Here is a 284131-nt window from a genome sequence, read left to right on the forward strand (position 1 = left end):
AACCAAAGATGGAGCATTAAAAAGCCTATTTTAAAGAAGTGTTTTTAGTTGTTTTTTTAAAAAAACACTGAGGGAGGGAGCATGGTGAAGCTCTTCAGGGAGGGGGTTCCAGAGCTGAGGGGCCACAACTGAAAAGGCCCTGTCTCTAGTCCTCACCAACTGGATCTCTGTTAGGGGCAGGGCTATGAGCAGAGCCAGGATCTGCATTCCGCACCCTTAGTTGTTTTTACCTTTATTATTCAGACTTCAGAAACTAGTAGCCCAGAAAATGCTGGATGGACCCCCCCACCACCACCATAATATAGGGCCCGCACCAGTTTATACCCCATCTAGGCATATATGAAGTTAGAATTTTTTTGCCCCAAAGTACAGCACATCATACTGGCTCCCTTGAATCTCATTTACCATTTAATTTCCCATTCACCCAGTTTGCAGCCTTTTAGAGTTATAGCTTGCTTGAGGTTTCACCATTCTGAAAAATGTGATGTCATCAATTCTGATGTAGTAGATCACTCAGTGGGAAATCAACTCAGCATGCAGCAGCAGTGAAAAGTAGATTCTGTGACTGGGATTGTTAGGAATGGGGTTGAAAATAAAACGATCAGTAGCGAAATGCCTTTATACAAATCAGCCATGCAGCCACGTTTGGAATACTGGCCAACATCCAGCGCAGTATAACAAGGCAGTGCTGAGCCACCTCTGCCAGGGCAAACGCATAGCAAAGCACTGGTGGTCTTTTGCTTTTGAGCAATGAAACAAATACTCCATGTAGCATGTCCTCACTCCAAAAGAGCTAGTTCAATTGGAAACATGTCTCTGGTGATAAAGCAAGACTGTTGGTCCTTCGCGATGAGCCTGCAGCAGCATGGGTGGATCAGCACCACCCCAGTGCTATGCTGCACTGAATGTTGGCCACTGTTTGTAGTTGTCCCATTTCAAAAGGATATTATAGAGGTTGTGCAGAAAGGGGAAATGAGGATTATTATCAAGGAGTTAGAAAACTGGAGGGAGGGAACCAGATGTGATAAGCGTATAAAATGATGCATGGCCTGGGGAAATAGACATTCCCCCCTCCCTTTCTCATTACACCAGAACCCATTTCAGAAGTTTTAAAAAGGAGCACTGTAACCATGTACAACATCCCAAGAGTGTGCCTTCAAGTCCCAGTGCGGACGCGGTCAGAAGCCTCACCTCTGTGCTTAAGCACTTACAGCATTTGTCTGCAGAGAAAAACACTAAGTGTGAAGAAATTCTTTCCGTGATCAGAAAGGCCTCAGCCATTTCTAAGGAATCCACATAAGTTCAGTATTGGCTGCTTAGCTTCTTGTTCTTTGTGGAAGAATTCTTCTGAAGTATCTAGTTAGTGGAGTACAGGTGTGGCTACCATAAATCTCAAGCACTGACAATGACATACACATTTCTTGTAAATTATGTTGAAATCAGGGATATTTTCATACATTGTGCCTGCATTGGATCGTGTGTGGTTATAGATGAGCCCTGTTAACATGTTGGCCGACAGACTACACACGGGTGTGTCATCTCAGTAATGTTACTTACATGCAAGTTGTGCAAATGACTACACAGCAGTAAACCCATTGGAAATAATGGGCTTATTCTTTGGTAAGGTTATTTTCACAACTTGTGTGCACACAGCATTCTTGGGCTGACTGCTCTTGCACAGTCTGTCAGCCATTATGTATAACACACATACAGTCTCTGTACATACAGATCTGTACAAACAGGCAATTATTCATACATTATGTACAACACATACGCAGTAGTACACTTCCTATCTGTAGTCCAGATTTGAAAGAAACTGTTCCTAAGTCCACGTCTGAATAGGGCTTTGGTTGTTTCTAAATCGTTAGTAAGTACTGGAGAGCACAATCACAGACAATAGGTTAAAAATGGCACATAACAGTTACTAGTTGATATTAGGATAATACAGCTGGCATGAATTCTGTCTTTCATATTGTACAAACAGAATGAAGTTCCTCTATAAACTGGATAGGTGAGCAAAGAATAGCCCAGCATCAACATCTTTATGTCAGTAGATCAGTGGCTTTCGAATCGATGCCAGAAAATATTGGAAGAACTTTGTGGTGAGCATAGGTAGTTCTAGAGATTCAAACTAGGAGTGTCTATTTTGTCTGGATGCCTAGATCATTAGCAGTCCCCTACTGGTGAGCACTATTGATTATCTGCAGCACTATTTGAAGCACTATCCTTCTGCAAAGGGGGAAATGGAAGAGGAAGATATTGAAACTGCTGGAGTTTTCTGATGACAACAACTTTCATCATCAATTTCTGCAGAGAGAGAGAGAGACAGACAGGGGGAGTGCAACCCTGTTAATACTTTTGGATCGCTCAGTGGCTTTATATACCATTACCATGGCTGAGTTGGGTGCGGGAGGCACTGCTTGGAGCTGGGTGCCACTCCTATCTCAAGGCCCCTTCCCAAAAGGTGGTGCTAGGGGATAACTGCCCAACCCTTGGCAGTTATACTTTGGAGTTGCACAGGGTTCCATTCTTTCCCCTATCCTGTTTAGCATTTACATGAAACTGCTCAAGCTCGGACTGGCCCACAGGGCATATTCCCAGTGCACCCCTCCGTATTCAGCAGCAGTGAATACTCCCACCCTAAAGTTTCCATTCTGCTCAAAACCCGGCACCCTCCCCACATACATTCCACCGCCTTCTCAGTGTCCCCAGTCCGGCCCTGAAACCGCTGGGACAGGTCATCCGGAGATTTGGCCTGAGGTGTCATCAGTATGCGTTTTACATTCCGTTGTATCTCTCTTTTTCATCGGACGCAGTTCAGGTGGTGACTGTCCAGAATCAGGGCCTGGATGCCGAAATGGACTGGATGAGTGAACAAGCTGAGATTCGATTCCAGACAAGACACAAGTATTGTTGGTCGGTGGTTCCTCTGCCCGGGTGAATGATATTCAGCCTGTTCTAGATGGGGTTGCACTCCTCCGAAGGACCAGGTCCACAGTTTGGGGGTGCTCTATTGATCCAGCATTGTCACTCGAGGCTCAAGTGGCCTCTTATATGGGCTTCGGCTGATACACCAACTGTGACCATACCTGGAAAGAGATAGCTTGGCCACAGTTAGTCATGCTCTGGTAACCTTTCTCTTCGATTACTGCAACACACAGTATGTGTAGCTGCCTTTGAAAACGGATGGGAAATTGCAGCTGGTACACAATAGGGCTGTAAGATTATTAACTGGGACTGGGCACTTTGAGCATATTGTGCCTATTCTTCGTCAGCTGCTCTGGCTCCCAATACATTTCCGGGTCCAATTCAAAGTGCTGGTTTTAACCTTTAAAGCCCTAAATTGCCTCCCTTAAGGAGGCAATTATTAGACCTATTCTAAAGAAGCCTGCATTAGATCCCTCAGAGTTGAACAATTATAGGCCTGTCTCCAACCTCCCATGGTTGGGCAAGGTAATTGAGAGGGTGGTGGCCTCTCAGCTCCAGACAGTCTTGGAGGAAACTGATTATCTAGACCCATTTCAAACTGGCTTTCCGATGGGCTATGGGGTGGAGACTGCCTTGGTCGGCCTGATGGATGATCTCCAATTGGGAATTGACAGAGGAAGTGTGACTCTGTTGGTCCTTTTGGCTCTCTCGGGGGCTTTCGATACTATCGACCATAGTATCCTTCTGGAACACCTGAGAGTGCTGGGAGTGGGAGGCACTGTTTTACTGTGGTTCCGCTCCTACCTCTGGGATAGATTCCAGATGGTGTTGATTGGAGACTGTTGGTCTTTGAAATCTGAGTTTATGTATGACGTCCCTCAGGGCTCCATACTGTCTCCAGTGCTTTTTAACATCTACATGAAACTGCTGGGAGAGATCATCAGGGGATTTGGTGTGGGATGTTATCAGTATGCTGATTCCCCTGATTTGTATTTGTATTTGGGTCTGAATCTGACCCATCCGAATCACCCCAGATTCGATTCAGATCCAAATTAATCCGAATCTGAATCGAGTTGGATCAAAAAACTGGGTCCCTGTGCCAAAAGAGTGGGGTGGGGTGGTAGTGCGTAATGGGTTTGGAACTGGGCAAATTGCAGATGAATTGGGCAAAGGGCTGAGGGCTGATTTTTGGTGAATTGTTGAAGTTTTAGTGTCTTTGGGGCATAAAGTAGGATCTGGGACAGAAGAGTGTGGTGGTGTGGTAGTGCCTAATGGGTGGAGGCTACCACCCAAACTGCAGAGGGAATGGGTAGATTTTTGGTGAATTGTGTTCTGAGATTTTCAATATAAACCATGAATCCACTCTCATGTGCTACCAGAGAATCTACACTCCGAACACCTCAGAAAGAAGAGAACCCTGTACCCCATGGGTTAGAAACCCATGGGGGTGGCTGGCACCCTCTGTTCACTACACCACCACTCTCTCTGGGCCCCCCAAGTGCAATTATGGGGCTGCTAAAACCTCCATTACACCTTAAGGGGAAAAACCTTAAAGTCCCATAAACTTCAACAAATCACCAAAAATCAGCCCTCTGCCCAAATTCTTTGAAAAAATTCTGGTAACTTCCTTGCCCCCCTTGGGCACTACCACCAACTCCACACTGCTCTAGGCCACCTCTTTCCCCCCAATGTGAAGCAATACTTGTCTCATTGCAGCAAGCATGACTTGTCCCCTTAGCTAAGCAGGGTCAGCCCTGGTTACATTTGAAGGGGAGACTAGAAGTGTGAACACTGTAAGATATTCTCCTCAGGGGATGGAGCTGCTCTAGGAAGAGCAGAAGGTTTCAAGTTCCCTCCCTGGCTTCTCCAAGATAGGGCTGAGAGAGATTCCTGCCTGCAACCTTGGAGAAGCCGCTGCCAGTCTGTGAAGACAATACTCAGCTAGATAGACCAATGGTCTGACTCAGTATATGACAGCTTCCTATGTTCCTATATTTCATTATACCCAAAACGGAAATTTTCCATTTTCCATTTTGGGACCCGAAATTTTGGCCCCACTGCTTTGGAGGTGGGGGTGGGGAATTAGTGGCATCCCATGTTCCAACTACCCCTCCCCAACCCACAAGCAATTGGGTACTCAGTTAATATTTTAGGAATTTTTAGACTCTTCATTATGAGGAAAGGTTATTAGACACCAAAGAGCCTAAACACTTGAAAACAATCCTAGAACATAAACGGAGTAGTACCCCACTGCCTTGTGGGTGGGAGTGGGGTGTAGTTGGCACATGGCAGTTGACAGTTTGCACTGTCAAAAAGACAGTCAAAATGAATAGAAGAAATGAAAATGTGTAATGAATCCTCATAGGGATTCATTGAGGGAAAGTTATTATCCATAACTTCACTTCTACAAGGGCTAGAGCTTAGCTTTTTAAAAAATTGAAAACTGGGAATCTGGGGGAATTATTAGGAGGGATCCGAATCTCAAATTGATTTGAATCGAATCAGGCGTGATACGATTTGTACTCGAATCTAGCCAATGGACGACAGGGGTCATTTGTTTTATCTCCGAATCACCCGAATCACCCGAATCAATTTGTACCCGAATCAATTTGCACATCCCTACAACTTAGCCCTCCTGCCAGCTGTTTTTGAACTACAGCTCCCATAATCCCAAGCCACAGGGGCCAATAGCCAGGGATTATTTGTTTGTTTTATTTATTGCATCTCTATACCGCCTAGTATAGAAATCTGTAGGCAGTGTACAGATTAAAACATAATATAAAACAAAACATTTAAACCTAGCTGGGCCGGGTGCGGAGCATCTGCGCCTCTAGTTCTCCCCTGCCGCTGCCACCATTTCTCCTACCCGCCGTTTTCTTTGCCTACCGACTGCCGTTGTTTTTGCCCAAGCTCTGCCACCTTCTCCCCACCTGTCTGTCTGTCGCTGCTGCTTTCCTCTTCCCATGCCGGCAGCTCACTTGCGAACTCTCACGAGAGCTGCCATGCATGGGATTAATGACGGGTATGCCTAAGGGAATATATATATATATATATATATATATATATATATATATATATATATATATGATAGATTCATAAACACAGATAAAAATCACAATAGATAAAAGCACACATTTGAATGATTGATTGATTGATTGACTGATTGGAAGTGTAGGACAACATCTGCAGGGGGGCTGAAGTTGAGCAGTCCTGGACTAGTTTTAAGTTCCAACACATTCCGCACCAAGGGGATGTTAAATTCCCAGTTCAGTTTGCATGGCTGGGACTGTCATGGTTTGAACAAAAGGACCAGTGTTTAATTTGTAGGGGGAAAGTACCACCAGAGCTGGGCTGCATCTCGCATGCATCTCAGAAAGGACGGCGAATACCTGAACATGATGTGACAGTTGTTGTCAGACTCCTAATGTTGTTTGGAATCCATTTTCTTGGCTACAGCCCTGTCTTTAAGATTGTGGTCTCCCCTAACACCCAGTTTCCATTGGAATGCAAAGCCATTGAAAGGTCTGACGCAAACCAAAAGGAAGTAAATCTCATTATAGCGTGGGGAGGAATGGAGACATTTGTTAACAAGAGCAGCTCAGGACAAAAGCCAACCCCAAGCTGAAAGGGCAGATGATGCTTATTTTGCTTCTGCCAGCTTTAACAGTCAGACAAAGGAATCAAGTGACTATAACAGGACTCGTCACAGCAGTGGTCCTGGTCTTAGCCTTGTTAAGATTGAGTGGCTGAGCTGGTTGGGAGCAAGAGCTGGTTGCATGTCTAATATAATTAGAAACACTAGCAGGTGTATCACTAACGCTCAACCAAGAGTTTGACATTCATTCAACAATATTTGTACTGTAGTTTATGTTAATTCAGTTATGATTTCAGAACTGGAAGAAAAAGACATATAAAATGTGAATCTAATGCACTTTATAGTTGTTATTCCAATATTTGAGCACCTTTACCCAACTAATTATTAAATGACCTGAAATCCACTTCTCAATTTCTGTGTTATACCAGATCTTATTCGCCCAAGAATAGAAATATGATTAATACGATGAATATTTATATACCGCTTTTCAACAAAGGTTCCCCGAGCAGTTTACCTATAAATAAATAAATGAAATAGTACACGGCTTATGATGCCTAGCTAAAATAATTCATTTGTAGAATCCTGATAGGGTCCATCAGTTCTCACATGCATTTTTATGTGGTTAAAGCCACCTGGACTTTTGTTTGGGATGTTCACATGATTATGAAAATTATAAAAGCCAGGATCACTTTTCCATTTGGGATGCCTCGTCCTCCTTCTGACCCATGGGTCAGATTCTGGCTGGGACCATGCTTGTTTTAAAGAGGCACCATTTGAGTCTCCATCCATGGTCTTCTCTGGAATGTAGCATGCCTTACTTTTCCTCCTCCTCCTCGCTAACTCCCCTGAAGGACTGGCTGCATGGGCAGGGAAGACTGGGTTTTGTATTACTCTGTGTGTGTGTGTGTGTGTGTGTGCGCACGCGCGCACATGCACATATATCTTTGGATTATTGGTGGTAGTGGATGCTGCCACCAGGGCCTGAGTAGTTGTGAGATTGAGAGGGTCACACAATGAGAAGTGTAAGCTAGCACTCTTTTAATGACACTCTCTTTTTCATGGGCAGTGCTTTTTAAAATCAAAACGTCAAGTTTTTAAACATCAAGTTGCCACTTACATTTGAGGTAGCACAAGGAAAGCCATATCATGATACTTCTAAGCATGTAGATTGCCTCTTAGACAGTGGGTCAAACTAGCCATTACATGATTGGGGCATGTGTGCCTGTTTTTTCATTCAGTAAATAGCATACAGACTGAGCCCCCTGTAGATTAGTATCATAAGGAAGGGGGCTTCAACTCTCTTCACCTGCTATGGTCCCAATCTGGATTGGCCCTTTTAATGCTTGTCCTGGAAAAAAAATGCCCAGTAATAAATATGTCTCCCTTTCTCCTTGAGCCTGAGACCATCCAGTCTCTCTCTTGCCAATACCCTACACTTTATTTTGTTTTGTAGCATAATTGATCTGGTAGAAATATAAAAATAAAAACCAGAAATTGTGTGTGTGTGTTTAACGATGACATTAGAATCATTTGAATGCCAGAAGAGTGTATACCCGAAAACCCATTTTGTCATGCTCTGTTGATGGATTTACTGACAACTTAATATTTAATCCTATTACTAACAGTTTTAGATGATGCAAGGGTATGCTGTAAAACCATATAGTTTGTGAAGTATTGAAGACTGTGGGAATTCTTCTCACTTAACTGTGTGTCTTCTAACTGCTCTGTGGGTACCTCACGGAGGCAAGGGTTGGTGAGGAGGAACATGAGAGGAACAGAGGAGGAACAGCAGGCGAGAGGGTGTACCTTCACCTCTTGCCTGTGGGCTTCCCAGAGGCAACTGGTGGGCCACTGTGTGAAACAGGATGCTGGACTAAATAGGCCTGGGGCCTGATCCGGCAGGGCTGTTCTTATGTTGTCCTAAGAAAACAGTGAAGAATTTTGTTTATGTATGAGAGTAGTAAAGAATCCAGTCAGTGGTAAAGAATCCTGGGCACTTCTGAAGTCTTTTCCTTTAAGAACGTATCAGAACAATGGTGTCATGACGCACAAGCATTTTCTATTGCATTTTATTACTCAGAGAAAACTCAGAATTTTTAAAAATATGCAGTTGAATAGTTATAATCGGAAGAGAGGGTGTTTTTTTTTTGCTGTGACAAATAAGAATGCACAACCAGCTTTTGAAGGAATATATATTTGCATGCTGATATTTTATTTTAAAACAGGAGTTCCAGAATTCCAGTCTAATCTACCAGCATTCTCATCTGCTTCATTGTTGGTGTCCATTTGGGCAACCAAATTTTGAGTTTCAGTCCTGCCAGATACCTAAACCAGATAACTGTGCCAAAATATCACAGAGCTCTGACATAGGCACAATGCAATGTCTTGCCATCAGCAGTCCTGGAAGGGAGATATCAAAAAATCTCCTAGAAAGAACGTACCTGTCTCTGCATATCGGGAGATATTGAAACAACGGCTCATGTGCTCCTTTATGGTCGATTTTACCGAGATATACTGCATAAACATAAAACCCCTTTTATTAGCTACCATCCAGGTTGTACAGATTCTTTTTATCTTGATTATCTCTTAACTGACCAGAATGACCTGAGATCTTATAATGTGGCTAAGTTTTGTTTAATAGCCAGTAAAATCCACCATTAAGAATCATTGGTAATTGGAAGCTTAAGATCTGCTGCCAGTCAGTGGGCTAGAAGATGGCCCAATGGTCTGGCTCTAAATAACATATACTTGCTTTGTAATGTGAGTAGGGCCAGGACAGTGCTCTTATCAGCTTAATATTACTATCTGCAGAGATCAGTGGATCAGTAAAATGATTTCTTCCCCTTTGTCAACAAAGCAGTTACATGGCATACACACAGACAATGGACTGATACACCACCCGCTTATATAGAAACTTTTTCATTTAAAAAGATGTTTCAAGTTGAGCCATGAGGAAAAGAGCTGGTCTTGTGGTAGTGAGCATGAATGGTCCCCTTTGCTAAGCAGAGTCTGCTTCAGTTTGTATTTGGATGGGTGACTACATGTAAACACTGTACGATATTCTTCTTAGGGGACGAGGCCATAGTTCAGTGGAAGAACATCTGCTTGCCTGCAGAAGGTCCCAGGTTCAACCCCTGGCAGCATCTCCAAGTAGAGCTGGGAGAGACTCATGCCTGAAACCTTGGAAGCAATATTGAGCTAGATGGACCAATGGTCTGACTGTGATGGGACCATTGTGCCAAAAAGAAACAGTAGTACAATTCTGTACATGTTTGCTCAGAAATAGTTCCCACTATGTTCAATGAGGCTTGCTGCCAGGGAAGTGTGCATAGAACTGGAGTCAAAAAGTCCAACCAGGCCATTGTTTATCTTTTTTCACAATTCTGTTCCTGGCTAGTAGATTTTACAGGCGCATCTGTTTCAGGGCACCTAATGTAACTGGTTTTTGAAAATCAACACCAATCATCAGCCATGCCTGCCACCTTCTAACCTCTCTTCCTGTGGGATATGGCTGGAAATGAAATATCAAACATGTCCGAAAGCACTCTCTGAAATTTGGAATTGATTTCTGGGAGGTGCTGTATGTTTGTAGTGGGCATGTTGATCCTCTAGATGGCACTGTTGGTTTTCTTTTCACTCCAGTCTCTTCCACAAAGGAGCCGGTTTTCCAAACCTTAAATAGTTTCCTTTTGAAAACAAACACGCTGTTTCAACAAAGGGTCAGTGTACATTGTTCTAGGCTGCAGCTTTTATGTCTATAGCCATGTAATCAATATGTTGGAAGAGTAATTAATTTTTAACTTCAAGCCAATTGTAGATCAAATGTCACTGGGTGGAAGTGTGATTTCTTTTGAAGCAGCAATACTGATTAGATGAGGGAAGAACAAAAGAATTCACTGTAGGTTGTTGGGTTGTAGATGACCTTGTGCTGTGGAGGATGGAGGAAAAAACCCTCAAAGGAAGCACAAAGGTAAATTACTAAAGAGAAGATACTTAGGGGCTATTTATTTTTGTTTACTTTTATAGCCTGCTCTTCCTCCAAGGAAGAGAGTATATGGCTATGTTTATCCCCTACAGTGTATATAGCTATGTTTATCCTCACAATATGCCTGTGAGAAAGATTAAGCTGACTGGCCCAGAGTCACTCAGTCAGTTTCATGGCTGAATGGGGATTTGAACTCAGGTTGCCCCGCTCTTAGCCAAACACTTTAAGCACTAGGGCAGTTGCTTAGCAAACCCTGCAATAAAACTACAGCAGAAATCTTGATGGCTTCCAATGCATATGCGCTAATCTACAGTATGAGAAATAAATAAAATGAGCTGGAACTCTAGTAAAGAAAGATAGGTGGAACTTGTTAAGTGTACAGAGAATTGGTGGGATGACTCCCAGTACTGGAATGGGCATTATATGTCAATCATGCGTACACCCCTCACACAGAGATCCAAGATTAGGTTTTGACAATCACCCGTGACCCGCCTCATCACACGGCCATGACAAAATTGTACGGAGAGCATGCCTGTCCTGACATCACTGCAGGACCTCCTGATGCACTGTTGGGACACCCTCTAATTAAAGGGGTGTTCATCTGAATCACCCCTCTACATATTTTCCCAACCCCTGTGTAAACAGTGCATCAGGAGAGGATGTCCTGTAGTGGCTTCAGGATGGGCACGTTCTGGGCATATCCCTATTCTTATAGCATGGATGATTGTGTGAACCGGCCCTAAAAGAGTGAACATGGTAGTCCAGTGGAGAGCATCTGGGTATAGGTAAATTTAAGAAGGAAGTAAAAACAATATTGTATGGTGGTATGTAGTAGGGGTGAGTAGTCGGACAGGTCAGAAGGTCCAACATGGCCATTCCCTCCCACCCCCCGCCCCCAAAAGGGGATGCAGCCGATTGCAGGTAAATTGTCCCAGGTGGTGGGATGGGGTGCTTTAAATGCCGACCGAGCAACGGTGTGGGAAAGGCGGGGCAGGAGCGGGGAATGGTGGGAGTATCCGTGTGGAGGGTGGGGATTGGCACAGGGGAGGCTGGGAACAAGCATGAGGTGACTGGGGAACAGCACAGGGATGGCTGAGCCTTCTGGGAGGAACTGCAATCCCTAGCATCCCTTCTCAGCCTCCCCCGTGTCACTCCCCGCCTTCCACACAGACATTCCCTCTTCTCCCTGCAGCCTCCCATCTTTCCTTTCGCCACTGCTGAGTTGGCATTTAATGAATCCAAACCCCACCCTTACTACCCCGTGCAATTGCCCTACGATTGGCGGCCTCCCTGTGGTGGTGGGAGGGAATGGCCATGTTGGACCTTCCAATCTGTCCTACTACACACCCCGAATATGTAGTTTACCACCATACCAACGAGAGGATGTGGATGATGCTTTCCTGGGACTTATTGTAGGTATTTCAAGAGCCTTCTTCAGACATTCAAAATAAGGGAGGCCCTATTTGTGTATAATATCTCAAGAGCGTGCCCAGAAACCCTGCCCCGGTGCTGACATACTAAAAAACTCTCTGCCCCGTGCTCTCCACGCTTACGGTGCTGACATACTAAAAAACTCTCTGCCCCATGCTCTCCACGCTTACGGTGTCCGTCTGTTCCAGTTGTGGAAACAACCACCACCATGCTTACACCACTTGCCTCTTCAGACAAACACAGTTAGTGGGCGGGGGTGGGTGGGTAGGTGGGATTGAGGCTTTCTGAGCAAATCAGTGTCAGGGGCAGAGCTTCTGGGGCATGCTTTTGGAATGCTGAAAGTGAGGTTCTTTTTTTTTTTTTTTTAAAGTATGAAGAGAGCTAAGGAAGCAAGAATGAACTGGAGGACTTCAACACTCTGATCTCTGCAGGGAGACAACCACCACTAAACTTCAGATCTCCAACAAAATCCTAGCAAGCTCCTCTTTCAGAAGGCGGAGGAAGGAACAAGAGGATCAGCTATCCTTGACTTCATCCTAACCAACGGGGAAGAGTTGGTCAATGAGGCTGAACTGGCAGTTTGGTGGCAAGTGACCATATATAATGTTAGAATTCTTTATCTTATAGAAAGGTAAAGGTGAACATAGTTTCAGGAAAGCTTATTCTATAATAAGCTCAGAAAAGCACTAGGCAGGATTCCATGGCAGGGCTACATTCACATAATCACAGAGATCTTGGTTAAATGGTTAACCAGGATCACTGAGTCCTGCAGAGTGGATTGTGAGAACCCAGAATTTCCAGGCAATCCTGGCCAAACAGCTGCAGTTAAACTACATTTAATCAGGGCAAACAAGAATCTGATCCTGGTGAAAAGGGGGTTTTCTAGATACATTTGAAGTAAGAAGGAAATAGACTCACTGCTCAGTAAGGATGGGGGCAAAGAGAAGAGTGAAGTGCTCAACTACAATTTTACCTTCTTCCTCCCAAAAGGAGAACTGTGTGCAACTTAACAGCAGAATGAATGGCGAGAGATCAAAAATGCAATTTGACACTGATAAGGAATTTGTCAGGGAACACCCATGTAAATTAAATAGTTCAAATCTCCAGGGCCAGATGAGTTGCATCCTATGGTATTTACATACAGGAAGTTCTGAGAGTAGATTAGCAAAGTTGTGTTTATCATCATTAAGATAATAGATAGTATTATCTATTATCTCATCTAGATAATAGACAAGGTGCCACAAGACTGGAGATGGACTAAAAAAAAGGAGGAATCAGTAAGCTACAGGCAGGCCAGTCTGGGTACCAGAGAAGATACTAGAGCAGATGATAAAGCAGTCAGTCTGTAAGCATCTTGATAACAATATAGTGATTAATGGAAACCAGCATAGATTTGTCAAGAATAAAGCTGCCCAATAAAAAAGTCAAAATTAATTTAGTTATTCGCTTAGTGGATTGTGGGAATCCTGTGGATGTAATTTATCTTGAGTTCAATAAAGCTTTTGATAAACCTACCCATGATATTTTGTTTAGCAAAGTTGTCAAATACAGGCTAGATGCCAATACCATCAGATGGATTCACTACTTGTTGGAAAACCGTACTCAAAGAATGTTCATCTATAGAGATGAACACAACAGAGGGGGGCGAGATAGAAAGAGAGAGAAAAAGAGAGCTCTTCAAACTAGAGGGATGTTTTGAGTAGCATGCTGCAGGGTTCTGTCCTGGGCATCATCAGTTACTCAGATGAAGATTTGCAGATTACACACAACTGGAAGGGAAAGCTAACAAAATTCAAAGTGGCCTCGGTAGAAACTTGCATAAAGAAATCCAAAGATGAAAAATGCAAAGGTCTGCACTTGGGCAAAATAAAAATGCACAGGAATAGGATGGGGGATACTTGGCTTGGCAGAAACACATGTGAAAAGTATCTCAAGACTGCAGTCCATCACAAGCTGAACATGAGACAGCAATGCAACACAGTTGCAAAAAAAAAAAAAAAAGGCAATATGACTTTAGATTGCATTAATATGATCCCAAGTGACAGGAAGTGATCTATTTCCTGTTAACTAGTCAGACTTCACCTGGACTGGAGTACTGCATCCAATTCTGGGTACTGCAAAAAGGATGTAGGGAAATGGGAATGCATTCAGAGAAGGGCCACAAATATGGTCAGGGTTCTGGAAAACAAGCCAATGGGGATAGGTTGAAGGAACTGGGTTAATTTAGCTGGAGTAAGAGCAGCTGGAGTGGGGGGTGGGGAGACATGATCTTCACAGCTTCAGACACATGAAGGGCAACCACACAGAAGAGGTCTGAGACTTGTTTTCTGCTGCCTTGAGGGTGAGACTAGACCCAATGTGCTTAAGTTACAAGCGTGTAGATTTCAGCAGAACATTAGAAGAAACTTTTTAATGGGAAGAGCAGTTTGACAATGGAACAAATTACCTAGCTAGGTGGTAGGCTCTACCTCACTGGAGATCTTCAAGCAGAGGCTGGACAGACATTTTTTGGGGTGGCGGGGAATACTCTAATTCTGGATTTTTGCATTGAGCACAGGAGTGGACAAAGTGCCATTCGAGCTGCGATAATAAGTAATGTTAACTCATAGGAACATAGGAAGCTGCCCTATACTGAGTCAGACCATTGGACTATCTAGCTCAGTATTATCTTCACAGACTGGCAGAGGCTTCTCCAAGGTTGCAGGTAGGAGTGTCTCTCAGCCCTATCTTGGAGAAGCCAGGGAGGGAACTTGAAACCTTCTGCTCTTCCCAGAGCGGCTTCATCCCCTGAGGGGAATATCTTACAGTGCTCACACTTCTAGTCTCCCATTCATATGCAACCAGGGCAGACCCTGCTTAGCTATGGGGACAAGTTATGCTTGCTATCACAAGACCAGCTCTCTGCACTTTTATACCAAAAGTGCTTCAGGTCTTAAGGAAGGAAGCTTAAGATTTTGTTCTGTTCTATCAAATCTCTTGATATTTGTATGTCAAGAAATGAGATCTGACCACACAAATTCACCACATGTAGTAAATGATGAACCTTTTATATCATAGCCATACCAACACTGGAGTGAGGGCAAGAACACCTTGTCAAACAAAAACAGCTTCAGGGAATGATAAAGGCAGCTGCTGCTACCTGCAAAGTGTGGGCTGTACAAGCGTGGGAGTTACACAAGGGTGTGGGCTATACAATTATTATTATTATTAACATTTTTTAATATCCTGCTCTTCCTCCAAGGAGCCCAGAGCGGTGTACTACATACTTAGGTTTCTCCTCACAACAACCCTGTGAAGTAGGTTAGGCTGAGAGAGAAGTGACTGGCCCAGAGTCACCCAGCAAGTCTCATGGCTGAATGGGGATTTGCACTTGGGTCTCCCCGGCCCTAGTCCAGCATTCTAACCACTGTACCACGCTGGCTATACAACAGTTTTTTAACACAAACAATGATTAGCTGTGGGTTATACCAACATGTAGGTTATACTCATGTGCAGTTTGGATTTGTGAAAATACAGTGTGTATGTGTGTGTGCGTATTTGTACAGCTACCCATCCTGCGTCTTTGGGATAAGGCAAGCTATAAATATAACTAACTGGAAACTGCAATGCTTTGAAATAGGCGTGTGAAATAGAAATAGTTCTGGTAAAGGGGGTAAACGGGGCGGCAGGGAGGTACGCTGCCACCCTGATGGACTTTCTAAAAACGGAGCGCTGGAGGGGGAAGAACAGCGGGAGGGGTAAGTGTACCTTCCCCAGCCCTTAAAGCAGCATCTCCCCCCCCCCCCATGGAGCCTCCCTTGCCCAGTTCCGGGCACATCCCGAACTTATACTCCTGACTAATCAAAGGGTTTTGCCTTTCGCTTAGGTGATATTTCTAATTGCCTTTAATTCACATATACACACTGCAGTTGTTCTATTCAATTAGTTTCAGGCCAGCACTAATGCAAATAATCCAAAGTGTATCCAACACCCAAAAGTCCTGTATCTCATTAATAAACCTGAATTCAAGTCTTGGCAGGATCACGTCTATTCTCTGACAAAGGCATACTTGAAACATGAACAACCAGCAAACAAGTTTCACTTTACTTTAATAAGAAGTTTGTTAGGTCATCACAACTATAAAGGTAAGTACCACCCATCTGATTGGCAAGTATATGACTGTACAAACACCAAATACCTACAAGAATCACACATTATTTACAGGTGTCCCAGACACAACATGGATTTCTCTTCATAAATAGTATAGTATAATTGTTCCATCATGCTCTCCCTCCACTGCAGCATTCCTCCAAGCAGGTGTATACAGGTCTAGAATATATCCTCTACACCTTGGCATCATATTCTTTAACCCTAAAGGTCTTTTCACCTTAGTGTTGGCAGCAGCAAAATCTTTTGTGCTTAGGCAGCAATTAGCATTGCTCTCAGCACACATGAAGTATTTGCTTCTGAAACTGATGTGGCAGTTTAATACAATCCAGTATTATCAGCAAGTAGTTTGCTTACCCACTCCAACCTCATCATAAATCTTTCAGTGCAGCATTCTTCCTCAAGAACAATAAATCTCTTTTATAATTGGTTTATAGCCATCGCCTCCTCAAAGATCTTAAAAGTGTTTTTGATTCCAGCAATGGGGATTTTAAACACTTGGGGTGGAGGCGCTGTGCAATCAACTCTTTGCCTTTCCAGTCTTGACAGCGTCAAGTTTTTAACCTCTTTACAACTTAGGAATCAAAGGCTGATAAACTATTTTTTGAAGTGTTCACAGTGCAGTATTTTATGGCCAGACTGAACCTTTATATATCTATCTATCTATATAATTAAAAATAAAAATTTCAATATAAAAATAGAATGCTTTGAAAGGGTTTACACCAACAAAACTAGCTATTATCCTACACTAAACAGTCTATACAGTAGAATGCACAGAATTCCACAGGAACATAAATGAAACAAGATGCGCCATTTAAGCGCAGTTTCTATTTAATTTTTTTTAAATAATTGTTTTTTTAAAAATCCTCCTTTATTTTGGTCATGAAGAAATACACAGCATGTCACAATCCACAGAATCAGTTGAATGGCACCATGCCGCTATGGGCTGTATCACAAGCTCTTCTAAGTTTTCTTCTTTGCTAAGATATGACACACCCAGCTTAACAGCAATCACACAGTGCTGTATGCCTTGTGGTTCAGGGTTAGATAACTTTTTGTTTTTAAAAGCACTTCACTTTTCTTCAGCTGCAGGTCCTCTGAGTCACACATTCAGCCACTGCTGTGAAAATCTAGAGTTATTACCTAGCTGTTCTCTCAGGTCTTCTGCACTGTTCAGTTTACCCCATTTCTTAACTAACTCACTGGAATGTTGTTCACAAAATTTGTTCATCATGTTCTTTGGCCCACTGGCTGCAGAGAAGCCTGAAAGTGTTTATCCTTGTTTCAGAATGTGTTTCTTTAAAGACCTACAATGCTCATTGTTAATATATTCCGATTCTCAAAAGCCAATGCAATATTTTTGATAACTGCAACCAGTATCCCAAATTTATTTGGAAATCTTGTCCCAAGAGTGGTAGTCCTTGGACATGAAAGCAAATGCACATTGGTCACCAAAGCTTTGCCTTAAAACAACCCATTTGCTACAGTGAGCAAAGCAAACCTTCAATACAGAGGTGAGAAATCTTAGCAACTGTGGAATAACCATTATCTGGACTGGCTCTTATGCAACAAAAGACTGCTGACTATAGGTACCAATAGTGCTAACTCATCCCTTAAGTGCCTGACTTTCTGCTGATGAGTCCCAGAGCAGCTGGACTGCTCACAAATGAGCAATAGTTGGCAGTAGATGAAGTGTTGCTATAGTAATGTGGTTGCTACAGTTCCCCATTGCATTTGAAATGTATACTTGGACAGTACAGAATTCTGTAGCTTTCAGCAATATGAAACTGTCGTCTCCAAATTGTGCAGTTTGTATAACACATACAAGTACAGTGCTTTTACATAACCAGGCAGCAAAAAAGTAGTTGGCCACTATTGATGGTTTCCCCCCACAAACATATCGTTAAATAGACTCAGTCATGTATCTGCATCCCTATCTATGTTGTCTTGTGATGATAGAAGAGAAGGGTAGGGTGCAACACATTTTATGTTGACATAGGTAGCATTCACATGAACGTAATGTTCCCCAACGAAAGTGGAAAAGATTGTAGAAATATCTGAAACTAGCTCAGAGAATGCTGGCCGTAGTTCGGGCTTTGGATGCCAGCATTTCAGCATGACCTCATACCTGCAATTGAAACACAGGAGAGTGAGTTCTTGGCCATAAAACACGATCGCGAAGCCTTGGCAATATTTGCATGACATTTTACAACTATTAACTTACAGTGCATCAGGGCAATATTCAGGTTGCAAGAGCCTTCTTCCTTGTAGTAAATAAACAGTGATATCAAAAGAGTTGACGTCAGGATAGGGTGGTGCTCCTCTTGTCATTAGTTCCCAAAGTAAGACTCCAAAGGACCACTAACAAAAGCAAAGGAAGACCAAGTCACATGGCTGGGAAGCTTCGCTTAGGAGTCAGACCAAGAGTATATAACTGAATTCCTTTTTTAAAACGGACACACTACCTGCCATTCCTTCTAAAACATTTTAATTAACTGCTTCTCTGTAAACAAGAGTCAGGGAATATGAAGAAAATTAAACACACACACACTGGTTACCCACGGTTTAGCCAATTACATTATACAAGATCCAGAGAGGATAACAAACATAGCACTTAAAATGTAACAACTGGATGCTTTAAAAAAACACACCAAAAAACTAGTGCAGTTTTCCCACTTTTTTCATCCTGAGATGCACTTGCAGAAAAAAATGGGGGCACACTGGCCTCCCAACACCGACACACCATTTTTTGTTGTAGCAAAGCTGCCACACCATATATTTTTGCTTCTGTCCTCGCCTTTATTATTCTACATAGATGTATAATATCCCTCCTAGAGCTGATTCTCCCCATAATGCACTGGGAAAGACTCATCCTTTCCAGTGACTTTATGGGGTCAGCCAGCTCCAAAAACATGCAGGCTAAACTCCCTGCTTTTGGAGCCAAACTCAGTCAGTGCTGACCAGTGTCCTGTGGGGCACTGGTGTGCTGTGGCAGACTGGCTGGGAAATACTGAATTAGCATACTAGACAGTAGACATGATATTGTTTATTTATTATTTATTTATTATTTCTCTCTGTAAACCGCCCTGAGCTATTTTTGGAAGGGCGGTATAGAAATTGAATAAATGAACAACAACAACAACAACAACCTACAGCCTCAAGCTGCAGTCCTATACACACACAATGAGGCACCTGCAGATTCTAATGAAGCAAATAGGATGTGCACACATAACTGCATACAGGATTTCAGTGTGAAACCCAATTCTATACAAGTTTACCATTTGCAAAGGGATTCCACTCCCCTTGTGGCTGGAATCATTCATAATCTTACATGGCCAAAGGAGGCACTGCTTCAGAAAAAGCCAGTCCAGGCTACTTAAAACATTAATGATGTCATGTCTTAGAGTAAGAGAACTTCTGTCCAATACACCACTTCAAAAAGGGAGATATTCCAAGAAAGGCACACACACAGAGAGAATTCACAACCTCCTTAACAAGGAAAAAGCTGCTGCTGTTTGAAAGTGCACCCTGCACATGCGTACCCCATACTCCACTCCCCAAGCGGCAATGGAGAGTCGAGTGTCTCATCAGGTTCAGTTGACCACACGTCAAAGTCATGACAACATGGTCACGTTCCACTGGCCTTATTCCCGCAGATGTGTATGTGTGGAGCTGAACACATCACAGATTTTCTGTTGATATTGCAGAATGTATTTTTTAAAAATTAAGTTCCTGGCTATAAAGTTTAAATTCTGTGGTTTTGGGATGTGAACAAACAAAATAGGAGTAAACCAGTCATATTTATTTTGCAAGTTAAGATAGATGAATCCTACTTTTGATTTAGATTGCAAGCTTTTTGCACTATTCCACCATAATATCATCCTTGTCTTTTAATATTTCCAGGAATGCCTTGAAATGTGAAAAGTCAGCAAGACCTATGTAAATAATTATAGCCACATTACCACATCTGACTTGGTAGTGAACTTCTGAGTTTGCAAACTTTCTAAAGCCATCCATTTTACTGGCAGTTTGGCTCCTGTTTTATTGTGTACGCTGTAGTATTCTTTATCGTAGACATCTCTAGCGAGGCCAAAATCAGCAACCTTGACAGTGAATTTTTCATCAAGCCTAGAAAAATGACAAAAATCATTACTGGTGTCAAAACACCACAATTTACATTTTCTATGAATATTTTGGATCTTACAGTGCCTTGGAGACCATGGCTTTTGCAGAGTATGCATTTTAACAACTTAAACCGATATTTGTAATAAGCCTGGAGAACAATAATATATACAATGGCTATACACGAGAGACAAAACAGAGCCTTAAACAGGCTCCGGTTACCAGCTGACATGCTGCACAACCTTACGAGGCTGGAGCAAGAGCCTCATCTTCACAAGGAGCCAGGAAACGAACTGCACTTGCAGCCAGGCTTGGCTTGCAGCCCAGTGTGGGTCACGCAGCCTTCAGAGACATATTCTTGGAAGAGAAAAGGGCTTTTGTGACAAAGGGAGAGGAGCAAAAAATGGCTTCCCCATCCCCCTCCACCTGCTCTGGGCTGCAAGTCAAGCCTCACATGCAGCTCCTTTACCAGCTCCTTGTTCTTGCTCCACCCTCCTAAGACTGTACTGCATGTCAGACACCATTTACAAACAAACAAACAGCCATGTAGCAATTCAAATTTAATGATCCCATACCTGGCATTATTGAGATGCCCCAACACCTCTTACAAAATCTCTTTCACTATGACCTTAAAGTAGATACAGAAGTCATGGACAAATACACCTATACTCTTGGGTAACATTCAATAATGTCACTTGTTTTCTAGTAGCAGTTTCCTTAAAATGTGCCATTCCCCTCCCCCCTTGTCCCATCTACTTTTTGATACGAGAGGTTCCATTTTAACCAAAAATCCAGAATACTAGTCAGGATGTATCTCCATAACATTTCAAGCAAGATGCTGAGGCTCATTTCAGAACAGAAAGCCACTGTTCAACCCTCTCTGCAGCACACTAAATGTGTGTGTGTGTGGGGGGGGGGTGTTGAACGTTGGGCACATGATCAGCAGTGGCTGAAAGCCGTTCACCACTTCAGGCCAACAGGAATGAGCTGCCCTGCCCACATGGCTGGGTTCACCTTCAGGAGGCACCCAGTGCTGACACTGCCCCACCCCTTGCTGGCCCCAACTCCTGCCTCACATGCCCAGGCACTACCTTTCCCCTTTCTCATCACCAGTCTTGGCAGCGGTAGCAAGCTGCTGCTTCTGCTTGCGCAGTGCACCCTGAGGGAGGCAGTGTGAAGCATGTCTTTGATCTCTCCGTTGCCACTGTGCTACGAAGTCAGCAGCCACTGCCTCTCTGTCTCCCCTTTTCTCCATCAGCAAACTTGCTTACTTTATAGCAATAGCACTTGCATTTATATACCTCTCTATAGCCAAAGCTCTCTAAGTGGTTTACAATGATTTAGCATATTGCCCCCAACATTCTGGGTACTCATTTTACCGACCTCAGAAGGATGGAAGGCTGAGTCAACCTTGAGCCTCTGGTCAGGATCGAACTTGTAACCTTCTGGTTACAGGGCGGCAGTTTTACCACTGCGCCACCAGGGGCTCATTTGTCATTGGACAGGTTTGGTGCTGGAGGGAAAGGGAGCTGGTCTTGTGGTAGCAAGCTTGACTTGTCCCCTTAGCTAAGCAGGGTCTGCCCTGGTTACATATGAAAGGGAGGCTAGAAGTGTGAGCACTGCAAGATATTACCTTCAGGGGATGAAGCCGCTCTGCGAAGAGCAGAAGGTTTCAAGTTCCCCCCAAGCTAGGGCTGAGAGAGATTCCTGCCTGCAGCCTGGGAGAAGCCACTGCCAGTCTGTGTAGACAATACAGAGCTAGATGGACCAGTGGTCTGACTTAGTATATGGCAGCTTCCTATGTTCCTAAGAACATAAAAAGCTGCCTTATACTAAGTCAGACCATTGTTCCATTTAGCTCAGTATTGGCTCTATTGACTGGCAGTGGCTTTTCCAAGGCTTCAGGCAGGTGTCATTCCCATCCCTACATGGAGGTGCCAGGGATTGAACCTGGGACCCTCTCGATGCAAAGCAGATGCTCTACCACCGAGTTATGTCCCCATCCTCAAAAGGTGGCATACAGGGGTCTCCTATCCAGGGACTGACCACACCAAGACCTGCTCAACTTCAGCAAGGCGGTTGTATTGTGTGCCCTTAGACCAGTGGTTCCCAAACAGGGTTCCTCCAGAAATTTCTGAACTACAATTCCCATCATCCGCAGCTACAATTCTTTGTGGCTGAGGATTCTGGGAGTTGCAGTTCAGCAACATCTGGAGGAACCCTGGTTGAGAACCACTGTCTTAGACCACGCTCTGAAACCTCTGACACAGTGGTGGTGGGGAGTGGAGAGCTGTGTGGTGACAGGGGGTGGGTGAGGGTACATACTGCTTCCCCCAAAAGACCCCCAAAGGCAACACCTGGTGTGACCGCCTTATTCGCTTCATGGGGGAGCCACCCCTGTGCATGGTGAACTAGTAACACAATCATATCCCAACATGCCAGATATGGTATAGTGAAACAGTTACCGTTCACATGCTTAAGTTTTCTTTTTTAAGTATTGAGAGTTCATGACTGAGGAAATATTTGAGTTAGGGAGCTCTTGTTTACTTATCACTAGTCCCTATGTTTCATATTTTATTTCTGTGCTTCACTAACTTTTCACTTATATTACTGACTGAAGACATGGGAGTCGGCATCGTGGGAGGGCTTGCATTTTTAAAAAAAATTGGCTGGTGTGGGAGAATTCAGCATATTTCAATTTCATTTAATATAAAAAAACTATTAAGCGAATGATAAACAAATGGATTATTCATCTGCAAACTGGATAGTGAACATATATAGCTGTTTTATTGACATGCTGCATATACATTTATAAATGGGGGGAGGAAAATTACACCCCCATTTTCAAAAGGAACGGTTGGCTTTTTATGCCAATGGAACCCAAACATCACATATCTACAAAGTAAACTCTGTTAATTAATGCTGTTAAGCTCATTAATTCATAATGTGGGCGATGAATCAGCACAGCAATGCTGACAACTATTGTACCAAATCAATCACTGTGTGAACTAAACTGTCTGGTCACTCAGACACTAATAAGATTCTTAGTATAATTTTTGTTTGGTATAAAATTCTTGCACAGCAGAGTTCAAAGCAAAAACGAAGGCAGAACTATGGACAAAGCCTCATGATCAAGCCAGATCTTTTGTTTGTTTTCTTCCCATCATTCCACAGTGTTTACTTCTTCACAGTGCAGCAAACACATGCAGTTCATGGCTAACTTTAGTGACAGCATAATGAACCCAAAGAGCATATTGTGACAGCCTTCTAAAGTCCTTTGAAAACTTTTTTTTTTTTTACAGCTATGTCAAATATCATGGAGACATGAAACTATCATTGCTTTCATCCGTTCATTCATCTGTAATTGCTCCCATGGCAATAGCACACAATTGTATACAAGATGTTTTTTTGAAAGGTAATACACTACACAATGAAATGGACTTTTAAAAAAAACCCTGTCAAGTTTTCAGAACTAAATGGCATTTCAGGAACAAAGAAGCCTAAAGAATGCAGCCATGAAAGGATGAATTTCAGAGGGGATCCTTGGGATTTAAAGAGAGACATTTCATTAGTAGTTTGCTGCAAAGAAAAGAAGTCTACGGTTGCAATCCTATGCAAGCTTTCCTGGAAGTCATGTCCATAGAACACCACCCCAACCCTCAAATGTACATGGAATCACATTATTGTACTTACATACAATTTCTTGCTGCCAAATCTCTATGGACAAACTTTTTGCTTGCAAGGTATTTCATCCCCTTTGCCACTTGCAGGCCAAATCCAATCAAATCCTTTACTGTTGGGTTCTATAAAAACAGTCAGTGATGGCAATTAAAACATAGTGCAGTAGAATTAATTTCATTAACAAAATACAAATGATGACATAAACTTTAATTTTGGTTTACTGTTGGTCGGTTCTATTGTCTTACCATCAGTTATCTTAAAACTTTCTTAAGACTTGGAAACCTGGTGTCAGCCAACACAAAGAATTAAGTCCATTAAGATGTTTGAATTATACAAAGGGGCCATTCACACGACTGGGCAGGCAGGGGAGTGGGCGGGCGGGCAGGCTACGTGAATCTTACCTTCCTCACAGACGATCCATTAAAACGTTGCTGGGAGCATGGATCAGGCTCCCAGATGATCTGTTGCTGTGCCAGGCAGTGCAGAGCTCCGGAGGCCAGGACAATGTGTCCTGGCCTCTGGGCATCCCACAATGCACTGCGAACCGAACATGGTGAAATGGGGAATTCCCCCAGGAGATGGACGCTCTTGGCGTCTGTCTCTGTGACTCCTTGGGCTGAATGCACTCCGAGGAGACACACAATCCTGGAGACTGGATTAACGGTGCGCTGGCACCATTAACCCAAGCTAAAAAGCCAGGCTAGGCAGTGCTCCCCACCGGGATCAGGCCCGATCCTGGCAGTTCTCACACGCAGCCTAACCCAGGCTGGGTTTCCTTAGCCTGGGTTAGGCTGTGCATAAGAACAGCCTCAAAGTATACCGCAAATATCAGAACACACTAACTTATTGTTATCGGTGCTTGAAATAAGCGCATGTTTAATCCCATTAGATTTCTAGGTTGCTTCTTGCTTATATGAGCAGCACATTCTATGTATTCAGGAATAGTTCCCGCCAAGTTTAATGGGATATACTCTCACATATGCATAGGGCTGCTTACTTAGTAGATATAATCTGGCTTCAGTGGCCCAAATACTTCCAACCACCATCAGTTATACTAGAAAGTTAAATAGCAAGATACTGTCGGGAGACGGCAGGTGTGGAGCAAGAAGAGACAAAGAAACTTACCCCATTGCCAGAGAGGGCCCAGTCACTGCACCATGTGCCCTGACCACCATCCCAGCTTGAGGGGGACAGCATTTTGGCTTGGGGGCTTGTTGGGGCTGAACTGGCCCAGACAGAGAGGGAAGCCCAAGTGTGTGGCTGAGGTTGCGGTTTTGGACAGTCTGCGGAGACTTTCACATGATCTCGGAACAAGAGCTCATTTCGGCCTGAGATCTTGTGAGATTTGTCGGGATTGCCAGGAGCTGTATAAAGATAGACTGGCCAATGATGAGGGGCCGGTTACCAGTGAGAGCTCCTACTGGCAAGAGCTCTGTGAATTGATAAGACTTGTATGCACTCCAGAGGCTCTGTGAATGAACTCAACCTCCAAACCAGTAGTGCTAAAAACCTCTGAGGCTGAACTGGGCAGTAAGAAAGATAGGTGGCCAGAGGTGGCTTGTGGACTCAGGAACTTGACAGATTACGCAACTGAAACAATTACTTTACACAGTGTCTGCTACTGTACTGAATCTTCAACTCCACCCTTAGAAATAACTGCCTGGGATAATAGTGGAAAGTTACAGAGATAACAGACTTTGTGCCAATGAGAGCTTATGAGTTGTCATGGATGTTGGAATAAAATCGCTAAATTTTTCCTTATTTCATTTGATTCAGCTAAGGCCTAGAGATGATGACCTACCTACAGCCTTTGGTCCTCAAACTCAGTTGTGTTTCAGGAATTGTGTTTTTAGTATATATTTAAGGATTAGAAAAGGAAGTTACAGAGATTTATTAGAAATATGAGCTAAAATAACCATAGGTCAAAGAAGCAGTAACAAACAAATTTGCATGCGACAATACATTTACCAGAACGAAAGGACTGGGAGTCAGATGTTTTTCTTATGATCATACAGAAACATAACTAGGGAGAAATTTTAGGATTAAAAATGTGAAATTTTTGATGGAGATTCAGGTTGCCTTTGGCTTCCTCACTAGACTCTGTCCTTATTTTATAGTTTTGTAATGAAAAAATGTTCCTTGAAACTACTGTTTGAGATGCCCTGAATAATAGGAACATAGGAAGCTGCTCTATACCGAGTCAGACCATTGGTCTGTCTAGCTCAGTATTGTCTACACAGACTGGCAGTGGCTTCTCCAAGGTTGCAGGCAGGAATCTCTTTCAGCCCTATCTTGGAGAAGCCAGGGAAGGAACTTGGAACCTTCTGCTCTTTCCAGAGCGGCTCCATCCCGAGGGGAATATTTTACAGTGCTCACATTTCTAGTCTCCCTTTTATATGCAACCAGGGTAGACTCTGCTTAGCTAAGGGGACAAGTCATGCTTGCTACCACAAGACTAGCTCTCCTCTCCTAAATGATTGCTATGTTGATATCTTAATCTTTGTCTATGTTTTTGCCTGTATATGCTGAACTAGAAGTTAAAGGGGCTATTCTCATGATCGGGAAAAATCGGGCTAGGAAAGCCTAGCCTGACTTTTCCTGATCATGAGAACCACCGGGCTTGGCTGCGAGCACGGTGGTTCTCAAGCGGGTAACCCGCTCAAATACCCCTCCTCTTAGCCCGGGTTTGCGGAGCGAGTGCTCCACAAACCGGGGCTATCTGGTTGTGAGTAGCTGTGGCGTGGCATGGCTACTCATGAGTAGACCCCCAGAGGAGAGGCAAAAAGCCGCCTCCCGGCTCCGGGGGTCTCCTCAGTATGCCCTGCGCACTCGCGCAGGGCATACTGGGGCTTCCGGGGGCTGCGCGGCCCTCAAGCTCCCCAGCCCCCGCCGGCTCCATCACAGAGCCAGCAATCGTGTGGGCGGCCATTTTGGCCACCCAGGGCTCTGTTCCGATCGTGAGTGGGGAGAGTGGGCTTAGCCCGCTCTCCCTGCAAAACCAGGTCTCACGGATCGTAAGACCTGGCTCAAAGAGACTGCTCATGTGGAGCACCACGATCCGTGCGGATCCTGGCGCTTCTGCACAGCCTAACCCTACTTCTTAGCCCAGCTCTTACCTGGCTGCCAGGATAATGTGTTTTAATACTGTGCTTCAGCCATTAAAGGAATAAATTTTATTTATCCTCCACATAGCCCAAGGAGACACAGAGGCGGAGCCTAGAGCACCCGTCTAATGGGGGACTCCCTCAAGGCACTATGCTTGTTGTGTGGTGCCTTGTGGGATATCTAGAGGTCAGGAAAACAAGTCCTGGACTCTGTTGATCTGCACTGCTCCCAGCAGCATGGATTGTGTGGGTGTGTGGCTCATGCACCAAAGACACAAAGATCACTTGTCTGGGGGAAGGTAGGTTGAACCCTGCCTTCCCTCCCACCTGCCCAGGTATTGACCATGAAAATGACCTTATCGTATTTGTATAGAAGCTTCTTCTTGTGAGTCTTGATCTTTAAATATTGTTCACGAGGGCATACAATGACATTAACCAATGGTGTGGTGTAATTCTGGATTGGAGCCTTGCTCACAACAGTTTCCCAATACAGTAATCCCTCGACCTACGAACTACTCAACATCCGATGTTTTCGAGTTACGAGCGACAAAAAAGACCGGAAGTAGTTGCCGGTTTAGATTCAGCTTACTCGACCTACGAATTTTTAGATGCGGTTTCCTCGACTTACGAATGTTTCCAGACTTCCGTGGTGCGCTCTTCGACTTACGAAAATTTCGACCTCCGAACGTGCGTTCGGAATGGATTAATTACGTAAGTCGAGGGACCACTGTATAGCTTACAGCTACACTAAATATTGAGGTGCGAGACGTCTTCTACCAGAGGCAATCCATGACAGTCTCAGAACTATATTTTATAATCTGGAGCTATTGAGAAGGTGTAGGGTTTATATCTATGCACAACTGATATTCTGAAAATATTTAATGTTTTTGTTATATTGACTATTGTAGAAAAAAATATTGTTTGGAGGATCTCGTTAAACTAAACATCTCTACAAATGATTTACAATAATTCTTCTGGCACGGAAGATATTTTTCACAGATATGCTAAGATATGGTTAGTACATTCTGGTTTTGAGCATATTTATAAATGATCGTTGACCAAATCACAGTTAATGCTTTTAGATAGAACAGAACTGTAGTCACACACACACTGCCTAACTTTTCACTGTAATAAACAGGACCACAAATGCACTTACATGCGACTCATTCCTAATGAAGTTTCGAAGATCACCATGTTTCATGTAAGGAAGCACCACTAAAGGAGACCCTTCATTGGGCAAACAGATTCCAAGTAATGAAAGGACATTGGGATGAGTGAAATCTTTCATGATGATCCCTTCTTTCAGAAACTGGGCTACTTCATCCAAGTCTGTGATTCCTGAGAAATCCAGTAGCAAAATCAAATTTAAAATTACAATACTTCTCATATACAGTACATTATAAACCTAAGATTTACAGAACACGTTTTACAGATATGACACTTATAAATCCTTTCCTTTATTCTAAATGGTCTTTAGGCACAGCTATAAAAATCTGGATATGACTTCTCTTTCAAAATTATATACAGCATGCCTAGTCATAGAAGAAGAAATTTTTAAAAACCTCTGTTTTTGTTTTTGTTGTATTTTATTGTAGTTCTCATTTCTGTTTTAAATTGTTTTTAATTGTGTGCTTTACTTTATTGTTGTTCTATTGCCTTATTTTGTTGTTCTATTGCCTTATTTCCACCAAGAGAACAAATGTTATGGGGTGGCCATGGTGTAAAATGTTACTGGTGTAAAATTTACACCATCATTTTTATGGTGTAAAATGATACTATCACATTGAGGCTATTCACATGAGCAGCCCAGCCTGGGTTGGGCTGCTCGTGTGGAGCACCAGGATCACTTCTGATCCTGGAGCTTCTGCCCCACTAGCACGACTTTATACTCTGGCCCTTAACCAGGCTTAGAGGGTGAGAGCACACCCTCAACCCCAGGTCTCGGATCCTGTGTGCGCTCAGGCTGCACACAGACCAAGTGCCTAGAGTGCCCGACTCATGGGAAACCCCCCACTTGGGGATTCCTGGAGGCTGGGACTCGTTTTCCCAGCCTCCAGTGATACATGCTGCTCAGAGAAGCGCAGATCATGTGGGCGCATCATGGTGTACCAAAGAGGAGATCAGCAATTGTCTGGGGGGAAGGCAGGTTCAACCCTTCCTCTCCACTCCCCCATCCCTGTACTGGTCGTGTGCACAACCTCATTCTCTTTCTTCCATTTAATATTTATCACTGGTGGGGGAAGGATGATGTGGGCATGGTGAGACAAATACATATTTAGTGTAGCTTTCTACAGACTATGCAAAGACATTGATGGAAAATGGTCCATATTCAACCAATACTGTTTGTGAACATGCAGTTCTGTAACAGACAGTAGTATAAATTGCCTCTGCTTACTCTAACATTGATTCTGGCCCATTATTTTAAAAAAATAAATGCTATGACTTACGATTCAAGGACTTCACAGCACAATGAACTTTCTTGCCATCAGTATCCAACAAAGTTCCATGGTAGACACACCCAAAGTGTCCTGAATAAAAGGGAGAAAGATTAGCTTTCTGCTTCCCACCATATAGAGATTACAACATGACAAAGTCACTGCAGCTGTCTTCCTGTGCTCTTTCAGACAACTGTAATATAGGATTTAAACAAAGATAATAGTAGATTCAGGACAGACAAAAGAAAGGACCTTTTCACACAGTGTATATATAACTAAGTTGTGGAAGATGTAGCAATGGACGCCGCTTAAATGGCTTTTAAAAAGGGATTCAACAAATTCATGGAAGATAAGTCTGTCCATGGCTACTGGTCATGATGGCTAAATGTTCAGAGAAAGCATTCTGCTGAATACCATATGCTGCAAACAAGGGAGGGCCATTCCTTCATGCAGAAACATAATAAAAACAATAGTAGAATTATTAAAAATGATGCACATTCTAGATTCTTCTAAAACTAGTATCTTCATAGGAAGGAACATAGAAAGCTGCGATATACTGAGTCAGACCCTAGGTAGGGGTGTGCACAGAACCGCCAACTGTGGTCCGGCACTGGGGTGGGGGGTAGCTTTAAGAGCGGCGGGAGGGTTTACTTACTCCTCCCGTTGCTTTCCCGCTCTGGCGCCGTAATGCTAAGAGTAATCGGGGCGGCAGTATACCTCCCTGCTGCCCCTTCCCCGATGTTGCTGGAAAAAACTCCCAGCAGTCCTTTGCGCTAGCGCATGTCACAGAGATGTGAAGTGCACGCACAATGTGTGTGCGCGCAAAGGACTGCTGGGAGTTTTTTCCAGCAACATCGGGGAAGGGGCGGCAGGGAGGTATCCTGCCGCCCCAATTACTCTTAGCATTATGGCGCCAGAGCGAGAAAGCGGCGGGAGGGGTAAGTAAACCCTCCCGCCGCTCTTAAAGTTACCCCACACCCGAACCGGACCGCCCAGGTCTGGACTGGTCCGTAGGCTTTTTCAAAGGCCTCCGGACCGGTCCGGGCCCATCCATAACCCTAGGTCCATCTAGCTCAGTATTGTCTACACAGATTGGCAGCGGCTTCTCCAAGGTTCCAGGGAGGAATCTCTCTCAGCCCTAGGCTTGGAGATGCCAGGGAAGGAACTTGGAACCTTCTGCTCTTCCCAGAGTGGCTTCATCCCGAGGGGAATATCTTACAGTGCTCAAACTTCTAGTCTCCCTTTCATATGCAACCAGACCAGACCCTGCTTAGCTTAAGGGGACAAGTCATGCTTGCTACCACAAGACCAGCTCTCTTCTCTCAACTTAAGAATGCATAACTTCGAATGCAAAAGAATCAGGCTCAGAAAAACCATGGTCATTGGATTTCAGCCATAATCTTTTGTGTACGTAATTCCCAAGTAACTCAAGCCTCATCTACATGAACGACATAATGAAGTTATTGAGTGGACGGAACCAATTTAGACTGGAGGGATTGCATTTTTAAATTCTCCATTGTAAAAGCTTCTGAAGGTGGTGGTGTTGAAACCTAGCACAACAGAGAATGATACCCCCTGCTAATTTGGCAAAGACGCACCTTTTAACGTAGTGATTCTCTTTATTTAGCAGGGGGAGAGTAACTGGCCCTATCCACCCCCAGCACAGTACCTCCAGTGACTGTTGCTGGTGTCTGTCTTATGTTTCTGTTTAGATTGTGAGCCCTTTGGGGACAGGGATCCATCTTATTTATTATTTCTCTGTGTAAATAATGAGCTATTTTTGGAAGGGTGGTATAGAAATCAAATAAATAAATAAATATATTAGCCCAACCTGCTCTGGGCTCTCTGCAAGTGTTTTCTACTTGCAGAGAGTTTTTAGCATAGGGGAATATTAACAAAGAGACCTCTCTATCCACAATCCATGGGACAAACCATTAATTTCCGCCTCATTATCTCCTCATTCTGCTGTAAACCAGGACTCAGTGGAACTTATTTCTGGAGTAAACATGCATAGAACCAGGCTGTTAGAAATCTGAGCAGGAATCTGAACCCAGGTTTTCCCAACTGAAGTCACATTATGCACATTATCCTGTACAAAATTTTTAAACAAAGTATACCCCCTCAAATTATGAAAAGCAATACTCCACAATACAAGTTTATATAACACAAATTGGATGAATTGATTTGTGTTATATTGACATGGGAATACAGCAATTACTTATTTAATTCAGACAGGTATATGATGCATGATTGTGGAGAAGCATGGATTGAAATGACCACTTAAAACACCCACCTCTTCCTATTACTTCACTAAAATGCACTATCAGGCTATCAGCACCAATAACCACGTGCTCAACTTCTTTGACCAAGTCTGGATTTAATGCACTGATGTCAATGTGGACATTTGTCTGCAACAATGGACTGGCTAAATCAGAGTCTCCGGTAGACAGAATGGGAGACAGGTCTGTGTGAGGATATTGGGCTGGTCTGCAGGATCCGTTCTGAGATAAAGCTGGAAACTGATCTATAAGAAAAACAGAAGTGATTGTCAATAGTGAGTTCCATTATAGCAGGACTTACTCTGAGCCCCAGAACCGGATTTGACTGCTAGAACTTAATGCTGGAATGTTTAATTTTAGTAAAGAAAAATTAGTGGGAAGGCCTCTTAGGCAGAGGCGTATCTAGGGAAAATAGCACCTAGGGCAAGCACTGAAATTGTGCCCCCTGTCCAAACATCTGACACCCATCTTTCAGATAACTTTACCATAATATCAGCTGGAAAATACAAGTCAAGCTTGTTAATCTTTTAATATTTCAAAAACTATTTAGCAGTCAATGTAGCCAGACCAAAAAATGCTGGGAAACTACAAATTTCAGTATGCTGGGGCTCATGAAATACCCAAATACTATGTGGAGGTATACTTGGAAAACTAAACAGAAGTGCCTGTCTAACTTCCTCCTATGCATTGTAGCATCACTAATATATATGTTTTAAAAATAAATGGATAATTTGACTTTTCCCAGATACTCTGTAAATAATTAAAGGATATGCAGAGTAAACTGTGTCACTGCTTGGAATATATTCTAGTATTTCAGAAAGACAGTTAAAATGAGAGAAAGAGAGCAAGAAACTCCCAGTGGGCCTTAATACTAAGGCTTTCACACTGATTCAAAGACAAACTTACCATTAATAGCCATATTATTAAGACATCACATTTAACTCACTTATCATAAGAAGCAAAGTAAGAGCAAATGAATACAATCCTAGCTCATAAGCTTCAGCTCAGTATTCACAAGCCCTGATTCTCTGTACATAGTGCTAATCTGAACATGTGTACAGTGACATATTATATATTTTTTTACCTGTAGCCCCTTCGGTAGGCTTCCTAAAGGCCATGGGGGGTGGTCTGCAAAGGTTCCCCCTCCCCCCGCTGGCCTCTAGGGCCTTGCAGGGACCATTTGAGCAGGTGAGGTGGCCATTTTTTAAAATGTTTTTTTTAAAAAATGGCTGCTGAAAACAAAATGGCCACCACACATGCTCAAATGGCCTCTGCAAGGCCTGGCATGGCCTAGGGCCTCACAGAGGCCATTTGAGCATGCACAGTGGCCATTTTGTTTTCGGTGGCCATTTTTAAAATTTTTAAAAATGGCACCCCCACTTCAAGTGGCACCCAAGGCACGTGCCCTGCTTACCCTACCCTAGATACGCCCCTGCTCTTAGGTCAAAAGATACAACTTGCAGAAAGACTTAAGCTCCAGGAAAGGCTTGAACTCCAGGACTTCTCTGTGTAAAAAACTATACAAATTCTCTTGCATTTACTGGGATATGAACACTGGTATTTAATTATCTCCACACTTTTGTATATTGTATTCTTAAGTGGTAATCCACTTCTGCTTCTACATTTACTATTATCTTGACAATTAGCAAGGCTGCCATGTGGAAATCCTAAATTTTACTTGGGGACGAAGTGGCCTACTTCAATTTCCTGGAGTTGTTCTACTTAGAACCAAGCTCAAAATTATGTCTACAGTTATCTATACTTGAGTTATCCTTATGGAAGCATAAAACTGGGAAATGACACATTAGTGAGAAGAAGGAAACAGCAAAGACCAGGGGTTATTGTCACATTATAATCTAGTGGGCTACTGGAAATCTGATGAATACGCCCTAAGTATCCATGACTATATTTATCTAGTGGTAAATATTCAACTAGGAAAATGGCTTGAGTGACTCATTTCCTGCAGTTTATAAAGATAACACAGTCAAAATACAGCAGATGTAACATTTGCTCCAAATTACTTCAATATAGGAATTGTAATATCTCACTAAAAACAGGTTTTAAAATTGTATAAGACAGATATTTATAGATATTTGTTTTTAGTTATTGTTTTAACTTTTGTAAAATGCAATTGGTATCAATCTGGAATTACTTCACAGATGCACTGTATGAGCACACAAACTAGTTATAGCTCCTCCATAAGAGTGCTTTCTGAGACCGAGAAAGAGAGTCATTCAGATCCTCATGCACAAAGATCCTAACACCAGTTATGGGAGATGAAGCTGGGCAAATTCATGAGGCTCTTTCCCTTTTTCATGGCTGATAATCTAGAAGCCTTGCCCATATATGTGAGGTTGTCTTGCTGGATCACAGGGAGGCCTCAGAAGGTGATACACTGATCAGCGACACTGGTGGTGTTTAGGGTCCATGTATGAGCATACTTGGGTGCAGTGTTCCCTCTAACAAGGATTCCCAGATGTTGTTCACTACAACTCCCAGGATCCTTAGCTGCAGTGCCTTTGGCTGGGGATTATGGGAGTGTAGTCAACATCTGGGAATCACTGTTAGAGGAAACACTGCTTGGTGCCATATTTTTGCAGACACAATGTACTGTATGGTCTGGTAACAGACAAGTTAAGTCAAATGTGAAATTGCACACATTTTGTGCATGATCCAACCATACTTAAGACACACTGATTTCAACGGGAGAGATGAGCATGCGCTTAAATCTTTCCCACTGAAAATCAACAAGGCTAAACGGTGCTTAACTAATATTAGATTGTACACACTAAATTTTATCAGATCTTCAGGCAAATCAGCTTCTGCAAAAGTGTACTATCAAAACTGGACATATTCACTTTAATATTCACTTTACTATTCACTAGGCACTCACTATACGGTTTCATACAACAAACCTTGGTGGATTGTTTCCTGAATTAAAGATCCTTTTAAAAAAAAATTCACAGTAATGAACATGAATACCTCCAGGATGCAAGGTTATTTTAAGCTGAAAACACACAACAGCTGTAACTCCTCCTGAAGGATCTGTATGTGGCTTGGGAGTGCTCCTGGTCCTGGATCCAAAACTCTCTCTGGTTTTTCAGGTTGAGGCAGTGGCCAGGAGGCTGGAGTGTTTTTTAATCAGCTTCAGCTATTATACACATCAGCTATTACCATTTCTGGGGGGTAAATGACCTTAGAACAGTGGTGCATATGCTGGTAACTTCTGGTCTTTACTACTGTAATGGACTGTACGTGGGGCTGCCTTTGTATGCAGTCCGGAAACTACAATTGGTACAGAATGCGGCAGCCAGACTGGTCTCTGGGACAACCCAAAGGACCCATAACAGTGATTTTAAAAGAACTGCACTAGCTGCCAATATGTTTCCAAACAAAACACGAAGTGCTGGTTATTATTTCCTCCAAAGCGGTCTTGGAGGAAACTGATTATCTAGACGTATTTCAAACTGGCTTTCAGGCGGACTATGGGGTAGAGGCTGCCTTGGTCAGCCTGAGGATGATCTCCAATTGGGAATTGACAGAGGAAGTGTGATTCTGTTGGTCCTTTTGGATCTGTCGGTGGCTTTTGATACTATTGACCTTAGTATCCTTCTGGAACCTCTGAGGGGGTTGGGAGTGGGAGGCACTGCTTTGCAGTGGTTCCACTCATACCTCACTGGCAGATTCCAGATTGTGTCCCTTGGAGACTGTTGTTCTTCAAAATCTGAACTTTTGTATGGTGTCCCTCAGGGCTCTGTAATGTCTCCAATGTTGTTTAACATCTACATGAAACTGCTAGGAGAGATCATCAGGAGATTTGGTGCACGGTGTTATCAATATGCTGATGACCCCCAGATCTATTTCTCCATGTCGACATCATCAGAAGAAGGCATAACTTTCCTAAATGCCTGCCCGGAGGCAGTAATGGGCTGGATGAGGGATAACAAACTGAGACTGAATCCAGATAAGACAGAGGAACTCATTGTGCGGGGTTGAAAATCAGAAGACTATATTGATTGGCCAGTTCTGGATAGGGTCACGCTCACCCAGAAGGAACAGGTGTGCAGTCTGGGGGTGCTTCTGGATCAGAACCTCTCCCTGGTGTCCCAGGTTGAGGTGCTTTTTATCAGCTTTGGCTGATACACCAGCTGCGTCTGTTTCTTGAGATGAACAACCTCAAAACAGTGGTACATCTGCTGGTAACCTCTAGGCTGGATAATTGCAATGCGCTCTATGTGGGGCTGCCTTGTACATAGTCCAGAAACTGCAGTTGGTTCACAACATGGCAGCCAGGTTGGTCTCTGGGTCATCTAGGAGAGACCATATTACTCCTGTGTTGAAGGAAATGAACTGGCTGCCAATACGTTTCCGAGCAAAAATACAAGGTCATTACCTATAAAGCCCTAAACAGCTTAGGCCCTGGGTATTTAAGAAAACATCTTCTTCGCCATGAGCCCACCGCCTGTTAAGATCATCTGGAGAGGTACGTCTGCGGCTGCCACCAACTCGTCTGGAGGCTACTCAGGAACGGGCCTTCTCTGTTGGAGCCCATGGACTTTGGAATGCACTCCCTGTTGAAATAAGAGCCTCCCCATCTCTGGCAACTTTTTAAAAGGCACTGAAGACACATTTATTCACCTAGGCTTTTAATTAGATTTATAGTTTTAAATAATTTTAATACTGGATTTTAAAGGTTTTTAATCTTTTAAATGATTTTAATTAATTGATTTAATGTTTTAAATGATTTTAATTGTAAACTGCCCAGAGACACAAGTTTTGGGCGGTACCGAAATATTTTAAATAAATAAAATTATCTAGAAAACCCTCAACAGTTTGGGTCCAAGAAACTTAAGAAAGTGCCTTCTTTGTCATGAATGCTGTTGCCTATTAAGATCATCTGGAGAGGTCCAGTTATGGTTGCCGCCAGATCGTTTGGTGGCAATTCAGGACCAGGCCTTCTCTTTGGCTGCCCCGGGGCTTTGGAATATTGATTGATTGATTGATTAAGTGCCGTCAAGTTGGTGTTGATTCTTAGTGATCACATAGATAGATTCTTTCCAGGATGATCTGTCATCAGCTTGGCCTTTATGGTCTCTCAGTGGCACATTCATTGTTGTTGTAATCAAGTCCATCCACCTTGCTGCTGGTCTTCCTCTTCTTCTCTTTCCTCCAGCTTTTCCCAGCACTGTGGACTTCTCAAGGGAGCTGGGTTTTCACATAATGTGAAATAATTGGTGCATAATGTGAAATATGTTCCCTGTTAAAGTAAGAGCATCTCTTTCTCTTTTTGGATTTTAGGAAGACCTTCAAGATACACCTGTTTTCTCAGACTTTTAACTGAAATTAATTTTAAACTGTTTGTTTTTATCCCAAGAGATTGTTTTAACTTTTTATTCTGTGAAATTGTTTTAATTGTCTTTTACCCTGTCTTATATTTGTTGTGTTTTAAATTGTATACACCGCCTAGAGATGCATATATCAGGTAGTATATAAATATGATTAAATAAATAAATATCTGATATATAAATTTGAAGCTTTTCACATTTTGTAGAATAATGTCAGTATTAATTGAATTCTATTACTAATTTATTTGTAATTTCACTCATTAACTACTACTAAATTACAAATATTAAATCACAATGTTTAAATACCTATATATGACATGTAAATCTATTTGATACAATTATGAGATCAAGTTTTATTAGAAACTAGTCATGAAGCCCGTTACATTAACGGGCGCTAGGAGGAGGATTATCAGGTGCGCCGCCGTGGCCCGCTTCTCCGGGCCGCTTGCTCCGCCGCCGTTGGCCCCCGCCATGACGGCAGCCTGAGAGTCCCCTCAGCTGCTGGTAGCAGGAGAGCCACTGGCTCGCTCCCTTCCTTGCCTGCCTCTCCCTCACTTTTTCCCCTCCCTTCCCCTGCTGGCGGTGCTTCTCGCGATAGCCGGGAAGGCCGGCACCCTCCCTGCCCGCCTCCCTTAGGCTGCCTACTGCTCTCAGTCCTCTCCTCCTCCTCCTGCTGCCGCCGCCACACTGCCTGTGCCTGGCGGCTCCAGCCTGCTTCTCCCCGCCCTGACATCAACCCGCCCTCGCTCTCTCGTTCTTCCCCTTCTCCCGCCCCGTGTGGCTGGCTGGCTCCCTAGGGTGTCCTGGAGTCCCATGGGACTCAACGCCGTCCGTTGCTGCGTACGCGTGCGCCACGCATGCGCAGAACACCTGCCAGAGACACGGACGCAGGACACGGACGCAGGTACCTTAGGGTTTTATTATATAGGATGGTTCTTGTGAATTACTTCATTCTTATAGATCTATTTAATATAGAAATAGCATCATTGTACTCTGTTTGCAGTCTCTGGGCTGCAAGAAGATTACATCAGACTGTGAGTAGCAGGCATAAGTGGATGAGCCATTATTTTATTCTGTGAGCTGATTTTATTCTGCTGATGCTCCAACAGTCCACAGAGCATAGATATGATGTTTGGATATATTCTGAGCCTTAACAAATATTCCCAGGCTTCAGCCTGGAATCTGAGCCAAACTTTATCACATCACCTCAGCAGCCTTTCCTATGACACAGAAAGGCACGTATCCAACATTCCAACACTATCTTGTGTTGATTGCAGTATCTGAAGTCAAGAACTTGAGATCTAACACCCCTAACCTAGAGCTGTGGTATAACCTAGAGCTAAATCTTTTACTTAACACACAATTAAAATCAACATAATTTACCCTAATACAAACAAACAAACAAACAAACCAGTACCGCATTATCAGCTAAAATTTTAAGACATGAAAAGTGACAACTCTCCCAATTATATAACCCAGGCAGATAATGTATTTGAACAGTGCATTGTATTACAAAAGGTATATAGATTTCTCACTCACTCACTACACTCACACACTGGACAAATCCAAAGCTATTCATCCACCATGTACTGCTATGCAACGAAACTTGGTAGATTGTTGCCTGAATGAAATTCTAATTAAAGACATGCTTTTTAAAAAAATACACATTATAACTGGTGTCTAAACTAGGGCTTGAAACAAGGCACAAGAACATAAGGAGGCTATTCTCACGACCAGCAAAAACAGGGCTTGAGATCTGAAGGTGGGGTTAGCATTACTGTGTGAAACCTTGGCAAGCTCTCAAACAGGGCTCTGTCAAAAGGGGGTCACCCAGTTCCCAGCCCCTCCTCTAAAACCAGGTTTAGCAAGCAGGGAAGCTTGCCTACCCCCTCCCAGTACTCGTGTGAAGCCACGGAATGCTGTGGAAGGTCCATTTATACAGAGCTACCATAGAGCCTGCGTACCAGAGTGGGCTGCAAAGCAAGCAGAACGTTTGGGGAAAGCCTGGCCAGCCACAGCACTCAGCAGCACTCACTTCAACTTTCTTAAAGTGACAGGCACCCAATGAGCCCAAGGGAAAATATGAACATAGGAAGCTGCCTTCCACTGAGTCAGACCATTGGTCCATCCAGCTTAGGACTGTCTACACCAGGCCTGCTCAACTTAGGCCCCCCAGCTGTTTTTGGACTACAACTCCCATAATTCTCAGCCACAGCAGCCAATAGCCAGGAATGATGGGAATTGTAGGCCAACATCTGCAGGAGGGCCGAAGTTGAGCAGGCCTGGTCTACATAGACTGGCAGTGGCTTCCCGAGGCTCTCAGGCAGGATTCCCGCACAGCCCGACCTGGAGATGCCAGGCAGGGAGCTCAGACCCTTCTGCATGGAAGTATGCAATTGACCTTCCTATAGCAGCCCCATCCCCTAAGGGGAATAGTTGCACAGACACATATGTCATACTATTCATTCATTTTACATTTTATATCCTGCTCTTCCTCCAAGGAGCCCAGATCAGTGTACTACATACTCAAGTTCCTCCTCACAACAACCCTGTGAAGTAGGTCAGGCTGAGAGTGAAGTGACTGGCCCAGAGTCACTCAGCAAGTCTCATGACTGAATGGGGATTTGTGTTACTTCCTGTCCCCTACAAGTCACTGGACAAGAGCAGGAGTGTCCCTGCCCTTGCCTGCAGCGTGGTGTAGTGGTTAGAGTGCTGGACTAGGACCGGGGAGACCTGAGATCAAATCCCCATTCAGCCACGAGACTTGCTGGGTGACTCTGGGCCAGTCACTTCGCTCGTTCTGCGGCACCCCTGGCCTCTGGAGGATGGGGCTCTCCTTCCTGGGCGCGCTCCTGCCCCCCACACCTTGCAGCTGCGCTAGAGGGAGCTCTTTGCACCTGGCGAGGGGATGAAGGGATGCGCTCTGTATGCTGAGAGTGCAGGGCCCATAAAATATGGCCAATGGACGGGGTAAGTGGGCAGATGTTCAGCATCACCCACCCACCCGGAGGTGCTCTTAGTCCCGGACCATGGGGCCCTTGCCCATGGCCTCCAAGGTGTGGGGGAGGCATTGAATGGCTGCAGCGGGGTTGTTTGCCACCACCACGAGGCCAAATTGCTGATCGTTACAAGTATTCTAGCCACCATGTGTGCGGCCAGGGACGGGGTTACAGCAGGCCCCCGTGGTGGTGGCCAGTGGAGTGCAAGTGACCACTGGATTGACTGTCTGCGCAAGGGCCACCTGTTCGGCCTCATGGTGGCAATGGCTTTGGCGGGGGGGCTCACAGTGGCAGCAGGGGGCTCACAGCAGCGGCGGGGGGCCTCACAGCAGGGGCGGTCCAGGTGCCCAATTTGCCTGGATGTGACACTGCACCCACCTGCCCACCCTCTGCGCCATCATCAAGATGCAGAGGGTAGCAGTGCCAATGAGGGTGGGCAGGTGTGGGCGACACTTTGCCACTTACTCTCCCACCCTGCTGGCACTGCAAGAGTGGTAAGTGGCAGCATCAGGGCAGGTGGGTGATGGGGACACCCTCCCCCACATGCCCACCCCCCCACACCCACTTGCCTGGTAACACGAATGGTCTCTGTAAATGCACAGAGGCTCAAAATGAGTTGCAGATTGACTGTCCTGTTATCTGGGAGGTTGGCAAAGGGTTACAGTGGCGGATTGATGGGGAGGCAGAGTCGCTACTTGGCTATGGTGGCAGTGGGGCAGCAAGGGAGGTTCTCCCTTTTACCTTCTACACACGCTATACAGTGGGGTGGGGTGTGTGTGCTGCGGAAGCCACAGCCACAGCTGAGGGGAGGGTGAAGGGGCGAGGGGAAGGTTCCCCCTTCTGCCTTCCCAAACCACGCTGCTGTACGGTGTACGGAGTGTGCCTTGTGCCTGGGCTACTTATGGGGGCATCTGGCAACTGCTCTCACCGGCATCTAGCAACTGCTCTCACCGGAATCTGGCAATTGCTAAAGGGGGCATCTGCTGTGTCCCTCCTGGATTTGGGGAGTGCGTTGGGTGTGTGTGACTCTTCCCTTGGGGCTAGCTGGCAGCTACAGCTGCTCTCTTCTCTCTCCTATCCTTGCCTTGTTGTGGGCGTGGAGTTTTGGGCATCAGGACAGAGTTCAGTGCCTTTGACAGTGCTGCAGTTGCCAGGAAAGGGTTAATTGAGGCTACCAGTCAGAGTGCTGCAAAGCGGGACTGCAGCTTGGAGCCCTCTGAGTGATCTCCTTGGATCATGTGATTCCCCCCTGGCCACTGAGAGGGCTGGAGGACCAACATTGCAAGCTGTGGCTGACTGCCTTGAAGAGAACCCTGTAAAAGTTGATCGTCAGTCTCTCATGTTCGCTGCTGAGGCTTCACCAAATGCACGTGAGTTTGCTGTAAGGTTTGAAATAGGCTTAAAGTTGTTTGCAGGTGGTCACCCTGTTTTCTGCTTGTGTGAATAGCTCCGAGGTTTTACTCTACACCATATTTCCACTGACACAGATGCAGCAACTTTATGCATTGTCATTTATGGCAGATGGTTCTCAGTTTTGGTCTGTTCATGGAACAAGGACATTGTGTAAGCAGAAAACTTTCTATAGGCAGACTACTGCGTCCAGTTGCTCTGCCACCTAAGTTCAAATAAAACTATGCTATATCTGACTTGTGTATCAAGCCCAGTTATTATTTAAGCAGAGAGTAAACTAGTAGCAAGAAATCAAAGAAGGGTGCAAACACCTTTTCCTGCTGTTGTAATGCACCGAAACAAGTGCATAGTCACAGCCATTGAAGCATAAGTAGTCCCAAGAGCACAGTTTGACTGTTAGATCTCCAGCAGTCAATTTAGCGCAGACAATTTTTTGCTTGGCAAACACTGTCAATTTAGCAACTTTTAATATCCCTCAAATATGACATAGTATGATTGAACCCAGTGGTTCCCAATATGTAAGCGCAACACCACACATGTAGGAAAGAAATGACACTTATGAAGTAGGCCTGAGACAGGATAAACCTTGGGATTCCTTGGGAACTGGTTCATACAGCCAACAGCCTCGATGACTTCCGCGATTGCACAGGCTGCTGTTGGTTCACAACCATGCTGATTATATTCAACTTTGTGTGGTGGTGGGGAGAATAATGGCTGCTGTAATCTGTGCAGTCCTGGCAGCTTAAGAAGAGGACTGCTGTGATTTCACAAGCCACAAGCTGCAGCGGCTGCATATCCACTCACAAGTGGCTTGATCCTACACACACTCAACATGTACTATGCAAGAGCTATGAACTGGCACCTACATACTGTTTTCAGAACATATCTTCTCTTAAGGAGGGAAAGTCCTATAGGCCAAGAAGAGTGAAAAAGCACACACCAGAAACATATTGGAAAATATTCTGTGATGGAGCACAGCTGCAAAGCTCATAATTTCTTACTGAAAGATTGGCGCCATCACATGAGGAGTCTCTGTGCTCCTATCACAGCCACCAGAAACATGAAACAGGGGTGGGAGATAGAGTCACCACATAAGCTGATAAGAATCTGGTAGGGAAGCAGTTCTGAACATTAGTGCAAGGTTGAGGGAAAACATGCAATAGGAATGCTTGATTTTATACTGGGTTCACGATGAAATTTCATTTTGAGCAAAACTAACATTAAGAAAAAAGTTGAATATAACAAAAGTACAGTACTTATAACACAGCAGGTGAGAGTCTCCAAGACTTAATAGGTATAAAATCAATTTAACAGACTGCAATCTATTTCACACTGTGACAGACATATGACAACAGGGAGAAGATGGGAAGTTTAAAATATGCCAGCCCTTTGTATTTACTAATCAGAAAAGCAATACCTTCTAGAAAAGTTGATCTGTAGTCTACAGATTCACTTGATACCATTTCTGTTGTAGGGCTCACACTCCTTGCACTCACAAGCCTGTCCAGGTGAGGAGTGTGCACTCTTCCATCATATCGAACAAGCTCTCTGCCTACATCTGAACATTGAAGAAAGAAGAGTGTCAGAACTAGAGTTAAGAACTAGAGTTAAGGTCACCTAAAGGACTATACAGTGGTCCCTCGACTTACGAGCTACTCGACATCCAAAGTTTTCGACTTACGAACGACAAAAATGACCGGAAGTCGTTGCCGGTTTAGATGCGGCTTCCTCGACTTACGAATTTTTAGATGCGGTTTCCTTGACTTACGAATGTTTCCAGACCTCTGTGGATGCGCTTTTCGACTTACGAAAATTTCGACCTACGAACGTGCGTTCGGAACGGATTAACTTCGTAAGTCGAGGGACCACTGTATTATTTTTCTCTTGTTCTGAGAACAACCCAGAGATGCTTGCAACAGTTCTGTGCAAACCAGCATTTTCCTAGTAGTCACAACTGTCTGGGACAGCGCAGTTTAGGTAGGTCGTTAATGTTTTGGAGAAATATTGCAAAATCTGCCCACTGTGTAGTAGGAAAGTATGTAGAGATTCTGGGGACTCTCAACCGACCCATCTGTATACTGTACAAGGGTATAGCTAAAAGTCTTTCCAACATATCTTGTCCTTAGAGGTATACAACTGCTAGCTCTGATTCAGTACCAGCAGTGTGATATTCTGTTTTCATGTAATGGATAGAGAGATAGTGCTCCTAAACTGAGGAAGAGGGAGCTGTGTTGGGTGGCTGGAGGGGCTCGAGCAGTTTGGATGAAGAACGACTATGCATTTATCCACTCAAATTATCATACAGAAAAGTTTTCACAATTTGGACCAAAAACTGAATATATTTAAAATCTATTCATAGAAGACATGAAGAAAATAACTTCCAAGATTTTCATAGTTTGGGATGATGGAGCCCCACTCTCTATGGAGTGCTGTCTCCTCATGACTCCTCAAAACGCAGCTCCTGCAGACAATATTTGTGCTGCATTCCCTAGCACTGAATTCGCTCACACTTCTCTCAAGCTGTTTTCATCTCTTCTATACTTCTCCTCCTCCCTCTAAATTCCTCGGGGCAGGGACTTGGTTTTTTTGCTCTGCTGTAAAATATGACGTACAGTAAAAATGCAGTAGCAATGATTAACAACCTTTAATCTGCTTTCTTTTTTTTCTCCACAGGAAGAGACTGAACAGTATCAATAAAAGAAAAATCAACAGTGCCACAAATCCTGCAATGAGCCCGGTGAAGTTCTGGTCAGGCACAACCTTTACTTTCCCAATAACTACGGATGAAATTTCTTTCTTCCACTGAAAGAAAGAAAAGAAACCAAAAGTTTATTTTACAATAAGTATATAAATTATACAGTTGCACACATGATGTACATATAATATATCTCAAAGACAGAACTGAATTTCAGTTGAAAATATAAAAAGAAGCCATTACTCATGTAACCATCCAGTTCATGTAAATCCTTTCTTTTGACTTTCCTTTTTGCGCCTTGTTTCCATGGGCAGGGAGTTTGCTTGTTTTTTTTAATTAACAATTTTGTAATGGGGCATTGATGTGTAATGTAAATGCTTAGTGCCACATTAGGCATTTCATAATATATTCCTGACTACACCAGTCAGGTAGCTTTAGTTTATGGGAGGAGAGCTGGGTTTTTTTTGGTAAGAAACATGAATTGTGCCCTTGGCTAAGGAGGGTCTGCCCTGGTTGTATTCGAATGGAAGACTACAGGTGAGCACTTTAAGATGTTTGCCTTAGGGGATGGGGCAGCTCTGGGAAGTGCATCTGCCTGCTTGCATGCAGAGGTTCCGGAGTTCCCTTCCTGGCAACTCCAAAATAGGGCTGAGAGAGAGACTCCTGCCTGCAACCCTGGAGATGCTGCTGTCAGTCTGTGTAGACAATACTGAGCTAGATGGACCAATGGTCTAACTCAGTAGAAGGCAGCTTTCTATGTTCCTAAGCCTGCCCCTTGGTCCTGAGCACTGATTCTTCTGACAACACTTCAAAACATCATATCTGATCCAGTTAGGAAGTTCTATTAGAGTTCTGTCTCCTCCGCTAAAAGTTAAGACCATGCTTCCTCTGGGAGCAAGCCTCGTAGTAACCTCTTTTTAGCAACTTGAAGAGGCCTTGTAGTAACCTATGGTAAACATAAAAGCAGAAAGTTGGTTTACAAAATGGTGCATGTATGTTATTTTGTGGGAATGCTCCTTCATTGATCTAGATATTGTAAAACAAGAACCCTCTTCAGATGTTATACATTGTAAGTGTGAGCACTGCTCATGAGAGGGAAAGCAGGGAGGAAACCTTGTCCCCTGCTGTCACTCACCCCCCCACCCAACAACTACACTTATAGCGCTGTTTACTAAGTGTCCATAGTAAAGGTCCATTCTGTTATGCTGTCAGAAATCCTAGTAGTTTACTTATGTATGCACATGTACTGGTTTTTTTTTGGGGGGGGTTGCAGTACTGGCTTTTTACTCTGGTTTCACAGGTATTTAAGCTAGCTAGCACATCCTCAACTTGGTTTAAAAAGAAACATAATTCTATTATGCTGCATTGTGAGACCCAGCATGTCTCTGCAATCTCATTTAAGTATCCATGGCCTAAGATTCTATCTCTGCAGGGTTTCTGTTGGCTTTAGAACATCACAACAAGCATCACTAATCAACTAGGAAAGCCAAAGCATTTTATAACACACCAGTATCTCAATCAGTGGAGTGCACTTGGTAGTCTTTTCCACCAAAGTATCCAAATTTCATCAGGAAAAATAAGGAACAAAGTATTCCACCACCCACAGCCTACTGCTGTGGTCTTAATTCAACATGAGATGACATGAATAAAAAATCCTGATACTGGAGAACCTCATTAATTGTGGGTCCAGCACCTACGGTTTCACATATCCACGGTCGGGTAATGGATACTCGACCATGGTATACACAAACAAAAACAAAACAAAAACAAGAACACGAGGGTTAAACCCGCATCTTTGGAGGATGAGAGGGGCCGGAAATGACCTTGGATGTTATTTCCGGCCACCATTTTGTGTTTGGGAGCCATTTTATGGCTCATTTGTTTAAAAAAGTGGGGGAGGGGCAATTTTCAGTGCTGTTTTTGCTCGTGGGTGACTCTGGAGCACCGTAGGGCACTTTATTTGGCTCGTTTTGGGCACAATTGGGTGCAATTTGGGACAGTCTGGGAACCTAATCCTGACCCTCGATTCCCATAGCCCTAATACTCTATTATATGCAGATTCACTATCTGTACCCCTCCTGGAATGGAACCCTCGTGAATGATGGGGTTCTTCTGTACTACCAGCTCCACTAATCCTTCATTTATAACTCTAATGATTTGTTGCTTTTAAAATCAAGGACTTGTAAAGATTGTTGAAATAATGATCCAGGAAGTGGAAACTTTTTAGAACTAGCCCAACACTGTCCATATTTCCTGAGAATGTGAACATATCCAGGATGTAAATATGAAGGATTATTCCTTCAAAGAACAACATAAATTTGAGACAATACATTTTTCTAGCTATTTTTGTATATGAGAGTAGGGGTGTGCAGAACCGGTTCGAATTGAACTGAGTTCGATTCAAACCAACTCGGTTCGACCTCAAACCAAACCATCTTAAAAAAAAAAAAGGTGGACAGTCCGAATTCAAACGGCACTGTAGGGATGTGCACAAACTGGTTTGGAGGCCTTTTTACAGGCCTCCGAACTGGTTCAAACCCTGGCTGGCTCTAAGGTTCAACAACGGGGTGGGTGGGGGTGGTGACTTTAAGGGCAGGGGAGGATGCACCTCCACCCATCCCCTGCATTCCCCCCACCGGCGTGCAATTCCCTAAAAGCCCGTCAGGGTGGCAGCATACTTCCCTGCTGCCCCATCCTGATGTTGACCAGATATAACAAAGTATTAGCTGCATGTGTGTGCATGTCACACTCGCGCACGTCGGGTGCATGTGTGTGATGTGTGTGCAGGCGTAGCTAGTACTTTTGGTTATATCCAGTCAACGTTGGGATGGGGCAGCGGGGAGGTACACTGCCACTTCGATGGGCTTTTAGGGAATTGTGTGCTGGTTGGGAAATGCGGTGGGGGTGAGTGGGAAGTGCATCCTCCCCTGCCCTAAAAGCCACCCCCCCTCAAACTGCCCCCTGCCCATTCCATGCACATCCCTACTGCACTGGGCCCAGTCTGTTACAGAACAGTTTGACCTGGTTCGATGGGCAATGCTTGTAAAGGGGGACCTGATTAGGCAAAGGGGAATCCTGCTTTACAAGCAAAGTGGAATTCTGCCATTAAAAGGTGTCTAAGGGCAGTGTGTGTGTGTGTGTGTGTGTGTGTGGTGGGGGCGGTGGCGGCAAGAGGGCACCTTGCTGGTGGTGACTCCTCTAAACCCCAGCGCTCCTCCCAGTAGTGTGGCCCACACAGCCGTGGTGGGGTTCTGGTCTCCACGAGTGCCAGAATGCACCCACATCCCCCATGCATCCACAGAGGCCGGAACTGTGCTGCTGCTGGGCGGCGTGGAAGCCAGGGTTTAAAGGCGCAGCTGGTAAGGTGTCCTCTCGTCACTGCCCTCAGAAACCTTTTAAAGGCAGGATTCCCCTTTTCTTGTAAAGGGGAATCCTTACAAGCATAAACTCTTTTACAAGTTTAGCCCATCAAACCAGGTTGAACTGGTTTGATTGAACAGACTGAACCGCTGGCAATTAGGTTCAAATTTGGTTTAAATTTGAACTGAACTGCCAAAAATGGTTCCGTGAACATCCCTAGATGTGAGCTCCTAAAGGAGTACAGTTCATACATCCAGTTGAGGGTAGAGGCGCAACATGAATCCTCTTTGTTTGGCAGCGGTGGGGTATTGGATGGCCTGGTTCACACTGGAGGCTCTCTCTGAGTGAGCCTGAGCATTCAACCTGAGTGCTCAATATGCCACCCCTGTCTCTCAAAAGTCAGGGGGCAGGACTGTGCAAAGCCTGGTTCACCCTGAAGGCTGTATGCTGGAGAAAACAAGTTTGTGCTCCTCCTCAATCAATGCAATTGCAATGCTGTCCAGAAGAGGAGAAAGGGATGAAATGGTGTGTGAATAATATGTACACACAGAGCTGGAGCTTATGTCTCCAGGCAGTATTGCTAAAGAGGTGAGATTTCAAATTATAAAACACCCAATTGCTAAATACAGATATCTTACCACTATATTTAGTTCACTGTTTGATTTCAGCAGTTCTTTAGGAATAGTACACAAAACAGACTGTATCTTTCGGGTGATATTTTCACAGCTCTTGTTTCCAACCTTTAGAACTTCACCTTTAACAGCTTCCATGTCAATATTATCTCCCTAGAAAATATAAATAAAAATGGTTATAATTTTGCTTTTTCTAACCGAAAGCCTTATCAAAGTAGTCTCATTTTTCTTTAAGTCTGTTCAATAGGTTGTTACTGTAAATAAGAGCTTGTATAGTGATTTTAACACCTTTAGAAGTTTAAGATTAGTTTTGTGCTTAGCTATGCAATTCACATAGATTTCTGAAAAATATAAACATACAAGTATATTCTTTGTTTCTGTTTGTTCTGTTGAAATGAAGACTTATGTGGTCTTAATTATACAAAGTGGACATTCTACTATCTACAATTTTCTAGGAATCTTAAGCATCCTGGTTTGGAAGGTGCACATAAAACACAGAAAAATTGAAAGATGGAACATTATGTACTTTTTCTTTGAAGGAGAGGGGGGAAAGTAACCACCGAACACAAGACAATGAGGGGCTTGTTCTTGCTTGTGGGCCTGAGGCATCTCCACACTGCTACTCTATCATGACTTGATAATGAATACCTTTTATAAACCAGCCTTGAGTTACCCAAGCAAACTTCAGCTGGCCTCATGTTTCAGATTCAAATAATGTATTTGTGCTGCCTAGCCACTCTCTAACTTGATATCAATGACTAATATTCTAAACTGAAGACAAAAGGTTCAATGAGAGGTCTTTCAGATGGGAGAGGGGGACTACAGAGCCTGGCATCAAGTCCAAGGATGCTATAGAGCTCCTGTGCAGACAGTGATTTCTTTACTAAGCTTCTTTCATGTTACTGAGAGATGCTGAACACCACTTGCAAAAAAACTCCGAATCTTTTTATTAACAATGGGTCAAAGTGATGTTTGGGCAGGTGCTGCTCCTCCTGACACAGTTCTGAAGGATCCGGGGGCTCAGTATACTGTAGACTAAGTTAAAAATTTCTCTATAGGCCAAAATAAACATCACAAGAGGTAGCACTAGGAAACACCATTTTCATCCCATAACTCACACAGTTATCATCCCATAGAACTTTGGACAGTGTCTGATGTCCAGACAAAGTTACTACATTACCGCTCAGGAGTTACTCTAAAGGATTACTTAATTGCAATAGGACTTCCATTGAGTAATTTTGTTAAGATGTCAACCAGTGACATTAGCTAAGTCCCAGGATGCAAACCAGTTTTATTCTGCAGTGGGAAAGGAGGTCATTTGTTAATATAATTTGTTAAGTTACAGATTTTTTTTTTTAAAGTTATTAGCCTTCAGAGTCAGGTTACAAAACAGCATTATGTTTTTTACTGCCAACAGGTAATTAAAATTTTCACATCCCGTTTTTGGTTGATCTAGACAATCTGATTTGTTCAACGTCCTAATCTCCAAGCTGGCAGGAGCGTTAAACCATGTTCAAAGAGCAACAGCAGCAGATTGTAAAACTCTTGTTTCTTGACCAGTCTGACTACAAGTGAACTTTAGGTAGTCGCAACTTGGCACAGACAGATTTTTGGCTTGATATTGAGCAAGGGATTAAGGTAGTTTTTCCTGCACTTTTCACTGAAAACCAAAAGGAACTGTGATGCTCTGACCATACAGACAGGATCTTGCTAACACAGCTTAGTGAATATGTTTTTTTGGCTAGAATTTTCTAGGGATATAGAGAACATTTCAAGCTCGGAACATTCCGACTTGAAACAGATTGTTACAAGTGTTCCGAGATCGGAACAGAGCATTCTTCAAACGAAAGGCCTGTTCCAAGCTTGGAACGGAACAATCCCATTCAGAGTCGGAATGCTGAGTGTTCCGTGTGCCATTTTGGATGCCAATGGCACTCTTCTGGCCTCTGCAAACACATGGCAGTCATTTGCATGGTCAGCACCACCATGCAAAATGGCTGCTGTGTATAAACAGAGGTCAGAAGAGTGCCATTTTGGGGTCCAAAATGGTGCTCAGAATGTTTTGGATGTTCCGGGCTTGTTATGTCAGAACATTCTGGGCATTTGCATTGCGTTCCGAGCTCGGAACGCAAATATTGTTCCGTGCACGTCCCTAGTATTTTCTTATAAAGTACTCTGTTCTTTTTGAGCAAGATAAAAGGAACCTTTCAGCCAGTATACAGTCTCACTTGCTTGGAGCAAAATGTGCCACATTAGATTAGTTTTACTGAAAAACCAAGTGATAAAAGCTGCCCCACTCTTCTGAAACTAATTAAGAAAACAGATAAAAGAATTTTGGTTTGGTAAGAACTATTTGTTCACTGAACCAAGTGGCCATTTAATTTCACGCTGTGCTTGCTTAATTATTGGATGACAAAATATGATTATGAAGCATGTAAACTTGTCTCTGTGTTTGTGTGTGTTCATAAACTCACAGCACTGCCAATCCGGCCCACAGTGACCTTTTGACTGAAGGAACACAATTTCTCAAAAGCTGTACTGCCTCCCCCTTCAAGTTTTACTTGTAGGGGAGAATGCTGACTAACCAACAGAGTTTGCTTTTAGAAGAAGTTCCACAAATGTGTTCCTTGTTTTAAGTGGGAACAGACCAGTGACGTGTTATTTTAACATATAGCCTGGTCTGTAACAATACTGAAAACAGGATCCACAAACATTTACTACACATTCATACACCAAAGCAAGCTGAGTTAGGTTCTCATGGTAGCAATGATACAAGGATGAAGAACTATCTCCAGTATTCCTCTTTAAACAGTATGCACACTCAACTTTACACCATTTTACTTTCATTTAATCAGAAAAGAGAAACACTGTTAAGTTATGTCAATACCAACAGCCACATAAATTGTTCACATGAATAAGTAGGCAGCAATTTTATAGGGACTTAGTCAGGATTTACTTCACTCCTACAATTATTCGCAACTCCAAGAAGCACATACACTGAGATAACAAATAAGTGTACAACATTCTTGGAATTACTTAACTAGTAACTAGGGTCTACTGCTGTTATCAGCTAAACAGGGAGGGAACCAGGCATACTCTGGTGAGCGGGGAGGGGAGGAAAAACCAACCAGGGTGCATTTTGGCCATCAGTTTCAGGTGAAACCTTCCGAGTTAAGTTTATCCAGCTGTCCAGTCCAGCCTGAATTGGCTAATCTTCACCCCATACTTGGGTCTTCCTGCTAGCACTCTGGTACTACAGTCCACTTCCTGGCATACTAACAACTGCTTAGCAACTTGCCACATTATAAGCTGTGGAATGGATGGCAAAATATCTTCTAGGTCTGGCCTGTGACCATTGATCAGAAGCATTTCCACCTGCTAACTGGGCAAAGAGGAACCTTTTTAACATGGTGATTCTCTTTATTTTGCAGGGGGAGAGTAACTGGCTTTATCCAGCCCCGGCACAGTACTTCCAGTGACTGTTGCTGGTGTCTATCGTATGTGTCTTTTTAGATTGTGAGCCCTCTGGGGACAGGGAGTCATCTTATTTATTTATTATTTCTCTATGTAAACGGTTTCAGAAACCTTTGTTGAAAAGCAGTATATAAGTTGTTGTTGCTGAATAACCAAAGTGTAACATAACTGAATCTCTCACTGTTATACAGGTTTGTCATGCATAATACATCCACAAGAAGATATGCAATACTCAGGAGTATGCAGATGCTGCCTGCCCCTTTTTTGATGAGTTACTTGCTGTAAGTCAGAACCATATTTTTCAAAAGCTGTTTTCCAAAGTCCTTTAACATTGCTTTCAAAGACAATTGTGAATGCATGTAAAATTTTGCTCAATCCTTTTCTTTTCGTTAGCTAGTGGTGCTTACTCTATAGAAATGGACAAGAGGGCAGAACAGGACATCACAAGAAACAAGGGAGCTGCCACCACACTGTTTTTCCCCTGAAGACATTTAGCATAACCATGTGTGATGTAATTTCATCACACTATTCATTTCTCTGTCACCATCCCCATTACCAAAAGCCATTTATATAGTCCAGCTGCCATTGAAAAACATTCCACAGTAGGGATGTGCACGGTCCGGAGCAGTCCGGACCGGCACCGAAGGGGGGCCTTCCTTTTAGGGCGGGGAGGGCTTACTTACCCCTCCCGCCTCTTTGTCCCCTCCAGCACCTGTATTCCACAGAGTAACAGGGCGCTGGAAACCAGCCGCCCCCCTCGCCCCCCCCGCCACGAGCAGATTAAGCCAAAAACTAACACTGCCGCCGTCGCCCGCCAGCCCTCCCTCCCAGCCGCCCTCCCGCCCACCCGAGTCCTCACCTATGCTGCTGAAAACAAAGAGAGGAGCTACCGAACAGAGCTCCTCTCTCTTTCAAGTCCTGTAGGCTACTGAGGCTTTGCGCGCGCATGCATGCACCACAAAGGACTTGATCGCCGGAGGCCCGGTCTACCCACCAGGAAAAGGCCGGGTAGACTGGGCCTCTGGCGATCAGAGGCCCGGTCTACACGGCCTTTTCCCGGCGGGTAGACCAGGCCTCCGGCGCGCGCAAAGCCTCAGTAGCCTACAGGACTTGAAAAAGAGAGGAGCTCTGTTCGGTAGCTCCTCTCTTTGTTTTCAGCAGCATGGGTGAGGACTCGGGTGGGCGGGCGGGCAGCTGAGAGGGAGGGAGGGCTGGCGGGCGACGGCGGCAGTGTTAGTTTTTGGCTTAATCTGCTCACGGCGGGGGGGGGGGGCGGCGGGGGAGGCGGCGGTGGGGGTGGCTGGTTTCCAGCGCCCCGTTACTCTCTGAAATACGGGCGCTGGAGGAGGCAAGGAGGCGGGAGGGGTAAGCAAGCCCTCCCACCCTTAAAGAAATACCCCCCACCCGGACCCGGACCAGCCAGGTCCGAACTGGTCTGGCAGTTCAGCCATTCTTTAGAATGGCCTCCGGACCGGTTCGGACACACCCCTACCCCACAGGGAGTTGCATTCCCTAGGAGTTCTTATTAAAAAAATGTCTAGGGATGGGCAAATTGATTCTGGTACAAATCGATTTGTACACGAATCTAGCTGATTCAGGTGATCTGGAGACAAAACAAATCACCCCTGCGGTCCATTGGTCAGATTCGGGTACAAATCGAATCGTGCCTGATTCAATTCAAATTGATTCAAGATTCAGATTCCTCCTATAAATTCCCACAGATTCCCAACTTTCATTTTTTTTAAAAAAGCAACGCTCTAGCCCTTGTAGAAGTGGAGTTATGGAGCAAAATGTGTGGTCACTATTTTTCAAGTGTTTGGATTCTTTAGTGTAGAATAACCTTCCCTCAATGAATCCCTATAAGGATTCATTACACATGTTGATTTTTTAAATTCATTTTGACTGTCTTTTTGACAGTACCAACTCTCAACTGCCATGTACCACCTACACCCCACTCCCACCCACAAGGCAGTAGGGTACTACTCAGTTTATGTTCCGGGATTTTTTTCAAGTGTTTAGGCTCTTTGGTGTCTAATAACCTTTCCTCATAATGAATCCCTATTCATTACACACCAAGGAGTCTAAACACCTCAAACATTCCTAAAATATAAACTGAGTACCCAGTGGTTTGTGGGGCAGCTGGAACATGGGATACCACTAATTCCTCACCCTCACCTACAAAGCAGTGGGGTCTAAATGAACAGAAGAAATGAAGGTGTGTAATGAAGACACCAAGTAATCTAAACACTTCAAAAATACCTTAAAAAATAAACTGAGTACCCCAGTGTGTGTGTGTGTGTGTAGTTGACACATAGCAGTTGACAGTTGGCACTGTCCAATGACAAAAATGAACAGAAGAAATGAAGGCGTATAATGAATCCTCATAGGGATTCATTATGAGGAAAAGTTATTAGATACTGAAGAACATTTCAATATTCCTAAAAATTAAAATGAGTACCCCACTGCCTTGCAGGTGGAGGAGGGTGTATTTGACACATGGCAGTTGACAGTTGGCACTGTTCAGTGACATTCAAAATGAACAGAAAAAATGAATGTGTGCAATGAATCCTCATAGGGATTCATTACGAGTAAAAGTTATTATACACCAAAGAATTCAAACACTTGAAAAATAATGACTGCACATTTTGCTCCATAATGCCACTTCTACAAGGGCTAGAGCTTAGCTTTTTAACAAAATGAGAGCTGGGGATCCATTTTAGGGTTAGGATATGGCAACTTCGAATCCCTTCGAAGCCAACTTCGAATTGTTTCCTATGGTGGAAATGTTTAAAATCAGTAAAAACGAAAATAAATTCATTAAAAATCAACCAAGTGTCCCACTGCCTTGAAATTTGGATGGTAGGTGGCATCCATGGGGACCTACTCACCAACCAAATCTGGTGCCCCTAGGACCTTGTTAAGTGGTCTGAATCGGTCCTAATCTGAATCAAATCAAAGCAAATACAAATTGAATCTGGGGTGATTCGGAGGGGGTAGATTAGTTTTGGGCAGAAATAGAATAAAAAAATTTGATTTTGCACATCCCTAAAAAATATCTGTACTCCATGCACACACTGCCCATCATGACAATAAGTATTTTGAAAGTGAGAAGGGATTTCTCCTTTGGAACTTACTTGATGCTGCAGTTGAATACATTTAATTACTTATGAGTCAATGTGCTGTTCAGACAATATCTGTTCAACTGGCCTGAGCACATGCAATCAGGCCATGTGCATGCCATCAGCACTTAAGAGTGCATGAGAGCCAGTGCAGTGCATGAAAGCCAGTGTGGTATAGTGGTTAGAGTGCTGGACTAGGACCAGGGAGACCCAATTTCAAATCCCCATTCAGCCAAATACTTGCTGGGTGACTCTAGGCCAGTCACTTCCCTCTCCACCTAACCTACTTCACAGGGTTGTTGTGAGGAGAAACTTAAGTATGTAGTACATCGCTCTGGACTCCTTGGAGTAAGAGTCGGATATAAAATATAAAATAAATAAGTTCTTCCCCCTTTCTGGCACAACAGGGTGCCTTCTTCTCAACACATGTGGTGGAGCATCCCTCTACATACCCTAGAAAGTACTTTGAAGTAGTATTTGCAATACATGTAGAAGAGCAGTTCACACAAACCACCGCCATACAACTGGGGAAAGGTGCCCCAGTGTGTGGGAAGGGAGAAGGGATGTGCATGTTCACATATCCTGATCATGAGTGTGAGGGCTAGTTGAACAAGTAAAGTCTGAACAGGCCCAATGCAGATCAAAGGTATTTATAGAAAAACCTACATTTGATAACTTTTTTTTTGTTTAAAAGCAGTACAGAAGTGGTTAGGATGTTGTTCCATCTATACAAGGTCATCTACAACCACATTGTTGCTTTCTTCAAATCGCCACTGATCCTAGATACCCTGACACATTTCCTGTCCCCAAAATGCTCAGAGGAAAGAAAGCATATTTAGTACATTTAAAACTGCAGAACATCTTACCTTAATCATGATATCTTGATTTCCCCTGGAAATCACCACTGGCTTTTCAGAAATTGTAAAGCTAGGATCATTCACATAATCAAAATTAAAACCTGATGAAATGACACCATCAAAAATGAAAAATACTTTCGTCACAAAAGGCAAAGTCAAATTGTAGGATTCTAGTGAAGGAGTTGTGCAGCAGATTATCTCAGAATTAGAACGACGGTTACATGCCTGCAGTACAAACAGAGAGCCATATAAGTACAAGTATTTTTAAATATAATACACATGCCTATACAATTTGATATGACAAGCAGTTTCTGGACTTCAGCTTTTTGGTTTATTTGGCTTTGAGAAGAACACTGCTATAGTTAGATGTTTTATCTATCATGACAACAAAGAACTAATGCTATCCATCATAAAACTTCACACTCATATCAGATATTTCTAACATTATAAAAGCCTTGCCCACCTGGTATACAGGTTGAGTATCCTTTATCCAAACTGCTTGGGACCAGAAGTGTTCCGGATTTCGGACTTTTCTGGATTTTGGAATATTTGCATATTTGTAATGAGATAGGCGTGTGCAATTCGGATTTTTTGTGTTTTGATTAGGATCTGAATCAAAACACCCAGTTTGTTTTGAGGTCTGAATCTGACCCATCCAAATCACCTCAGATTTGATTCAGAACCAAATTAATCCGATTCAAATCGATTCCGATTAAAAAAATGAGTCCCAGGGCCAAAAGAGTGGGGTGGGGTGGTATTGCCTAATGGGTGAAGGCTACCACCCAAATTGCAGAGGAATTAGGCAAAGGACTGATTTTTGGTGGATTTTTGAAGTTTTAGTGTCTTTGGGGCAGATTTGGGGCATAAAGTGGGATCTGGGGTGGAAGAGTGGGTGGGGTGGTAGTGCCTAATGGGTGGAGGCTACCACACAAATTGCAGAGGGATTGGGCAAAGGGCTGATTTTTTGTGAATTGTTGAAGTTTACGCGTCTTTAAGGGTTTCCCCCTTAAGGTATAATGGAGGTGTATCGCTTCATGTCAGGGGGAAAGGGGTGGGCTACAGTGGTGTGGGATTGGTGGTAGTGCCCAAGGGGGGCAAGGAAGCTACCAGAATTTTTTCAAAGGATTTGGGCAGAGGGCTGATTTTTGGTGATTTGTTGAAGTTTACACATCTTTAAGGTTTTTCTCCATAGGGAATCATGTAGGTTTCAGCAGCCCCATAACTACACTTGGGGAGCGCTGGGGTGGCCCAGAGTGAGTGGCAGTGTAGTGAACAGAGGGTGCCAGCCACCCACATGGGTTTATCTACCCATGGGGTGAGGTGTTCTGAGTGTGGATTCTCTGATAGCAAATGAGAGTGGATTCATGGTTTGTATTGAAAATCTTATTTGGTACCAGAGAATCTACACTCAGAACACCTCAGAAACCTACATGATTTGTACCTGAATCAATTTGCACATCCCTATAATGAGATATCTTGGGCATGGGATCCAGGGCTAAACACAAAAGGTTACTGTACACTGTATTTTTTAAGGTTTTATTTAAAGTATAAAAACCAATAAGCATTGAATTTATGATAACTACAGGTAGCTGCACATGTAATGAAAACTAAGCCGCAACGTGTTGGTGCTGTGGGCGCATGCCGTCGTGGTTTCTGGATTTTGGAGCATTCCAGAAGTCCGGATTAGGGATACTCAACCTGTAATATCAATGTTACATAAACCCAAAGGTACATAACTTTCATATCTGCATGCAAGTCTACTGATGTGCCTAATTGTGTTGAATGTCCTTATCGTTTTGGGAAATGCTGTCTTTTCTGGAAAACAAGGTGGTCGTAAGTTCTGAACTTAGTGGTTATTTTATATACCACTCAAGTAAAATCCTGCACCTAAACTCAAAGCAATGTATACACTTCTAGTACATACTGAGCTTTGTACTCAAACTCCCCCATTCATTCACTCCAGTGGAGGAAGCAGATCTGTGCATCAAAATCTGAGAAGTCCATGGAAGTAAATGAAAAAGCTCCTGCACCAGTAAGAAATTGTTCAACTAGTCTGTCTGTCTGTAAGGTGAGGAACTGTAAAGTGCATTTTCATTTGAAAGAATAGCTAGAAGAGAATTATACAAGCATGGCATTTTAGCCTGATTTTACCAAAACCTAATTAAAAGACAGTAAAAAAATTCACTCCTGGATTATACAAAGTTATAGCATGTGCAGATGTGATTTTAATTTTCTGTTCGTCTAATGCGGGGTGGGGAGGGAGGTGGAATCTGTAGCCGTCATCTGCAAATGCAAAAATGCACAGATGCAGCAGTTCTGACAGCTTCTCTGTCATCAAACTAAAGACTCTGATGCACTCAGAAGGTTGACTTTGGGCCAAACTACATCTTACACTGCGAGATCCATGACTGACCTTCCAGCTGTTTTATTAATATTAAATGCAGCTGGGAGATGTCAGTGGTGTGCTAATTTGAGCAGGTGAACTGACATGGACATGGGAGCACTTAACTATTTCCTTGTTCCAAATCTATCTAATTAACACACCAACCTATTTGTTGCATGGGCTGGGGAAGTAGAACAGGCATGATGTAGCTACTGTATTTGTTTCTCAGCGAAGCAAAATAGCATGTGGGGATAATTTTTAATCAGGAGTATTGTGCATGGGAGGGGGGTGGGAAAGGGTTAAATGCCTCAGCCCTCCATCCAATCAAATCAGTGGTCCCATGCAGTTGTTTTAGTAACAGCAGATAATTAATCTTAATCTCCTGGTATAATGTGTAGCTTGGCCCTGATAAAATAAGGTGCTGACCTCTGTCCTCTATCTAACCTCGTCTGAACATAGCTTCCCTAAAATTAATTTGAGGTGGTTGGTTCACTTGCCCATGGGAAATTCTGCTCCAATCCCATTCTTTTTCATCTGGCAGAACAGTATGAATAGTAAGATTGAGAACTGTGGCCTTTTATTCAACTGGAACAACAACAGAAGTAAGCCATAATGGAATTTAGTTAAGACAATGGAAGAAGAATTCCTAACTACTGCCAAACACACTATGGGCACCTCAGCCTCAAAACTGGCAGCAGTTAGAAATGTTTTTTCTTCTGTCCTACTTGCATTATTGCAAAATCACTGCATTAAATATTTGATGGAGGCTGGGAAGGCAATAGACCCACTTTCTATATAGTTCCTGGGAAGCTCAGGAGAGCCACATATATCTTATGCCAGAAATCCTACATCCAGGTTCTGTGTCTACAAAATTAAGATTTTTCTGTCCAAAATAACCTATGCAAATCAGTAATATTTACATAAATTTAAGGCCAAATCACACTGGTGATTTAGGTGCTCGGAACATACTTGTTTATGCAGATTCACATGCAGTTCCAGTATCTTTTTTTAACCTTTAGTGCAACTTTTCTTTCTTTGATTTCTTTTCAGTCTGCAAACTGCAATAGTTCTAACTTCAGGTTACTTAAATGAGCATAGTGTAAGTTCTGAGCATGCCCACTTAAACTCTGCGCAGTTCCAAAGTTTGTGAGCATGCATGCATGGGAGAGCTTAGGAGAAAGGAATGGGCTCTAATACTGACTGTTCAAGTGGCTTCTAGTTAGGATCCGGTGACAGCAGACACTTTTGATAGGGTAAAACCCAACCCAACAACAAATCAGAACAACTGTCAGGAGAAAAAATATACTGAATCGTCCGTTATCAAATGACATGCAAATAATTGGAAGGAGCAAGTGATGAGGATTCAGGTAAACAGAAGCCAATTTTAGCCAGCACTTTGAAAACAGATTGACTTGACTTCGCTCAACTGATTAGAGAAACTGGTGCAACCCAGTACCTGTAGTTTGCTTAGGTCTCAAACTGCAGCCCTCCTAAAGATGTTGGCCTACAACTCTCATCTACTGGACAGTGTGACTGGAGATTAGTGTTCTTGTTTTTGGCCTACAATTCCCATCATCGTGGGCCAAAAGACTATGATGATGGAAGCAGTAGTCCAAAAACAAGTTATCCAAACAAGCTTTGTTATAAAACTAGCACATCAAAGATAATATTCTGGCTTGGTCTTGGACATGCTGTGCCGATTTTATATTTGCAGCATTAAAAAAACACCCATAATGGAACATTAGAAAATTTAACCCTCTGTCTGAAATGGTGCACTTCATTCTACCAATTCATTCAGCTGCATGCTTATACCATACATTTATGAGCTACTGAGCAGCAGGTTGGTACCAAAGAAAATATAGCCGATGCTGGTTGAATTTTAAAAGGGCTAGTTTGTGACCCAAGCTACCATAGCACAATCTTATTATCCCATCAACTTGCACATTTCCTTTGCATTAAATAGCAATAATGCATAGACTAAACTTGCAAATGCTACCACATTTGCTGCAGTGGCCTCTAGCTCGTAGCCTATTCATATTCTTATTTTAAAAGATACCTTGTAACTAGGATATTGATAATGTAGATGACTCCACAGACAGACACCCAACATTTTTCTCTATCAAAGTCAGTCTCTGGTAATCATTACACTGATTTTATTAGTGCATATTCATTGCACATCTTATCTACTGCAGAGTACCAATGTCCTTTAAATTAATAACATTGGCATTGATAACCTAGTTTGTGGGCATCTATTAGAATAGGGTCTATAGCTCTTTACTTTATCAGGCAGTCTCTGAAAAGGGATGCTCTCAGAGAATGATAAAAAAAATTGAATAATACCCTTTAGAGGTGATGCAATGTGACTGATTGGGAAGGTCAAGAGAAATTGCATTTGTAGTGCCCTTATTGTTATGTAATTTGACATGACATTTTAACTCTGAAATTGGTTTTAGCAACTGAGAAATGTGATGCTTTTCATGAAATACTAGATTGACAACCTATAAGAAAAAAAGATTCAATTCAAATTAGTCAAGGCTAAATTAAAATACTGCCTATTTAATCTGTCTTTAAAAAACTTTGAATGTTTAAATGTATTTTAGATTTTTAAAAAAGAGAATGCAATGGAAATATTAGCCAAAAAGTGGAGTACCGCTCAAAGTATAAATTAATGAGCCACAAGGATGAAGACAGACTTCTTCACAAAATGCATGCAGCTCACAAGATCAAAGCATATGTATTCTTGCTCTAACAATAATTGCAATCTATGAAGCAATGAATGCAAACATGATCCATAAAATCTGATCTCCAGGATATAACTTGATTCTTCTTTAACTTGTGTAACAACAGGATAAATGTGGAAGATGTGTGCTTTAGGACACCATGGGATGCCAACTGTGTCTGTTTCTTGAGAGAAACCACATCAGAACAGTAGTACATACGCTGGTAACCTCTAGACTTGATTACTGTGATGTGCTCTATGTGGGGCTACCTTTGTGCATAGCCTGGAAACTGCAGTTGGTACAGAATGTGGCATCCAGGTTGGTCTCTGGGTCATCTTGGAGAGACCATATTATTCCTGTGTTGAAAGAGCACTGGCTGCCGATATGTTTCCGGGCAAAAAACAAGGTGTTGGTTATAACTGATAAGTCCCTATAGAACTTAGGCTCTGGGTATTTAAGATAACATCTTCTTCGCCATGAGCCCCATTGTCCATTGAGATCATCTGGAGAGGTTTGTCTACATTTGCCACCAGCTCTTCTGGTGGCTACACAGGGACAGACCTTCTCTGTTGCTGCCCTGATACTCTGGAATGCACTTCCTGCTGAAATAAGAGCCTCCCCATCTTTGACAACTAACAACTAACCTCATCTCTGACAAATGAGTCCTTAAAGACTCATTTTTTCACCTGAGCATTTTAACATGATTGGGTTTTAAACTGTTTGAAGGTTTTCATCTTAATTTGCTTTATGTTATTGTAAACTGCCCAGAGACAGAAGTTTGAGGCAGTCTACAAATTTGATCAATCAATCAATAATATATATATAGTAGCTGACCCAGATAAGACAAAGGTGGGAGGAAATTATCAAATGAGGCACCTAGAACACTGATGCTTTATAGTGCTGAATATGAAGATGGGAGGAGATCAATATCAGGCACTTGAAAAAAGTAGATAGATATAAAAAGGAACAGTGGCTGACTTAGACAGATGCACATACCCAACTACAAGACTTCCAGCCTAAGACTGCTTATGGGAAATTTTAAAAAAGGCTTTTTTCCTGATCCTGTCAGAGTAATAAAAAATGGAGTAAAGTAAAGGAAATTGTGAGCATGAGTGATGTAGTAATGCAATGTGGGGGGGGGGAGTATGGGCTAGCATTTGGGAGTATGCAAGGGGAGTTCTACTTCCACACTAGCTGGAGCAGGTGTGGTGACAAAGTGGCTAAAGCACAACTTGCAAACAGAATTCATGCATATTAAATAAAGTGGGGAAGAAAACAGAGAAGACACTGAAGCTTTTAAAAATGCATGTGTGATTTAATGGCTTAAAGAAAAAGCCATAGGCAGAATTCTGAGATTTAAATTAATATGACCCAAATACAGTTTTAGAAATTCAGTACATCTTGACTAACTCTAAACCAGAGATGGACTGCAGAGTCATCTCATACATTCTCTTTCCCACCAGGCACCATTTAGTGTAGCATAGTTTCAGACTATGCTGATGCTTGGTATCAGATGAAATTGACTTTTTGTGGCTATTAGCATCTCCACCAACCAGTTTTGTTTTAGAATACATTTGCTTAAGTTTATCCACATGAATCTTTCCAAATGTCAATCTCAGAAACATACCCTTGGATTAATCCAATTAATTGGATCAATGAGACTTCCTATTATAGAAAGCATCACCTATAGCATTTTTTAATAGCTAAAATGGTTCCATGCTACCTCTGAATCCCCAGATTTATCAATGCTTCCTCTATAAAATCTGTACCAAAGTGTTTTAGCAAAGCTCTGGGAACACCCATGTGAGAAGGGTCAATCTGGACATTTTATCAGAAGCTCAACCAAGTGTGCACGCAACTGCATATAGAAATACCAATATGACCTTCTTTTCATACTGACTAAATTTATTAGAGATCTTCATATTGAAATGTAGTAATCCTTTAGATTACTTCCCGACTAGTACTATTGAGAAATTGAATCAGGATGTCAGTGTTTCTACAAATATGAAAAATGAAAGGACTATCAGACTTATAGTTGTAGAAACTATATTCCATATTTGTAGAAACTTATAGTCTGATAGTCTTATAGTCAGAACTGAGCAGATGGAGGAAATACTGGACTTGGGCAGGATAAAATGAGCTTATTTGGGTCAGATTTATTCCTTTAGATTTGTAGCTGTCTGATCACAGGGGGCACAGGGCAGATAGTAGCATTTCACTAGTGAGTTCCTTTAAAAAGCTTCAAATTCATATTAGGCATGCAACAAATGAAAACAAAGGCATTGGAAAACAAGCAAAGACACCCCTTCCCACTTCATTAGCTTAATTTAACCCATCCATCTTTCTACATATTCCATTGCTTTAGCTCTCATCCAAGGGAGCCCTTTATGACTAATGCTAATACCCCTGCTCAGTTCATAATCCCATATGTGAAGGAACCAAAGCTGTGAATCCTTTTTCATCACTGATGTGAGAACCATTCTCTCAAAAACATTTTTAAAAGATTAAATAATCCAGCTAAGTCCCCTTTCTTGCCCCATTCTGTCAGCTCTACTGGGCAGCTGATGTCAAAATTCACTCCTGCCCAGCAATATCTCAGATCTGTTCTGCTTTTATGTCTCCATACCTAGCTCCTTTGACCCCGAATTCTCTTCCTCAGATCTCACCCCAAAATGGTTTTGCTCGTAACTCACACCAATCTGGCTACAAACATTTCATTCTGTGGTGGCTTCTATTTCCTTATTCTTTGCAGAATAAGAAAGGACATGCATTTGACAAGACCAAACACAATCACATATGACAAAGCATTCATCATAACAACTGGCTGGATCTAATGTGTTTTGTGCTAAGCTGGTAGATGGGTATGCACTGGCACTCAATTTGTCTGAGCACACTTCATCAGAAGAACTTTTGCTTTAAGAAAATCAAACCTTCTGTTCAAGCTACTTCCCATTGCCATCCTTCATGCAAAAGACTTCATCATTAGTTTAGTTTGTCAGTTTATCAGTAATTAGAAGATGCACAAGGAAACACACAATAGAAGTTAAACTTTTAGAATAAATCCAATTTCAAAGTACATGTTTATTCAGGACATTTTAAAAAGTAGTATAATTAAATTGGATAATATACAGTAATTACTTGCCAACCATGGGTTTCCCAATTGTGGTTTTAAGTATATGCGACTGGGAAATTGTGACTGGTCTCACCAACGGTGACCCAAGTATCTATGGTTTGGCAAGATTTTTTGGCAATTTGGGGGAGGGGGAGTTTTGTGATTTCCAGAGGTTCAGGGGTGATTTCTGGGGGATCCTCCTCACCCCTTTTGCTAACTATGGCTGACTCAGGGTGCTTTTTGGTGGGTTTTTTAGTCTTTTCTATCTATTTTTTGGTATTTTCCCGACCACAATTCCCCAACCCGATTTCCAATGCATTTCTATTGCTCTCCAACCACGAATGTGCCAACCACAAAGTTTTCCTAGAACAGAACCCTCGTGGTTGGCGACAGATGACTGTAATTCAGTAATTCCCTGGATGTTTGTTTCCTTCATATGTACATACAGGAGACCTGAAGATATCGCGGGTTTAACTCCCAGAGTTTTGCCCTTTTGTGGCTAACTTCCTGGTACCCAAATGTCGTTATTGTGGGGGAAGATTTGGTCTTTTGCAGGGTTTTCTAGTTGGAATTTACAATTTACAGCCAAAAACCCTTTAACTTTTAAATCCCCAATTTTGCAAATGACCAAAACTACCCTGTAACTAAATTTGTGTGCTGAGAATGATCAGACAGCTTCTCATCTTCCTTCCTCTTTGCCTCTCTCCTGCTTTGTTATCTTCTCCCTTTTTCTACCTGCCTCCTCACCCTCCCAGTGATCTGCCAGCCTGCTGCTACTCTGGAGTTAGGTGGCCAGATTTGGGTTTTAAAAAGCCAAATTCTGGTTTACAGCCCATTTGACCTACGAGAATACCCCTTAGGTTCTGACAACTCTGGCTCAGCAGCATTTCCCTCCAGCTGTCAGCCCAGCTGGCCTCCTTTATTTTAGTGATGGCTGATCTCTCTGGGGCAAGGGAGAAGGAAGGAGGGAGGCAAAAAAGGGGGAGAAAGAGGCCCTGAATCAAAACAGAAATCATGCTCCCTTCCTTTCTTCTTCTTCTCTCCCCACCAGGTGGCTGCCACCACTTCTCAGCTGCTCATGTGCCTTTTAAATACCCAACTGGGCAAATAGGGTTTTAAAGCTGAAGAGCAGCTGGCTCCACTTCTCAGCTGAGAAACAGCACAGGATGCTCTGGGATGTTAAATCCTCAACCAGGCTAACGAGCAACCTGCACTGGTTCTCAGGAACCTAACCCCATGACTCAGGTTAGGTTTAACACTTGAATATAATGGTTTTAGCTTTTGCAGTACTTCCATGGAACACTACACCCACAATATACAAATAGGTCTCTTGTATTACAGTCCAATGTAACTATTTCCAGTTTCCACAGATACTAATCAGAATAGAAACATTCAAATATAGGGTGTATCTATCTATCTCTATAGCCTCAGAAGAACCCTATGTTGTTGTCACATGTACTAATCAATTGTACAGCGAGCTTGAGGGGTGAGGTTGGGGATAGTTCTTCCAATCTGCAGCAGTCAGCACAAACTTTGCGCAACAATGATTGGCTGGTGGTTCCCCATCATCAGAGCAGTTTTGCAGCATTTAAAAAAAGAATTACATTACTTTTACAATAGACAAATGCATTTTGAAGATTTTTTTGGAGGGGTTGTTTTTAAAGGCAACAGCCTACCAGGATCATTGGGCAAGGAAGCGGAGGATGGGTGGGAAGGAGAATGAACAACAGAGGCACAAAACTGATGACCAAGCATATCTGCTCGATAAATTGAGAAGTGGAAAGAAGCTTGGCCCATTCCACAGGAGAATGAGACTAGTAACTTCTGTTTGAAGATACATCTATATGCACTCATAGATAGAACTAATACTACAAAGACTCACCACAGTAAAATTCTTGCCTTGCTTAGGGATCATTACCACCATCTTTGGAGAGAATGCGGAATTCAAATTAATCCCCTGAGCTGTAATTGTGCTTCCACCACTGATGGAGAGAGAAATATAAAAAATTATATATATATAAAACCTATGGATACCAATTCACAATACCAGTTTGTATTCTCATTTTAATATTTCATAAAACTATTTTCTTTAGACTCTATAAGTTGAAACCTACTTAATGAAAGTAATTAATATAGATAACACAAAATAATTACTACAGTATATGCAATCACTTCTTTTTGAGAGATAGGTTCACTTTCACATGCCATATTAAAATGTATTACAACACAAGTATTTTACTGTATGAGACTTAGGAATATACAAAAGAAACAACATACTCTGTTTCGTAAAATACAAAAGCTCTAAGGCACCTTGGGGTTTTGATGCCGTTAACTTTCAGTTCAGCAGCTTTCCTTACACCTTAAAAAGCACAAATGATTTTAAGTAGAGTGCTTGGGAGCAGACGGTTCATACACTTACTCCTCACTACTATCACTACCACCAAGAAACGGGCCAATGAGGAGACCTGACCACGGAAGCTTGAACATTTTTTAGTCTCCAATGCTCAGGGAATATTAAGTTACTGCAGGATCTTCATGCTTGACAATTTACTGCAGTGAGAAGAGATGCAGGAGGAAACAAGTCTGAGGCTTACTGCCAAATCATCCTTGAGGCTATCTGAGGGGCAGGAAAATCACAAAGGCCCTCAAAAATAAACCCAAATCCAACCCAAGAGCTGCCCTTCTGAAGCAAAGAAGTTGTGGTTCTCCTGTTGTCTCCATTTTATTAGTCTTGCAGACTGAGCTAAGAGGCACCTTTTAAAACTGGTGATTCTCTTTATTTAGCAGGGGGAGAGCAAATGCCCCAATCCATCCCCAGCACAGCATCCCTCCAGTGGCTGTTGTTGGTGTCTATCTTATATCTTTTTTTTAACTCTGTGAGCCCTTTGGGGACAGGGAGCCTATTCATTTATTCCTATCTATGTAAACCGCTTTGGGAACCCTTGTTGAAAAGCAGTATATAAATATTCATCATAGTCGTATTAGTACTCTCTGTATGGTTTGCATTAAAGTCCCGGCAATGTTTAGGGACAAGACATTGAATGATCTAGTGGACTTGCCCACAATGATGATTCTTAATCATAACCAGGACCTACCCAAAAGCTGTACTGATACTGCACTCATCAAACAAGAAACACCAGAGAGCACTTGGTAAACATTTACTATAGTGACATTGTTCAGATTCATCAAGTTCCCCCTTCAAATACATACCACAGCTTTGTGGGAGCACAACACAAAAAAGTAGCTCCCATATGTACATACGCAGGGAGTCTGAGCAGTTGTGATACAGTAACATTCCCAAATTGCCAATAAAATTCCCCTTCACTTGTACAAGGCATTGCCTTCTTTGCATAACCCAGACTATAGTAGAATCATTTGGTATGGTGGCTAGAGATAAAAATGCAATTTCTTTAAGTAGATTATTTTGTGCGAGTGTCATTCTCTTATTTGTTACTACCTCTATATCAATGGAAAACTTGTACTCACCTAAGAAAGGATTTGGCTGGATAAATTTTCGAAACAGCAGGGTCCTCTCTGTATGTAAAGTGACCTGCTGAACGGAAGACTGAGTCAATTTTCATTCTAACATCACACTCCGAAACTTCTCTTTGTATAGGGGTGTAACACTCTATGGCATTATTGGACACCCTGCACAAGAAAGAACACAGAATAAAAATGAATGCTTGCTACTACTATAAGATATATACAGGATTAATACAAGTCTCTGACTCTGAAGTAAAGTCAGCTGGTACACAGATATCCACAGAAGTATACATATACAGGTCTAAATCAGGATCTTACAAGACAAATATCGTATAAGATGTAAATAAGATTTTGAAGGCGGCAAACTTTTCTTTAAAGAGTTTCTTCTAGTGAAATAAGATAATGGATAACTAAACCTTGGACAACTAAAATCTAAGTCTGGGAGTATCTGGAATCTGATAAGAAAATCAAACTCAAGTTTCCTATTCCAATTACTTTGTCAAAATATTGTGGAAACAATTAGTAGGGATGTGCTGAAATGAGATTTGGGTGTCCGAGCTGTGGGCACTTCCTTTCAAAAATGAGGGCTTACACAGCCCCTTTAAAGCTGAGGAGAGCAGGCCCATCCCTGCTCCTCCTCCGATGGCCACCCTTGCTGTAACCCTAGCATTCCCCAAAGATATGGGTGTCTCCCAGCTACCACTGCGTGACGCCAACATGTTCATGGCCTCCGTGCATGTGCAGAGGTAATGTGCGTGCTGGTGTTTTGCAGGGGCAGCTGGAAGACACCAATAGCTGGGGGAGCGCTAGAATTACAGCAAGGGCGGCCATCGGAGGAGCAGGTATGGGCTGTTCTCCTCTGCTTTAAAGGGGCTGTATAAGCCCTTGTTTTTAAAAAGCTATGTGCCCGTTATTCAGATGCCTGAATCACATTTTCAATACAAAAGGGAGAACACGTAAAATTGCGTGTTTTATTTATCTATATTGTAGCAGACAGTGTTATGCTTCTATTTTTATAGTCCTTCGTGAGGAAACTATGGCAAAAAAAACCTGGTACCTAGGCAGTTTTCAAGGCCTACTCTTGTGCATTCTGGAAATCACATTTTGGCACATCCCTAACACTCAGACTTACAGAAACTATCATTGTTTTAAATTGTTTTAACTTCGTTTTTAACCAGTTTTATTGTAAACTACCCAGAGATATGTGTTTTGGGCAGTATACAAATATGCTAAATAAAATAAATAAATCCATAACTGAACAAATTACTGAAGATGGTGGTACTCTTGTGATTTTCACTAGTAGAATATATGGCCAATCTTTATGAGAACAATTTGCTTTAAGGACTCCCCATTTTTTAAAAAAGTAGATTTTTGGATGTTTTTTTCAAGATGTTACAAATACAATTGGAAAACAATTGTAAGGGATAAACAAATAAATATAAGAATACTAAACAATCCTAACCTTTTGCGGAGTGTTGTTCTATTGCCAGACTCCTGTTGTACTTACAGAAAGAGACACGCTTATGCATGGGGTCCTTCTATGAGCAGAAAGGCTAGTTACGCATAGGGGTGTGCATGGACCAGTCCACTGAGAACTGGGTTAGTTCAAGTCAGTTTAAGCATGAACTGCTTCGAGCTGGCCCCGCCATTCGGTTTGACTGAACCAGTTCAGGGAATGGCAGTTTGGTCTGAATTCAGATCGAACTTCTGCCACCGGTCTGGGCACACCCCTAGTTATACAAGTCCAATTCTTACACAAGTTGAAGGTGCATCTGACAAGGGAGAGGTCTTTTATTTTGGGACAAACAAGATAATATACAATTTAAAGAATACCTTAAGATATCCTGTAAATTAATAAAAGTGAAAACATACTTTCATGCAATTACCTTGTTAAGCTGCATTGCTTTCTACCAACATAAACTTCTCGAGAATTTCCACTGCTTAGATATTCCCCTTTTAATGTCAGCAACGTTCCACCAAATCTTGGGCCATAGCTGGGTGAGATACTTCTTATTACAGGATCCTGCAAAGTAAAAACAATTTGTCTTTGTTTTTGTTAATGTTCAAAACCATACTAGAGGAATAAAAAAGTACGGGATCCTAGATATTTTTTATGTATAATTAATTTCAGAACTGAAAAGTTAACCATTAACACTTACCACATAAGAGAATGTACTGATGGAAGCATTAGCTTGGCCGTTGGAAACAGTACTTGAAACATTAAAACTTGCATTCTTTAGTGCACCAAGACTGCACTCCAGTCTTCAACAAAAAAGACAAAGTCATTTTAATGTTATACACAGAACAGAATTGTACAAGCTAAAAAGTTTTTAAAGAAAAAGTCAAGTGACAGCTTTTCTTGTTGCAGAATTCTAATTTCTTTCTTCTTCTTTTTTAGAAGTTGGAATATAGATAGCTTGAAGCTACAGATGCTTTGTCAAGATACCTCCCTGATTGCAATGTGAACAACAAATTCCAGCCCCTCTAAGCCACTTTTAAAAATCCAGTCATTGAGATAGAAACAAAACTTCACTTTTTCGAAGATCCCCTGTCCTAAATGAGAATACATTGGTAAGAAACAAACCTACCATATTGGTTTTCCATAAGAGCATTACAACGTAAACAAGTTGTGTTAGATGTGTTTCTGAAAAAGTCCCTGATGGACTGAGACTGTTAAAAGCAAGTGCTTAGCAAATATTAATCCTTGTGTCAGCACATCACCACAAACCCATGCTGCTTTCCATATTTTGCAATGGTGTTACAGTGTTTTAGGAGGTTTAGTATCTGGATGCCAGAGTAGCTGTTAAAAGTGCCCCCTTTTATATTATTCTAAAGTAATACAGGAACAAAGCAGAACTAATTTGGCACTGGAACCAGATGCATCTGTGCAAGCAATGCCAGAGATATGTTTCTATTTGCCAGTTTAACAACACTATGGTCCGTGATGTTGAGATCATGCTCTAGCTAGGACACCCCTTCCAAACAGAAAGGACACATCTAAATAGTAGATGGTTTTCATTCTGGGGATTGTATGCATTCGTCCAACATTTCTTGCTCCCCTAACCCACACGGGTCTTCCAAATATATGACTCAGAGTCAGACTGCCGAAGGATGCACAGCCCATATCGCTAGCTTCTTGCATTTAATGCATGGTATCTGCAGCACATGGTTAGGTGTGAATACTGGAACTTCAGACTATTTCTTTTATCCTGACAAAGATCTGACTTATGAGGAATAGCTTCTTCATGGTCAATACTACTGAGAACTACGAGTGCAGCAAGTACCATAACTGAAGGCTGGACCACCTTCTATTGACACAGGAAGGTTGCAACCCACCAAGACTGGCAGGGATTTTCTGTTAGTTCCTTAATGCCACACCTTCAGGACAAACTTCAAAGAATGGGTGACTCAGGTTATAGATGTTTTTCATTATCTAAATGCACTGGAATATTTGCTTACAAGAGAGTATCTTACTTGTTTTTGTTACTAGCTTTTACATCCAGCTTGCATTGCTGTCCCCCAATAAGAACTGCCATATTTCTTAAAGTGAATTTGTTACGCTTGCTGAATCCAAAGTCCGATCCGCACAGTGTCAGTCTTGTATTGCCATCAAAAGGTGCACTGCTTGGAAGAATCTAGGAGGGGGAAAAGATAGTTACATACTTCGGATTTCTGATGGGCTTTGAAGGCATTTTAAAAGCACAAACAATAATGGCAGAAAATAATTCCTTCTGCTGGAGAGTCCCCTACCCTTTATCTTAATTGTTCCTCACCTTTCATTTATCACAGTATGAGCTTTGCAGACAGTAGCAATAAATAATCCAGCCGCTGCTAGAAAGGTCTGAATTATTATGTTTGGGGGTACTGAACAAGCTCTGCATTGTAATAGTCTTTTTAATACCCTTTAGCTTGTCTTTTATGTCTTTCTTGTGGTATGTAAAAGAATACAATGTACTTATTTTATTAGAACCACATACTGAATAAAAGAATCTCAAAATGATGATATAACTTATTTTACCAGCCTGATGAAAGGTAGGAATTCACAGTGATGATAGCTTCAAAGGATATCTAAATCAAACATTGCCTTGGGAGCCACAAATTTAAACAGAGCTTCTACAATGCTTTGGCTGAATTGCTATCATTTGGTTATTCCTAAATTTGAAGTTAAAAATAAACTACCTTGCAGCAACCTACTGACAATCTAGAAAGGAAATGCTCTCCCCCACACCCCCAGTATATTGTAAATTGTACTGTAAAACATAACAATGGTGGGAAAAATGTATGAATACTATAGAAGTTGTACAAAATTCAGTGAAGGGTATTTGGCCAGGCACTGTCAATAAAAATCTGACAATGCTTTAGGGCTTACATGGGCTTTTAACAATATCATCTAATTTTGCAAACATTCAAGCCCTGGACAAAGAACAAAAGACTTAGCTTATGCTTGTGGTGAAACTACTAATGTCTCTTTAGCTTAATCTTTTATAGTGACAGTTATTTTATTCTTAATAAGCAGCACAATTGTGCCTTTCATCAAACACTGCTTCTTCAGGCTGCATCTAAAAGGAATGATTCTAGTAAAATGCTCCGGTTACTGTGCTCTTTGAACATCCAACAAAACAGGAAAATTTATTTTAAGACTTCAACATTTAACTTAATACTGGAAGGATTTAAGAAATGAAATGCCAAGGGGAAAGTAGGTATTGTGAACATGCTGCACAAATTAAACCATATAATAGTGAGATTGTTGCTCCAGTAGAAAAGGGGATACAAGAACCAAATTCAAGCCTACTAAAGTCCATTTGGAATCTGCTCCAGAGTCATTTTTCTGCATGCTGTAACATTTCCTCAATGTCTTATATTATTCCAGTCTTACAGATAGAAATTTTCTATCTTGTGGTCATTTTAAATGCCTCAGAAAGCTTGAATACTAAGCAATGGACAGTATATACATGCTTGGCACACGGGGTTAGATAGGCTGGTTGGACAGGTATACTAAGTGTCATGGAAAGGTGTAACAACTGGCAAACATGCAAGATCTGTGGGCTATGTGTGCATATGATGTATCTGGGCCCAAACTGGCACCACTAAATCAAGTGTGGCATGTAGACTCCAAACAAAGTAAGGCAGGAATGTGAATGTATGAACCACTCTTGAACACCACTGGTTACATGTGAGCAATCTCATTTTCTTCTAGTGGTGTCATACACATCAGTGATTGGCAAATTTCTTCTAAGTAAGGAGGAGGATCTGACCACAACACATAAACAGTTACCCTGTGGACACTTCAAGAACTCTTGAGTCCCCTCCTATCTGGGTGTGTGTAAAGGGGAAAAGGTGGCTGCTCATTCAATACTCAAGTAACTGAGGTATTGCCCGGTTGGACAGGAATTCCCACTGTACGGATCTGAAGCACTAAATTACAACAAAAGCTTTAGACCGCCCTAATTTTATAGTCCGCAAAACAAGAACACACACCACCATGAATATTTATTTATCTCTTTCCAACAACAACGTTCTCAAAGCTGTTTACATAGAAAATCAAATATTAAAATAAGTTGGTTCCTTGTCTCAAACGGGCTCACAGTCTAAAAAGCAACGCAAGGTAGACACCAGAAACAGTCCCTGGAGAGACATCGTGCTGGGTTTGGATAGGGCCAGTTGCTCTCCCCCTACACAATAAAGAGAATCACCACTTTAAGAAGTACCTCTTTGCTTAGTTAGCAAAGACTTTCCAAAATAAAATATTTTCCTAAAATGAATGAATATGCAAAACCTACTGGGGATTGAGTTTGTTTACCTTTTTAAAGTGATGTTTCTACAAGTGAAGCAATCTTTAAAAAAAATTCTATTACAAAGTTCTTTCTCTTGCAATAGTCATCCAAGTTTCCAAGCTTGTTTTTGCACTGTTTGTCATCTCAACTAATAACTATACTATTTTTTGTTGGCCTAAGCAATAAATTTCAAGGTATTTCAACAGAGCTTCTGAGCCAAGCAAACTGAGCTGCTGAATGAGAAATAAATAGGCATTACATGGAACTTTCTGGAGAGTTTTATTCCAACATTCCTTAATAATTGTACATTTTTATACGTGTGATCACACACGCACATACACAGGGGTGTGCAAAACTTATGGAGCTCAAAATGTCCGAGCTCGAAACAGAATGCCCTTCAATTTATGTTTCAAGCTTGGAACGGAACGAGAGCAGTGCCAGGGTGGGCAGTGAGAGGTAGCTCTAAGAATCATTACTTGGGTACTGCTCAGCCCCCGTGAGCAGCAGTGCCCCGCCTGGCATCTCGTGCTGATGCTGCCCTGCCTATGGTGCTCTTCTGGACTCTGTGCATGTGCAACAGCCATTTGCATGGCTGCCGCACATGCTCAGAGGCCAGAAGAGTGGCATAAGTGGGGCAGCCTCAGCATGAGATGCCGGGCGGGGCTGAGCGGTAACTAAGTAGTGATTGTTAGAGGTACCTCCAGCTGCAACTTGACGCCTGCCATGGCGCTGCCCTCATGGGCCAGAACACTCAAAACATTCCAACTCAGAATGGGGCCATTTCATTGGAACAACTGGCCCAACTGGTTCTTCCGACATAACGTTCAGAGGATTTTGGCAAATCACACTCTGTGAACATTCCTATATATGTATGCATGTATACACACTTTTTACATTCTACTGCAGGGAGTGTGATCACTTTAACCAAATGTTTCAAGGAAGAAATTGAGCTATTTAAAGAAAAAGGACACAAAATAGCATTCTATAGAGCTCTCACTCCCCCAACCCCCAAAGTATGTTTTAAACTTCTCTTTTGCTCTGGAAAGAAAGATTCTGTTCTACATTTCCCGCCACTGACTAAAGGCTCAGTCAAAGGGCTAGCCCAGCACAGATTTTAGAGCTGCCTTTTTAAGTTTTAGCTCCTCTGCTATGGGCTAACGTGGTCTTGCAGCCATTGACTAATACATATAGAAGTTGTATTTTTATCCTTTATTATTACAGTTCCTTTAACCCATGGCACTGTAGTCAGAAGTCAACATCAGACTAAATGCTGTTGCTGCCATTACTGCAGTGGTCATGCAACCAGGCTAGAATACATTACAAAATGCTGAAATAAATCTAACACAGAAGGCAAAGGGAGCATTAACACTCACTCAGTATGAGCGTTTCATACTTCTTTGTATTCTGCATTACAACCACAGTATCATTTAACATATTTTAATCACTCTGTTCCTCTGAGAAACTTTTTATATATTAAGGGATTTTCAGATTCCACTGCAAATGTCACACAAAGCAGGTTATCTTCCATTTGATAACGGGTGGGGCGGGGGACAAGCATGGCTCTCTACTAGGTTTAATGCACATGGATTTTAAAGAAACAGGCCTGAGAAGAATAATCTATTTTTTATTTTTAGTAGTAATGCCAACCGTCATGGTCCAGCAAAGCGTGAAATCTGCCTTAGCAGCTAGCAACCATAAAGGATTTAGGTATTCAGCTGCATTATTTTTCTTCTTTCTAGAAACAAGGTTCACAAACATGCAGATATTGTAGCACTAGCTATTAGGATATTTCACCATCTATGAATGCCAGAGATTAATATTTATTGCATTTTTACAAAAGATGTAGGACATGAACACAGAACTTACATCAATTCAATTGCACTCCAGAAATCTTTTGTCCATTCACTAATCTTGCACAAAGTTCCCTCCAAGTTATCACAATAATGTAAGGATTGGATTTGGGCTTGATTTACAATATGTGCAGTAAAAGAAAAAATACTTATTTAAATGTATTACATTTTTATACTGCCCCATTCCAAAGGTTCTGGGTGGTAAACAACTGTCTACAGTATATAAAAATTAGAAAGGTTAGTGCCTCACTCAACACAGATCTTTAAACTTATTTAATGGAGATAAAAATACAAATATAACAAACACGTCTACATGTTGTCATTCAGAACAAAGCAAATGATATAAACTATATACATATTTCATACTGATCTCACAGACTCATCATGGGCTGACTTGTCAGCCACACTAGGGCCTTTTACCATGGCAGGGGTAAAGGGCCTTAATGTAGTTTTAAATATGATTTACATTCACTCAAAGGCCCTTTTACACTACATGGAAAACACAGAGGGGCCTAATGTAACTATGAATCAGACTTCATAATTCAAAAGTTATTTAAGGCCTGCCTTCTATTCCATTTTGCCATGTGAACTTGTGTAAAGTGAATGTATATACTCCAGATTTCTCTTTATGCTGGGCATCTGTACATAACTGTAGAGTACAAGACAGTGGAAGGATTGCTCCCTTGTCATGTCTGAATTTACAGCTCAGTTATAATCTATTATAACTGAGATATATTTATATCTATTATAACTGAGAAATGAGATCTATCTACTATAACTATGATATGTTTTAGCATTAGCCTGATAAGTCTGCTTGCTGTGTACTGTTTTGCTTCAATATAGCTTAACACAGTTTTAGAAGTTAAAATTGTAACCCAGATGTTATTTTTTTAAATCAGGTTTAATTTGGATGCTATTTTAAAAATAGCTGTTTGGCAGTTTAAACATCCTTTTGGTATATCTAGGCTGCAATATTATGTACTACTGCAATCCTGGAAGCAACCACAACTGAACACAGATGAATTTACTTCCAAGTATACATGCAAAGGACTGCAGCATTAGCAATCTAAACTCAATAGCAGGAGTAGCAGAAACAGAATACAGTGTAAATGGCTGGTGTGTGGGGCAGGGGGAATTACAAGCGCCACGGTCGCTCTGTAAAACTAGACCTTCATAATTATGTCACACTTAATGCAAAATGATTTGGTTAAATGCAGAAACAGCCTGTACAAATCTTGCAATAACCATAGCTAAATGAAAACAGCAACAGACTACTAAGATTTTTACTCATTTGTGTACTTTTAGTCTTGCTTACTTTATATTTATGAACTTTTTCCTAGCAGAATTAGCTCCCAGTTCTCCCCTTTCACAAAGGCCAATCTTCAGGCTCCATCTTTACTTAGTGGACAACAATAAAGAAGAGGGGAGCATTTTCTAAAAAGATCCACACCAAAATAGGTCTTCAGATCTGACAGCTCTGTTATAGAGCTCTCATGGGGGTCAGTAGTACACTGTGCCAAAGAACTGCCTTTTACTCCCATCAGTACCAAGGTTTTTGTTTTGTTTTTAAAGTCTATTTTATACTCCCACAATATAGGAAGGAAAACTGCTTTATACTGCTAATGATTCTTGTAACCAAAAATGAACATTCCATGATAAGAATTCTAAAGTGAGAGGGATTTACAGTAAGTACATTCCAACTTGCAAGTCTGAAACTGGTATGCATAGAGTTTGGGAACTGCTCAGCATATTCATACCTGACTTGTTCCTGTATTTTTTACTTCTGTTGTTGTTGTTGCAGGAGCACTCCCTGCCATGAATGAAAACCATTATGTGGTAAATTGTCTTGTCTTGACACTTGGCTATTTTTATCTTTCAAGTAAGTCTCAAGACAGAGAGGTTCTCCACACAAGCAGTGTGGAGAGCCGAGGAGGGTTTGGCAGGGAGAGCGGGCTTGCCCACTCTCCCCGCACATGAGCATTCTGCCCTCCCTGGGCAGCCAGACTGGTTGCCCACATGATTACTGGCTCTGTCACAGAACCGGTAGAGGTGGCAGGGATCGGTGGCCCCCAGAAGTTGCAGGACGTCCCCGTGCGAGTGCACAGGGATATTCTGGGGAGACCCTGAGTGCCGGGAGGCTTGTTGTTGCCTCCCAGTCAGGGGTCTCCCCGCTGTGACTCACGATCAGGGAAACGGGGTTAGCAGAGCGCTCGCTCCACTAACCTCGTTTTAGTGGAGCCTGGTGGTTCTCATAACCGCTGGAAAGCGGGCTGGGCTCCAGCGGACATGAGAATAGCCTCAGCATGTGGAAAAGCCCCCAGTTAGGCCTGAGCTAGTTTCCTGGATTTACTGTGATGGTGAAACTTTATGCAAAATCTGGAAAGAGCCTTTGTTAAAAAGGTATTTTCAGGCCTGGTCTATTCAAGCAGCAGCATAAGGTGTAACTGAAATGATAAACTCTTGAAGTTTGCACTGCAGATTGCAAGAGAGAAAATATTTTAATGCTATCCCACATAAAACAAACCTCACTCACTACAAATAGGGAAGCAGCAAGAAGTGGGCTCAGAAATCATCTCTCTTCCTGATGGGTTAGAAACCTATGTTTGGTTTTAAACTTGCAGGATTTCTTTTTTTAAACACACACACACACACACACACACACACACACACACACACGACCAATCAAAAACAACATTCTGCATTCTATATTGGCAGACTATTCTGTTACCTCATTCTGCTACATGTAAAGACCAGCCTTCAAGGTCTAGATCAAGGTCAAGGCCTTCAAGACAGGACACTGGAAGATCAGTGAAAAGGATGCCTGGGGAAAAAAAGCTGCCTTTTTTCCAGTGAAACGGGGCTGTGATATCAGGAGGGAAACCCTCTCCTCTCCACATAACCTATTTTCCAAGTCTGAACTGAAGCTATCATTTGTACCACAGGGGAAAACCTACACCTGTTGAGTGCACAGCCACTTTTACCTTTTGCGGGGTGGGGGTGGAATCTATGAGATCCATTCACAGATCTTTCCAGGCATCATGCCTAGTTTAGTCCTTAGCTTCATGCTTCACTGGCATTCCACCGTGTGAGAAGACACTGCTTCCATACTACTGGAAAAATGTTTATTCAGTGGAAAGGAAGTTACAGCAGGGATTGCCAAACAGCAGTTCAACTAGCCTCTTGCAATCATTTTAATGGGTCCCTTCCAGGCCTCTCCCCACAACATTCTTCTGGGTTGGCAAGTTTCTGCTTATCATCTGAAAGGTGTTCCTCAAATCAGCAAGTGATACGATACCCATACCAGTCTAATACAGTACAAATGGTCATTAGACAGGAATTAATTTCATGCAAGAAAATAATTTTACCTGAGAAATTCTGGGCAAGCATGTCTCCTGTGTCCACCCTCCTATGTTGCACTCCCAGGAACGTACACACCGATTGCTACACCAGCCACAGTTCATGAAAGGTGGCGATAGAAGACACTGACTGCAGGTAATGAAATGAAAGCAACCTGGTCCATTTAGTGGGATCTTTGTTATCTAAAACAGAAAAGTTACATTAACCTCATTTTAAAAGTGCATTGGTTAACAGACAATTTAGACATGTTAAAAAAACGAGTAATACTTTCAAGCTGTCATAAAACATATTGAGCTAGCCACCCTCTCACTGAAATAGTCTCTTACAATACCTGGAGGCTTGTATTCTTTGAGAGACACTAGAAGCACTATCTTCAAGGAGGCTCACCTCTGCAAGCCCCATTTACAAGTATGAATACAAATACGACATATTGATTTCATTTAAATGGGAATTGTGACAATGTTTCTGGTAGATTCTGCCAAGATTAGTCTATTAGATTGTAGTCTAGTCTACAAGACTATTTGATTAGTCTTGTGCAGCTTCCGTTTCCATATCATATCTGCTATAAAGTGGATTCTACATAATTTACAGCCTGATCCTAAATAGGAATACTCAGAAGTCCTAAGTGTGCTTAGGATTGCAGCCTTTGCCAGTAAAGCCAAGCTAAGAAATTGAAGAAAGAAGTTAGGAAATCTTCACATAAAATCAGCATAATGCCAAAATCTGGCCAAGGGGCTGAAGCACACTGAAATGGGTTTAAAAAAAAAACCTTTTGCAAAACCTTCACTATCTTTCATCCCCATGCAAGTAGAAGGCATATAGAAATGGCTGAAACAGAGGGCTTCTTGAAAGCCCTGGTGACTTACAAATTGCATGAAATAGTGAACAAGAGAGGTTAAACACCCTGAACTGGTTGCTGCTACAGACAGGATGATTTAAAGTAACAACCCTGAATCAATAATTTCTGAAAAAACTTCAAGTTATCACATCCTTGATTGCACTGGTCAGCTTCTAGTCGAGTCAGATTTTATGTCTGATAGTGGCCATTTTGCCTTCAGTTATTTCCCTGTAAGACAGGAGTAGTGCTGGGTTCAGAGGTATCAGTTAATTGACATTTGCTATGATGATCCTTAGAGGAAAGAATTCTATCAAGAGTGCATGGCAATACAACTATCAAGAAGTAATTCCTATATTAATGGGTCTCAGCTCCGCTTTAAACTCCCTTTCTAAGCATTATATTGCATTAACTCTAATACAAACTAACAAGAGTTAGGAAATTCAAAACACCATTCTCTTACTCAAGTCATTGTGCATTTTATTCACAACAGTTTGCATTGAAGAAAAAGAAAGAAAGGTGTCAGCCCTACATTTGTATTTCCTCTCTTCGCTGGTTTGAATAAAAATTCTCATGTTCAAACAATTCTCAATATTCATTTACTTGCTTCCTTGGTCAGAGCAAAATACATTTGAGGAAACAAAAAAATCCACACAGGCAAAGGAAAGGGAAATCTCATGTAGCTCATCAGTATGATCTAGTGCAGGGGTTTCCAACCGTTGGTCCTCCAGATGTTGCTGAACTAAAACTCCCATCCTACCCAGCCACAATCAACTGTAACTGGGGATGGTGGGAGTTGTAGTTCAGCAACATCTGGAGGACCAAAGATTAGAAGCCTCTGATCTAACGCACAGAGTTTTAGGCTATTTTTACAAGAAACTCTAATCCATTTTTGCATTTCCATATATTTAATTCAAATGCAACACAATTTACATTGATTATGATTTATTCTCTTTCTGTCTGTATCCTGCATTAACATTAAAAAGCATGCTTAGTGTCACTTGTGAAAACATCTTAGATGGGGACATAAGTTGGGAGTTGAATTTCAGCTCAGCCTCATTTTGTGCAAGCCTCATTTTTTAGGACCAGCAACTCAACAGTAAAACTGGGAATTTAGTGACTTGCCTTCACAGGGCTTCTGCAAGAGTGAAGAAAATAAAAGTAAAATATACCTTGCACAAGTGTTAAAAACCATCAGTAGCAGCAACTATCATTTATGTAAAATTGCTTCAAGTGCATATCATAAATCTGAGCAAAGAATTATCAAATAGTTACCTTGTTCGCAGTAACTGCCAGGACATAACCATTGTCACCTTGTGAATTTTCAATTATAACCTCTGGAGAGACAGGTTTGGAGTCTAGCTGGAAATTCACAAATGGTACTGTGCGTTCTGAACGAGAAATCACTATCTAAAAAAGAAACATTTTACAAATAAAATAATTTAAATTCACATTACCCAGATTTCTCTGTACAACAACTGGTCCACTTGATATAGTACACTATACTATAAGCCATTAGAAATTAGGGGTCCACAACGAACTGGGCTGGTTTGACCACAAACCAAACTGGCCTCCAGGAGAGGCAGTATGGTCCACGATCAAACCGGACTGATCTTGATCCATTGCAGACAGCTTTGACCTGTTCCAACAGTCCAAGAAGCTATGCTTGTAAAAGTGAGGATTTCCATTTACAAGCAAAGGAGAATGCTGCTTCTAAGAGGCGTCTAAAGGTGGTGGTGGGGACAGTACCTTTAAAAGCAGGCACTTATGGATCCAGTGGGGGCAGCTCCTGGAAACCCTGATACAATCCCCAGCACACAAATGCCCATACGATGGTCGTTTGCGTGACCTCTTCACCTTTTCAGAGGTCAGAACCGCACTACCACCTTGTGGGCAGCCTGCTGGGGGTGTGTGCCCAGGTTCCCAGGAGCAGCTGGTGGCAGATTGGTAAGCATCTGCTTTTAAAGGTGCCCTCTCACTGCCCTCCTGACTGCCTTTAGAAGCCTTTTAAAGGCAGGATTCCCCTTTGCTAGTAAAAGGGAATCCTCACCAGATTCCCCTTTACAAGCATAGCCCTTCAGACTGTTGAACTGGTTCGAATGACTGGACCAGCCGGTTGGTTTGACTAAACCGGTTCGCAGACTGGAAGTTCAGTTCAAATTTGAACTGAACTACAAAAATTGGTCCACACACACCCCTATCAGAAATATACTGTCCAACATCCAGACCAAGGTTGCATTCGTGCAAGAAGAAAAGTTGTGCACACTTTATTGGAGCTTTATGAAACAGTAGGGATCCCCACAAGGTTGTACAGTACAGAAAGAAGACTTTCTCTAAGACATAAACAAGGTTGTACTACAAGATTGTGCAACCCGATGAGCAACCTGTCAACATCTTCTGCTAGTGCAATGAGTAGTCCGAAACAGATTATTTTTTTCCTTTGTGTAACAGTCTTGCACTAGACCCTTGTGCTAGCACAACAGCATTCGACTAGTGCAACACTAGTCTGGATGCAGGCTACTGTGAACCAAACAAACACACTGACTTAAACTCTATAATGTTGTGTAAGGCAAGGCTTTCAAGGCTAATGGAAATATCCCTCCTAATTGTCCCAGTTACTCAGAAGTATGTTAGTTTGTAAATTAAAAAGAAATACAACCCAAACAGTCAAGTGGAGGACTCAACATGCAGTCACAAATAAAGCTTGGGACTACAGATATGTTTCTACTATATCAATATAAAAACCAGTTTCAACAATAAATAATTTTAGATATGCATTTTAGAAAATATTTACTCTGTTAAAATGTGTACCACAATGAAGTAATTGTTATAATAACAGTTTTACTTGTGTGCAGTTTAAAGTCAATTAACTAAATTTGGTATGCATCTTATTTTTGCATAAACATTAATTACTGTTATAGGGTACAACTATGTTGTAACATAAAAGTCAGCTGTAGTATAGGTTATTCTTCAAGTTACGAAGTCTGACAGTCAACAGTAAAAGTAACAATTCACTAAATTCTGAAAGTCAACAGAAAGTGTAAAATAAGCTTTGAAAGATCGTTGCCATATTATTGACATAGGTGTGCAATCCCTTGCACAGTTATATTAGCTTCAATTAGATTAGTTCATGGATAAATCTTGGTACAGGCTTCTGGTCATTGTCTAACAATGCAGGGGACTGGGGCGAGGGAAACCTCAATGAAGATATAGAACTATATATGGCATGCAACTTTGGCATAATATATTCCAGATGTGTTTGGGTTTTGTGGCCAAGCAAGAGTGTGAAAAAATTGAATAAATTGCAAAGCTGCGTGAAGAAAACAGATTAATGCTGGTATTAAAGAGAAATACGTACACAGCTGCAAATATCTTTATAATGGATCATTAGCCATGTTTTCTGGTGAATAACCACAGCTACAAAATGCAAAGAATGCTCTTCTATCATTCATTCAGGCTTCCTCTTATTGCCAAATACTCTTTCTCAACTTAACCCTTAGAAGACCAAGGATGCTTCCACAAAACAAGGCCATAACTTTAGGTCCCATCTCTGGGACGTAATGCCTAACCTCAACAACCAGGATCCACTTTCACTGAACTACAATTCATAATAAGCAAACAAGTTGTGCTGGCAATGCAGTCTGAAGACATTCCATATTGCTGGTGAAAGGTACAAGTGACACACAGTCACCATTGATATTCTAGGTTGGAGCCATTGCCACATTCCCAACACACAATTTATGGCAAGGATACCGATCAGGTGGTTTGCAATCTTTCCTCAAATATTCCTTATTGCAATTACTGCTTACATTCCTGACTTGTTGAAGCAACCTTTTCTGAATGGAACGGAGGTTATGGTGGTGGGGGGGCGGGTAGATATTCCCCAAACAAGAAAAAACAGGTTCTATTATTTATCAAGTATTTGCTGATCTGCACATAACTTCTGTTCAGAAAAGATTTAAAAAATTGTGCTCTGCATACCGCAAGGAGAGCATTGACCCTTGCTCGTTTGAATGCCCTTCCTTCTGCATTCCTAGACAGGAAATATAAACGAGTTCCGTATGCATTGCATCGATGCCCTTGTGGCTCAGGGGATATAGAGTCATGTTATTCTCTACTGTCAATTCTATAGGGATGCTTGTATTAAGTTCATTGCTCCTCTCTTAAAGAATCATCCTGGCCATATGGATCAATTTTACTTGGACTTCTTGCTGTCAAATTTTAAATCTGTTACCTCTATTTGTTTTGTTGCATCCAAACTTTGTAGAGTCTGTATTAGCAACTTGAATATTTTGTAAATTATAAATGTATTATTTTAAATGTTAAGCTGGTCTAAGGACTGTAATAAATTTACTAGTACTACTACTGCATACCGTAAGGTGTCTTTAAGGCTATAGCAGGGTTCACATGATCACTGCTATGTCATTAAGCCTGAAACCTTCATTTTCCAGCAAACACATGTTGCCAGCCAGAGGTGCACTTAGGTAATTTTGGAACCTGGACCTAAAGGCCGTTGGGCCCACCTGCCACATAAGATGCAATTTTTAGAATAAATTCAGCATAAGATACTGCATACCACGGATTTGCATAGACCGTCCGAGTCCTGCTACTCTCCCCTCTTCCTCCCTTGCCTGTCTGGAGTGTGCCAGTGCCAGCCCCAGCAAAGGCAGAGGGCAGGGGAGAAACACAGTGAAGAAACTCTTACTAGGCACTTGGGAGGCATGGGCAGTGGGGTGGGAGGAGGAGGGTGGCGGGAAGCAAATCTTTTACCACCCCTGTCCCAGGAATAAACAGATGTTAAGGGGTCTAACTCTCAGATGCATGTTCATAAGACGGCAGCTTGCATCTAGCAGACACAAAAGAAAGAAACCAACCACCTTTTATGGACCACTTACTGACCTGCTGCATGGTTGCTTGTGACTTTCCACAGCAAAGGCGAGAAGCGCTTCTGGTGCTTCTTAATGTGTGCTTAATGTTTGCTTGGGCGGCCCCTAATGTGCTTTCCATGTGCAGTCAACACTTGCAGTGCCCAGCTTCCTGCATCTGGAACATTTATGTGGTATGCAGGAATTACAGCCTGATCTGCGTACCCCTAGACCAGTGTTCCCTCTAACAGGGATTCCCAGGTTTTGTTGTATACAACTCCCATAATTCCAAGCAAAAGCCATTGCAGCTCGGGATTCTGCGAGTGGCAGTCAACAACATCTGGAAATCACTGTTAGAGGGAACACTGCCCTAGACTCCTATGTACTCCTAGCTGGAAGCAAGCCCCACTGAGGCTGATTTAAGGGAGTTTGCCTGCAAGTAAAGCTGCAATCCAACACAAATCCTAACAAAAAGGACTAAGACTGCATCCTATGCATTATTACCTGGAAGTAAGTTCCATTATACAAAGGGACTTACTTCCGAGTAAACATGCCTAGCATTGGCATTGTAAATAAGGGTGCCTGTTCACAGAGTGTTTCTCTCCTTTAGAAGATTAGACCTTTAAAAGTGCCTCGGCATCGTCTTTGTTGCCCCAGCCGGCCCCAGGAGCTAGTGCAGCCTTCTTTCTTGCTGTGGCTGCTGCCGCCACCGCCACCGCATTTCCTCCCCCTCCTTCCCTGCACACATATGTTTCTTCTCCTCCAGTCACCACGCTGCCTCATGTCATGGCCAGCTGGGTAGAAGCTGTTGTCTACTTGGCAGCTTCTCTAGCTTCACTCATCAGCTCAGCAGCTTCTACCCCAGCAGTTTGGAGGGCCCCCATGCTTATGGGGCACCAGACTCTGGACCTGAAGTCCAGTCCAAAGGGCGCCAGTGTTGCCAGCAGGCTCATTGTGTGAAGCCACCAACTGCCAGTTCCTGCACCAGATTTTCTGAGATTCTACCTAGATTTGTCCAACTTCTGTAACTGAGATGTGAAGCTTGGCAGAGTATCTCAGTAACCCGGCACAGGAGCACGTGTTCAACAGGAACCAAGTTCCCAGCTTACCGACTTGGCAGCAATCATGTGGACTTGTCCTATATTAATTGGCTTGTAGAACCATATGAACTGATGAAGTTGTCTTACACTGAATCACTATTTGATTGCATTTGTTTATAACGTATGTATCCTGGTCTTCATCCAAGCTCAGGGCAGGACACATGGGAACTCAGCTGGTCCTTCATTCCAGTGCTGGCCAGGCACAGATATGCTTAGTTTCACTTAAATTAGGAGTGGTAAGAATGTGTTGGAGTAGTTGTGTTGCCAAGTAGTTGTATGATCCAGACAGTTCAGATTTCTCATAGATTTCTCATAACAAATTGTATTGTGTTTGGGCCAAGCAATATATATCAAAAGGTTCCTGATTGAATGGCTAAGGTAGATGCAGAATGCCAGCCCTGCTGAAAAATGTATTCTGGCACTAAGATATAGTCACAGACAAATGTGAAATCGCTTTCTGGAGCAGCTCAGAATATTTCAGTAATTGCTGTCTATGGAGATAGCGAATATTGAAGAGACAAGATCAAGAGATTAATGTCTCATTTATACTGGAAGTGAGTAATCAGCTTGAAGTGCATGGCTACCAGATAATTCTTTCCAGCATTTCTTATTACTACCAATTGATCTTATCATAGACTGAAGTCTCGACTACCAGTTACATTGCACCTAGGTTTGCATATTAAGTCTATCATTATTTCAATAAAATTGCATAAACTATGTATCACAGTAAGAATCCACATTGACTATTAAAGCTGTTTAACTCTGCATCTCAAGATGCTTTTCATAAAAACAGTAGGCTTGCTCAAAATCATACCAAGTTCTGCCTTGTTATTTTTCCATGCTTGTCTAGCAGGTGTAAGCCATTATCCAGAACAGATATGCCCAAGGCCAACTTTGTCTTTCAAAGGATTTTCAGCATATCTTTGTAAAGAGAGCAAATATGCAGATCTCTCACAACACACATCCCCTCCACAAAACATTAAAAAACCAAAACAAAAATGTTGTATATAGTTCCAATCCATTGAACATGGATCTACTCTGAAAACTGGTTCAAATGGAAAATGTTAAAACTTCAAAACAAAGTATTCTCTAAACACAACCAATTGGTTCCAGGTATTAAAGGTAAAGTTGCGGTCGAGTCGGTATCAACTCCTGGCGACCACAGAGCCATGTGGTTTTCTTTGGTAGAATACAGGAGGGGTTTAAATGGTTTCCCTGCCCCTCCCCCAAACCTGGCTGAGTGTTCAGTAGCTCTAAATGGGCTTGACTTAAGGGAATTACACTGTACTGAAACGAATTTGCCACCATTACCCTTCAAAATGAATTACCCGAGCTCAAATCCCCATTCAACTATGAAACTCACTGGGTGACTCTAGGCCAGTCATGTATCTCTCAGCCTAACCTACCTCACAGGGTTGTTGTGAGCATAAAAACAACCATGTATAACGCTCTGAGCTCCTCGGAGGAAGCACAGGATATAAATGTAAAAATAATAAAATAATAAATTTATGCCATTCAAACTGAGCAGAGACACCCAAAATTTAAGATTCCATAAAATTCATAATAACAGAGCTACGGATGTGCACAATTTGGTGATCAACCTCCAAGTTAAATGCAATCACTTTAAATACAGATAGCATTATTTCCAGTTGCCTATGGACAGTGGTTGTTTGTTCGAACCAGTGGTTGCAAGATCGAATCCCCACTGATGTGTTTCCCACCTATATTGGGCAGCAGCGATATAGGAAGATGCTGAAAGACATCATCTCATACCATGCGGGAGATGGCAATGGTAACCCCCTTCTATATTCTACCAAAGAAAACCACATGGCTCTGTGGTCGCCAGGAGTGGACACTGAGTCGATGGCACAACTTTACCTTTATGGACAGTGCATTTATACAGACTGTTTTGATTCCAGTCCTGTACTAAGCTTCTCCACAAAATAGTTTCCTTCACTGTTTGCATACCACAGTTCTTACAGGCAGGATTAGCCTTGGTTTTCCTTTCCTTTTATCTCTTATATTAGCACTGAAGGCTAGAAAGCTATCACATGCTCACTAGAGGAGGAGGGGACATTCAAGATGAGAGAAGGAGGATAGCATGGCCATAACAGTTCCACTCTGGCTGGCTGAACTTACTCGGTCCACACAGCAGAACCATCCCATCTCCACCGGCTGCAGTCCCCACTGCAAGGATATCTGCACTGGTTTTGGAGTTGCTGAAGCATTTCAGAAGGAATGAATGGCAAGACAGAGTCTGTTGCATTACATTTGGCTTTTGTAGTATTTATTTATTTAACATATTTTTATACTGCCCAAAACCTATGTCTCTGGGCGGTTTACAACTAGTAGAGATGAAAGTGATAGCAAATTGTCTCTTGCTATATATATCTACAAAGTTGATATTGCTATTGCTAAACAAACACAGTTTGGACAACTACCTTAGCAGACATCCCATAATAAAACTGCTTTTTTGAAACCCGGAATTCCGGGGGGCATGGCAACTCTAGGCAGGACAGACCATTGCACACTGTCAGAGGAGCACTGGTAGAAGAGCAGAGGCAGCACTCAGCCTCCAGTTTTTTGCAGGAACTAGGGACCCCATGCAAACAGATAACAAACAACAATTTAACAAACAAAAGAGATGAAACTGTGTCTCAGCCAAAAACCTCCTTTTCCCCCGGGGAGGGAAGTGAGCAGTGGTGCAAGGGTGAGTCAGGCAGGGAGGAGGACCTGGTGGCAGGTCAGAGGTAGCTCTCTCTTTTACTTGTTTGGTCGAGGGAAAAATTCAACAACTTCAGTTTAAAAATTTGTTGCTTCATGCTTTCTCTCCTCCACACCTTCCCCCACCCCTTTAACTGTAATAAGATGAGAGCTGGTCTTGTGGTAGCAAGCATAAAAATGTCCCCTTAGCTAAGCAGGGTCCGCCCTGGTTGCATATGAATGGGAGACCACATGTGAGCACTATAAGATATTCCCCTCAGGGGATGGAGCTGCTCTGGGAAGAGCAGAAGGTTCCAAGTTCCCTCTCTGGCTTCTCCTAGATAGGAGAAGATTTATTTATTTATTTAAATAGGACAAGATTTTTTTTTATTGAACCAACAAACTACCAAAGCATACAGTACGTTACCAAAACACAATTATATACCAAGTGGTTGTTTGTACATCATATATCTACAAAGATTTACAAACAAGGATTTGGTAACCCACAGGGTTATAAATTATATGCAGGCAGTATTGTAACTCGAGGTGGGGGGACTACAAGGCACATCAAGTAATCGGAAGGGGGTGGTGGTTACATCCAACATCCATTTCCACAATTTGTCCCATTGCTGTTTAGAAGAGATACACTTGTCTTTTTGCACATAACCATACAAACTTTTCCGGAAGAAATGTACTGTCTCATCCACGTGAACCTTGGTCATGTCTTCTCTCCCTATTCCTATGCAGGAGCATTGCATAAATGACATACAGGTTTACTAACCTGATTATGAGAAGGGGAATGTTCCAATTCCCTGGTATGAGGGCACCCGTTCCATCCCATTTCCTTGAAGGTTTCTTTCTGGAACCTTGAAAAGAGGTTCTGTCACTCAAACCCGAGGTTAGTTCTTCCCAAGTCTGCTTTTTCCCAAATCAGGCCACTCTAACAACTTGCTTACTCCCTGCCACACTCTTTTGGCTACCACACACTCTTTTAAGAAATGTGAGTGGGTTTCCCTGAATGTTTTGCCTAGCTCACTAGCTTTCTGTTTGCAGGTGATTTTAGGACACTCTTGCTGGTCCTCTGGGAGCCATGGCCTAGCCACCTTAAGAGGCTTATCTCCAAGATAGGGCTGAGAGAGATTCCTGCCTGCAACCTTGGAGAAGCCGCTGCCAATCTATGAAGACAATACTGAGCTAGATTAATACTGAACTAAATAAGATGTGCAGCAGGCCAAATAAAACATTTGTCAGTGTCTCCTCTCCTTCCTACCTTCTCTCCACTGCCTTTGTGCGCCTCTCGCACAGCACAGGAGTGCTGTCTGTTTGGGCCAGGCGGGGGAGAAACTCCGGCTGCTCCACCACCTCCTCGTCCTCTCACTCACCCTGGCCAGATCGAACAAGCAGCGCCAGCAGGAGGCGGACTAGTCTGGTGGCTTGACTGGTGGCAAAAGGCAGTGGGTGCCCTCGGGATCATGATGGTGCATGGGCGCAGACACCCCTAGAGAAGGGTGCCCCTGGCTGATGCCATTTTGGCCCGTCTTAAGCCAGCCCTGACTAGGAGCCACAAACGGCTTTTGTGTGAATATGCCCCTTGTTAAAACTTTCTGAACTCATTTTAAACTAGCTGTGCATGAATTCTCTAGGACTAGCAGCATAAAAGCCAACAACAGTCTGAAGTCATGTCTGTTGCACACTGTTATATGGATAGATAGATAAAGACTTTATTTCAGTCATTGACCAGCATAAAATAAACAATACATAATAACATCCAATTAAATAATACCTCACGAGTTTTACAAAAAATGTAACAAAACTTGGCCACACTGCCAGAAACTGTTTCTTTAAAATTGTACAGCAGATAGTCTAAATAAAACTAGTCAGTGTGGCCAGGAAAATTCTTTAACGATGGGGAAATAAAATTTAAACAAATATCCTTATAAAAAGTACGGTAAAGAATCACATGAGAAGTGGTTTCTATTTCACCCAAGCCGCATGGGCATAAGCGAGCTGAATATGGAAACTTTTTGAACTTCCCCTCTAGCACTGCAGTGGAGAGTGCATTTAGGCGAGTGAGAGTCATGGCTCTTCTGAATTTTGCTATTAATGAATTGTTTAAATATTCGGCAGGCCTTGCATTTAGGGACTGATTGCCTATATGCACCCCCCTCGGCAGCTCTGCTAATTCATCTTGCAGTTCTATATTGAAGACACGCTGTTTAATAACCCCTGTGGCTTGGTCATATCCCATCCTAATGAGCTCTTCCTGGGGGAGACCATAAAATTGTAGCTTGGCTTTTAGCGCTACCTTTCATTTCGAGGTGTAGCTATCAACAAGTGTTAAGGGAGCCAAGCCCATGTGTGAGAAGATCAGCTTCAGCCAAAACATGATGTTCAGCCATGTCTTGTTTCTAACCTAAAAACTCTTGCCTCACATCTAAGTGCAGAGTTGGGAACACGACAAGGAACCTGGAAGACAGTTCTCAAGAATTTAGTTTGTATTACTTCTAATGGGGTGAAATTCTCGAAAGGGCCCAATTGGGCACCATATAGAAGCTGTGGGAAAACTTTGGCTGGAAAAAGTTTTATAGCAGCTGGAATAAAGAGAGCACCCCTGGTAAAATGGAAGGACCTGATAGTGTTGGCTGATTGCTGGGCGTTTTGGGTAACATAACTGAGGTATGCTCTTCGGCCTCCAGCAGAGTGAAAAACGACACCAAGGTATTTGAAGGTTCTAACTTGTTCAGTTATATGACCATTCATATGCCATAAGTGAGGCTTGGGTCGTTTGGCGAAGACCACCACCTTCTTTTTGAGTAGTTAACTTCTAAGGCATCTTCTGCACAATAAGTGCTTAATGAAGCAAGTGCCCGCCTCAACCCAATTGGGGTCTGTGCTAACAAGACCATATCGTCAGCATAGAGAAGAATTGAGAGATGTCTGTTCGCCAGTTTGGGTGGGTGGAAATCAAGATCATTTAAGTGGGATACCAGGGTGTTAATATAGAAATCGAACAGAATTGGGGCCAGGATACACCCTTGACTGACACCCCTCTGAGTTGGTATTTCTGCCGATAGATGACCTCTGGCGCTGCAACGCACCCTCAGGTGGGAGTCTTCGTGAAGTTTATATATAAGAAGCAGTAGGCGCTTGTCTATGGTGGAATCCCTCAATTTAGCCCAAAGTTTTTCTCCTGAAATAAGATCAAAGGCTGCTCTGAGATCTATAAAAGTCACGTATAGAGCAGACCATGGGTGTATTTCTCAATTAAGTGATATAAAATAAAGGCTTGTTCAACAGGGGAGTGTTCCTCGTGGAAACCCGCCTACTCGGCTGCCAAGATGTTGTTGGACCTGAGCCAGTCTAGAAGTTTCCCTTTAGCATACAATTTGCCGATGGTGTTCAAAAGGCTAATTGGGTGATAATTACCTGGCTCATCTCTTTTCCCATTTTTGTATATGGGTATTATTATAGTGACACCCCAATCTTTTGGTACTTTAGCAGTGCAGTCTATAAAGGTGAAGATAGGCTAATATGGGGGCCCACCACTCCCGATTGGTGTGTATTGCCTCAATTGTTATAAAGTCACTTCCTGGAGCCTTGCCCATCTTAAATTGTTTCACTAGCCCCTCAATTTCAGAGCAAGTGACAGTGTTCCAGCAAGGCAAATGTTCAGCGTTGAGATCCAATGTTAACACAGGCGGGCCTTCCTGCATATGGGCTGGATGAGGGAGAATAAACTGAAGCTGAATCCAGATAAGACAGAGGTACTTATTGTGTGGGGTCAGAACTCTAGAGATGATTTTGATCTGCCTGTTCTAGATGGGGGTCACATTTCCCCAAAAGGAACAGGTTCACAGTCTGGGAGTACTTCTGGATTCACACCTCTCCCTGGTTTCTCAGGTTGAGGAGGTGGCCAGGGGTGCTTTCTATCAGCTCCGGCTGATACGCCAGCTGCACCCGTTTCTCGAGATCAATGACCTCAAAACTGTGGTACATCTGTTGGTAACCTCCAGACTTGACTTTTGTAATGCGCTCTACGTGGGGCTGCCTTTGTACGTAGTCCGGAAACTTCAGTTGGTTCAGAATGCGGCAGCCAGGTTGGTCTCTGGGTCATCTTGGAGAGACCATGTTACTCCTTTACTGATGGAGTTACACTGGCTGCCAATAGGTTTCTGGACAAAATACAAAGTGCTAGTTATAACTTACAAAGCCCTAAACGGCTTAGGCCCTGGGTATCTGAGAGAGTGTCTTCTTCATTATGAGCCCCACTGCCCATTGAGGTCATCTGAGGCGGTCCGTCTCCAGTTACCACCAACCCGTTTGGTGGCTACACAGAGATGGGCCTTCTCGGTCGCTGCCCCAAGATTGTGGAATGTGCTCCCTGCTGAGATACGATCCTCCCCATCTCTGGCAATTTTCAAAAAAACACCTAAAAACCCATCTTTTCACCCAAGCTTTCTCAGCTTCCTAAATTTGGGGTTTTTTAATATTTGGTCTATTTTAAAATTCAAAACCTGATTTCGGGGGTTTTAATCACTGTAATTGTTTAATTGTAGTTTTAAAATGTTTTTAAATTGTTAATTGTTATATTGTTTTTTAATTTGTTTTAGCTCTTTACTGTTTTAGTGGTTTGTTTTAATTGTAAACCGCCCTGAGCCATTTTGGAAGGGCGGTACACAAATCAAATCAAATCAAATCAAATCAAATCAAAAAATAAATATAAAGAGTGTGAAAATGGCTCTCCCATACCCCAGCTGGGATAATTGAGGATGGGTTGAGGGAAGCCCTTGCCATGGGCAGTGATTCGAGGCACCAAAACACTGAGGGTTTCAGAAGAATCAAGCTGCCCGATAATTAAGGCTGCTCGTAAGCTGCGAGCTTCCTGTGAACTTAAAAGCATGGTAACTCGATTTTGTTGAATGGAAGACCATCTCACTCGATGAAGACTATACTCCTCCACTCTGATTGGGGTTTGATTACAATCTAGATGGACTTTCCCCTTCCAACCAATGGTCAGGGACATTGGAACGTGGTCACCTTCAAGTCGACTAATTATAAGGAATTTCCTTACATAGGGTGCTAGGTTCTGAGAAATTGCTGTATAATCAATGAGTGAAGGTTTAGAACCCTCCCAGTGGGTGAATTCAGCTGAGGAGTCACTTGATGCCACCTCATTTAAGCAAGTGTAAATCAGCCCTGCTGAAGGTCTGCAGAAGATTTAAGCCACAAAAATTGCCCATATTATCTTTAGATTGTCTGAAATGAAGAGGGAAAGGAGTAACTTGAACCAGGGGGCACCACTGGAATTTGGCATAGAGCATTTTTATCATTGGGCCCAATCCGGGCATTAAAGTCTCCTGCCACTATTAAATAGGATCCATAATAAGTGGACTTAATTTCACCAATAAAAGCCTCCAATCTTGACCAGACCATACTTGCCAGGGCATGAGTTCTAATGGGTAGAATATACATCTTAACCAGCACTAGGAAGATATCTCCAGCTCTAAGCAGGACAGCCAAGGCATACTGATCCAAATTACCAAGGGTGTTACATGGAAGTATTTCACTGAACAAGGTATTACTGGAACAGTCTCTTCCCCTGTCCCGCCCTCTGCCAGAATCATCATGTTTATTTTTCACATTCATATATCACAAAAAGAGTTTTACAGTCTTTTTGAAAGCTATCAGAGATGAAGAGACTCTTACATCAGCAGGGAGCGCATTCCATGGCTTCAGGGTGGCTACAGCAGAAAAAGTCCATCCCCGAGTAGAACGTTTCAGCCGAAGCTGACAAAAAGCACTCCTGGCCACAGCCTCAATCTAGAGACAGAGATACTAGAGAGGTCTGAACTACTCCCAGTATTACATATCTGCTCCTTTTAAAGGTAAAAGTGTGCTGTCAAGTTGATTTCGACTTCTGGCACCCACAGAGCCCTGTGGTCAGCTTTTGGTAGAAAACAGGAGGGGTTTGCCATTGCCTCCTCCTGTGCAGTATGAGATGTTGCCTTCCTATTTTGCTGCTGCCCAATATAGTACCAACGGGGATTTGAACCAGCAACCTTTTGCTTGTTAGTCAAGCATTTTCCCCGCTGCGCCATTAGGTGGCTAACTTTTAGGTGAGTGCAACCCTGTCCAGAACAGGCAGGTCTAAATTCACTCTTGAGTTCCAGCCCCACACAATATGTACCTCTATCTTGTTTGGATTCAGTCTGTTTGTTATGCCTCTAGTCTAGTCCATTATCACCATGAGGTTTTAAAGACAGGGCTCCCCCAGCCCCGAATCCACTCCTGATTGGAATGTGCCAGTCCACATATTTGCTGGATTTAACCCGACCTCCCTGTGGGCTATCAGGTACCAGAACAGACAGGGTCCCCCCCCCCCCACACACACACCTCGAAGGGAGGCTGCAAATTCTGGCTTAGCCTGAGGTATGTCCAACTTAAAATAATCCTCTATTTCCAGTGGCTTTTGAAAAAAACCTCGATGTTTTTGTTAAGCTCTGGAGCTTGTCTTTGATGTGTGTAGGGGAGCAGCCAAGGGCTGTGAATGTTCCACCTAATCCCCCGGATTAAACTGTCTTGAATCCACTGCGAAGTAGATTCGCTCCTCGGATACCCCACAGCAAAAAGCCCTGTCTGTAAAACCTCCAGAAGGCAGACATTTAGGGAAGTTATGCCATGTCCCGATGAAGTTGACATGGAGACATATTCCCTTGCTAACTGAGCAAAGAGGCACCTTTTAAAAGTGGTGATTCTCTTTATTGAGCAGTGGGAGAGCAACTGGCCCTAACTAAATAAGTATTTATTTATTGAACACATATTTATACCTCCCCATATGCATGTCCCTGGGCAGTTCACAATCTTATGTGGGGTTTTTTAGATTGTGAGCCTTTTGGGGACAGGGATCCATCTTTATTTACTGGTATTTCTCTATGTAAACCGCTTTGGAAACTTTTGCTGAAACATGGTATATAAATATTTGCCATCATCATAGAAATAGACTTAGGTGTTATCAGCATACTGAACCAAATCTCCCAATGATCTTTCCCAGCAACTTCATGCAGATGCTAAAAAGCATTGGAGACAGTGAAGTCATGTGTGACTCCATATGAAAGCTCTTCTTGTTAAGCACAGTGGTCTCCAAGTAACACCATCTGGAATTTGCCTGTGAGGTAGGAGCCAAACCACTGCAAAGCAATGCCCTCTGCATCCAGCTCCCCTAGGTGATCCAGAAGGATACCATGGCCAAAGCTATCAAAAGCCACAGAGAGATTCAAAAGGACCAACAGAGTCATACTCCCTCTATTGATTCCCAACTGGAGATCATCCATCAGGCTACCCAAGGCAATCTCCACTTCCACAACCAGTCCGAAACTGGTCCAGATAATCTCTTTCTTCCAAGACTGTCTGTAACTAAGAAACCACCACACTCTCAATCACCTTGCCCCACCATGAGAAGTTGGAGATGGGCCTATAATTACTTAAAACTGAAGGATCCAGTACAGGCTTCTTTAAAAGTGAATATAATACATATTTATATACCACTTTTCAACACAAGTTCCCAAAGCGGTTTAGATAGATAGATAAGACAGATCAGACAGACAAGAGAAGACAAGACAAGACAGAGGGATCCCTGTCCCCAAAGGGCTCACAATCTAAAAAAGAAACATAAGACAGACACCAGCAACAGCCATGGAGGGATGCTGGGCTGGGGATGGATAGGGCCTGTTCTCCCCTTGCTAAATAAAAAGAATCACCACTTTTAAAAAGGTACCTCTTTGCTCAGTTAGCAGGCTTTTTAAAAAGTGGTCTAATAATTGCATCCTTAAGAAGCATCTTGACCTCCCTCAGGGAAGCATTTATAATATCTACCAGGTCCTCTCCAATTACTGCCCTCCCTGATAGTATAAGTCGAGTTGGGCAAGTATCAATAGAACAGGTTGTGGGCTGGACCACCCCAAGCAGCTTTTCCACATCCTCGGGAGACACAGACTGAAACTGATCCAATATAACCATACTATAGGTGAGGCCCATCACTGACTGGGCAAAGTCATTTTGCATAGATTAGACTTCTAGGAAAACTTAAGAAATTGAATACTATGTAACAGATTTTTTTTAATTAATGTGCTTGCAAAAGGGAAACAGAACAGTTTGAAATTTGTAGCATTTAAATTTCAAACATTCATGTTATTGAATAATTAATATATATGGTAAATTTGACTCATAGTAAATTTGAATCTGCTTATCTCGGGCATAATGTGGTTTTAGAATTATTGATTTGATTGAGTGTTTAATTTGAGTGGCAGGATTGTGTATGCAATTTGGTATCTGTAGGTCATCAGGAAGTATGACTTAATGTTGCACTAATTCTTCAAAATATATAAAAGATAAGAGGATTCAATAGATACTCCCACAGAAGATTCTGCAATAATAATAATAATAATAATAATAATAATAATAATAATAGTAGTAGTAGTAGTAGTAGTAGTAGTTGTTGTTGTTGTTGTTGTTGTAGGTTGGCCTGAATACGAAAGATGTTTTCCACACACAAATCATTAAAAGCCTCACAGTGGGTAACTGATGGCTCCAAATTTCCCTGGACAACTCTGCTGTATGTGAGCTTTTGGATACATTGTGTGTAGAAAATTGTTTCTTTGCTGCTCATATTGCCACAGCATAGGTCTTCAAACAGGTTTGTGTCACTTCTCTGTACTTAAAATACAAAAAGCACAACAAACAGGTTGTTGTGCTTTTTGTATCTTAAATACAGAGAAGTGTCACAGTTTTGTTCTAATTATGATTAGTGTTCCCGGGAAAAGGTTAGACTGAACTATGAATTGTGTTTTGATCTGGAAAGTTTAAAGTGATATGAAGGAAGACAGGGAAGCACCTTTTCAGGATGCACATTATTTTTAATTTTGTATTACCAAAGTGCTCAGTGGGTCGGCACCCCTTTGTTCTGAATACTGTATAAATATATTCAGGGGGGAAATTGTCTTTCCCCCATTGATAAGGTAGAGGCAAGTCAAACCAAGTCTGTACAGGAGGGTTGAAATGTACATAGAGCAGGCAACAGAGCATATTTTAATGCTGTGGTTAGTGTTTAAGACACACACATATAAATTATTCTCTTCCTAAAATAAAATTCCTGTAGGCATATGTGACATCACAAAGGAACGTGCTACCATTCCCCATCCGTGCAGTGCTTGCTAAGCTTATGTTCTGGTGGGAACAGGTTAAATAATGTTGGAGTTACTTTCTTGCACGGAGATTGGTGCTCTGTTCAGTTGCTAAGAGAACTGTCAGGATATAATGCTGTGCCTGGTGTGTGTTGTTGAGAAGTTGCTATGGATTCTGCAGTGGGCATGTCACAATAGATGCATTTGGAGTTTTTAAATTGCTGTAGCACTGTTGGCCAAACACAGGAAATTGGCTAGCTTACACGAGTGAAATCATAAGTGTAAGCAGTTCCTTTCTGATATTGGAACTATTAAACAGTTCTGTGACTAACACCGCATTAAAGATCATTCACACAGCCAATATCCCAGAGGGCAGGATTGTATCTACCTTCCTCCACATGACCGTGGCGATCCTCTTACCTCGCCACTTGGCCATGCGTACAATCACCACTATTCTGAGGCATTCTGGAGGCCGTGGAAATTCCACAATGCACCATGTGAGGAGAGCAGCGTATTTCCCACAAGCCAGGTACTCTAGTCTAAGTGCCCAGCTGGGGCTGCTCAGGATGTAGGCAGCCTGAGCAGACACACAACCAGGATCCCTGGTAGAAGGGTGTGCTCTGGCCCTTACAGCTAGGTAATAGTCTGGGGGCAAACCTTGGGCTACCCGGAAGGGCAGCGCTGGGATTGGGATCAATCCTGGCACTCCACATAAGCAGCCCTACTCAAGTAGGGCTGTGCAAGCCCCAGGTAGTGCTGCTTGTGTGAACAGCCACATTATCTGCCTCAAGTGGTCATACAGAATCTCTTTGGCCCACAATCCCATTTTCTCTCATTTCTGCAATAAATATTAAGGGACAGGAGCCCTGGGTTGTGATATACCTGACCAGCCTAGAAGTAAGGTCAAGCACTTGTTCTCACATGCTGTAGTTAGGACAGAGTAGTGAATGGAGATAACATGGGCTTGACGTGAGGAGTGTGTTAGAACTTGGTATTTGCTCTTCTGGTTCCCTTTATACTTTTTACTACTGTTTTTAGAAACTTAACTTTAATTAGAATGCAAGTTAATAAAGAGCCTTGAAAAAGGAAAGGAGTGGGTGCACTTTGGAGATTAATGTGTAATGGCTTAGACCAGAGATTCTTAACTTTGGGTCCCCAGATGTTACTGGACTTCAGCTCCCATAATCCCCAGACTCAGTGGCCTTTGGTTGGGGATTATGGGAGTTGAAGTCCATCAGCATCTGGGGACCCAAGGTTGAGAACCCATGGGTTAGACTACAATCCAGTTAATAATGGTAATTGTTGTGAGAGACTAACAGAAAAATAGGTTTATAACTGGAGCGTCAATTTCTAGTGCAAGTCATCATAGCTCCTATAACCTTAGTGAACCGTACCCAGCTTTCATCCATTGAGAATCCAGCTTTATGCCTATAATATTGCTGGTTTGACAGCATAGTCTTTCTCATCAAACCATCTCAGATAAACATCCAATTCACTTTGCACCCAACAGCTGTACTTAGAGTCTGCGTTCCCAGCCACACACCAAAAACACTCACAATAGAGGCAGAAACAGCTGCAAACTCTTGGGGTGGGGGGAACCTAGCAGAGAGAATGTCATTCAGCTTAGGGAGGAAGTAAAGCCATTTTTCTTTTCTGTCTCAGGCACGGCAGCTGTCTTAGTAAAAATTATTAGCAGTCTGTTTTGTAACAGAAACTCAACAATACAATGATCTCTGAAGTCAAGGATATTCAGGGACCAATACAAGCTTAGCACTTATGGTGTAGCCAAAACAAGGGTGTGTGCAAGTGCTCCAATGGAGCAAGCTCTGTTCCTTCTTCCCCATATTATTAATCACTTTAAATAAAGACTCTTAGACCACATCTATTTCTAGTCTAATACTCAGTTACCTGCAGCCACGGCACAGAGTTTACCATCCTTAGTTGATTATTTTATTTTAAAACACAAAACCACTTTCAGACAGTAATTGAAGATATGTTTTAAGTATACTTTAGAACATAAAGTTGTACCATTGAGTCGGTGTTGACTCCTGGAGATCACACAGCCATGTGGTTGTCTTTGGTAGAATACAAGAGGGGTTGACCATTGCCATCTCCCGTGCAGTATGAGATGATGCCTTTCAGCATCTTCCTATATTTCTTCCTATATTGGCTGCTGCTCATTATAGGGGCTTCCCATAGTCTGGGAAACATACCAGCAGAGATTTGAACCAGCAACTTCTTGCTCCCTAGGCAAGTTATTTCTCTGCTGCACCATTAGGTGGCTCCACTTTACAACATATAAGCCCTTAAAACCAAGCTTTTTCCTTTTTTAGCTTGAGAAATACTATTCAGGAAAACCAACACAAGCCAGAAACCAAATAACTTCACTCTTGTTCAAATAGACATTCTCATCTTTTTTCAATCTATCTGATGTTATTGTAACTGCAATAAATACAATTCTAGCATCAGTTATCCTGACATGGTCTGATAATCACCGAGCAGTCACACGGAAGTATACTCATTTTCTATGCAAATAAGGAATAATTAAAAAATAAAAACAAAAATTCCTGCATTTAAATAACCTGATGGCACTACCACAGCCTGGATCAGATTCCCAGCACTTTTCACAATGTCATTGTCCGTATGACTTTCCAGTAATCCAGGGTCAGGTATCTTATACACCGTTTAGACTGCTTGCTATAACATGTTTGCCATGCCCATTTCCTGCTCGAGTGTCTTCTGATTGTACTGCCCAATTGTTTTCCCTAGGAAGGCCCCCAGGTTTTAAAAAGCTGCTGGACAAGCAGAGATTCAACCAATGAATGATGCAAATAAAAGTTTCACTGGCAGAAAGCTCTGTTGGGGGGAAATGTTAAAAGGCTTAGGAGTCTGTTAGGACAAAGGTTGGCAGCTGTATGCCCAATCAGGAAAAAGCACACTAGAATGCCAATTCTAGCATCTGAACTCACAATCTCTCACCTTAGATTATGCAGGCTAGATGATGGTAAGTTATTTGCATGGGGACCAAGAGGGCAACTAAGGTCTCCTATTTCATGAGCTGATTTGGGCTAAAGGAGACTGTGCTCAGTTAAGCACTTAAGTGATCTGATGAGAGCTTTCAGCATGGAGATCCATGAGTTCTGGTTGTACTGTAAAGACATCATCTCATACTGTACAGGAGGAAGCCAATGGTAAACCACTCTTGTATTCTACCATGAAAACCACATGGCTCTGTGGTCGCCAGGAGTCGACACCGACTCAAAAGGCACAATCCTTCCTTCCTTTGTAAACAAAGCATTGTTTCTGATAGCCAGGGCTGACATCAGGGGTTAACATTCCTGGGTCCCAGGCCTTCAGAAGGGCCCATGGCTGATCCTTGACAATCTTAGTACCCATAAACTTTGTGCATTTGTGGCAGAACAACTCTCATTGCTCATGGAGGATAATTTATCCAGGTTCTCCCCTGAACTTGGGAGACAGTCCTGCTGATAGGCAACAAAATTCAGCTTCCTTGATTCCTGCTCTACAAAGGCAAAGTATGTACATTCTTTCCTACCTGCTGTCTATTTATAAATGAAATTTTAAAGTGCTTAGCTTTGGCTGGAGCATGCCAATAATTTCTAAGTTGAGCACAAGCTCAATTGCTTTTGCTTAGTTCTGTAACTGTTGGTCCATCCTGAAGTGAATTAACCATGTCTCAGAAAAGTGAACATAAATGGTTTGGTCTTTACAAACTGGATTTTCTGTTATATAAATTCCCTTCTCATCTGCTGAACTACGGAATTTGATAATGAATACGTTTATCCCAGGCAACTATTTATGAAGTAAAAAAGAAAAATCCAATTTAAGTGGGATATTGCATTCTGAAAATGTTGTAAATCCTACATCCCAGAAACACAGTATTTTCCTCACCCCTATCCCTTAGATTGTCTCAAGACAAGCTACATTAAAGGCAAGTTTCACGGATATGCTGTTACTAGGCTCTAAAGGCAGGCGCGTGCTCTGTCCTGCTGGATGTTTCAGGCCCTAGGGCTGCTCAGAGGGTGGGGAGGAGGGAAGAAAAGACTCCATGGGTTATTACAATATGATCTTGATGATAACTTTGCTCTGTAACTCAATCCAGTCTAATTCAGTGGCTGTGAATATTTCTGCTAATGGCAATATGTATCTCAGACAAAAGCATTCCTTTTGATCCCTTGGCTGGCCTTACAAAAGAGAACGTGCTTTGCAAGTAGTGTGTTAGATTCTTTAATGTTTTGTGCGACGGGAGGCAAAGTGCTGAGTGAAAAGATCTGGCTCAAGATGTGAATGAATACTAAGACTACTAGAAAGTGGGAAAATCTTATTATTTGTACTTCTACATAAATCTTTTAAGTGCAGAAAATTAACTTAGAACTATAGAGAATTTCACAAGAAAATTTGTGATTGGTCATATTTTACTTATAGCCAACTAATTAAATCTTTCGTATTTTACTCAAGATTATGCAGAAGCTGCGTTCACACAATGTTAAACCATTGCTTTGCACCCAACCTACCCATAAACCATGATTTATATGAAGCCAACAAACCAGGATCAGAAAGTTTGAAGTTGCTCGCAAGCCATATTTATTGCTAATTGTGGTCTTGCATTATGTATGAATTCACAAACCAGAGTTAAACCCATTGTGTCTCCTCAAGAGGCTGCTGTATCTTGCCATCATGAGTGAACTTATGAAGTCGGGTTCTGCGTAGATGCAAAGAAAAGCAAACAAGCAGCTCGTTTTTTGTCTGTTGTCTGGAAGTTCAAGCCACAGTTTGGGTTGATCAACAATGTCTGAACCAGTGTCTCCAAAATTGGAATTCAAGACCTTGTCACTAACCCAAAATATGGGATGAAACTAAATATGGGATCAAACATAAGCTGTTGACTTGACTTACTGTCAAAAGAGTTGATTTGATGGAACATAGGAAGCTGCCATATACTGAGTCAGACCATAGGTCCATCTAGCTCAGTATTGTCTACACAGACTGGCAGCGGCTTCTCCAAGGTTGCAGGCAGGAATCTCTTTCAGCCCTATCTTGGAGATGCCAGAGAGGGAACTTGGAACCTTCTGCTCTTCCCAGAGCAGCTCTATCCCCTAAGGGGAATATTTATTTATTTATTTATTTTATTGTTAAATTTATATACCACCTTTCATTAAAACAATCCCAAGACTGTTTACAGCAAAATTTAAAAACAAGATTGTAAAAAAGACACAATTAAAATATTAAGCTAAAAATAGAAAACAAATCTGATTAAAAATTTAAAACACAAGCATAAAAGCAATACAAAGTACAAAGAGCAGCAGCAGAGAAAATCATACAAAAGCCTGGGTAAAAAGCCACGATTTAACACACTTTCTAAAAGCTGTGATGGAGACTGAGGAGCGAATAGCCACTGGGAGAGCATTCCAGAGTCTGGGGGCAGCAACAGAGAAGGCCCTGTCCCGCGTGCACAACAACCGAGCCTCCCTCATTGTCGGCACCTGGAGCAGAGCCCCTTCAGACGACCTCATCAAGCAGGCAGCAACCCTTGGGAGCAGGCGGTCCCTCAGGTATCCCAGGCCCAAACCGTTAAGGGCTTTAAAGGTCAAAAACAGCACCTTGAATTGGATCCGGAAACAAACTGGTAGCCAGTGCAGCTCTTTCAAAATGGGTGTGATGTGCTCCCACCGGAATCAAATAATATTTTACAATGCTCACAGATCAAGTCTCCCATTCATATGCAATCAGGGCAGAGCCTGCTCAGCTAAGGGGACAAGACATGCTTGCTACCACAAGACCAGCTCATTCAGCTTATTTGAACATTTAATTCAGATGACAGCCAGCATGGTGTAATAGAGTATTGGAATAGGACTGGGGAGACCCAGTTCAAATATCTGTTCAGCCACGGAACTCACTAGGTGACTCTGGGCCAGTCACAAGGGCTAGGCCTGAGCTATCAATATGCTAAAATGTAACTCACTATCAGATAATGTCTGTGGAAGAGGCCAGAGGCTGAGCTCCTCTTTCCTGTTGCAAGAAGTCTATGTTAATCCCTGTCAATGATTGCTCTGCTATGCCCAAAGGGGATACTCAGTTGCTGTCTATAGAAATTCCACTCTAGGAAAACAGCTGTAGATTTAGTCTTTTATTAACACCTTTTAACAAATCTGGGGACAAGAGAAGATGCCCATTTGCAGCTCAGAGATGCAGATTTTCTTTGGGCGAAATAGAACCCCAAGATAACAGCTAACAGAAGATGGGATTAAAATCTCCCTGGACTGAGCTAATATCCTGAATAATTAAAAAAGACAATATCCAAAAGAAAACAGCAGATTGTCACCTTTCTGGGGAACCAGGAAGGATGAGGATATTTTGATTAGAATCTATGGAGATCAAAGGAAGATACAACTATAAAGAATGAGGCTTACTGGACATTGAGCTAGCAATCTTTTGCCTACAAGCAAGACTTGCTCATGAGCAATCTAAGGGTTTGCTGCCCAAGCCGCGGGGCTAGAGGCAGGAACTCTTTCCAGGGAGAAGGGACTGTCTGTGACTTCTGCTGCGCAGTGAGAAGTCAAGACTCCCCAGCCATGATACTCCCAAGCAATCTCGCCTAACAAGCATACTTGCTCAAGAGCCATCCCAGAGTTTGCTGTTAAGCCGCGGGGCAACAATCAGGAACTCTGTCCATGGACAGGAACTGTCTGTGACTTCTGCTGCGCAGTGAGAAGTCAAGACTTCCCCAGCCATGGTACTCTCAGCCTCGATCTGAGCAAACTGCCTGCTTGATCATCACTCTCAAGCTCCTGTCTCCAGCTACAGCCTCTCTCCTTCAGCTGAAAGCCCCACTGCTCTCAAGCCTCTGACTCTGGTAATATGCTGCTCCACAAGCCTTGGATCCCTCCATCCTTTCCCCTTCTTCTCCTTTCCCCTCTTCCCTATACTAATTCCTGATCTCCCCAACCCATGCCAGTCCTCAACCTTCCTTACCCCACTCCCCCTCACTCTTTCCCCATCTATATCTGAATTCTTTTAGGCTCTAGGAAGATTTAATACACACACATATGTTAGGAACACTGGGTGAATGTTGTTGCTGGCTAGGGTTGAAATATTGTTAGTAATACTGATAGACTGTTCTGCTTTCTGCTCAGTTAGATTGATGATGTTATTCTTTTATACTCAATAAAGCCCATTGAATCATTTCGGATTGCTTTGATCTCCTTTCTTCCTCGCACCCAGATCCTACATGGTCACTATATAAAAGAACTGGTCACTTTGTGACACTGATGAAACAGGCCTAATTTTGTATGCTAGCTCATAAGCATACAGTATTTAGTATACAAATCAGGCCTGGTTCTCTACAAATCCTAAAACATAAGTTTTTACTGTACTATTACATGTTTATTTTTATGTTTTTAGTTTATAGGCAGTTTTTGGTTTTGGCGACTTTGGATTGTATTACTGCGTACTTTCTGTTTTTTAGCCACCTTGGGCTATTTTAAAGAGAAAGGCAGGATCTTCTAAAACAAAACATACAAATATACTACATGGCTGAAAAATGTGAATTTTTACACAGTACCAGTACCACCATTCAGTCCATTACTTGAGCCTGATAAATAAAACTTTATCTGATACAGATTAAGCACACAGCTTTTTTTTTTTAAAAGGAACTTTGTGATACTTCTGAATCTGTAGCACTTAGGAAGTTGCAGTCTATCACAACAGGCTGTTTTACGATCCAGCAACAAAGGCAGAAGCACTGACTGCTGAGTGAAACAGATGATAATGTGGGAGATAGCAGTGCAGACAGAGTAATGTCATCAACCTGCACCAAATAAATAGCTGGCTATAAATTGAGCATGAATGATCTAGAGAAGGGGGGAGGAGCACACACAACTGGGGCAACAGAGACAGTGGCAAATTCAAGCAAAGAGTCCAGGTAGCCTAGGGCAATTGGAACCAAACCTAGCCTTAAAGATAACAAGATGCCAACCCAGAAAACCTAGTACCTAGCATTAAGATGTTTATTCTACATTTCAATTTTTTCTTTAATTCTCATTTAAAGTATTTTGGCTTGGTTTTGAATTCATTTCTCATTTCCATTAAAAGTTAAGCCTCCTTTCCTTCCCATTCTTTACTTTCTGTATTTTCTTTCTGCACAAGTGAAGTGTTTTCAAGGAAAAATTCCAGTATTACTTACCTGCATGAAGCGACCCTCATATGTCCCAAGATTTGCAATGGTAAGATCTCCCTTAGTGAAGACAGATATAGACGTTAGCAGGACTGTGTTGAATTGCTCTGCAAACAAGTCAATCCGCTGCAAAGCCATTGTAACCTCCACTCGATACTCATCATCTTGTGCTCCACAGTATGTAGGATTTCTTGAAAATGTCTGTTAAAAAAATTAAGATATGTTTCAACAAGCTATGCAGGAATGATAGGGGGGATTAAGGGTCAGAGCCATCACTTTGAAAATGGATGCAGATGATGAACTTTACAGAGTATAAATTTTGAATGTTTTCACAGATGTTAGCTATATTATACAAACTAGTATAGTTGTACATAAGAATTGTCTTAGGAAAGCAACTCTTTGCTGTAGCATTTCTTTCTTTCTGTCCAAGAAATCCCTTTTCTCAAAGAGTATATAAGAGATCATCTTATAACAGATTAGTCTACTTATATGTACAACACACACATTGCCATTGAAGAATACAAATCATCTAGTACCTTAAAGTGGACATGGCAGCAGAATAGTACTCAATGAAGTTATTTTGATACTGGCATAAATATGGACCTAGTGGCCAGTCCAGTGAGGAGTCTGGCCCACAAATTTTGAAGCAACTGAAATCTGCTTCTGTCTTAGAATAGAATTTTAGAATCATATCATGTTTACAGTTGGAAGAGATCTTGGAGATTTTCTTGTTCAATCCCCTGCTCAGTACAGAAAACTGCTACACTAACTCTGACAGATGGTTGTTCAGTCTGTTTGAAAACCTTCAGTGAAGGAGAGACCACCACTGCATGAGGCAGACTGTTTCACTGGCAAACAGCTCTTACAATTAGGAAATTCTTTCAAACTACCTTGACCTGCACAGAGCATCTGCGTGCTAGTACCTGATTGCCCCCATCACAGCCCCCCTCACCTCAGAGATCTCTCCACCCTCACCTGAGCCGCACTCCTGCTCCTCCTCCTCCTCCATCCATTTGTTTCCATCACCCCTCTTAGACATGGCTGCAGGGTTGCTGACGCCTATTGGCCAAGCTGCAACCCTCTATTCCCAGAAACCTCCCTACCCTCATCAGAGTCCCACTCCTGCTCCTTCCCACAGGAGAAGCAGCAGCAGTGGTTGACCAGGCCTTCCCTCGCTGCTGTTGCTGCTTCCGCCACCACCATGGCTGCTTGTTCTCTTCAGGCTGCTGACAGACTGAGGCCCGTCCCTCACCCTCCCTTCTTTCTTTCTTCACCTCCCTTCATTTTCTCTTTCTCTCTCCTCCACTCGCTTTCCCCCTCTGTCTTTCTTCCCCTCCCTTTTTATCTCTCTCCCCGCCCCCCGCCCCCCAAGTTAACAGATCTTGTTCATTTTGTTTCCTCAACTAATTCACACAATGGCAGCCTCCTTCTCCTGAAGGGGCTCTTTCCTCACTCATGACCCCTCTCTTCGCAGACCCCTGCCCACTATCTTTTTATATATAGATCCTCTCCTCTACAATCAAGAACATCTGACCAGTAACAGTTGTATTCCAACTGACCTTAACCATCACAGGCTCCTCCTCCCTATCTGCATATGGAATCCCCACTGCCCAATCACCACAGTGCTTCTGCTTGCAAACTCTCACGAGAGCTGCCACACACAGGATTAGCCATGGGTATGCCTCAGAGAATTAGATAGATAGATAGAAGATGTCTAGCCTAAATCTGCTTACTTTCAATTTACCGATTCTAGTCCTGCCCATGGAAGCAACAGAGAACAAATATGCTCCTCTTCTTATGTGACAGCCTTTCAGTTATTTGAAGACAGTTATCATATCTTCCCAAGTTTTCTCTTCTCCAGACTAACCATACCCAGCTCCTTCAACTGTTCTTTATGGAACTTGGTTTCCAGACCCCTCGCCATCTCTGAACTCATTCCAGTTCATCAACCGTCTTCTGTAAAATGTGAGGCCCAGAATTGAACACTGTATTCCAAGTGAGTTCCGACCAGCACAGAACAGAGTGGAACACTTAATTCTCACCATTTGGACACATTTCTGTTAATGCAGCATAATAGCACATTCATTTTTAACCTGCTGGTTCACATTGAACTTGTTGTCCACCAAGACACTTCAGTACCTTTCATATGTACTGCTGCCAAGCCAGCAGCATCACATGGCAACCCATCCTGTACCTGTGCATTTGATTTCTCCTGCCCAAATTTGTATTTGTCTCTGTTGAATTTCATTTTATTCATCAGGCCTGTCCAGATTAGAATCAAGATTCAATCCATCTTCTAAGGCATCAACTATCCCTCCCCCATCTTCATGTCTCCTGAGAACTTGCTCTGCATCCTGTCTACTCCCTCCTCCAATTCATTTATGAAAATGTTGAATAGCACAGACCCAGGACAGAGCTGTGAGTTACAAACATCCGACTTACAAACACCCATACTTACAAAACTCCATTACATACTATATTAAGGAACTCCTCAACTTACAAACACCAACCCACACATACACATGGGAAATGTGTGTTATGAGTATGAACTTCTGACTTACAAACTAACTTTTGGAACATAACTCATTCATAAGTTGGGGATTTCCTGTACTGTGAACTCACTGGGTATGATTGCTCAACCAGTTGTGAATCCACCGAACAGTAGCATCATCTATCTAGCCCACATTTTACTAACTTGCCAACAAGAATATTGTGGAAGACTTTGTCAAATGCTTTGCTGAAATCAAGATATACTACAGTATGTCCACAGCATTCCTACGATCTACTAAACTAGTAACTGTAGAAAAAGGAGATGAGATTAGTCTGGCACGACCTTTTCTTGACAAATCCATGCTGGCTCCTACTAAACACCAAATTATTTCCCAAGTGTTCACAGACAAGCTTAATAATCTGTTCTAGGATCCTCCCAGTTGTGGTCAAGCTGACAGGTCTGTAGTCTCCTCTTTTTGAAAATAAGGACAACATTTGCTTGCCTCCACTCTGACACCTCACACATTCTCCAAGAGTTCTCCTAGGCCATTCTCCAACAGACAGTGGTTCCAAAATCATGGAACCATTCAGTTCCAAGCTCCTTCAGTACCTGGAGATGCAGTTCATCTGAACCTGGAAACAAAATCATTTAAAAGGTCTTCTCACCATATGTTTACACATCTGGGGACCATTTCTCTTTTCAATTATGTATCCATTGCCTGATTAGGCCACATCTGCCTCATGGGAGAAGACTGATTCAAACAAGTGATAAGCAGCTCAGCCTTCTCTATGTCAACTGTTACCCATTTCATCATCTCCAAGCAACAGACCTACCACTTTCTTGAGATTCTGGACGTATCCATAAAACCCCTTTTTGTTGTTTTTGGCAGCCCTCACAAGCCTCAGGTCACTGTGAGCTTTAGGATTTTCTGACATCTCTACTGATTCATGCTCAGATTCATGGATTTCTGTACAGGTGTAGAATTCCTTACATATAATGCAACTCTTCCTCCCGCTTTTCATGTACTATATCTCAGTCATGAATCTCATCCCACAAAGTTTCAATTATACGTATCAGATCATATTCCCCTGCCCACATTAGGATTTAAAGTTCCTCCTGTATGTTCCCCATACTCTGTGCATTAGTGTATGGACATCTGAAAACATGAATATCACTGTCTTCAAGCTTCTTCGCTCTAGTGACTTGTGAATTCTGAGGGCTCCTCCCCCATTTTGATTTTCCTCTGGCACTTATATGTCCCTAATACTTGGTTTTATATTTGGTTCTGGGCTTTTGTTTCCCTACCCTATCAAGTTTAGTTTAAAAAAACTCTTTGGATGATGTTTGTGAGGCTCCTGCCGAACAAACCACTCTTTGGAATGTGCACTAGGTGTATTTTGTATAGGTAGTATAGGCTGTGGTCAAAGTATCAAAGCCATTCGAAAACACCATCTTCATAGCCAGCTGTTTATCTGCAGCATCCTGAGTTCTCTTCCTGCATCTTAACAGGAAGGATGAACAACGGTTTCTTCCAGTGGTATTCATTCCCATGTCGATCAGCAGGATGGGATAGTGGCTGGTGGGTTTGACAAGTCTCAGCAATCAGATGAGTCACATTCCAGATTTGTGCACTAGGAAGACAGTATATCTCCCCTGATGATCTATCAGGTGATCTGCATAGATATGGCTCCACCCCTCTCAGTAGAAAGTCACTCGCCGCCACCACATATCCTACTTGTCAGGGGAGTAGGTGGGTTCCTCCCAATCAAGGAGAATTGGGCATCTTCCTCCCTTTTCTGTGTAACATGGGATGACAATTCTTAGCCAGGTGGCAATAGGTTGCCTTCCATAGGTAGAATCAGTTGCACTGAATTCCTCCCAATTCTCCTGCTCCCATGCATCATATGCTTCCATGTGCTCACCTCTTCTTACGGAATTACTTCATCTTTCTATGGAAGCTTCTTTCTTTGGAGAACTTCTGTACTGTCCAGCAGCTCTTCAACCTCCTTGAGAAGTTTCAGAGCAGAAAGGCATGCCTCAATCAATCAATCTTTATTACAGTCATAGACCAGCATAAAGTATAAGGGTGATTACATGTTAAAAGAGAGAGTAGATAAAAAGTGATTACATATAAAACGGTACATATTAATACTAAAAGGACAAAAAACATACTAAAAATAGTAGATAATACACCAAAAGCATGAGGGCCTAAAAGCCTGAGAAATAGTAAGAATCATAAAAACGCATGAAAGGCATAAAAGGGGGAAGCATAAAAATGGATGTCATAAGGTTAAAAGACATGAAGACAGAAATACATAAAAGACTGAGTAAAAAACTGGAAAACAGCCAGATTAAAGGTTATAAGGAACAGTAACAAGGGAGGCACATGAGCAATTGTAGGGCCTGCCCAGAGTCACTGAAGATCAGATTCAGGCTGATAGGACTCACTGCCTGTCATCCGCTGCTGAATGCTGATCTCAGCTGCACAGTACCTGGCAACACTATATGGGATGGTAGGCTTAGAGTCAGAGAGTAGCAAGGAGCTGTAGAATTGGCTTGGACAACATGAACACTTGCTTAGTGAAGGAAGGATGAGGGAGGGAATGTCTCTATAGAACAAGCAGTAGAGGAGAACATGCTCAGTAGTTTTGATCTGCCCTAGGCTATAGGGTCATAGTCGCTCTGCAAATGAGGTCCTTCTATAACAGCCTTCTAGCACTGCTGAAGGGAGGTCATGACAGTGAGCCAAAGTGAACGCCCTTCTGTGCTTTGGAACCTCCAGCTGGGTGAGGTATGCTGCTGGAGAAGCAGAATATCTAAGCCCATCACTGATATGAAGTTTTGGGACCCTGCTGAGATTGGTTTGGCGCTCAATGTCTATAATGTACTGCTCGATGGTTGCTTTTGCCTGGCTGTAGCCCATGCTGAGCAAGGTCAAGGGGGAAAGGCTATTATTAAGGGGGAAAGCTATTATTGCCTCAGTTGTCTGAATCCAGCTAGATTGGTAATCATCGTGTTGGGTTAGGGGGGCAAGACCAATTGGGCAAAAGGATAGTCTGAGGATGGCCATCCACACTAGCCTCCAGCTTGATCAGGCCTGTCTCCAGGAGCAGAGTGGCACTGGAGACACATCTCGATACTTGGAGTGCTGCCTGCAGGAATTTAGATTGTACAAGTTTCAGAGTCGCAATGTTGGGGAAGGGGCCCAATTGAACACCACAGAGGAACTGAGCTAGTGATTTGGCTGTGAACAGTTCAAGAGCCACGGGTACATAATGGCCTCCTCTTGTCCACAGGAATTTGAGAATGGCAGAGGAGCTTCTCTGAGCATTTAAAGCCACGTGTTCCCCATAAGCTTTCCTAGAGCCGCCAGAATGAAAAAGTACTCCCAAGTATTTGAAGGGTGCAACCTGCTCAATCTTATGCCACTCAGTCCACCAAGAGTGGATCTTGGGCCTCCTGGCAAAGGCCATAATTTAAGTTTTATGATAGTTGATTTCCAGGCAGTCCTCCCTGCAGTGCAGTATCAGGGTCCTCAGTGCTCTTCTAAGACCAATGGGGGTCCTTTAGAGGATGGCTGCATCATCCACATATAACAGGATGGCAATGTGTCTTGCAGCGAGCTTTGGAGGGTGGAAATCTGGGTTGCTGAGCTGGCCCACCATAGAGTTAACGTAGAAACTGAAGAGGAGTGGGACCAAAATGCATCCTTGTTTGACACCCTTCTGAGTTGTAACAGCTCTCTCTTGTCAGGTGGCCTTGGGGGCTACATCTCATCTTGAGTGATGTATCTACATGCAGGGTGCGAAGAAGGTATAGCAGGCACCGTTCAATGGAGAAAAGGCATGCCTCAAGCACCTCCACCTTTTCGTCCAGTAGGGCTACTAGCTTGGACTTCAAGCAGGTGTAGTTAATATTTTCCTCTTGTAGTAAAACAAACATGGCACATTCCCTGCAGGTCACCACAACATTTGTCTTGTTGCCCGGTTGCTTGGAGTCCCTGAGTATTTGGTATTCCACCCTCCCACACAAAGCTTCCTTATTCCTATCTGCAATCTCATATTTACAAGCATTGGTCACAAGCTCTTCAAGGGCATCTCCACCTATAATCTAGCTAGAAGCTTGCTGTTCAAAAAAGTATTTCATTGCTTCTCTCATGAATTTCTTCAGGCCAAACAAAAACACTTCAAGAGCGACATGTTGTTCAGTAGTTCTAGCTTGGCAACAGAAGTATTTGAAGGTCTTATTTGTATTTGTCTATTTTACTTTACCTACAAGAATTCACTTTAATTACAAGAAACTCAGAGGGTCTTCGGTTGCCAAGAAGCAAGAGAATAGTTAAACTAAGTAAATTGAATTAGGCCAAGAATATTTTGACATTGAATTGCTTAAAAATCTACACTTGCCAATACTGCTTAATATTATCTTGGTTATTACCATAATAGATTTGTTCATTTTTAATCCTCTAATTCATTGACAAAGAATACATCTCTTTCTTTTCAAAAGCATCACTTCCAGAACAATGCACTCCAAGTTACTCTTTAGAAAAAGAGCACATCCAAGTTATATCAGCAATTCAATGGTAATCAACTAACTGAGAATTCAGTTACTATTGATGCTTCATCTTCCATTCCAGATAATAAACTGGGACCATTTAGATCTCTATAAGCAATTTAATATTGAAAAATATACGATATGTTTCTGTCATAGCATATGAAATGGGAGTAGGACACAATAAGAATTAAAAAACAGCAAACACATCAATGCCTCCTTAAATCAATACCATGCCCATTTTTCTTTTGTTTATTTACTTTAAGGATTTCTTTTTAAATGAAGGTAGATATAGCATGACTGAATGCTTACCGAGAAGCAAAAATAGGCGTGCCCATTTATTTTCTAGACTTTTGCAATAGGCCTTTAAATAGCAAATCAAAGTACAATACAAATTTGTCATTTCAAGTTTCAGCTTGAAATCAAGTTTTTTAAACATTAATTTCCATCAGCCTTGCCTCAGCTTGCTGCAGTGCAAGGTGACATTGCATCATCAGGAGTACTAGATATCAGAGATGTGCAAAATGTTTTGAGCTCAAAACAGAACGCCCTTCAAATAAACAGCCTGTTTGAGTTAAAAAAAAAACACAACCCTGCTCCAACTTGAACCTTTTGAGTGTTTCGAATGCCATTTTAGAGGGCTGTTTGTTTCGTTGAAACAGCTGGCTTGGTCACTGTTTTGATGAAACATTTCAAGCATTTTACATTTCATTTAGAGCTCGAAACAAAACACAAAATCCATTTCATGCACACCCCTACTTGACATACAAAGTTATCAAGCTATTGATCATGCTTTTGCAACAGATACTAACTAAAAGTATAGTAACTTTTAGTGAAAAGGATGTCATTGCCATGAGCCAAAATAGACAGCTAGCTATAAAATGAGCAACAATGGTGCAGACGAAGGAAACGATACCAGATAAAGTAGTAGCAGCAGCAAAAAGGGATGGCCCAGAGTTGCTCCCAAAACAAACAAACCAGTATTCTGCTATCAGGGGCCAATTTAAAAGTGATGCTGGCCAAACTAAATCAAATCCAAAATTTATTACAGTCATAGACCAGTATAACTGGACAAGCCAAGTAGAATTCATCTGCAAGGATATGCATATTCCAAGCATTTCGTTTAAATTGGGTCATCTTACTGGCACAGATCCCCGATATGCTAATGAGTACCGTCCATGAGTAGTGGCCAAGGATGCCATCTAAATGAGACAGCAAATGGGGATAACATCGTGTGGGTAAGCCCTTATTTGCTCAGCATTATGTTTGAAGTCAGACCAGAGTGAACCAGCATTTGGTAGTAAAAGATAACATGCACCTTTAAAAAATAAATAAATTCCAATTTCATTCTGTAAAGGAAGCAAACTTTGCCCAGGCATTTCAATAGTCTACCCCCAATAACTGAGCAAAGTGTCACCTTTTAAAGTGGTAATTCTCTTATATTTAGCAGGGGGAGAGCAACTGGCCCGATCCAACCCGAGCACAGCATCCCACCCGTGCAGGCCTGCTCAACTGCAGCCCTCCTGCAGATGTTGGCCTACAACTCCCTTAATCCCTAGCTATTAATTATGGGATAATCCCCACTGTGGTGGGGGATTATAGGAGTTGTAGTCCAAAAACAGCTGGGTGTGGGGCTGAGTTGAGCAGGCCTGCTCCAGTGGCTGTTGCTGCTATCTGCCTTATGTTTCTTTTTAGATTATGAGCCATTTGGGGATAGGGGACCATCTTATTTATGTATTTTTAATATATTATTTATTTTTCTATATAAATCACTTTAAGAACTTTGACTGAAGAATGATATATAAATTTTCATAGTAGTAGTAGTCGTCCAAGCCACCTTAAGTGGTGCAGTAGGGAAATGCTTGACTAACAAGCAGAAGGTTGCCAGTTCAAATCCCCGCTGGTACTATATTGGGCAGCAGCGATATCATCATATAGAAAGATGCTGAATGGTATCATCTCACACTGCGCAGGAGGCAGCAATGGTAAACCCCTTCTGTATTCTACCAAAGAAAACCACAGGGCTCTGTGGGCACCAGGAGTCGACACCAACTCAACGGCACACTTCACTTTAGTAGTCATCCAAACCCAGCCATTGTCTCTGGTAGCAGTGAAGAGGAAGTTGCAAGAGCATAGGAAACACCAACTTGTTTAGGTGTCTGTGAATAAGGTTTTGCATATCACAGGCCTTTTTCTGTGCAGAATCTTTCTGGACACATTAGAGCTCTGCAGAGAACTGAGCAAGGAGGTCGTGGTTCTCTATATGGTGGTGATTCTCTTATATTTAGCAGGATGAGTGCAACTGCCCCTACTCAGACCCAGCACAGCATCCTTCCAGGGGCTATTGCAGGTGTCTATCTTATGTTTCTTTTTAGATTGTGAGCCCTTTGGGAATAGGGGACCATCTTATTTATCTAGTGTAAACTTGTTTTAGAACTTTTGTTGAAAAGTGGTATAAAAATATCCAAAATAGGGCAGTCTGAGGCTCGTACATACCAGTAAAAGAGACTCTAAATTATCTTTTGCATCTCTAAAAGCTTAAGCTCTTAATTTATCCAAGTTAGTATTAGTTAAGCTGCCACAGATAACTTTTGCTTAATTTTTAAAGAGGGTCCTCTGACAACCTTTGAGGGCACAGCTTAACTCTCCCCTCTCCTCCCCTTCACCACTCTTTCTAAACTATTCACTTGGCTGATAATATGGAAAACACCCATTATCTCTGGATTAAGTATTCATTGGTCTGATGCCAAATTCCAGTGACAAATCCCACAAATATTGTTATGCAGCAAGGCCCCTACCGGTATGTGGCTTGGTATTACTATTTTCCTTTCTGTACATAAGTGAAAGTACAGAGTCCATTTGTGACTCATTAAGAAAAAAATTTATCTGATGTAGGTCTAAATTGGTATGCAATGATGTACAGGCAATTACATTTAACTGATGTCCAAGCTTCAAAACTTCAAGTCAAATTGTACTTTACTTGCTCATACAATTATTTGTGGCTAGCTGGAATTTACTCTGTACTGAGCCTTCATGATATAGGTCTACAAGCTCATTTTCTTTTAAAACTTTGGAACACCTTCCAACTGTGATATGTATCTCTATTACTAGTGTATCCTGCTCTTTTTCCAAGAAGCCCAGAAGACTATTTTAGCCTTATAACCACTCTGTGAACTAAAAGGTGGACACATATCAATTTGCCCAAGACAACCTGGTGAGTTCATAGCTCAAACCTGGAATCAAATGTTTAACTTAAGGTAGCTGCTATATATCTGACAACAAACGTCATCATAAAGTTATTGGAATGCAACAATCAGAATTTTTAAACTATTCATCATATGATAATTTCCCCCCTGCTGACTGGAGAGGTGAATAGGCACCTTTGAATGTGGTAATCTCTTACTTAGCAAGGGGAGAGCAACTGATCCCATTCAGTACAGCATCCCTAGCGGCTGTGTCTACCTTGTATTCCTTTTTAGATTGTGAATGCTTTGGAGATAGAAACCAACTTATTACTCCCACCACCAGTTAAACTGCTTGGAAAGCTTTTTCGGTGGTATAATAGTAAGAGCATAAGCCGAAGGAATCGTATTGTCCAGCATTATCCAAGACTGAATGCTGTTCCTGCAGAGTGTGATCTGACGAATAAAAATTTATTTATTTATTCGACTTGTATATTTATTTGAATTACATACCGCCCTTCCTAAAGTGGCTCAGGGCGGTTTACATTAAATTTTAAAAAACCATAAAACAAAACACATGTAAAACCAGAATTAAAATTAAAACTAGACATAATTAAAAGCCAAGATAAAAAGATGAGTCTTTAAGGCTCTCCTGAAGACCTCGAAGGAAGAGGCCTTATAGATAATTGGCGTGCATCTTTGCAATTTCTACTCAAAACCCTGTATATAAATTAAGCTCTTATTTAACCAGGGGGGAAACATAATGTTATCGTTTTCTGTAAATAACAATAAAAAAATAGGGCCAGTTCAGATGTCAATGCCAGGATTCAGTCCTAGCATTCCATGATGTCTCCACGCCTCAGAAGAACTTGTTCCCGACTCTCCTTTGGATGTGTGGCTCAGAAGAATTCTACTTCTGAGTCTGGTTAAGAACCTAAGGCCATTTTCAGATCATTATTTATTTGGGAGATCTGGTTAGAATAAGCCAGGAATGCTCAGTTTGAACACAACATAAAGTCCTGGCTTGTTCTTAACCAGAATCAGAAGTAGAATTCTTCCCACCCCGACACCTCACACATGAAGGGGAGGGGGAAGCACACACATCTGAGGCTCAAGGATCTCACACACAGCCAAGATGCAATCCTGGCTCTGCATTACAGCTAAACCAACCTACGATGATAACTGGATTCCCAAGTCTGAAATGTTATTGTTATTCCTCAGACATATTCCTATTCATGGCAGCAATAACCCTCAGAAGAGACAGTGTTGGATTTTGCAGGAGGCGGGTTGTGGAAACTGGTGCAGAACAAGATTTATGAAGTCTTCAGGTTGCTTTACAAACAGCCTCAGGGATTCAAATTGACAAAATGAAGTGGTATGATGCAGGTCTATTCAGGTTTTACCATGACTGACATTACCAACCTCCCACCTCACCCTAGAACTTAACACCAAATTGTCGCCCCATAGCACATATCTTCGATAGTTTTGTCTGTTTGTGGATCTGTCATGGAGAATAGTTATATGCAAAACCCTTCATTTTTATAGAACAATATTTGGGAATCCTTACTGGATACTTTCATTACACTTTTATACTGCCCCTTTCTCAAAGGAGCAGTGTACATGATTCCCTCGTCCCACCTACCCACCAAGCCCACAAGCACTTAATTCTTTTAACCCTGTGAGTAGGTTGCCAATTGGCAGTTCTTAGCAGTCACCATAAGCTTTGTGGCCCAAGCTCAAATCTCTGTTCAGCCATGAAACTCATTGGGTAACTGGGCCAATCACTCTCTCTCAGCCTAACCTACCTTGAAGGGCTGTTGTGAGGAGAAACATACTCTGGGCTCCTTGGAGAAAGAGTAGAATATAAATGTAGTAAATAATAAATACTGCACTACACTCTCAATTTAGAAACATCTGAATCTAGAACAACCTAGAGTATGAAATAAAATACACCATAGTCAGAATGTGCTGACTATGATTTTAATAATCAAATTTCTAGGCCTAAAGCCTTTGAAATAAATGGGAATAATTGTTGAAACTCAAAAGAAACAGCAGTTATATAAGACATCAGATATAAATTTATCCTTGAATATTTCCAGACACACTTCAAATTTATCAACTGAGTCAATTTACTGATAGAACAGGAAAAATTATTCTGCTAGGGGTGCATTACGTAAGATAAAGAGACAAATGTTGATGTAATTAGCTAATACAAATTAAAAACATTGCACATTTTCTTGTCAAAGATCATTCTTAGTATTATTCACTTTTGATATTGATTACCACTGCATCAGTTCTTGTAATCTGGTTAGTGCATTAGCACTAAGTAAATATTATTGATTCAGATACAGATATAATGGACCCATGCAATCTCTGTATTTTACCCATTTCCTTTGCATTAGGTTTTTAAAATCAGCACACAGATCACCAAGACCAAAGGGTGCTAACGACTGAAAAGAAAACATAAACTATCAATTAAAAAATATTCCACAGCTTATTGGCCAAAATAGCACCTGAAATAAACCTTTCTTCCTCTCATAAAACTCTCTAGAAATATTTGTGGCTTAAGCAATAGGAACAGAAATTGACACAATATTGACTGGATCAATAAAGATGCACACGTTTTCAAGCTTCACAGAACCCTGCATAAGACAAACATTAAAAGAGAACAAACTCTTATATTATTTATTTATTATTTAATACATTTCTATATTGCCCAAAATGCAAGTTCTCTGGGCGGTTTACAAAACAATTAAAAAACCCACAAAAAATAAAAACAATCATTAAAAAACAAATAACAATTTTAGCTTTAGCACGAGCTGTTCTTATAGCAAAAGGCAGATTTGGATTTCTTAATATAGAGTCTGTGACTCCTGCTAGTTACAATATTAAAATAGGAAGAGGGAGAGGGTTAATTTTTTTTAAAAGGATGTTATGATTGAAACAACTAATATAAAGTAAGGTCTGATTAGGGTAGTACAGTGATACAGTTCTTATGTACAGTAGTACAGTGATATTTTCAGGAGTCAACGAATTCCTGATAAAAGATTGTGATCACTGGTAATAATAATAATAATAATAATAATAATAATAATTCAATTTCTATACCACCCTTCCAAAAATGGCTCAGGGCGGTTTACACAGAGAACTAACAAACAAATAAGATGGATTCCTTTCCCCAAAGGGCTCACATTCTAAAAAGAAACATAAGATAGACCCCAGCTACAGTCACTGGAAGTACTGTGCTGGGGGTGGATAGGGCCAGTTACTCTCCCCCTGCTAAATAAAGAGAATCACCACGGTAAAAGGTGCCTCTTTGCCAAGTTAGCAGGTAGGGGGGGAAAGACAGGAAATTGAAGATTAAAAAAAAATAAAGGTCTGCATGTGCCAAAAAGTTGTTTGTGCTTGAAGTTGTGAACAAAATAGATGCATTGTGCTTCACAAGGGAGCCATCGTTATAGTCACCATCTGACAGACCATGCAGTATACTATAGGCAGGCAGTTCTGCACCACTCACACTGCTGCAGGCATCTCAAACAATGCCAGCACTGTTGTGCAAGAAAACTTTTGTGCCAATATGTAAAATTGTACAATCATGCTTGTGCAATGCTACAGCCATTATTGCCAATTGCTATAGTAGTACACAAGCATGATTGTGCCATGGTACATATTGGTGCAAGAGTGCCCACAGTAGTTGCCTAAAGCAGTGCGGGTGGTGCAGAACCGCCCGTGGTATGCTGTGCAGTGTGTTGGCCACCATCTCTTCAAGACAAAACTATAGAATGGCCACTGCTTATTTGAATGGTGTATGTGAACACACACACATACACACGATTTCATGTTTCCTTAAATGCTGGGCTAAAAAAAGGAGCAAACAAGATAGCTCAAAAACAGCAATGTGGTAACCATAGATAAAGTAAGTAAAGTGTGCCATCAAGTTGATTTTGACTCCTGGAGCCCACAGAGCCCTGTGGTTTTCTTTGGTAGAATACAGGAGGGGCTTACCATTGCCTCCTCCCTCGCAGTATGAGATGATGCCTTTCAGCATCTTCCTATATTGCTGCTGCCTGATATAGTACCAGCGGGAATTGAACCGGCAACCTTCGACTTGTTAGTCAAGCATTTCTCCACTGTGCCGCTTACTTCAGTATTTATCTTCCATCATCCCTGCAATGCTATCCCAGGACCCAAAAGATCCACTGGTACCTTATAATCAGAAATGTTGTGCTGTTCCTTCTACATGCAATATTTATCTATCAAATTTGTACATTGCCCCAAACCTTTACTGCTGCGTGGTTTACACAGCATAAAACAAGTTATACAGAAAATAAAAATCTTAACACAATTTGAAATCACAGTCAAATTAAAAAGCAATATACTGTACATTTGACAAACACACACCATATATTTATTTATTTATTTATTAGAAACCTTTAATATACTGCCCACTCCGAAAACTCCGGGCAGTGCACAAAAACATGCGAAACAGGACAACATTAAAAATTACATTCTAAATTAAAAACTAAAGTAACTAACAAAAATAAAAAAACAAATAGGTAAACTACAGGGCAAAAGCCTGGCGAAAAAGAAAAGTCTTCAACAGAAATTTGAAGATCAGTAAGGAAGGGGCTAAACAAATCTGAAGGGGAAGAGTTCCAAATAAGTGGGGCAGCAACCAAAAAGGCCCTTTCACAGGTCCTAGCTCCCCGAACCTCTCAGAAATCAGGGACCGACAAAAGGGCCATCTGAGATTATCTAACCGGACAGGATGTAACTGGATGGGAGAGGCGGGTCTGCAGGTAGACAGGCACCAAAACCCGCAAGGCTTTGAAGGTCAAAACCAGGACCTTACATTGAACTTGGAAGTGAATAGGCAACCAGTGCAATGACTGCAGAAGAGGTGTTACCCTGTCATATTTTCTGGGACCCATGAGTAGGCGAGCCGCTGCATTCTGGACACGTTATAGCTTCCTGATCGTTCTCAAAGGTAACCCTAGATAGAGGGTGTTGCAATAATCTAAGCGGGAGATAACAAGGGCATGGGTCACTGTCATTAATGCCTGCCAATCAATGTAAGGGTGTAATTGGTGAATCAGATGAAGCTGGGCAAAAGCACTTCTGGCCGCAGCCTCCACCTGCTGTTCAAGCAGGAGGCGCGAGTCCAAAAGGACCCCCAAATCACAAACAAGCTCCTTGTTCGATTATATCCTTTGCTGCTGTTTTTGTGGTCATGGTTTTGGAATATGGAGAAATTTATTTTCAGGATTAAAGTAAAGATTTTATTATGCATTTTTGTTTAATACTGTGACAAGTATGAATAAATGGTATGGGGGGGCACATTTCATCTCCAACTCATGTTAAAACATATCTGGGCACACATTGTTCCAACTTGCAATGTGCAATCAATTTCTCTTAAGTTGCAAGTGTTTAAAATATGCCACATTGACCACTTTTGATCAGGAGACCTGATAGTTTTTAATTCTTCCAAAAATTTGTAATAAAAAAATACATTACAGTTCCAGGACCTTGAAGGAGTTATTTCTCTCTTATTAAATATTTCTAGACATTTCCCAAGAATGACAGATCAATAAAGGTCTTTGTGGTTTCCTGATGGAAAGTTGCAATTATTTTCTTCCATTATACAATACGCATAATTCAATTTTGCTCATCTATCATCTTTGTAAAGAAAAAAAACCATTCTGTGTTTATTTCACCGTCTCTTCTGATTTCATTTCAGGAGCCTGCTTGCTTTCATTTCACACTCCTAAATCTTTTGTGTCCCTATTTGCATCTTCATTTGACAATAATCATGACCGGTTTATCACGCAGTGACAGAGACACAGTAAAATCAAAATTATTTTTTATGGGATACACACACACACACACTTACACTTTAACAATTTCATTGTGGGGAGCACATTTAATTATTTTAAAGAAAACAGAAAAAAGAAAAAAAGAAAATGTCTGAGCCGAACAGTGGAAGTCTTATGATTTCAACTATTTCTACTTTATCTTCCTAGGGTTGGATAAACTGCAGGAGTTAACATATTTGACTTGAGTAACCCAGGCTAAAAATGACTAAAATTGAATCTGTGCCCAGTCCACTGCATTCAGTTTTCCTAAAGTGAGCGTGGCAAAAAAAAATACCAAAGAAATGATTCAGAAGCTTCCAGGATTACTAATATCTTTTAGTTTCGATGAAACTACTCTAAAGTCTTTTTTTCCTTCCCCCTAGTATTGCTAGAGGTAATTCTTCCTTTTCAAATTCAGATCAGTTTTTAGAATTGCAAAGGTAAAAATCCATGAATGTTCTCAGGTCAAAGGTCCCACTGAAATCAGTGGGGGGACTAGGTAGAAGTATTTGACAGATGATGCCCATAGTTGGGGACATCGCAAGACTGGATTCTGAAGCCATACAGAGCAGGACCTCCAACAATCTAACCATATAGGGCTTCTAAAGGTTAATGTCAGCACTATGAACTGGACCTAGAAATTAACAGAAAGCCCGTGAAATTGCTGTAATATTGGAGTTGTTTTCTGAGTCTCCTATCCTAGTCAATACTCTGACAGTTGCTTTTTAATTTATAGTTTCTTGACATTCTAAGGGCAGCTCCATGTAAGACACATTACAGTAGTCTAATTGGACGTTGCTGAGGACCAAACTGTAAGTTTGACTAAACACTTTAAGAGGCATGCTTAACACCAGAAGAGTCTCTTATGAAGCAAAAAGCAGCTGTGGGGGCCTGATCCTAACTAGAATAGCAGAGTTCAGGGAGGGATAAATAGCAGAGTTCAGGGGTAAAGTTAACTCTTTACCCCTGAACCATTTTCATGCTGAAAATACCCCCAAGGTATCTTTTTGCAGTACTTTGGGGGAGTGATTTTCAGCAAGAAAACAGTGCAAGTTAAATTCACTCTCCTTGTCTTCTACAGAACCAGTCAGGATAAGGCCCACCACCTTCAGAGATGCTTTTTCACAATAGGAATTGCATCAGTTTTAATCATGCCTTAAACATGTTGAGTCAAACATCTAATTTAGTCCTAAGGCATGAATTATTATGGATTATATCATTTCTCCCCCACATTTAAAAGTGGGGGAAAAAAAAGGTTTATAATTTATTCTATTTCTAACCTATCTACAAGCTACCTAATGGCGAAGCAAGGAAATGACTTGACTAGCAAGCCAGAGGTTTCCGGTTCGAATCCCTGCTGGTACTATATCGAGGAGCAGCGATATAGGAAGATGATGAAAGGCATCATCTCATACTGCGTGGGAGATGGCAATGGTAAACCCCTCCCGTATTCTACCAAAGACAACCACAGGGCTCTGTGGTCGCCAGGAGTTGACACCGACTCGATGGCACACTTTACTTTAAAACCTATCTACAACATTTAGTTAGATCAAAATGAGAACAATGAAAAAATATTCACACTTGAAATTTAGCCTGGAAACTTTCAGTTGAAGTGATGTGGCCTCACTGACCAACATGCAAGTGCAAATGATCAAAACTGTAGTCTTATCTTAAAAACATTTTTGTGCCTCTTTCTTCCGCTGGTGTTGCTAACAAAATGCTCTTTCGAGAATTGTTTTTCTCCTTCTCTTTTTAACTCTGCATTGGTCAATACTTGTATGTTATTCCAAGAAGTAGGAATTATTCCTGCCCATACATTAGGTATATCTCATGTCGGTATAACTTTTTAAAATTCTGTCAAAACAAACTTCTGGAAAGGCCAACTAAAGTTCACGATTAGTATTTGTTTAGTTTGCTCCTATTGGTTCTATTTTTTTTTAATCAGTTCCGAGCATGCAATGATGAATTCCCTTTCTGGAATTAATTCTAATAGAATGGCAGGTGGGCCCGGCAGGTGGGCAGACGCAGCGGCTGCAGGCAGGGGGGAGAAAAAGAGAGGCAGCTGGGAAGAATGTGGTGGGGGTGGCAAACAAAAAAGCCGCGGAGGTGGAGGGACTAGGGGCACAAATGCTCTGCACCAGATCACCTAGTAATATATATTTCATTAAACTATTAATATTCCTGATTCACTCCACTGTCTTGCCCTTTCATACCACAACTCTTGCCCTTGGATTCTACACTTGTAACTCATTATTAATGCTGGCTCTCTTATATTTAGCAAGGGGAAAACAACTGTCCCCATTCCGTCCAGCACAGTATCTTTCCAGTGGCTGTTACTGGGACCGACTTTGTGTGTTCTTAAAGATTTTGAGCACCTTGGGGACAAGGAACCATCTCATTGCTTTTGCTATGGAAACTGCACTAGACACTTTTTTGTTGTAAAGCAGTATATAAACATCCATCATCATTAGGAACTGGCGCTCTGATATATCACGATGCTATTGTAATCCTGTGCATATAGTGTTCTGTTTAGCTGGACTTCAGATTCATGTTTAAATGGCCATATGAAAAAATAAGATATAATTTTTCTAAACTGCAGCTTTGTTAGGGCAGAATTTCATCTTTTAGTTGTCTGTAATGGTCATCTTCAAACTGTGCTCTAGGAAACCCCGTGGTTCCTTGAAAACTTATCAAGGATAACTGGTCTTCAACTGGTGGGTTAGGACCCAAATAGAGGCTTTAACTTGCCTAAGGTGGAACACATCTTTCTTGTTTGTTTGTTTTTTAAGGAGAACTAGAAAAACAGGAAGTGACCAGATGCAAAGGAGGACAGAGGTTTACAGCCTTTAAAGCTCAGAATAGGGACACTGTGACAGCTGCAAGATTACTGCACCTACCAAAATTCTTTCTTCTGGACAACTATTAAGATGTACAAGAGTTCAATCTTCCCTTTGACTCCAGTTAACCTGGGAATGGGGAGAAAGATGGACATGCAGATTTTTTAAAAAAGTGGATCCCATGTTGCATGCTGGGATTAAAGCTGAGTTGTAAGTCTGAAAACTACTGCTCTATACATAAACAGAGAAGCTGCCCAGAAACACAGCTTGCACACTATTTCTAGTCTTCCCTTGCAATATGCAGATGTATGGGGGGACTGTTCTGTGTTCTGAGCGGTGATGTCCATTCACATGGGTCAACCAAACCAAATGTGAACCTTAGAACATGTCCAGAATTATCTACAATATGCAGACATTCCATGACAGAGGGGTTTGTCTGCAGACAAGTTGATGAGAAGTTGGAAACTAATCTGACGGAAAGCTCGAAGAACCACTGATATATAGTGAGTGAATTTAGCAGTACAATGGAGATACTGACATATGATGGATTTCTTTACTATCAGCTACAAGCTAAATCGTTTTTGTAAAGGTTCGGTTATTGCATATATTCAATAAAATCTTAATTTTTCAAGAAATCTGAATAACACTAAGCTTTATTCGAGGTTAAAAAAATCCTGAAGCAACTCAGATTTTTTATACACTACAAAGAAGCAACCCAAGCCTAGTTTAAAGCCCCTCTGTATACCTACACTTATTCTATCAATGGTTGTTCCAGAAAACTTTGCAGTGCATTTTTAATTTAGCTTTCTGATTTTGCTTTCCAAGAAAAACATTTGTAAAATGTGCTAGTTCTGAGGGGGGGAAATAATAAATGCATGCGCGCACACACACGCACACACACACACACCCACCCCTCATTATGAAAGAGGTCATACAAGGAAGCATATATGAGTGGCATACCCCATTTCGAGAAATGTCATAAGAGCAGAAACTGGGGGTTTTGATACACAATACTGATAAAGGTGTACTTTTGAGGGTGTTGGTATATCAGTATTATGCATCAAAACCCTTAGAATCCCCCAGTTCCTTCTCTTATAACATTTCTCGAAATCGGATATGCCATTTCACTCAAGGTCAAACAGTCATCTTCCCTAATTTATCCATCACTGATATGCGAAACACATGGCAGATTCTGAAAAGTATCCTCCAGCAAGAACAATGTTCTCAGTAAGTGGAAACTAATTCTGTCAATAATTTTAATGACATTTGTTTAAAAAGACAAACTTTCTAATCCAGAGCCTCCCCCACCCCACACACAACCCTGAATAGGAGTGTGATTAATGGTTGGGTGGGAGCCACTATTCTAAAAACAAAATGTTTCATTTTTCTAGAATGAAAAATGAATAAAGGAAATTAAACTTCAAGGAAAAGAAGAATTTTCAGCCAAGCACAAGACGGCAGCTCGAGACACTATCTGTGCCACACAATACCCTAGAAAGTATGAAGACAAAATTGTTTCTCTTACTCACTCACCTCTCTTTTGACAGCTACAACTGCAATCAAGCCATTTCTAAATGGAAAACCTTCAGTTTTAGTCATTCAGTCTTAATCGGAATAAACTGGCTTAAATTCAAATACTCTGGGCTTACTTTGTTAATTAAACTGATAGTTTGTGCAAGAATGCAAACAGATACTCTAAAAGTGTCTCCACTTAGCACTGGTAAGCTTTGGACAGGGCTATCAGAAAGGACCCCTAGTTTGGCTTTTGTCCTGAACATTGTCAATTTCCTTTCCTGCTCAAAACCAAAATGTGTACAAGTTAATAGGTTTTTCCATTTACCTTACTGAAGACTGATCCTTCAGTACCTATTATTGCTTTTCCCGTTCCAGTCCCTGGAAAGAGGCCCTAGATAATGTAGATGTGAATCATGAAGAGAATATCCTTATCCACAGCCCAATTCACGTTCCAATACAAGTCATGATCAAGAGAGATTATTTAGGACTTGTGGATACCCACAACTTCTTGCTCTCATGAAGTTCCTTGCTTCTCATCAGAGGAGATAAGCCGCACAGAGAAATAAGTTTTGGGCGGTATATAAATTTTTTGAATAAAATAAATCAGAAGATATTTCTAAGCCTTTCCTTGTTTTTTTTGGGGGGGGCAGACTACTTGGGGACATGTATATGTAGAGCTCATCATGCAGGTATATGGACCATCTTGACCAAGATCACCAAACCTCTTATGCATGCAAGTGGTCACCTTATTTCACTGAGAACCAGCTTTGTGTGTCCATGCAATGTGACATGTAAAGCTGGCCTCTCTACAGACATGAACAGGAAAGACACGGCAAAGTTCTTTTGTTAGTACCTTATTACACTAGAGGCTCCCCCATGCCAATGCCTGTAACAAAATACTGGATTGAGTGAATATGTGGACTTGAAAAGTAACAAATATATGGTAGGGAAAGCTGTTGAGGGTTTTAGTAATTTATATGCTGTAGGTAAAGTAAAGTATGCCATCAAGTCAATTTCAACTCCTGGCACCCACAGAGCACTGTGGTTTTCTTTGGTAGAATACAGGAGGGGTTTACCATTGCCTCCTCCCACGCAGTGTGAGATGATGCCTTTCAGCATCTTCCTATATCGCTGCTGCCCAATATAGTACCAGGGGGGATTCAAACCAGCAACCTTCTGCTTGTTAGTCAAGCATTTCCCCACTGCACCACTCAAGGTGACCTTAAGTAGAGACACTGAAGAGATAATGCAAAATCAAAATTAGCTGTAATGAGGACAACTTGGGGTGGGGTTGTTTGTTGAAAGCTAAGGTATGAAAAATGCTGATATTTTGGCAGAAACTGTAGAATCTTCCTGAAAATTGTTTGCATCAAATAGGTTTTTTGAAAACTATCAGTGACATAAGAATGGTCCAAATGGTTTCACAGACACACAGTGCCAAACTTCAAGTACTGTTAGGGTCAAAATAGACATGACAGGAGATAGAATCTCACAGGTTTTTTTAGCCTAAAAGGCTGCCTAACACAGCTGCTTTGAAGACTGGAAAGTGGAACTCTGAAGAGGACATTTAACCTTTTCCTCCCCAATCTAAGACTGCACTGTTATTGGGGGGGTGGGGGTGGAGACCCAGGTAGAGATGCTATACCTGCTTTGCCCCTCCAGCTTGCATATTAGAAAACACATTCAAGTCTTCAGTACTCTCCTTGCAGGAAGACTTACTCTGTAATAGCTACCAGGCAAAGTCCCTAACAGTAAGGGAATTCAGAAATGTTAAACATTACAACTATTCCTTCCTTTGTAATTTTTTTCCTGGCTATTTCTACTGCTGCAGAGAGTTATGTAATGCTTCAGTTCTGCATGAAACACTTGCAAAGGATTTAAGTAGTTTAAAAACAAGAGGCTGAAATTATCATAGGCACACATGGGTTGAGCCATCCAATATGGAATGACATCAAAATGAAATATTCTACATCACTCCACTGGCAGTACTAACAGCTGCAAAGGAATGATGTAATGCATCCAAGGCACGTGCCTTGCATTTAGATCTCAGGAGTTTTAGATTCATTGTTCCACAGTTTATATTTGCTTTGCCGCATAAAAGTGAATATGGTGAACATGTCTCCAGTTCTGAAAGATCTTCACTGGCTTCCAGGTTGTTGCTGGACAAAATTTAAATAGTATTAATGGTTCTGCCTACTAAGCCCTATACAATCTGTTAATAACACATCTGAAACTTTGCCATCTCCCATACAAACCTGTCCATCAACAGAGAACTTCATCAGAGACTCTGCTCCAAGAGGTCTGGGGCACAGAATTCCAGACCCAGGATACTGGAGAAATCACAGATATCCAAGCCCATCCTTCTTCTTAGACCTTTTCAACAGCAGTTGATAGCAAATGTCCATACATGTTTCTTATTGCTAACTATATTGTTTTGTTGGATTTAATTTGTTCATTGTTAGATATATATTGTTGGTATTTTATATTGTCTTAACTGAGTGCCATAAGTGGCCTTGAGGTTATTTTAGTGGAAAGGCAAGATAATAATAAAGAATAATACATTAATAAATAAAAAAGTGTGGTTCTCCATGAAGTCGGTGCTGGAACAGGTTCATGTAAAGCCTGTTTTCAGGAGTTTTTCATGTTTTACCCTATTAAACTCCCTTCAGTGACTTACATATTCTATTTACAGGAACTCCTTCTTACAAAGATGAATCATTGTTGGCTGTAACTAGCACTAATAGTTATTTATTTAGACAACTTAAATAATTTGAAACAATTGGCCTTGGACTGCAGCCAAAAGTGGCAGCCCTGAAAATACTTATCACTCACAACTGAAATCAATGGGGCCATGGACTGAATAATGGAACACTCAATGTAAATGAGACTAAGGATGGTAGGGTAATTCACTGACTTAAGCAGTTAATTAGCACAAGTTAACACCATGCATACTTACCCTGTTTACACAGTATTTGCTGTCCTTCTCATACAGGTGTTGAAGACATTTCATGTTTTGTTTGCCTACGATCTTGCCAAAGAATTCATTGATGGTTTTGATAGATACTGCACAGACAGCAGACTTATGTGTTGGTTCTGAAGAGTCTGGTTTACTTTGCGCAAAGGCACCATATAGAATATCATCATTCATATCAAGACCCATTTCCTGGGCCAAGGCTGGACCTGGCTTACCAACATATGCAGCTTGCAAAAGATTAAACACTTCATTTGACTGCTTGGTTGACCTCTTCCTACGTTTTTCAGTGTAAATGCATTCAAGCGGCATTTCCATGTACGAACGCAACTCAGAATCAAACGAGCAGAACCGTATAATCCTGGTGTGAAAAGTCGGGGAGTCTAGAGATTCTCTCTGGACAGTGAGAAAGTACAGAAAGTGGTCCTTTTCAAAAGCATGGATATACTTAATGGGGTAGGAATCCATGAATTGTGGAAGGACATCAATATAGGAGTGGGCCGCTGGAAACTCAAACCCATTCAGAGTTTCTTTTAATCTTCGAACAGATATTGAATGCATATATTGATCTTGTTGAAATGACTTGACAGTATTTCCAACATAGAAGTACACAAATCGTCCCTTTCCCGTTACCAGAACTTTGGTTCCTAAAGGGCTTACAACACAGTCAGGACACTGGTTTGATTCTTCATGCATGTGCTCAGGGTACATGCAGTGCACTCTCTTTCCAATGTCAGCAGGGTTTTCAGAATCAATGAAATGGTGTTGGCAAGTTCCTTTTGCAACGCTACCACAGCTGATGAGCCGATCTCCATAATAGGTTTCTAGGAGTAGAGCCATGTTGACATTGTTGTTCCAAATGCCACCAGACTGATTAATTTTAGATTTACAATCTTGACAGGGAGCACAGTCTGGGCTTTCCAACACAGGTCCAGTCTTGTACACAGAGACATTGTGAAGGCTTTCATTTAACACATAGATTTTGTTAATTGCTCCTATATAGATGTGGTGTCTATACAGAACTATATTTTGTATTGAGGTTTCTGCAGTGAAGTTAGGGAGTTGATACTCAACGCTCAGATTCATCTCTTGCCTTGAACCTGCTTCTTTACATTTACCATTGCTCCTCGGTACCAAAGTCAACAGCAATACAATAATCCAAGAGACAGATGTAGCAGAAGGCTCCATTGCTGCAGATTTATCCTGTAAAAACATATTTTTAAAAATGTTAATAATCCACATATAAATTATCTATCAATTAACAGAAATTTAAATCTTAAATCTAAGGAGATGGAGAGGTTCTCATAACACTCTTATTTCCTATATTGACAAGCATCTCCCCATTAAAGGATTTTAACAGGAGTTCTTGAATTTTCTTTAGGCTAGGACTGATCTTTAGAGTCTCAGTACAGTGCTGACAGAGGCAGAGGACTGCAGGAATAACATCAGCATTGGTACTGGTTTGCATCTGAGTTCTTGGTTCACCCTCAGCTCTTGATCTGAGCAGCCAGAAGGGTGCTCTTGTATTGCTGCTAGCTTACTCTCTGGAGAAGAATTAGGGAGACACAAAGCACAACAAAAATGGATCTTCAGTGGCAAAAGCAGCAATACAAGAGCACCCTTCTGGCTGCTCAGATCAAGAGCTGAGGGTGAACCAAGAACTCAGATGCAAACCAGTACCAATGCTGATGTTATTCCTGCAGTCCTCTACCTCTGTCAGCACTGTACTGAGACTCTAAAGATCAGTCCTAGCCTAAAGAAAATTCAAGAACTCCTGTTAAAATCCTTTAATGGGGAGATGCTTGTCAATATAGGAAATAAGAGTGTTACCAGAGAACCTCTCCATCTCCTCTTAGGAAACTCTGGCTTCCTACAGAAGCAAAGGAAGCAAGACAATTACTTGGTGCAAAACTTGGCCTCTATTTTGATCAAACAGCTGTTTCTTATTGCTAAATATATTGTTTTTGTTGGATTTAATTTGCTTATTGTTCGTTATATATCCCTGAACCAGTGCAAAAGCTGCCTAGTAGAAGGTGATACACCCTCCCTCCCCCCAACTTCCATGTGTTCTTAATGAAGCCAAAGTTTGATACACCAGAAAAGTCTTTCCGATTAAATATTTTAAGATTAAATTTCCCAGAGAGATGGGTAACACAAATCCCAGAATACAATCAAGGTCAAGCCCCAAATCAGCTTTGTATACCTGGCACAATAGCACGTTTTTCTATTGTGCTTCTTCTGAATAGCAACTAACTCACCCACACCTCCTTCAAGTTCAGTACTTGGACTTCTTTTGTATTTCAAACCACCCTTTGGAACTTAGTAGAAGGCATATAAGAGCCTCTGCTCTCAAACCCAAGTTGTGAGGCTTCTGCTTGACTTCTGTGAGACTTGGTTGTTTAATTGTTTGCTGTGGAAACTTGGTGACACACTCTGCCTTCAACTGCTCAGAAGCCTGCCTGAGCACCCAGCTGTGAGCTCAAATCCTTCCCCTTCTGCTGAATCACTGGACTACTGAGTCCCTAAACTGGCACTAAACTGCTGAGCTGAAATTACTATCCTTGAGCTTTCCTTGTGTGGTTTGGAGAGACATGGACTGGACTGACCTGGTCACTCTTGGGACCTGAAGTCCTTGGGTCACTCTCTGCATGGGCCTGCCATGGGCTTCATCACTTAGAAGCGTTAAGAAAAAATTTGATGGCCAAAGGGCCAGGAAAGGAAAACAATGGTTGTTTGACAGCTGGTGCTTATAAACCAAAATGTTCAGCCCCCTCTCCCCTTCTCAACTCTCCCTTGTTAATTGGACGTGCTTTGTGGATAGGTGCCTTCAAACCTTAGGTTTCAGCAGTGAAACTCACCAAACAAGGGTTCAAATTCAGGTTTGGAAGTGAAAACGGAACTGCAGTTGAAACCGTGGCTTTACACATTCAGATGATCTCTAACTCTTCTGGCATCTTAACCTTTGGTTTGGCGTTATGTCCAAATGTGACCTGGTTCTTCCTTCCTCTCGTCTTACCTTGTTCTTCTGCCACATTCTGAAGCCTGACAAAACCAGGCTATTATATCATTAGTTCCTCCTCCCTCCTTATCTTATCCCATGAGCTGCCTTCACTCCCTATGCAACTGCAACTTTATCAAGGTTGTCAAATAGCACTGTGCTTCTATTGTACAAATAAACTTATCTTATTTTCAAAAGCCTTGCCTCTGAGTCTGTTGCTTCTCTGGGAAACCCTTATGTTGGCTTTTGCCTCTGTCTAGACTGCTGTCCATTTATTATTTAGCCTTGCAAATTCATTTTTGTGCAAATTTCCCCCATTCAAAAGAGCATAGATACACATGTGTCTAACAAACATGTGAGAGCAACTGTAGTTACAGCAGACTCTTACACAACAGTTTCACAAGCAAATCCACTGGAAATATGAATCAATTTTTAAAGTGAAGGAGCTATAGCTGCCATTCTATACATGGATGCTACAAGTGATCTCTACTGTAATGTAAGTAATGTTCATCTATAGTAAACCTACTGTGCATATAACAGAAAAGGCACCTACCATATATTAGCAAGTGTTGCAAGTTTTCTGAGTTTCCATTAGCATCTTTATGCCACACCTTGATAAGTTTTCTTTGGATCTAGGAGACAACCCAAACATTTAGGAGCCAGCCAGTGGACCATCCCTTGCTTTCAAGAAAGAGTTAGCAAATGCAGCACAGAGCATCACAAGACATTGGCCCAAGGACATTGTTTAGCATCTGCCTTGGTGGTGGTGACTGGTTGTAGAGGAGTGGAAGAGTTGGAGGTTTACAGAAGCACCTCCTCAGTATTGGCTATTTGGAGCTGTGCCAGCGGATTGCTGGTGAAGGTTTGTCTTGAGGTTGAGGGGCCATTTCCTTTGAAGGGATCAGGCAGCATCTATGATTGCTTCTGGAGTTGGGAGAGGGCTGGATGGGCTCATTCTGAGAGCAGCTCTAATTCTGGGCTTGACCCATGTTGGAGACCTTAATTTAACAACCCCCCTTCAGTTCTAGGGAGTGGTTTTTTATGTAACATATAGATTGGAGCTTTTATTATTGGGGACATCATTCATCCCAGGATTGATGTGAGCATTCTTGTGGGTGGGTGGGTGGGTGGCTTTGCCAGATAGTTGCTGCTCTTGTACATGACTGAGGACGATGTGGAAACACAGGTGCTGGGGGTGGTTGAGCTGGGGACATGTGTCTGGGACAGTGTTCCCTCAAAGGCGTGTGCATGTGCTCATACGTTTTCTGATGGCCGCTCAGGTTTAATCAGGAAGATCCCACTCAGAATCCACATGTGCACACACTGCCTTGATACTGCTGCCCAGAACAAAACTCATTCTGCACACAAATGAATAAAATTAGAGAGAACACATTGGTCTGGGAGAGCAAAAGAGTGGGGATGCTCTAATCTGGGGGCTGTGGCTTCATGGGTAGCGGGCAGAGGGAGATAGCATGGTGAGAGCTGGGCAGGCTGTTGCAGGGGGAAATGGTCCAGGCAATTGAGGCCTGTTTCTTTCTTCCTGCTCTTCTCCCAACCCTCTGAGATAGGCTGGGAATTCTGTGTACTGACCACCCTGCTGCACTTCAGTCCCCCTAACTGAGTTGGCAGGGGTGGTCTCAGAGGTGGCTTTGGGCTCCACAAATCTTATTGTCTTAGGGGACTTCAACATCCACACTGAGCACCCCCACCACAGGAGAGGCTCAGGATTTCATGGCCTCCATGGGCCTATCTCAATTGGTATCGTGCCCTACCCATGTGGCAGGACATATTCAAGATCTTGTTTTTGCTGACCAGGGAATACGTTATCTGGGAAGTGGGGGAGTTTGAGGTAACTCCCTTGTCGTGGACAGATCATCATCTGGTGAGGTTTAGTTTGACTGCTCCATCCACCCTCTGCAGTGGTGGTGGGCCAATTAGAATGGCCCACTCCCAGAGGCTTATGGATCCATTTGGTCTCCAGACAGCCCTCAGGAAGTTTCCAGTGTCTAGAGCTGGCAATACTGTCGAGGCCTTGGTGAATCTCTGGAATGTGGAGACTGTCTGGGCTACTGGAACTATTATGGTAGTTCCTAATAGCCCTTTCTAGCTTGGTAGAGCCCGCTCTGCTCCCTGGTTTTCCTTGGAGCTTAGGAAAATGAAACAGCTCAAACAGCTGGAACAACACTGGAGGAAGAGCCTTGATGAATCTGACCACACACAGGCTGGACAACTAGAGACCTGTTTCTAACCTTCCCTTTTTGGCAAGGTGATAGGAGTGTGTGCTAGCATCCCAGCTGCAAAGGGATGATATGGATTACCTAGACCTCTTTCAATCTAGCTTCAGTCCTGGACATAGGACTGAAATTGCCTTGGTCACACCAATGGATGACCTATATGCAGGGAGCTTGATTGGGGAATTGAGACCATTTTGGTTCTCCTGCACCACTCAGAGGCATTCAATACCATCAACCATGGAATCCTTCTGGACTGCGCCTTGAGTAGCGGGATTCGAGGTACTGCTTTGGAGTGGCTTTGGTCCTTTTGGGGGGGGGTCCAGATGATGGTACTGGGGGACTACTGCTCGGTTCCTTGGCCCCTCCTGTGGGGTCCCGCAGGCAGGGATGTGCATGAATCTCAATTTTCAGCACATCCCTGGCACCTTTAAAACAGAACAGGTGCATACCTGCTTCTCTGCCATGCACCACTTCCTGTATTGGTGGCGCTCTCCCCCGCTATTATCGCATACCAACGGCGCTCTCTCCAGCTACCCTCGTGGATGCACAGTGGCCATTTGCATGGTCAGCAACCATGCCGATGACACAAATGGCTGCTGTGCATGTATGGAGGCCGTGTGTGTGTGCTGGTGTTGTGTGAGGGCAGCTGGGGAGAGAACCGCCAGTACATGGTGATAACTGCGGGGAGTGCCGCTGATATAGAAAGTGGCAGCGAGCGGCAGAGGAGCAGGTATGCACTTGCTCTCCTCCATTTTAAAAGGTCCTGGGGATGTGCTGCAAATTGCACTTTGAACCGTGATTTGTTCACATCCCTACCTGCAGGGTTCCGTTTTGTCCCCCATGCTTTTTAACATCTGCATGAAACTGCTAGGAGAGGTCATCCAGAGACCTGGACTGAGTTGTCAGCAATATGCAAAAACCACTTTGGAAACTTCTGTTGAAAAGTGGTATATAAGTATTTGTTGATGATGCAAATGACATCCAGCTCTCTCTTTCCTTATCATCTGATCCAAGGGAGGCAGTGATGGGTTGGATGTGGGCTAATAAACTGAGATTGAATCCAGGCAAGATAGAGGTACTGTTGGTCAGTAGAAGAGCCAATCAGAATGAGGGGATTTGACTGGTTCTGGGTGGGGTTGCACTTCCCTTGAATGAGCAGGTGCACAGCTTAGGGTATTGCTGGACTCAGCTCTGCTTTTGGAAGCTCAGATGGAGATGCTAGCCAGAAGGCAGAAAGCCACAACTGCCCATGTTTTAGTCACATCATGGCTGGATTACTGTAAGATGCTCTACATGGGGCTGCCCTTGAAGAATATTCTGAAACAAAATGTGGCAGTTAGGATTTTATCTGGAGCTCCCTGCTGGGATCATATTACACCCATTTTGAAAGAGCTACATTGGCTGACAATTTGTTTTTGGATCCCATTCAAGGTGCTGGTATTGACCTTTAAAGACTCTTAATGGTTTGAGCCCTGGGTATCTTAGGGATCGCCTGTTCCCAAGGGACAAAATCATTGGAGGAGGCTGTGCTCCACATGCTGACAATGAGGGAGGCTCAGCTGTCATGCATGTGGGATAGGGCCTTCTCAGTTATTGCTCCCGGACTTTGGAATGCTCTCCCAGTGCACATCCACTCCTCAGTCTCCAAAACAGTTATTAGAAAGCAAGTGAAATCTTGGCTTTTTACCCACATTTTAAATGACTGTTTTTGCTGCTCTGCATCATATGGTCACACTGTGTATGTTTTTAAAACTTTCAATTAGATATGTATTTTTATGTTCGAATATTGTTTTTAATGTTTTGTAAACCGCATTGAGATTATTTTAATACAAGGCGGGATAAAAATCTAACAAATAAAACTAATAAACACAACACTTGACAAAATTATCCAACTTAGCGATGGACACTGTGGCGGGGGATGGTAAATGAGCTTCTCTTATCCCCTTTACAAGTAACATACTTTGAACAGAAACAAGTCTGTCTGGGACAAATAAATATATCAAATAACTTTGAATATTCTATTCTAGGCACCATGGTTAAATTTCTAGGTGCCATAATTCACTGGCACCTGGGATTTCTCAAGCCCCGCTTTATGCAACTAAATACTAAATTCAGCTTTCATGATATGTTGGTTCATATAATTACTGTACTGTGTTTGTTAGCCAATATTACAAGAATTTTTTAAACAAAAAATTCCTGGCAAATATATCCTTTTTTTAAAAAAGGAACACTTTGTATGGGCTGTAGGTGGAGGAGAAATATCTAAAATAGTCCTTTGATATTCCCACTGCATTTAGAAATATAAGTCTTCCATTAGTAATGTGTTTTTCATATATTTTCCTTATTGACTTTTTGTTAAGATTAATTAGATTCACATTTTTAAAATCCTCACAGCAGTAAGTGACTTGGGAAGGCTTTGAAAATGCACAGCCAGGCAAAAACAATTTTGAAAAGTAGTAATTAGGCTCATGGAAGGTCTAACTTAGCAAATGTCTTCCTTTTTATTCATTTTTTTCATGTGGTTTTCAAAATCAAAGACTCATGACTAGGGTGATAAAAAACCGACATTCTTGTGGTTCAAGAACTGGGTTTTGTACCAGTTTTCAACAGTACACTACAAGTCACACCAAACCTTTATTGATACTTATGCACAGTTGCTAAGCTAAATTTAGCTTCCTTAGAGGAAAACAAATAATCTAAAAGCAATATGACCATATGCTGTTTACAGGATTTTGCAGAAAATATTATTTGGATACAGATGAATGGTATTGTTACAAATATACAAATGCTCACAACAGCAAGCTCAAAAGCACCTTTGATTTCTAGAAATCTTTAAAAAGGCTTTAACAAAGTTACCAATAGTTCTATTTTACCCAAAAACCATCACAGTTTTGGCTAAAATAATACATTGGCAGGAATTGAAAGAGCAACTTGTACAAACCGAAAGGCACTTCTGCTCACTCAAGTGGTGAAGTCCAATTTCCATTGAAACACACACACCCCACCCCAAACTGCAGTCTCCTGTACCGTTACCATCAGGTTCAAGCTCAAGGGAAGGAGGAAATCAAGGAACCAAAAGGATACTCGGCCAAGTGATTCAGTAATGCACACTGGGGAGAGGGAAGTCAAATAACCAGAGGATGCTAGGTCCAGGGATGCCAAAATCTGTCATTCAAGACCTCTGCAGGGAACTGACCACAACTGGATCTGTTTACTTGAGATGAAGGATGCAGGAGTTAAGTCACAATTAATGTGCTGACACGGAAACTATTTCTCTTCATTTTAAGCTCACTCCAACATACAATATGCTGTAATGTATTTCAAAGCAAATAATATATATCGATGCAATGCCATATCAACATATAATGTTTATTAGCTGAAGTATTAGCTTCATCAGGTTTTAATAGTCGTGGAAATTTCCTTATTTTATTAATATTTCATTCTATTCTACCAATTTAACACTTCAATGGGTTCTCTATAGAGTTTCCAGACATTTAGGTCAGTGGAGTAAGACCCCAGCTACTGATCCAGGACTCATTGAAAGGCAACAATACTGCCTTGCAAGCAATCCTAGACAGTCTGCAGAGTGTCAGCAGCTGCTTAGATGAGAGCAGGAAGAGACGATGGATCTTAACAACTGTTGGTGGAGGTCCACTTCCATAATGGAGCTTTCCTCAAGGATAGTTTTTAAAATTGCACTCTTTTGCATTGGAAGAATTGGGACAAAATACAAGAATATTGATATAATACGGACTTCTGTATTCCTCAAGGCCCTCAGAGATGCAGATTTGTTTGGGGAATGTCAATAAAACAGATTCTTCCCAATAACAGTTAATGACAACAGGAGATGGAACTCAGACTGATCTGATCAATAACTGTCAGGAGACAGGATCCAGAGGACAACAGCAATTAACACTGAGATTCTGGAAGGATGCTGATATCTTGAGAAAACTCTTATGTTGAGATCAAAAGATCAAACAACTATATAAAAAAGTGAGCTCTCCGGACAGGGTCAGCAATCTTTGCCTAACAAGCAATACTTGCTCATATGCACACCCCAAGTGCCTGATGTCTAGCTGCAGAGCTAGCAAAGGCCTGGGACCTGCAGGAAAGAGACTGCCTGGTGATTCTTGCTGCGGGGCGAAGAATCAAGGGAGAATCAAAAACTCCGTCTTTGAACCCCAGCACTAGAAGTCCACCAGATGCCCTGTTTGCAACACTCTCCAGCAATGGGCACTAGCCTCGCATCCATCTGGCCTCACATCCATCTGGCCATGACAAGATCTGGTAGAATGCCTCTTTCAAGAACCAGCCTTTGCCCCCAACTTCCATCCCCTTTACTAACCCTGGCACTCTGCCATTCCCGCTTCCAAGCAACTCCCTTCCCTATCTCCTTTCCAGTTTCTCTATCTCTTGCTAGTTAGAAGTAATTACTGAGAATGACATGCATCTACACACATATGATAGTTAGGAATATTGCTTTGCTATAACTAGTAGTTATGATAAATTGTTTTGTTTCTTGCTCAGTTAAATTGATGCCGTGGCTCTGACAATCTTTTATACTCAATAAAGCCCACTGAATTATGTGAGAGTGTTTGGTCTTCTTTCTACCTTTGAGCCCAGAACATACATGATCACCATATAAAGAACTGATCTATTTGTGACACTGTGAAACAAGCCTAATTTCCTATGCTAACTCCAGAGCATATCTAGTGTACAAATCAAGCTTGGCTCACAACAACTGCAAATAATCCAAGCTGCATCCTCCACCAGGTAGCTTAATTGTGCACTTGGGAAGTGCAGCATAAAATTGTCCTCACAAAGTTTACTGAACTGAGATATAAGCTATGTATCCAGTCTGCCATGTTCATAATGGGTACAAAAGTAGATCTAGCTCTGGGCTGGATGCTTTGGCTGTTCCTCTGTAGTTGGTTGATTTCAACACTATGAGCCTTGTTCAATGCTAAGTCACTGCAACTTTATTACTAATGTGCATTTGGAAAATACTTGAGAACTTCAGCTAGCATAAGACAGAGCAGCTCAGCATTTGGTCTTTAGAGTCAGCAAAGTACTAAAGACCATCATTAATTTTAAATATAGGAGTTACTTTCTTTGAAATCATGGATGAGCCATGTTAATGGTTTTTAATGTTTAGCTGAATCAGATCCGCAATACCAATGTTGTCTACGAATATACTTTTCGAGTTAGACTAAGGCACTCAATAAGGCACCTAGAATAAGGCACTCAAAGGAACTCAAAAGCATTGACAAGTGATCTGTATTAAAGAATGAATCCTCTCACCACCCCCCTCCCCCGTCAAAAAAACCCCTCTGACTTTACACAGTCACTAACAAATCTGTTTTTGGACAGCATGATTTCAGTTCTCTCATGAGCACCCACCCTGAATTACAAGTCATTAGAAATGGGCTTTGCTAGCCACCACAAGCATGGTCAGCAATGATGTGTCAACGCCATTGGAGATGCAAAAATAAGTGTTGTGGTCGAGATGTTAATGGTGGAAGCATACATGGCCTGACTAACCACCATTACTGCAAGTGATGCTAAGTTTCTTTTTCTTTTGTAAGCATAATTCTTATTGTCTGACCATCTTCTACAGTTAAGAGTCATACATGCTCAGTTCCTTCCTTTTATGTCCTGATTATTTGGGTTGTGGCAAATGAACCCATGGCAAATACAGCTGTCCTTCTGAATTCATCTTTTGGACTGGGTTCCTCTTCAGAAGCACTCATCCGACCCTGTCACAGAAATCTCCTTCCCATTTAAAATTTTAAAAACTGGAAGGGCCAAATGAATCATCTTGTAACAAGCACAACATTTCAAGACAAGAAATATTAAAGGGATCCCTAACAACCACAGGGCTCTGTTGGCGCCAGGAGTCAAAATTGACTTGACAGCACACCTTACTTTAAACCTGCCCAACCTTTCCTTAGAAAACTCTAAGGTACTTGTATCATCAATTCAAACATGCTAAAAACACACATTTCACAGATGCTGAGGAACAGTATCACTTCTGAATGAGGGCAACTCTAAACTCACTTTTGCCCTGTTGCACTAGCCTTTGATGTGCAGACAGTTTCTGAAGAGAGGCAGCTCTGAAATTTGCTGTCCCCCCCCCCTGTATTCTGAAGTGACAGCATCCCTGAAAACTGAAGCTTTTCAGCAATAGCTCAAGGTGCGCTAAGGAGGTTGTAGGAATACATACTGTATGCCTATTCTATTTCAAGGTACCTGTTCAAGAAAATAAGAGAGATTCAAATCTTCAAAAGAGGGCACCATTCTTTTTCTATTCTCAGAGAGTTAGGGCCAACAATGTATTCCTTGCAGAGCCAGTCAAGGATGGCTCTGATGGAAAGATGGAAAAGGAAGCTTCTTGGTAAGGAGGAAATGATAGAATAGTCCCTGACTGTATTTGCCTTTTCCTGCTGAGTCAAGTGATTCAGATATGCATGTGGAACTTGCAGGTTAAGTTTACAGAAGAAAACAAATCTTAAAATAAAAGTGACTTCAGGCTATATATAATGGAGATGCATGTTTCCATGATCTGCATAATCAAGTTGCATGTTACTATGATCTGCAAGTTTGCTTGTTACCCTAAATAAATGGCTGTCTCACTCTTTGCTTGGTAAATATTAAACACCATGAATATAGTTGCAGTTCTTAGGATTGGTTATAATTTCTCAGCTGAGGTGGTGCAGTTCTCCCCTGTTATGACTGTACTCCCAGAAAGAAATTTCAGGATGAATACGGCAGCTCACTTAAGTCCTGGTCTAAAACTTCAGGCAGCCATATCAACTATACTTTTAGTGAATCCACCAAGAACCAGAAAGTACTTAACAATTGCCTCAAGAAATATTATACACTAGCTGATCTCACGCAGAGCATCTGCACGCTAGTATTTTATTGGAGGAGGAGGAACGAAGGTAGATCTCTCCTAGCCTCCTGTCAAAATCCCCTCACCCCAGAGACCTCCCCACCCTCACCTAAGTCCCACTCCTGCTCCTCCTCCCTCCCTCCTACCTTAAACAGCAATGAATCCATACTTGCAGATCTGATTCAGATTGAGCTTGGCTCTCTTCCTCTCTCGTTTATACCTTTTTAAATATAAAATTTAAAAAATGATCAATCAAACATGCTCCCGCTTGGGCTGGATTGTGGCCCCTTCCTCAATCCCCATTAGGACTCCTTCCTTTGTTTTTCAGCTGCTGCAAGCTTGGAGGATGGTTTTAAGAACCTGGCTGTATGGCGGGGGGGGGCGTTGTTTGGGAGGGGCTTTCATGGGGGCAGGGAGGACATCTTACATCTTCCTGTTTGCCAAAATCCTGCTGGGGAAATAACCTGCGGGCACCTGGCAGCTACCTGTATTTCTTCTAAAGGAGGAAGGGGGGCAAGCAGGTGGAAAACTCTATGTCAAGATGGGGCGGGAGAGAGAGGGTAAGAGAATCCCTTACGATCTGCTCCCTCCTGAAAAGGAAATGCCACTTTCCCATTGCCTCTTCCAATTGGGCATCTTTCCCCATGTCTTTATACTGAACAGTCAGAAATCAATGGGGGGGAATGCCAGGGGGGATTTGCACGTCCATAGTCTGCAACAGGGCCTTGGCAGGTAGTCCGTGAGGGATGGAGAGAGACTCCCCTGCCCCCACCCCAACCTTAGACCATGGCTCTTGGCTTGGGAAGCAACTGACTCAGGAAAACATGGATCTGTGCTGTCAGGAACATAACTGGGCCAACCAAGGGTTTTTGCTGGTTTGTCTAGGCTAAGCTCCTCCTGGGCTCTTGTTTGAAATTGCAACCCTCCAAGATTACCCTGAAGTTGGGCTGCATAAACATCAACAAATGTTCCCCATCTTATTTCCAGGGATAACTGGTGCAGTGTTTCTTTTATTGCTGGATTGCAGATGCCACCTTCTCCCTCCTCCCACTTGAAGGCCAGAGTTCAATGAGGAGACTGCTGCACCTCCTTTCAGCACATCTTTTCTGCCATTTGGCAATGTGGCTAGGCGTCTGTGGTTCCCTTTTAGTCTCTTAGCAGCCCGCTACCTGGCTCCACACCTTAGCAGCTCGCTACCTGGCTCCACACCTTCTCCCACTGAGAGGGTCTGCTCATCATGTGAGGAGGAGCGGGTCTGCCAGCAAGGCGAATCTGCTGGTAGCACGAAAGAGGGGGCTGGGCTCTGCCATCACCTTTTCGCCTCTTTCACTGCTAACAGACACCGCCTCCTTTTTCCTGTTACCCCTTGTCGTGCGGAGAGCCCCTTCTGTGGTGGCTGTTGCTGCTGCTTCGCAATCACAACTGTTGTTTAAGGGCAACACCGAGGCTATGGCAGCAGCGACAATGACAACCTGGAGGAAGGGCTGCCAGCACCGGAGCCCTGCCATCCTCGTCCTCCTCCTCATCTTTGGCAGTGGTGCCACCATCATGCTGCCCCAGCTCTCTCTCACCATGCATGCATTTAGTACTATGTGGGTGGGGCTTGCCATGTATGTTGCTTTCCTCTCCCCCTCCCAGCAGCTCATTCGTGAACTCTCACGAGAGCTCACATATGGGATTAGTGATGGGTACACTTTAGAGAAATAAATATAGACATGAGTTGAACCTGCGCAGAGAATCTGTGCACTAGTACTTGTACAAACAGGACACGAACAGGACTGGGCCAGTTTGGTTTTGCCCCCCCATCGAACTTCCCTTGGGTTCAGTGGGGTTTGCGAGACATTTTTAAAAAACACTTTTAGTACAGTTAAGGATGATTTTTTTAAAAGAACTTACCCCTTCTGGGAGGGGGCTTCTCCAAGATCACAGGAGTATGTGTGTGTGTGTCCACGGAGGCCTCCTCTCTCCCCCACGGCCTTCCTCATGCCAAAACTGCCAGGTTCGGGCATTCTTCAGCGCTTTCTGGGCCTTTTCCCCTTGCAACGGCCTTTTTTTAGTATGCCGCGCATGCGCAATGGGCCCCTGCGTGTCTTGGGTCATGACCTGACTCATGCAGGGGCCCATTACACATGCGCGGCAGCCTTTCAGGGAAAAGGCTCGGAAATGGCCGAAGAATGCCCAAACTGGGCAATTTTTGGCATGAGGAAAGCTGCCGGGGAGAGGGGAACCCTCCGCATGCACCCCTCATGGCCTCGGAGAAGCCCCCCAGAAAAAAAAAATTACTTGTGAACTAGTGACACTCTAGGGGGTTGGACCGAACACGGGAGGGGGTCAGTTCAACTCCGAACCGTCAAACCAAACCAGTTCGATGTCAAATGTGTTCAACAATAAAACTGTTTGCACATCCCTACTGCTGCCATTTCTTCTAACCCAGTCTCTCCCCACTTGCACACCCTCAGTGCCCCCCATGACATTGCTTTTCTCCCACCCACCCCTCTCTGCTGATGTCACCCACCCCTCTCTGCTGATGCCCCCACCCCTCCCTTAAGCCGCACTCCTGCTCCTCCTCCTTGACTGGGCCCTTCCTCACTGCAGCCGCCAACATGGCCGCTTGCTCCCCTCAGGCTGCTGACAGGCCCACCCCTCGTCTGGCTGCCTCCCTCCCACAATATGCTCGGTGGCCCCAAGCAGAAGTGGCGGTGGCTAGCTCGGCCATTCCTCGCTGCCGCCACCACCATAGCCTCTCAGTCCTCTCAGGCCGCTGACAGGCCCAGGCCAATCCCGTCCCTCGCCTGCTTGCCTGCCTCCCTCCCTCCCTCAGCCAATGGGCTCGGCAGGCCCGAGCAGCAGTGGCGATAGTTGACCAGGCCCTTCCTCACTGCCGCCGCCATGCCCGCTTGAACGACACAGGGGCTTTATCGCAGAGAAGCCTGCTGGCCTCAGGAGCCCTGCCCATGTACACTGCTCTTCTCGCCCCGTTGCCACAGCCCCCTCACTCCAGAGACCTCCCCACTCTCCAGAGCAGCAGCAGCAACAGCACTACTTTCCTTCCCTGCGCTGCCTCCTCCTGAGGTCTCCCTCCACTGCTGCCCTTCTGCTCCTTCTTCTAGGCTGCCCGTCAGGCTCCTCCAGTTCTCCAGCTGCCACTGGAAATCCCCTTCACCAATGCTACCCTTTTTTCTTACTCTCTGCCCCTCCCTTCTCATCTCTCTCTCTCTCTCCTCCCATCTTACTCCCCCCACCTACATTTCTTTCTCCTCACCCCTCTCCCCCTCTTTATTTCTTCCTCTGGCTTCTTTCTTTCTTCAGAGGGTTGCCATGACACAGAATTCTCACGGCTGGAGACGTCCACTGATTGGGCCTCCAATGTCACTGCCAATTGGTGGTTAAGCACTGTGTGGACAGGGTTTGCCACACACCATTTGCCACAGACCACCTAAGCCATATATATTTATTTATTTCTCCTGTATCTGTATTCTTGCACTAGTTTATAAGTTTTGAGAGAAAACAATTTCATTTCATTGCACAAAATGCAGGATCATCAAATCCACTTTCAGGGTCAAATCCATATGTAGATTATTTCAAGGTCAAATCCACACAGAGTTATTGAAAATTTGTGCAGATTTGAGACTACCAATCCCATAATGCAGTGCCAATCTGGCAATTTACACATGTACAAGAACCACGGTCCATGCAGCTTTAAGTTTAAGCAAGTCCATAATGCAGTAGACCTGTAAACGCATCAACACTGAGAATCTAGATTACACTGCACATGTTGAGAAATCAGTGAACAATCAGAACACACACAAACATTAAGCAGATTTTGATTCAGCCAGAGGCTTTTCCATATAAATAAGCTGCTAAGACTAAGAGCTATGATGCTATGTAGTGCCCACTTGCAAACCAAATTGTATTCCTTGACGCCAAAACAGACACATAAAAAGACCATTGCCTATAAATCTGAAAATCAAAACTTGGCAATATCTGAAGATCTGAGAAAGAGAAAAATATCCAGAGCAGACACACTTTGCCTACTTTTTTTTTTTTAGTGCTATTGTTAACATCACTGACAATAAGTTATAGGCCTTTCTAGAAAACACATTCATTTGCCTCCTTGACTAGTCTGAAAAATATTTAGTGCTTTCATGCCAAAAAATGAGTGGCAAAATTAACGAGAAAGTTAATATCTATTCAGAATCTTAGCAGATAAGAATATAGTCATGTATATGCATGGCCTATTAATAGTTCTAATATATTACGGTATTTTAGAATAATTTTCCATAACAGAAAAAGGTGTTTTTTCTAGGTTTAACAGTCTGCAAAAATTCACCTGCGCATACAAGTTAGAACAACCATTAATCCTCCATTCTGAAGAAAATATATTATTCTTTTTACTCACTTAACATTAATTTACAGTAAATGGACTAGAGTGCAATACAAATCATAGCCTTTCCTTTGCAACCTGCTGTAGTGCTTTAAACCCAAGGAATAAAGCAGACTTTGGAGCTTGCACCATTCAACTGGATTTATTTCATTGCTTCTGGAAGTGGTAGTGATGGATTAGAATGGCACTAGAGGCCTTTCCCACGCCTTATGAGAACCATTAAAAATATCCCCAAGTATACCAAAGGAATGAAGAATATCAATAGAACTGCATCTTTAAAAGAAGGTGACATATTAGTCAAGATTTGTTAATGAGATATAGTGCTTCTATGTGGAGTAAAGGTTTCAGGATCAAATCCATAATAAGGCATCTGAAAGGCTTGAAGTATCAAAAAGAAAGTTAAAAAGCAGAACTCAAAAAAGAACACTGAGTGGTATTTTTTAAAAAATACAAGGAGGATGAATATCAGTATATAGATTTGTGTTGATTGTTCAGCCTTCTGAGATCTTGACAGTAGTAAAGGCTTTCTCCTTTAAAGAGTGTTTGGGTGCTTGATGTTAGGATGAAACGGAAGATGGAACCTTGAAGAAACATCATACCTATGACAGGTTTCACACACAACCTTACCACATGGGCTGCCCTCATCAGCCCATTTCCAAATTTTAGTTTGGAAAAGAGAAGACTACAGGGAGACATGAAATTATGAATGGAGTGGAGAGAGTAGAGAAAGCCACCTAAGGGCGCAGTGGGGAAGTAACTTGCCTAGGGAGCAAGAGGTTGCTGGTTCGAATCCCCAGTGACACCTATATTGGGCAGCAGTGATATAGGAAGATGCTGAAAGGCATCATCTCATACTGCGCGGGAGATGGCAATGGTAAGCCCCTGCTGTGTTCTACCAAAGACAACCACAGGGCCAGGAGTCGACACCGACTCAATGGCACAACTTTACTTTAGAGAGAGTGGAAAGAGAGAAGTTTTTCTCCCTGTCTCACAACACTAGAACCAGGGGTCATCCTATGTAACTGAAGGCCAGGAAATTTAGGACCAACAAGAGGAAGTACTTTTTCACACAATGCATAGTTAACCTATGGAATTCTCTGCCACAGCCAACAGCCTGGATTGTTTGTTTATTTATTTGATTTCTATACCGCCCTTCCAAAAATGGCTCAGGGTGGTTTACACAGAGAAATAATAAATAAATAAGATGGATCCCTGTCCCCAAAGGGCTCACAATCTAAAAAGAAACATAAAATAGACACCAGCAACAGTCACTGGAGATAGTGTGCTGGGGGTGGATAGGGCCAGTTACTCTCCCCCTGCTAAATAAAAAAGAATCACCACGGAGGTGATTCTACCATGGAGGACAAGTCTATCAATGGCTACCAGTCTGAGGGCTATAGGCCACCTCCAGCTTTAGAGACAAGATGCCTCCAAATACCAGTCGAAGGGGAGTAACAGCAGGCGAGGGGACATGCCCTCAGCTCTTTTCTGAGGACTTCCCAGAGGCATCCGGTGGTCCACTGTGTGAAACAGGATGCTGGACTAGATAGGCCTTGGGCCTGATCGAGCAGGGCTGTTCTTATGTTCCTATCACAAAGTTAAATTCTTTCTGAATTTAGGGCTTATATCTTTATTATTTAAAAATATATAAATTACAGGCCCATTTCTTAGAATTGTTAGGAGCAAACACAAAGTACTTTTTTAAAATGTGCAGTATAAATTAATTAAACATAGCAACTGACATCCTGACTAATGAAGTGAGCATATAAGGAGGTTCTGCAGAGGCGCTCTGGAAGCCTCCGCACAACTCCATCCTGTCCTCCTGCACGTGCACTATTGTACCACAGAGCTAACACTTCCAAGTGCTGCTTGCACTCTAGAAGCATTATGAAAGATCAGAAGTATTTGCCATATGGCTCAACAATGCACGCAGGAGGACTGGGGGAGTTGCGCAAAGAGGACTGCCAGTGCACCTCCGCAAAGCCTCCTTACACCTGTGCCTCTAGTCAAGGTGTCAGCCACTTAGGCAGCATCCAGACTAAGTCATTACTAAATCCCATCCAAATTAATAAGACTTCAGGTAGTCATGACTAACTTGTATCAATGATTTCAATAGTCTGAATGCTGCCATGAGGCATTCAACGAGATGATTCTCACGACCAGCTGAAAACGGGCTACGGGAGCCTAGCCCGGTTCCAACTGGTCATGTGCTGCAATGTGAGCCACATGGCTCCCAGTGGCAAGACCGCTTAAATGCCCCCCCTTAAACACTAACCCCGTTTTTCTGATCTTGTGTCACCGTGGTGCAGCTCCGCACCACAGCAACTCATGAGTAGCCTCGCAATGGAGAGGCTACAACAAACCTCCAGGCATCAGGGAGCTCCCCAGAATGCCCCATACACTCATGCAGGCCATTCTGGGACTTGCCCCTGAACCCCACCACTCCAACCAGCTCCATTAGGGAGCCGGTAATCATCTGGGCAGCCAATCCGCCCAGGGAGGGCTGCCTGATCATCCACGGGGAGAGTGGACGATCAGGCAGTCAAATCCGCTTTCTTCACAGACCCCGTTTTGGTGCTTCACACTGCTCGTATGAAGCGCCTCAATGAAAGTCTCATTAGTTTCCCAGTTGTTTCTAGTAAAACAGAAGTAGAGATTAAAGCAGGCTTTAAAAACAAAAACAAAACGCTTCTTTTGGAACAACCTTTTTGAGCCCAAGGCATCAGTATTCTGGCTTCTAGGTGTTGACGTTATAAATTACTGATGGCCTTTATGTGGCCTATGGCCATTCAGGATGTCTAAAAGCCCCCATCATTCTTGGCATGATACTATCTCTACAACAATAAAATTGAGGCTACCATGTTTCCTATTGTCCACAGCTTATCTAAAGGTCTATCACATTTATAATTCATCCTTATCTCAATATGCATCATCATAAATCTGTTAACGTCCACTCACATTCTGGAACATATTGTTTGGAACAGCCACATATTTAGGGTGTCAGATTTCTTTTGAAAAGCTCGATTGTTTTCCTTCCATTCAGATAGGATTTATGTTGGATGGGATCAGTTTCTTACACTTCAGCACTGCTAAACAAGCATATTCAGGGCAGCTACCACCTAGGAAACATTTCTTTGGGCTGTAGCATAAAACTGTTTATCACTCTTTGTTCTTTGAGTGCTGCAGCCAGATGTCCAAAAAGAACAAAATGCACAATGTATGCATTTAAAGATATTTGCAAAAACAAACAAAACCCAGCAGGATCTGAAACAGCATTGCAGTGTGTTGCCAGCCCCTACAAGAGCTCTTGAACAGGAGCCTGGTACGGGAATAACTTTCAACAGGAGCCTGGATGTGCTGTTCACACCTTGTGTGGCAGGGGAGAAGATGAAGAGACTCTTTGTCGCTCCCTCAAGGTCTTTCTTGAGCCAATCTGACCTCGTACACCTTTAGAAGTTGGGCACTCTCCCACCATACTTCAGAAGCACAGAAATGATTCTCAAACCCTTTAAAAACAGGGTGGTGGAGAATGAGAACACACCAGTGCATCCTGCTAGGAAACAACAGTCAGAGCAAGGGCTACAGTAAACTTTTAATCTGAAAAGCAGCAGCACAGCACAGACCACACCTACCAATCCAGATAACTAATAAAGGAGCAGATATTAATACTATCAAGCTAGACAACTCTTCTTCACAGTTGGAGAATTGCTGTGATATGCCCGGGTGACCTCTATGATGAGGTATGGTTAGCTCAAGTCCACCTGTGCTGTAGGTGTCGCTAGGAGAGTTTTAATCTCTTAGTGAATGTCCTATTGTTGGAGCTCTGTTGGGTGAGCAGCAGAAAGAAAGAAAACAAAATGGGGCAAAAATGTAGGACTCTGAATCTGGATTACACTGATATAAAAGGCCACTGACCTTCCTCTGCCTTGACCTGACAGCTCTAATTTCTAGTTTGCCAGAATAGCATAAAATGCTGTCCATTGTTTAATCAATTGTTTCAGGTTACATCACACAGAATTGATCCCGGTCTGTGGCAGGAGAGATTATTCTATTTAGTTTATTTATTTATTTATTTATTGGTAGAAGCTATTGCCTCCTGCTGAACTTAGAAACGCTACTGATAACATAACCAAGAGTCAATCTCTCCATCAACCACAATTGGCCACTATGAACTCCTTTTTGACAAACGCCCTTCAGCCCGTGTGTATGTATGCTTGTTAACTACCTCAATAAATGTAGAGCAGCCTTCATCTATGGAAGGGTGTCTGAACAGTTTGTTCTTCCACATTTCAATCTTAGTAGTCAGAGTTCAAACTCCAGGAAATTCTTCCTCACCACACCTCACTAGTGCCCGGACATTTTTTGTGCATATATTTGTTTTTAGCTTACCCTTTCTCCAAATTGCTAAGGACAGCATACAGGTCTCTCTTTTTACATTCTCTTTATATTTTTATTTCTCTTTTTGAAGAATATGCACTCCCTTTCTCTGACAGCAACTGTCCTTCCTACCAGATATGGGAGGATCTAAAATACAAGCATTTAAAATGCATATTTTCAATACTTTTGTATCTAAAATACATTTACTCAGGTATTTTGTATTTTTAAAATACATTGCTGAAACCAAAATATATCTCAGCCAATCACTTCATTGCTTTCTTGCTTCAGAAGCTGCCTTTTTATTGCAAGCAGGCAACCCATTGGCTTCCAGGCATCCTCGTGTGTGCTCTATTCCACTCTCTCTGGCCCCTGAAGTCTGAAAAGTTTTACTCTGCTGCTGACTGGTTAGTCAGCCAAGTATGAAGAGAGAGAGAGAGAGAGAGAGAGAGAGAGAGAGAGAGAGAGAGAGAGAGAGAGAGAGAGAGAGAGACTAGACTGTCCCTGTGAGTAATATGAGGGGTGAGGGTGGCATGGGCCTCCTAGCTACAACACTGCAATTAGAAACCTGACCTGATCTGAAGAGGCTGAAGTTCTTCTGACCCAGTCTATGTGTAAATTTGCAACTCACCTGAGGCTTAGGCAGGTTATTTTGCAGAGTAGTTTACAGATATCTCCCTGTCTGTGTCCCCTGTTGTTTACTGTGGCTGACTGATGGTAGCAAATTTTAAATTCTTTCTTCTCTGTGCAACAAAGCATCGGCATATGCTCTGAAGTGTGTTCAGATTGCTGGAGGGCATGCAGAGTGCTTAGCTGGCTTTCCAGGTTACCTGGTTGTGGTGGGAACGGGACAAGGTGATTTTCATGATCGCTGATAGCAGACGAGGAAGGTGCTGCGGGTGGGGGGGGGAGAGCTGTTTTTAAAATCACCTTCCCCCCAGATTACCAAGCTCTGGGTCTTCAGCACGCCTCCTGCATGCCCAAAGGAGCAGCGCTCCATGGGGGAGCACAGAGTGATATGCGGCCAGAACGCATTGCTCCAGTGCAGTGCATTGGGGGATTCCCCCATCTCTGTGTCTCCTCGGGCTGCACACAACCCAAGGAGATACACCATACCTAGAAGCTGGGTTAAGGGTACACTTGTACCCTTAACCTCGGCTAACAGCTAGGTTAGTAAGGGAGTCAGGCTGCACAGGAGTGCTGGGATCCACAAGGATGACCAGCCTAACCCAGGCTGAGCTGTCCTAGCCTGGGTTAGGCTGGGACAGAGAACAGCCCCAGTATCACTTTTCGACACACAGAAAAATACAGGAAATCAAGCAGCCATGCTTGCTTAGACTGGATTAAAAGCTTCTAAAGTTTTAAAAGCCATCTTTTCCCTCACAATAACCTGCAAAGTTGGTCACTTTGAGAGAGCGAGAAAAGAGACTGCCTCACAGGAGCAGATGACTCAATGAACAGTTTCCCAAATTTGTTTCCCATCATTTTATCTGCACCACAATCCTTTGGAGGTAAGTTAGGCTGAGAAATAGTGAGTGGCCAAGATCATCCAGTGATCTGACTAAGTGAGGGCATCATGACTGAGTGAGGGCCTCAACCTGAGTCTCCCAGTCCTCATCCAACAACCTAATCACTACACCACATTAACTTATGGGGCAGTTAGAATCTTCTTTATTTTATTATTAGGAGGAGGATATACAAATAAATCCTTTTGATTTGTATATAAACTAGAAGCTTTCTTTAGTTTTCTTACTGAGTAATAGCTTGGGTTTAAGGGAATCCTCTGGAGTCACTCCTGTAAAACACCCCCCCCCATTGCTCTCAGTGCTTCAAGAACAGCATAGAGTGAGAGGAAAGGGGGGAGTGGATTAATTGAGGTAAAAAGGAATTGTTCTCCTCCTCATATGATTTGACCATAAGATTGCTTTACCATAAATACAACTTGCTGCTCATTTGACTATGCCATAGCTATAGGGTTGCAGGCTTTGTCATGACTAACTTCCAATTATTTCAGTGGGTCTACTCTAAGCAGGATTAACATTGGATACATCCTGTTGTGTTTTGATTTCTAGTTATATACTTTGTGTATTTTGCGCCCCCACCCCACCCCAAGAAAAAAACCCATGGAGGATGGTGAGAATGGAGAAATATAGCAAAAAGAAACAGGGTATTATGTTGTTTTGGAATTATTGATCTGACTGAGTGTTTAAAATGCTGGAAATACTTCAGTTTTTGCAGGACAAATCCAAGCAAATTAGTATATTGGTTATCCCACTGTCCAATGGTTTTTGGTTTTTTTTTTAAAGATATAGATACAAGTCTAACATCAAGTGGTCTCATACAGTGATCCCTCTAATTTTTTTCATCTCTGTGAAGAATGAGTTTTGTTCTGGGCAGCAGTATCAAGGCAGTGTGTGCGCATGTGCATTCAGAATGGGGCCTTTCTGGTTCAGCCTGAGCGGGATCTAAAATTAACTGAGTGGACATCCAAAAACTTGTGAGCTTGTAACCTTAGAGGTAAAAGTGGTACCATAGAACAGTTGTTTTCCTTTGCTGGGATGATTCACAGCCCCAGAAGGCACAAACTGAGTGATTTAATCTTTGGAAAAACTTGAATTGCTTAAAGGAAATGGAAACAAGTTCAGATAAGTATAACATCTCAAAATTTTGTCCCCTTTTCAGGCATTGTATTTTAAGATATATTTTAAAATACTATTTTGTATTTTTATTGGTTGTTTACCAAGTATTTTATCTAAAATATATTTGCTCAGGTATTTTGTATTTAAAATACTTTAAGGAAGTATTTTGCCCATCTCTGCTTCCTACCTACACACATATACTCCTCTGTCCATGAAATGTGGATAAGATTTGCTATTTTTGCGTCATTTGAGACTACTAAAAAACACACTATGAAGGAATGTCCCTTTTTAATAATAATCTGAATCAATCCTTAATCTTCAGGATACTGTCCACTTTTTCAGTAGGCTACAACAGAGGTGCACGACTCAAATGCCCTCGAGGGCTGGAATAAACTACAACGTGGTCAGGGGCTGAGGACAATTTTAAGTGCATTATTATATTAAAGTTAGTGATTACAAATTTTAATGATTACTAATTGACTTGTGGGTCTTTTTCCTTCATTAAAGGGTCCACAATTAGGAAAGAAGGAAACCTTGAGGAGCAACTCCACACTTAAGCTATTTGCAGAGAGAGGAAATACTTGGGGACCTAGGGGGAAAATTGGGAGGGGGCCTTCTCAAATGCTACATTTCTGCCACTAGGAAAAGAGACTAGGAATCTGCACTTCTGCCACTAGGAGCAAGCCACTGCAACAACAAAGTGGAATACCCACCCTCGAACTATGTTTAGCCTCATTAATATCAGAGAAAAGCTTTTGTACCATGAAATATCTGAAGTAGCTGTTGCTGCTTTTAAGGCAGCTATTTTAGACTGAAGGTGGCTATTTAGTGGTTTTTATTGTAAAATGGGTCGCTGAGTCAGTCTCGACTCCTGGCGACCACGGAGCCCTGTGGTATTTCTTTGGTAGAATACAGGAGGGGTTTACCATTGCCATCTCCTGCACAGTACAAGATAATGCCTTTCAGCATCTTCCTGTATCGCTGCTGCCAGATATAGGTGTTTCCCATAGTATGGGAAACAGACCAGTGGGGATTCGAACCGGAAACCTCTGGCTTGCTAGGCAAGTCATTTCCCACTGTGCCATTAGGTGGCTTGTTTTTATTGTACTGATTTTCAAATCCTGTTTTAATTATGTAAATACCTGTGTAAATGATTACAAAAAAAGCAGGACATAAGTGCTGCAGATCAATACAACAAAAATAACTCACTAGCACCACTTCAGGTTTATAGTAAAAATAAATAAATAAAATCCCATTAAAATTAGGTAGATCAATTGGCATTTCTTCTGGTAAGCTTTGGAATAATAAAAAATTAATTTGGCGACAACACGTCCAGGTCTTCCATTTACATATGCACTTTTTTTTTTTAGATCCCTCCTCCATATTTATCCACTTTTACATAAAGAGAAAGTATAGCAGTTTAACCATTTATGGAGTTACATTACCAAGACCCATGTGACACCCAAAGGCTAACAAGTTTATCATACCATAAGCTTTTGTGAACTACAGTCCACTTCATCAGATGCATGAACTGTTATTCTCTGTTGGCAGATACAGCTACCCTTTAAGAAATGGAGTTAAATTATACAAAAGAAGAGAATAATCATCATCTGCTTGTATCACTTGCCTAGGTTACATGAGTGGGTTCAGGATGGAAACAGATTCAGTTCATTGCCAGTACTTTTGAGTCAGACCTTTTTATTAACAAACAGATTTGAATACCCATCTGATTAAGGATTACTCACTTAAAGATTTGATTTTAGTCCTTTAACTAGAACAGGATACACCTGCCTGGGCAAAATTCTGGATTGTAGCATACCTGAAGACTTGTGTAAGGAGTATTTTGAAAGCAATTAAAGACGACAAGGCTTGTTCAGGCAAATTCTGCCCTTTTGTCTTTAGTGTAAAACCAATTCCAAGTTGAAGACTTTAGGGCTGCTTTATACATGACATTTATATCTGTGCAGGAAGAAGCATTTTATGCTGTCATCCATGAGTTGTGGCATAAGAGATTATTTTTGCCAGATCGGACAGCTGCTTTGTGTATTTACAGCAAATAGAGGGAATGCATTAGATGAAAGTATGTACCTGAAGGGCAGCATGCAAGTTTGTCTCCCTGTATGACAAATGTCTTGCAGTTCTTGGAGTGCAATCCTAACGATGTTTATTTGAAGTTCCATTGAAATCAATAGGATTCATTTTCCAGTAAACATGTTTACATAAGTAAGTGTTAATTTATTCTAACTTAGACGAATCTGTGATAGCTTGTGATAGCCATCTAAAGGGTTAATTATGGAAGGGGAGCTAGGCCAATGGTATTGACTTCTGAAATACTAGAAAAGAGTGGAAAGGAAAGAGTTCAGACATGCTTTCTGCAATTTGCAAAGTTTGAAATATTTGTGACAGCAGGACTTGACAAATCCCTGGAATCGGGGAATTATAGAACCTAGAAATTTAACCATGGCACCTAGGCTAGGATATTCAGATGTAGAGTTATTTAATATATAATATAATCTGTATATGGTCCACAATGTCCATCATGAAGTCCTTTAATTTTAATCTAATATCTATTGCCTGGATCTTAAATTTTTAGGCTGGATTCCAGATCCAATAAAATTTATCAAGACCAGTACTAGAGGCATAGATTTCAAAACAGCAAAGTTTCTAAAAGTCATATTTTCAAAGAAGAAATTATTTCTTTTTTTAAAAATGGTGTATTGGTGTGGAGACTTTCAATGCATTTCTAAATATCAGAGGCTAACAGAAAGGGAGAATATATTTAGGGTGGGAGGTAATTCAAACACTGTTCTACTTGTCTATTCAAAGAGCTGGTTGGTATGATCTTTTTGAGCTAATCAGACCCATCATATGGAGCACAGCAAGGGTGCGCCTGCTCTCCCTGCTGCCACAATCCATGCAGAGATGGTACACTGAAAGTATAGTTTGGGCCTTGGAAAGTAGGGATGAGGAATCTTAGCAGATCAACGAAACTTGGGATGGTAAAAAGATGACTATTAGGATTTGAGAATATATACAAATGAAAGGAAAAAGAAGATCAAAAAGGAAGAATCTGAGGAGAGAAGTTATAGGGGGGAAATTCATTATTAAGAATTAAAAAGAGGCATAATATTTGTTTGAAATAACCAAAATTATATTTAGCAGTAGACATCTTGTCAAATAAGATGCTGCTTGAGAAAAGATGCAGAGATTTCTTAAACTCTTTTTCTTTCAGGTCACAATGAAACACACATGATTCTGCCAAGTAGTAAAGCTGGCAAACAGAGAACCATAACTTCTCAAATCAGAATACCCACCAAGTGTTCTCAGAAAATCTATGCATCCTTAAGTCAAATAATTCTTAGTTTCCTTCCTATAAAACATCTTTGTTATTTTGTATTGATCAAAATATTTCTATACCACTATTCCACAGGTTTACGTCAAATTTAAAAAACTAAACTATACTCACATCAAAACATCAGGAAAACAGAAAATGGTTGTTTTAATAAAAGGCTTTGTTACAGAGTATTTAATAAGGCTGAAGGAAATGTTATTTGACTCTGCAATACATATATTAACCTATGACAAGCCCAAATTATAGGCTAGACAATGCCATTCCAACTTCCAGATGCCTGTGTACAGCATCATCTGCTTACACATAGTATTGCAAGTTCCCAAATCCAGCAGTTGGATTGTTAATGCCAGCCAGCGTTCCACTCCTTTTCATACCATATATCCTCCACCTGTGTTAAACAGCATCATATTGCCACGGTGCTACACCAGATAGCTCCTTAAAAGTGGCAAATTTCTATGCCAGATGCTGGAGAAGACTCTGGAATGAAACTGGTCACCCAAGCCTAATCATCTCTAACCAGTGAGACACAAAAATCAACCAACAAAACTCAGAAGAAACTGGGTTTCTTTGCCAATCTCTACAACATCAGAAAGAGTGGATGGTAGAACAGACTAGGCTAATACTTTAAAGTAAAGTAAAATTGGCTGTCAAGTCTGTGTCGACTCCTGGCGATTACAGAACCCTGTGGTTGTCTTTGGTAGAATACAGGAGGGGTTTACCAGTGCCATCTCCCGCGCAGTATGAGATGATGTCTTTCAGCATCTTCCTATATCATTGCTGCCCAATATAGTCTGGGAAACATACCAGCAGGGATTTGAACTGGCAACCTCTTGTTCACTAGGCAAGTTATTTCTCTGCTGCACCATTAGGTGGCTCAAGGCTAGGTAGGTTAAAATCCTATGAGTTAGTAGCTGGAAGAGTGTTACTATTTGCATGCACAATATAAGAGAGGTTTCAATAAGTTAATTTTTAAAAATCCTAAATTCCTATACATATTTAATTTATTTTAAAGGACTGAAAACAAAATTCTGCATTAACACAGAAAAATATAAAATTTTACAGTGCAATTTGGTTTACTTATCTTGCCTTTAAGATATTCAAAACATCTGGATATTCAAAAGATTTGATAGCAAACATTTGCTTAAGCTGCCTCTGGGACTAGCCAGGAGGCAAACAGAGCATTTGGATAACTAAGAGCTCAAAAGGTTCAGATAACAGAATTTAGCATACTTGGATCTTGTCTTCAAAGTATTAAGGAAGCAACCCAAACAATTTCTAACACACAAGGAGACACTGGAGTGGTATATTTGTTTGTAGTAAAAATCAACCTTGTGCTTCAGAAGTTCTCAGGGGGAAAAATCATATTGGGCTATTATTCAAGCTTTTTAAAAATGTAATTAATTCATCCACTGACACCTTTTAGTAGAGTTGCCAGATGGAATTTCAGAAACAACTGGTGCGATCTGTAATAAGAGACATCCATTATGTTCTACAGAGCTGTCACGTTCTGGAGTAAGGGACAAAAAGAGATGAAGAGGCATTTGGCAATTCTACTTTTAGCTCTGCTATAGTGCTGTAGTAGAGGGTAAAAGTGGATAACCATCAAAGACTAATCGGCCTCCACCCCAAGGTGGGGGGTGCGTAGGTGGGGTAACAATGGTCTAAGTTCAGGTTATAGGCAAGAGGTCCCTAAGCGTTGGCACCGACTTGAGGGGTATTAATAATCAATCATAGCCAAACATCTATTTCAGTCAATATTGTGTTATCTAAAATGAAAGGATTTCCTATTTAAACAAACTAATTCAGCAACTGCAGGCAAATCTCTTGTAAAAGAAGATTGCTACTAAAACCATTTCTTAGTGACTGCTAGAACATGCATTGGATTGGTTGCATTTGTATAAAGTCAAAGGTTGCATTTTTGAGAAGAGAAGACATTTATTGCACCCATTATAGACTACAGCCCTTCATTTGGATACAAATGAAAACATGGTGGTCAACAGAGGTCATGCCTACGAACCCTGTCCCCAACTGCCATGCCTGCTTACGACCCTTAAGCACATGGAGGCTGCAAGGTCAGCAAGGTGTGTGACCCCATCACTTCCCCCCTCATCCGTTTATAGCCAAATACATTTCTTACAGGACTATTGTCTTTACATATAAACATCCAGTTTGTCCTCACTGATACATATGCAATACTACATAACTGGCTCCAAGGATGTAACAGACAGCCTATTTATGGGTTCACTGTATCAATAGCAATGTGGAGCAGTTGCTGTAGGGAGCAGATTGTTTGGAGTGGGGAGGGGCAGCAGGCAGGATCATTTTCTTGCCTCTCAATCTCCTGTCCTTGTTGATCAGTAACAGAAAGGGAGATTCAAATCCAGTCAAATCCAGTGATCACATGAAGCTGCCTTACACCAAGTCAGGCCATTGGTCCATCTAGCTGAGTATTGTCTGCATTGACTGGCAATAGCTTTTCCAATGTCTTAGGCAGTCTTTTGCAACCTTTCCTGGAGATGTCAGGAATTGAACCTGGAACTTTCTGCATGCAAACAGATGGTCTCCCACTGAGCTACAGCACCATCAACATGGCATCATGATCACTTTTCAGTTCAGGTGCAAAAGTGCCAACACCACTTACTGGCCCTGTAACACAATGAACTTTTCTTCTCTAAGTAGTATTTCAAAATGTGCAGGGTCCTCCTTATGACTAAGAAACCCTAGACATTCATTAACTCAAGACTTTTTATGCAGATATGCCACATGTTGAAGGGACATAACATAATACATGGACGGCTTGGGGCCGGGGTACCTGTCAGACCACATTCGCCCATATGAATCTGCCAGGGCCCTCCAATCATCAGCTCAGGCCCTGCTCATGACCCCACCACTAACAGAGATCCAGTTGGCGGGGACTAGAGACAGGGCCTTTTCGGTTGTGGCCCTTCGGCTTTGGAACACCTTCCCTGAAGAGCTTCGCCATGCTCCCTCCCTCAGTGTTTTTAAAAAACATCTTAAAACAGACCTTTTTAAGGAGGCTTTATAATATCATTATTTTGTTATATCTGGTATGTATGTGTTTGTTTATTTCGGCCCAAGGCCAGTATAAATACAAAAAGAAAAACAAACAACAACAGCAGTAAATACATAAAATACATAAAACATTAATACCTTCAGATATCATATACATGGCTAATTTTGTTCAAATAAAACCGGTTAATCTGAAGTGCACAACCCAGCATCTCGTGCCTCAATCACTCTAAACCGAATCTTGCTTGCTATGAAGAGAAATTTTGCTACCCTCCTGTAAGCATAATCTGACTTACCAGTAAGCAGGAAAAGGACCTTATCCCCATCAGAAGGACAATTAGAATTGTAATGAGTTAGTAGTGGGGAGAGAAGCTTTCCCCTTAATTCAGTATAAAATCTGCACTTCAGCATCAGATGTTCCGTAGTCTCCACTTCACCATTCTGGCAGGGGCATAATCTTTAATCGTAGGGCACCTTCCCAAAACATCCTTCCAATACCGCCGTATGAAGGGCGTTAAGTCTAGCCGCTGAAAGAGCCCTAAGATGATCCCTGTTAGAGATCGTAAGTAAATATTCAGTGGGGGAATGACTGCTGATTTGATCTCCTAAGAATAGGCGAGGGCCTATTTGGGCAACATCCCCCTGCTTCGTCATATCCCAGATACGTTGAGTTATGGCAATTTTGGTCTTGCTGTGGCCCAGAGATCTAATCAGGGGTAAGGAAAAACCCAAGGATGCTAACATTGCATTGATATCATTTTTCCAATGGGTCATAAAGCCATCCTCCAATATAAAGGAAGCAATGCCCGTGGGGTGAAAAATCAGATTAAGCCAATAGGAGAAAACCATTTCCCACAATCTCACTTCTACAGATGGCCATCCGATCTCTAGCCTAATGAAGGCATTTCAAACTGAACATGGCAATCTAAGAAGAGACCTAATAAACTTAGATTGGACCATCTCCAGCTTCGGATAATTAGTTTTATTCCCTAGCGCGCCTCCCACCAGAAGCAAGAAAAGAGCCTTGGCCTTAAAGAGTTCTAAAGCTACTTGCAGCGAGTGAGCTCGTTTCTTTATGTGCAAGGAGCAAATTGCTGAGGCGGCTTTCTGGGCGTTGGCAATAACATACTCCCTATGTGCTGTAGTGCTTCTGTTGGCCTGTAACACAACTCCAAGATATTTAAATTGTCTGGTCTGCTCTAAAGTATGCCCATCAAGTTTCCATGTAAGTGTCCTAGGTCTAGCCGCAAAGACCATGATTTTGGTTTTGTCATAATTCAAAGACAGTTCGTGGTCATTGCAAAAGTTGGCCAGCTCTCTCAAAATTCGCTTAAGTCCAACCCTCATCCTAGAAATCAACGCAGCAGCATACAGTAGCACATTAATATGTTTTTGAGCTAATTTAGGTGGGTGAAAGTCCAATTTCCTCATGTGTTCCACAAGGGGGTTAATATAAACGTTAAATAATGCCGGGGCCAAAATACACCCTTGCCTGACACCTGGTTGAAATTGAACTAGTCACCTGACCTTTCCTGTTTAGCCTGACTTTGAGGGTGGTGTTCTCATGTAGTTTAACCATCAACAGGATAAGTCTCCTGTCATATATCTGGTAGGTACATTAGCTTTTTATAATTTTCAGTTTTAATTTGAACCTTATAATTGTTTTTAATCTGACTTTTTAAAAAATTTAGTTTTATTACTTGTATCTGTTATTGTTGTAAACTATGTTAATCTATGTTATTGTTGTAAGCCACCCCGAGCAGTATTGCACTGGAGGGGTGGGGTATAAAATTTTTAAATAAATAAATAAATAAATAAATAAATAAAATAAAATAAAATAATAACATGAACATAAAAGGAGATTTGCTAGATCAGGCCCAAGGACGATCTAATCCAGCATCTTATTTCTCAGAGTGCATCCGGGAGGCCCAAAAACAGGAAATGAAGGCATGCCCCTTCTCCTACCGTTGCTTCCCTGTAACTGGTATGCAGAGGCATCCTGCTGCTGAACCTGGAGATGTCATATAGCCAACAAAACTAGTAGCCACCTGTCCTCCATGCATTTCTCTAAACCCCTTTTAAGGCCATCTAAGCTAGTGGCCAGCACAACATCCTGTGGCAGAGAAATCCATAGTTTCATTATCCATAGTTTAGTTTTCTTGTCTGTCCTCAATTTTCTGGCCATCAGTTTCATGGGATGACCCCAGTTGTGGGAGAGGGAATAGCATTGTGCGACATATGCATAATTTTATAAACCTCCATCATGTCTCCCCTTAATTGCATTCATCCTTGGTGTGTTGCATTCACATTGCTTGGCATGTTGCATTCACATTTCAGAAGCAGCAACAAAGAAGGCCTGAGACTTCGAGGTAGGGAAGAAGGAAAGGCCAAGCAACAAGGTAAAGAGTCCCAGCTGGGTGTCAGACTTGGGAACGAAGAGAACAGTGTTCAGCTGGAATGTGAACCATTAGAGTTCACCCAGAACAAAAGAAAGTGGGTGGACCTGTAGAAATGCGTACATGCACATAAAAGAAGGCATCACTTCATTAGCAGTTTTTATGGATAATTATTTTAATTTTTATATATTTTTATTGTTTTAAAATTTCTTGGTTGTATTGTTGTAAACCACATAGAGACTTGGGTAGTGGGTGATATACAAATATGTTAGCATAAAATAAAATAAAATAATAATAATAGATACTCAACAAACCACAGAAGAAAAGGCAACACGAGATCTACACTCAAAGACACTGCCTTTTGAAGCCAGCCTTAATTCTGCCAAAACATGCCCTATCTCAATCAGTATTTCACCTAACCTCTGAGATGAAGAATAAAAATGTTCAGTAAACACACATGGGAAGGAAGGTTTGGTTCCAGTAGTAGTGCACACAGAAAACAGGAAATGTCCACAATAAGAAGGTATTTGTCTTCATACAATGGAACATACAGATGTGTCATCATGCAGTTTCAAACAAACACAGCTATTTCTAAGTAAACTTGCACATTACAGTAGGACAGGATTATATTAGACGTCCAGTACATTTTGCAGCCTGTTAAAACTTGTACAAAGGAGGAAAAACAAACAATTGTAACCTATTCAACTCACTGAACAGTTCTTAATCAGTAAGCAACTGAAGCTCAGGGGAGGGAAATCAATTTTCAGAAGGCAAAGAGTAACAACTGCAGATTTAATCAAATTGCATCTGCAATCCCTTACTATTCTCAATATTTCTAAAAGCAATGAGCTCAATGGCAAAGAATGAATTTCAATAAGTGTTACATGTTTAGTTGCTAGGTTTAATTTATAGCATTTAAGGAGCTGAATAAACCAAAGGAAAAATGCTTCCAGGGCATTTGATGCTATTTAGTCAGAATGTCTACCCTATGAAAGAATTAGAGAGAAGAGCTTATACATCTAACAGCTGTATATTAACAACCTATATAAGATGAAGTCATGGTGTTCTATGTGGATCTTCCAACATAAAGAAAAGATAATGCACAGATCCATCAGGTAATCATTAGAATTCAGTGGGATTTATATCTAATGCAACATGAAAAGAAACCAAGACAACAGCTTTCTTAAAGTATTTGTTTTCTATGGATACAATGGACAGCATTCAGACGAAGTCCCACTGGAAAGATAATAGTACTTAAGTCAGTGACTAACTCGTCTTATTGATTTCAATGGTGCTGCTCACTGAGTATACACAGATCCCAAATTTCACTTATAGGGTGCATGGAAAGAACACACAATGTTTAACAAGATTTACAACTGAGGGTGTAAGTCAAAATTCCAAGGTAAGAATCAAATTTTAAGACACTGGATCTTTAGGTCTGTGATTTCTTCAACACTGATGTGAACACTAGCCCTGTGCAATTATTCGGCTTCAAATGGCCAAAGCCAAATAATGTGCACACACATTCCTGAATCATGCAGAGGCAGCTGTTCCCACCACTCACCTCTGCACAGCCCTTAAAGAGAGCCACAGTAAGCCAAAGCATCTTGGGGTCATGGTGGACAGCGCATTGAAAATGTAGACCCAATGTGCAGCTACTGCTAAAAAGGCCAATTCCATACTTGGAATCATTGGGAGCAGAGTCCCTCAGGGCTCCATTTTGTCACCAGTTAATATCTACGTGAAACTGCTGGGTGAGGTTATCAGGAGATTTGGTGCTGGGTTTATCAGTATGCTGAAAACACCCAAATCTATTTCTCGTTGTCATCATAGTCATCATAATTAAAAAATGGCATTTTATTACTCATTTTTTAACTCAGGCTTTTTCAGCTTCTTAATAATGTATAGGTTTTTAATTGTGTGACTGGTTTTTAAATTGTTCGTTTTTAATTGTTTTTATGTGTTTTTATATGTGTTTTAAACTGTTTTATCATTGTGAACCACCCAGAGACAGGAGTGTGGGGTGGTATAAAAGTGTAATAAATAAATAAATAATAAATAAATGTATTCCCTAAATGCCTGCCTACAGGCAGCAATGGGCTGGGTGAGGGAAAACAAACTGAAACTGAATCCAAGCAAGATGGAGGTGCTCATTGTAGGGGTTCATAATTTCAGGGACGAGTTAGATCTTCCTGTGCTGGATGGGGTTACACTCCCCTGGAAGGAACAGGTACGCAGCTTGGGAGCACTCCTGGACCCAGGCCTAACCCTGGTATCTCAGGTGGAGGCTATGGCCAGGAGTGCTTTCTATCAGTTTTGGCTGATTCAAAAGCTGCATCCATTCCTTGAAGAGGACAACGTCAAAACAGCAGTGCATCACCTGGGAACCTCCAGGCTTGACTATTGCAATGTGCTCTATGTGGGGCTGCCTTTGTACGTAGTTTGTAAACTTCAGTTAATTCAAAATGCAGCAGCCAGACTGGTCTCTGGGGTAACCCGGAGAGATTATATTATGCCTGTTTTAAAACAATTACACTGGCTGCTGATATGTTTCTGGGCAAAGTACAAAGTGCTGGCTATTACCTTTAAAGCCCTGAACGGCTTTGGTCCAGGTTACCTTAAAGATCACCTTCTTCTGCATGATCCCCACCATACGTTAAGGTCATCTGAGGAGGTCCATTTCCAGTTACCACCAGTATGTCTAGTAGTGACTCAGATGCAGGCCTTCTCTGTAGCTACTCCTAAGCTGTGGAATGCACTCCCAGCAAAAATCAGTAGCTTGAATTCATTGTTGGCCTTCAGGAGAGCCCTTAAAACCTATCTGTTTGGCCTGGCCTTCCAGGCCAAAAACTGTTTTAAATGTTTTAGTTGTAAATAGTTTTATATCTGTTTTTAAACTGTTTTGTAATTATTGTTTTTAAAAAGGATAGATTTGCGGGTTTTATTTTTGTTGCTGTGCAACACCCAGAGCTGTTTGGATGGGGCGGTGTACAACTGTAATAAATGAATAAAATGATAAAGGTGTATAAAATTATGCATGGTGTGGAGAGAGAGAAATGTTTCTCCCTATCTTATAACACTAGAATGAGGGGTCATCCCATGAAACTAATTGCCAAGAAATTTAGGTTTCACACAATGTATAATTAACCTATGGAATTCTCTGTCACAAGATGTGGTGACAGCCACCAGCCTGGATGGCTTTGGGAAAGGCTTGGATAAATTCATGGAGGACAAGTCTATCAACTACTAGTCTGAGGGCTATAGACCACCTCCAGCCTCAGAGGCAAGATGCCTCTAAATACCAGTTGAAGGGAAGCAACAGCAGGAGAGAGGGTTTCCCACAGGCATCTGGGTGGCCACTGGGTGAAACAGGATGCTGGACTAGACTGACCTTGGGCCTGATCTAGCAGGGCTGTTCTTATGTTTTAACATCCAGGAAAGCGTACACAGAGAGCTGCGCAGTTAGTCTTTCTGAGTACATTCCTCACTGAGCTTGCTCTGGCTTGCCACAGCTCTTGTTCTTTTTAAGGGCCCTGCCAAATGCTGTGCACAGCACCACTCTACTCAGAGGTAAGCACCACTCTGCGTGAGGCCAGATGGGATGTGTACATCATTTGGCTTCAGCCAATCAAAGCCAAATAATTGCACAATCCTAGTAGTACTGGGAAAATTCATCAAGGAACTTTAGCAACCCCAGTGAGTGTTCACAACTTCCCTTGTTGTGCAATACATGGTAATGGTAAGAGAGTTGGACAGGAAACGTTCCTGTAGCTTGCATCCTTATACTCCATAGTAAGTACACAGGACAAGAGAGCAATTAACTTGATCTTAACACAACAATGCAATATCTATATCTATATATCTAAAAAAAAATACTAAATATGCCATGGGCTCCTATATAAGAAACTGGCTTCAGTTTGAACACAGGCCATTAGTACTGTTGGAGATGCAGCTCCTGATGGCTTCAACTCAGCACCAGCAAGCCTACTGACGACTGGGGAAGATATAGTGAGCAAGGAAATTCCCTCTCTGTTTTCTCTACTCCCCCTTTGTTAGACTGATTGACTCAGGTTTCATTCTCTCACCTGGAGGCTTTACACACATGGCTTTTAATTCAAATCCACTCCAGATTGGAGTATGCCAGTCCACGTATTAGTTGTATTACCTGGATGCATCATGGAGCAGTACAGACATGACTCTGTTTCCCCCCCACCCCACAAAGTGAGTCTGGGCATTTTAGCTTAGCCCGAAGTATGTCCAGCTTTAAAAAATCCTGTATTTCCAGCAGCTTTTCAAGAAAATCTGATGCTTTCCTTTGATGTGCAGAGGGGCCATTGCCAACAATTTGGCTTACTTGCATTTTCGTGGTTGTTGTGTGTTTTTTAAGTGTCTGCTGGGTGGATTTCCTAAATCCACCCAAGTGTCAGCAAAGGAGAGTTTGATGGCTCAGTCTGGTGTGCTCTTTGAGTGATTTGCAATTGCAAGCACTGGGGGCGGGTGAGAGGGGTTGCAGATTGATTCAATTCTATGGAGTCCAGAAGGGGAGGGGGAGGGAAGGATTCCTCAGTTAAATGCAAGCACAAGCAAAATGTGTGTCTTCAAAGTATGGACACCATAGCAACACAGCTTACATATGCAGATGTTTGGATATGCAGACGTTTGGAAACTTAACAATGGAGACTGCAGGTTCTTGCGAATCTGCTGCAAAGCAGATTCACTCTTCAGATACCCCAGGCAAAAAAGCATGTGTGAAAAACCTCCTAGAGAGAAAGACTTCCTTCTCCCTCTCCTCTTCCTGTACATAGCTACCGGTAGCAGCCAGTACTTAAGCCTTATCTATCTCCCTGATGGGTTTCCTAAATAAACTATTTTATTTAGAACATTAATTCCATGTCTCCAGACAATATTAATTAGCAGTGCTCTCCTTTCTGTGCATTTCTGCAGCAGCTGGGGTAGATAAAGAAATCTCCCCTCCAACCTCTCTCTAACAAGTATTTCATTCCATAGTGGCTCCTTTGCTGATGAGCATTTTAAAAGTGCAACCAAATTAATATTTGTCTATCCTCCTGAGTAACTTGTACAGTCCAGTGAAGATCTTATTTTAAAATGTCATCAATAAAATGTCATCAACAGTACTAAATAAGAATCATCTTATTTATTATTTATCTTTCTATGTAAACTGCTTTGCAAACTTTGTTGAAAAGTGCTATATAAATATCAGTAGTAGTAGTAATCAATATCATTAACAATACCTCTCCAGGGTACTGTTTTCATTTCTCTAGAATTAATAGAAAAGGCTAAGCTTCAATACTGATGCTCTAGTATAATCAGAATCAGATTATGACATCATACTATTAAGCTCAGTGTTCCACTTTCACACTGCAGCTCAGATTTTTATTACAACCTGTACTATCTGATCCATAACCCAATGAAATTATTTTGTTGGTTATTTGCTGGTTTTAAGAGAAAAGTATGCAAAATTGCCATGGCTATCCCTAGAGGCTATATAAGCCCAATTCAATGAATTTTCATTAGTACAGACTATGTCTAGGAAAAATTTCATCCCACAATATCAGGTATCCCTTCCTTTAAATGTATATTCAAAACAGGAATAATAATTACACTGTACAGAATGGTTTTCCTGGGGCCAAATAGCCTGACAATTTAAAAAACTTGTTAACACTGAAGGGGACAAGTTAGCACACATGCTCAGTGTTAGGATGCCTTTGGAAATTAGATTGCAATGCTGATTTGATTTCCTGAAAGGTATCTGAAACAAGAACATACCACAAGGTTAAAGATTCTCAGCATAATTAGCATTTGTGGAATGTCAAACAGTTCAATGTAGAACAGTCCTTATGTTCTAGAGTTAAAGGCAAAGGAGGGGGAGAGAGGTTCACTTAATTATTCTGGTCTTTAAAGTGTCATCTACACAACATTTCCCCTGAGTGAAGAAATTGATTTTAAAAGGTTTCTGCTAACATTTTTGTGTCATATTATGTATGAAATATAAATACTTCTAAAATGATTGCTAAGGGGATTAAAAAGTATTTTAATGTGCATGTTGTGAACCACTTTGGATTTAGCTAGACAAGCCAAAAACCTATCTAAATGTCCAGTAATTGTAGGGTAATGTCATCTGTATGCAGTGCTTGCAGACATCTTGTGGAAATGTGATCATTTCTCATCTAAACTCAGGGATTCCATTGTGACTGGATCTTTGTATGTTCACAACATGCAAATTAAAACACAAAAACTGAGCTGGAAGTGACAGTAGAAGCCACAGTATCATCTCATAGAACTGAGGCGTGATGAGGAGGCTATCCTAAAGAAAATGGATTTCATCACTTCTGAAAAGCCTCCAAAGTTGTGCTTACATGGTCTTCCCTATAAGGTGTACCATGAAACTGGTGTCATTACCAAAAAGACCCTGCTCCTAATCTTGCAGATGGCACATTCTGTACTGAAATGCCATTCAGAGGGTGCCTCTACTGCAGATCTTAAAAGGCACTGCTGACTGTGAAGAAACAGGCACATGCTGGAGCCAAAACAGACATCGTGTTGCAATGTTTTAAAAAATCCACCTATGAATTAGGCCTAGCTCTTGAAAGACTCGTTCTCTCCAAGAACAGATTCCTCCATTCGAAAGATCTACTGCCGCTAAGTGAAGCTTCCAAATACTCTTCAATGGTAGCCCTACATGGAATGCATTAGAATGGTCTTGGAGATACAGAAGCGTGAATGATGGTTACCAAATCCTGTCTTGTGTAGGTAGAACTGTAGCCAAATACTGAGCCAGGTGAACGTCATAAAAATGTTTCCCAAAAGATGGCATCAAGGGGCAGATCATTATGATGTAACTGCACCCTCAACAATGGGCAACTTTCATTAGCAATAGCAATAGCAATAGCACTTACATTTATATACCACTCTATAGCTGGAAGCTCTCGAAGCGGTTTACAGTGATTTAGCATATTGCCCCCCAACATTCTGGGTACTCATTTTACCGACCTTGGAAGGATGGAAGGCTGAGTCAACCTTAAGCCCCTGGTCAGGATCGAACTTGTAACCTTCTGGTTACAGGGTGGCAGTTTTACCACTGTGCCACCAGGGGCATTAAGCACAAGTGGCCTGGTTACCCAGTCCTGTAGGGCAAAGACTGCCAACGAACTATCATATTGAGGCGCTTCACACGATTGCTGTGAAGCGCCTCAATGTGGTCTGCGAGGAAAGCGGGCTTAGCCTGTTCTCCCCGCAGATGAGCAGCCACTCGTAGCTGGGTAGCCAGATCGGCCGCACACATGGCTGCCGGCTCTGTCACGGAGGTGGCGGGGGCTGTGAAGCCCCCAGAAGTTCCAGGATGCCCCACACAAGTGCACAGGGCATCCTGGAGAGACCCCCCCCCCAAGCCCGGGAGGCTGCTTGCAGCCTCCCAGTCGGGGGTCTACTCGTGTGTTGCCACATGTCGCGGCAACACATGAGCAAAAAAACAAGGTTAATGGAGCGATCACTCCGTTAACCTCATTTAAGGGCAGGGGGATTTAATGAGGCTAGCTGCCAGGAGCCGCGCAGCTCCTGTTGCAGCACACAATCGCCCCAAAGCAGGCTGGGCTCCCTTAGCCCGCTTTGGTGCAATTGTGGGAATAGTCTCAGTGTCTGCATTTGGTCCTTATTTGCTCAACCTTGGCAACTTCACCACAGGTACCAGGTGAAGGAGAGCACCAACAGTACACTACTCACATGAGCAAAGCTCATCTAAAACAGCATAATATATAAGAAGAATGTTGTGAATACAGATTATATACAGCAGGAATCAGCAAATGGAGACTACAGTGCAACCTAAATTCTCACATTACCAGCTTAGATTCAAGGAAGTGGTCAATGGAGCCTGAAAAGGAAGTGGAGATTGTCAATGGGACTTTGCGCAATTCACCCCAGGGATGGGAGGCAACTGGGTCCACCACCCTTCCCTGCCTATAAGGGCCCTGCCATTAAACTAGTTATTGTTCAAGGAAGTAGAGTGTTGGGAGTACAGCTCAGAGACATGATTAGTCATTTGCTTGCTAATCTAAGAAATATGCATTTGCTCGGCCAAGGCACATAGATGAACGGCAGCACCAATCAATCCTTCCTGGGCACCAAAATGCTCCTTTGCCAAGAGAGGAAATAAACCCAATAAGACATGTAACAACTAGCCTTGTGGGTGTCTCTCAGACTTAGGAAACAGCATTGCTGCTGGAAGTGGTGATGACCACCAATCTAGAGAGTATTAAAAGAAATTCATTGTGGAAAGGACTATCAATGGCTACTAGCCTTGGTAGCTGTATATTTCCATCAGGATCAGAGGGTATCTCCCTGATTACCCAGGTGCTAAGGAACACGAACAGGAGGGGCAGTTGCTCTCATTTCCATGCTTGCGGGCTTCCCAGGTGTACCTGTTTGACCTCTGAATGAAGCAGAATGCTGAACTGGATGGGCCTTTGGCCTGATTCAGTAGGGCTTTTTCTTATGTTCTTAGACACAGCTGACATCAGTATGCGACCGTGCACAACACAACACATTAGATGCAGTCCCTCTCCCATATTTTTCTCTTCAACAAGAGCAATCAACCCCTTCCCAGAGCCAAATGAAAAGGACACTGGAAAGATAAACAAGCTTCATCTAGGGGCTATACAATTTTCTGACTCTCTTCTATCAACAGTCTCATACAGAGACAGGTCTACAAGCCTGTCCACTCCTACTATTCCCAGGATGTCCTTCCCCAAAATCCTCTGCAATGCAGATGGTACAACTTGTCAGAATCTGAGAATAAACACTGCACTATCTTTACAGCAATAGACTAACTGTGGATAGTTTTCCAAAGGTAGATTTGGAAAACAGTTTTTCCTTAGAGGAAAGGTATTTTTGAACATCATGAGATCAGGGGTCACAGATGCACTTGACTCTAGAGAAAATATGCAAGCACAATCATCTCAAAGTATTTGAGTTTGATTCTTTCATGTGACCTAGTAAGAGCAACCAGTTGTAGAGAAATTGCAGAATATTTATACACAGACACACCCTTTCCCAGTTCGCTCAGTAGTCTTGTTGAATGCTCAATTACTATGGAGCCGAGTCCATGTAGAATACTTTTATAGGACCAAGATCAAGGTGTAGACTGCAAAGCAATCTATACTACTACTGCATGCAGTAGACTGCAAAGTGATCTATACTGCCTGGCCAGGACACAGATTATTTGGCCTAGAAGTAACTAATATATGAGCTATTAAAACATAAGAACAAAAATCAGAGCTAAGCCTTTGTGTGAATACAGGAAGTGCGAGTAATGGAACGGTACTTCCTAATCTCCAAAAACATTTTGCACAGATTGCATAATTAATGGTGTCTTCCCCCCCTCTTTTAAAATTATCAAATGTATTTGTATGCCTATACAAACATTATAGGCAAACTTTAATATATATATTTATAATTTGCAAGTGCCAAGGTGTAAACAGGGCAATGCATAAGATGGAGCAGTTCACAAGGGTGAGGCTGAAGAGGGGCCAAGCTCAGACTGCACCATATTGATTTTGCTGTAGGCCCATTCATGCTGCAATGTGGATGGAGTTGGCCCACCTCCTGCAGCAAGCCCTGCATGACAGCACTGGAAGGCTATGCTGTCAAAAATGGGCACGGTTCTGCCTTTTAAAGTTGTACCACTCACTTCTGATGACTACTCATGTTGTTAACACATAGGTTATGCCACCATCATATTGTGATTAGCGTCTATGGTTATTAAAGTCCTGTCCATTTGTGGCACAAGTCCCAGTGAGCAACACAATTGCCTAAGAGATTCTCAAGCAGCCAACTTTATTTTCCAAGAATTCCCAAATCTACCAAACACATGCCATTCCATTTAAGAAAACATGTCACTCATGTCCTATGACGTAGCCTCATACAGGAGTCAAAGGGCCTTTTTCCAAGCCTATCTGGAGAAACCTGAGACTGAATCTGGATCTTCATCTGCTCTACCACTGAGCTACAGACCCGTCCTGCCCCAGGATCCATCACACTCATCCTTCTCTGGACTCTGGCCAACAATGGAAATTTCATTGGCTGTTGCATAAAACATGACACATGAACCTAAACTAAACCAAACCCCCAAGACTAACTCATGCAAAAACTACCTCCTACACCTGAAGCATACCTCCTTACTTTCTATCTTACACTCATTTCACAACAGAAGAAATGGAAAGAGGCCAGACAATCCCTTGTACATATTTGCCGAAACATTACACATTTCAGTAGACATAAAAAAGTATGCATATCACCCACATTAATATAGTATTACCGAGCATAACACGACAGTGTTACGGAGCTACAAAGTGTCATAACACTACAGACAGTCCAAATTAAATATTACACACAAATTCAGTCCCCTTTTTTACTTGTATCACATAGCTATTTTCTTTTGTTTTTCCACCCCCAAATACACAATTCTAATACCTTTACTTGGAAGTACTTTCACTGATTTCAGTTAAGTCCTAACTTTGCAAATAACTATGTTCATGGTCACAACTTTAGAATCATCAGCCCCCTCTTCTACATATAATAGTTATTATTGCTCTGAACTCTTTAACTAGCACAGCTTAAAATACACTTACTCACCACCACTACCCACTACCTCTCCCAAATTCAACATTAACTAGAAATCAGAAAAATGATCTTAAGAGTATATAACCAAGGCTATTATATTTGTGGTCCATAAGTCACTTTAGACAACATACTTGTAATTACATAAGCATAGCAACATGAATGGGTGCTGCAGGTTTATGTGAAACTGCACCCTAGCTTACAATGACCTAATGAATTCCAATAGGTGCATTAATTAACACTAATCTGCCATACAGTTTGGGTGAATTTTCTCACTTTAAAATGCACAATGGACATACTATATGAAGACCCAGCTCCCTTGAGAAGTCCATAATGATGGGGAAAAGTGAAGGAAAGAGAAGAAGAAGACAACCAGCAGCAAGGTAGATGGACTCGATTATGACAAAAATGAATGCACCACTGAGAGACCTTAAAGGCCAAGTTGAAGACAGATCATCCTGGAGAGAATCTATGTGGTTGCTAAGAGTCGACAATGACTTGACGGCACTTAATCAACCAATCAAACCAGATAACAAGAAGTGCTTTAATATCACAATGTTTGTAGCATCACTTTTCTTATCTACATACTTATTATATACAAACACATACTAATTTGGGAGACAATATTTTCTGTTGCAAGTTTTCCCCACAGACAAGTATATGTTTAAAGTTTCTGACAAAACCTAGTCTTTTCAGACTAATCGAGTTTGCCATCCAAAGAGACAGATAAATCGTGTTTGCTCAAAAGCTTCAGCAAAAGGAGGCCAGAATACAAGCAAACACCACCACAATGTGGATTCTTATGCATTAGCTTAACTCAAGAGACTGGAACAGGTTCAGTACATTGTGACATTCCTAAAATCTAACTATGTTCAAAGTTTTTTGGGGTTTTTCTTTTTTTTTGAAGAGGCATTTAGAATTCTTGCCTAAACATCAGTTTGATGGAGGGTATGGAAATGGAAACATTTGGGCTGCAAACCACATCTCACATACTGTATATTGCCACACAAGCCCCACTGAATTCTAGAAGACTGACCTGGACAATTCTGTGAACAGCACATTTTTATTTTAAACTGTTTAAGCCCCAATTGCAAACTGCAAATGTTCTCAGAGAAGAACATTAACATGATTGGCATGAGACCCAGATGCTCCTGGGAATCCTGCCACACTGCAAACAGCAAAACAGAAATCAAACGCTTCCCGTAAGAGGTGGTTAAAGTTTCATACGCCCAACCCGGGTTTCGACCATACCAGACTAAGAGCAGATTACACACACGTCGCCAGCTACATTTCTATGAAGTGGGGCAGCGTGTTCTCTAGTCAGTAGCCTGGTGGTTAAGCAAGCTGTGAGGAGATACGTCCACCTGCAGGCAAGCTGAAGAAATCGCCCCCTCTCGGCAAGGCTGCTTGAAAAGGCGTGCGTTGAACTGGGCACCCTTTTTGCCTGCCGCTAGAAAAACCCTCCCAGCGCCTTCCTCGCCAGCGATGGTGCCGCTGCTGCCGCTACCGCCAGCCTGAGTCAGATTGCGGGTCGCCAAACTTCTTTGTAAGCAAGCCGCGTCGCGCACCCTCCAGCCACTTCTTCAGTCCTTTCTCCACGACCCCTCCCGCTCATCCACCTCCTCCTGGAGAATGAGAGAGAGTCACTCCTGAATCATCCAGGATCTCATTTCAGTCATCTCTCAGAAAAAGGATTTGGCTTATTCTTGGCTTCTTCCCGTGAGCTCAGCACGTCCTCCCTCCTTCCTGTCCCTTTCTCTCTAGAAAGTGCAAAGAACACTACATGTGCATGGATCGGGCAGGTTCCCGTCCCCTCCGGTCCATCCTATGCTATAAAATCCTAGACAGCCAAACCCTATCTCCTGAATTAAGTCCAAGATCAGGGCAGTGTTTGAAAAAAGGTGTCGGGTCCCAAACCTGCTGCGGGGAGGCTCTGCTCCATAATCCCAAATATGTGGAAGCTAAACCTTGATTATTCCGTTAGAAGGAAAATGCATTCTGTATATGCTCAGATAACCTCTTATTTACTGCTATTTCGCATATGCCTGGACCGAGTCTAGACAACCCGAGGTCTAACCACACCCACTAAGTTCGTATCTTTGGACAAAACACAGTTTAGAAGCTAGGAGAGAGACTCACTATTCACTCATTCTGACCGATAAGCAAATCTGTCTAGCATGAGTTCCAGAAGAGGATCTTTAATAGATTGCACGGATTTCCAATAGTTAATTTCTGAAAATTTCACCTAGACGTCACTTGACTTGGAAGCCCCGCCCCTTAATCTCAGATGCAAGACGCCCGCAGGGAAATACTTACTTTGCACATGCTTAGAGGTCCTCTATTTCCACTTCACATGATTCAGTTCAAACAGTTTTTGAACTGAACCCTGCTGAGTCCAGGCAGATCTCCAGAGCAGCAGATGCAGCCAAAAATCCAACCACTCTTTTATTTTACAATCCGCAGCCACCTATCAGCAAGTAGTTGCTTCATATCAACAACGTGCACTCAAAATAAAGGAGCAGTACTAACGCTATTACACACATCTCTAGAATGTCTGTCACAGTGCTTACTATATGAGGTATGCCGCGACTCGAAACTGCCCAGATATCACACCGTTTGATCTAGACAAAATCTTTATCCCAGATAAACAGGAGCAGTTCTGCTTACTCAGTTGCGAGACGAATAAATTTGCTCAGAGGCATTAGTCCTACGACTATTTCACACGTTCCTGGCATTGGAAGTAGGTGCCGAGGCTAAACCCTGCCAGCCGGCCCCTTGGATCAAAAAAAATTATGCCCCCACTGAAATCAGCTAACTTGCAAATGTGCGTTTTAGGCTGCAACAATGCTATGAGCTCTTCTCACTTGACTCAGTGGGACTTACTTCTACAGGGGCGTAGGGGAGTGGGGGGGGGGGCTGTGTTCACCCCTCTTTCCGACAACCCCCTTGGAGTGAGGGGAAATAATGAAGAAGAGAGGGAGGGGTGGAGCTGAGGGGCCCTCAGCAGCTTGGGGGCCGGGTACTTTGAACCCATCCGCTCAATTACAGCTACACCCCTGCTTCTGAAGAATTATGTGAAAGGCTGGTTGGGCAATGCCTCACATAAAGGCAAGTGGCTGCTGCTGGTGCATTGCAGCGGCAGATTCCTCTTTCCGTTCGCCTCCCTGTTGCATTTGCAAACCCCGAGGGTTTAGTTTCTGCTGCTGTACCTTGCTTGCCCAAGACGAAAGCACAGCTGCTCAGCAGACGGGCGCTCCCACTCCTGGATTCCTTCGCTCACTTTCTCCTGCCACCGCCGTCGAGGCGATCTGCTGCCGAAGCCGCAGCCGTTCTCTCGCTTTCCACTTCCAGTGAGCCACCTGGAGGGAAGGCGGTGGAGACGTCGCTGTTTGCCCCGCAAGTGCTGGCTGACTAGGCTTGGCCGAGGCGCTGTCTGTCTCCCGCGCTGGTGGCGGCTCCCAGCGGCAAGCCCGCCGCTGCCTTTGTGCCGCTCCCTTCCCGCGCGGTCCTCCTGAACTGCCGGTGACTCACCAGAGCACGAGTGTTTGGCTGAAGGGGGGCGCTGGGGAAAGAGAGCGAACGACAGACAGGCTCGTCGCCTCCTCCAGCCGCAACACGTGGCGACGCTTCTGTCCCTTCTCTCGCCCCCCCGCCGTGGCCCTGTCTCAAGAGCAACTGAAGGCGCTGGTGGAGACCGGCTCTCGCTTCTTCTGCCCTCCTTCTCTGCTTTTTCTTCACCTCTCTCTCCTCCCACGCCCACCAGGTTTCAGGTGATTTCCTCCCCACCCCCCCGGGGACGGAGGAGCCGCCCAGAGAACCATTGTTATTAGGCGACCTATAAATAAAGTTGTTCTTGTGGCGCTGCTGCTGTTAGTTGCTATTGCTGTTGTTTTTAGGCCCCATTGAAGGAAGCACGGACCCAAACTCTCGGCCAAGTTGAAATGAAACCAGCACTCTCCCATGAGCTCCACTCCAGAGTACAGAGCCACGAAAAACGTGAGGAAGGAAGGAGAGCGTCGCTAAGCCTTTGGAGCAAGCCTTTCATTGTCCTGGGAGGTGAAGGTGGCAGCGGCGAACTGGATATATAAACCAATATTTACTTATCGGAAATATTTCTATCCTGCCTTTCTACCTGAACAAGCATTCAAGGCAGCCACAGTTAACACGCTCGGGGGGGGGGGCAGAGATGGGGAAAGTTCACTGTCCAGGCTTCGGAAGTTACCTCATGAAAAATGCAATACCCCCTTAAAAGTGACGCTCACACAATAAGCACTTTCATTGAGGAAATATCATATAGCCAGTGTGTATTCGGCAGCATGAACGCATGCTGGGAGGCCCCAACTGATGGTAGCTTTCTGGTGGGTACATGTAAGATTGCCACTTTCCCCTCCTGGCAGGGCTCCTATGCTACAACAGGTGACAAAAAGAAACAGCTGTGGGTTTTTCCCAGCATAAAGATTCCATAATGGGGAAATCTGCACCTGTCGTGTTTCTCAGGGGTAGCTGTTTTAGTCTGTTGCAACAAAAACAACATGGGGTACCTTAAAGACTAGCAGATTGATTGTGGCATGAGCTTTCGTGGAGCAGCAGAGCCATGATGAAGTGGCTGTAGGCCATGAAAACTTATGCCACAATAAATCTGCTAGTCTATAAGGTGCCACCAGGCTGTTTGTTGTATTTCTCTTAGTCAGGCATTTTTTACAGGCTGTCCTATATACACACAGTAAAATACACACTGCAGATTTCATTTTGAGTAAAGACACGTGGGAATCTTGTCACACTTGAAGTAGCTGCAGTGCTGCAGCTGTCAGTCCCGAATGACAGCCTGTCAGAGGGGACTCCATTTTTTCTGGGTTGTCATACTCACAATCCCCAGGTCATGCATAGTATGGCACAAGTGCTTGATAAATCACTGTTTTTTGCAGCCTGCATATTTGGCATAGAAAACAAAACGAGGTCTTGAATTTTGGATTATTTGTTTCTCTGCTCACAATAATCTCTCCACCCACCCCTGTTTCTCTGCTCACTGTCATTAGAAACCTTGTCCCATCTATAAATGTGCATTGAAAAGGATGGGAAAATATACCAATTTACTACTGAATAAATATCTGATAAATATCAAGAGGTTATTTAAAATTGTGAATCGGAGCTATGAGCCAGAATGCCCCTTAACTGTGTATATATGCACCACTCTTTTCAGACATTCATTAGGGTAGAAATGGACACAGGGAGTGGAGATATGGGGTTATCTCTGCTGGTCTTACCCTAACCTCCAGCACTCAAGGGTCCAACTTGCACAAAGCCTATATCAGGACTGGAGAGGTGGATTTTGTAGATGCCCGCCCAGCTGGAGATACAGTTAGAAAATGTTCTGTCTATCTAGCCCAATCCAGATTACAACTCAAAACACAGGAAGGGGCCCAGCAGAGAATGAAGAAAGTGAAGTCAGTCAAACCTCAGACAGAACTCATACATATAAAGGCTGTTTCTCCCTCCTTAATTATCTCCCTCACACACACTTTTCCTGCCCTAGTCATGGCAAACCACCACCTAGCAGGTGGATTTTGGGACTGTCACCTTGTGCTTTTGCAATTTTGGCTCCAAAATATTAGGGTGGGTTTCCCATTGGAACTAATGAGAGGTGGAGCCTCTTTTGCTCTGAAGGCCTGCTAGTGGATATGTTTTAACAGAGGGTCAGTTTGGATGATACTGCCCCTGCCCATGGGATTGTTGCTTTAAAAGTATTTGGGCAGGAAAAGTATTGCCATACTGGCAGGGGCATGAATATGCAGCCTGAGCCTCTCCTCTGTAATTCTGCACTCTGCCACTGAGAGAGAGAGAGAGAGAGAGAGAGAGAGAGAGAGAGATGTTATTCTGCCAGTGCTGCAACTGCCAGTCCAAACACAGTGCAACCTAGTGGCCCTTCTGACAAATGCCAGATACTCCTACCTACCTCTTGCCCTATCCATAATAGAGTCCAATAAGCTCTGGGCATAGACTGCACATAATGGGAGCCTATGGGTACGTGCATTGGCTCTGTGCAAAATCACTCTTGAATGCATGGAGGTTGCGGACAGAGGTAATGGGCATTCCCTGCTCCCCCATCCACATGTCCACTCCTGCCCAAATATATACCTGAATACCTGTAACATGTGTGTGCTACAATGCAGAATGTAAAATAAATAGTCCTATTTGTATTTTACAATCCAATTCACAAGCAGGAGCATGTAGATTAACTGCTTATGGGAACAAACCAGTTTAAATCCTAGAAATTTAGTTTCACTTACTGGTAGAGTACAACAACAACAAATTTATTTACCACTTTTCAACAGAAAAGTTTCCAAAGCGGGAGGGAGGGAGGGAGAGAAACAGATTTTTTAAAAATTTAAAGGGTCTCCATGGGCTCACAATCTAAAAAGAAACATAAGATAGACACCAGCTACAGTCACTGGAGGTACTGTGCTGGAGGTGGATAGGGCCGGTTACTCTCTACCTGCTAAATAAAGAAAATCGCCATGTTAAAAAGGTGCCTCTTTGCCCAGTTAGCAGGGGTACAGTTTTTTGCTGCAGACCATAAGCCATTTAATTTAGAATTGTTCTGGTGTCTTCAGAGAGATCAATGTTTTCCACAACCATGTTTTTATAAGATGGTTTCTCTCTGCCCTGCCATTGTCAAAACATGAAGCAAATACAAAATCAAAACATCTCCTGGAGTCCTGATCATAGAAATAAGATTGTTTTCTACTTGTTTGTTTCTGTAATAATTGTTGCACCCAGTCTTACAAATAACTCTGTACAGGTGCCATATCTGTAGGTGCTCTAAGCCTCTTACACCTCTATAAAATAATGTCCTGGCAAGGAAATGTGGAGAATTGTGGAGGTCCTAGCATTTCCCCCTCTGCCAGGGCTCTATTTATTAACTCATTTACAAAATACAAAAACAAAACAAAATCAATTGTTAGTAAATATGTTTGATCTCCTGTTCAAGTTAAAAAGCTCATACAATGTTAAACCCTGATCCTTCATTTAAACATGCATGGGCAACCTTTGCCTCTTTTCTCCATACCATCCTACTGAGATAATACAATAGATATCTGAGAAAATTCAATCTGTATTCTGTCTGTTGAGACTGTCAAAGGTGAACAACTGTCCCCAGAGACCCAGACTTAAATCACCTCATAAACATCATCCAATAGCCATCTATTTGTGGGTATATGACTCCCAAGAGAAGGGAGTACTTAGATTAAGCACGTGGGCTGTTCTGCTTGCAACATTCTGTAAGTTACATATTGGCCGAAGATATTGGCGGTTGAATCACAAAGTGCTCCAGTTGTAAACATAAATAAATAAATAAAACCCTTGCGGTTTGTGATGGCAGCAATTTGGCAATTGCATCATGGCCAAGATATGACTGGGCAAATAGATAGGCTGGTAAAATCTTTTTTGGACTTTTTTGAGGTGGGTGGGTGGGTTAAAAATATCTTTAGAAGGCTGCATATATACAGGGAGAAATCTAAAGATGCTCATAATCAGGGGGATTATGACACGGATGCATGCACATGCACACACACACAAGACGCAAAGATTAGTACCAGGAAAGTGACAGACAAAACTGCAGCTGCAATTACAAGTGACAGAAATGTCGGTCTTAATGTACCTTAGGGTTGCCAACCTTTCATCCTGACCAAGGAATATACAGTTGGTAGGCAGCTCTAGATACAGAGATGCAAATGCAAGAAGCTTTGGGCCACGCTCAGAGTTTGTACAAATGTGCTCCTAGCACCTTCCAAAGGCTAGTTAATATTAATAATGTTGCAGGATTTGGGTCTGTTCATTGTGAATGGCCTCTCACTATCATTTTTTTGCCTAAGGCAATGCCTGGTCGGTCAGGGTGCTTGAATCTGACAAAGGAAAGCTAGTATTCCTTAATGGCTGAGGTAGATTATTTCATGTCCCTTGTTATGATCTGTGGGAAGCAGGGGTGTAGCTATAATTGAGTGAAAGGGTCAAAGAACCCAGGCCCCCAGCTCCTGAGGGCCCCCCAACTCCACCCCTTCTTCATTATCTCCCTCTCTCTGAGGAGCTGCCAAAGAGAGGGGTGAACATGGGCCCCCTCTCCCCTAGCTACGCCCCTGGTGGGAAGTTATTAAGAATCATGTAAAACAAATCTTGTAAAATGCAGGTAGAATTGACCTGATCCTCATTGACCTACCCCCCCCACCGCATCCTCCCTCCAGAGGTGTTTGTGTAAAGAAACATAGCACAGTTTCTTTACATAAGGTAGCAGGGAAGCAGAGGTACCTTAAGGTGCAAAGCTCAGCCTCTGGGGAACTGATGTAATCTGTTGTGCTTATAGGGATGCTCTGTTGTTTCATCTCCATCTAATACTGTACTTGTTTATCCTATACCATAAAAGCCTTCGGCGTGCGGCCGTGCTGCCCGTGTCTTTTTGGGCCGATCTGGGCATGCGCGGAGCGCATGCCCAGATCGGCCCAAAAAGACACGGCCGCCCAGACACGGGCGGCCATGTTGGAACAGGGGAAGCGGCGGCCTAGGAGAAGCGGCCACCGCCAACGAGAAAAGAGTGCTGGCGAGGCGGCAGGGGAGCCACGGCCTCGGCCAGAGGTGGCAGTGGCCGCGGCGGGGCGACTGGCCCCGATGGCGGCGGCGGCCGCCAGCGAGAATGCGGGTGAAGCGGCGGTGGCCGTGGCGGGCGACTGGCCCCGATGGCGGCGGCACAAGTGCGGGTGAGGCAGCGGCAGCTGGCCGACTGGCCCCCGATGGCGGCGGCCTGTCGCCAAGGGAGTATGGGCGAGGTGGCGGCGGAGCTATAGGTACGGCCGAGGCAGCGGGGGAAGCCAGAAAGGGGAGGCCGAAGGTGGCGGGGAGGACTGGGAAGGACTGGGCCCGCTGGCGGCCGCACTCGGGGGGGGCGGGGGTGGTCTACTAGCGCCCGTTTATCTAACGGGCTGAAAATTGCTAGTTGTAAATAAACCCAATATTAGAAAACAACAACTACAACACTCCAGTGATTTGTCCTTGAAGAGAAACCAGAATCCAACGGTGCTGCACACTGGGAACAGAAGTGGGGCTGGGGGGATGTAACACTACTTTAATGAAGAGAATGAGTGAGTTTCCTGTTTGTTTTCATCGACATTGCACTGTTTATCTCCTCCTTGGGCATTATTGCATTGAATAAATCCAATATTCAACATTCTGTATTGAAATAAATCCAAAAAGACAGGCTAACAATCAAGATACACAAATGCAAAGTTGGCCAAGGAGAACTTGTTTATCTGGACAAGGGAGGGCAAGTGAGGAAAGGGAAGGGAAATTAAGCCATGAACAATCAGAGCTGGATTCCATTGTAAATTGGCCGATGCCCAAAATAAAGAATCAAATACAATCTTTTCAGAGCTTGGCTAGCTACCACTGTCATTTTGTTTAAAACAAACAAATAAACAAAAACTGTAAGCACTGTAATTGAGGCATGTCATTTAAGGCATGTGAAAACTTTTTTAAAAAAAATTTCTTCTATTCCTGTTCATATTGCTCTTCATTCTGATAAGCACTTACATATGAACATAGGCAGCTGCAATATACCGAGTCAAACCATTGGTCCATCTAGCTCAGTATTGTCTACACAGACTGGCAAAGGACATCCTTACTTTTGAATTTCAGAAGATTCTAATCAAGTTATTTCATAACTGGTAGAGTTGTTTTGCCCCTATGTAAAAGCCAGAGAAACTACAGTGTATATGCCTCTTTTTCTTTTAAACCTTACTGCCTTGCCTTCTCCAAGATTGTAGGCAGGAGTCTCTCTCATCCCTATCTTGGAGATGCCAAGGAAGGTACTTGGAACCTTCTTGCTCTTCCCAGAGCGTCTCCATCCTCTAAGGCATCCCCAAACTGCGGCCCTCCAGATGTTGCTGAACTACAACTCCCAGCATACCCAGCCACAAAAAATTGTGTCTAGGGATGCTGGGAGTTGTAGTTCAGCAACATCTGGAGGGCCGCAGTTTGGGGATGCCTGTATTTCTTATAGTGCTCACATGTAGTCTCCCATTCAAATGCAACCAGGGCAGACCCTGCTTAGCAAAGGGGACATTCATATTTGCTACCACAAGACCAGCAGCGTCTCCAGTATAGGATTGGGGTGGTGCTGTTATGGAAAGGGGCAGATGAAGATGCACCCTATTGTGTGTCTGAATACAATACATTTCAGTCAAGAAATATGATACAAATATGAATATGATGAATATTTATATACCACTTTTCAACAAAAGTTCCCAAAGTGGTTTACATAGATAAGAAAGAAAGAAAGAAAGAAAGAAAGAAAGAAAGAAAGAAAGAAAGAAAGAAAATCTCACTCCATTTGAGAGTGTTTGCTCATCATGCGAGCTTTTGACCTCTTGCTACACTTGTGACTGTCTATATTTTTGGAAGAAAGTTTGGCCTTCCTATATAGACTAATTTTTCTATAGTGCATGGGTGGAGTCTATGCAGGGGAGTATTCAAACATGTGGTTCCATCTGCAGTCTGAAGTGGTACAATCCAGGAAGAGCTACACCATGTGCTCTTCAGTAGCTTAGCTAAGACTACAGTCCTAAATATCCTTACTAGAGAGCAAGTCTTATACGCTGACTTCTCAGTAAACATTCTTAGGATTGTGTTGCACATAGATAAAATTTTATATTTTATTAGTGCAACTTATTTTGGTGTGGAAGAGGCAAGATGACAAGTTACCCCAAACTCTTCATCAGGTGGAATAAAGCAACAACAATGATGATGAAAAACTGCATTTCTTGGTTTTTACAATTGTACACATCCAGAAATTTGAACTGGAAAACTTCCAAAATGAATCTTGAGCAAAACTAATCCTGCTGAATGTCATTAGTGCTTTTGCAGTATGTTTATCTTTCTGCGTTTCCTACCCTTCCAGATAAATGTAACCTACTTGGAAGAAAAGCCACTAATATGACCATATGTATCAGAGTCAGCATTTACATTCTGCATGTTTATGTAGTTTGGAGTGTCTGTGAAGAAACACCCACATTCTTCAACTACTGAAGAAAAGGTTTTTTTAAAAAATAGGAAAACAATACTATATTATTCAAGCAATTTGCAGTATATTTACATTTAATTATCCTAATATACTTGGATCTGTAATAAGAAAAGTCTCTGACCTTTCATCTAGAATCTTGTTAATGAGGGAAAATTTATTGTATGTTAAAACATTCTTAACCTTCTTTCTACGCATTTTCCCTGGAGTTTAGAAAAATATAATAATGCTCAATATTGCAATCCAGTATTGCAAAAATATATGAATTTTTAAAAAATTGAAACCTCTAAACAACTAACTGCAATGAGAGGCAATTCTAATGCCCTAACCAAATATGTCAATGTAAACTCTTTGGATGAACAAAATAGTTTTCACCTGCCATATTAAACTGTATGGCGAAGTATGTATTTTAATTAATTTCTAAAATAGTTCCTAATAACTCATTCATGATCTTCCCCATTAAAGTGAATGAGGAACCACTTGAGGTCAGGGAATAGGCCTGTGCAATATCGAATTTCCAGTATCAGAAATGGCCTGACATCAGCAGTATTGAAGATATTGGAAATTATTCTAATCTGACATAGGGAATAAGTATCGGAGATAGCAGATAAAATATTGGATAAATTATTTGAATATAAGAGCACAAAATGGTGACAGAAATAAAAAATGGGGTAAGCAAGTTTTTTTCATGATCCTCGGGGGGGGGGGGCATCTCCTGCCATCTATCTGCTTGCCTGCCCACATGTCCATGCATTTATTTATTTATTCTTGTGATTTTTAATTTAATTTTTACTTAACACTTTAAAAATCAAGTGGTAGATTCTTGGATGTTACTTCACTTCCTTTGTGATTCTTAGATGTGACATAACTTCCGCTGTGATTCTCAGATGTGGCATCACTTTTTGTCTCAATTCACGGATATGAGAACATTTAAAAATTCATTAAAAATCAATGCATGGACAGATTTAATTGAAATTGAATACACAGAGTCCTGCCAACCTGGACTACATTAGGGATGGGTCCGGACCGGTCCGGAGGCCATTCTAAAGGCCTCCAGACTGTCCAGACTGGTCCGGACCTGGCTGGTCCGGTTCGGATGGTGGGGGTTCCTTTAAGGGCGGGGGAGGGTTTACTTACCCCTCCTTCCGCTTTCCCCCCTCCAGCGCGTGTATTGTTTGCAGTAATTGGGGCGGCAGGATACTTCCCAGCTGCCCCTTCTCCCTCTTCAGTGCAAAAGGCTTCACGGAGCCTTTTGCGCACACGCACATCGTGCGCAAGCTTCACGTCTCCCCGACGTGCGTGCGTGCATAAGAGAGAGAGAGAGGTGAAGCTTGCGCACAATGTGCGCGTGCGCAAAAGGCTCTGTGAAGCCTTTTGCACAGAAGAGGGAGAAGGGGTGGCAGGGAGGTATCCTGGAGGGGGGAAAGCGGTGGGAGGGGTAAGTAAACCCTCCCCCACCCTTAAAGGAGCCCCCGACAAAGTGCCGGACCGCAGCGCTGCAGTTCTGTGCACACCCCTAGACTACATGTGTGCCTTATTTCAGAGCTGTCTACCTAGTCATTTCCCCCCTGATTTTTAAAATTTTCCCCATAGACTTCTATGGGGATTTTTACTGATAGTTATCAGATTTCCAATCAAAAATCTGATAACAATACCGATATTCTGAAGTGTCAAAATATCATACACACATTATATATATATATATATATATATATATTCAGATTAGATCCAATTCAATACAACATTTCCAATTATGCACAGGCCTACTAGGGGAACTCCATGTGTGCACTGCAGCAATGAGTCACTGGAGAAGAGTGACTAGCTGTGAAACTACATATAGTGATTATATTTTTATAGATCATTATGTGACCAGTTATAAAATGATAACATTATGTGACAAGTTATAAAAAGTTATAAAAGTTATAAACCCCCTACCTGATAAAACCTACTTATATGCATAGTGTATGCAGGGATTCTCAACATTGGGTCCCCATATGTTATTGGACTTCAGCTCCCATAATCCCCAACCAAAGGCCACTAGGGCTGGGGATTATGGGATTTGAAGTCCAATAACATCTGGGGACCCAACGCTGAGAATCCCTGGTCTAAGGGCACATGATACAGGCATCTTGCTGAGCAAGGCAGGTCAATGCCTGGATGCATGTCTATCTGGGACCACCATGTACACTGCCTTAAAGTCCGTGATGGAAAGAAGGTAGAATATAAATGTAATTAAAAAATAAAATAAAGCAAACATATAGAAACGTCTCCATGTGCATCCATAGTGATTTCTGGGGGAATTAGCTCTTAAAGGGGGTCAGCTCCCCCAGTTATAATTTGTGCAAACGTTTGGACTCAATAAATGACTGGCTTTAGACAAGGTTATAGTTTCAAAATTAAAAAAAAGAAAGAATTTATTTGAGGAATAAAGGAAGACAATTGTGTGGTTAAAGCAATAAAAATACGTTACTAAGCAAATTAATTACGATGAGGCATTTCTAACTTAGAAAGCAATAAAGTATGTTTCTAAATAAATCCACTTCAATGAGGCACTTTAGCTTAAAGTCCTAATTGTGTAAGTTTCCAGGTGGGCAAGAGAAAGAGGCTTAAGAGAGATGGGGGCAGCTTAGATTTAAGAAAGAGATAGCTGGGGGCCCATTCACCTTCACCTGATCTGGATTACAGGACTTCTGGGCTGCAGAATCTCACTCCTCAGCATGGCGGGGAAGCAGGAGAGTTGGGGGGATTAGTAGAGGGAGAGGGTTCCACGAGAAGGGTTTCTCTGTGGGTCTAGCTTCCTATGGGTACAAAGCAAGCTGGATGGATCGGCAAAAGGGCTGATCTGGGTGATGGCACGAAAAGCTGAGCACCCCCAGTAGTAATGGTGGGTGGACAGCAGATCGCCTAAGCTGGTAGTGATTTCAAGCCCCTACCTGCATGGATTGCATTGTTGCTGATCTTTGTTCCTGGGTGTACAATGTGGGAATTGCCTAGATATGCAAGGTTGATTGTGATGAAAATCAGAGTAAGCAGGTGCACAAAAGAGTATCTGTGCTGGGACAGGCTCTCCAGTAATTCTATCAATAATTTCAATGGGTTTACAGCAGGTCTAGGTCTACATCACTGACTCACTTTCTTTGTGATGAGGAGACCATTGCCTCACTACCTTATCTACTTTTCTTCCTGCTTGGCATAATCGGCGTGTCGTTATCTCATGTAAGAGAATGAGGGGAGCTAAGACAGTTCACTCTGTGTTCAGAGTGGCCTTGGATGCCAGTTAACTCACTGTAGTTAACTCTAGAGTCTGCTTAGCTGGGACTCCCACATAGGGAGGGGAGCATGCATCTGGTCCTTGTTCCAACTTGCTTTGTTTGCAGCCAAATCTAGGTTGACTAGCCCATTGCCAACTAAGTGACCTGTTCCCCATGTGTACTATTAACTGAGAGCTCACATTGCTGTGAAGCTCCTGAGCACATCCAAAGTGCAATCTCCAAGCCTGGAGATGCAACTGCAAACAGGGAGGCTCCTGGGAGTTGGGCAGAATAAGCGTAGCTGGTAACAGAATTGCACGCATGAATGGGTCACACTTGGATTATTTATCTCTTGATCCAGTAACTGATCCAGCAGCTGGGGCTGCATACATGTAGTGCTTTTTGGAAAAGCTGATATACCACTGAACAACTGTTTGGGGAAATAGAGGAGGGGTGAATTCATTCCCTCCACGTTCCTCCTTCCCTGCCAAGCAGCTGATTTCAACTTGTTTATAATGACTGTGAGACAGTGAGCAGACCTAGATACTGTGCAAAGTTTGTTACACTGAAGTCATGGGGAACTGCAACTCCCCCACCCCCAGCCCGCCCACCGGGCATCACCATTTTCAAGTATTAGAATGCCATATTCATGGGTCAGTGGAGAGGCTTCAGGAGTGGCCCACCTATCCTTGATCACATTCCTACCCCTTTTTTCATACTGTTGGGGTTTACATGTTCAATCAAAAGTAATTTCATCAGTCATTGTGTCAGTCACCAATTGGACTTCCATCACCACCATTTTTTGAACTTGTTAATGTTATTAATATTAATTGATTAAAATATTTTTTAATATTAATTGATTTATTCACATCCTCCCTATAGTAATTTTTTTAAAAAAATAAAAATTCTTGTTTTGCCTTTTCCACTTCTAAAAGTCATAAGGCATTCCAGGAGTAACCTTTCACAGTTAGTTTCCTTGTGAGGAGAGGGCAACCAAGATGATCAGGGGCCTGGAGCATCTTCCTTACGAGGCAAGGCTATAGCATCTGGAGCTCTTTAGTTTAGAAAAGAGGCGACTACAGGGAGACATGATAGAGATGTATAAACTTATGGAGTAGAGAGCGTGGACACTGATACATTTTTCTCCCTCTCTCACAACACCAGAACCAGAGGTCATCCCATGAAAGTGAAGGTCAGGAAATTTAGGACTGACACAATGAAGTACTTCTTCACACACCACATAATTAACTTATGGAATTCTCTGCCATAGGATGTGGTGATGGCCAATAACTTGGATGGCTTTAAAAGGGGCTTAGACAAAGTCATGTAGGACAGGTCTATCATTGGCTATAAGTCTGTTGGCTATAGGCCAGCCTCTAAATACCAGTTGCAGGGGAGCAACGGCAGGAGAGGGGGCAAGCCCTCAACCCCTGCCTGTGGGCTTCTCAGAGGCACCTGGTAGGCCACTATGTGAAACAGGATGCTGGACTAGACAGGCCTTGAGCCAATCCAGCAGGGTGGTACTCAGTAGCAAATGGGGCCCCATTAGCAAATGGGGCCACACACTCCACTTGCAAGTACACTTTAGCTGTGCGGCTCAGTTTTTGAAAAGCTTCAGCCAGCACTGGGTTCCCAGCCTGGCTGGGAACACGTCTCTCTGCTTTTGCAAGCAGGGAGAGGTGCTCCTGGCTGATGTTTACTTTCAAACGGAGTGTGCCGCCTCTGTTGCTAACGTGGCCATGCCCCCTGCATCTGACATCTGCATCCGAGAAGCCTATGGGCAGCGGGTGTGCGTGACTCCTGACCACATCAGCCCAGGTTCTTGGAAACAAACACTACCCCCGTGCAATGGTGGCTCCTCCCCTGGCTGTTCTTATGGGGAGAGTGTGATCAGAGCTCTGTTTTATATTTGAAAGAATCACATTAAACAAAATAAAACAAAATACAACACCAAGTTTCTAGACAGGCAGTATTTCTCTTAAAGTGGCATTAGCACTGCCTCCTCCCCTGCAGAAGACAAGAGTGAAGCAGAGTGAACTTATACAGCTGTCAAAGGCTGCTTTTTGGTTGTCAGAAATCCACATCTATCCCTTTGTCCACATTTATTGCAGTTTTGCCACCCCAGGAGAAGAACAGGGTAGGAGATGTGCCTCAGAGATATTACGCTGATTATATATGTGCCTTTCTCCGGTTCCATTTGGCATAATGTCTGGTTCCTATAGTTCTTCTCACCTTTGTGGCTGCTGTGAAGACCAGGTGAAGGATTTATTTGATTTGAGCTTCAGGCACCATGGAAAGAACACCTGTGACTGTCACTCTGTGTGCTCTTCCTGAGTTCAAAAAGAACATAAGGTTATCTAATCAAACCTTTAGCCTCCCCAAAATCCACAAGTTTACTTTTAATCACAGCCCTACAGGGACATGTATTAGCTAAATCCTATAAAAATGTTCTGAGGCTGTATTCCTAAGCATATGCTTTTGGAAGTCACTTTCATTTAAAAAGCAGGGCTTACATCCAGTTCATGTATTTAAGACTGGGAGTGTATGAAAAGTATTGTAACCATTTTAAGATGAGAGGTACATTAGAGTAAACATTAACGAGTGGTCCAATATTTCACGTCAAAAGTCTGAAACTGTAGACTCACCAGTTAAGATGGAATGAGTAATAAGTAACCAGAGCCATTCAGAGTGTTGTGAGCACAAGTCCAATGAAAAATGCAACCTCTTTTTCTTAATTAATACTGTATATTTATATCCTACCTTTTGATTAAACATTCATTGAATGAGGCCACTAACAAATTTAATAAAATCCACAATAACAGAAGGAACAGTCTTCAAAAATTAAAACAAACATGATCAACCTTTAAAACAGAAAATTGTCACAATCATAAATGATTGAGCAACAAACCAGTAAAATCATCAGCTGGAATTTAACTTAAATGCCTCAGTTTAATAAAATTGTCTTTGCCTGCTGCCTGAAAGCCATCAGAGACAGAGTAGATCAAACCATGCTGTGAAGGAATTCAGTAACTATTACTGTTAAGAATGCCTTCTCCTGAGTCTACCTACCTCCATACGTTTGATAGCAGAGTCTCCAAAAGAAGATTTTCATGCACAAGTAAGTTCATATGGGAGAAGACAGTTCTTAGAACATTCTAGGCCTAGACCATGTAGGTCAACCCCTTCATTTGTACTGGATCTGCAAAACTGGAAGCCAGTGATTATGTCCTAAAACTGGCATTATATGCTCCATTCAGCCAGCTCCAGTTAAGATCCTGGTAACTGCGTTCTGAGCCAGCATTTTCCAAAGGAAGCTCCACTCAGTCAGTAAGGTATTGATTACAATGGCCGCCATCCTGACTAATGCCCAATCCTTGAAACAAAAGGATACCCAGCCACAGTTGTAGTGTGCCACAGTTACAGCAGTCCTGCTTCGGAAGTGTGGACGCTCATGTTGAGGAGTCATTTCCATAGATTCCTCTTTCCTAGAAGTATTCTTTACAACCTAGAAATATATCCCTGAGTGTTGCATGATTCTCAGGGACATATTTCAGGATTGCAAAGAGCATTTCTGGGGAGGGGGCAGAGGAGATAGAAAAAAAAATTGCACCCCCTGCATGAGCATCCAAAACAGTGATGCTACCACTGTAGCTGGGCATTCTTTTGCTGCACAGACACAGCATTAGAGAGGATGTTGACCACTGCCTCTTGCATGTACTCTACTGGTCTATAAAGCACATCTTTGACTTCATATTCTCAGATGTTTTTGCAATAAGGTTCTGCTTGTGTGTGTGATTTTCACTTGATGACTGCAACAGCACAGATAGAAGTTTTATATCCCAGAAACACAAAAGTTCTCAGCAGAAAGCGGTTCATACAATCAGTGTCTCCAAGGATGGAGTAATCAAGTGATCTATGTGCATTTGTGAACTGATCTTTAGTTTCGTTTTCCCAGGTTAACAAAATAAATGTTCAGTTCTCTACCCTCCACAGTTTAAGTAAAAGAAACAATTTTGGAGAAATAGATTGTCATGTCTTACTCTAGTTTTATGTCTGAGACTAGGCAGATCAATGAAAGTGAAGGAGGGTTAGAGTTCAGACATATGTGTAATATTTCCATGGGAGGTACTTAATGAATAAAAAACACTTTGCAAAAGAGAAAAAAGAAAAAGAAAAGGGGGGCGGGGGGAGGGAAAGTTAGTTGCTCCAAGGGTCTACAAGCACCAGCCACCAATATAAGTGCTGAGATACAGTCTGTCATTCTATATAGAGGCACTGGAGCTAGTCCTTCTACCTTCCAGCCCATCAGAATAAAAACCTCTCCAATTTCTATATATGTCCAGTACCACGGAGTTAATTTCCTCTGCCGCCGCCTTTTGAATGCAAGACAGACTGTCCTGATCTTTATACCAACGTTTACCCAATTAGAGGTCTTCTGAGAATCATTAGGGCAATGGGAAAAGAAGTGTTTACAAGGCATTTCTACTCTGATAGGCAGCAGTATATTGTTTGTTTTGCTGTTTACACAACTTGGCAGCACAAAAAGTATTGATCAGCCTAAGAATAGCTAGTTGACGGTTGTTCTGTTCCAAGGTTTTGGTACAGCATCCTCTGTGAATCAATTATATTAGCAGAGTTTCTTTGAATGGGGAGGGGGACACCTCTCCCCCTCCCCCCCAAAAAAAGAGTCTGCAGGAAGGGATCTGAACTTGGGCCTAATCCCCTCCTGCTCAATAGTAGTGCTAGTCCTATTACGAACATGTCTGTTTTAGTTATTGTGTATGTGTCTATTGGATTGCTATGGTGCTATCTAAAGTACCCTGGTGATGACTGCAAGGGCTCAACAAAAGGACTTAACAGTTCATCTGTGTGCAGTTTATTTGCAGGGTGAGATTTGAGACTAACCAGTGCTCTGCAGGGTGTGTGGGGAAGGGATGAAGCAAGCTGTGGGCTGTTTGAATATGGACACAGATAAGGGCAGAAAGGTTGTTTTAGACTTAGACAGAGTTGACTGCAGCAGAAACATGACTACATGGCGTAGAGGATTTGCTCTTTCAGCAAATCTGATGAAGCATTAGTGATTGTTGTGCTGCTTACTGTAGGAATCTGTTTCCACTATGCTCTGTATATTTTTATATACTGTATTTGTAGCCAGGTTATAAAAACACACGCTCTCTCTCATTCAAAGGAAACTAATCCGCAATGTTGCCCTTGGACTTCTCAGTGCTCAGGAAATGGATAGCACTTAAAATTACATTCTTTCATATCCATGCCATTGATCCACTCCCACTTAAGAGAGGTTCAGTTTTAAAATGAATGCATACACAGTCATTCACACAAAAGCATGTCCGTGTGTACAGATACCTGTACCACATACAATATTATGTCTGGACAGAACTCGAGTCTACTTTTAATGGAGGCAGTTTTTGTTGCCAATGTGTGCATGCAAACTCTGCATGCAAACTCTGCATGCAATGGCTATGATCCCGCACAGGCTTAAGTTTGCTTATGGCCATTTATTTCAACTGGCTTAATTACACAAGCCTCCATATTGCCCAAACCTCCAGGTAATCTAGAAGTCCATAGCTCACATGCTCCACAGTGTCATAAGTGCAAACAGGAGCTGCATCCATGGAAGAGGCAGTATCAGAGCTCAGCCAGAGTGCTGCTGAGCAGCCAAACACATGCAGGGGTGGTGGTGGGGGAGTCATATCCATTGCTCTCACACTTCCCTACAAAATTACTTTTTAAAAACTTCATTAGTATATCCCTGGGCATTGCACATCCCTCAGGGACATATTTCTGAAGTCAACAAGTACTTTTGGAGGGAGATGAGAGCAGCAAAAGTTGCTTCCTCTTACCCTCTGCCTACATTTGGTACTTCACAACATTCTAGGCTGAGTTCCAGAGCAGCCTCCTTTATGCACGTAACTCCTGTTCCATATTTCCAACACTGCACAGAATGTGAGCCCATGAGTTTTAGCAAGTCACTTCAGCTGCTCTTTCTGGCTATTTGCAGGGAGATGTTTAAATCCAATGCATATAAAGCTGAGCATACACCACTACCTTATCCCAGAGACTCCCTGTCAGTGTGAGTCATAGGAACATAGGAAGCTGCCATATACAGAGTCAGACCATAGGTCCATCTTGCTCAGTATTGTCTACACAGATTGACAGCAGCTTCTCCAAGGTTGCAGGCAGGAATCTCCCTCAGCCCTATCTTGGAGATGTCAGGGAGGGAACATGGGACCTAGATGCTCTTCCCAGAGCGGCTCCATCCCCTGGGGGAATATCTTACAGTGCTCACACATCAAGTCTCCCATTCATGTGAAACCAAGGCAGACCCTGCTTAGCTAATAGGACAAGTCATGCTTGCTACCACAAGACTGGCTCTCTTCCTAACTGGCAGTTACAGCTGCCATTCCATGAATGGTCATGAAAATGGCTCAAACATTTCCATCCGACATGGAAACAAGAAAAAATATTTAAAATACACTGCAAAAAGTAAAGGTGAGATAGTCATTTGACTCTTGGAAAAGTATATAGCCAGTTTAGATGTAGAGGATGCAAGCATTGGATTAGCTCTGGGGCCAATGTTGTACACGCCTAGCTGAACTGGGACTGCTCTGTGGGATGTGCTGATCCGTAGTTACTGCAGCTGAGATAGAGATCTTGCACTGTAGTGTTCAGTCAGCAGGTCTGCAGGGGAAGCCGAGCATCTGTGGCACAGGAGGGAAGGTGCCAGCTTCTGACTATGAGTGCTGCAGTTTGAGATCCACCCCTCCCTTCCGCCCTCAAGTGCCTACAGCTATAATTCTCTCGTTGTGTTATATGGCTATTGATTTGCTTAGTCACATCTAAGCATTTAAATAGTCGTATGCATACTCTGCCTTAGTGTTTCCACATTGCTCTAGTCCTCTTGGTCAAAATTACACCTGTGTAATAATTTCTTCATGAAGTGGAGGACAGCAGGAGAGCACCTGTTCACAAACAAGTTCACAGTAAATTTAAACATGTAGCTGCGCACCTGGTATCATCTGATGGACTGTACCATCTCAGAATTCACGCGGAACATGCCCCCCACATCAAAACCTCCCCAAACCTAAAAAGCATACAAATCGGAGGGTGGGGGTGGGAATTCTCTGTAAACCAGACTATTTTTGAAATGTTGACAGTGGGCCTTGTTTTGTTAGAAGGTAGGATGCTGTGGTTCTCATCTTGATGAGATCTCACCTGCTGTGGGTTTCTTATATCTGCCGAAGGGTCATGAGGAAATCTCAGGCTCTGTTGACCTGTTGGGAACTGAAGTGCCTGGCAAGCAATTCCCTATGTGCTTGAGACAATATCCTGCATGAGTGCCTGAACGTTTAATTTGGCCTTTAGTTTAAAGCACTGAATGGCATTTGTATGAGTTTGTTTATATTTGCAAGCAAGAGCTCTTTCCATTCAAACAGCATTGTGAAACATGTTTGTGCTGATAAAAAAGCAATATGAAAACAGAACCATTCATAGTTAATCTTGCTCTCTGATCTTGTGATTTTGGTTTTTTATTGCCTTATTAAGGAAAACAATCTGAACACACATATCAATTGTCTTAAAACTGTTGATTAAATAATAGTTGCATTTTCTGCTAAAAACAAGGATATAACTGTGAGCAAAAAGGAAGGAACATTGTAACCCCTGCTAACTTGGCAAAGAGACACCTTTTAACGTGGTGATTTTCTTTATTTAGCGGAGGGAGAGTAACTGGCCCAATCCACCCCCAGCACAGTACCTCCGGTGACTGTTGCTGGTGTCTATCTTATGTTTCTTTTTAGATTGTGAGCCCTTTGGGGACAGGGATCCATCTTATCTTAATTATTATTTCTCTGTGTAAGCTGCCCTGAGCCATTTTTGGGAGGGCGGTATAGAAATCAAATCAATCAATTAATTAATATTATTATTATTATTATTAATAATTAATACATCAAAGAAGAATTGCTGACAAGCTAGAGAGGAAACAAATTTTCAACTTAAAAGCTAATGAGTTGACAATTTTAGAAACTCTGTTTAATGGGTATGTGTGCATGTTAAAAATGTATATTAAGTTTAGAACTGAATTAATTTAATGGAGTAAGAAACAGATGACTGTGTTCAGTTATACAAATTTCATAACATTGGCTCACATTCTGTGCAGCATTACTAGGGTGTTAAAGAGCAGCATGTGTGCAGAAAAGCTTCATCGGAGCTCTGCCCAGTGCATTTCTGAGCAGGCAAATGTAGGCACTGGGAAAGAGGGGGAGAGAGTGATTTTTGCTGCTTTCGCTACCTTCCAAAAAATATTTTGTTGTTGTTTATGCTCTGCCAAGCCAAGCCTCTAGGGGGCTTCTGTTGTTGTTTCACTTAAGGAAACTGCTGGCTGCCTGTATGAGCTCTCTGTTTATAAAGATACTATTACTGAGGATTTTGTCCAGTTTGTGTATGACCCACCTACTGGACACTTTTTATCTTCAGAAATATGTCCTTGAGGGTCATGCAGCAGCAACAACAACAACAATAATAATTTCTCGATTTTCTGCGACTGTATACTTTTGACTTTGAGTTTGTTCTTCAAGTAGCTCTACAGTCTCCAGCCCTGGTTGCTCAGCTGTAGATCCTGAGTCCTGTAACTCATTTTTCAGCAAGTGCCCAGGGACTCTAGCACTCAACACGGCCCTTATTGACCTGGGCAATGACCGATCTGGTATAGAATTTGTTTTTCTTGTTCTCACCATGGTTATAAGATTAGGCACATTTAGTCTGGTTTCTCAGCAGAGGCCTGTCTGGTTTGGGTGACCCTCCAGCATAGCCCTCTGCATCCTCGAAGCTTGCAAGCCCCTCCACCTCATCAAAGTAGTGCTCAGTGGAGGGGCGCAGACTAATTATAAGGAAAGACACAGCAAAGTTGCTGCAACAATCCACTGGAACTTTTGCAAGAATTACAATTTGCCAGCAAGCAAGAACTGGTGGAATCATCTGATTGAGAAGGTCACAGAAAATGAAGAGGCAAAAATCCTTTGGGATTTTCGAATACAAACAGATAGGCATTTAGCGCACAATACACCGGATCTGACAGTCATTGAAGAATCTGGTTCTGATAATTGATATTGCAATCCCAGGGGATAGAAGAGTCGACAAAAAACAGTTGGAGAAAATAACTAAATACAAGGACCTTCAGATTGAAATTGAACAGCTCTGGAAAAAGAAAACAATAGTGGTGCCAATAGTTGTTGGTTCCCTTGGTGCAGTACCAAAAGAACTTGAATTCCATTTTGACACCTTGGGCATCAATAAAATTACAACACATCAACTACAGAACGCCACACACTACTTGGGACAGCATGAATACTATGACTCTATCTTTAATTTTTCTTTAGCTATCCTAGACCCTTGGAAAGGGCCCGATAATTAAAGTACCAAATACAGTCAATAACATCTGGGAGATTGTTTGTAAATAACAACAACAACGATGATGATGATGATGATGATGATATATATCTTCCAACAAGTTTAGAGCAGCAAACAGGGTACTTCCTTTTATCTTTACAACAACCTAGTGAGATAGGTTAGGATAAGAGATAGCAACTGGTCCAAAATCAGATCACTCAGTGGGGATTACTCAGAGAGCACAAGTGAGTGCTCTCCCCAGCCCTAGTCCACACTCCAACTACTACCACACTGGCTCTCCTCAGACTATGGGCTAAAGTCCTGATCATCCTTAAGCACTTGCTTGTGTGGACAAATATGTGAACAGTGTCACAGGTATGGGCTGCAAACATATGCATAGTTAATTGCTGGCTGGCTGCAGCACTTCTTTGAGATGCCACAATCATGGGAGTTGTGGTCAGCCATATCTGGGCATTATATTTGACACATTACATCTGTCATATAAGGGCAGGCAGGATTGTGTTATGTGAATAGACTATGAAGTCTTAGACTGTGTTATGTGAAAAGACTACAAAGCCCTACTCTACGAAGTCAGTCCTTTTCCAGTCACAGGAAGATTTCTACCTCCCACCTGCCATCTTTCCTCCGGAAGTGCCAATACCCTTGCAGAGATTTGTTAACAGCATGTATATGTAACTTTTCTGTCAATTACATTAGCAATAGCAATAGCACTTACATTTATATACCGCTCTATAGCTGGAAGCTGTCTAAGTGGTTTACAATGATTTAGCATATTGCCCCCCAACATTCTGGGTACTCATTTTACCGACCTCGGAAGGATGGAAGGCTGAGTCAACCTTGAGCCCCTGGTCAGGATCGAACTTGCAACCTTCTGGTTACAGGGCGGCAGTTTTACCACTGCACCACCAGGGGCTCATTAAGAATGGATTCCCAAGGACCTTGGTACAAGGAAAAGGAAAGATTGTGCCATCGAGTCAGTGTTGACTCCTGGCAACCACAGAGCCATGTGGTTTTCTTGGTAGAGTGCAGGAGTGGCTTACCATTGCCTTCTCCCATGCAGTATGCAGGTTGCTTCCCCACTGTGCCATTAGGTGGCCTTGGTACAATCCACCATCCAAATAGTAATCTAAACATTCTCGGACTCTAAACATAACTGTGCAATTCCTTCTTGGTTGATGCAATATACCTAGACACCTAGACACTTGATACATGGTTCCAAACCCTTATTTGGAGGAAAAGTGAAAAAGGTATTGAATTAGAACTGTAGCACATCCACACACATCTCTTTCAGCCCTATCTTGGAGATGCCAGGGAGGGACCTTGGAACCTGCTGCATGCAAGCATGCAAGTGCTCTCTTCCCCACCCCCTAAGGGGAATATCAAATGCAACCTACTAAGCAAAAGAGACCATTCATACTTGCTACCAGAAGACCAGCTCTCCTCCCTTAATAGTCCTGGAGTCTTCGAGATGGACTATTCAGGGATAACTCAGCAGTCGCCAAGGTGCTTAGAAATACTCCTCCACTTGACAGCTCAGACTGGCAGGGATCAATATTATTCCCGTGTATGGATCATAGATACAAACCGCTCAACACACAATCAGCTTTCTTGTTCTGTCAGCACAAGAACTGCAGTGTTTTGACTTAAAACAGAGTGTTGCGTGTGGGGGCACCCATCTATCTTCCTCCTGTTCCTGCTGCTGCTCCTAGGTCCCCATACTAACAGCTCCTAGGTTACGGTTAGGTTGCAGACTGTAGCCTCATGGAGCCTTGGCAGTTGCCTCATAGTGCTCTGCAATTGCTGCCAACTCCTTTGTTTGATACAATACGTGAATCATTCCAAATGGTCGAAAGAAAGTGGGCACAGAAGGAAGTGAATTGATGCATATATATGAGGGAAGACATCTCAAAGAATTGCGGCTCTCCTTGCTTGCCTCTAGCTCCCATATTTTAATACTAAAAATGGAGAATATATCATTTTTGTGTCCTAAAATCTCTGTGGGTTGTTGCTTCCTGCCAAATAGTGGACTATTTTCCTTTCTATCTTTTCTGAAAAATGGAGGACTTATATAGAGAAGGAGATTCTGTAAAAATATGGTTATGAGCTGGGATCCAGATCTTTCACAATAAAGGGCCTGTCCTGTATCCAGCTGAATCCCAAGCCACCCCACGTGGAGGAGAGTGAGCATTCAGCATATTCAAGACCATTTAAATGTGGATTAATTACTCCTTAAAATATTTTAAACATCCTGAAGTACCTTTTTAAAAATAGCAGGAAAGGGCTATTTCTCTATTTCAATGAATTATTATGTCTGAAATTGTATTTCTAGTCCGTACTAGTGGTAGTGCAGAACTGAGGGTGGTATTTAATTATAGCTGAATTAACAATGTGAGGGGGTGAACAAGTGGCTTAAGGGTTAGGCTAGAAACACTGACTAAGATGCTGACTAACAGTGCACTTGTGGAAGGACATGGCACTTACATGAGGACACTGCACAGGTGAGTTCCACTAAATTGGGAGCTTAGTGTTGTGCCAGTATAATGCTGTTCTACTAGCTTATGGATATACTGCAAGGATGTTGTGCAAAGAAAGGACCATCTCTTTGAGACTAGTCATATTGTGCTAGCAGAGGATTGTTGATACAGTAAGTTGCACAACAACGATTCCATAACATCGAGGCTATTCTTACGGTCATACCAAATCAGGCTAAGGGAGCCTAGCCCAATTTGGTATGCCTGTGAGAACCACTGGGCTCGCAGCCGAGCCCGGTTATTCTCAAGCAGGTCACCCGCTTGAATACTCCTCCCCTTAGCCGACAGCGGAGCGAGAGTTCTGCTAACCTTGCTTTTTTGATCGTGAGTTGCCGTGGCACGGCTCTGCACTGCAGCAACTCCTGAGAAGACCCCCAGTGGGGAGGCTAAATGCAGCCTCCCGGCTCGGGGGTCTCCCCAGCATGCTCTGCACACTCACGCAGGGCATGCTGGAGCTTCTGGGGGCCATGTGACCCCCGAACTTCCCAGCCTCTGCTGGCTCCATAACGGAGCTGGCAGTCGTGTGGGCAGCTGGTTCAGCCACCCACAGCCAGATCTCCTCGCAAACCCCGAGAGGACCTGCTCTCCTTGCAAACCCCATTTCGGCAGTTCCCACTGATTGTGGGAACCGCCTCATTATTGTTCAAGACTGTTTCACAAAGTTGTTGCTCAAAACTGTTCCACAAGGTCGTTGCGCAATGCCTGTTCCATGAGGGTAGAACGCCTGCTCAAGACTGTTTCACAACATTGTTGTACAATGACCCTAAGTTTGTTAGGGCTAGTAATTTTCCAGGATTTGATTTCTGGCTGGCTGGAAGTGATTGTGTGTTTGTCAGAGGAGTTAGCTTGAGTGGGGGATTCATTCCAGGTGGGTGACATTCCAGCCTGTGGGAGGGATCACATTCCGGGGGACAGTCAGTTTTCTGAACTTGAATACAAGGCTCAGACCAATGGAACTTTTCTCACAGGAGTTTGCAAACAGATATCGAAGGAGTTTAGCAGGAATTTAGCAGGAGATTGGCAAGGAACTCTGTGGGGAGGCACACATGGCCCCCCTTCATCTCAGAGGAGACACCCAGTGCAAGAATAAGGTGAGTACTACCTGACTTTTTAATTTTCTTGGAGGACAAGCTTAAAACCTTTAATTAGCTGACAACTGCACGCAGTACATAGCTTCAAGTGAACAAGCCCTATATACTCTAAATAGCCAATCAAACCAGTTATGAAGGTAGAATGCCAGCAGGAGAGGGGGTGCTTCCCAGTGTATTGCACAGAGTGTTGCATGAATGATTATCTGCCTGAGGGGAAGAAGTCCTGGGTATGCGCTTGGTGCAAAGAGCTCCTGGCTCTCAGGGCACAAGTTTGTTCCCTCAAAGCGAAGCTGGTTGACCTAGAGAAGCTCAGGGAGGCAGAGAGGTGTGTGGATGAGACCCTCAGGGATGTGAGAGAGGCATCACACTCCCAGGATGACAGCGCTTCTACTGTCATGAAGAGTGAAGGTCTCAGGCAACATCTGTCTGAGGAAAAGGGAAGCACTTCTTTATCTGAGACCCCTTCCTGGATGATGCTTCCATATCCCCTCACACGGAGCATACTCCTCCAGGGGGTGGGGGACTCCTAGTAGTGGGTGATTTGATAATTAGGGGCATAGGGAGATGGGTTTGTGACCCACGTGTAGACCACATGGTGACTGACTGCAGTGCCTGCTGCGAAGGTTGCAGATGTCACACTGCATCTAGGTAGGCTATTAGGCTCTGCTGGGGAGGAGTCAGCTATCGTGCTGCACGCTGGCACTAGCGATATTGGGAAATGCAGTCGGGAGGTCCTGGAAGTCAAAATTAGGCTGCTAGGTAGCATATTGAAGTCCAGGACCCCCAGAGTAACATTCTCTGAAGTATTACCTTTTCCATGCGCATGGACAGCAAGACAGGCAGAGCTGAGTGGTCTCAATGTATGGATGAGACATTGGTGCCAGGGGGAGGGGTTTAGATTTGTTAAGCACTGGGATACATTTTGGGACAAGACGAGGCTGTACAAAAGGGATAGGTTCCACTTGAACCAAGATGGAGCCAGACTGATGGCACTTCAAATTAAGAAAAAAAAGGTCGCAGAGCAGCTTTTAAAATGACACCTGGGGGATTGCCGACAGGCACTGGGAGGGATCCGGGAAATTACAGTCCGGTCAGCTTAACTTTGGTGCTGGGTAAATTGATGGAAAGCATACTTAAGGACAAAATTGTTAAAAATATAGAAGAAAAGGCCTTGCTGAAGGAGAAACAGCATGGCTTATGCAAGGGCAAGTCTTGCTTCACTAACCTTTTGGAGTTCTTTGAGAAGATAAAGGTGATCCAGTTGACATAATATATTTTGACTTCCAAAAAGCTTTTAACAAAGTTCTCCACCAAAAGCTCTTTAGTAAACTTAGCTGTCATGGGATAAGGGGATAGGTTCATGTGTGGATTGGTAACTGGTTGAAGGACAGGAAACAGAGGGTAGGAACAAGTGGACAGTTTTCACAATGGAGAGAAGTAGGGAGTGGGGTCCCCCGGGGATCGGTACTGGGACCAGTGCTCTTTAACTTGTTCAGAAATGATCTAGAAGATGGGGTAAGCAGCAAAGTGGCCAAATTTGTGGATGACACTAAACTATTTAGGGTAGTGAAATCCAAAACAGATTGTGAGGAGCTGCCAAAAGATCTCTCCAAACTTGAAGAGTGGGTGACAAAATGGCAAAAGCGGTTCAGTGTAAGCAAGTGTAAATATGGGGGGGACGGGGACCCAACTTTACATATACACTGATGGGATCTGAGCTGTCAGTGACTGAACAGAAAAGAGATCATGGGGTCATGGTGGATAGCTCACTGAACATGTTGACTCAGTGCACAGCAGCTTTGAAAAGGGCTAATTCCATGCTAGAAGTCATTAGGAAGGGGAATGAAAATAAAACTGCTAATGTTATAATGCCCTTATACAAATCTATGGTGCTGCCACATCTGCAGTACTGCATACAGCTTTAGTCACTGTAGCTTAAGAAAGATATTGTAGAACTGCAAAAGGTGCAGAAGAGGGAAACCGAGATCATCAGGGGGCATGAAGCACCATTCTTATGAGGCAAGGCTACAACACCTGGGGCTCTTTACCTTGGAAAAGAGGTGGCTAAGGAGAGACATGATTGAGTTGTATAAAATTATGCATGGAGTGGAGAGGGTGGGCAGAGGGAAATATCTCTCTCACACACACAGCACTAGAACCAGGGGTCATCCCATGAAACTGAAGGTCGGGAAATTTAGGACCAATAAGAGGAAGTACTTTTTCACAAAGCACATAATTAATCTATGGAATTATTTGCCATGGGATGTGGGGATGGCCACCAGTTTGGATGGCTTTAAAAGGGGCTTAGACAAACTCATGGATGACTGGTCTATCAGTGGCTACTAGTCTTGTGGCTGTGGGCCACCTCCAGCCTCAGAGGCACAATGCCTCTCAATTCCAGTTGCAGGGGAGCAACAGCAGGAGAGAATGCATGCACATTGCTCTTGCCTGTGGGCTCTCCAGAGACATCTGGTGGGCCATTGTGTGAAACAGGATGCTGGACTAGATAGGCCTTGTGCCTGATCCAGCAGGGCAGTTCTTATGTTCTTATGACTGTTGCACAACACTTGCTATGTAACTTTATAGTGCAACATTGACTAGGTCCCAGAAAAGGTTTTCCACTTCTTCCATGGTGTTGTGGATGTGCAACATCACAGACCAGCACAACTTTGCACAGCTCCAAAACCTTCTTGCTTTGTTCATTGTGCAAGCTCACCATTTTAGGGAGGAGAGCTGGTCTTGTCCCCTTATGACTTGTCTCCTTAGCTATGCAGGGTCTGCCCTGTTTGCATTTTAAATGCCTATTAGATCTTGGGGTCTGAGCATGCTTAAATAACTGGTCCGAATGAGAATATGTAGTGAAAGAGAGAGACCAAACAAATGATATCAAAGGTGTTTGGCGAGATTGGAAGTAGTATTCTCATACTCAGCATTCTTATAAGAACAAGTGAAATTTACTTAAGCCAATTGGGGGAGCAGAAGTACCACCGGATTCTAGGGACTGAAGGGGCAGCCAAAAGAACAAAAGTAACTGAACCAACACCACATCAGTTGCTAGGAGTTAATGTGCTTCCCTTGTTACTTTCTGTTGCTATATGCAGGCAGCATAGAATGCCAACCAGTCATTTGTGGATTTTCTTCCTTCCTCCTATTAATACTTTGTTTCTTTTAGGTGAATCAAGGCGCTGTACTTTTATGTATTCATCCTTATGTATCAGCAGGAGAAACACATGTAAATGCTTTCTATCTGTCAGCGCTTCTGGGACTTGGCATCCTTTCCACTGTGAGCAGGATGAGTAACTAAATAACCTGTCATGAAATGTCCTCATGTTCCATCTATGTGGCACTAATTGGTACAAAGCAAGATTACACTCATATAACACAACACTGCCAGAAAAATACGATACGCTTTTAGGGACAGGCTCATATCAAAACGATACTTTACGGATCTCTGTGCAGATGATGATGTTGATAGTTCTTATTGTTGCTGTTACTACTACTACTATGACATACATGACATTTTACATAACATAATAAGCAAAACAGACAGGGCCCTGCCTCTAATAAACTTACAGTCTAAATGTGTTAGTAATGCGTATAAATTTCCTTCTTCTTAATTGTAATGATCAAAAAAGCGTGGGTGGGGGGGAGTGAGGTACAAAATCCGTCCTCTAGCTGTGAAGAATCCTGGGTAGGCTTCCTCCATCCACTTTTTAATATTAACAGAGAATATACTGGGAGTGGAGAACCCCTCCCTACAAGAAAGGCTTGAGCAGTCTTAGGCCTTCAGGAGCATGTGGCTAAGGCAGGACCCAATAAGGAGTGACACTCTTCAACAAGAAGAAGAAGGATTTATTAATAACTGGATGATCAGGAAAACTATAGAGGTATCAACAATCACTGCTTCCATTCAAGTAAAACCCTTCCCCATGAACTATAAGAACCATGCAGTCAGTCAGATCCAAGCACTTAAACAAATATAAATACCTTGATAGATCTAGCTAAACTGGTCCCTAGTCTTCCTACTTCCTTCCAGGTAAGGAACTCCCAGTTGATTCCCAGCCCAAGGCTGTGAGACTCAGTTTGTCCTACACTAGTTGTTGATCGCACTTCCCTGAGAGGCCTCCAGGGAAGAATTGAATTCTAACACACACTATCTTCCCCTACCTCTCTATAGGATGTTTGTCCAGTAAATCCTGCCCCTCACTCTGGATTGGGCCACAGGGATTTGATTCTCCCAGGCTTTCTTCCTTATTTGGAGAGGCAAACACTCCAAGCAGTTACTCTAATTGAAACTTAGTCCTCCAGTGGGGAGATGACTTGACTAGCAAGCCAGAGGTTGCGGTTCCAATCCCCGCTGGTATGTTTCCCAGACTATGGGAAACAGCTATATCAGGCAGCAGCGATACAGGAAATTGCTGGAAGGTGTCATCTCATACTGAGCAGTATATATAACATAAAAGTAGTTGGTTGAACCCCACTCCAGGGGGGAAATAAATGGTGGGGGGGGGGGATGCCACGGAAACAACGGTTGTTAACTTAATTCCATTTCTCTTAAACTAGGCAAAATGAGTCTTCATCCATGGTACTATTGTTGGATAATTTGTAAAAGCTCCCCTGCTAACTGAGCAAAAGGGGAACCTTTTAAAATGGAGATTCTCATATATTTAGTAGGTGGGGAGCAACTGGCCCTGACCAACCCCAGTTCCTGGGGCAACATGCCTTCCCTTCCTGCTCCTCTCCTATTGTTGCTAGTGAGCACCATTGTCAAGTGGGAGGTCTTTGGCAGTAGTTCACCGGTTTCTGCTGCCTAGAAAGAGCCAATGCCAAGTATGTTTCTTCTCAGAGTCCCATATGCTTCTTTTTGAAGATATTTTCTTATCTCAGCATCATATCGAAATCCATACATCTGTGTGCAGAGATTCTGCAAAGTGGCCACCATGGCCAGCATTCCATGTTGGAGTTTCCCATGTCCTTCTTCGGGGCTCCACAGAGGGAAAGTCTGAAGAGCAACTCTTCACTTAATTGGTTTTGCAGGAGAGGAAAGCCATTCTTGGGGAGCTGCAGGGGGAGAAAATATATTTCAGAGATTGAAATTATGGATTATTAGGTTTGTTGGGGAGAAGTTCATTAAAATAAAGAAGGGAATTCCTCAAATGCTTATGGGCGATCTGCACCTCTTCCCCTTCCTTGCCCCATACTCCCTTGGCCAAAGGGGGAGTTTAGTTCATTCTGTTGTGCCATTATACAAATTAACTAGTTGGGACCCAATGATAATTATGAAAACAATGCAAACCATGCTTGTTTGCAAAAATAAAAAAGGTGCTATCATGATATACGTTTAGATAATTACAGTATTTTTTTTTACCAGGAGAAGATCAAGGAAGATGCTGGAAACCAAACCATTGCCATGTAGCTGCAGGGGCAGTATAGTTGCCAGGGTGTGCCCTGGCAAAGGATCATACAGGCATTCTGGAAAGGGGAGGCTATAACCCTCCTCGGTGAGGAGAGCTGGTCTTTTGGTAGCAACCATGAATTGTCCCCTTTTCTAAGCAGGATCCACCCTGGTTTGCATTTGCATGGGAGACCATATGTGAGCACTGTGATATTTCCCTTAGTGGATGGGGCCGCTTTGTAAAGAGCATCTGCATGCTTCCTTGCAGAAGGCTCCAAGCTCCTTTCCTGGCATCTCCAAGATAGGGCTGAGAGAGATTCCTGCCTGCAACCTTGGAGAAGTCGCTGCTGGTCTGTGCAGACAATACTGAGCTGGATGGACCAATGGTCTGACTCGGTATAGAGCAGCTTCCTATGTTCCACTATTAATGGACCGAAACTGCATAACAGCCAGATAAAAAGGGCTTAGGAGAATGCTATGTGGAGCTATTTTCTTAAGCTCCACAATTCTCTGACACGTGGCTCACGCCATCTCTTTTGTCAGTGTGCCTGCACAGAGACACAAAATAAAGCCATATAATAAACCTATCCAGGACTTTTCTCATTTCCATTCAGGCCATGAACTTTTTAAAAACAGAGGTGCCACTTAACTCCTCAGGCTACCAGTACTCAGAAATGTCCTGCAGGTACGAACGTGGCTATTAAAGGCAGATTGGAATGAGAGAGCCAGAACATGGGGGGACTCTGAAAAGTCATTGCTGCTGTAGGTGCTCCATGCATCCGGAGTTTAAAAGGCTCTAAGCTTGTGTCACGACATTTTCAGAGGGGTGGGGAAAGCATCCAATTCACATGATGAACACAAATGCCTAACTATGTAGTGTAAGGCTCAGTGGAGCCTGAGGCAAACAGCATGGTTAAACAGGCCAGTGGTCAAGTTCCAGAGCAGGCAGATGATCTTCTGAAGGATCAGAGGCAGATGGCGTGGTTTAACATAGATAAACTAGGAGGTCAAGTTCCAGGCTAGCAAGACTTTAGCACCTTCTCCCAGAGACAAGCTTGGACTGGGTAGCCAAGCCCAGGGAAGTTTTTATATAGGGCCCATCGGCTCTCCAGCCCACCTGATTCTTCTTGGGCTCGATGACTGCAGTTTTTCCTTCTGGCCACTGGCAGGGGGCGTGCTGTGTAGCAGTAGAAGTCCCCCTGTTCCTCTCCCTGCAAATTGTCTTGGTGGCACAGAGTAAGTCATCTGAGCCCTGCTGCCAGAGCTCCTGGCTGAAGACCTCTGCTGCCATACCCATAGTGACAGGCAGTGTGTAAGGGCCTGGCCTCATAATAAGGCAAACTAAGGCAGTGGCCTCAGAGGGGAAGCAGCCAGTGGCAAAGCCAAGGAATAGAGCCACAGGTGCTGCCCCATCCCCGGTGGCCCTGCTCTGCCACACGCTGTACGCACCGTCACACAAATGTGGACATGGCCTGATCACTGGAGGGCCTGAGTAGCCCTCCGGAGTGCATTCCCAGGCAGCGTTTGCTGGCTGGGCGCAGCGGGGAAATGACTTGACTAGCAAGTCAAAGGTGGTAGGTCCGAATGCCAGCTGGTATGTTTCCCAGACTATGGGAAACACCTATATCGGGCAGCAGCGATATAGGAAGATGTTGAAAGGCATCATCTCATACTGTGCGGGAGATGGCAATGGTAAACCCCTACTATATTCTACCAAAGAAAACCACATGGCTCTGTGGTCGCCAGGAGTCAACATTGACTCAACGGCACACTTTACCTTTTTTTTTTTTTTTTTACAATTCCTTACTCACATTCAGACTCCTTTCCAAAGGATTAAAACACACGGCATAGACAAAGTATGACATGCATATTTTCTATCTGGGTCTGGATCCTTCCATAGCTTCAGTCCAATTTATGCAATATGGAAGAGAAGGTGTACCTTTCTAAAAGGGCTCTTAGTGCCTTCTGGAATTGGTCCTATAACAACAACAACAACAAAAACAAAAACACAGAACCCCTCTGCAATACACTAAATAGGAATCACAGTGTTCTTTTAAAAAGGAAAATACACAGCATGGCTGGTGCACTACATAGAGGTACACGAACTTTGAAAAATTCCTGAGGCATTCGTAAAACTAATCTTTGTGGAAAGGATAATGCAATAACATTTTTCTTGGCAAGATAACAAGTTTATTGTGCTTTAAATTAGTTAAGTGAGAGCACTCTGGTACTGCCATCTGGTGGCTGATCTACTGCTACAGCGAGATTGACTATGATTATTATCTAGCTATGCTTTTGCCCTTCACAAAATCATTTCAGAAAAGTGAATCCATATTTAGCAGATGTTGTGCAAAAGGCTTGACGCCCCCGCATTCCTCCTGTTTTGTATGAAAACCAAATAGCCTCTTATGCAGGGGTGTAGCGAGCTTGCCAGAGGAACTTCGGCAGACTGGAGGCTTGCCGTTGGCTCCCCCAACCCTTTTGATTTTTAAATGTGCATGCAGCCCTTTTTATTTCTATTTGCACACGTGCCCCCCCCCCAAGCCATGCCCCCTGCGTCTGATGTCAGATGCAGGGCGTGTGGCCAATAGCAGGAATGGGGCCAGTCACCCCCTGCAGAGTTTCCCAGTCATCCTCCTTGCAGAGGCAGGGAAAGGACGTTGCTCCCAGTCAGCGATTCAACGAAATGCTGACAGAGGAAACTCTCCAGGGGCTGACCTCATATTGGCCCAGCCCCATACTGGCCACGCCCCCTGTATCTGACATCAGATGCATGGGGCGTGTCTACTGCCTGGGAGAGGGCCCATTCAAACACTCCCCCATCATCCCCAGTTAGTGTTTCATTGAAAGGCTGACTGGCTGGGCTTTCCTCTGCAGCCCCGCTAGCATTTCAATGAAACCCTGGCTGGGGAGGTGTGCTTCTGTTCCCAGCTGGTCAGCGCTTTGTTTGCCAGCTTGGTGTGGGAAGGGGCAAGGGGGTGCCCTGGCTGAGGGCAAGGAGGTGCCTTGGTGCCCCCCCCAAAGACCCCGGTGGCCAAAGGACGGCCCTTGCCTTCCCGCTTCCTCTGTTGTCCCCCATGCCTCTTTTCAACACACAACATGTGCTGTTAAAATTGGTTGTGCTTGAGTTTCAAATTGCAGCCTTAGATTCCTGATCTTACTAGTTTTAGTGAAAATCTTTTTTTAAAAAGTGTTTTTGCTCATAGCTGAGCAACTGGATTTTATGACCCCTTTCAGTGATACAGCTAAAATGCCAATGACACTAACTTTCTCCTAAATTCCAATTAAGCTGTAAAGCAGTGGCATTGCAGGGGTTCATCCCCCCAATTTTATCCTCTGCTAAACGGGCAAAGAGGCCCCTTAAAAGTGGCAATTATCTTATATTTCACAGGGGAGAGCAATTATTCAACCCTAGCATAGTGCCCCTCCCAGTAGCTGTTGCTGATGACTTTTTGTGTTCATTTTTAAACTTTGAATAAGACAGTAAAAGGGCGATGAAATATGCATTTCTACACTTCATTGAAAAGAGCATTTTAAAACTGTGAGCCCATTTGGGACAGAGAACCTTTTCTTTTCTTTTCTCTTTTCTCTTCTTTTGATGTAGACCATTTTGAGAACTTAAAAAATGCAAAATCTGGAGCTGCATAACGGAGTACAAGGTAGTGCAGTGGTTTGCAGGATTTCTCCACCTTTTCCACTGCCATTGCTCCATCCCCAGTAATTCTCTTGTGCATCACATGGTGCCTTTCCATAGGCTTCCTGATCACCTTTTGAATCAGTATAAGCATCAGTGCATGGAGATATGTTATATCTTTGTCCAGGTACTGGAAAGGATACTGCCTGACCTTATGAATGGCTGTGTCAGCATAACTGGTGGCCTGCATGGGCAGGTTGTAAGCAATCTTAAATACAGGGTTGCTGTCCTTTCTAATATGGGTATCAACATCTCTTATCAACAGAAAAGCATATGGGTACTTCCAAATATGTATGGATCTGTTGTTGCCAGCTGATTTGCTTTAAGACTTGGGTATCGAGGCAAGCACAAGAGCCTTCCAGTTTAAAGATTACACATTTGAATGGAGGATAATGGAAGAAATGAAATGTTGATGCCTGAAAGAACTGCTTGGCAGTGAGAAGAACTTTCCCCATGCAACAGCAAGGGAAGCATTAATGATGGAAGATGGCTTGCATTTGTTTGACTACAGAACATTGTAAGCTGTGGGACTTTACCAAACTTTCTATCTTCCTAGGCAATGTCTTCAAAAAACAACACTTTTTCAGAAGTGATTTTTCCAGGGCAATCCAGCAGCCTTTTCACTATGTAGGTGCAGGTGGGCTATAGAATTCAGTTTGCCACAAACTCTAGCATATCACTCTTGAGGGAGAGAGTTGGCAGAGAGTCACAAAGTCATCTGATCAAACTTCTGATTAGAATGGAAATGTAGCTCTCATTACACTGTCAAGCTGCACAGCATTGTCATTTAACAATGAGGCCACATTATTCCATGATCTTTGGGCATTGTGGTCCCATATGGGATCAGGGATAATATTGTCTGCTAAATATTCTAGAGGTGGTTCAGTGACCATAAATGTCAAGTTCATGTAAGCAGATCATTCTTTTCAGTTGCTCAGGTTTATAACAAGTAATCTCAGTACAAAAAGCTGAAGCCTTTTCTTTTCCAAAAAGCAAGACATGCTACATACACTTGCATTAAGACACCCTCCAGTTGACCTGCCAGCTTTTTGACCTCATGGAGCACTGCCAACATAACCTCACTTGCTCCTTTGCAATGCCAGGTCGGTCCAGAACAAACCCAAACTCGTCCATGATTTGATTGTGGATGAAGGGGCTGACCTTGGTTGGGTGAGGCTAGTGGCCCAGTCTGGTCCCAGCTTCTCCCTCCAGGATATTCTGTAGAGGAGAAAGCAAGGGGACGTGGGTGGGGAGGTGGAATGGCTGTGGTCTATAAGGATAACATCTCCCTTACTGGGTCCCTGTTGGTGTATCTGGCATTAAATATGGCCAGATACACCAACAGGGACCCGGTAAGGGAGATGTTAATGTGCACTTAAGTTTGGGGACCAGGGATAGATTGGGACTTCTGTTGGTGTATCAATTGCCCTGCTGCCCAACAGAATCCCTTACTGAGCTCACGGACTTGGCTGCAGAACTTGTGTTGGAGTCTCCCAGACTTTTGGTGCTGGGGGACTTCAATGTTCATTTTGGGACCAACTTGTCCGGGGCAGCTCAGGAGTTCATAGCAGCCATGGCAATTATGGGCCTATCCCAAGTGGTCTCTGGACCAATGCATGCTTCAAGTTGCATGCTTGATTTGGTCTTTTAATCTGATCAGGGTGGTTTTCCATGGGTGGGGACTCCTGTGATTTCCCCATTGTCATGGACGGACCACCATCTAGTTAAGGTTAGGTTTACAACCACTTCCCACGTCTGCAGGGCTGAGGGGCCTATTAGAATGGTCTGCCTGAAGAGGTTATTGGACCCAATAGGATTCCAAAAAACCTTGGAGGGATTTAATGTTGGGTCTGCTGGTGATCCTGTTGATGCCCTGGTGGAGAACTGGAACAACATGCTCACCAGGGCAGTAGACACGATTGCTCCTAAGCGTCCCCTCCGACCCGTTTCAAAATTGGCCCCTTGGTATATGGAAGATCTACGGGGCAGAAGCAGCAAGATAGGTGACTGGAGCACAAATGGAAAAAGACTCAAATCGAATCTGACAGATTATGACGTAGAGCACATTTAAAAATCTATGCTCAGACAAAACATGCAGCAAAGAAGCAGTTATTTTCTGCCCGTATTGCTTCTGCGAGTTTATGTCCAGCAGAGTTGTTTATGGTTTATGGTTGTGAGGGGCTAGTACGTGCCCCACTTCCTTGAATCAGAATTTGGAGCCATCAGTTAACCATTGTGTTGTATTTAATGAGTTCTTTGCAGATAAAATCCCCTCCTGGTTGATTTGTTTGGCCAGGGGACGGGGTGAGATTCTGTGACCAGGAGCTAATGAATTCATCACTCAGGGAGGGAGAGATTCCTCCAGCTTTGAAAGAAACAGTGGTCCGCCCTCTCCCGCCCTCTCCTCTTCTCTGGACCCAGAGATATTAGATAATTTTAGACCTATCTCCAACCTTCTCTTTTGGGGGAAGTTTTTGGAGAAAGTAATTGCTGCTTAGCTACAGAGAATCCTAGATGAAGTGGATTTCCTTGACCCTTTTCAGTCAGGGCTTAGTCCAAGGCACAGCACAGAAACAGCATTGGTCTTTCTGGTGGATTACCTCTATTGGGGCCTCGATGAGGGGAGTGTGCCTCTCTTGGTTCTATTAGATCTCTCAGTAGCTTTTGATAATCGGCCATGGTATCCTTCCGGATTGTCTGAGGGGGTTGGCAATCGGGGGCACAGTGTAGTCCTGGTTCTGTTCCCACCTTAGTGGACAGGTTCAGAGAGTTTGCATTAGAGGTGAGTGGTCCAGCCCATGGCCACTCTCTTGCGGAGTGCCGCAGGGCTGAGTCCCTGCTCCCATGCTTTTTAATATCTATATGAAGCCGCTGAGTGAGGTCATCCGTTGGTATGAGGTGAGGTATCATCAGTGTGCTGCTGATACCCAATTATACATCGCCACCCCGGGCCAATCTGGAGATGCCATGAATGTGTTGACCCAGTGTCTGGAGGCTGTAAGGGTTTGGATGGGCAAAACAAGCTCAGACTTAATCCCTCCAAGACAGTTGCTCTTTTTCAGTTCTCAATCTGGCCAGGTTCTGCTTTCGAGTGTTTTCCTTGATGGAGTCACACTCTCCTTGAAAGAGCAGGCTCGCGATTTGGGGGTCATCCTGGACTCACGGCTCCTGCTGGAACAGCAGGTGGAAGCCATGGCCAGGGGAGCCTTTGCCCAGCTTCGTCTGGTGCTACAATTGTGGCCTTACTCGACCGGAAGGCCCTGTCAACCACAGCTCATGCCCTCGTCACCTCTCAGTTGGAATACTGCAATGCACTTTACCTGGGGTTGCCTTTGAAGATGACTCAAAGACTTCAGCTGGTCCAAAATTCTGCAGCCTGGCTGCTTATGGGCAGCAGAAAATATGATCAAGTTTCACGTTTGCTGAGGTTGCTGCATTGGCTGACAGTTCGTTTCAGGGTCCAATTCAAGGTGCTGGTTATCACCTATAAAACCTTTCAGGGTTTAGTGCTTGTGTATCTTCAGGACTGCCTCTCCTGTCCACCTTCAACCCACCCTGTGAGGTTGTCTCAGGTGGGCCTTCTCAGAGTTCTGGGGCCAGGGGAGGTACGTGGTGCCCGAGCTCGTGGGAGGGCCTTCTCTGTTGCACCCCACTCCTTATGGAACACCCTGCCTCCTGAGATTTGTAATGCCCCCTCCCTTCTGTCCTTTAAGAAGCTCCTGAAAACCTATCTATTTTGCCAGGCTTTTAGTTTTTAACTTGTCTGTGCATTGCGGGTGTGTGTCTTTTTCTTTTTCTCTTTTCTTTTTCCTTTCCCCTCCCCAACTTCTTCTCTTGTCTTCGCTGTTGTTATTTTAATTTATGTAAATGCCTTGAGTCTAAGGAAGTCAGGCGGCCAATAAATTTGCTAAATAAATAAACAAAATAGATAAAATCTCTCATATTCAGAACGACTTAGATGGAGACTCCACAATTACTGCGATGTCTGAACTGGAGGTATCCAGCAACTACTCTTATGTGGTTCAACTAGATTGGTTTCAGTTTGTGACTCCTGAGGATGTGGACAAGCTGCTTGGAGTGATGAGGCTTACCACTTGTCCTCTTGACCCTTGTCAAACATGGCTTTTTCTATCTAGTGGGTGGGGGTAGTCTTGTGCCCGAAGTGTTTCGGAGGCCATTATGAAGTCCTATGAAATGTTTCGGCTCTGGGGGCTATTTTGGCGCTTCGGCACCGGCGGGAGTAGTCCTTTAAGGGTGGGGGAGGGTACACTCCTGCCGCATTTCCCCCACTGGCGCTCCATTACTTTTAAGCCCCTCGAGGCGGCAGCTTTCCTCCCTGCCGCCCTTTTTTGTCATCGGCCGGAAGCAGCAATCGCTTGTGCACCCTTTGCGCGCATGCGTGTGCATGGTGGACGGGTGCACGCACGCTTGCTACTTCTGGCCACTTCCGGCCGATGACGAAAACGGGGCAGCAGGGAGGAAAGCTGCCTCCCTGAGAGGCTTAAAAGTAACGGAGCGCCGGTGGGGGAAATGCAGCGGGAGGGGTGAGTGCACACTCCCCTGCCCTTAAAGGACTACCCTTGCTGGTGCAGAAGAAACTTCGTGCACATCACTACAGGGGGGCTGTTGTATGATGCCTGGTAGAAATCATACATGCTTATTTGAGGCAATTATTAGACCTCTTCTAAAGAAGCCTGCATTAGATCCCTCAGAGTTGATAAACTATAGGCCTGTCTCCAACGTCCCATGGCTGGGCAAGGTAATTGAGAGGGTGGTGGCCTCTCAGCTCCAGACGGTCTTAGAGGAAACTGATTATCTAGACCCATTTCAAACTGGCTTGTGGGCGGGCTATGGGGTGGAGACTGCCTTGGTCGGCCTGATGGAGTATCTCCAATTGGGAATTGACAGAGGAAGTGTGACTTTGTTGGTCCTTTTGGATCTCTCAGCAGCTTTCAGTACTATCAACCATAGTATCCTTCTCGAATGCCTGAGAGCATTGGGGATGGGAGGCACTGTTTTACAGTGGTTTCGCTCCTACCTCTCGGATAGACTCTAGACGTCTATCCGGTGTCGATTGGAGACTGTTGCTCTTTGAAATCTGAGCTTATGTATGGCATCCCTCAGGGCTCCATACTGTCTCCAATGCTCTTTAACTTCTACATGAAACCACTGGGAAAGATCATCAGCGGATTTGGTGCGAGGTGTTATCAGTATGCTGATGACACCCAGATCTACTTCTCAATGTCAACATCATCAGGAAATAGCCTAACCTCCCTAAATGCTTGCCTGGGAGCAGAAATGGCTAGATGAGGGAGAATAAACTGAATCCAGATAAGACGGAGTTACTTATTGTGCGGGGTCAGAACTCCAGAGATGATTTTGATCTAGATGGGGTCACACTTCCCCAAAAGGAACAGGTACGCAGTCTGGGAGTACTTCTAGATCCACACATCTCTTTGGTGTCTCAGGTTGAGGCAGTGGCTAGAGGGGCTTTCTATCAGTTTTGGCTTATACGCCAGCTGTGTCCATTTCTTGAGATGAATGACCTCAAAAGAATGGTACATATTATGATGATTATTTTACACAGTCAGACAGGTGTTATTGACTGGTTTGTTTTATCTAGACATCGAGTCCTTCCCAAGGACCTGGGATGCCAGAATTTTATTGTCAATGTTGTTGCTATTGTTATAGATATTGTCGCAGAATATAGGCTGTTCCCAGTAAAGCTGCTTTTTGTAATTGGCTGATGGTGATTTCTGTGGCCCCTATGGTGTTGAGGTGATCTTCAAGGTCTTTTGGAACTGCACCCAGGGCGCCAATTACCACTGGGATTATTTTGGTCTTTTTCTGCCACAGCCTTTCAATTTCAATTTGTAGATCTTTGTATTTGGTGATTTTTTTCTATTTCTTTTTCTTCTATTCTGCTATCCCCTGGTATTGCTATGTCGATTATTTTGACTTGTTTTTCTTTCTTCTTGACTACAGTTATATCTGGTGTATTGTGTGGCAGATGTTTGTCTGTTTGTAGTCGGAAGTCCCATAATATTTTTACATCTTTTACTTCTTCTTCTTATTATTATTTTACATTTATATCCCGCTCTTCCTCCAAGAAGCCCAGAGCGGTGTACTACATACTTGAGTTTCTCCTCACAACAACCCTGTGAAGTGGGTTAGGCTGAGAGAGAAGTGACTGGCCCAGAGTCACCCAGCTAGTATCATAGCTAAATGGGGATTTGAACTCGGGTCTCCCCGGTCCTAGTCCAGCACTCTAACCACTACACCACGCTGGCTCTCTTGTGTGGGAGTGCGGGGCGAACAAAGAAAAACTATCATCAGGGGGGAAGGCAAGTTTTGAGAAGCATTCCCCCCCACCTGCCCACTAACCACGCATATGCTGGTAACCTTCAGACTTGACTTCTGCAATGTGCTCTTTGTGGGGCTGCCTTTGTACATAGTCTGGAAACTCCAGTTGGTCTACAATGTGGTGGCCAGGTTGGTCTCTGGGTCATCTCGGAGAGACCACATTACTCCTCTGCTGATAGAGCCACACTGGCTGCCAGTAGGTTTCTGGGCAAAATACAAAGTGCTGGTTATAACCTATAAAGCCCTAAACAGTTTGGGCCCTGGGTATTTAAGAGAATGTCTTCTTCATTATGAGCCCCACAGCCCATTGAGATCGTCTGCAGAGGTCCATCTCTAGTTGTCACTAGCTTGGCTGGTGGCCACACAGGGCTGGGCCTTCTTGGTTCCTGCCCCGAGATTGTGAAATGCGCTGTCTACTAAAATATGATCCTCCCCATGTCTGACAATTTTTGGAAAGCATTTGAAAACCCACCTCTTCACCCAAGCTTTTTCAGCTTTTTAATTTTTTCATGCTTTTAAAATTTTTATTAGTTTTTACAATATAACAATCTCATTACATCCAATTAAACAAATGTTGACTTCCCGCTCGCTAATCTGTGCGAATCATTAATTATACAATTCAACCATTGCTATAGTAATTCAAAACATATATCCTATACCTTACAAACCAGGATATAGGATATATGTTTTGAGAGTTTTTTAATTTTTTAGCTTTTAATCCGTTTTTGAGTTTGAAATTGTTTAAATTGTTTTATGTTTTGTGGATGTTTTAAACTTGTTTTATGCCCAGAGATGAAAGTTGGGGATGGTGTAAAAATTTGATGACTAAATAAATACATACATACATTATATTATTATATTACAGTGGTCCCTCGACTTACGAAGATAATCCGATCCGAACGCACGTTCGTAGGTCGGAATTTTCGTAAGTCGAAAAGCGCATCCACGGAGGTCCGGAACACTCGTAAGTCGAGGAAACCGCATCTAAAAATTCGTAGGTCGAGGAAGCCGCATCTAAACCGGCAACGACTTCCGGTATTTTTTGTCGTTCGTATGTCGAAACCTTCGGATGTCGAGTGCTTCGTAAGTTGAGGGACCACTGTATATAAAAGAGAGAAGAAAAGACTTGCCCATTGTGATTTACATGGCATTTTTGTTATCACATGTAACTGACAAAAATGATACTAAGAAAGGATATAATTAACACCACCGAAAGTAAGCCCAAGTGTTTTAGCTTTACTAGGTTGAAAACACTAAATAAATAATGCCAGGAGATATGCCATTATAAAATCAAGTGGGATAATAGACTGTGTCATCCCCTCATTGGCACGAGCTCCATTATAATTTATATCAAGGCTAGACAGTGATTCATGCTGTTCCGCTTGGCCCAGCATGCTACAAAACAGTCCTTGAGATAATTAACAATTAGAATTAAAGTACTTACATTTCACATCACCATCAAACATTGCATTGTCTGCATTATAATCCCATTGGCAGCTGTGATTAATTTGCCTGTATTATTTGCTCCACTCATCCTTTGTAACAGTAAGTGGTATTTGTATTTTAGTTGCGTTCAAAGTTGCTCATACTTTATACTTCCTTCTTCAGTGGATCTAAACAGTAACTTATTGTTTTGGTTCTGGCTGATTCATTACTCATACTCAAATCTGTGTATTAAAAAAATAGTATTATAACTGTTCCCAATTGTCCCCTGCTCCATTTCCCCCCTTGTTATTCTTTCTGAATCATTACTTCAGCTATCTTTGGTTATTGAATCCTTATTTACTTGCTAGTAGGTCACCTTAAATGGCACAGTGGGGAAATGCTTAACTAACAAGCAGAAGGTTGCTGGTTCGAATCGCGCTGGTACTGTATCAGGCAGCAGCAATATAGGAAGATGCTGAAAGGCAATCATCTCATACTATGCAGGAGGAGGCAATGGTAAACCCCTCCTGTATTCTACCAAAGACAACCACAGGGCTCTGTGGTTGCCAGGAGTCGACACCAACTTGACGGCACACTTTACCTTTAGGTGAGGAGCGTAGTTGACTGGCAAAGTCATTTGGTGTAGATTACACTTCTAGGAAAGTTCAATAAATTAAATATATGTAATGGGATTTCTCTATTAATGTACTTGCAAAAGGGAAGTAACAGCACAGTTTGACATTTTGTAGGATTTCAACTTTAAACATTATTCATTTTATCAAATAATGACTATACATGGTAAATCTGAATCATAGTACCTTGAATCTGAGAAATATCTGCTTTTCTTGGGCATGATATCTATTTGAAATCATTGATCTCATTATTGAAATCATTGATCTCATTATTGAAATCATTATTGAGCGTTAAAAAGCTGTTGAGAACAATAACAGTTAACATATGATTATATCTTCTTCGAAAAAGAATATACCTGAGCATATTCTTGTGTAAAAAGTAGTGCATTCAGCTAATTCCAGTGACAGGATTGTGTATGCCACATTTGGTATCTGTAGGCCATCAGCAAGTATGACTTTATTTCACACAAACAGATTCTTCAAAATATAAAATAGACTAGAAGGTGTTGGGATTTTTCCATAGACATTGTCTCATTTATTTGTATGAGGCATGCTTTTCTGTTTGAATACATGTATGTAATGGCTTGGGGGTGGAGTCACAGGGTTTTTTTTTGTGCTCTTCACTTATTTTATTTATTTATTATTTATCATTTATTAAAACATTTTTATACCGCCCAAAACTTACGTCTCTGGGCGGTTTACAACAGAAGTTGCCTTGAATTCCTGTTGCCTTGAATTCAAACTGAAAGGTGCCTCAAGAACCTACGTGTTAAAAAATGATGCTTAACTTGCAGGGGCGGGGGAGGCCTCCAAAATCTCCTAGGAGGTAAATTACCTAAAGACCTCTGGCAAGAGGTGAGAGTGGATGAAGCAGCCTGCCCCTCTCACACCACTCCGTTAAATGTCCCATATGCCAGCTGAGAAGCAAGGAGAGTGGCTATTTGAACTGGGTTTAAAAAAACACTAGTAACCGAAACTAGCCCCCACAATAACTAAATTGGTATAGAGGGAGGTGGCCTGTGAAAGGATGAAATCACTATTCAGGGCCCACCTGTATGCATAATAGAATTTTTACTAAGCTGCTTGCAAAAAGGAAGTAAAAGAACAGTTTTAAATTTGTAGGATTTCAACTTCAAACATTATTCATTGTATTGACCAATTACTATATATGGTAAATTTGAATCATAGTAAATGTAAATCTGAGAAAGATCTTCTGGTTTTCTTGGGCATGATGTCATTTTGGAATTATTGATCTGATTACCGTGCTAACAATCTCTTGAGAACAGTAACAGTTAAAATATTATTGATTGATTGATTTGATTTGATTTGATTTGCTTTGCTTTCTATACTGCCCTCCCCAAAATGGCTCAGGGCAGTTTACACAGAGAAACAATAAGTAAGATGATTGCCTGTCCCCAAAGGGCTCACAGTCTGAAAAGAAACATAAGATAGACACCAGCAACAGTCACTGGAGGTACTGTGCTGGGGGTGTATAGAGCCAGTTACTCTCCCCCTGCTAAATAAAGAGAATCACCATGTTAAAAAGTGCCTCTTTGCCAAGTTAGCAGGGGTTATAAAATATAATGATATTCAGAAATCAGAATATTGAAATATGATTATATTCATACTTCCTTTAAAAAAACAACACCAAACCTTTCCCTGAGCATATTCCAGTGTAAAAAGTGGTACATTGAGTTAATTTAAGTGGCAGAGCACGAAAGAAGCTACCCACTCAAGTTACAGAGCAGAATGCAGAGTTTAGTTGTTGCAGCTATTTAGAGAAGACACATGGATATTCTTGTAGAACTAAATACTAAGTATTTATTGGTGAAGTACACTTTGGATAGGAAAGACCTAATCCTAATCTATAGTCTACATAATGAATAGGTAGGGAGAGAGATATATGTTTCCATCTGCTCTCTAAGAGGAAAGGGAGGGATTCTGACTCTCAACAGGAAATACCTGAAGAGTCATATCAGGGGTCACAGAGCAGAGACAGGTAGAACATTTAGGGAGAACCTTACACACTATCTCTATTCTCAATGCCCCTAGTGGTCATTAGGCTAGCTGGTACAAAAGGTCAATGCATTGGAACTCCAACACAAACTTTCCCATGTGTTTAAAGCAGCAGTGGCCTATATTCCCAGGAGCCACATACACACAACACTCCTTGTATCTGCTATACCCTCCTGGAGCATGGGTGAAGTCCTGCAGAGTTCCTCATGACTCTGTACAACCTTACTAGCTACTGCAATGGATTTGGCCCCCAAACTGGCAGACATTCAAGAACTTTGTATGAAAGATAAATTGATCAAAGACTGACAGAGATGTAGTTTCAGCATCAGACATCAAATAGAAATGTTCGAATTCTTTCCTTATAATGGAAGGTGTGGTCCCCTGATGTCGCCATTCAAGGAACCATATAGTCAACTGCAGATTCTTCTTCATATATAGTGAAGACTCCTAAGAGAACTCTTCATCTGTAAGAACCCTAGGGAGGTTGACTGGGTAACAACAACCAGGTTGACTTCCAGTAAGGTCCTTTGCTATTTACTATTTAAATACACTGTAAATTTAGTACTTTGTGCCAGATACCATTGTGTGGTTATACCAAAAAGTTAAATTCTATACTGTTAAGTGATGCTGGACAACACCCAGAGTACAGAGGCATATCTAGGGAAAATAGCGCCTAGGGCAAACACTGAAATTGCGCCCCCTGTCCAAGCATCTGACACCCATCTTTCAGATAACTTTACCATAATATCAGCTGAAAAATACAAGTCAAGCTCATTAATCTTTTAATATTTCAAAAACTATTTAGCAGTGGACTTAGCCAGACCAAAAAATGCTGGAAAACTACAAATTTCAGTATGTGGGGGCTCATGAAATACCCAAATACTATGTGGAGGTGTACTTGGAAAACTAAACAGAAGTGCCTGTCTAATTCTCTACTATGCATTGTAGCATCACCATTACATAAGTTTTAAAAATCAATGGAGAATTTGACTTTTCCCAGATACTCTGTAAATAATTAAAGGATATACAGAGTAAACTGTATTCTAGTCTTTCAGAAAGACAGTTAAAATGAGAGAAAGAGAGCAAGAAACTCCCAGTGGACCTTAATATTAAGGGTTTCACACTGATTCAAAGACAAACTCACCATTAATAGCCATATTAGCAAGACATCACATTTAACTCACTTATCACAAGAAGCAAAGTAACAGCAAATGAATACAATCCTAGCTCTTAAGCGTCAGCTCAGTATTCACAAGCCCTGATTCTCTGTACATAGTGCCAATCTGAATATGTATACAGTGTCTTATATTATATATTTTTTATTATTATTTTTACCCGTAGCCCCTTTGGGGGACTTCTTAAAGGTTGGGGGGGGTTTGCAAAGATTCCCCCTCACCCCGCTGGCCTCTAGGGCCTCGCAGGGACCATTTGAGCATGTACAGTGGCCGTTTTTAAAAATAATTAAAAAAGGCCACTGAAAACAAAATGGCCACTGCACATGCTCAAATGGTCTCTGCAAAGCCTGGCATGACCTAGAGCCTCACAGAGGCCATTTGAGCATGCACGGTGGCCATTTTGTTTTTGGCAGCCATTTTTTTTAAAATTAATTTTACAAAATGGCGCCCCCCTTCAAGTGGCGCCCGGGGCATGTGCCCTGCCTGCCCCACCCCTAGATACGCCCCTGCCAGAGTATGTTAGTCATGACTAATTCCCACTGAAATTAATGAGGTTTAAGTTAGTCATTACTAACTTGTCTTGTTGATTTCAATGGTGTTTAGCGATCTTCTAACTAGACTGGACGTTGCCCACTGTTTAAAGATGTACTGTATTTGCAGAGGAGCCCACCTGCTCCATATTTTTCCACATCCCATGCAACCTTTCAACACAAACCGATCATAATCATTCTGACTCTGGAATGCTCTCCTGGTGGCTATTTACTCCTTGGTTTCCATCACAGTTTTTAGAAAGTGTGAGAAATCTTGGCTTTTTACCCAGGTTTTTGTATGATTGTCTCTACTGCTGATTCTTTGTATTTTGCATGGCTCTCTTATGCTTGTATTTTAAATCTTTTTATTCAGATCTATGTTTTTATATTTTAGCTTAATGTTTTAATTGTGTCATTTTTATAGTCTTGTTTTAATTTTTGTGTGAACCAATTTGGGATTGTTTTAATGAAAGGCAGCATACAAATTTAACAATAAATAAAAATAAAACAACAGCACAGTTATTAGGCTTTGGATTCTGCAATACCAGGTTGCTAAATTATAGGTTCTTTAAAAAAACAAAACTCCTTTATCTTTTATAGAAGAGATTGTTTGGATATTACAGCTGCCAACCCTTAGGAAGTTTGTATCTGTGGCACAAATTCATGAACATTGCCCGTGATGAATAAGGGCAGAGGTTACTGTTGCTCTCTCTCACCCCCTTACAGAATGAGACATATTCACTGGCAGGGTGGTGACAGACACTGGCAGTCCAAGAGGCTGAAGGCCCACAAGTAACTTGGCTGACAGTCAGTGGTGAGCTTTGTGTGTTGCAGTTTTTATCTTAAAACTGAGATCAACAGTTTCCTGCTGTGTTATTTTCCAGGTTTTGAGTTTCAATGGTTGGGGGAAGGAAGGCTTCTGTCAATGAGATGATCTTTAGATTACAAAGCAAGACAAATGAAAGTGCTGCAGATGACACAGAAAGGTGGTGAGTTCATGCGCAAAAGTAAACAGCAGTCCTTAGGGGGATAAATGTTTTCCAGAAAATGTCAACATCATACTGGTCCTCTCCTGTCTCCTGAAACTTGCTAGCTATAAGGAATTCTCATTCCTTATGCAAACGGGTGTGACACAGCACAGGCAAGGGCAGTGTGGGTACCTCCAAAATGTTTTACCAAAATACTTCATCCATGAGATGAAGGGAGTATTGTTAAGGATGTGGCTTCTGTTCAGTTCCCATGCTCACTCAGTCCGTGGTCACTCAGCAGATACCATCAACAAAAGCTCCACTGTGGTGGTGTGTTTTGGTTCCATAGTTACCACAAAAAAGGCAAGTGACATTCCCAGGGACCCCCAACCTTCTTAGCCATTATATCTTGAGGGGTTTTCAACAATCAAGTTTCTATTTTGTTGCTGAAGCCAAATGTTATAATTGGGCAGCAAGCATAAAATTATTCCCCATGGCCAAATGTTTTCCATGACACCACAAAGGGACTCTAGGAAGACTCAGCTACACTTTCATGCTGACCATTAATGGGCCACTGTGGTTTTGTATAGAAATGTGAGCTCCATCCCCTGGTGATAACATTATTTACGTGATCATTCATTTGAGGATTTAAAAGAAGAAGAAAATGAAGATCTTGCCAAAGCGCAGCTAATGCCAGACTGGTTTTATCCCTAAAATGTAAACAAAGGAGAGTCTGAAGTGAATTCAAGAAAGAAACAGCAATGGTAGGAGCTGTTGGGCCATACTTCCGAGTTAGAGCATATGCCTTGCATGCAGAACATTCCAGGTCAATCCTTGACATCTACATATGCAACTGGGGAAAACCCTTTGACTGATTTCAATGACACTTTCTGACCAGCCCCACTCTCCCATGATTAAGACGTGAGCACATGGTGACAACATGTCCACAAACAAAGAACTCTCCATAAACTGATCCATCTTTCTTTTGAGTAAAGACCATTTTAAAGAGGTAGCCACTGCTCATAGACCTAAATGCTGAATATTAACATATTCCTATGTTTGAGAGCCACAAAAGACACATCACCAGTGGCTTAGTTGAAATAATACAATATAGTCCATGATTCTATTGTCACGTTATATATGCCAAGAGTAGAAATCAGGCAAAGCATGGTGTGCTGGAATGAAACACAGGAGACCGCCTCAACATATATTCTCCTTTGGGACCTATTCCACTGAAGAAAAGGCAATCCCCATTCCCACCCCCAGGATTCAAAGTCGATGTATGCATCCATTATTTTCTTATATGGTTTCCGAGGACTTTTACACAGATATGAAAGCATTATATTGGGTGAATTCAGATGCAACATGGAACCTCAGGTCAATTGAGCATTCTTGGTTTGTTTTTTCATGCAAGTGTGCTTATCTCATTCAACCGAGGTTCAGTTTGTCCAAAGAAACCGAACTCTACAACCAAGGTGGGAAGTTGGCTTGTTTATTTCAACCACAGTTCAATTTGTCATCGCGTTGTGCCCGAACCAACCCTGGTGGGTGGCTTGTTGCAAGAGCTCCATCTCTGTTACTAGCCACACTTGCTATGCCATTTTGGGGGTGCTTCAGTGCACTTCTAAACTGTAGCCTTTCAGCCATTTTCTTCCCTTAGCCTGCTTGGAAGAGAAACACTGGCTGCATTCAAGACAAAGTTCTGGCAAGGCATTTTCCTAAAAGTGCCTCCCAGGTCCATTTGCAAATGACTACAATAGGCCAGAGGAAGTGCCCCTCTCTGATTGCATCTGATGTATCTCATCATAGGCAGAGAAAGAAATGCAGGACAGACCTGATTAGAGTTGAAAAGAGACAAAAGGAAAAGGAATGTGAGTTCTCTTCCTCCCACGTACCACTTCCCCATCTTTATCAGAACCAGCAGGCATATGTCAGAATATGTGATATGCCCCTCTCCCATCTCTATTCAGGTGATTGCCCATGGTGATAATTCTTTTGTGAAACTTTATTTGTCTGATGGAGAATACAGGGGAGCCACCTGACATAACCTAATTAATAACCAATATTCACGCCTTATTTGGAGAAGGAACTTCTAAAGTCATCAGGAATTCCCTGAGGAGATCCTCTACTAGTCTCCTCTAGCCTCCAGTCAACGCCTCAGGGTAGTTGTTTGCCTATAAAAACTGCCTCAAGCATGCAATCTTCCTTCCTTTTTTGGCATACTCTACACTCTGCCTGTGGTGGTCTTGCCTCATCATCGGACTCTGCATCCCATGCTGCCTGGGTGTATCTCATCAGCTCACTTCATACTTGAGCTCCCCAGAGAGAAATAATTCCCCAGCTAGATTCAAGTAGCCATGACAATTTCTCATTCTCTTTTCTCTCACCCTCAAGCCTCTATCCCCCTTCCCAGTACTGTAATTTGGTAAACATGGTGCAAGATTAACCACTTATTTTTTGTTTCCTGTACCCCCATTATCCCCCAAGAAAACACATCTTTATTTTCAAGATCATGTCTACATTCTCTTTTTTCTCTTCCAGAGTGTCCATACTGCAGCCACAGTCCTGCAGGACATTGAGTATTTTCTTGCTGTTGGTTGGTCTGCACCCATTTGACGCTAATTTCCCACACTTTGAGTAAAGCATGGCCACAGACCCTGAAAGCTGACACGTGTCTATGCAGACCTCTTAACACTTCCACGCAGAGAGACACAAGCATAAAGCAGCTGAGACAAAGCTGAGAAATCTGACCTCTCTAGGTGGCCAATGAGCCACCTAATGGCACAGCGTGGAAAAGGCAAACCAGAGGTTGCCAGTTTGAATCCCTGCTGGTATGTTTCCCACACCTATATCGGGCAGCAACGATATAGGAAGATTCTGAAAGGCATCATCTCCTACTGCACAGGAGAAGGCAATGTGCAGGCAATGGTAAACCCCTCCTGTATTCTACCAAAGACAACCACATAGCTCTGTGGTTGCCAGGAGTCAACACCGACTCGACAGTACATGTTACTTTACTTTAGGTGGCCAATGCCTCGCCACGGTTTCCCTCAGAATGCGCAATTGGATGAAGCCTAGTGACTACTGATGTCACCACTCCCATTCCCCTCCACAATAGCTGCTCTGTTAAAGCAACAGTCCCACATGTGTTGCATGGTGGGTAAAGAAACTGACTAGGAGATTGACAATGGGACCCAAAGGGCAGCACGGGATCTATATTGGGGTGGCATGGGGTGGGGAAAGAGAAGGGTGTCTACAGGAGCTGAAAACAAGCCATGGACTTGTTCCATGTTTGTGCTGGGCTTCCATTGAGCAGCATCCGCCTTTCCCTCTGACCTGGGACATCCTTGTCTTTGAGTATATGCAATCTTTTTAAATAGTAAAGTCCATCACTGTTTTTGCGAGTCTGCGAGTTGTGTATTTCTTCCATGCATGGGGTGGAAGGGGGGGGGGAGAAGGAGGGACTGAGGAGGTGGACATAGGGTGCACAGGTGGATGGCTGGACAAGCAATCAGACCCCTTCACTGTGGGGTGGTGGGCATGGGGTGAACAATAAGTGGTGTGCTGAGGGGACTGAGGGGATGTGGATGGCTGGGCAAGCAATAAAGGTGGTGATGGGAACCATTTCCAAAATGCTCTGCTCCCTCCATCTCAGTTATAAAAGAAGATCAGCACCTTCTTCTGCAAGGACTTGAATGCGGGGGTGGGGAAGGAAAGCTAATGCCCCCCCCTTTCTGGGCAGTTGTGGCCACTTGAATTGGCCATACTGCATGCATTTGCAGCACAGACTCCCTCTGTGAAACTATTCCAAGAATGCTTTGAGTTGCCCTCTTTGCATAGCTGTGCCAGGGCTAGGTTCCAACCAGCTGAGAGCAGCTGAGGATGGGGAGGAAAAAAAAGCTGAAGTGACTTGTACAGCTTTTCTATGCCCACCTTGGGCTGGCAACCAGTGGTAGGATAGGGAGTGATTGAGTTGGCAGTGCAAAAGGTTGGGCAGGCTGGGAATTCTGGGATTGCATATGGGAGGACTGGGTGAAAGAAGGGGCAAAGAAACTAACAGCACGGAGTTATTCATACATGCCTTCATGCTGGGGGATATATAAAGAGCAAATCTATTTCACAGCAGATTTGCAAGATGTTTAATTCGGGGGATTAAATGGACAGTTCACATAGGGTTGGCTCCTCTCTGCAAATCCTGGCAGATATTTTCCCCGTGCGTTCCCACTGGCTTACGCCGGGTTTTTCCTCCAACCAATCACAAATCACATCAGAGAGGAGGAGAGCGAGAGAGCTTTTTTGTTAGTTTGACAGCTACAGAGGAACAGAAGACTGGCATGGCAAGTTGCCAAGAAGCTCAATCAAACAGCAGAACACTTAACCCTTGCCTTTGTGAGTGACTGCCTTCATCATCTCATGTCCCCCGCCCCCGCAAGACAATTTAAGAGGCAGGGAAGTTTAAAGCAGAAATCAGAGCTTTCCATGGCATGGCCATGGATCCCCCCCCCCATAGATTTTTTAAAAGGATTTTTCTAAAGCCGGATATACTTCGGGCTAAGCCAGCATACACACCTCGATTCAGGGTCTATCAATGGCTACTAGTCGGAGGGCTATAGGTCACCGCCAGCCTCAAAGTCAGGATACCTCTGAGTACCAGTTGCAGGGGAGTAACAGCAGGAGAGAGGGCATGCCTTCAACTCCTGCCTGTAGGCTTCCTGCGGCAACTGGTGGGCTACTGTGTGAAACAGGATGTTGGACTAGATGGGCCTGATCCAGCAGAGCTGTTCTTACATTCTTATGAGATTTGAAGAAAAAGCCCTGTGTGTAAAGCCTCTAGGCAAAACAAACCATGTTGTTGATTGTCTGCAGAGTGAATCTCTGTTTGTTTTATGAAACTTTGTTAAAATCACATTTGGTTCCATGTTGCATCTGAATGCAACCATCATGTTGCCTTTTTCAAGCACTGACTCATCTATAAATCACTGATCTAATAATTCAAGAATCATTTACAATGAGTATGAATTGGTACGTTAAAACCTTCAAGTCTGACCAAGCTTGTAAATTTTGTGTGTGTGCGGGAGGGGAGGGGGAGGAATGGGGGCTGTGGAATGTCCTTCTGTGTAAGGGTGATGTTTGTTGCCATAAATTCTAAGACGACAGATCAGAGCCCTTTCAGGTGTTATTAAAACCATGGCCACTGTATCCAGGAACAACACACCCCTATCTCTGTACTAGCACTACCTTAAACCATGCTTCCCTCTGCTCTCTGAACATACATTTTTAATTGTGTATTTGATATTACACACTGTCCTGCAGCCACTGACAAAGGGCAGTATATATGTGCAAAATAAAATGAATTAAATAAATGAAAACAGTGTTTGCAGAGTGTTCTGTACTTATGTGTGTGGGGCAGGGGGAGATCCTTTCCGTGATTAAGAATACTGGCTGCCCATTGTTCTTAAATCTTATTTTCAGTAACTCCAAACAAGTATTTTCTACTTGCTACTGGGCAAGTTAGATCCCTCTTTCAGTTCTTCACATTCCTTTCCTTTCCCATTCTGGGTGTGTGTGGCTCTTGGACCCATAGTGGTAACATATTTCCATAATGATAGCATTTGGGAAATGTTCAGGTCACAAAGTGTAACCATATTTTCAGGATTGCATCACAAGGGTGTACACACGTATACACACCCCCCCCCCCCAAAAAAAAACTTTAATGTAACAAAATCTTTATGTCTCGCTCATCTCTTTTTGGTCATCCCTAGAAAATCTATAGCAACCCAGTCATTTTAAATTGTATGCTTTCATAAGAAAGTTCTTTTAATAGAGGTTACCCCTGCTAACTGCAAAGGTAAAGGTAAAGGTAAAGTTGTACCGTCAAGTCAGTGTTGACTCCTGGCGACCACAGAGCCATGTGGTTGTCTTTGGTAGAATACAAGAGGGGTTTACCATTGCCATCTCCCGCACAGTATGAGATGCTGCCCGATACAGGTGTTTCCCATAGACTGGGAAACATACCAGTGGGGATTCAAACCAGCAACCTCTTGCTCCCTAGGTAAGTTACTTCGAAGAGGCACACTTTAAAGTGGCTAGTGTTCTTATTAGCTGACAAGATGAGAAAAATTACTCAAAATAGTCCTGTTGATGGGACTACTTTGAATAATTTCTTCCCCTTTTGTAAAAAAGGCAGCATAGGAAAGAAAGCAAGAAATAAATTAAATAAATGTGAATTAGAATCTCCTGCCTCTTTAACTTGGCCTTATATAGTGGTAAAGTCTTTTCATCGCTGAAACCAATCCAGTATAAATGGATTATCTCATGTGAAATACAAAGAATATAATCTCATTTATGTGGACTTCCTAAATCCTAGTCTTATGTCTTGTTTTAAACCCTACATTCCTCCTCATAGCCTTTATATATCCTGGATTTCCTCACTTTTCTGGAAATCTTGTTACCTTTAGAGTCTCCAGGTAAAGTAAACTAAAACTGTGCCGTCGAGTCGGTGTCGACTCCTGGCGACCACAGAGCCCTGTGGTTGTCTTTGGTAGAACACAGGAGGGGTTTACCATTGCCACCTCCCACGCAGTATGAGATAATGCCTTTCAGCATCGTCCTATATTGCTGCTGCCTGATATAGGTGTTTTCCATAGTCTGGGAAACATACCAGCAGGGATTTGAACCAGCAACCTCTTGCTCGCTAGGCAAATTATTTCTCTGTTGCACTGTTAGGTGGATTCTATTTCACTGCACAGCAAGGCCCTTGATAGTCCAGTAGAGGTGGAAATAAAGGTAAATGCCCCTCCTCCCCTTTATTTTCTGGGCTGAGACAACAAATAATAAACAAAGCCCATACTAAGAACCTTGCCCAGTGATAGTTGGAATGAAAGGAAAAATAATACCTTTGAAACCAAGGACCATAATTATTATTTATTTCACCAGCAATTTACTTTATTAAAGTGCACAACATTTGTTACCTTGGAAACAGGTTCCTGAGAAGGTTCTGTTCTAATGACAGTAAGTCAAGCAAGACCCAAAGTCAATATCAATAACAGAAATTAAAACGAAAAGGCTGGTGAGCCAGCAGTGTGCCCTAACTTATCTTTCTTTAATCAGCGGCAGATGCTAACAGGACGCAGCCACACAATGTAGGCTGAAAGTAACTTAAGAACAGGGGGAAAGAAGACTAAACAAAGGTCCATCTTCTCTGCTATTGGCCAACCAGCTTCAAGCTAGGTAGCTTGGAACAAGGGTTGGGGTAGGGCATTGAAGAGAGACTCTGAATTCTGAGTAAAGTCCATAAATAATGTATGTTAAATTCATTTGAACTAGTATGCTACATGAGCTTCCAGATGATAACTCATTGGTGCAGACTGGCTGAGTGGTCTGAGGGCCAAACCAGATGTGACAGCCATGTGTATCTTATCTTTTTTTATATACTTGTATATCACCTTTCACTAAAAATGGCCTCAAGGCAGTTTATAACCCATTGAAATATGAAGCAAGCTGAAATGCAAAATCATAATTACAAATACAAAATCCCTATTCAGACAATATGTTTACAAGTGTACAGATATCTGTACACTCATACATGTTTTTGTGTGAATGATTGTACCTGCATTCATTTTTAAAGTGAAGCCGGGTGTAGGCCCCCTTCACAGATAGGAAGGGTACTGCTATATCTGTGTTCAACATAATGTACGAGTAACTGTACCTGTGTACAGATCTATATCGGTGTACACAGGTACACTAGGTAATTTTGGTGCCCAGAACGGAAGGGCTTTGGAGCGCCCTGCCATGCCCCTCCACGAATTTAAAAAAAGTAAAAGGTTTTTTTAAAAGTTTTTTTTTTAAGGGAACTTGCATTTTTTGAAGGCCTCCCATGGAGGGCCTCCCCAGAAGCATGCCGCCAAATTGCGCTGCCGAAAACTTAATAGTTCTAGCCTCAGTTTGGCGCCACGGGGCAGGGGTGGGGAGGGAGCGGGATGGTGTGGTGTTTGCAAACAAAGATGCTATAGATGGGAGAAATTTATTAGGGTGTTATTATTTGTGCCTTGTGTAACATCCAGCTTCTTGAAGACTTGCTTTGAAAGTCCACATCTAACAATACATCTCACAAGGATGAGCCATTTTTCTTCACCGGTTTAGTGACTTCTGAAAAGCCCTTTGTCTTTGGGCTTTACAGAGTATTCTGAACTAGTTTTTTCCTGTTGTCAAAAACTAAGCACAACTGCTTAACAATATATCATGCTTATTTTTAAAAATTCTTTGGCAAAGTTAGTTGTATTTTGATATTCAGGTCATAGATAGAAGCACCCAAGTAATTATTGAACATCACTCAGGGTGGGTGCATATATGTAATGTTTAGTCATAACAAAAAGAATGTTTGACCATGAGAAATCTCTCTGCCACATCATTATCACCTGATCATTACTACCTATTTGGAGGCTGGAGCTTAGAACAGCACTGAAGCCACACAACAATGCTACAAGATAGAATCGGCTGAGAGACTGTAGTTGACATCCTGATCAATGCTGTGCATGCACAAAGAACAAAGTTATGATTGTGTAGCTGCACTACATCACTGGGAATATCAGAATTGCATTAATGTAGGACAGTTGTGGGCTGGTTTGGATGATATTCTGAACTGCCCTTCCTAAGCACATGGAGGAGTGTGGGCATGAATATCTCCTCCAACCTGGAGCATTGGTGTGCCACCTCCTACCTAACAGTTATGGGCAACTCATCTCCATCATCTGCACATGTGAAAATGAAATACTTCTGTATTTAGGGGCAGTGGAGATTAGTGGCGGCACCAGACAAAATAAATTGAGGGGTAGGGGCACAGAAGGGATGAAGTGCATTTATGGGGTGGGCAAGCTGTGTCCCACATATTAGACTACTGAAACAGAAAGGGGGAAAGGGAGCAAACTGGTGAGCCCCTGGTGGCGCAGTGGTAAAACTGCCGCCCTGTAACCAGAAGGTTACAAGTTCGATCCTGACCAGGGGCTCAAGGTTGACTCAGCCTTCCATCCTTCCGAGGTCGGTAAAATGAGTACCCAGAATGTTGGGGGGCAATATGCTAAATCATTGTAAACCGCTTAGAGAGCTCCGGCTATAAAGCGGTATATAAATGTAAGTGCTATTGCTATTGCTAACTACTTGTCTGAGGGGGGTGCTTGTCCCCCGCCCTAGAGCCACCCTTGGTTGTGATGACCTCATGCAATTAGGAGGGAGTATGCCAGCAGACTGAGCAGGAGAAGAGATGTGGAAGTTCTTTGGATGGTGGTTCAGAATATTATCCAAACTTGCTCTGCATTTTTCAGATATGTTCTTTTGGTGAATCATTACCTCAGCTTTACATCAATGGGGGACAGGCTGTTGCAGAATAAACCAACACCGCTTTCAGTAGTGGTGGTGGTGGTGGGTTGGGCAAGTGATCCTTGGAATGAGAATTGTGGTTTTAATCTGTGACATTTGGGGGCGTGTGGTGCCATGGGTGAACACAAGAACTCCTGTGCATGCGTCAGGCCCCTTTGGCTCTCCCCTTTTGGCTGCAGATCCTTGGGCCACATCACGGGCCAATCCAGACAGTCTGCTCATTGCCTGGAATAGTTCTCTAGCAAAAGGAATGCCTCCAAAACTCTGGAGCATCGGCAGAGTCATCTGTGCGTACCCAAAAGCTCTGTCTTCTGGACCCTGTCTCATCTCTCTAAGCAAATATGTATCACAGTAGCATCAGGAAATATACTGTTATCCAATGTCTGAATTCTATATTTTAACACAAGTACTGCATTTTTTTCAAAAAAATGTCCAGACTCAATCTACTCACACCTTGGTAGCTTTTAAAACTGGTCTAAATGGGAAGCACTTCTTAGTTCAATTAAACTAATGATTACCTGCAGGTACATCTGCTCGCAAGTTTAAAGGGACTGTTTTCAATAAGAAAATGTGGAAATAACTCATAATCCTGTTTAATACCCTGATGGTGATTATGGGGAGATTTTTAGAAATCTCAGGGAAATAAGCATACCTCGCATGACAATGTGTTCACCTCTAACAGCATTCACCTCAAAGGAATTTTCCTTTGAGCAAAGAAAAATCTGTTGAAATGCTTTCTGAATGCACATGCCAGCAAGATAAGCATGAAGCCAAACACTCAGGTCACCTATTTTTTGAAGAAAAGAGGGAGGCAAGTTCTTGGAAGAGGCTCTAGTCATCTCGGTGTTGGAGATGAAGTACAAAGAGCTCTTGGGAAGTTCATGCTTATATTTCTGAATAGCTTTTGTAAGTTTGGGGGTTATATTTGTCCCACCCTCTTTGATAACATCTTCTTTATTTGCTTTCCCTCACTTGCTTTGATTTCATTTCTGGCACACTGTAGTATTACATGATGTAAGAAAGGCCCAGCTAAACAGAATTTTCAACTTCAACAAGTTTTATTACTTATTAGTTTGTTTCATCTGAGAATTCCCCTTGGCCACTTTGTCTGCTTTCTTTGGTCATTTTGATTAATAAAAGCTTGGACTGCCAAATCCAGAATCCCCAAATATGGAACCTATAATTTGCAAATTGATGTAGATAATATTTGGCATCTCAAAATGGCCATTAATCTAGCAGTGGTTCAAACAGTATTTGGAGAAAGAAGTTAACCTTCGGAGTCTCTACATATATAATTGCTCCTAATACCAAACTTGGTGGTCCGTGCCTATCAGTTTGGCAGGGAAATGAGGCCACCCACTGATAATGTAGTCATTTTTGTATACCCAGGGGACTTCCCAGATATGCAGAAAGATATTATTTTGTTAATTAAAAGAAAAACAAAAACACAAAAAAAGAGTCTGATGAGAACTAGCTGATCAATGGCTTGCAGGGGCCACAGAAAGTTGAGTATTTTTCAGCTTGAGAGAAAAAAAAGGGGGAAAGTCTGCTTGGGCCCTAGCAGTATGGTGTCCTTCTGGGTGGGATTAGAGTCAGGTGGGGTGCACGGCATGAGATTACTGGTGAACAACTCAGCCGGGGAGGGGCAGTACCCTCATCTGATAGCTCAGTGGCAGACAAACCTTGTACCTCATCACATGCTCAGCACCCAGGGCGGTATGAGGTGCCCCATCTTCATACTTGTGGCCTTCAAAACACACCCTTGAAGAATTTCCCTCTGTCCACCCATGCAGTCGCTTCTCTTTCTCCCCGGCTCATGGGATGTCCATTCCCTGTGGCTTTCAGAGCATGCCACAGATGAATTTCCCTCTTTCCCATCCACATGTATTTGGGATATATGTTTTCTCTTTTCCTCTCCCTCAGACACAGACCATTCCCCGGCCACACAAGACCTTCTTCTCCTTTTCCTCTGCTCCTTCAACCCAGACTTCTCTCCTCCTACTCTAACACACAGCGTCTTCCCTCCCATCCTGCCCCTTCACCCAAACGTGACTCAAGGGAGATGAGTGGGCAAGCACTCCTGCAAATAAGTGGCTTGCCCCTCTGCCCCACTTCTGTTTCAGAACTCTAATATGTGGGACACAGCTTGCCCACTCATAAATGCACTGTGTTCCCCCCGTCTTTTGGTGCTGCCACTGCCTTCACCCCACTCAGACCTTTTTTCATCTCCACACTGCCCTCTCTCCAAACAACCCCTCCCCCTCCTTCTTACCTTGTGAAAATGGTGGTCCTGGTCTTCCTGCTTTTTCTACCTTTCAAAACGCGGGAAGTGTGGGGAACAAGAAATGTGAACTCACACTTCACTTGAAAAGTACCTGTTTGCTTCTCCTGCTGCCCCTCTGTTTGTTATCTGCACCCCAGGACAGGCTGCTGTGCTGAGGTGAGGCCTTGCAGGATTGGGGCCCATGGAGGAGGGTGACTTGGCAGTTTCCTGGATTCCATCTGCCTAGAGCTGCCTGCTCAGGGCTATATAGGGTTCTGCCAGTGGCGGCAGGCCCACCACCGAAGGGGCAAAACCAAAGGGGGCTGCCCCTTTGGGGGAGCCACTTCGGGAGACAGCGAGGGCAAAGGCCAGGTCTTCTGGCCCACGTATTCATATGTGTGTGGGGGATTTAATAGTGGGGCTTCTGTTTTAATTAGTCCTGTGTGAGATAGTCTTAGAATGTGTCTGGGCTTATCTGGAGATGGGGAGACAGGGGGCGTGTCCACTGACTGTGGGGAGGCCATTCCGGTGGTGGTGGGGAACAGAAGAAGTCATGCTGGCAGGTCAGTGGGCCATTACAGGGGAAGGGGACTTGGAAATCTAATAGCTGTTTCCCCTTCCGGCTGTCCTGCCAGCTCTTTGACCTTGGGGAGCGGTGCTGATCATCCTTGGAACCTCACTTTGCTCCTCTGTAATGCCAGGTCGGTCCAGAACAAATCAGAAACCATCCTTGATTTGATTCTGGATGAAGGTGCCGACCTGGTATGTGTTACAGAGACCTGGCTGGGAGAGGCTGGGGGCCCAGTGTGGCTCCAGCTTCTTCCTCTAGTGTACTCCATTGAGGAGCAGATGAGGGACCGTGGCCGTAGAGGTGGAGTGGCTGTGGTCTATAAGAATAACCTTACCAGGATGCCTGTTAGAGTGTTGGACCATATTCAATGTGTGTACTTAAGTCTAGGGACCAGGTATAGACTGGGACCTGTTGGTGTACCGATCACCCCGCTGCTCAACGGAGTCCCTAACTGAGCTGATGGACTTGATCTCGGACTTGGTGTTGGAGTCCCCCAAGCTTGTGATGCTGGGGGACTTCGATGTTCACTTTGGGACCAATTTGTCCAGGGCAGTTCAAGAGTTCATAGCAGCCATGATGACTATGGGCCTATCTCAAGTGGTCTTGGGGCTGACACACATTGCTGGTCACACGCTTGATGTGGTCTTTCACTTTGATCAGGGTGGTGTTCCATGGGTGGGGAATCCTGTGATTTCCCCATTGTCATGGACAGACCACCATCTGGTTAAGGTCAGACTCACAATCGCTTCCCACCTTCACAGGGGTGAGGGACCTATTAGGATGGTCCACCTGAGAAGGTTATTGGATCCAATAGGATTTCAAGAAGCCTTGGAGGGATTTAGTGTTGGCTCTGCTGGTGATCCTATTGATGCCCTGGTGGAGAACTGGAACAGCAAACTCACTGGGGCAGTAGACATGATTGCTCCTAAGAGTCCTCTCCAACCTGCTTCAAAATTGGCCCCTTGGTATACGGAAGAACTACGGGGGCTGAAGGAGAAAGACTCGGCTTGAATCCGACAGATTGCAACATAGAGCTCATTTGAAGACCTATCCTCTGGCGATACGTGTGGCACAGAAGTGATTCTTTTCTGCTCGTATTGCATCTGCAAGTTCATGTCCAGCGGAGTTGTTCAGGGTTGTGAGAGGGCTAGTATGTACCCCTCTTCCCTTGAATCAGAATCTGGAACCATCAATTACCCGCTGTGATGTGTTCAATGAATTCTTTGTGGGGGGAAATCTCTCGTATGCAGGCCAACTTAGACTCTGTCTCCACAATTACTTCAGTGTCTGATGTGGAGGTGTCCAGTGACTCCTCTTGTGTGATTAGGTTGGATCAGTTCCAGTTTGTGACTCCTGAGGATGTGGACAAGCTGGATGGAACAGTGCAGTCTACCACATGGCTTATATTATCTGGCAGGGGGTTGCTGTAGAAGGACTTTTAGAGATTATAAATGTTACTCTGAGGGAAGGTAGGATGCCTCCTTGTCTTAAGGAGGCAATTATTAGACTGCTTCTGAAGAAGCCTACCTTGGATCCCTCAGAGTTGAGGGACTACAGGCCTGTCTCCAACCTTCCGTGGCTGGGCAAGGTAATTGAGAGGGTTGTGGCCTCTCAGCTCCAGACAGTCTTGGAGGAAACTGATTATCTTGACCCATTTCAAACTGGCTTTCGGGCTGGCTATGGGGTGGAGACTGCCTTGGTCGGCCTGATGGATGATTTCCAATTGGCAATTGACAGAGGAAGTGTGACTCTGTTGGTCCTTTTGGACCTCTTGGCAGCTTTTGATACTATCGACCATAGTATGCTTCTGGATCGTCTGAGGGGGGTGGGAGTTGGAGGCACTGCTTTGCGGTGGTTCCGCTCCTACCTCTTGGGCAGGTTCCAGATGGTGTCCCTTGAAGATTGCTGTTCTTCAAAATGCTGTTCTTCAAAATCAAAATACAATAAAAAATTGTATGGTGTGCCTCAGGGCTCCATATTGTCTCCGATGTTGTTTAACATCTATATGAAACTGCTGGGAGAGATCATCAGGAGATTTGATGCAGGGTGCTATCAGTATGCTGATGACACCCAAATCTATTTCTCCATGTCAGCATCATCGGGAGAGGGCATAACCTCCCTAAATGCCTACTTGGAGTAGGTGATGGGCTGGATGAGGGATAACAAACTGAGACTGAATCCAGATAAGACGGAGGTACTCATTGTGTGCGGTAGCAACTCAAGAGATGATTTTGATCTGCCTGTTCTAGATGAGGTCACACTTCCCCAGAAGGAATGGTACACAATCCAGGGGTGCTTCTGGATCCGAGCCTCTCTCTGATCTCCCAGGTTGAGGTGGTGGCCAGAAGTGCCTTCTATCAGCTTCGGCTGATACTCCAGCTGCGTCCGTTTCTTGAGATGAATGACCTCAAAACAGTGGTACATCTGCTGGTAACCTCCAGGCTGGATTACTGCAATGTGCTCTATGTAGGGCTGCCCTTGTATGTAGTCCAGAAACTACAGTTGGTCCAGAATGCAGCAGCCAGGATGGTCTCTGGGTCATCTCGGAGAGACCATATTACTCCTGTATTGAAGGAACTACACTGGCTGCCAATATGTTTCCAGGCAAAATACAAGGTGTTGGTTATAACCTATAAAGCCCTAAACAGCTTGGGCCCTGGGTATTTAAGAGAACATTTTCTTTGTCATGAACCCCACCGCCCATTGAGATCATCAGGAGAGGTCCGTCTGCATTTGCCACCGGCTCGTCTGGCGGCTACTCAGGGACAGGCCTTCTCCGTTGCTGCCCTGAGGCTTTGGAATGCACTCCCTAGTGAAATAAGAGCCTCCCCATCTTTGACAGCTTTAAAAAAGTCTTTAAAGATGCATCTGTTCACCCAGGCTTTTAATTAATATTGTTTGAATGGTTTTAATGCTGTTTTAAAACATTCTTTTAAAAATTTAAAATTGTTGTAATGTTTTAAACTTTTCATTTTTGTTTTAACTAATGCTTTACTTTCTGTTTTTATTTTGTTGTAAACCGCCCAGAGATGTAAGTTTTGGGTGGTATAAATATATGTTAATAAAAATAAAATTAAAATTAAAAAGGCTGGGAGAGTGGGGAGAATAACAGCTGTAAGGCAGACAGAATGAAGGTCGTTGCAATAACATGGTGGCAGCTGGGTCAATGGCAAAAGGCTTTGCCTCTGCCTTGTCCAATCTGCTGCCTGAGGCCACGGCCTTACCACAGCTCATTGGCAGGCAAGCCCTGTTTGCATTTGGAAGGTCCCAGGTTCATTCCCTGGCATCTCCAGCTAAGGCTGGGAAAGGAGCCTAGTTGAAATCATGGAAAGCTATTGCCAGTTTACTGACCTAGATGCTCCAATGGTCTGATTCATATTTCACTCGTTCAACAAATCTGCACTAAAGAGGGAGATTCATTTGTTCAACTCAGCACTATAGATATTTATCTTTATATACCGCTCGATATGTGTATCTCTGAGCGGTGTGTACACTAGGAGTTGTGTACAATTTTCATGGTTCGGTTTGAATTAGAATCAAATTCAGACCAGACTATGGTCTGCAAACCAGTTCGGGTGGATTAACCAGCCAGTCTGGTCCAGTCCATCTGACTGAATCCACTTGAACCGGTTTGAGCAGCTGTAAAGGGGAAACTGGTGAGGATTCCGCTTTGCTTCTGAAGTAAAAGAAGTTTTTGTAATGGGTGGCGGGGGAGTGATTTTTAAAAGTCCAATAGAAGGTGCTTACTGGCAGGCCTGCAGCACACCCCCGCCATCCTTGCAGCAGTTGCAGTGACAATATCCGGCCTCTGCACATGCATGGAGGTTATTTGGGTGGTCAGCGTGTTCCTGACCATGCCACAAATGGGCTCCGCGCATGTGTAAACAGCACTACAAGATTACTGTTCCTGTCATGAACATAGTGGGAAGTACTAGAAGAAGGCTTATATTTAGCTAGTTTTCAACATTCCATTCCACTTTCCCAACAATCCATCACAAACAGAAAATGGAAAATTGGAAGTTAGGCAGAACAGAATTTCTCAATTCCTCCTCCACCCTATCCATCAAGTTTGATCAGCCTTTAGCTGATCAAGTTACACATCTATTATCCTTGTCCTTTCCCATCTACGTTCTTTCCTTGTGTTTTCTATTAATAGAATTTGTGCAAGGCCAACAAACCTTAAATATACACAAAATATGACAGATACATGGATTGTAGATTTAAAACTTTGCACTAAATATACATTGCCTTTAAAAGGGGGGAAAGAAACAAAATCCCTGCAAGCTAGGAGATGGGAGGAGAAAGATCTTGCACATTTAAAACAAAGGTATTCCTGGAAATAAGCTGGGAAAGATAAATAAAGAAAATATCTTTAATTCTGGGAATTGATTCTCCACTTGTTAGGATTGTTTTCCGCTGCTGCACTTAATTCGCTTCAAATTTCCAACCCACCCTCTCCCTAAACCACAGGGTGGGAAACAAGAACTCTAAAATCTTTAACAATGAAAAACAACACGTTGAGAAGCCTTAGCTTGAGGAGCTCCATGTTGAGTAAAGTAAAGGTAAAATGTGCCTTCAAGTCGGTTTCAACTCCTGGTGATCACAGCGCCCTGTGGTTGTCTTTGGTAGAATACAGGAGGGGTTTACCATTGCCATCTCCCACACAGTCTGAGATGATGCCTTTCAGCATCTTCCTATATCCCTGCTGCCCAATATAGATGTTTCCCATCATCTGGGAAACATACCAGCGGGGATTCAAACTGGGAACCTCTGGCTTGATAATCAAGTCATTTGCCCGCTGCGCCATTAGGTGGCTTCCACATTGGGTAGGGAGGGCCCCAGCTTCACCCCATTCTTACGGAATCAGAAGCATGTTCTCTTTCCCTTTGCTACCTTTTACTCTCTTGCAATGGACTGGCTAAATAGCCAAAGAGGTCATTGAAGTCAAGCTCTATCCAGACAATTTTGAAATCCTGCAGGGGAAGAAGAAGAATTTTGTAAAAAGGCAGATTCTCAGATCTTGAAAGCCAGCCATCTGGGACAAGCAACTGATACCTCAGAAATGAAATCCAAACCTTTACTCGTGGCTGTGCTTTCTGACCTGATCAAGAGCGCTGCCTCTTGGTCTCAGACATATGGAGGGAGGCCATCTAGCCATATTTGGTAGAAATGTGTGGCCTTATAAATTACAATACTTTGTTTCTATTAAGACAGCACAACAGACTTTCCTCTAATACAATGGCCATGTAATTTTCCCCATAGGCCATGTCCTACATTAACCAATATTTCTCAACTACAATAACAGTTATTTCTCTGAGCAGTAAATAATAGTAGTAGTAGTACATTAACAGTGGATTTATGCCGCATGCTAAGGTATTCCTCTCCCTCTGACATAGGTTTTAGCTTAATTATCTCATTACTTTTTGTCATCCAGCACTGCAGCTAATGACCTCAACCATAAATCCAGCCAAGTAAGCAGGGCTTTAAATCTCTTAGGCAGGAGGATGGTCCTGCCTTGTCTACATTTGGAGTTTTGTTCATTATAGAGCAGCTTGACTGGATTTCTTCCCCCACTCCAGCATTTGCTACTGATAATCACCCAAAGTGACGGCACAGGCCACACCTGATTCTGTAATCTTTCACCTCTTGTTCATGCTTAGTACTCTATGGACACATTCTCATGACCCTAAACAGGGTAGAAGGAGCATCCAGCCAGGGGAGGAGTGCTGTGTGCACTCTCAGCGGATGGACATATGTGCACAAAGATCAAGGTAGGAGGAGGGGAGAGTGATCGTGTGGAAACCAGGAGCTGGGTAGGACAGGCACAGCCAAACCACATTTGGTCCCCAGCATTTAGCAATAGCAATAGCAATAGCACTTACATTTATATACCGCTCTATAGCTGGAGCTCTCTAAGCGGTTTACAATGATTTAGCATATTGCCCCCAACATTCTGGGTATGATCGAGGATGAACAAAAAGTCATACACAGAGGTGCACTTAGGTAATTTTGGAGCCTGGACCTAAAGGCCTTTAAAAACATAAGAACATAAGAACAGCCCTGCTGGATCAGGCCCAAGACCCATCTAGTCCAGCATCCTGCATCACACAGTGGCCCATCAGATGCCACTGGAAGCCTACAGGCAGGAGTTGAGGGCATGCCCTCTCTCCTGCTGTTACTCCCCTGCAACTAGTATTCAGAGCGCATCCGTAAGGCAGGGAAGAGCCACTCCTGGCCACGCTGCGAACTCAGCTCCAGCCTGGTTCTAACTCCTGAACAGGGCCACACGGCCCCTTTGGGGAGTCAGACCACGCCCCCGTGTCTGATGTCTGATGTGGGGGCGTAGCTAGCCCCCACGTCTGATGTCAGATGCGGGGGGCGGGGTGAGCAGGGCTGCGGTGGCGGCCAGGCCCGGGCAGCTCACAGTCTGGCTCTGCCACTGTTGTTGACTCCAACTACCAGCATCCCCAGCTACAATAGCCTTTGGCTGGGGATTATGGGAGTTGTAGTCAACAACATCTGGGAATCCCTGGTAGAGGGAATGCTGGTACCCAGGCCCAATGATTCACCTGACATCATGCCACTCTCTTGCGGAGTGCAGCAGAGAGCAGGCTAGCAGCTCTCTCATATGACAAGCTACCATGGTAGTGCAGAGAGTAAGGTATTTGGATCCCACTGCCAGTGGCTCTGGTTTGAGACTACTGTTGCCTTGCAATACTTCATCAAAAAGACACAGACTTTTCTGGAATCAGTCTGGTCTGGATACAAGTCTCCATCTTTCCTCTTCTGAGCCATTACATAGGAAGCTGCCATATACTGAGTCAGACCATTGGTCCATCTAGCTCAGTATTGTCTTCACAGATTGGCAGTGGCATCTCCAAGGTTGCAGGCAGGAATCTCTCTCAGCCCTATCTTGGAGATGCCAGGGAAGGAACTTGGAACCTTGATGCTCTTCCCCGAGCGGCTCCATCATAGGAACATAGGAAGCTGCCATATACTGAGTCAGACCATTGGTCTATCTAGCTCAGTGTTATCTTCACAGACTGGCAGTGGCTTCTCCAAGGTTGTAGACAGGAATCTCAGCTCTATCTGGGAGAAGCCAGGGAGTGAACTTGAAACCTTCTGCTCTTCCCAGAGCGGCTCCATCCCCTAAGGGGAGTATCTTGCAGTGCTCACACATCAAGTCTCCCATTCATATGCAACCAGGGCAGAACCTGCTTAGCTAAGGGACAAGTCATGCTTGCTACCACGAGACCAGCTTTTCTCATTGTCCCACCTCTCCCTGAGTCTGAAACCAGGGACTTGGTGTCTTTGCTAAATGTGGCTGATTGTTTCTTTTAGAAAAAGCAAAACTCCGTTATTCAATCCAGCTTGAGCCCCACCCTCCCTTGGGGAGCCTTCTTTGCACACCTCACCTAATTCATTTGGATCAGGATGGGAGCACAGATGCCAAAGTGGAAGGGCACAAATCCAGTGTTATCCTGAATACACCCACAACATGAAACCAAACCTTGCAGTTCTAGACAAAGCAAGGATAGATGAATGGGAATCATGTGAAGATGAGTAATGGAGCAGTGACGGACAAAAATGTGGTGAAATCAAATGCAAAAAGACTGCGACTTGGGCGTAGCACCCACTGGACAAACAAGGACACATGTCTCTCAGCCCAGAGGGTCAGGGGAACCCAAAGGGGCCCCCAAGCAGGTTGTCCCTGCCCCTCCACCACCCCTGCCTTGCCACTCCTGCCTCGCTGTCCCTGGACCACTGCCCCTGCCCCACCGCCACTATTTCTGTTGGCCTCCAGGGTGGGGGGTGAGCTGAGCGGTGGCGGCAAGCTCTGTGAGCTGGGCAGCAGCAGCAGCAGGCATTGTGGCCGGCTGGCCTCTTCGGCCAAATGGCATGCTTGTGCAGTTCAGATATGGGCGTCACATGCCTGTGATATCACCAGCATGCAATGTCCATATCTGAACTGCGCAAGCCCGCCATTTGGCTGGAGAGGCAGGCCAGTCGGCCAGCCATAGCACCCACCACCACCACTTGGTTTTTCGCTGCCACTGCTCACACACACCCCCACAGGCCAACAGAAATAGCGGTGGTGGGGTAGGGGCAGGGCAGAGCAGGGATGGCGGGGAGTTGTTCATTGCCCCACCCCTTGCATCTGACATCAGATGCAGGGGGTGTGGCTTAGGGTGCTGGGGGTGCACGCACTTTGCACACACATTGGAGAGGCCCCCAAAGAAGATGTTGTCCCCTGGCCCCCTGGGGTCTCGCTACACCCCTGGTCTGCGAGTTTGAATGCAGCCAAATGCACATTACACACAAACGCATATAACAAAGCCCGAATGCCTTTTAAAAAAAGAGAGAGGGGGGCGGGGTGGAAAGTAAAGTGGAGACACAGTGGTATGGTGGTGGGTATGCGCGCGCAGGCAGGGGGAGGGAGAAATACATAACTTTTTCCTTGCCTGCCCCTTCTCTTCTTCGAAGCAACCTCTCAGTTGTTTCTCCTTATGAGGTTCAACTTCCAAATGGTATTTGGAACCCCAGGGGGGAAACGCCCTATCAACATACAGTTGACTTTAAATCATAGAGGATCAAAAGGAGCAGCATTATACCGAGTCATACCATTGGTCCATCTTGCTCAGTGTTGTCCACACTCACAGGGAGTAGCTCTCCAAGGTTTCAGGCAGGAGTCTCGCTTAGCCCTACCTGGAGATGAGAGGGAGTGAACCCAGAATAGTCTGTGTGCAGAGCAGATGATGCTTTACCACTGAGCTGCAGCCCCATTCCCTATTGTGTGGCAAACTAGGCAATACTCCAAATCAACATTACCTTCACATTGGTCTGGAAGCCTGATCTTCTGTCCTTTATGCAATCATTTCAACAGATAGGTTGACCTCCTGATTAATTTACTTGAGGAAGCCTCATTGCAGTTAAAAGGACAAGTAAGGCATTCCGAGCGTCCTATCTATTTATTTATTTGATTTGATTTGATTTCTATACTGCCCTTCCAAAAATGGCTCAGGGCAGTTCACACAGATAAATAATCAATGAATAAGATGGATCCCTGTCCCCAAAGGGCTCACAATCTAAAAAATGATCATAAGACAGACACCAGCAACAGTCACTGGAGGTACTGTGCTGGGGTTGGATAGGGCCAGTTACTCTCCCCCTGCTAAATAAAGAGAATCACCACATTAAAAGGTGCCTCTTTGCCAAGTTAGCGGCAATCTATCCAACCATCCATCCAAATTTGTAGACTGCCCCAAACTTCTGTCTCTGGGAGGTTTACAGAAACATCAATAAAATAAAGTAAAGTGTGCCATCAAGTTGATTTTGACTCCTGGTGCCCACAGAGCCCTGTGGTTTTCTTATGATAGAATACAGGAGGGGTTTACCATTGCCTCCTCCCACACAGTAAATAAAATAAAATAAAGTAAAGTGTGCCATCAAGTTGATTTTGACTCCTGGTGCCCACAGAGCCCTGTGGTTTTCTTATGATAGAATACAGGAGGGGTTTACCATTGCCTCCTCCCACACAGTAAATAAAATAAAATAAAGTAAAGTGTGCCATCAAGTTGATTTTGACTCCTGGTGCCCACAGAGCCCTGTGGTTTTCTTATGATAGAATACAGGAGGGGTTTACCATTGCCTCCTCCCACACATTATGAGATGATGCCTTTCAGCATCTTCTTATATCACTGCTGCCCGATATACGTGTTTCCCATCATCTGGGAAACATAGTTACACTTCCTCTGTCAATTCTCAATTGGAGATCATCCATCAGGCTGACCAAAGCAGTCTCCAACCCATATCCTGCCTGAAAGCCAGTTTGAAATGGGTCTAGATCAGGCCTGCTCAACTTCGGCCCTCTTGCAGATGTTGGCCTACAACTCCCATAATCCCTGGCTATTGGCCACTGTGGCTGGGGATTATGGGAGTTGTAGTCCAAAAACAGCTGGAGGGCCTCAGCTGAACAGGCCTGGTCTAGATAATTAGACTTCCTCAAATAAATTTAATCAGCATGTCAGCCATAATAAAGAAATCCATATTATATACTTCCTCTTCCTATGGGTCTTGATGTCCTATTCGCTCTGTTGATTCAAATAAAATTAAATGAATGTAAAACTGGGAAAACTCATGGTGAATAAGCCCCCTCAAGTGGTAACGCTTTATCATGTTGGCTGAGAATTCCAGAGGGTGATTTATTCTTAACACAGACATTTTATTTCATTTTATTAAACCTGGCTTGGTGCCCAAACCTTTGGAACTTTAAATGTAAACTTAGGCTGGAATATATTGCCTTCTGCTGAACATTTGTAACCTCTATTGATCGGCTCAAGTGGAAGCACAGAATTAAAGGTCTTTATTATTGATGTGGAAAAGATGACTTCCCTGCTGTTTTCAGCCTGAAGACATCCATCACTTTCCCCAAAGCTCCTATCCATAATTCTTCTTTCCCAGGGCCTAGAAAACATATACTTATTTATAGCATTTTCGTATCATTTAATTAGACTTTGGAACCAGACATCCTACTCTTTTAACATTTCAGGCAACTAACATAACAGTTTTGCTTTAGCATGGCACACAAGGCTATTCTATAATGATTAAAAAATAAAAAATAGGACAAGTCTGGAGGAATTGCCAACTCTGTTCCAGGCAAAGTTCTGAGGACCCACCTTCTTCATTCACTACATATGCAAAGACCATTTCCATAGAAAGATTCTTTTTCTCCATCAAGAGATTCTTCTTCTCTATATACCTGGCAGGCTACTCCATACAGGAAGCAGGGCAACTGTTCCTTTGTCATCAGATTGTAGCCCTCTTCCGATGTTAAAGAAAGGAGGGATGCTGTAATCCTGAGAAAGTGTCTGCAAGCCTCCTCTTTGCTGATGTGCTTAGAAGCCTCACTTGCCTGCTGTCCATACTGTTTGAAGAGATATGGTAACCATGGGGAGATTATTTCCGTGACTGGAAGGCTTGGGCGAAAGAGATCCGCTCCAACTTAAAAGGCCCAGGCCCTATTGTTCAGACCCTATTGGCAGGCCCTATTGTTCAATCCCTCTGGCGGGGATGGGGAATCACGGTATCCTCGCTTACTGCAGAGGGTTCCAAGGAGGAGAAATCCTCGGAGTCAGAGGCAGGACACCTTGGGGGTGGAGCAGATGTTGCCAGTGCTGGCTGCCGTGGTCGCTCTCCCATGGGAGTCTCCAGCAACATTAGTGTTTCTTGGGTCCTCTTTAGGTGTGGCCCTACTCAAACCTGTCCATCTTCACATCATCCAGGACTATGATAGGACCATGCATTTACTGAAATACCAGCTGCTTTGGCCATAAGGGTGCAACAGCATTATCAAGGCAAGCTCAAAAGTAGGACCTGGGAAGGGCAGGTGTTACCCCTTTAGAAGGGAATGGCATAGCACAGGCTGACCACATTTGGCTCACACTAAGAGCAGGCTGACCATATGAGTTACCAACAATTGCTCTTTGGGCCATAGAGATGTGCGAACGGGCTTGCCCTTGAGCTGGTTCGACTTAGAACTTGGTCGGCCTCAGGGTTCATCCCAAGCTCACCCTCGAGCCAAAACAGACCCAGTTGGGCTTGAACTCAAGCCAATCCCTCTGGCCGATCCAGGTGTTCTAACAACAAAACATTCTTTTTAAAAGCTCACTGCCACTAGGGGGCACTGCTGTGCAGGGGCGTAACAAGGCTGGAGTGGGCCCAGAGACAAAATTTTAAAATGGGCCCCTCGCTCACACACACACACACACACACACACACACACACACACACACACACTTCACAATATATAGTCATGTGACTTGCCTTTGGGGGGGCCCCTCGAGGCATGGGGGCCCCCAGGCAGCCGCCTCCCCTTGCCTAATAGTAGTTACGCCCCTGCTGCTGTGGCCACGGAGGGATCTCCGGTGGTTCCCCCTCTGTCCGCCGGCTTTCCCCAGTCTCCAACTGGCTCTTATATACAGTACCTATATATATTCAGCCAAGGTTGCCTAGCCCAGCCATAACACGTGCTCAACTCCCAACTGATCCTTAGATTGTAGTCTACAATGAACATCTATGATATAAAGCTGCTTGGGCCTCACTGACTGAATAACATGAAACTCCCAGAACAAACTACAAAAGATAGAAACAAGCCGTTATCGCACGTGGGTCCCAGACCTTGCACAGACCATCAAAAATATTCCAAACCCCAGAGAAAATCATTACTTCCCCGGAAAATCGGGGGAAACTCTCCCCTTGGAAAGCATGGGTAATGAGCTCATAGAACTAGGGAAAGGCTAGATTCGCAGCAAGATAAGATGTTAATATGCTTGCAAACTGCAAACTGTTTTACTAGTACTTTATATAGAGTAAGGTAAAGTGTGCCATTGAGTCGATTTCGACTCTTGGTGCCCACAGAGCCCTGTGGTTGTCTTTGGTAGAATACAGGAGGGGTTTACCATTGCCTCCACCCACGCAATATGAGATGATGCCTTTCAGCATCTTCCTATATTGCTGTTGTCTGATATAGGTGTTTCCCATAGTCTTGGAAACATACCAGTGGGGATTTGAACCAGCAACCTCTGACTTGATAATCAAGTCATTTCCCCACTGTGCCATTAGGTGGATCTTATATACAGTACCTATATATACACATATTCAAATGTCTATACGTATGAACGCCCAGATTATTTCACAGGGGCCTTTGTTTGGCTGAGTTCCTGCTCTATAGTTATTCTGCCTGGATTGAAATCCTAGAATGTTTGAGATATATTGTTTATGCATGCTTTCACGATGTAGAGTTTAGGGTAGAGAAAATAAATGGATCCCATAAGAAAAAACAGAACCAAGAGGATGAATCAATGTCATCTATTTCCCACTGATTATGTTTTGATACTCTGGCTCAATCTGCAATGCAGTGTGTGCAATGGAACTGGATGAGATGTTATTACTAAATATTAGGAAAAATGGGGCTACCTGGAAGGCTTTTAAAAATTATCCCCCAAGGAATCACTCCTACATCAAACAATCAGGAGAGCAGTAAACGTAAGTGTGCAGGTATGCTAATCTGTTTTGGGTTTTTTAACACCATAAAACTGTATGATAAAACAATATATCATACAGTATATTACATGTATATTAGTCATATGTAATATATTGTACAAGAACTCCTCTAACCGACTCCTTGCAACAGGGAAGTAACTTGCCTAGCAAGCAAGAAGTGCCAATTCGAATCCCTGCTGGTATGTTTCCCAGACTATCAGATACACCTATATCGGGCAGCAGGGATATAGGAAGATGCTGAAAGGCATCATCTCATACTGTGCGGGAGGAGGCAATGGTAAATCCCTCCTGTATTCTACCAAAGACAACCACAGGGCTCTGTGGTCGCCAGGAGTCGACACCAACTCGATGGCGCAACTTTACTTTTACTTTAGAGTAATTTGATAGAGTCCAAAAAGCTCTGGTATTCTGAATTCTCACCAGCATCACTTTGGTGAGTATGCAGTCTTCTGAACTGCAAGAATGCCACACAGTGTGAAAAAACTAGGGAAGAGGCAGGAAGTTTTAGAAGAGCAGCAGTTTCCTCATATGTCTCTGTCCAGCCCATCAGGGCAAGTAGGGTCTCGGCAAGGTAGCAAAGCCAGGTAGGAACCAAGGCCAAAGTTGAAGCGGGAGCAGAAGACAGGAGCAACAAGTGAAGCTAGGATGAGGGAGAGAAAGGATAAGCAGGGCCAAGGTCAAAGCAGAGGCTAGAGCAGGTGTCAGGCTAGGGCAAACATCTTGGGTGCAAACTCTAGGAGGAGTTGCCAATGTGGAGTTATTCCACCAGTAAAAGTCTAGCTGCAAGTGAAGTGCTCATAAAAGAGCCAGAAGTCCCACCTCTTCCTGGAGCTTATTCAAGCCCTGATCCAGGCAACTTTCTGAGCTTGTTTCCCCCTCCTCTTCCCAAATAGGACCATTGGGAGGGAAGCCCCAGCGGTCCAAGAGGAAATGGTTAGTACACCATTGAAGTTTGGGGTGATGGCCAAGGATGCTGAGGATGGAACAGGTAGGGGTGTGTGTGTTTGATTTCCTACATTTCTGACTTTCTCTGAGGAGACCTCTGCAGAAAGGGAAAGCTCTAGAGGCTAATGTCCCTGTGGAATCCCATCAATGCTGGGAAGCCCAACTGGAATCTGCTGCTTCTCCTCACCAGAAGAGGCCTTGTCAGGATCTGAGTCCAAATGGGTCCTCTCCGGACACTATAATTCAAACAACATCGTATCTGGATAGCCTATCGGGCATTTATTTCTGCTGCTTAGCTCCGGCTTCTCTCTGAGCAGAAGTCAAGAGGTCGGCATTGATATGAAGGCTTTTGAATAAAACTGGGCTCTCAGAGTGACATGGCTATTCTGGAGAGCAGCTGGAGGAAAGGAGCAGGATTTAGACATACTTGTTTCAAGAACTCTGGTTTTCATTGCTGCCCTGTGATATCCCAAACCTCAGCTACATGTGTCTGACCTGGTAAAGCAAGCTGTTTCCAGACATTGTGTAGGGGATGGGCACTCCCTTCTTCCTTCCCTGACTCCCTCCATCTCCCTGAAGCGATCATCCGACTGGCCTTTGTGTCTATACAATTTATGAGGCAGAACAGCCTTCCCAGGTTTTTCCAGGCTGTGCATCTCCGTCCTCTTTCATCTCGACAACTAGCCGCTGCAGTGATAGGCGAGGTCCACCTGTTCCAACCCAGGCAGCTGGAATATTTTGTGCTCCAGTCTAGAGTCTGTTTCAGTGCATGGTTGTTGCTTTTTAATTTTTAGAACAGAGCAGGAAGGTAGGTGGACGATTTAAGTGGAAGAGGCTTCCCACAATAAAAGACATTCTCTTTGGTTTCGTTCGGTGCATTTGTTCTTCTGGGGTAATTTTTGTAGGCAGCCAGTAGATGGCACTATCTACATTAATATTATGAAGAGTTTAGCCGTGAAAATGTATGTTGCTTTTTCATCTGCTTTAAAATGCTAAATTTAAGTTATATGCAGCTGGGAAAGTGTGCAGCATTGGGCAGGTGCGGAATACTGGAAGAATATTGTGAAATTCCTAACATTTGCCTATATTCACCATTAAATGTAGGGTAGAGCATTATGGAAGATAGAACAAAACATATGATATGGGCACAATCCAATGAATGTTACTCATGACAGTAGCATACTGAAAACAATGGAATAACAGACTCCTTGCTCATTTCAATCCCATTGATTTCAACTGGGCTTCCTTGCAACTAATTTTTGTGGGATTGAGCCTGTAATCTGTTTTCATTACTATTGATGTATAAGATCCAGATTCAGTGAAATCCCATTATTGGCTGTAGTTTATACATAACTGTAATAACTCTGGATGAATGATAGCATTTCTTTCAATCTGGAATATCTACTGTAATGGGTTTCTAAAAATATTGCAACTGAATGTGCCATATTCGGCATCTTTATCTATCATTCTGTCATCACTAGCTTAGAGTCTGGCAATATATTTAAAAAGTATATCCACTTACACTTCCTTCAGCATAAAGGAATCTGTTCATCTCAACTGGCGAAATCAATTAATTAAATTCATTAGATAAGATTCTGCTTCACATGCACTGGCACAATTGAGGAACAATCATGAACAAAGTAGTAATACTGTGTTATAATAGAACTACAATTAATTGTGTACATTTAGGTTCAACAATATAACACTTTCACACCCTTTCTAACAGAGCAACCACCTGGGGCATGTTTTCAGGTGGTACAGAGGGCTTCCTGGGAAAGGGAAGGGCATCCAAAACTGCGACTTCCCCACTGTACCAGTGCAATTAGTTGAGAAGTTATTTTAGGCTGCTCTCTCTTGCTGAACTGCTGCATCCCTACTCTATATGTGAGCTGTTCCCCTCCCTCCCCCGCCCCGGGCTCCTTTGTTTCAGCTGTTTTGCAGGCAGAAATTCAACAGAAATTATTCCCAATATGCAGATACACTAATGTGTCGGAGGGATGATCTGCTGAATATCAGTTTGCTATGAAGCTGTTACACACACACACACACACACACACACACACACACACACACACACCCCTGTGGGTGGAATTGACCCAAACATATTATCTTTTTACCTATTTCTGTATCATATTTGCAATAGGCTTTTTGTTGGGGGCAGGGGGAAGCTGGCCAAAGTATATATAGCACCAGTATGATGCATGTGTTGCAGTATGGGTCTGCTGATTTCCTATAAACTAGTTCCATGGAAGGTGGGGGACCATGCAGGTAGGGATCTGAGATCAGAACTAACTGGAGAGAATAGCTGGCAAGAGAAAGAGCTGGTGAGAAGCAGCTTTGGAAGAAAGCTGTAGGCATTGGAAGGGATAAGTACCCCCTCCTTCCTATCTATGTTGTGCTTTAAATGGCACTCTCCCCATTTGTGGGAAGTGGGCATGATCCACTGCAGCACATGAGTCGTGCTTTCCTAACTTCTCGTTTGGACCAAAACCTCTGCTTCAAAATAAACAACTAAAAAAACTCAACACCTCAGCAACAAGGAGCTGTCCTGTCAAAGAATTGCTTGGGGGAAAACACTTGAATTGCTGTGTGTTTGAATTTTTCAGACAGGACTCTTGCAAAAGATTATGTTTATGCTTTGGAAAGGACATCACCCATTCAACAGTAGGAGAGGGGACATGCCCTCAGCTCTTGCCTGTGGGCTTCCCAGAGACTTCTGCTGGGCCATTGTGTGAAACAGGATGCTGGACTAGATAGGCCTTGGGCCTCATCCAGCTGGGCTGTTCTTCTGTTCTTAACTGCAACCTGTTATTCAGCTGAATGAATAATCTAAATGGATTTGTGAAACACTTCCGTGTTGTGTGCTGGCCCTCTTTACTAGATTCCCTGTGGTCTACTGATGTGCTCTAAATTTGTAAAGCAAGAGTGACTATCACAGAACAGATTAATTATGTTAAACAGTAACAATACCCTGTGTATGGCGTGACACAGAGAGAAGGCCAAATGAGAGAGAGAGAGAGAGAGAGAGAGAGAGAGAGAGAGGTGGGTCTTGGGTTAGAAAGGTTTGTCTGAAACATAAACAGGTGAAGCTGCTTTATACTGAGTCAGACCATTGGTTCATCTAGCTCAGTATTGTCTACACTGACTGGCAGCAACTTTCTAGAGGCAGCAACTCTGCAAGTGTCTTTCAGGCAGGTCTTTCTCAGCCTTATCTGAAGAGATTCATGCCTGCAACTTTGGAGAAGCTGCTGCCAGTCTGTGTTGACAATACTGAATGAGATGGACCTATGGTCTGACTCAGTATATGGCAGCTTCCTATGTTCCAAGATGCCAGGGATTGAACCTGGGACTTTTTGTATGCTCAGTTCTACTGGGCAACAGACCTCTCCTTACTGGAGATCCTGAGACTCAACAACACCACTCTGGTGTCCTTTCCTCACTTTCAGTATGAAATACAGAAAAGCAAGGAAGTTGTAAATACACATGGAGATCCATTATATGTTCTTCATGCTGCACAGGAAACACTATCCCAAGTGCAAGTAGGGTAGGAGGAATCCCCTATTCGTCAAATGTCTTGTATGTGTGCTGGCACTCAGAGGCGTAACTAGGGAAAATAGCCCCTAGCCCTGGGGCAAGCACTGAAATTGTGCCCCTGTCCAAACAGGAATGATGGGACTTGTAGTCAACAATATCTGGAAATCCTTGTTAAAAGGAACACTGTACCATCTAGACATGGTTGTTGATCAAAACCTGAAAACATGAGCCATCTCTGTAAAAGACTTAGAACAACAGTCAGGAGTTATGTGAGGATTCCAAGTATCATTTTCTCTGTCTCATCTCATTCTTTTTAAAAAACATGACTTTGTCCTAGAGGATCACCTGCCCAAATAGCCACTAGCAAAATAGGGGAAGAAGAAGGTGGTGGTAGTGGGGGGGTGTCTATAAACCAGTGAATGATTCCTGCCAGCCTTTGTCTTCTGATGACTGTTGGCTAATGATGGGGTATATGTGCATTCACCACACTAGTGCTTACTTTGACACCAATAGGGAGGAGGATACATTAGTTTGCCACACTAGACAGAGGCATTTGCAACAGGAGCAGACAGCCAAGTTCTGCCAGGGCCAAAACCAGCCCCTGCCAGACTAAGAAATCATTGTAATTTGCCCCTTCCTGTCACAAGCAGTGTGCTGTTCTTTTATTATTGACTCTAATTCTCAAATATCCCAGTCATGGATGGAAAATTCAGGGTCAGTTTACAAGAGACACATTTTCTACATGGAAGTTTCTTCTGTGCAGGTGTTGTGCAGAAACCCATGTGTAATGACCGCCAGGGGCATAGCAAGGTTGGAATGGGCCAAGATGAGATTTTAAAATGGGCCCCCAGCCCCTCAAAGTCCAGGGCCTCCACACACCCCAGGCCCCCAAGGATTTATGTCTGATATTTCAAAATAAGTATGCTGCCTGGAAATACATTTCACTGAATACACACATGCACACTTCACAGTATATAGTGATATACATTGAGTACTATATATTTGTGCTACTTTTAATGCCTAGAACACACTAGAAACGCTAATTATTAAAATGGCCCCCTCGCTGCAGATTAGCAAAGGAGACTTTCAACCATGCAGGGTGAGCCTATGTTTGTTTTCTCAGAATTCTGAACAAATTCAGTAAAGTTTGATTCCAGGAGGTTTTTCACACGAGGCTTTTAAAGCGCTTTAACACACATCTCCTCTGGAATGGAGGTGCTGCATTCACATGTTGGCCAGATTTACCCTGAAGTCCCTGCAAGTTATTGGAGAGCAGTTCACACACAAGAAAAATGAAATGAAATAAAAGGATAACACATGCTTCACAGTTCTCACTCAGACCTTCTGAGTTGCAAAACAACTTGAATATAAGTGCATTTATAAATGAAAGAAAAAATGAATGGATAAATATTTGTTCCAGAAGTTTTTGTAATTTTTTGACATGAAACAAGCCACTTATAGGCCTTTTTAGATAGTTTTTGTTTTTAAAGCCAGCACATTTTCCAGTCTGTTTTAAATTAAATATTCAGAGACTTCTCAGTCTCGCCCCACCACCCATATCAAAGCCCTATGGCAAGCAGATCCCTATATATGGGGGTAACCACAAAAAGGAATTCACAGCCTACCTTGCAAAAGCTCTGCTGCAGGGAGCTCTGCCAGCCTCCTTCCTGGCTTGCTGGGGCCTGCCGAGTTCAGGCTTCAGGGAGGCCTACTTGGAAGCCTCTCTGGAAGCCCTGCCCACCCACTGATCAGCTGAGAGGCGGGGATTGAAGAGCTCTGCAGTTTGCAGGCTGCTCCGATGCTAGGCCGGAGCTGGAGGTAAGTGGCTGAGGGGCCCTGGGGCTGGGCAGATGGGCAGTGGGGTGGGTGTGGCAGGAACTGGTGTGGCGCCCCCACCTCAATGGCACCTAGAGCACTGCCCTGCCTGCCCCACTCCCAGTTCCGCCTATGTTGGCACTTGAAAAGAACCATATTAATACAGATGTTCTTTCTGTTCCATCTTTAAGTCACAACTTTACTCTCCTCATATTCCATGTTATCCTTTGTATAGGGTTCACAATTGTACAAACAAACCTGCCTACATGCCGTTTGCAGATGTGCAGGATTTGTTCTCTACGGCATGCCAGGGCTGAGATCCAGCTCCTTCTTTGAGCTCTGCCTTGCTGCCTGGCTAGATTGAGTGTGGACAGAACACCCCCCTCCCCAGTGGCATGCTGCCCCATGGTAATCAGGCAACAACAAAATTACTGGGCCAAGGAGGGTAGCAAAAGTAGCTCTGCTCTCAGCTGCTGCAGTGGCAGTGCTCCTTTAAAATTTCCAGATGACCTGACCTGGTCTCTAATGCTGCATCAGAAAGGGAGGCATGAGAAATCTAATTGGCTGTGCCAAGGAAAAGGAGTGTCCACTACTGCCCACTGGCGTATCTAGAGAAAAGAGCACCTAGGGCAAGCACTGAAATTGCGCCCCCTGTCTAAACATCTGACACCCATCTTTCAGAAAACTTTACCATAATATCAGCTGAAAAATATAGATCAGACTCGTTAATCTTTTAATGGTTAAGCCATGGTTAGTGGGGCACCAACACTGCATGTTCTCCAGCACTCAGTAATATAACTAATCATTGTTATGCCTAGAATGAATGAAATAGAATGAATGAAATAGAGTTAGAATCTATTCAACTATTTTATTTCCAATCAATTTTGGGTATAAGAACCCCAGTTCAGAGCCAATAATTTGAGCAGTCCAATCCGAATACCAGAGATAAAGAACTTTGGTGAAGTATTCCCAATGGATCCTTTGGCTGCGTGGATCTCTGTCCCAGAGCTGTTTGAAGCATACTCTGTTTGAGCTCAGATTGAAGCCTACTTTGGGAAGAGCAGAAGCAGCTTCAGGAGGTGATCAAGCTTTTCTAAAAAGAACAGAACAGCATCAAGCCTCTCCACTCACCCGCCACTTCAAAGTAACTAACAGGAGGAGGGAACCTTTTGAGGGGATGGTTAATCTTAAAGGGATAGGTCCTAGTCTGTGTGGGTGTTATATGCTAGGGCTAGCATTTGCCAGGGCTAGCAAATAACTGTGGCATCTAGGCGGAATCAAAGTCAGGCAGGCCGAGGTCACACCGGAATCCAGCGGGTACTGAGGGCAAGGAGGAATCAGAGTAAGGCAGGCCGAAGTCACACCAGAATCCAGCAGGTACTGAGCGCAAGGCGGAATCAGAGTCAGGCAGGCCAAAGTCACACCGGAATCCAGTGGGTACTGAGAGCAAGGCAGAATCAGAGTCAGGCAGGCCGAAGTCACACCAGAATCCAGCGGATACTGAGAGCAAGGCAGAATCAGAGTCAGGCAGGCCGAAGTCACACCAGAATCCAGCGGGTACTGGATTCAGCGGGTACTGAGGGCAAGGCGTAATCAGAGTCAGGCAGGCCGAGGTCACACCGGAATCCAGCGGGTACTGAGGGCAAGGAGGAATCAGAGTAAGGCAGGCCGAGGTCACACTGGAATCCAGCAGGTACTGAGGGCAAGGTGGAATCAGAGTCAGGCAGGTTGAAGTCACACCGTAATCCAGCAGGTACTGAGCGCAAGGCGGAATCAGAGTCAGGCAGGCCAAAGTCACACCGGAATCCAGTGGGTACTGAGAGCAAGGCAGAATCAGAGTCAGGCAGGCCGAAGTCACACCAGAATCCAGCGGATACTGAGAGCAAGGCAGAATCAGAGTCAGGCAGGCCGAAGTCACACCAGAATCCAGCGGGTACTGGATTCAGTGGGTACTGAGGGCAAGGCGTAATCAGAGTCAGGCAGGCCGAGGTCACACCAGAAACCAGCGGATACTGAGAGCAAGGCGGAATCAGAGTCAGGCAGGCCGAAGTCACACCAGAATCCAGCAGGTACTGAGCACAAGGCAGAATCAGAGTCAGGCAGGTTGAAGTCACACCGTAATCCAGTGGGTACTGAGCGCAAGGCGGAATCAGAGTCAGGCAGGCCGAAGTCACAGTGGAATCCAGCGGGTACTGAGCACAAGGTGGAATCAGAGTCAGGCAGGCCAAGGTCACACCATAATCCAGCGAGTACTGAGGGCAAGGCGGAATCAGAGTCAGGCAGGCCGAGGTCAAACCGGAATCCAGCGGGTACAGAGGGCAAGGCGTACTCAGAGTCAGGCAGGCCCAAGTCACACCGGAATCAGGCGGGTACTGAGGACAAGGCGTAATCAGAGTCAGGCAGGTCGAAGTCACACCAGAATCCAGCGGGTACTGAGGGCAAGGCGTAATCAGAGTCAGGCAGGCCAAAGTCACACCAGAATCCAGCGGGTACTGAGGAGAAGGCGGAATCAGAGTCAGGCAGGCCCAAGTCACACCAGAATCCAACGGGTACTGAGGGCAGGGCGGAATCAGAGTCAGGCAGGCCGAAGTCACACCGGATGCGAAGTCACCCAGGGCAATGCTCTAGATGGTTTCAAGGAACCTTGCCTGATGCCAAGGTTAAGCAGTAAGGGCCAGGAATCAGAAAATAGGGCAAGACTGGAGAGTCAGGAGAGCTCTGCATGCTCCAAAAAGGAGCCAGCTCAGACTGCAGGCTTTTGTCCTTTTAGCTCTGTTTGGAGTCAAGTAACTCTGCCCCAGGGCAAAGCTCTAGATGGTTTCAAGGAACCTTGCCTATGCTGTAGTCTCAGGCTTTGTTGAGGCTGTGCCAATGTTGTTTCCCTTAGTGACCCTTCGGAATCCAAGTTGATGGTAACAGTGACTCCGATGGCCTGATGTTGGTCGGCTGAATGTGGTCTTGTGGTATGGGGCCTTCAGATGACCTTGGGCGTCCTGGATCCTTTGAGATCTGCGGTGTAGATCCAGGTCCTCCTCCGAGGTCTCATCCAGAGGGGACAGCCAGGCCTGACTGTAGTTGATGTCCGCAAAGGACAAGTTGCCTCATCATGGCAAGGAATAGAGCTAGGAAGAAGCAAGAGGTAGCGGGGGTGCTCCAGCAGCCAGGTGATGGTATTGGGGGGGGTCCCTTCCACTGCTGCTGTCTCACCTCCGAGGGGTTGCCGCCGGAAGATCAGCCGGTCTCCGTAAGGGCTGCCCCTGAATCCACAGCCCTTGGGAAAGGTTAGATGGTTCTTCCCAAGGGCGTGGATTTGGCCGGGAGTGTGGTGGCGTTGGTGTGGCCACGGAGCTGGAGACCATCGGTGGACGTCCCCAGTAGCAAGGGGGTGGCCCTATCTTGGGGGGCCCCAGCGCTTTGATTGTCAGCGCTGGCAATGGTTCGACTCTCCGCCGAGCCGATGGATCCTGCCATTTTGATGGCAGTGGCTTTGGCGGAGGTCTCCCCATTGGGGTCAGGGTCTTCTTCTCAGATGACGCGATCTGGGGAAGAGCCATCTCACTGGGCCTGCCAGAGAAATGGCTCTCCCCCAGGGAGAAGAAGCCCTGCCCGGCCCCCCCAAGGTCCACAGCCCCCTTGCTCCTGGGGATAGATGTCAGTCCTCTTTCAGGGTCCACCGTGGTCTCCAGCAACCTTCTGGGGTGTCTCCCCTCCCCCAGGTGGGGAAGGGGTTTCACCCCAGAAGGCACACTCCCGGCCCGGGCATTGCCCAGACGAAGACCGGCTTGGGGGATCTTCCCCAGGAGGGCTGGTGGTCTGCCCTCCTGTGGCGGCTTCCCCTCGCTGCAGCTTGCTGCCTGGGGCTGGCTGGTGGATATTTTTGGATACTTCACCCTTTTCTTGGGTGATCCCGCCACAGGTGCTGGATCACCCAAGAAAAGGGTGCTTTTCTCAGAACCAGCCCCAGGCTGCTGCAGCAGGGGGGACAGCAGCAGCTTCCGGTCCCCCAAGTGGCTGCTGGAGCTGGTGGGCCTGCTCTTGTTTGCTCTTGCCTCTTCTGCCCCTGGAAGGAAAGAAGGAAAGAATTCTTGATTTCATTTTAAAATATTTTTTACACATTTTAAATACATTTTTTGGTCAAAGGCAAGTCTCAGAGCTTTACGTTGTTGTTATATTAATGTTAACTTTGAATGATGTGGGGGACCCATCGCTCGGAGTTCCCCAGGACTAGCTAGCCTTGGAGATTTTGATCTGGGGGAGGAACACCCAGAGACGCCTGACCTGCATCTAGCCAGAGAGCCAGGCTTATTGCCCTCCTGAAGTGCTTTCAAGGCCACTGGGGGAGGAGCTGCATCCACCTAAGGGCAGGCAGGCATTCAGCAAATGCATATAGAAAACATCGAGCCTCTTTGCCTTACCTAGGAGAAGAGAGAAGGGGCTGGGAAGTGGGAAGACCCGAGTTTGAATCCCTGTTTAACCATGAAACTCACTGGCGGACTCTGGGCCAGTCATGTATCTCTCGGCCTAGAGAGATCAGTGTTAACATCCTTCAGCTCCTGGCTGCCATGAGCAGGAATCGGCCCCTAATTCAAAATCAGGTGAATGTAATTAGCAGCTCTTGCTGCTCGCTCTCCATCCTATGGTGAGCCCTTTCCCAGGATTAGTGGAAATGAAGGGGGGAAATGGAGAACTCTTCTACTTTGTAAGGGGCATGCAAGTTAATGGTGCCATGTAGGGAGAAAGTCTTTGGACAGAAAGCAGAATAAATTGAAAAGGGAAGCTGTGGAAGCAAGTAATAGAAAGGGGAGTAGCAATAACACAGCTCAACAAAAGATCCGGCCCACAATCCACCAAAGTTTATCACAGAGGAGTCCTACTGAAAGCCATCAAAGAGACCCGAGTCACAATGAGATAAATTCCAATGACATGACTGTGGCTGGAGTTGTGAGGAGCTTTTGCTGGCCAGTGAGTTGCTTTCTTCTTGCTTCAGTTTCCCCTCACTTCTTCCAAAGGTTCCACTGCCACTTTTTCTACATTATGTAACTGTGGTCTTTGTCATTTCCCCAGCTATAACCTATAACTACACAGGTTTTAAGCTTTGTGGTAGTCAAAAAGCCTGCTGTTTTAGGACAATTTCATGTTCATTTTTTAGATTTGTATCCCACTCTTCCTCCGAGGAGCTCAAAGTGGTGTACATGCTTATTTTTATCCTCACAATAACCCTGTGAGGTAGGTTAGGCTGAGAGATACATGACTGGCCCAGAATCACCCAGTGAGTTTCATGGTTGACTGGGGATTCGAACTCAAGACTTCCCGTTCCTAGTCCAACACTCTATCCACTACGCTATGCTGGCTCTCCAGAGTTAGGGCTATCTAAATCAATGGGCTATGGGACGGAGGCTGCCTTAGTTGGCCTGATGATGATCTCCAATTAGGAATTGGCAGAGGAGCCTGACTTTGTTGGATCTCTCATCAACTTTCAATACTATTGACCATAGTATCCTTCTGTAGTGCCTAACTGAGTTACATAATTAAGCATCTGACTGTATCGAGTTTCTAAAAGTTGGGTGTAAGTTTTAGACTCTGCAAACTTTTCTTTAAAGGCCCTATTTTCACTAGTTAAAAGGTGTCTAACGGTTTCTCGTTCCTGAGCACGATTGTTCAAATATGTGATTCGCTAAGTTCCTTGCCAAAGTTAACAGATACTTCAAGAACAGCACTAAGGGAATCTCTTTCTTTGATACAGGCATTTAAAAGTTCAGAATCTTGCATCAAACATTTTATTTCATGCCACAGTACATTAATCAACTTCTTAATTAACAAAAAGACTGCTATAAGAAGTAAAGCGAAGACCAACCAGCACAAACACACCAACAAGACCAGTTTCTCCCCCATAAATACACAACATTCTCAAAAATATACTGTATTTGCTTGTGTTCAATATCCATGTGTTTGTGCTTCTGTGTGGATACATCTGCTTGTGCTGCATGTGTTTACGGATGGGCTTATTTTCTTTTGTGCACATTCATGTACCTCTGTGACTGTTTTTATGCATTTGTTTGTTGTGTGCATGTGCTTTTGAATTTGCACGTCTCTGTGTTATGCGTGTGTTTCTCTGTTTCTGCGTTAGTGTTTGGCAAGCATTTGCGTGACTCTGTGTGTGTAGGCTGTTGCATATGTTTCTGTATTGTGTCTGTGTGCATTTGTGCTTTGCATCTGTGTTTGTGTTTCTTCATTTCTGTTGCATTTGTATTTGTCCCACAAATTGCATCTAGCATCCTGGGCTTCCATTCAAACCCTGAAGAGATGTCAAATGGTCAGCTAGGTCTGAACATAATTCTTGGGATTTGGGGACAGGTTTCCCCTTCTGAAAGTCAAGATGGTTTGATGGATTGTAGGGACAGTTCAGACCCCATCAGTATATATACATATATATGTGAAGTGGGGGGGGGATTTCCGCAATATACATGGCTTTACGTTTGCTAACACTGTACCGGATTTGCCATTTTGTCACACACACACACAGTTTGGAGAGATCCCTTTGGAGCTCCTCACATTTTGTTTTGGTTTCACTACCCTAAAAAGTTTAGTTGCATCTGTGTTTGTGAATTTGTGCATTTGTGTGTTGTTTCTTTGTGTGTTTATGTGTGTTTCTGCATTTATGTTGCTGTTTTGTATTTTGTGCGTGCAGTTGGGGTTGCATGTGTGACTTTCTGTTGTGTGTATTTGTTTCATGTGTGTACTTTTGTGTGGTTCTGAATACAAATACAACAAATATTTATAGATCACTTTTCAACAAAAATTCCCAAAGCGGTTTACATAGATTTAAATAAATAAATAAGTAAAATGACTCCTTGTCTCCAAAGTGCTCTCAATCTAAAAAAGAAACATAAGATAGACACCAGCAACGGCCACCGGTGGGATGCTGTGCTGGGGATGGATAAGCAGTAAATAGGCTAGATGTCACTGAAATCGCATCAGTGTTTTTAAAAATAGAAAATAGGTGTAGGAAAAGCAGCCCTGCCCATTGAAGCCCAGGAGACCTTCTTAGGGCAGAAATCAAGGGCGGTTTTCCTGTCAGCATCCTGACCGGGGGGGGGGGAGGGGCAGCAGCCGGGCAGTGTGAGGTAATTCTGAAGCAGCCACTCTCGGCCTGACGGACAAGAGAGGATGGGGAGGTGGAAGGAAAGGATGCTACAGAAATAAACCCACACACGGCTTCTTCCTCATATTGCTCTAAAGCGCCATTGGCTTTCCCAATATGTCTCCTCTCTCCCCCGCGTCCCTAAAGCTTCACCTTCCATCATTAAAGAGACAGACACTGCGCCTGCAACAGAATCTAATTAGACTTCATCAAGCAGATCACACATGCCGTGTTTCAAGTTATTAGTTCAACAGCTGTCATGTTTATAAGCAATAGAATTTTGAGGGTTATGATGGGAGAACCTTTTTTTTTTTTTTTTTTTGGCCACTCGCCTGAACTACCATACCCACTTAATCTAACGGTATAAGTTCTTACCTGCCATGATGAGACACGAACTCTGAATTATAAACACTAAAACTCTCAAAGAGATAAACTTTAGGAGACACACTCCCAAACTGCTCTCAGCTGTGATACCAGTTGAGAAATGGACAACTGAATAGCGATGATGCCAAAAAATGGCTTACAGTCCTATGGCAACCTGGAAATTGTGATGTAGGGGCCATAAGATGACACCATGGCAGAAAGCAGCAGAGCAGAGCAGGAGCCACAACTCACAAAAGAGTTAGTGAAAGGAAACACAGTTCATGCAGTCTGGTAGACAACCAATCTTCATAGGCTCCCTACCATCCATTAAACCATCTTGACTTTCAGAAGGCGAAACCTGTCCCCAAATCCCAAGTATCATGTTCAAATCTAGCTGGCCATTTGTCATCTCTTCAGGGTTGTTGGGGACACCCTTACCCCAACATTAGACCCAGAGGTACCAACCCAGAAGTATATGGAATTCAGGCCTGTGTCTGATTCCATTTTTATTAAGAAATCAGTTAATGCCTGAATTCAGATGACCTAACCAGTACATGATGCCCAGATCTCACGACTGCCTTGTAAATGATTTGTGAAGGCCGGGGTAATTTAGCATAGTTTATCAGTGTTTGTGGGTCTTGCTTGATTACCAGTCTCACACTGCTGAATTTAACTTGCTCTCCAGTAATCCCCTTACCTCACTGACAGGATGCTTCTGCCTTAGTCAAATGTATTGATTATCTTGCCTCACATATGTACCCCTTTTGATGTTACTTTAAATATTCTTTTGTTGTAATTACATACTAGATAGATGTACACAAGAAGTAATTTAATTGCTGTCTCACACAAATAGAGCTAATTCTTTCACTAACTCCTGACTTTTAACACCTTCTGGGACTATGCGCCAGAAATCTGGGAACAAGAGAAGATGCTCATTTGCAGCTCAGAGATGCAGATTTGCTTTGGGCAAAATACAATGTCCCCTCCCCTGAATAGCAGCTAACAGAAGATGGGATTCAGATCTCCCTGGACTGAGCTAATATCCTGAATAATTAAAATACAATATCCAGAAGGTAACAGCAAATTGTCACCTTTTGGGGGACCCAGGAAGGATGAGGACATTTTGAATGGACTCTACGGAGATCAAAGTGAAAAGCAACTACAAAAATGGAGCAAGCCAAAAACAGAGCTAGCAATCTTGCCTAACAAGCATACTTGCTCAAGAGCCATCCCGGAGTTTGCTGCTAAGCCACAGGGCAACAAGCAGGAACTCTCTCCATGGACAGGAACTGTCTGTGACTTCTTCTGCGCAGTGAGAAGTCAAGACTTCCCCAGCCATGGTGCTCTCACACTCTGCCTTACTCTCAGCAAACTGCCTCCTTGACCAGCCTGCTTGACCACCAGAAGCTTGACCATTGCTCCCAAGCTGCTGTTCCCAGAAACAGCATCTCTCCTTCAGCTGAATTCTCACCACTCTCAAAGCCTCTGACCCTGGTAATATGCTGCCTCCACAAGGCTTGGATCCCTCTTCTCTCCTAATCACTGCCATCCCTCTCCTAAGCCCTGCCTTCTTTCTTCTTTCTCTGCTTCTCTCTAAATGTTTTATTAGGATTTGTTAGATTATTAGATACTGTAGCTGTAATCACTGAGCGCACACACATATGTTAGTTAGGCACATTACACTACACTTTGAATCGGAAACATGTTTTTATTTTATCCTGATGAGCAACTTTCTATAATAAAGCCCATTGAACTTTCTGATTGTGTGTGTGTCTCTCTCTCTGTTTGCGCGCCCAGATCCTACATGGTCACAGTATAAAAGTACTGGTCACTTTGTGACACTGATGAAACAAGCCTAATTTTCTATGCTAGCTCCTGAGCATATCTAGTATACAGATCAGGCTTGGTTCACAACAGGGTTTGAATGGAAGCCCAAGATGCTAGGCTTTCAGGCTTCATAAATGAACATAAGAACATAAGAACAGCCCTGCTGGATCAGGCCCAAGGCCCATCTTGTCCAGCATCCTGTTTCACACAGTGGCCCACCAGATGCCTCTGGAAGCCACAGGCAGGAGTTGAGGGTTAGGGTTAGGGCTTGTGAATACTGAGCTCAACTGTGAGTTTGTCTTTGAATCAGTGAGAAATCCTTAGTATTAAGGCCCACTGGGAGTTTCTTGTTCTTTTTCTCTCATTTTAACTGTCTTTCTGAAATACTAGAATATATTCCAAGCAGTGACCCAGTTTACGTGTGTGTGATGTATGCGGCGCGTGCGCGCACGATGGCAACAGGCACGTGCGCTGCGACGAGCAGATGCGTGCTCATTTGTACCAGACTTCCGGGCAATGACGGGGGCAGGGGCGGCAGGGAGGAACGCTGCCGCCCCCGAAACTTCATCCTTAAATGCAGCGCCGGAGGGGGAAGAGCAGCGGGAGGGGTAAGTACTACCCCCCCGCCCTTAAAGGTAGACTCCCCTCAGTGCCGGACTGGACCAGTTCAGTTCTGTGCGCACCACTACACCAAGATACATAAATTTCCAAATAATGTTCCAAATAATGGCCATTCATTCTCCATTTGTGGAGTTTGGGGCACTTAGCGAAGACTAGAACTTTTGTTTTTTGATAGTTTGTTTCAATGAACTCATCGGCACAGAACGAACTCAACAGTGAAAGGGCCTGTCTCAAGCCAACCGAAGTTAATGACATGAGAACCATGTCATCCGCATAAAGCAAGATGGCAACACGCTTATGTGCCAATTTGGGTGGGTGAATTGAGGGGACATTCAGAGTGGAAACAATAGAATTGATATATATGTTAAACAAGACAGGGACCAAGATACATCCCTGTCTCACCCCTCTGGATGCTGGAATTTTGGCTGGAACTAGGCCCTGCGTGCCCAGTTGTACCCTTGTAGATCAAGAGTAACAATCTCTTGTCCAGAGATAACTCCTGTAATTTAGCCCACAATCTGTCTCTGGAAATTGTGTCGAAAGTGCCTTTCAGGTCTATAAAAGTCGCATACAAGGCCGAACCAGGTTTTCCAGAATATTTCTCTATGAGATGCTATAGTATAAACACTTGCTCGGTAGTGGAATGCCCTTGTCTAAATCCCACCTGCTTGGGTGCAAGAAGATTGTGAGATTCAACCCAGTCAATAAGCATAGCTAAGAGGTGTCAGGCATATAGCTTAGCAATAATACTGATTAGGCTAATGGGATGATAATTTGACGGATCGGTACGAGTCCCCATTTTATAAATGGGGACTATTATAGCAACGCCCCACTCGGGGGGGACTCTGGCAGTACTGTCTATGAATGTAAATAAGGCTGCCAGTACCGGCACCCACCAGCCCAAGTTTTTGCATATAATTTCAATGTTGATGTAATCACTGCCTGCAGCTTTTGTGGGTTTGACTTGCTTTATCAAGTTTACAATTTCGTCACAGGGGAGAGAGGGCCACTTGGGCAAGGCAGAAATATCCACAGCCAAAGTATAATTTGAAGATTCCACCCACCTGTATAAGTTATGAAAGTGCTGCTCCCAAGCCTCAGGAGGCACAGCAGCAGAGATAGACACCAGCGGGGGTCTCACCTGAGATGGCTTTACCAGGTGCCAAAAACTGGAATGATAATTTGAGCTGGCCGCATGGATCAATTCTGACCACTTCTTATGGATGTATTGCAATTTTTTGGTCTTTAATAGCTTTTTATACACTTGCTTCATTAAAGAGAGGGCCTGAACTCGACCCATATGAGCGCTCTTAACTTGAGATTGAAAGGCTAGTGTAAGGTCCTTTTTGGCAATTCAACATTCCTGGTCAAACCAGGGGCACAAGACAAACTTCTGCCTAGCATTGGAGGATGTACAGGGTTTAGCAAGAAGTGGGGTGAGCAGACTAATTAATTTAGCATACTGGTCTAACATGTCTATATCCTGCAGGCACGAGCCTCCCAACTTGAGAACCTCACGAAGGGTTAAAAGTTCATCTGATTTGACAAACATTCTAGCCTGCTCTGCCGTTGACACTGACCATTTTGCACATTGAGGAATCAACTCACACTCTTTGGAGGGGGCACAATCTCACATTCTACCCTATGGGAATCCACCCCCAAGAAGTTCCAGGCTAAAGGAAAGTGGTCACTCTCAGGGCAAATAATAAGGCAAAAGTTTCTTACATAATGCACCAAATTACGAGACACTGCTACAAAATCTATTGCACTTCTTCACTTAACTTCAAGACAGTAAAATCCCAGTTTTATTTTTCAGTAGTTTAGAAGGGAAGACTGGTTGTAAGACTCCTAGAATAACATTTTATTGGTCAAAAATTTAAAATTGTGATAACTGATAGAAGTTAATATTTGTACTTTAATATGTGTGTTAACCTACATATGTTAGAATGCTTCCTCGATACTGCAGTATAGCTTCCAGCTCTTGTTCAACAAGACACGAGAGCTGACAACCAAAAAGAACAAGCCAATATCTAACATGCAGTTTAGTGAAACCATTCTGTAGAGAGTGCCATCATTATCTTGCTTTGGGGTGCACCAGTAATATTTTCATGTGGATGTATGAGGTCTGTCACCTGACAAAACCCTCTTCTCCAGTTGTAGGTTAAAAAACAAAACAGGGTTTATAGTGTTGATATTAAAGATGCCAGTAGTAGTCAATTCCTAAGAGCCTAGACGTGTGTTACGCAAAGGGTGCTCTGCCCAGATGCACAGCTCATGGGAGTATTTGCAAGCCCTGGCCCTCATGCTAACTTATTTCGTAGCTCCATCCCATGCTCTGCATAAGTGCAATGTGTGCAAAGAGACAAATGCTGTACCCGAGGAGAGATCCTTTCTGTGATCAGAACAATGGGCAGGTGCATCAAGCTTTAGAAAACTTCATATGTTTGCATTCTGAAGCTTTCCCCAGAATTTTGTCAGATGGTAGTATAGGTTAGATATGTTCAAGCTCCAGCAAAATGCCACCAGCCTCTGGTGAGCAGAACAGCCAGCACCACACAGATGTTCCTGCTAGGCATCAACAAATTATGCATAGGAATTCATTCTGATAAGACTAGAGAATTAAAGGCACAGGATTAAAGAATTTCAGATAGTTTCATTTTGATGCAGAACTCGGCAATAAAAGAGTCAGTATGGTGGAAGGTACTGGAAGCTTCATTCTTCATTTGTTTTAGTAGCACTGAGTATGGAGGAAGGAAATTAGAATCTAGCTTCTAGAGCTTTAGTGCTAGGATTAACTGGGGACGGGCTCATAGCTGCTTCAGAAGCTAAGCTGGGAGGCTGGGTAAATAAATTAAAAATTGGCAAGTTGTGCTGTGATCAGCTGTGACACTTATTCCTGTAAAACACTCCCAATGTAGTTCTTTTTTTGGTGGCCTTACTTGTTCTCTGAATGGTATAGGTCATGGGTGCAAGTGCAAAATTGAGCTCTTTGCTTGACAAACAAGAAAGCAAGATATTAAAAGCTGGTCTGCCTTAACTCTACATCATCCTTCCACTTTGCAGAACATGCATGAGATGATGTGGAAGGATGAGCAGTCAGAATTTATGAGCTACAAAGAATGGTTTGAATGTATCCTGGATTGCTGAAGCAGGCTTTGGCAAATGAGTTGGGGAACTCTATAAAAATCTTTTGGGTGTGATTATAAACTGGGGGGACAGGAAGCACATTAATGTTTGGATTAATGGATTAATGGATTAATGCTTCCTGTTCCATGTTCTTCTTTGACTTTTTTTTTTAATAGACCCTATCTACTCTCTTCGAGTAGAGACGTGTGCAAGCTGTAAAAATACCATGGTGGGAAGATATAAGACCCATTTTAGACAGGATAGGAAAGGGCGGGGGTCAAGAAACACAAGTCAGTTTGTACATTCTGTTCCCCCTAAGTTATATCACTGCACAAGCAGTGTGAGCTGAGTGTGAGCATCTAAGTTGTGGGCAAAAAGCTCACCTCATTGCACTAACACAGACTTGTATTTTGGGGGTATAATTCCGACAGCTTACAGACTTGTTAGAAGGCTGACTGAAAATATATGTGAAATACCTTAAATACTCGAGTGCTTATGATGATATCTGAAATGGCCCAAAGTCTTAAGCAGATAATTGTTTCCGTGTTGTGGTGAATCCATTTGTCTCTTTCTCATAGAATGAAGCCCAAAGCAAAGGAATTTGTAAAGATTGTAGAGGCCGCAGAAACTGAATTCCAGGTATGAATACCAAGCATGTCGTTGGATCTGTTTCTGCTGTTTTTGACATTACTTGTTTACAGTATGCATTGGGAAGCAACCAGAAAATACATGTTCAAATGTATCCTTATATAACTGGTGGATACTCGAGAGAGTCAGAGATGTCTCCGTGGCAGGGAGAGGACAATGCTGTATGGATGTGTACTTGGCCATACTCACTTAACACTGCACACTTTTGCAGCTATTTTCGGAGCTTCCCTACACGGGCTTCCCGAATGAGAGTACAAAGGCATAACGTCAGATACATCTATTGTTTGAAGTAATAGTGCTATCATATGGCTCATATTACTTTTTCAGTCTCATCACTATTCAAGATGTAATCTTTACTACAGAATCAGACTTTGAAATTAATGTAAAACATTGGTTTTAAGTTAAACTTCTGGGATGACAATATTGTATAGTCTAAAGATTTTTAAATTTACTGTTTAGCCAAAGCTATAATATAGCTGGTTTCAGCTGATAAATCTTTTCCTCTACAATATTGTGGTGCTTTCTGTGGATGGCTTGAGCAATTTCAGGATTAAGAAATAGCTCAACTCCGCTCTCCTGCCCTCACAAATTGTTCTGTAAAGTATGTGATGGAGCCAGTTTAATTTGGTGATGCTTTTTAGCACCCAGTGTATGTGCATCCAGCCGTTGTCTTATCCTTGAGCTGATAAAAGGGAATGCATTGTTAGGAGCATATGTCATTGAGTATTCCCTGAGATATACAAAGATATTGAGGCTATTCACACGGGCATGCAAAACCAGGCTAAGGGAGCCCAGCCAAGTGTTACACGTGCATCCAATCCTGGCGGCATCATGGTGGAAAACCCACTTGTGGAGCCTTGCCTCAATATGTGGTTAGTAGAGCGAGAGCTCTCCTTACCCTGTTTTGCCAATTGTGTGTCAGCCGCAGCTGACAGACTTGGGGGCGAGTGAGAGTCCCAATAATGCACCACGTACTTGCATGGTGAATTATTGGAGCTCGGGGGGGGGGGGACAACACGCAGCGGCATGTCCCAGCACCCCAACCCTCTGAGCTACCAGCAGCAGGAGCCAGTGCTTGTCTGGGTAGGCGATCCGCCTGCCCAAGGAAGAAGGACTGCTCACCTGCGGGGAAGGTAGGTTTAATCAGTCTTCCATGCCGCCCACCCTCTAGCCCTTCCCACTATTTGTGAGAAGAGGTTCATGGTGTTCATTTCATTTTTGTCAGCTTCTGTGATGTGTTTAGAAACAAGAACAAAAAATACCCTACCTTAAGGACTAAACATGAAAAATATAAGCATATACTAAAGCATCTGTGCATACAAATAGTAAATAATGTGAGACTGCATTGTCAAAACTTGCTTTCAGAAACATAGCTGGCTCCAAAATTGAGTGATTTATAAAATTTGAAGGCACTGCAGTCAATTATTATTGATTTAAGGAAGAAGAGGAGAAAATCTACACTTCTCATTTTATAAAAATCAAAAGACTTCAAAAACTGCCAAAGTTTGAAAGTAAGAAGGAATATTAACTGAAAACTCAAATAGTTCCCTAGGAAATTATGGCTTTGCTGATACAGACAGAGGTGAGGTAACATCATAGAGTTATAGATTTCTGAGGAACTATCATACAGATGTCATCAATATATTTTTAAGCCTACGAGTGATTACAGAGGCGTATTTCATGAATTTTATTCTGGTGCTCCAGTTTGGGCTCATTGATATGAGGACAAATTTTCTACCCATGTAAGTTCTTAGGTTTTTCTAGCCTTCAGTTGGGGCATCATATATTCCTTTAGAAATGGAATGTTGGATATCACCATATTTGGGGGCATTCCTAAGGCTACTTTACCACACCAAAACTGTGAGGGAAATTGCCCTTCCCTTCCCCAGAAAGCCCTCTGTGCCAGCTGAGAATATGTCTCTGAGGGCTGAACAAGGTATCCTGGAGAAGGAGAGGACATCAACAATTTCCTGCTTGCGTGGTGCAGCCCTGCAGTTAGTTTGTGCATTTAGACTGCTCTTATTTCACTGCACCAGTGCTTCCTTGCTCTGAATGGCAGCCAATAATAATAGAAATTTTATTTGTTTGTTTGTTTGTTTGTTTGTTTATTATTACATTTATATTCCATTCTTCCTCCAAGGAGCCCAAGGCGGGGTACATAGTTATGTTTCTCCTCACAACAACCCTGTTATGATAAATTTGTTTTTAAAACTTTAATTCCCCCCCACCTAGTTTTATTTGCAATGCCTCTTCAGGCAGGCAGGTCTGTAATCCAGCGGGTACAGAGGGCAAGGCAGAATCAGTCAGGCAGGCCGAAGTCACACCGGAATCCAGTGGGTACTGCGGGCAAGGCGGAATGAGAGTTGAGCAGGCCGAAGTCACACTGGAATCCAACCGGTACTGAGCACAAGGCAAAATCAGAGTCAGGCAGGCCGAATTCACATCAGAATCCAGCGGGTACTGAGTGCAAGGCAGAATCAGAGTCAGGCAGGCCAAAGTCACATTGGAATCCAGCAGGTACTGAGCACAAGGCGGAATCAGAGTCAGGCAGGCTGAAGTCACACCGTAATCCAGCAGGTACTGAGCGCAAGGCGGAATCAGAGTCAAGCAGGCTGAAGTCACACCGGAACCAGCGGGTACTGAAGACAAGGCGGAATCATATTCAGGCGGGTTGAAGTCACACGGGTAATCCAGCGGGTACTGAGCACAAGGTGGAATCAGAGTCAGGCAGGCCGAAGTCACACAGGAATCCAGCAGGTACTGAGCGCAGGGCGGAATCGGAGTCAGGCAAGTCGAAGTCACACAGGAAACCAGTGGGTACTGAGGGCAAGGCGGAATCAGGCAGGCAGGCCAAGGTTAAGCAGTAAGGGCCAGGAATCAGAAAATAGGGCAAGACTGGAGAGTCAGGAGAGCTCTGCATGTTCCAAAAAGGAGCCAGCTCAGACTGCAGGCTTTTATCCTTTTAGCTCTGTTTGGAGTCAAGTAACTCTGCCCCAGGGCAAGGTTCTAGATGGTTTCAAGGAACCTTGCCTGATGCTGTAGTCTCGGGCTTTGTTGAGGCTGTGCCAATGTTGTTTCCCTTAGTGACCCTTCGGAATCCAAGTCGATGGTAACAGTGACTCCGATGGCCTGATGTTGGTCGGCTGAATGTGGTCTTGTGGTATGGGGCCTTCAGATGACCTTGGGCGTCCTGGATCCTTTGAGATCTGCGGTGTAGATCCAGGTCCTCCTCCGAGGTCTCATCCAGAGGGGACAGCCAGGCCTGACTGTAGTTGATGTCCGCAAAGGACAAGTTGCCTCATCATGGCAAGGAATAGAGCTAGGAAGAAGCAAGAGGTAGCGGGGGTGCTCCAGCAGCCAGGTGATGGTATTGGGGGGGGGTCCCTTCCACTGCTGCTGTCTCACCTCCGAGGGGTTGCCGCCGGAAGATCAGCCGGTCTCCGTAAGGGCTGCCCCTGAATCCACAGCCCTTGGGAAAGGTTAGATGGTTCTTCCCAAGGGCGTGGATTTGGCCGGGAGTGTGGTGGCGTTGGTGTGGCCACGGAGCTGGAGACCATCGGTGGACGTCCCCAGTAGCAAGGGGGTGGCCCTATCTTGGGGGGCCCCAGCGCTTTGATTGTCAGCGCTGGCAATGGTTCGACTCTCCGCCGAGCCGATGGATCCTGCCATTTTGATGGCAGTGGCTTTGGCGGAGGTCTCCCCATTGGGGTCAGGGTCTTCTTCTCAGATGACGCGATCTGGGGAAGAGCCATCTCACTGGGCCAGCCAGAGAAATGGCTCTCCCCCAGGGAGAAGAAGCCCTGCCCGGCCCCCCCAAGGTCCACAGCCCCCTTGCTCCTGGGGATAGATGTCAGTCCTCTTTCAGGGTCCACCGTGGTCTCCAGCAACCTTCTGGGGTGTCTCCCCTCCCCCAGGTGGGGAAGGGGTTTCACCCCAGAAGGCACACTCCCGGCCCGGGCATTGCCCAGACGAAGACCGGCTTGGGGGATCTTCCCCAGGAGGGCTGGTGGTCTGCCCTCCTGTGGCGGCTTCCCCTCGCTGCAGCTTGCTGCCTGGGGCTGGCTGGTGGATATTTTTGGATACTTCACCCTTTTCTTGGGTGATCCCGCCACAGGTGCTGGATCACCCAAGAAAAGGGTGCTTTTCTCAGAACCAGCCCCAGGCTGCTGCAGCAGGGGGGACAGCAGCAGCTTCCGGTCCCCCAAGTGGCTGCTGGAGCTGGTGGGCCTGCTCTTGTTTGCTCTTGCCTCTTCTGCCCCTGGAAGGAAAGAAGGAAAGAATTCTTGATTTCATTTTAAAATATTTTTTACACATTTTAAATACATTTTTTGGTCAAAGGCAAGTCTCAGAGGTTTACATTGCTATTATATTAATGTTAACTTTGAATGATGTGGGGGACCCATCGCTCGGAGTTCCCCAGGACTAGCTAGCCTTGGAGATTTTGATCTGGGGGAGGAACACCCAGAGACGCCTGACCTGCTTCTAGCCAGAGAGCCAGGCTTATAGCCCTCCTGAAGTGCTTTCAAGGCCACTGGGGGAGGAGCTGCATCCACCTAAGGGCAGGCAGGCATTCAGCAAATGCATATAGAAAACATCGAGCCTCTTTGCCTTACCTAGGAGAAGAGAGAAGGGGCTGGGAAGTGGGAAGACCCGAGTTTGAATCCCTGTTTAACCATGAAACTCACTGGCGGACTCTGGGCCAGTCATGTATCTCTCGGCCTAGAGAGATCAGTGTTAACATCCTTCAGCTCCTGGCTGCCATGAGCAGGAATCGGCCCCTAATTCAAAATCAGGTGAATGTAATTAGCAGCTCTTGCTGCTCGCTCTCCATCCTATGGTGAGCCCTTTCCCAGGATTAGTGGAAATGAAGGGGGGAAATGGAGAACTCTTCTACTTTGTAAGGGGCATGCAAGTTAATGGTGCCATGTAGGGAGAAAGTCTTTGGACAGAAAGCAGAATAAATTGAAAAGGGAAGCTGTGGAAGCAAGTAAGAGAAAGGGACCCGAGTCACAATGAGATAAGTTCCATTGATATGACTGTAGCTGGAGTTGTGAGGAGCTTTTGCTGGCCAGTGAGTTGCTTTCTTCTTGCTTCAGTTTCCCCTCACTTCTTCCAAAGGTTCCACTGCCACTTTTTCTACATTATGTAACTGTGGTCTTTATCATTTCCCCAGCTATAACCCATAACTACACAGGTTTTAAGTTTTGTGGTGGTCAAAAAGCCTGCTGTTTTAGGACCATTTCATGTTCATTTTTTAGATTTGTATCCCACTCTTCCTCCGAGGAGCTCAAAGTGGTGTACATGCTTATTTTTATCCTCACAATAACCCTGTGAGGCAGGTTAGGGTGAGAGATACATGACTGGCCCAGAATCACCCAGTGAGTTTCATGGTTGAATGGGGATTCGAACTCAAGACTTCCCGTTCCTAGTCCAACACTCTATCCACTACGCTATGCTGGCTCTCCAGAGTTAGGGCTATCTCAATCAATGGGCTATGGGGAGGAGGCTGCCTTAGTTGGCCTGATGATGATCTCCAATTAGGAATTGGCAGAGGGAGCGTGACTTTGTTGGATCTCTCATCAACTTTCAATACTATTGACCATAGTATCCTTCTGGAGCATCTAACTGAGTTACATAATTAAGCATCTGACTGAATCGAGTTTCTAAAAGTTGGGTGTAAGTTTTAGACTCTGCAAACTTTTCTTTAAAGGCCCTATTTTCACTAGTTAAAAGGTGTCTAACGGTTTCTCGTTCCTGAACACGATTGTTCAAATATGTGATTCGCTAAGTTCCTTGCCAATGTTAACAGATACTTCAAGAACAGCACTAAGGGAATCTCTTTCTTTGATACAGGCATTTAAAAGTTCAGAATCTTGCATCAAACATTTTATTTCATGCCACAGTACATTAATCAACTTCTTAATTAACAAAAAGACTGCTATAAGAAGTAAAGCGAAGACCAACCAGCACAAACACACCAACAAGACCAGTTTCCCCCCATAAATACACAACATTCTCAAAAATATACTGTATTTGCTTGTGTTCAATATCCATGTGTTTGTGCTTCTGTGTGGATACATCTGCTTGTGCTGCATGTGTTTATGGATGTGCTTATTTTCTTTTGTACACATTCATGTACCTCTGCGACTGTTTTTATGCATTTGTTTGTTGTGTGCATGTGCTTTTGAATTTGCACGTCTCTGTGTTATGCGTGTGTTTCTCTGTTTCTGCGTTAGTGTTTGGCAAGCATTTGCGTAACTCTGTGTGTGTAGGCTGTTGCATATGTTTCTGTATTGTGTCTGTGTGCATTTGTGCTTTGCATCTGTGTTTGTGTTTCTTCATTTCTGTTGCATTTGTATTTGTCCCACAAATTACATCTAGCATCCTGGGCTTCTATTCAAACCCTGAAGAGATGTCAAATGGTCAGCTAGATTTGAACATAATTCTTGGGATTTGGGGACAGATTTCCGCTTCTGAAAGTCAAGATGGTTTGATGGATTGTAGGGACAGCTCAGACCCCATCAGTATATATACATATATATGTGAAGTTGGGGGGGTGGGGTTGCCCCAATATACATGGTTTTACATTTGCTAACACTGTACTAGATTTGCCATTTTGTCACACACTCACACAGTTTGGAGAGATCCCTTTGGAGCTCCTCACATTTTGTTTTGGTTTCACTACCCTAAATAGTTTAGTTGCATCTGTGTTTGTGAGTTTGTGCATTTGTGTGTTGTTTCTTTGTGTGTTTATGTGTGTTTCTGCATTTATGTTGCTGTTTTGTATTTTGTGCGTGCAGTTTGGGTTGCATGTGTGACTTTCTGTTGTGTGTATTTGTTTCATGTGTGTACTTTTGTGTGGTTCTGAATACAAATACAACAAATATTTATAGATCACTTTTCAACAAAAATTCCCAAAGCGGTTTACATAGATATAAATAAATAAATAAGTAAAATGACTCCTTGTCTCCAAAGTGCTCTCAATCTAAAAAAGAAACATAAGATAGACACCAGCAACGGCCACCGGAGGGATGCTGTGCTGGGGATGGATAAGCAGTAAATAGGCTAAATGTCACTAAAATCGCGTCAGTGTTTTTAAAAATAGAAAATAGGTGTAGGAAAAGCAGCCCTGCCCATTGAAGCCCAGGAGACCTTCTTAGGGCAGAAATCAAGGACGGTTTTCCTGTCAGCATCCTGACCGGGGGGGGGAGGGGCGGCAGCCGGGCAGTGTGAGGTAATTCTGAAGCAGCCACTCTCGGCCTGACGGACAAGAGAGGATGGGGAGGCGGAAGGAAAGGATGCTACAGAAATAAACCCACACACGGCTTCTTCCTCACATTGCTCTAAAGCGCCATTGGCTTTCCCAATATGTCTCCCCTCTCCCCCGCCTCCCTAAAGGTTCACCTTCCATCATTAAAGAGACAGACACTGCGCCTGCAACAGAATCTAATTAGACCTCATCAAGCAGATCACACACGTTTTGTTTCAAGTTATTAGTTCAACAGCTGTCATGTTTATAAGCAATAGAATTTTGAGGGTTATGATGGCAGAACCTTTTTTTTTTTTTTTTTTGGCCACTCGCCTGAACTACCATACCCACTTAATCTAACGGTATAAGTTCTTACCTGCCATGATGAGACACGAACTCTGAATTATAAACACTAAAACTCTCAAAGAGATAAACTACTAGAGACACACTCCCAAACTGCTCTCAGCTGTGGTACCAGTTGAGAAATGGACAACTGAATAGCGATGATGCCAAAAAATGGCTTACAGTCCTATGGCAACCTGGAAATTGTGATGTAGGGGCCATAAGATGACACCATGGCAGAAAGCAGCAGAGCAGGAGCCACAACTCACAAAAGAGTTAGTGAAAGGAAACTCAGTTCATGCAGTCTGGGAGACAACCAATCTTCATAGGCTCCCTACCATCCATCAAACCATCTTGACTTTCAGAAGGGGAAACCTGTCCCCAAATCCCAAGTATCATGTTCAAATCTAGCTGGCCATTTGACATCTCTTCAGGGTTGTTGGGGACACCCTTACCCCAACATTAGACCCAGAGGTACCAACCCAGAAGTATATGGAATTCAGGCCTGTGTCTGATTCCATTTTATTAAGAAATCAATTAATGCCTGAATTCAGATGACCTAACCAGTAGTACATGATGCCCAGATCTCATGACTGCCTGGTAAATGATTTGTGAAGGCCGGGGTAATTTAGCATAGTTTATCAGTGTTTGTGGAACTCACAAGAGACACGATGGGTCTTGCTTGATCACCAGTCTCACACTGCTGAATTTAACTTGCTCTCCAGTAATCCCCTTATCTCACTGACAGGATGCTTCTGCCTTAGTCAAATGTATTGATTATCTTGCCTCACACACGTACCCCTTTTGATGTTACTTGAAGCAATCTCTGTGCATGATACTGGAGTCCACTCAGGTAATAAGTTAGGGTCCAGTTCCTGTTCTATTTGTAAAAATGTTCTAGTTGTTCCCTCTCTAGCATATAGAGCATGGAAATATTCAGTCCATTCTCTAACAGGTATATAAAAAGATGGCGGGGAAGGGCTAAATTTAGGACAACTGGTACTCAGTTGCCAGCACTGTATCTCATTAGTGAGAGCCAACCACTGTTGAATGGAAGGCTCAAGCTCTCGCAGGATCTAGGAGCCTGTGGTCCATTACTATTACGCCTAGCACCTTTTTATTCCTGTGTTGCAGGAAGTGAGAGGGCACTTATAAGAGCAGTGGTGCAATACTTTACCCAAGACAGGGGCGTAACAAGGCTGGAGTGGGCCCAGAGACAAAATTTTAAAATGGGCCCCTCGCTGATACACACACACACTTCACAATATATAGTCATGTGACTTGCCTCTGGGGGGGGCCCTCGAGGCGTGGGGGCCCCCAGGCAGCCACCTCCCCTTGCCTAATAGTAGTTACGCCCCTGACCCAAGAAGCCGTGAAGTCCTGGGTTCAAATCATACTTTTGCTATCGGCTCAGTTAATGACCTACGGTTACCTACTCCCTCACTCTCAGCCCCATCCACAATCTTTATTTATTTATTTATTTATTTGATTGCTATACCGCTCCTGCAAAAACAGCTCAGGGTGGTTTACACAGAAAAATAAATAAGATAAGATGGATCCCTGTCCCCAAAGGGCTCAGATAGACACCAGTAACAGTCATTGGAGTTGCTGTGCTGGGGGTGGATTGGGCCAATATGGTAGTCAGAATACCGGCCTACCTTTCAGGACTGTGGGAAAAGAGCTGGTCTTGTGGTAGCAAGCATGATTTGTCCCCTTAGTTAAGCAGAGTCTGCATTTGAATGTGAGACTACATGTGAGCTCTGTAAGATATTGCCCTTAGGAGATGGAGCTGCTCTGGGAAGAGCAAATAGGTTCTAAGTTCCTTCCCTAGCATTTTCAGGATAGGGCTGAGAGAGAGTCCTGCCTGCAACCTTGGAGACGCCGCTGCCAGTCTGTGTGTAGACAATATTGAGCTAGATGGACCAATGGTCTGACTCAGTATATGGCAGCTTCCTATGTTCCTATGACTGTTGTAAGGATTACCACAAGGCAGTCTGTGTGTAATGTTTTAAATGCCCTAAAAAGCCACCACTGAATAACAGCAAGTATAATTATTTAGTACACTTATATCTGACCTTTTTCATGTGCCGGCACTCAGTGCTAGGTTCTCATGCAGGGCATAGCTTGAGCGAGGTTCCTGCACCATCTGTCTTCAGACCCTCCTTTCCTATTCTTGATGTATCCTCAGTTTGTATCTCTCCAGGCCGCAGACTGCGGGTGAGGGCTCGCGTGATGGATGCCTCCTCCAACATTCCCTTCAAACCTGGCCAGACCTGGTGCTGCCTTCGAGGCCGATCCCAGCACCCTTTTACCCAGGTACAGGGACATGTGTGTGTTCAGGCTGCAATCAGCCTGAGCAGACGCAGAGCCGGTTGCCTAGAGCACCTGGCTTGAGGGGGAATCTCTCAGTGCACCACACTCCCCACACAGTGCATGTAGGGATACCTGGAGGCCGGGCTTCATTTTCCTGACCTCCAGAGATCCACCCCACTGAGAGCAGCATGGATCATTTGGGCATGCTAGCCACACACCACACAGAGGACAACCAATCATATGGTAAAGGTAGGTTCTCCCCTTCCCGCCATCCCTGCCTCCATTAACAGTCATGATAAAGACCTTCATATCTTGCAGTTCTGCTACAAACAGGCTCCCCGCTGCCACTAACTGAGCCCCTGCATGGGTGATTTCTTGTGCAGCACTTGCAGATTAGTTTATGGATGTGACCAGAAGATCAAAGCTGAAGGCTATCCAGGATATTTAAGAACAGCTTCTTCGTTATGAACCCTGTTGCCTGTTGGAGATTCATATAAGGGTGCCCCCCCCCAGTTCTGTGGCCACCACTTGCCCCGGGACCATGGAATACACTCCCTGTCGAGATTAGATCTGCTCCATCCCTGATGGCTTTTAGCAAACAACTGAAGACACATCTCTTCAGCCAAGCTTTTGGTTGAATTTTACTGATTTGTTGATTTAATTTGACTTTTATATATGTTCTAATGTTATTTTTAAAAACTGTGTTCCGTGTAAACTGCATTGAAACTTTTGTAATAGTTAGTATATAAATTTATTAAATAAACAAAATATCCAGAGTTTCTTGACGTAACAGTGCATTCAGCAATTACATCGCATATGTAGGCATCCCCCATTGTTGGCAATGTCCCTCTTATTCCTGATTAAGAGATCACTTCTGCAGGTCCTATACTTCACATTGATGAAAGGAATAGCCACATCTAATGGGAATGTTTGTATTTATCTAGTTGCCGATCCTACAGCAAAACTGGCAGAAGGCAAGCAAAGACTCCCATTGACAAGAAAGAAGAGTCAGGGATCCAGATGGGGAGACATCCATCACATTCTTGGACAGACTCTGAATGCCAAGCATAGTCACATTGAACAGAGTGATACTTTTGATCTTCAGAATACAAGGCCAGCCCTGCTGAACCATTTGGAGGGGGGGCGGGGGGGGGAACTCGCCTCAACTAGAGAGGTACTACCATGCCCCTTTAATCTAATGGCACAATTTCTCACCTGCCATGGTGGGTCTGGTCGTTAGCTGCTCTGAATTCTAATTTTGCTGCTCTCAGCCCTAAAGGAGAGCTGAGATCTCTCTCTCCGGAAAGACAAACTCCCACTGAGATACAGTTGATTACAAAAGGGACTAGGTCCCACACTGCTCACTGATCTGGCATCAGTTGAGAAATAGACAACTGAATAGCGATGAGGCAAAAAATCACCACAAAATAAAAAGTGTAAATATGTATACTTCACAGTTCCACCAATAGGTCGTCCCCATTCTTAACCAGCAAACCAAACATAAAATATGAAAAAACTCATCTCCCTGCTGGCTGCCAAACTATTGCTGGCTGCAGTGGTTTCACAAAAGGCTGGTGAATGTACTCATTCAGCACATGTATATGTTTGTTTGTTTGTTTGTTTGTTTGTTTGTTGAATACATTTATATACCGTCCCATACAAAACGTCCCTGGGAGGTTCACAATATAAAACATTCCTTTACTAATGATGCAGCAAATGTGCCAAGCCTATACTGTAGAAGTTTATCTGCAATGCAGGCAGGAGAAATGCAGCCTACTCAGAGGCATATCTAGGGAAAAGAGCGCCTAGGATAAGCACTGAAATTGTGCCCCCTCTCCAAACATCTGACACCCATCTTTCAAATAACTTTACCATAATATCAGCTGAAAAATACAAGTCAAGCTCATTAATCTTTTAAAATTTCAAAAACTATTTAGCAGTGGATGTAGCCAGACCAAAAAATGCTGGAAAACTACAAATTTCAGGATGCTGGGGCTCATCGAATACCCAAATATTATGTGGAGGTGTACTTGGAAAACTAAACAGAAGTGCCTGTCAATTATCTACTATGCATTGTAGCATCACTATTACATAATTTTTAAAAATAAATGGAGAATATGACTTTTCCCAGCTACTCTGAAAATAATTAAAGGATATGCAGAGTAAACTGTGTCACTGCTTGGAACATATTCTAGTATTTCAGAAAGACAGTTAAAATGAGAGAAAGAGAGCAAGAAACTCCCAGTGGCCCTTAATACTCAGGATTTCACACTGATTCAAAGACAACCTCACCATTAATAGCCATATTATTAAGACATCACATTTAACTCACTTACCACAAGAAGCAAAGTAAGAGCAAATGAATACAATCCTAGCTCATAAGCTTCAGCTCAGTATTCACTAGCCCTGATTCCCTGTACATAGTGCCAATCGGAATATGTGTACAGTGACTTATATTATATTATATTATATTATATTATATTATATTATATTATATTATATTATATTATATTATATTTATATTCAAAATTTAATTTTTTTTACCTGTAGCCCCTTTGGGGTGCTCCCTAAAGGCCGGGGGGGGTCATCAAAAGGCCCCCCCTTCCCCACTGGCCTCTAGGGTCTCGCAGGGACCATTTGAGCATGTGCAGCGGCCATTTTGTTTTCAGCAGCCATTTTTTAGTTTTAAAAAGTGGTGCTCCACCTTCAAGTTGCACCCGGGGCATGTGCCCTGCCTGCCTTACCCTAGATATGCTCCTGAGCCTACTTATGATGCACATTACAGAGGGCACATGGTAAGGACAGATATTAGCATGAAGTTTTTCACACAGGACTTTTAAAGCCCTTTAACTCGCTTCTACTCCGGCCAGATTTACCCCGAAGGGCTTCTGTCTCTGTCCATTCAAACGGCAACTGTTTCCAAACTAACTACCCAGTCCCCTCACTGGAAGGTTGTCACTTTCTCCAAGCTCTGATAGGTGCCTCATTCTAAACCTCAGAAAGGGATCCCATCTACCAGGAGATCATTAGAAAACAATCTGCCTAACAAAGGTGGTGTGTCAGCAGTTGTAACAATGCAATCCATGAAACGAAAGAATTCTGCTCTTGGCTATTTTTCTGATTTGTGCAGTGGCCCTCTTACCCCTGGACTTCGGGGCCGAAGCCCAGGGCCTCCACACCGCCGGGGGTCCTCCAAATCCTCCTTAGTCAGTCCTGGGTGGTGTGGTCACCACTGGCCCACACTACCCCGGGCAGCTGAGCGTGATTATTACCTTTGTCGGGTGCTTTAGAGACAGAGTGGGGAGTGGGGAGAGGAATATGTGGGATGAGAGTATGTTAAGTTGTGTGCTGAAATGCTTCTGCTACTGCATATTTGCATACATATGCCTGTTTTATATTCTTGTGAGTTCAGTTGCTGTTTGTTACTCAAGAATCCACATGTTAAAAATACTGTGTTTGTCACTCTGTGTGTGTGTGTGTGTGTGTGTGTAGGGGGATGATGCTTGCGGTGTGGGGGAGGTCGGCTCCAGAAGTGGGAGGGCCTCCAAAGGCCTTTAGGTCCAGGCTCCAAAATTACCTAAGTGCACCTCTGGATTTCTGTAAAGGCATTTTGACACTGTAGCGTTAAAATGTAGCTTGGTTTAAAAAAATGGTTCATTAGGCGACCAGAAAGATTGCTGCATTAGGTGTCTGTTTGAAGTCTGCTCTCATTTTTTTTAGCTTTGTATCATCACCAGGAAAGATAAAGGAGATCCAGAGTCAACAAGGATTTGAGCAGCAAAGAAGAATGTTTGAGTGATTCATAGATTGCCAAGAGAGGTTTGGGGTGGGGGAACAGTGTGAATGCAGACAGCAGCTGTGATGTACCCAATAAAATGGTTTGGCAGTAACAGAGACGGCTTCCAAAATACTTTGTTTTTGCAAACGGCAAAGAGGAATGGTTTCCTCCTGCATTTATACAGATGGTTCTTCGTCTTTATGTAGGTTAACCACCGGGTGAGGTGACCTAAGCTGTTCTGACGCCTTGCAAAGAATAGCTGCAGGACAAAAGGAGGCAAACGTTATTTGAGCATGTGTTAAATTATTAAATGTACATTTTTATACATACAGACAAGCCATTTTATGTTATATCTTAGATTTTTATTCCACTTCCTTCTCAAAGCAGCTCACAGTAAAATCAGCATGCAAAAAGTTTATGTGTACATGCTAAAGAGCACTAGTCCAGATGTTTTGCTGCCTGAAGTTGGACACCAAATAGTATCCTTTCCCTCCCTCTCCTTCCTCTTTCTTCCTATTGAAATGACACCACACTTGTGAAAATGTGGGATATAAATAATTTAAAGAAATGGGCCATGGCTTTCCGATGGATGTGCACATGGTGGGATTCACTTGCTGTATAAACTGTGGTGATTCTCTTTAGATTTAGTGGGGGGTGGAGCAACTGGCCCTAAGCAACCCTGGCACAGCATCCCACCAGTCGTTCTTGTTGGTGTCTAGCATATATTTCTTTTTAGAATGTGAGCCTTTTGAGGAAAACAAACCTCCTCCTCCTCCTCCTCCTCCGCCAACTGCTTTGCAAATTTTCTGTTGAAAATTGGTATAGCAGCAGCAGCAACACCCTCAAGCACCCACCTCTGTAAAATAGGAACAAAATTGACTTTTTAAATAGGATTATCTTGGAGATGAAAAAGAAAAGTTGCTTAAGTACTAGGTAAATTAAAAATGGCCTGAAGATAATAGGTTTCACTGGATTTTCTTTTAAATAATGAACAAACAATGATATTATGAGCATTTAAGAGGCACATGGGTCTCCTCTAAATGGGACTGCTGACTTTTCAACTTGCTTTTGTAGCTGTTTCTTTAACATAGTTTGGTGTACAGACATTAGCAGATGATTTCTCCAGAGCAAGCTTTTATTGCGGGCATAAAAGCAGGCCAGGCTCCCTGCACCCCCACTGCCTGCTCTGCACACACACACACACACACTTTATGCTCATTTGGCAATCCTGTTTCTGAAACATTATGTTATTGTATCACCTTTTAAAAAAGAGCCGGAATCATGAAAAATGATCTTTTTCTTGAAAGATGGTACCCTTTCTCCTTAGGTAGCACACACACAAATCAGGTTTCCAGACCCTGAAGATGATCTGATATGAATATGATCATGACAGATCATATCAGCTGAAAGGGGAATTCAGTACTGTGTGTAAAGAAGACTAAGATTTCATCTGCATTGAGGAAATGGGGGAAAGCTCAATTAATTTAAACGTAAAGGTGAAGTTGTGCTGTTGAGTCAGTGTCGACTTCTCCTGGCGATCACAGAGCCATGTGGCTTTCTTTGGTAGCATACAGGAGGGGTTTACCATTGCCATCTCCTGCACAGTATGAGATTATGCCTTTCAGCATCTTCCTGTCACTAATGCCCATTATAGGTATTTTCCCATAGTCTGGGAAACATACCAGCGGGGATTCAAACCAGCAGTCTTGCTCCTTAGGCAAGTTACTTCCCCGCTGTGCCATTACTTGTCATAAATTCGAACAGGAAAGGGACAATTTTTAGAAATGGATAACTGGAAAATTTCTTTGAGGATTCTGCAGACACACCTCCCCACAAAGTTGTGAAAATGTATAACCGCTTTATTTTGTAAAAGTAATGTAAAATAATGTAAATGTAGAAGAAAATTAAAAAGTAAAATAATAATAGTGAGTTGGAAGTGAACTACAGGTGAATTAGATAGCATTCCAAACCAACAGAGGGAGTTGTCTTGGGCAGGTGGTGTGCCCATACAAAAACAAAACAGCTGCCATGTGGTTCTCTCGACCTCTCCCACTGTTCTTGAAATCATGCAGCCCTTGTGCACTGCAAGATTGTTCTTCTGGAACTGAAGTGCAGGAGGAGAAAAAGGGAAGCAGAGAAGCGCGGAGAGTGGAGATCAGCAGGCAAGTTGAACAAGCAAAGGGGGAGGAAGGGGATGCATGCTTTCTGTTACTATTTCGCTTGGGCCAGTGCTGGGCATTAGTCATGTTCCATTCCATTCCATTTGCCATTGGTGTTGTTACTTTAACACATGGGGTGGGAAGAACTATAGCTCAGTGGCAGAGCGTCTGCTTTGCATGCAGGGCCTCTCAGGTCTAGTTCCTGACTTCTCCAGGTAGGGCTGAGAGAGACCCCTGCCTGAAACCTTGGAGACTTGCTGCCAGTCAGTGAAGACAATACTGAGCTAGCTGGACCAATAGTCTGACTCAGTATATGACAGCTTCCTATATTCAAATGGGAGGCAGGAGCAGGGTTTTTATGGTGTGGGGAGTGGAGCCATTGTTGACCATTGCACTGTACCCCAGGCTGTGGACCCACCTCTCCTAATGCCAGTGCAGCATTATGCCTGCATGGATGTATAGCAAGCCCCACCCCCCGACCGCCCCACCTTATCAGAGGCAAGTGGCAGGAACTGTCCAACTCTGCCTTGCTTTCCTTGAACAGGACACCATAGTAACTGTTGCAGCAGGCTCCTGCTTGTTCTATAGTAGCTACAGTTGGGTTTGAGCTGTAAGGAAACTATACAGTTCAGCAGAGGAGGCTTCTCATCTGGGGCAGAGGGGGCATTACCCTCCTTCTTGTCAGCCCCGCATTCCTGCCTCCCATTCTCTCACCAAAAATGCCATCTGTTCCTCTCTGTCTCTGTCTCATTTGCTGGAATGTTGCTCTTGCTTTCTATCTGCTTCCCAGCAGATAGTGCTGGCTCTTGATCTTTTTTCTAAATTCCTTTGTAAAACCATTTCCTCCCTCTTAGGGTGTTCAGTGGGATCCCTTGTCCTCAAATAAAGTAATTACCATACTTAGTCATTTCCCACGTGCCTTTCTATTCTCCCCCCCCCGCCACTCCCTGGGTGGGCAGGGGCTAGCCCTGCCCCCAACCAACCAGAAGTCACAATAGCTTACAGGCACCTGTTCTGACCAATGGCCAACAAACAAGACCAGCCCAGTCATCTGATTTCCCAGGATTCTTCTAGACAGGCTGAGCAGGCTCTTTGGAGATCTTTGTGCAAAATGGGCACACTCAGTCTGCAAGCAAATGGAGTTCAGAACAGATAGGGGCTCTTGTGACCTTTCTCCAGCCTCCTCTTCTCCACAGGAGAAGAGGAGGCTCCACAAAAGCCAGTTCTTTGGCTCCACAAAAGTCAGTTCTTTTCTCCTCACTTAGCACCCCAACTAAGCCCTCAGAATGCATTGGATTTCTCCAGCATTTTCTGTGAGCTCTTTTCCTTTCAATTTTAAAAACATCTCTTAGCAAATCTTGGCAACATTCAGAGATATAGAGAATGTTGGAGGGGGGTGGGGGGATATGGTGGACTGGCACTTCCTCTGGGTAGTTCTTTTACTAAAGAGCAAAGAAACAGCCTTCCTCCTTCTCTCTTCTTCTGGGACTTTAAGCAAAACCTGTGGCTAGCTCCCTTATCTTTGTCTTGGGCCACATTCACACATAACGCAGAACCGGAGTTGGAGGGGCCAGAGGTTGTCCTAACATTACATGCAAATCAAGCAACTCCGATTCCATGCAGCTACAGACTCGAGGATCAATTTTTCAAACTCTAATCCAAACCCTCAGGTTATAATGAGTTTTGTAGCCACAACCCAAAGTTAGATGCAACCTGTGCTGTGTCCAAATTCAGAGCCACAAGCTGCATCCCTTTCACAACTGGAGTTGTGGGAGGAAGCTCCTCCCTCAGCTCTAGCCATGATTGGCTGTGAAGGCTGTCCTTCATGTGAGAAAGAAGCCCACACAGCCTCGACTGCAGAGAGAGCATTCTCCATTATGTCTGAATTCAGAGAGGAGAGTGGGGTGGTGATGGGGTGCAGAACCGTGGGTCTGTTGGGCCCACAGTTCCACATTATG

At 43.2% G+C, this 284131-nt stretch overlaps 2 protein-coding genes and 1 long non-coding RNA gene across 10 annotated transcripts; all 3 read right to left on the minus strand.

Moving 5' to 3' along the window:
* Window positions 1-16010: 16010 nt before the first annotated feature.
* MET (MET proto-oncogene, receptor tyrosine kinase) lies at window positions 16011-175205 on the minus strand. 8 transcript variants are annotated; one of them, XM_053254299.1, is made up of 23 exons: window positions 174692-174762; window positions 149449-149583; window positions 132103-132181; window positions 128537-129754; window positions 105162-105353; window positions 80387-80521; window positions 78285-78458; window positions 70770-70930; window positions 69455-69557; window positions 69182-69318; window positions 67299-67460; window positions 65695-65794; window positions 55607-55822; window positions 48154-48300; window positions 44103-44262; window positions 42878-43018; window positions 31721-31951; window positions 29440-29520; window positions 28149-28330; window positions 23901-24010; window positions 20048-20213; window positions 18310-18446; window positions 16011-18213 (listed from the first exon to the last, which is right to left on the minus strand). In XM_053254299.1, the coding sequence occupies exons 3-23, from the start codon at window positions 132103-132105 to the stop codon at window positions 18003-18005; spliced, it is 4167 nt and encodes a 1388-aa protein (XP_053110274.1). In that variant the 5' UTR covers window positions 132106-132181; window positions 149449-149583; window positions 174692-174762; the 3' UTR covers window positions 16011-18002. The 8 variants fall into 8 exon arrangements, with proteins under 8 accessions (XP_053110274.1, XP_053110272.1, XP_053110275.1 ...); XM_053254297.1 differs by lacking the exon at window positions 149449-149583 and having other exon boundaries at window positions 174692-175205; XM_053254300.1 differs by lacking the exons at window positions 149449-149583; window positions 174692-174762 and adding an exon at window positions 140822-140858.
* A 27469-nt stretch (window positions 175206-202674) lies between these two features.
* LOC128328505 (uncharacterized) lies at window positions 202675-206709 on the minus strand. The gene is made up of 2 exons (XR_008309260.1): window positions 206050-206709; window positions 202675-203904 (listed from the first exon to the last, which is right to left on the minus strand). It is a non-coding gene; the product is annotated as an uncharacterized LOC128328505 (long non-coding RNA).
* Window positions 206710-269168: 62459 nt separating this feature from the next.
* LOC128328503 (uncharacterized) lies at window positions 269169-275168 on the minus strand. The gene is made up of 2 exons (XM_053258560.1): window positions 273958-275168; window positions 269169-270590 (listed from the first exon to the last, which is right to left on the minus strand). Exons 1-2 carry the CDS (start codon window positions 273962-273964, stop codon window positions 269734-269736), a joined length of 864 nt encoding a protein of 287 aa, XP_053114535.1. The 5' UTR covers window positions 273965-275168; the 3' UTR covers window positions 269169-269733.
* Between the last annotated feature and the right edge of the window lie 8963 nt (window positions 275169-284131).

The sequence above is a fragment of the Hemicordylus capensis genome, chromosome 5, assembly GCF_027244095.1.
Source record: "Hemicordylus capensis ecotype Gifberg chromosome 5, rHemCap1.1.pri, whole genome shotgun sequence".
In the NCBI taxonomy this organism is placed as follows: Eukaryota; Metazoa; Chordata; class Lepidosauria; order Squamata; family Cordylidae; genus Hemicordylus; species Hemicordylus capensis.

Coding starts and splice junctions, on each gene's coding strand:
- MET (XM_053254296.1), bottom strand. CDS start 140,842: ATGGATTCATTGCTGTTTAAG. Junction 80,522..105,161: donor ATGAGGGTCGCTTCATGCAG/GTAAGTAATACT, acceptor TTTCTTTTTTAG/ATAGTGATTTCTCGTTCAGA. Junction 65,795..67,298: donor CCAGCCAAATCCTTTCTTAG/GTGAGTACAAGT, acceptor TCTCTCCATCAG/TGGTGGAAGCACAATTACAG.